This window comes from Patagioenas fasciata, chromosome 33, assembly GCF_037038585.1.
Source record: "Patagioenas fasciata isolate bPatFas1 chromosome 33, bPatFas1.hap1, whole genome shotgun sequence".
NCBI classification, from domain to species: Eukaryota; Metazoa; Chordata; class Aves; order Columbiformes; family Columbidae; genus Patagioenas; species Patagioenas fasciata.
In genome coordinates this window covers 7,533-231,782 of record NC_092552.1, presented here as the reverse complement: position 1 = coordinate 231,782, position 224,250 = coordinate 7,533, and the positions used below count along the sequence as shown (strand labels likewise).

The 224,250-nt window shown below is 65.2% G+C and overlaps 17 protein-coding genes across 52 annotated transcripts; 8 read left to right on the top strand and 9 right to left on the bottom strand.

Annotated features, from left to right (window-relative positions):
- Positions 1 to 1,934: 1,934 nt before the first annotated feature.
- AXL (AXL receptor tyrosine kinase) lies at positions 1,935 to 23,354 on the top strand. Its single transcript, XM_071800849.1, has 20 exons — positions 1,935 to 2,343; positions 3,908 to 4,163; positions 5,064 to 5,164; positions 6,545 to 6,727; positions 7,378 to 7,458; positions 7,558 to 7,673; positions 9,250 to 9,442; positions 10,065 to 10,204; positions 10,985 to 11,138; positions 11,427 to 11,456; positions 11,783 to 11,906; positions 13,414 to 13,496; positions 14,496 to 14,591; positions 15,582 to 15,659; positions 17,444 to 17,533; positions 18,388 to 18,512; positions 19,122 to 19,231; positions 20,289 to 20,547; positions 21,505 to 21,641; positions 22,277 to 23,354. Exons 1-20 carry the CDS (start codon positions 2,271 to 2,273, stop codon positions 22,557 to 22,559), a joined length of 2,712 nt encoding a protein of 903 aa, XP_071656950.1. The 5' UTR covers positions 1,935 to 2,270; the 3' UTR covers positions 22,560 to 23,354.
- Positions 23,355 to 24,016: 662 nt separating this feature from the next.
- Positions 24,017 to 37,419, top strand: HNRNPUL1 (heterogeneous nuclear ribonucleoprotein U like 1). Of its 3 annotated transcripts, XM_071800847.1 has the most exons (16): positions 24,017 to 24,223; positions 25,163 to 25,264; positions 25,339 to 25,780; positions 26,287 to 26,360; positions 27,163 to 27,302; positions 28,138 to 28,237; positions 28,631 to 28,743; positions 29,847 to 30,113; positions 31,490 to 31,612; positions 31,688 to 31,816; positions 33,568 to 33,736; positions 34,680 to 34,788; positions 34,839 to 34,946; positions 35,429 to 35,604; positions 35,689 to 35,799; positions 36,686 to 37,419. In XM_071800847.1, the coding sequence occupies exons 1-16, from the start codon at positions 24,034 to 24,036 to the stop codon at positions 37,417 to 37,419; spliced, it is 3,087 nt and encodes a 1,028-aa protein (XP_071656948.1). In that variant the 5' UTR covers positions 24,017 to 24,033. The 3 variants fall into 3 exon arrangements, with proteins under 3 accessions (XP_071656948.1, XP_065715541.2, XP_071656949.1); XM_065859469.2 differs by having other exon boundaries at positions 24,018 to 24,223; positions 34,680 to 34,946; positions 36,686 to 36,901; XM_071800848.1 differs by lacking the exon at positions 25,163 to 25,264 and having other exon boundaries at positions 24,086 to 24,223.
- A 110-nt stretch (positions 37,420 to 37,529) lies between these two features.
- On the top strand, positions 37,530 to 41,943 carry CCDC97 (coiled-coil domain containing 97). Of its 11 annotated transcripts, none has more exons than XM_071800851.1 (6): positions 37,530 to 37,664; positions 38,985 to 39,191; positions 41,199 to 41,307; positions 41,386 to 41,527; positions 41,661 to 41,681; positions 41,742 to 41,934. In XM_071800851.1, the coding sequence occupies exons 1-6, from the start codon at positions 37,535 to 37,537 to the stop codon at positions 41,760 to 41,762; spliced, it is 630 nt and encodes a 209-aa protein (XP_071656952.1). In that variant the 5' UTR covers positions 37,530 to 37,534; the 3' UTR covers positions 41,763 to 41,934. The 11 variants fall into 11 exon arrangements, with proteins under 11 accessions (XP_071656952.1, XP_071656955.1, XP_071656951.1 ...); XM_071800854.1 differs by having other exon boundaries at positions 41,382 to 41,527; positions 41,742 to 41,755; XM_071800850.1 differs by having other exon boundaries at positions 41,661 to 41,936.
- A 1,548-nt stretch (positions 41,944 to 43,491) lies between these two features.
- TGFB1 (transforming growth factor beta 1) lies at positions 43,492 to 53,114 on the bottom strand. The gene is made up of 7 exons (XM_065859428.2): positions 52,429 to 53,114; positions 50,762 to 50,931; positions 48,674 to 48,791; positions 47,882 to 47,959; positions 46,141 to 46,291; positions 44,727 to 44,880; positions 43,492 to 43,741 (listed from the first exon to the last, which is right to left on the bottom strand). The coding sequence occupies exons 1-7, from the start codon at positions 52,766 to 52,768 to the stop codon at positions 43,583 to 43,585; spliced, it is 1,170 nt and encodes a 389-aa protein (XP_065715500.1). The 5' UTR covers positions 52,769 to 53,114; the 3' UTR covers positions 43,492 to 43,582.
- A 1,697-nt stretch (positions 53,115 to 54,811) lies between these two features.
- On the bottom strand, positions 54,812 to 57,752 carry B9D2 (B9 domain containing 2). Of its 2 annotated transcripts, none has more exons than XM_065859435.2 (4): positions 57,293 to 57,752; positions 57,125 to 57,220; positions 56,416 to 56,541; positions 54,812 to 55,788 (listed from the first exon to the last, which is right to left on the bottom strand). In XM_065859435.2, the coding sequence occupies exons 1-4, from the start codon at positions 57,504 to 57,506 to the stop codon at positions 55,484 to 55,486; spliced, it is 741 nt and encodes a 246-aa protein (XP_065715507.2). In that variant the 5' UTR covers positions 57,507 to 57,752; the 3' UTR covers positions 54,812 to 55,483. The 2 variants fall into 2 exon arrangements, with proteins under 2 accessions (XP_065715507.2, XP_065715508.2); XM_065859436.2 differs by having other exon boundaries at positions 57,305 to 57,752.
- Positions 57,739 to 60,164, bottom strand: EXOSC5 (exosome component 5). The gene is made up of 6 exons (XM_065859445.2): positions 60,023 to 60,164; positions 59,794 to 59,907; positions 58,816 to 58,937; positions 58,566 to 58,706; positions 57,955 to 58,044; positions 57,739 to 57,875 (listed from the first exon to the last, which is right to left on the bottom strand). The coding sequence occupies exons 1-6, from the start codon at positions 60,135 to 60,137 to the stop codon at positions 57,783 to 57,785; spliced, it is 675 nt and encodes a 224-aa protein (XP_065715517.1). The 5' UTR covers positions 60,138 to 60,164; the 3' UTR covers positions 57,739 to 57,782.
- A 399-nt stretch (positions 60,165 to 60,563) lies between these two features.
- Positions 60,564 to 73,278, top strand: BCKDHA (branched chain keto acid dehydrogenase E1 subunit alpha). The gene is made up of 9 exons (XM_071800790.1): positions 60,564 to 60,686; positions 61,785 to 61,940; positions 63,057 to 63,143; positions 63,235 to 63,343; positions 65,107 to 65,268; positions 66,280 to 66,486; positions 68,201 to 68,342; positions 70,309 to 70,480; positions 72,548 to 73,278. The coding sequence occupies exons 1-9, from the start codon at positions 60,597 to 60,599 to the stop codon at positions 72,767 to 72,769; spliced, it is 1,347 nt and encodes a 448-aa protein (XP_071656891.1). The 5' UTR covers positions 60,564 to 60,596; the 3' UTR covers positions 72,770 to 73,278.
- Positions 73,279 to 74,055: 777 nt separating this feature from the next.
- RAB4B (RAB4B, member RAS oncogene family) lies at positions 74,056 to 80,302 on the bottom strand. Of its 3 annotated transcripts, XM_065859424.2 has the most exons (8): positions 80,184 to 80,302; positions 78,614 to 78,694; positions 77,056 to 77,170; positions 76,876 to 76,938; positions 76,650 to 76,804; positions 75,351 to 75,446; positions 75,149 to 75,270; positions 74,056 to 74,576 (listed from the first exon to the last, which is right to left on the bottom strand). In XM_065859424.2, the coding sequence occupies exons 1-7, from the start codon at positions 80,197 to 80,199 to the stop codon at positions 75,155 to 75,157; spliced, it is 642 nt and encodes a 213-aa protein (XP_065715496.1). In that variant the 5' UTR covers positions 80,200 to 80,302; the 3' UTR covers positions 74,056 to 74,576; positions 75,149 to 75,154. The 3 variants fall into 3 exon arrangements, with proteins under 3 accessions (XP_065715496.1, XP_065715495.2, XP_071656924.1); XM_065859423.2 differs by lacking the exon at positions 80,184 to 80,302 and having other exon boundaries at positions 76,650 to 76,747; positions 78,614 to 79,082; XM_071800823.1 differs by lacking the exon at positions 80,184 to 80,302 and having other exon boundaries at positions 78,614 to 79,078.
- A 441-nt stretch (positions 80,303 to 80,743) lies between these two features.
- Positions 80,744 to 113,032, bottom strand: SPTBN4 (spectrin beta, non-erythrocytic 4). Of its 6 annotated transcripts, XM_071800833.1 has the most exons (37): positions 112,527 to 112,905; positions 112,071 to 112,423; positions 111,546 to 111,688; positions 110,050 to 110,201; positions 109,109 to 109,282; positions 108,938 to 109,029; positions 108,431 to 108,511; positions 108,198 to 108,313; positions 107,870 to 107,982; positions 106,990 to 107,177; positions 106,797 to 106,914; positions 106,207 to 106,365; positions 105,241 to 105,543; positions 105,020 to 105,170; positions 104,396 to 104,937; positions 104,067 to 104,308; positions 102,891 to 103,028; positions 101,598 to 102,354; positions 100,938 to 101,140; positions 100,261 to 100,351; positions 98,687 to 98,830; positions 96,286 to 96,549; positions 95,181 to 95,405; positions 94,505 to 94,594; positions 93,617 to 93,895; positions 93,404 to 93,534; positions 92,235 to 92,439; positions 90,548 to 91,170; positions 89,626 to 89,779; positions 89,459 to 89,543; positions 88,548 to 88,744; positions 87,290 to 87,702; positions 86,538 to 86,607; positions 85,864 to 86,138; positions 84,557 to 84,730; positions 82,627 to 82,669; positions 81,294 to 81,569 (listed from the first exon to the last, which is right to left on the bottom strand). In XM_071800833.1, the coding sequence occupies exons 1-37, from the start codon at positions 112,872 to 112,874 to the stop codon at positions 81,423 to 81,425; spliced, it is 7,983 nt and encodes a 2,660-aa protein (XP_071656934.1). In that variant the 5' UTR covers positions 112,875 to 112,905; the 3' UTR covers positions 81,294 to 81,422. The 6 variants fall into 6 exon arrangements, 4 of the variants coding, with proteins under 4 accessions (XP_071656932.1, XP_071656934.1, XP_071656931.1 ...); XM_071800830.1 differs by having other exon boundaries at positions 104,067 to 104,937; XM_065859453.2 differs by having other exon boundaries at positions 89,626 to 89,764; positions 104,067 to 104,937; positions 112,527 to 112,902.
- Positions 113,033 to 113,398: 366 nt separating this feature from the next.
- BLVRB (biliverdin reductase B) lies at positions 113,399 to 116,056 on the top strand. The gene is made up of 5 exons (XM_071800761.1): positions 113,399 to 113,414; positions 113,806 to 113,970; positions 114,387 to 114,590; positions 115,009 to 115,140; positions 115,801 to 116,056. Exons 1-5 carry the CDS (start codon positions 113,399 to 113,401, stop codon positions 115,968 to 115,970), a joined length of 687 nt encoding a protein of 228 aa, XP_071656862.1. The 3' UTR covers positions 115,971 to 116,056.
- A 1,727-nt stretch (positions 116,057 to 117,783) lies between these two features.
- SIPA1L3 (signal induced proliferation associated 1 like 3) lies at positions 117,784 to 135,683 on the top strand. The gene is made up of 22 exons (XM_065859457.2): positions 117,784 to 117,860; positions 118,795 to 118,929; positions 121,557 to 122,988; positions 123,551 to 123,681; positions 124,159 to 124,347; positions 126,189 to 126,363; positions 126,760 to 126,863; positions 126,941 to 127,098; positions 127,774 to 128,341; positions 128,930 to 129,204; positions 129,710 to 130,207; positions 130,398 to 130,496; positions 130,574 to 130,656; positions 131,143 to 131,216; positions 131,310 to 131,470; positions 131,579 to 131,707; positions 131,913 to 132,078; positions 132,651 to 132,813; positions 133,407 to 133,490; positions 133,830 to 133,920; positions 134,560 to 134,641; positions 135,537 to 135,683. Exons 3-22 carry the CDS (start codon positions 121,713 to 121,715, stop codon positions 135,681 to 135,683), a joined length of 4,653 nt encoding a protein of 1,550 aa, XP_065715529.2. The 5' UTR covers positions 117,784 to 117,860; positions 118,795 to 118,929; positions 121,557 to 121,712.
- A 2,126-nt stretch (positions 135,684 to 137,809) lies between these two features.
- DPF1 (double PHD fingers 1) lies at positions 137,810 to 146,572 on the bottom strand. Of its 9 annotated transcripts, none has more exons than XM_071800837.1 (12): positions 146,457 to 146,572; positions 143,150 to 143,310; positions 142,547 to 142,639; positions 142,027 to 142,151; positions 141,076 to 141,168; positions 140,924 to 140,999; positions 140,714 to 140,842; positions 140,145 to 140,195; positions 139,979 to 140,074; positions 139,296 to 139,693; positions 138,629 to 138,710; positions 137,810 to 138,204 (listed from the first exon to the last, which is right to left on the bottom strand). In XM_071800837.1, the coding sequence occupies exons 1-12, from the start codon at positions 146,555 to 146,557 to the stop codon at positions 138,134 to 138,136; spliced, it is 1,476 nt and encodes a 491-aa protein (XP_071656938.1). In that variant the 5' UTR covers positions 146,558 to 146,572; the 3' UTR covers positions 137,810 to 138,133. The 9 variants fall into 9 exon arrangements, with proteins under 9 accessions (XP_071656938.1, XP_071656943.1, XP_071656939.1 ...); XM_071800842.1 differs by having other exon boundaries at positions 139,296 to 139,408; XM_071800838.1 differs by having other exon boundaries at positions 139,979 to 140,041.
- A 473-nt stretch (positions 146,573 to 147,045) lies between these two features.
- On the bottom strand, positions 147,046 to 154,017 carry COQ8B (coenzyme Q8B). Of its 3 annotated transcripts, none has more exons than XM_071800834.1 (13): positions 153,685 to 154,017; positions 153,540 to 153,606; positions 152,761 to 152,820; positions 152,551 to 152,673; positions 151,709 to 151,794; positions 151,488 to 151,628; positions 151,338 to 151,419; positions 151,162 to 151,255; positions 150,404 to 150,545; positions 149,746 to 149,853; positions 149,086 to 149,151; positions 148,926 to 149,012; positions 147,046 to 147,723 (listed from the first exon to the last, which is right to left on the bottom strand). In XM_071800834.1, the coding sequence occupies exons 1-13, from the start codon at positions 154,000 to 154,002 to the stop codon at positions 147,364 to 147,366; spliced, it is 1,734 nt and encodes a 577-aa protein (XP_071656935.1). In that variant the 5' UTR covers positions 154,003 to 154,017; the 3' UTR covers positions 147,046 to 147,363. The 3 variants fall into 3 exon arrangements, with proteins under 3 accessions (XP_071656935.1, XP_071656937.1, XP_071656936.1); XM_071800836.1 differs by having other exon boundaries at positions 151,192 to 151,255; XM_071800835.1 differs by having other exon boundaries at positions 151,488 to 151,625.
- A 615-nt stretch (positions 154,018 to 154,632) lies between these two features.
- Positions 154,633 to 156,573, bottom strand: ACTMAP (actin maturation protease). 3 transcript variants are annotated; one of them, XM_065859463.2, is made up of 6 exons: positions 156,387 to 156,573; positions 156,207 to 156,275; positions 155,741 to 155,865; positions 155,534 to 155,660; positions 155,359 to 155,429; positions 154,633 to 155,124 (listed from the first exon to the last, which is right to left on the bottom strand). In XM_065859463.2, exons 1-6 carry the CDS (start codon positions 156,533 to 156,535, stop codon positions 154,748 to 154,750), a joined length of 918 nt encoding a protein of 305 aa, XP_065715535.1. In that variant the 5' UTR covers positions 156,536 to 156,573; the 3' UTR covers positions 154,633 to 154,747. The 3 variants fall into 3 exon arrangements, with proteins under 3 accessions (XP_065715535.1, XP_071656947.1, XP_065715534.1); XM_065859462.2 differs by having other exon boundaries at positions 154,635 to 155,124; positions 155,534 to 155,663; positions 156,387 to 156,568; XM_071800846.1 differs by lacking the exon at positions 156,387 to 156,573 and having other exon boundaries at positions 154,634 to 155,124; positions 155,534 to 155,663; positions 155,741 to 155,885; positions 156,207 to 156,267.
- Positions 156,574 to 156,633: 60 nt separating this feature from the next.
- SNRPA (small nuclear ribonucleoprotein polypeptide A) lies at positions 156,634 to 160,098 on the top strand. Of its 4 annotated transcripts, none has more exons than XM_065859466.2 (7): positions 156,634 to 156,699; positions 157,155 to 157,240; positions 158,075 to 158,247; positions 158,309 to 158,446; positions 158,856 to 158,999; positions 159,134 to 159,222; positions 159,303 to 160,098. In XM_065859466.2, exons 2-7 carry the CDS (start codon positions 157,168 to 157,170, stop codon positions 159,460 to 159,462), a joined length of 777 nt encoding a protein of 258 aa, XP_065715538.1. In that variant the 5' UTR covers positions 156,634 to 156,699; positions 157,155 to 157,167; the 3' UTR covers positions 159,463 to 160,098. The 4 variants fall into 4 exon arrangements, with proteins under 4 accessions (XP_065715538.1, XP_065715539.1, XP_065715536.1 ...); XM_065859467.2 differs by having other exon boundaries at positions 156,648 to 156,748; positions 158,318 to 158,446; XM_065859464.2 differs by having other exon boundaries at positions 156,649 to 156,748.
- A 3,601-nt stretch (positions 160,099 to 163,699) lies between these two features.
- On the top strand, positions 163,700 to 174,148 carry LTBP4 (latent transforming growth factor beta binding protein 4). Its single transcript, XM_065859441.2, is given in 24 exon segments — positions 163,700 to 163,744; positions 163,746 to 163,832; positions 163,834 to 163,891; positions 164,311 to 164,373; positions 164,610 to 164,732; positions 165,127 to 165,294; positions 165,986 to 166,132; positions 166,208 to 166,333; positions 166,990 to 167,118; positions 167,611 to 167,736; positions 167,807 to 167,932; positions 168,203 to 168,328; positions 168,983 to 169,105; positions 169,198 to 169,329; positions 169,589 to 169,720; positions 169,846 to 169,971; positions 170,324 to 170,887; positions 171,044 to 171,112; positions 171,391 to 171,519; positions 171,610 to 171,756; positions 172,233 to 172,385; positions 172,957 to 173,301; positions 173,544 to 173,660; positions 173,736 to 174,148. Coding segments are annotated over 24 exon segments (3,489 nt in total). The 5' UTR covers positions 163,700 to 163,714; the 3' UTR covers positions 173,879 to 174,148.
- A 175-nt stretch (positions 174,149 to 174,323) lies between these two features.
- On the bottom strand, positions 174,324 to 176,808 carry LOC136114148 (potassium channel subfamily K member 6-like). The gene is made up of 3 exons (XM_065859450.2): positions 175,342 to 176,808; positions 174,754 to 175,149; positions 174,324 to 174,553 (listed from the first exon to the last, which is right to left on the bottom strand). Exons 1-3 carry the CDS (start codon positions 175,502 to 175,504, stop codon positions 174,324 to 174,326), a joined length of 789 nt encoding a protein of 262 aa, XP_065715522.1. The 5' UTR covers positions 175,505 to 176,808.
- Between the last annotated feature and the right edge of the window lie 47,442 nt (positions 176,809 to 224,250).

Below are 224,250 nucleotides of genomic sequence, written 5' to 3'. Positions count from 1 at the left end.
TTGCACGGGGTGCGTTGGTGTTGCACAGGGTGTGTTGGTGTTGCACGGGCTGTGTTGGTGTTGCACGGGCTGTGTTGGTGTTGCATGGGGTGTGTTGGTGTTGCACGGGGTGTGTTGGTGTTGCATGGGGTGTGTTGGTGTTGCATGGGGTGTGTTGGTGTTGCATGGGGTGTGTTGGTGTTACACGGGCTGTGTTGGTGTTGCACGGGCTGTGTTGGTGTTGCATGGGTTGCGTTGGTGTTGCACGGGGTGCGTTGGTGTTGCATGGGTTGCGTTGGTGTTGCATGGGGTGTGTTGGTGTTGCATGGGTTGCGTTGGTGTTGCACGGGGTGCGTTGGTGTTGCATGGGTTGCGTTGGTGTTGCACGGGGTGCGTTGGTGTTGCATGGGTTGCGTTGGTGTTGCATGGGCTGTGTTGGTGTTGCACGGGCTGTGTTGGTGTTGCACGGGGTGCGTTGGTGTTGCATGGGCTGTGTTGGTGTTGCATGGGGTGTGTTGGTGTTGCATGGGGTGTGTTGGTGTTGCACGGGCTGTGTTGGTGTTGCATGGGGTGCGTTGGTGTTGCACGGGCTGTGTTGGTGTTGCACGGGGTGCGTTGGTGTTGCATGGGCTGTGTTGGTGTTGCATGGGGTGCGTTGGTGTTGCACGGGCTGTGTTGGTGTTGCACGGGCTGTGTTGGTGTTGCACAGGGTGCGTTGGTGTTGCATGGGCTGTGTTGGTGTTGCACGGGGTGTGTTGGTGTTGCACAGGGTGCGTTGGTGTTGTATGGGCTGTGTTGGTGTTGCACAGGGTGCGTTGGTGTTGCATGGGCTGTGTTGGTGTTGCATGGGCTGTGTTGGTGTTGCACGGGGTGCGTTGGTGTTGCATGGGCTGTGTTGGTGTTGCATGGGCTGTGTTGGTGTTGCACAGGGTGCGTTGGTGTTGCATGGGCTGTGTTGGTGTTGCATGGGCTGTGTTGGTGTTGCACGGGGTGCGTTGGTGTTGCATGGGCTGTGTTGGTGTTGCATGGGCTGTGTTGGTGTTGCACAGGGTGCGTTGGTGTTGCATGGGCTGTGTTGGTGTTGCACGGGCTGTGTTGGTGTTGCACGGGCTGTGTTGGTGTTGCACAGGGTGCGTTGGTGTTGCATGGGCTGTGTTGGTGTTGCACGGGGTGTGTTGGTGTTGCACGGGGTGCGTTGGTGTTGTATGGGCTGTGTTGGTGTTGTATGGGCTGTGTTGGTGTTGCATGGGCTGTGTTGGTGTTGCATGGGCTGTGTTGGTGTTGCACGGGGTGCGTTGGTGTTGCACGGGCTGTGTTGGTGTTGTATGGGCTGTGTTGGTGTTGTATGGGCTGTGTTGGTGTTGTATGGGCTGTGCAAGCCTTGCACGGGCGCAGGAGCCTTGCACGGGGGTCCCCGTTGGCTGGGGGTCACCGTGGGGTCCCCCCGTGCTGGGTCCCCTCGGGGGGTGAGAAGAACCCTGAGGAAGTCCCGGATGTGCCGGGGGGGCCGGGGGGGTCCCGGCTCCGGCCGCCCCTTCCCCTTTCGCTATGAGCCCGCCAGGAAGCCCCCCCGCCCGGTTTGGGGTCCCCCCACCTGGTTTGGGGCCCCTGGGCCCAGTTTGGGGTCCCCCCGGTCCCAATTTGGGGTCTCCCCTGTCTCAATTTGGGGTCCCCAGGAGCCAGTTCAATCACCCCAGTCCCAGTTTGGGGTCCACTGGGCCCAGTTTGGGGTCCCCCCTGTCTCAATTTGGGGTCCTCAGGAGCCAGTTCAATCCCCTCAGTCCCAGTTTGGGGTCCCCCCTGTCCAATTTGGGGTCCTCAGGAGCCAGTTCAATCCCCTCAGTCCCAGTTTGGGGTCCCCCCTGTCGAATTTGAGGTCCCCCCTGTTCCAGTCTGGGTCCCCCGGTTCCAGTCCAGTCCCCCGGTCCCACTCCGGTCCCCCGGTCCCACTCCGGATCCCCCGGTCCCACTCCGGATCCCCCGGTCCCACTCCGGTCCCCCGGTCCCACTCCGGATCCCCCGGTCCCACTCCGGTCCCTCGGCTCCCGGTTCGAGCCCCCGCCGCTCCCGCCCCCCCCGCCCCATCCCCGCCCCCCCATCCCCCCCCATCCCCCTCGGGCGCGGTCGCTGCGTCCCGGCAGCAACTTCTCCTCCTCCTCCTCCTCCTCCGCCATCCCGGGGCCTTCGTCCCCCTCCTCCTCCTCCTCCCCCCGTTAACCCCGCCCGGCCCCGCGGCTGCGCCCGGCGGCTCCGCGGCCGCTCCCGGACCGGGGGTCCCGGGGGTCCCGGCCATGGGGGGCCCCGCTCCGCTGCTGCTGGCGCTGCTGGCGGCCGCTGCGCTGGGGTCCGGACCGGCCCCGCCCGGTGAGTCCCGGGGCGGGGAGCCGGGGGGGTTTGGGGGGACCCCCTGTGCGAGGGACCCGTTGTTGGGGGGATGGGGACACCCCGAGGGCTGCGGGAGTGGAGGGGGGGGAGAAAAGGGGGTTTTGGGGGAGTGGGAGTGGGTGGGTTGGGGGCGCCACCTTTCCGAGGGATCCCCGGAGGGAGACCCTTTTGGGGGGTCCAACGAGGGTCCTTTGGGGAGAGGCTTTTTGGGGGGGCAGTCTCCATTATGCCTCAGTTTCCCCCAAGTTGCTCCAGGGCGGCCCCGTGTACCCCAACTGCCCCATAACGGGGCGACCCCATCTACCCCAACTGTCCCATAGCGGGAGCGGCCCCATTTACCCCAACTGCCCCAAAACGGGGTTTGGGGTTTGACCCATCTACCCCAACTGCCCCATAGCGGGGGCGGCCCCATCTACCCCAACTGCCCCATAGCGGGGGCGGCCCCGTCTACCCCCGCTGCCCCATAGCGGGGTTTGACCCCCTCAGCAGGGAGCGGGGCGGGGGTGGGAAATCGCTGTCCCCCCCGCCCCGGAGCCGCCGCCCGTCCCCGCTGTCCCCGCCAGACATCTGGGGCTGGTTATGCGGGGGCGGCGGTGACACCGCCGGGTCCCCGGGCCCCCCGGGCCCCCCCGCCCCGTGGCCGTGGGGCAGATGCCGGGGATGCCTGGAGGCTCCCGGGGGAGCGGTGGGGGGGGGGGGCTGTGACCCCCCCGCTTCCCTTCCCACGCCCCCGGGGGACCCAGGTGTCCGGGACAGACTCCCCCTCTCCCCCCCCCCGCCCCCGCTGTTGGGGGGGACACGATGCGCCCCCCCCCCCCGGGCAGTTTGGGGGGGCGTTTGTGTGGGGGCAGCCCCGGGGTGGAGCGGGGGGGGCTTGGGGTGAGATGGGGAGTGGGGGTCCGCGGGAGGGGTCCTGGGGGGGTCCCAGAGGTCAGTGCGTGTCCCGGGGGTCAGTGGGTGTACGGGAGGGTCCCAGGGGTCCCGGGGGGTCCCGTGGGTCAGTGGGTGTCCCGGGGGGTCCCAGGGGGGTCCTGGGGGTCAGTGCGTGTCCGGGGGGGTCCCAGGAGTCCCGGGGGGTCCCGGGGGTCAGTGGGTGTCCCGGGGGGTTCCCAGAGGGTCCCGAGGGTCAGTGGGGGTCCCGGGGGTCCCAGGGGGCTCCTGGGGGTCAGTGCGTGTCCGGGGGGGTCCCAGGAGTCCCGGGGGGTCCCGGGGGTCAGTGCGTGTCCCGGGGGGAGTCCCAGGGCTCCCTGGGGGTCCCGGGGGTCAGTGGGTGTCTGGGGGGGTCCCGGGGGGTTCAGGGGGGTCCTGGGGTGTCCCAGGGGTCAGTGGGTGTCCGGGGGGGTCCCAGGGGTCCCGGGGGGTCCCAGGGGTCAGTGGGTGTCCTGGGGTATCTCGGGGGTCCCTGGGTGTCCGGGGGGGTCCCGGGGTCCCGGGGGGTCCCAGGGGTCAGTGGGTGTCCTGGGGTATCTCGGGGGTCCCTGGGTGTCCGGGGGGTCCCGGGGGTCCCGCGGGTCCCGGGCGCCCCCGACGCGCGTGCCCGCAGCGCTGTGGTTCCTGGAGCACCCCTCCAACGTCACCGCGGCGCCCGGGGAGCGCGTGCGGCTGCGCTGCCGCGTGCGGGGCCGCGGGGACCCCCCCGCGGGGACCCCCCCCCTCCCCCTCCCCCCCGGGGACCCCCCCGCCGGGGACCCCCCCGAGCTGGGCTGGCGGCGGGACGGGCGCCCCCTGGAGGACGCGGACAGCGACCAAGCGCAGGTGCCGCTCGGAGACCGCACGTGGGTGGCGACCAGCGAGCTCAGGTGGCGACCGAGCGGCGGGGGCTGGCCCGTGGGCCCTGTCCCCGGCACCTCGTGTCCCTCTGTCCCCGTCACATCGTGTCCCGTGTCCCCTGTCTGTGTCACACCGTGTGTCCCTGTCCGTGTCACACCGTGTGTCCCTGTCCCCTGTCCGTGTCACACCGTGTGTCCGTGTCCCCTGTCCGTGTCACACCGTGTGTCCCTGTCCGCGTCACACCGTGTGTCCGTGTCCCCTGTCCCCAGCACACCGTGTGTCCCTGTCCGTGTCACATCGTGTCCCGTGTCCCCTGTCCGTGTCACACCGTGTGTCCCTGTCCCCTGTCCCCAGCACACCGTGTGTCCCTGTCCGTGTCACATCGTGTGTCCCTGTCCGTGTCACACCGTGTGTCCCTGTCCCCTGTCTGTGTCACACCGTGTGTCCCTGTCCGTGTCACACTGTGTGTCCCTGTCCCCTGTCCGTGTCACATCGTGTGTCCCTGTCCGTGTCACACCGCGTGTCCGTGTCCCCTGTCCGTGTCACATTGTGTCCCGTGTCCCCCTGTCCCCATCACCTCGTGTCCCTCTGTCTGTGTCACATCGTGTCCCGTGTCCCCTGTCCGTGTCACATTGTGTCCCGTGTCCTCCTGTCCCCGTCACCTCGTGTCCCCCTGTCCAGGTCACATTGTGTCCTGTGTCCCCTGCCCCCGTCACATCGTCCTGTATCCCGTGTCCCCTGTCCCCATCACTTCATCCCATGTCACCTGTCCTGTGTCCCCTATCCTGTGTCACATCATCCTGTGTCCTGTCCCGTGTCCCCATTGTCCTCATTGTCCCCATGTCCCCATTGTCCCGATGTCCCCATGATGTCCCCATGATGTCCCCACGATGTCCCCATGATGTCCCCACGGTGTCCCCTGTCCCCAGCATCCCGCGGGCGCGCCGCGAGGACGAGGGGCTGTACCAGTGCTGGGCGCGCCTGGGCTCCACTCGTGTTCTCTCCACCGCGGCGCTGCTGGAGCTGGCGGGTGAGCGGCTGCGCCCACGGGGGGGCGCCCACGGGACCCCCGGGACACGGGTTGGGGGGGGGCACCCCGGGGTCCCCCCGTGACACAGCACCCACGGGTGGGGCACCCACGGGACCCCCGGGATGCGGGTGGGGGGGCACCCCGGGGTCCCCCCGTGACACAGCACCCACGGGTGGGGTACCCACGGGACCCCCGGGACACGGGTGGGTGGGGGGCACCCCGGGGTCCCCCCGTGACACGGGTGGGGGGGCATGCCGGGGTCCCTCCATGACACGGATGGGGGGCATGCCGGGGTCCCCCCCCATGACACAGCACCCATGGGTGGGGGGCACCCAGGGGACCCCAATGACCCCCCTGTGTCCCCAGGGCTGGGGTCACCCTGTCCCTGCTGTCCCCTCTGTGTCCCCAATGTCCCCCATTGTCCCCATGTCCCCTTGTCCCCATGTCCCCCTTGTCCCCATTGTCCCCATGTCCCCCCATATCCCCATGTCCCCCCCACTGCCCCCATCGTCCCCATGTTCCCATGTCCCCCATGTCCCCCATGTCCCCACTGTCCCCATGTCCCCCTGTCCCGCTGTCCCCAGGGCTGCCGCAGTTCGTGGAGGAGCTGTGTCCCCCATGTCCCCCCCATTGTCCCCATGTCCCCCATTGTCCCCATGTCCCCATGTCCCCATGTCCCGCTGTCCCCAGGGCTGCCGCAGTTCGTGGAGGAGCTGTGTCCCCCATGTCCCCCCCATTGTCCCCATGTCCCCCATTGTCCCCATGTCCCCCATTGTCCCCATGTCCCCATGTCCCCATGTCCCGCTGTCCCCAGGGCTGCCGCAGTTCGTGGAGGAGCTGTGTCCCCCATGTCCCCCCCATTGTCCCCATGTCCCCATTGTCCCCATTGTCCCCATGTCCCCCCCATTGTCCCCATGTCCCCACTGTCCCCATGTCCCGCTGTCCCCAGGGCTGCCGCAGTTCGTGGAGGAGCTGTGTCCCCCATGTCCCCCCCATTGTCCCCATGTCCCCCCCATTGTCCCCATGTCCCCCATTGTCCCCATGTCCCCATGTCCCCATGTCCCGCTGTCCCCAGGGCTGCCGCAGTTCGTGGAGGAGCTGTGTCCCCCATGTCCCCCCATTGTCCCCATGTCCCCCATTGTCCCCATGTCCCCATGTCCCCCTGTCCCGCTGTCCCCAGGGCTGCCGCAGTTCGTGGAGGAGCTGTGTCCCCCATGTCCCCACTGTCCCCATGTCCCCCCATTGTCCCCATGTCCCCATGTCCCCATGTCCCCCCATTGTCCCCATGTCCCCATGTCCCCATGTCCCCATGTCCCCATGTCCCCCCATTGTCCCCATGTCCCCATGTCCCCATGTCCCCCATTGTCCCCATGTCCCCAGGGCTGCCGCAGTTCGTGGAGGAGCCGGGGGACGTGCGGGTGGGGGTGGGCGCCCCGTTCAACCTGAGCTGTGGGGCGCGGGGCCCCCCCGAGCCCGTGCGGCTGCGCTGGCTGCAGGATGGGACCCCCGTGGAGCCCCCCCCGCCCGCCCCGCCCGGCGCCCGCTCCACCCTCAGCGTGCAGGGTGGGCACGGGGGGCCGTGGGGACAGTGGGGACATTGGGGGGTATTGGGGTAATGGGGGGTATTGGGGCAATGGGGACATTGGGGGCGATGGGGATGGTGGGGGCAATGGGGGCAATGGGGACAATGGGTGGTACTGGGGCATTGGGGGCATTGGGGGCAATGGGGACATTGGGGACATTGGGGGGCAATGGGGGGTATTGGGGGTATTGGGGTCAATAGAGGCAATGGGGGGTATTGAGGACAATGGGGGAAATGGGGACATTGGGGGCAATGGGGGGTATTGGGGACATTGGGGCAATGGGGGCGTTTGGGACATTTGGGACATTGGGGGCAATGGGGGGTATTGGGGGCAATGGGGGTATTGGGGACATTGGGGGCAATGGGGGAATGGGGACATTTGGGACATTGGAGGCAATGGGGGGTGGGGGTATTGGGGACAATGGGGGGCGATGGGGGATGATGGGGACAGTGGGGGCGATGGGGACAATGGGGGCCGATGGGGGGCGATGGGGACAATGGGGGCGATGGGGGATGATGGGGACAGTGGGGGTGATGGGGACAATGGGGGCGATGGGGGGCGATGGGGACAACGGGGGGCGATGGGGACAATGGGGTCTGGGGGACCCCCTGACCCCACCGCTGCCCCCAGGCCTGACCCACAGCAGCTCCTTCTCCTGCGAGGCCCAGAACGCCCGCGGCGTCACCACCTCGCGCTCCGCCATTGTCACCGGTGAGGGACGCGGGGACGCGGGGGCACGGGGGGACACGGGGACACACGGGGGCACGGGGGACGCGGGGGACCCCCTCACCCCGCCCCCGCTGCCCCCAGTGGTGCCGCAGCCCCCCCGGAACCTGCGGATGGTGGCGCGGGGACAGACCTGGCTGGAGGTGACGTGGGAGCCGGGGGACAGCGGGGACAGTCCCCTGAGCCACTGCACCGTGCAGGTATGGGGACATCATGGGGACATTGGGGACATGGGGACAGTCCCCTGAGCCACTGCACCGTGCAGGTATGGGGACATCATGGGGACATCATGGGGACATTGGGGACATGGGGACATGGGGACATGGGGGTATGGGGGATGTGGGGGAACATGGGGGTGCAGGGGGACATGTCCCCAAGGTCAAGGTGTCCCCAAGGTCGGGGTGTCCCCAAGGGGACTCGGGGTGTCCCCGTGTCCGTGTCCCCACGCAGTTCCCGTGTCCCCAGGGGGTTCCTGATGTCCCCGTGCCCGTGTCCCCACGCGGTTCCCGTGTCCCCACGCGGTTCCCGTGTCCCCAGGGGTTCCTGATGTCCCCGTGCCCGTGTCCCCACGCGGTTCCCGTGTCCCCAGGGGGTTCCTGATGTCCCCGTGCCCGTGTCCCCACGCGGTTCCCGTGTCCCCAGGGGGTTCCTGATGTCCCCGTGCCCGTGTCCCCACGCGGTTCCCGTGTCCCCAGGGGGTTCCTGATGTCCCCACGCGGTTCCCGTGTCCCCACGCGGTTCCCGTGTCCCCAGGGGGTTCCTGATGTCCCCGTGCCCGTGTCCCCACGCGGTTCCCGTGTCCCCAGGGGTTCCTGATGTCCCCGTGCCCGTGTCCCCACGCGGTTCCCGTGTCCCCAGGGGTTCCTGATGTCCCCATGCCCGTGTCCCCACGCGGTTCCCGTGTCCCCAGGGGTTCCTGATGTCCCCATGCCCGTGTCCCCATGCGGTTCCCGTGTCCCCACGCGGTTCCCGTGTCCCCAGGGGGTTCCTGATGTCCCCGTGCCCGTGTCCCCACGCGGTTCCCGTGTCCCAGGGGGTTCCTGATGTCCCCGTGCCCGTGTCCCCACGCGGTTCCCGTGTCCCCAAGGGGTTCCTGATGTCCCCGTGCCCGTGTCCCCACGCGGTTCCCGTGTCCCCAGGGGTTCCTGATGTCCCCGTGCCCGTGTCCCCACGCGGTTCCCGTGTCCCCAGGGGGTTCCTGATGTCCCCGTGCCCGTGTCCCCACGCGGTTCCGTGTCCCCATGCGGTTCCGTGTCCCCACGCGGTTCCGTGTCCCCACGCGGTTCCCGTGTCCCCAGGGGGTTCATGATGTCCCCACGCGGTTCCCGTGTCCCCACGCGGTTCCGTGTCCCCAGGGGGTTGCTGATGTCCCCACGCGGTTCCCGTGTCCCCACGCGGTTCCCGTGTCCCCAGGGGGTTCCTGATGTCCCCGTGCCCGTGTCCCCACGCGGTTCCGTGTCCCCACGCGGTTCCGTGTCCGCAGGCGGTTCCGTGTCCCCACGCGGTTCCCGTGTCCCCAAGGGGTTCCTGATGTCCCCGTGCCCGTGTCCCCACGCGGTTCCCGTGTCCCCACGCGGTTCCGTGTCCCCACGCGGTTCCGTGTCCCCACGCGGTTCCCGTGTCCCCATGCGGTTCCCGTGTCCCCACGCGGTTCCCGTGTCCCCACGCGGTTCCGTGTCCCCACGCGGTTCCGTGTCCCCACGCGGTTCCCGTGTCCCCATGCGGTTCCCGTGTCCCCACGCGGTTCCGTGTCCCCACGCGGTTCCGTGTCCGCAGGCGGTGGCGGCGCCGGGGCCGCGCGGCGGGGCGGGGGGGGCCGTGTTCAGCCGGGTGCTGCCCGTGCCCCCCCACGGGCTCCGCCTGCAGGGGCTGCGGGCGCTCAGCGCCCAGCGGGTGCGCGTGGCCTGCGGGACCCCCCGCGCCACCTCCCCATGGGCACCCTGGGTCCCCATGGCCACCGCCGAGGGCCGTGAGTGCGGGATGGGGGCTGGGGGGGGGTTATGGGGCTGGGGGGGTCCCTGTGGGGCTGGGGGGTTATGGGGCTGGGGGGTTATGGGGCGGGGGGGTCCCCATGTGTCACCTCCCCCTGGGCACCCTGGGTCCCCATGGCCACCGCCGAGGGCCGTGAGTGCGGGATGGGGGCTGGGGGTGGGGGTTATGGGGCTGGGGGGGTTATGGGGCTGGGGGCTTGTGGGGCTGGGGGGGGTTATGGGGCTGGGGGTGGTTATGGGGCTGCGGGGTCCCTGTGGGGCTGGGGGGTTATGGGGTTGGGGGTTATGGGGCTGGGGGTGTCCCCATGGGGCTGGGGGGTTGTTATGGGTCTGGGGGGATCAGTGGGGGACTGGGGGGTCCCTGTGGGGCTGGGGGGTTATGGGGTTGGGGGGATTATGGGGCTGGGGGTGTCCCCATGGGGCTGGGGGGCTGTTATGGGTCTGGGGGGGTCAGTGGGGGGCTGGGGGGTCCCCGTGGGGCTGGGGGGGAGGGGCCGGATATGGGGGTCCCCATGGGATATGGGGCTGGTGGGGGGCGGGGTCCCTGTGGGCGGGGGATCCAGGCCCCGGATGCCTGGGTCCCCTGACCCCGCCCCCCAGCGCCGGCGTCGCCCCCCGAGAACGTGACGGTGCGGTGGGAGGGGCCTCGGGCCCACGTGCGCTGGGGGGCGCCCCGGGACCCCCAAAACGCGCTGATCCGCGGCTACCGGCTGGGCTACCGGGGGGGGCGCGGCCCCGAGGTGGGGCCCCACCCCTTGCACCCTTGCACCCTTGCACCCCATTGCACCCCATTGCACCCATTGCACCCCATTGTACCCCCATTGCACCCCATTGCACCCCTTGCACCCCATTGTACCCCCATTGCACCCCATTGCACCCCCATTGCACCCCATTGTACCCCCATTGCACCCCATTGTACCCCATTGCACCCCATTGCACCCATTGCACCCCATTGCACCCCATTGCACCCATTGCACTCATTGCACCCCATTGCACCCCATTGCACCCCATTGCACCCATTGCACCCCATTGCTCCCCATTGCTCCCCATTGCACCCATTGCACCCCATTGCTCCCCATTGCACCCCACTGTCCCCATTTCCCCCCATGTCCCATTTGTCCCCATGTCCCCCGTCCCCACTTGTCCCCATGTCCCCTGTCCCGTCTGTCCCCAATGTCCCCAATGTCCCCATGTCCCACTTGTTCCCATGTCCCCATTTCCCCTCCATGTCCCCAGTGTCCCCATGTCCCCAATGTCCCCATGTCCCATTTGTCCCCTGTCCGTATGTTAGCATGTCCCATGTCCCCTGTCCGTCTGTCCCCTGTCCCCATGTCACTGTCCCATGTCCCCTGTCCGTCTGTCCCCATGTCCCCATGTCCCTGTCCCCTGTCCCTGTCCCCACGTCGCTGTCCGTCTGTCCCTGTCCCCTGTCCCTGTCCCCACGCCGCTGTCCGTCTGTCCCTGTCCCCATGTCCCTGTCCCCTGTCCCTGTCCCCACGTCGCTGTCCGTCTGTCCGCAGGTGCTGCTGGACGTGGGGCTGGCGCTGGAGGCCACCCTGGACCTGTCCCTGTCCCCGATGTCCCCGATGTCCCCCGGGGGGCTCTGGGTGCGCGTGGCCCCCTACAGCGGGGGAGGGGACGGGCCCTGGAGCCCCCCGGTGCTGCTGCCCCCCCGTGAGTCCCCGCGCGCCCCAACGGCCCCAACGGCCCCAACGGCCCCAACGGCCCCCATGTCCCCAGCACCCCATGACCCCAGTGGCCCCAGTGTCCCCATGTCCCCAATGTCCCCAGCACCCCATGACCCCAGTGTCCCCATGTCCCCAATGTCCCCAGCACCCCAACATCCCCATCACCTCAATGTCCCCAATGTCCCCATGACCCCATGTCCCCATCACCCCAATGTCCCCATCACCCCTATGTCCCCATCACCCCCATGTCCTGATGTCCCCAATGTCCCCACAGCTGGAGAGACCCCCCTGGAGACGCAGCCAGGTGAGACTGAGGGGACATTGGGGACAGGGGGGACATTGGGGACAGAGGGGATGGAGGGACATTGGGGACAGGGAGGACAGAGGGGATGGGGGGACATTGGGAATGGGGGGACATTGGGGACAGGGAGGACAGAGGTGACGGGGGGACATGGGATGACCCCAGGGTTGTCCCCGGACCACGTCCCCAGGGGTGTCCCCAGTGTCCCCAGGGGTGTCCCCATGTCCCCATGTCCCCATGTCCGTGTCCCCGCAGTGGTGGCCCCGGCGCTGTCCCCGGGCTGGTTGGTGTCCCCATGTCCCCATGTCCCCATGTCCGTGTCCCCGCAGTGGTGGCCCCGGCGCTGTCCCCGGGCTGGTTGGTGGCCCTGGTGGCCGTGGCCGCGGTGGCCGCGCTGGCGCTGGCTCTGGGGGTGGTGGCCGCGCGGCGACGGCGCAAGGAGACCCGGTTCGGGTGAGCAAGGGGACCCCGTCACCCCCGTCACCCCTGTCACCCCCCCTGTCACCCCCCCATCACCCCCCCTGTCACCCCTGTCACCCCCCCTGTCACCCCTGTCACCCCCCCGTCACCCCCCCATCACCCCCCCTGTCACCCCTGTCACCCCCCCTGTCACCCCTGTCACCCCCCCGTCACCCCCCATCACCCCCCCTGTCACCCCCGTCACCCCTGTCACCCCTGTCACCCCCCCTGTCACCCCCCCTGTCACCCCCCCTGTCACCCCCGTCACCCCTGTCACCCCCCCTGTCACCCCCCCTGTCACCCCCCCGTCACCCCCCATCACCCCCCCGTCACCCCCGTCACCCCCGTCACCCCTGTCACCCCCCCTGTCACCCCCCCTGTCACCCCCCCATCACCCCCCATCACCCCCCCGTCACCCCCGTCACCCCCGTCACCCCTGTCACCCCCCCTGTCACCCCCCCTGTCACCCCCCCTGTCACCCCTGTCACCCCCCCGTCACCCCCCATCACCCCCCCGTCACCCCCGTCACCCCCGTCACCCCCGTCACCCCCCCTGTCACCCCCCCTGTCACCCCCCCTGTCACCCCCGGGTCACTGCCCCCGTTACTCCGCATCACCCCCCCTGTCACCCCCATGTCACCCATTGTCACCCCCTCCGTCACGCCCAGGTCACCCCCTGTCACCCCTCCGTCACCCCGCATCACCCCCCTCGTCACCCTCCCTGTCACCTCCCGTGTCACCCCCTGTGTCACCCCCCCGTCACCCCTCTGTCACTCTGGGTCACTCCGTGTCACCCCCAGGTCACCCCCTGTCACCCCCGGGTCACCCTGTGTTCCCCCTCAGTGTCCCTGTCCCCATGGTGTCCACATGGTGTCCCCACGGTGTCCCCACGGTGTCCCTGTCCCCATGGTGTCCCCATGGTGTCCCTGTCCCCACGGTGTCCCCACGGTGTCCCCACGGTGTCCCTGTCCCCACGGTGTCCCTGTCCCCACAGTGTCCCCACGGTGTCCCCACGGTGTCCCTGTCCCCACGGTGTCCCTGTCCCCACGGTGTCCCCACGGTGTCCCTGTCCCCATGGTGTCCCCACGGTGTCCCCACGGTGTCCCCACAGTGTCCCTGTCCCCATGGTGTCCCTGTCCCCACGGTGTCCCCACGGTATCCCCATGGTGTCCCTGTCCCCACGGTGTCCCTGTCCCCACGGTGTCCCCACGGTGTCCCTGTCCCCATGGTGTCCCTGTCCCCACGGTGTCCCCATGGTGTCCCCATGGTGTCCCCATGGTGTCCCTGTCCCCATGGTGTCCCTATCCCCATGATGTCCCCATGGTGTCCCCGCGGTGTCCCCATGGTGTTCCCACGGTGTCCCTGTCCCCACGGTGTCCCCACGGTGTTCCTGTCCCCATGGTGTCCCCACGGTGTCCCCACGGTGTCCCTGTCCCCATGATGTCCCCATGGTGTCCCCATGGTGTCCCCGCGGTGTCCCCACGGTGTCCCCATGTCCCCAGGGAGGCGTTTGCCCCGCGGGGGGAGCCCCTGGTCCGGTACCGGGTCCGCAGCTCCTACAGCCGCCGCAGCACGCAGGCCACGCGTGAGTGTCCCCGTGTCCCCAGTGTCCCCGTGTCCCCAATGTCCCCGTGTCCCCTGGCCCCGTGTCCCCAATGTCCCCTGGCCCCTGTCCCCGTGTCCCCATGTCCCCTGTCCCCGGTCCCTCTGTCCCCAACCAGTGTCCCCTTGTCCCCCCACCCACCCCCGGTGCCGCGGTCCTGGGGTGACCCAGGGTGACCTCTGGGTGTCCTGGTGACCCAGGGTGTCCCGGTGACCTGGGGTGACCCGGTGACCTGGCGTGACCCAGTGATCCGGGGTGACCTGGGGTGACCCGTGGGTGACCCATGGGTGTCCTGGTGACCCAGGCTGACCCAGGGTGTCCCATGGGTGTCCTGGTGACCCGTGGATGACCCATGGATGACCCGGTTGTGTCCCAGTGACCCAGGGTGACCCACGGGTGTCCCTGTGACCTCGGGTGACCTGGGGGTGTCCGGTGACCTCGGGTGACCTCGGGTGACCCGTGTTGTCCCGTGGTGACCCGTGGGTGTCCATGTGACCCGTGGTGACCTGGGATGACCCACGGTGACCCGCGGTGACCCGTGGGTGTCCTGGTGACCCGTGGTGACCCATGGGTGACCTGTGGGTGTCTGGGTGACCGGTGGGTGACCCGGGATGACCCGGGATGACCCGTGGTATCCCTGTGACCTCGGGTGACCTCGGGTGACCCGTGGGTGACCCATGGGTGACGTGGTGACCCGTGGGTGTCCGGGCGACCTCGAGTGACCTTGGGTGACCCGTGGGTGTCCGGGTGACCTCGGGTGCCCTGGGACGACCCGGGTGACCCGTGGGTGACCCGTGGGTGACCCGGTGACCCGTGGGTGACCCGTGGGTGACGCGGTGACCCGTGGGTGACCCGTGGGTGAGCCGTGGGTGACGCGGTGACCCGTGGGTGACCCGTGGGTGACCCGTGGGTGACGCGGTGACCCGTGGGTGACCCGTGGGTGACCCGTGGGTGACGCGGTGACCCGGTGTGCGGCGGCAGTGGCGCGTTTGGGCGTGAGCGCGGAGCTGCGGGAGAAGCTGCGGGACGTGGTGCTGGAGCCGCGGCGCCTGGCGCTGGGGAAGGCGCTGGGAGAGGGTGCGTGCGCCAGATCGGGGCGTCCCCCAAACCGGGGTGTCCCCCAAATCGGGGTGTCCCCCAAACCAGGGCGTCCCCCAAATCGGGGTGTCCCCCCAATCGGGGTGTCCCCCAAACCGGGGCGTCCCCCCAAACCAGGGCGTCCCCCAAACCGGGGCGTCCCCCAAACCAGGGCATCCCCCAAACCGGGGCGTCCCCCAAATCGGGGTGTCCCCCATAGGGGTGTTCCCCAAATCAGGGTGTCCCCCCAAATCAGGGTGTCCCCCCAACTTGGGATGTCCCCCCAAACCAGGGTGTCCCCCATAGGGGTGTCCCCCCTACTCGAAGTGTCCCCCAAATCAGGGTGTCCCCAATGGGGGTGTCCCCCCCAACTCAGGGTGTCCCCCCAACCCGGGGTGTCCCCCATAGGGGTGTCCCCCCCAAAGTGGGGGTGTCCCCCAAATCAGGGTGTCCCCCACAGGGGTGTCCCCCCCAGCTCAGGGTGTCCCCAGTGGGGGTGTCCCCCCCACTTTGGGGTGTCCCCCATGGGGGTGTCCCCAGTTTGGGTGTCCCCCCCGGGTCAGGGTGTCCCCATGGGGGTGTCCCCAGTTTGGGTGTCCCCCCCGGGTCAGGGTGTCCCCCATGGGGGTGTCCCCAGTTTGGGTGTCCCCCCCGGGTCAGGGTGTCCCCATGGGGGTGTCCCCAGTTTGGGTGTCCCCCCCGGGTCAGGGTGTCCCCCATGGGGGTGTCCCCAGTTTGGGTGTCCCCCCCGGGTCAGGGTGTCCCCATGGGGGTGTCCCCAGCTCAGGGTGTCCCCGTGGGGTGACCCCATGTTCCCCATGACCCCGTGGGTGTCCCCGTGTCCCCCGTGTCCCTGTGGGGTGTCCCCCATGACCCCATGTCCCCAATGGGGTGTCCCCCTGACCCTGTGACCCGTGTGCCCAATGGGGTGTCCCCATGTCCCCCGTGACCCCGTGACCCCGCGGGTGACCCCTGACCCCGTGTCCCCAGGGGAGTTCTGCTCGGTGCTGGAGGGGCAGCTCAGCCACCCCCGCGGGGTCCTCAGGGTGGCCGTCAAGACCATGAAGGGTGAGTGGCGCACGTGAGTGTCACCTGTGTCACCCGTGAGTGTCACCCGTCAGTGTCACCCGTGAGTGTCACCCGTGAGTGTCACCCGTGAGTGTCACCTGTGAGTGTCACCCGTGAGTGTCACCCGTGAGTGTCCCCTGTGTCACCCGTGAGTGTCACCCGTGAGTGTCCCCTGTGTCACCTGTGAGTGTCACCCATGAGTGTCACCTGTGTCACCCGTGAGTGTCACCCGTGAGTGTCACCCGTGAGTGTCACCCGTGAGTGTCCCCTGTGTCACCCGTGAGTGTCACCCGTGAGTGTCACCCGTGAGTGTCCCCTGTGTCACCCGTGAGTGTCACCCGTGAGTGTCCCCTGTGTCACCCGTGAGTGTCCCCTGTGTCACCCGTGAGTGTCACCCGTGAGTGTCACCCGTGAGTGTCCCCTGTGTCACCCGTGAGTGTCACCCGTGAGTGTCACCTGTGAGTGTCACCCGTGAGTGTCCCCTGTGTCACCCGTGAGTGTCACCCGTGTCCCCTGTGTCACCCGTGAGTGTCACCCGTGAGTGTCACCCGTGAGTGTCCCCTGTGTCACCCGTGAGTGTCACCCGTGAGTGTCACCCGTGAGTGCCACCCGTGAGTGTCCCCTGTGTCACCCGTGAGTGTCACCCGTGAGTGTCACCCGTGAGTGCCACCCGTGAGTGTCACTCGTGAGTGTCCCCTGTGTCACCCGTGAGTGTCACCCATGAGTGTCACCCATGAGTGTCACCCGTGAGTGCCACCCGTGAGTGTCCCCTGTGTCACCCGTGAGTGTCACCCGTGAGTGTCACCCATGAGTGCCACCCGTGAGTGTCACTCGTGAGTGTCACCCGTGAGTGTCACCCGTGAGTGTCCCCTGTGTCACCCGTGAGTGTCACCCGTGAGTGTCACCCATGAGTGCCACCCGTGAGTGTCCCCTGTGTCACCCGTGAGTGTCACCCGTGAGTGTCACCCGTGAGTGTCACCCGTGTCCCCTGTGTCACCCGTGAGTGTCACCTGTGAGTGCCACCCGTGAGTGTCACTCGTGAGTGTCACCCGTGAGTGTCACCCGTGAGTGTCCCCTGTGTCACCCGTGAGTGTCACCCGTCAGTGTCACCCGTGAGTGTCCCCTGTGTCACCCGTGAGTGTCACCCGTCAGTGTCACCCGTGAGTGTCCCCTGTGTCACCCGTGAGTGTCACCCGTCAGTGTCACCCGTGAGTGTCCCCTGTGTCACCCGTGAGTGTCACCCGTCAGTGTCACCCGTGAGTGTCACCCCTGTCCCCTGTCAGTCAGTGTCACCCGTGTCCCCTGTGTCACCCCTGTCCCCTGTCAGTGTCACCCCTGTCCCCTGTGTCACCCATGTCCCCTGTGAGTGTCACCCGTGAGTGTCCCCTGTCAGTGTCACCCGTGTCACCTGTGAGTGTCACCCGTGAGTGTCACCCGTGAGTGTCCCCTGTGTCACCCGTGTCACCTATGAGTGTCACCCGTGAGTGTCACCTGTGTCACCCGTGAGTGTCCCCCGTGTCACCTGTGTCACCTGTGAGTGCCCCTGTGTCACCCGTGTCACCCATGTCACCCGTGTCCCCCGTGAGTGTCACCCGTGAATGTCACCTGTGTCCCCTGTGAGTGTCACCTGTGTCACCTGTGTCACCTGTGAGTGTCCGCAGTGCCCGTGTCTGTCCCACGCTGTCTGTCCGTCCGTCTGTCCCACGCTGTCCGTGTGTCCGCAGTGCCCGTGTCTGTCCCATGTCCGTCCGTCTGTCCCGTGTCCCATGTCCGTGTGTCCGCAGTGCCCGTGTCCCGGGGGGCCCTGCAGAGCTTCCTGAGCGAGGCCGTTCGCATGAAGGAGTTCGACCACCCCAACGTCATGCGGCTCATCGGTGGGGACGGGGACACCGGGGACACCGGGGGACACCGGGGGCGGGGGGGACACCGGGGGGAATGGGGACATGGGGACACCGGGGACATGGGGGGACACCGGGGGGAATGGGGACATGGGGACACCGGGGACATGGGGGGACACCGGGGGGAATGGGGACACCGGGGGACACCGGGGACGGGGGGGACACCAGGGGGAACGGGGACGTGGGGACATGGGGGGACACCGGGGGGAATGGGGACACCGGGGGGACACCGGGGACGGGGGGGGACATGGGGGGACACCGAGGGGAATGGGGACATGGGGACATGGGGGGACACCGGGGAAAATGGGGACATGGGGACACCCCTGGGGGAATGGGGACATGGGGACATGGGGGGACACCGGGGGGAATGGGGACATGCGGACACCGGGGGATGGGGGGGACGGGGGGACATTGGGACATGGGGACAGGGGAGGGAACAGGGGGACAAGGGGCAGGGGACGTGGGGACACCGGGGACACCGGGGACGGGGGGGACGGGGGGACACCCCTGGGGGAATGGGGACATGGGGGTCAGGGGTGTCAGGGGGGGCCGGGGGGGCCAGGGGGGGCCAGGGTGTTCAATGGGGGGTCAGGGGTGTCCCTGCAGGGCTGGGGTCCCCGGGGGGCTCAGGGTGTTCAATGGGGGCTCAGGGTGTTCAATGGGGGGTCAGGGGTGTCCCTGCAGGGCTGGGGTCCCCCGGGGGGGCTCAGGGTGTTCAATGGGGGCTCAGGGTGCTCAATGGGGGGTCAGGGGTGTCCCTGCAGGGCTGGGGTCCCCCGGGGGGGCTCAGGGTGTTCAATGGGGGCTCAGGGTGCTCAATGGGGGGTCAGGGGTGTCCCTGCAGGGCTGGGGTCCCCCGGGGGGGCTCCCCGCCCCCGTCGTGCTGCTGCCGTTCATGGCCCACGGGGACCTGCACAGCTTCCTGCAGCTCACGCGCCTGGGGGAGCGGCCCCTGGTCAGTGGGGGCGGGGCTGGGGGGGGGCCGGGGGGGCTGGAGGGTCCGGGGGGGCTGGGGGGTTTGGAGGAGCTGGGGGGCTTTGGGGAACTGGGGGGGGCTGAGGGGCTGGGGGCTTGGGGGGACTGAGTGGGTCGGGGGGGTTCAGGGGGGTCTGGGGGGTCTGAGGGGTTTGGGGGGGTCTGGGGGGCTGGGGGATTTGGGGGGGCTGAGTGGGTCCGGGGGTCCATAGGGGGTCCATGGGGGTCCCCAGTTCCTGCACCCCCAGCAGCTCCTGGGATCCATGGGGGGTCCATGGGGTATATGAGGGTTCTAATGGGGGGGTCCATGGGGGTTCTAATGGGGGGTCCATGGGGATTCTGATGGGGGTCCATGGGGTATATGAGGGTTCTAGTGGGGGTCCATGGGGGTTCTAATGGGGGGTCCATGGGGGTCCCAGGTGCTGCCCCCCCGTCAGCTCGTGGGGTCCATGGGGTCCATGGGGTCCATGGGGGTTCTAACGGGGGGTCCATGGGGGTCCCAGGTGCTGCCCCCCCGTCAGCTCGTGGGGTCCATGGGGTCCATGGGGTCCATGGGGGTTCTAACGCGGGGTCCATGGGGGGGTCCCAGGTGCTGCCCCCCCGCCAGCTCGTGGGGTTCATGGCCGACATCGCCGCCGGGATGAGCTACCTGAGCCGCAGGAACCTCGTGCACAGGGACCTGGCGGCGCGGAACTGCATGTGGGACATGGGGACAACGTGGGGACATGGGACATGGGACATGGGGACATGGGACATGGGGACATGGGGACATGGGACATGGGACATGGGGACATGGGACAGGGACCTGGCGGCGCGGAACTGCGTGTGGGACATGGGGACAATGTGGGGACAGTGGGGACATGGGACATGGGACATGGGGACATGGGGGACATGGGGACACTGGGGACATGGGGACATGGGACATGGGGACATGGGACAGGGACCTGGTCGCGTGGAACTGCATGTGGGACATGGGGACAACGTGGGGACAATGGGGGGACATGGGGACAACATGGGGACAACATGGGGACATGGGGGGACATGGGAGGACATGGGGACAACGTGGGGGGACAGGGGTACATGGGACATGGGGACAGGGGACCTGGTGGCACAGAACTGCATGGGGGACATGGGGACATGGGGGGCATGGGGACGTGGGACATGGGAACATGGGACATGGGGACATGGGACAGGGACCTGGTGGCGTGGAACTGCATGTGGGACATGGGGACAATGGGGACATTGGGATGTGGGGGGACAGGGGGGACATGGGGACACATGGGTGGGCAGGGGACATGGGGATAAGGGGGCCATGGGGGACATGGGGGGACACAGGGACAAGGGGACACTGGGTGTGGGGTGACACAGGGACAGGGGGACACCGGGTATGGGGTGACAATGGTGACAATGGGGACAATGGGGACAATGGTGACAGTGGTGACAATGGTGACAATGGTGACACCGTCACTGTCCCCAGGCTGGATGAGTCCCTGCGGGTGCTGGTGTGGGGTGACAGTGGTGACAATGGTGACAATGGTGACACTGTCACTGTCCCCAGGCTGGATGAGTCCCTGCGGGTGCTGGTGTGGGGTGACAATGGTGACAATGGTGACAGTGGTGACAATGGTGACACTGTCACTGTCCCCAGGCTGGATGAGTCCCTGCGGGTGCTGGTGTGGGGTGACAATGGTGACAATGGGGACAATGGTGACAGTGGTGACAATGGTGACAATGGTGACACTGTCCCTGTCCCCAGGCTGGATGAGTCCCTGCGCGTGCTGGTCTCCGACTTCGGGCTGTCCCGGCAGCTGAGCCCGGGGGGCGGTGACGTCACGGGGGACGGCGATGACGTCACGGGGGACGGCGATGACGTCACAGGGAGCGGCGGTGACGTCACGGGGGCCACCGGGGACAGGGGGCCCTGGTACCAGCAGGGGGGCGCCGCCCCCGTCCCCGTCAAGTGGGTGGCGCTGGAGTCGCTGGCCCGGAGGGTCTACAGCACCAAGAGTGACGTGGTGAGGGACCCCCCAAAACCGACCCCCCCGAACCCCAACACCTGTACAGCACCAAGAGTGACGTGGTGAGGGACCCCCCAAAACTGACCCCCCCGAACCCCAAAACTGGACCCCAAAATACCTGAGAGCCCTGAACCCCAAACCTGAATCCCAACCTGAACCCCAATATTCCAGGGTTCCAGGGGTTCTGGGGGGGTCGGTGGGGTTATTGGGGGGTCAGTGGGTTATTGGGGGTCCCGGGGGGTCGGTGGGGTTATTGGGGGGTCAGTGGGTTATTGGGGGTCCCGGGGGGTCAGTGGGGTTATTGGGGGGTCAGTGGGTTATTGGGGGTCCCGGGGGGTCGGTGGGGTTATTGGGGGGTCGGTGGGTTATTGGGGGTCCCGGGGGGTCAGTGGGGTTATTGGGGGGTCAGTGGGGTTATTGGGGGGCCAGTGGGTTATTGGGGGTCCCGTTCATCCGGTGCCCCCCCAGTGGTCATTCGGGGGTCCCCGGGGGTTATTGGGGGGTCGGTGGGTTATTGGGGTTCCGTGGGTTATGGGGGGGTCCCGCTGACCCGCTGCCCCCCAGTGGTCGTTCGGGGTCACCATGTGGGTTATTGGGGTTCCGTGGGTTATGGGGGGGTCCCGCTGACCCGCTGCCCCCCAGTGGTCGTTCGGGGTCACCATGTGGGTTATTGGGGTTCCGTGGGTTATGGGGGGGTCCCGCTGACCCGCTGCCCCCCAGTGGTCGTTCGGGGTCACCATGTGGGTTATTGGGGTTCCGTGGGTTATGGGGGGGTCCCGCTGACCCGCTGCCCCCCAGTGGTCGTTCGGGGTCACCATGTGGGTTATTGGGGTTCCGTGGGTTATGGGGGGGTCCCGCTGACCCGCTGCCCCCCAGTGGTCGTTCGGGGTCACCATGTGGGTTATTGGGGTGCAGTGGGTTATGGGGGGGTCCCGCTGACCCGCTGCCCCCCAGTGGTCGTTCGGGGTCACCATGTGGGAGATCGCGGCGCGGGGCCAGACCCCCTACCCCGGGCTGGAGAACAGCGAGGTGCTGCCGTTCCTGCGGGGGGGGCACCGCCTGCGCGCCCCCCCGGGCTGCCCCCCCGCGCTGTGAGTCACCCCGAAACCCCCTGACCCCCCCGGGCTGCCCCCCCGCGCTGGGAGTCACCCCGAAACCCCCTGACCCCCCCGGGCTGCCCCCCCGCGCTGGGAGTGACCCCAAAACCTCCTGACCCCCCCGAACCCCCCGGGCTGCCCCCCCGCGCTGTGAGTCACCTGACCCCCCCCCGAACCCCCAAAACTCCCCTTGAACCCCTGACCCCCAAACCCCCCTGATCCCCATGACCCCCCCAGAACCCCCGACCCCCCCAGACCCCTGAGACCCCCAAACCCCCCCTGTTCCTGACCCCACGTGAACTCCTGACCCCCCCCATTATTGGGCACCGCCCCCATTCTGGGACCCCCCCCCCCAAGCTGATGCTGCTGAGCCCAGGACCCCCGGGACCCCCCCAACCCCCCCTATTCCTGAACCCCCATTCTTGGGCCCCCCCCCATTTTGGGTCCCCCTCATTATTGGGGACCCCCCCATTTTGGGGAACCCCCATTCTTGGGGCCCCCTCCCATTTTGGGTCCCCCTCATTCTTGGGACCCGCCCCATCTTGGGGAACCCCCATTCTTGGGGCCCCCTCCCATTTTGGGGACCCCCCCCATTTTGGCCCCCACCATTGCCCCCATTCCCCCCCCAGGTACGAGCTGATGCGGCGCTGCTGGGCCGAGGACCCCCGGGCCCGCCCCACGTTCGAGGAGCTGGGGGGGGCGCTGGGGGCGGCGCTGCGGGGGCTGCCCCCCCCCGACCCCCTCTACGTCAACATGGAGCGGGGGGGGGCGGCCGCGGGCCCCCCCGCGCACAAACCGCCCCCCCCGGCCCCGCCCCCGCCCGAGGGGGGGCCCGGGCGCTACGTGCTCTGCCCGCCCCCCCCCGGGGACCCCCCCGGGGACCCCCCCGCGCGCTCGGAGGAGGGGGCGTGAGTGGGACCCCTCCCCCCCCCCCCAGCCGCACCACTGCCAGGGACCCCCCCCCAGCTCCGTGGAGCCGGGGTCACCCCCCCGGGGCGGGACCCCCCCAGGTACCGGGGTATCCCGGGGACCCCCCCAAATAGCAGGGACCCCCCCAGGTACCGGGGTATCCCGGGGACCCCCCCAAATAGCAGGGACCCCCCCAGGTCCTGGGGTATCCCAGGGACCCCCCCAAATAGCAGGGACCCCCCCCAGGTCCTGGGGTATCCCGGGGACCCCCCCAAATAGCAGGGACCCCACCCAGGTATAAGGGCATAATGGGGACCCTCCCCAAAGGTTGGGACCCCCCAGGTACTGGAGCATTTTGGGGTCCCCCCCAGGTATAAGGGCATAGTGGGGACCCCCCAAAGGTTGGGACCCCCCCAGGTACACGGGACACCCCCTCCCCGAGGTTGGGGACCCCCCCAGGTACTGGAGCATCTTGGGGACCCCCCAAAGGTTGAGACCCCCCCCCCAGGTATAATGGCATAATGGGGACCCCCCCCAAATGTTGGGACCCCCCCAGGTACTGGAGCATCTTGGGGACCCCCCTAAAGGTTGGGACCCCCCCAAAGGTACACGGGACCCCCCCCCCGAAGGAGGGACCCCCCCACACCCAGATACTGGAGCATCGCGCTGCCCCCCCCAAAGACTGGGACCCCCCCCCAAGGCCAGACCCCCCAATCCCCACCCCCGGACGCCCCCATCCCCCCCGCACTTTACGCCGCTTCGGGACCCCCGAGGGGGGGTGACCCCGTAACACCCCCCCCCAACCCCCATAAAGCCCCTTGTCCCGCACGAGACTTCGCGGGTTTTTTTTGGCGGGAGGGCTCGAGGGTTCGGGGTTCGGCCAATGGGAACGCGGCGCTGTCCGCCGACCAACCAATCGGAGGCCGGCTCTTGTTGCTAGGCAGCGCGGGGGGCGGTAGCACGCGCAGACGCCGCCGGGCTCCAGCCAATGGCGGTGGCAGCGCGGCCCCAGGCCCGCCCCCCGGGTGACCAATGAGAGCCGCGCACAGCTCGCCCCGCCTTCCCTGAGAAAGCAGCCAGTGGGAAGTGAGTCCCTTCCCCGAGGGCAGGGACAGGCGGGGAAGCAGCCAATGGGAGTGCAGGAAGGGCGCGGCACGGCTCTCATCGCTATTGGCTAGAAGGCCGCCTGCGCCCGCCCTCTCCCCGTGTCAATCAAGACCGCTGGCCCGAGGGAGGCGACAAATCCCCTTCCAGCCAATGAGAAGCCGCGTCGCAGCGTCCCACCCAATGAGCGCCAGCATTGCAAAGCGGCGCGGAGCGGGAGAGGCTTGGCCCGCCCCCGGCGAGGCGCGTCCAATGAGGAGGCGCGTTACAAGTGCCAGCGCGGCGGGTGGCCAATGGCGGCGCGCGTTGCAGCGCGGCGCGGGCCGGGGCGGGGAGGAGGAGGGCGGTGGCGGCCATTTTGAGCCGGGCGGCCATGGCCGTGCGGAGGTTCCGCGTCCCCGAGCCGCGGGACGAGCGGGGCCGGCGCGGCCAGGACACCCACGGGCCCCGGGACACCCGCGGGCCGCGGGACACCCGCGGGCCCCAGGCCGAGCCGGCCGGGCGGCTGCAGGCGGCGCGGGGGGCGGCCGAGCCGCGGCGGGAGGCGGCGCAGGACGGACACTGTAAGGGAAGCGCCGCCCGGGGCCCCGGTCCCCTCAGGGGCCCCATTCCCCTCACCCCCCCCCCCGTTCTGTGAGGGTCCCGGCCCCCCACCCAGGTCTCTCAGGGACCCCCCCCGGGTTCGCGGTCCCCTCAGGGTCCCCGTTGCCCCCCCGTACGCCGGGCAACCCCCGGACAAGCGGCCCCCCCCCAATTGATGGGGAAACCCCGCTGGTGTGGGACCCCCCACACTGACGTGGGAACCCCCCCAATTGATGTGCCCCCCCCCCCATTGATGTGGGTCCCCCCCATTGACAATGGTGCCCCCCCCCATTGATGTGGGACCCCCCCCATTGATGTGGGTCCCTCCCATTGACAATGGGACCCCCCATTAACATGGGATGCCCCCCCCTTGATGTGTGGAGCCCCCCCATTGATGTGAGGTTCCCCCCCCATTGCTGTGAGACCCCCACTAATGTGCCCCCCCACCATTGATGTGGGACCCCCTGTTGATGTGAGACCCCACTAATGTGGGACCCCCATTAACGTGCCCCCCCCATTGCTGTGGGACCCCATTAATGTCACACCCCCCCCCATTGATGTGAGACCCCATTAACGTGCCCCCCCCATTGATGTGAGACCCCATTAATGTGCCCCCCCATTGCTGTGAGACCCCCGTTAACGTGGGACCCCCATTGATGTGAGACCCCATTAATGTGCCCCCCCCATTGCTGTGGGGCCCCCATTAATGTGCCCCCCCATTGATGTGAGACCCCATTAACGTGCCCCCTCCATTGCTGTGGGACCCCCGTTAATGTGCCCCCCCCATTGCAGTGGGACCCCCATTAACATCCCCCCCATTGCTGTGGAACCCCCTTAATGTGACCCCCATTAATGTGCCCCCACCCCGCCGTGTGCCCCCCGCCGTGCCCCCCGGGTTTGACGCTCTCCCCGTTCCGCAGCCGCCGCGGAGGCCAGCGCCCCCCAGCCCCACCACCCCCCCGGGCCCCCCCCCGCGGCCGAGTCGTCCCTCGAGCGGCGCCCCCCGGAGCACGAGCACCCCGGTAGGGCGGGGGGCGGTGACCCCGCGGTGACCCCGGCGCCGCGCCCCCCTCACCCCGCTCTTCCCCCCCCGCAGAGATGAAGCTCCCGGAGCCGAAACCCGAGGACCCCCCCGCCCCCCCCTACACCGTCCCCCCCCCCAATTACGCCGCCCCCCCTTACAACATCCCCCCCCCCCCCACCTTCAACGCCGGGTACCCCGTGCCCCCCCCGCCCCCCCCCGTGGCGTTTCCCGCCCCGCCGGGGGGGTTCAGCGTCCCCCCCCCCACCTACGGCACCCCCCCGAATTACAGCGCCCCGCCCCCCACCTACAGCGCCCCTCCCCCTGCCTACAGCACCCCCCCTCCCACCTACAACCCCCCCCCCGCCTACCCCGCGCCCCCCCCCACCTACAACCCCCCCCCGGGGGGGGGATTCGCGGCGCCGGAGCCTTCGCGGCCCCCCCCGCACCCCCCCCAGCGCAAACGGCCCTTCGAGGAGCGGGGGAGGGGCTTCTACGAGCACCGCGAGGACAAGAGGTGGGTGACCCCCCCCGGAAAGTGACCCCCCCAGCGACCCCCCTGTGACCCCCCAAGTGACACCCCCTTCCCTCAGGGTCCCTGTGCCCCCCAGGTCCCCATTCTCTGCGGGTCCCTGTGCCCCCCCACGTCCCTGTGCTCCCCCCGGGTCCCAGTGTCCCCCCCAGGTCCCTGTGCCCCCCTGTGTCCCCCCTGGATCCCTGTGCCCCCCCTCGGGTCCCCATTATGTGAGGGTCCCAGTGTCCCCCCCAGGTCCCTGTGCCCCCCTGGGTCCCCATTTCCTTCAGGGTCCCTGTGCCCCCCCTGGATCCCTGTGCCCCCCCTCGGGTCCCCATTATGTGAGGGTCCCAGTGTCCCCCACCCAGGTCCCTGTGCCCCCCCCAGGTCCCCCATTCTATGTGGGTCCCTGTGCCCCCCCGGGTCCCTGTGTGGGTCCCTGTACCCCCCCGGGTCCCTGTGCCCCCATTCCCCCCGTGCTGTCACCCCAATTTCATTGCCCCCCCCAGGGGCCGCTCCCCGCAGCCACCGGCCGAGGACGAGGAGGACGACTTCGATGACACGCTGGTGGCCATCGACACCTGTGAGTGTCCCCAGACCCGGGGGGGGAACACGGGGGGACATCGACACCTGTGAGTGTCCCCAGACCCGGGGGGGGGACATCGACACCTGTGAGTGTCCCCAGACCCGGGGGGGGACACGGGGGGACATCGACACCTGTGAGTGTCCCCAGACCCGGGGGGGGGACACGGGGAGACATCGACACCTGTGAGTGTCCCCAGACCCGGGGGGGGACACGGGGGGACATCGACACCTGTGAGTGTCCCCAGACCCGGGGGGGGGACACGGGGAGACATCGACACCTGTGAGTGTCCCCAGACCCGGGGGGGGACACGGGGGGACATCGACACCTGTGAGTGTCCCCAGACCCGGGGGGGGGACACGGGGAGACATCGACACCTGTGAGTGTCCCCAGACCCGGGGGGGGACATCGACACCTGTGAGTGTCCCCAGACCCTGGGGAGGACACTGGTGACCATCAACATGTGTGAGTGTCCCCAGACCCAGACTGGGGGTTGACACTGGTGACCATAACCACGTGTGAGTGTCCCCAAACCCAGGGGGGGGACACACGCTGGTGGCCATTGACACGTGTGAGTGTCCCCAGACACGTGTGAGTGTCCCCAGACCCAGGTGGGGGGGGACACTGGTGGCCACTGACACCTGTGAGTGTCCCCAGACACGTGTGAGTGTCCCCAGACCTGGGTGGGGGGGGACACTGGTGGCCACTGACACCTGTGAGTGTCCCCAGACACGTGTGAGTGTCCCCAGACCCGGGGGGCTGGTTTTGGGCTGAAAGGCGCGGGTTTTGGGTCTGTCCCCAGATAACTGCGACCTGCACTTCAAGGTGGCGCGGGACCGGTACAGCGGGTACCCCCTGACCATCGAGGGCTTCGCCTACCTGTGGGCGGGCGCCCGCGCCACCTACGGCGCCCGCCAGGGCCGCGTCTGCTACGAGCTCAAGGTGGGTGGCGTCCCCAGCTGTCCCCAGCTGTCCCCAGCCATCCCCGACCCGGTGACACCAGCCCCAACCATCCCCAGCACGGTGACACCAGCCCCAACCGTCCCCGACCCGGTGACACCAGCCCCAACCATCCCTGACACGGTGACACCGGCCCTGACTGTCCCTGACCCAGTGACACTGGCCCCGACACGGTGACACCGGCCCCAGCCATCCCCGACACGGTGACACTGGCCCCGACTGTCCCCGACACGGTGACACCAACCCCGACTGTCCCCGACACGGTGACACTGTCCCCGACACGGTGACACCAACCCCGACTGTCCCCGACACAGTGACACCAGCCCCAACTGTCCCCGACATGGTGACACTGGCCCCGACACGGTGACACCGTCCTCGACACGGTGACACCATCCCCGACTGTCCCTGACACGGTGACACCAGCCCCGACTGTCCCCGACATGGTGACGCTGTCCCCGACACAGTGACACTGACCCCGACTGTCCCTGACACGGTGACGCTGTCCCCAACACGGTGACGACCCAGCTGTTCCTGACACGGTGATACTGTCCCCAATGTCCCAGCACTGTCCCCAATGTCTCAATGCTGTCCCCGACATCCCAACACTGTCCCCAACATTCTGACGCTGTCCCCAACCCAGTGACATCGTCCCCAACATTCTGACGCTCTCCCCACTCCGGTGTCCCCGTCCCCACCCCGGTGTCCCCGTCCCCAAGCCCAGGCTGCTGTCCCCACCCTGGTGTCCCCATCCCCACCCCGGTGTCCCCGTCCCTGTCCCCAAGGCTGTGTCCCTGTCCCCAGCTCGTTATCTGCGCAGGTTAACGAGGAGATTCCCGTCAAGCACCTGCCCCCCACGGAGCCCGACCCCCACGTGGTGCGCGTGGGCTGGTCCCTGGACTCCTGCAGCACCCAGCTGGGTAGGGGACACTGGGGACATCTGGGGACATCGGGGACACTGGGGACATCGGGGGGTCTGTCCCCTGCCCAGGCACTTGGGGACATTGGGGGTGGTGCCTGTGTCTGAGGGACTTAGGGATGCTGGGGGGGTCTGTGTCCCCTAGGGGTTCGGGGGTGTCCCTGTGGGTTCGGGGGTGTCCCCAAGGGTGTCCCCGGGTTGGGGACATCGTGTCACCCGCTGTCCCCAGGGGAGGAGCCGTTCTCCTACAGTTTGGGGGACACTGGGGAGTGCGTGTGTCCGGGGGTTTGAGGACCCGGGGTTGTCCCTGTGGGTTTGGGGGTGTCCCTGTGGGTTCGGGGGTGTCCCCAGGGTGTCCCTGGGTTGGGGACATCGTGTCACCCGCTGTCCCCAGGGGAGGAGCCGTTCTCCTACGGCTACGGTGGCACCGCCAAGAAGTCCACGGACTGCAGGTTCGAGAGCTACGGGGAGCCCTTCGCCGAGAACGACGTCATCGCCTGCCTGCTGGTCTGGCCGTGTCCCCGCGTCCGTGTGTCCCCGTGTCCCCGCGTCCGTGTGTCCCCGCGTGTCCCCGCGTCCGTGTGTCCCCGCATCCCCGTGTCCCCATGTTTCCGTGTCCCCACGTCCCTGTCTCACCATATCCCTGTGTCTCCGTGTCCCTGCATCCCTGTGTCCCCATGTCCCCGTGTCCCTGTGTCCCCGTGTCCCTGTGTCCCCGTGCCTCCACGTCCCCATGTCTCCATGTCCCTGTGTCCCCGTGTCCCCACATCCCCTCCTTGGCCCCATGGCCCCATCCCCTTCCTGTCCCAAATCCCACCAGTGTCCCCATTCCCCTGCCGTCCCCATCCTCTCCCATTCCCCCCAGTGTCCCCATTCCCCCCAATGTCCCCTATGTCCCCATTGTCCCCAATGTCCCCATTGACCCCAGTGTCCCCATGGCCCCAGTGTCCCCATTCCCCCCAGTGTCCCCATGTCCCCATTCCCCCCAGTGTCCCCATTGACCCCAGTGTCCCCATTGCCGCCAGTGTCCCCATGGCCCCATTGCCCCCAGTGTCCCCATTCCCCCCATTGACCCCAGTGTCCCCATTCCCCCCATTGACCCCGATGTCCCCATTCCCTCCATTGACCCCATTGTCCCCATTGCCCCCATTGACCCCGATGTCCCCATTCCCCCCATTGACCCCGATGTCCCCATTCCCCCCATTGACCCCATTGTCCCCATTGCCCCCATTGACCCCGATGTCCCCATTCCCCCCATTGACCCCAATGTCCCCATTCCCCCCATTGACCCCATTGTCCCCATTCCCCCCGTTGACCCCGATGTCCCCATTCCCCCCGTTGACCCCAATGTCCCCATTCCCCCCGTTGACCCCGATGTCCCCATTCCCCCCATTGACCCCAATGTCCCCATTCCCCCCATTGACCCCGATGTCCCCATTCCCCCCATTGACCCCGATGTCCCCATTCCCCCCATTGACCCCATTGTCCCCATTCCCCCCATTGACCCCGATGTCCCCATTCCCCCCATTGACCCCGATGTCCCCATTGCCCCCATTGACCCCGATGTCCCCATTCCCCCCGTTGACCCCAATGTCCCACTGTCCCCGCAGGACTTCGAGGCGGGGGAGGCGATCGAGCTGTCGTTCCTGAAGAACGGGCGCTGGCTGGGCGCCGCCTTCCGGCTGCGGCGCGAGGAGCTGGGGGGGCGCGCGCTGTTCCCCCACGTGCTGGTGAAGAACTGCGCCGTGGAGTTCAACTTCGGGCAGCGCGACGTCCCCTTCGTCACCGTGCCCCCCGGCTTCACCTTCCTGCAGCACCTGCCCCTGGCGCAGCGCGTGCGCGGAACCACCGGGCCCCGCTGCAAGGCCGACTGCGAGGTGGGGACATGGGGACAATGGGGACATGGGGACATGGGGATAGGGGACAGGGCACCACCGGGCCCCGCTGCAAGGCCGACTGCGAGGTGGGGACATGGGGACAATGGGGACATGGGGACATGGGGATAGGGGACAGGGCACCACCGGGCCCCGCTGCAAGGCCGACTGCGAGGTGGGGACATGGGGACAATGGGGACATGGGGATAGGGGACAGGGCACCACCGGGCCCCGCTGCAAGGCCGACTGCGAGGTGGGAATGGGGACATGGGGACAATGGGGACATGGGGACATGGGGATAGGGGACATGGCACCACCGGGCCCCGCTGCAAGGCCGACTGCGAGGTGGGGACACGGGGACATGGGGACAATGGGGACATGGGGACATGGGGATAGGGGACATGGCACCACCGGGCCCCGCTGCAAGGCCAACTGCGAGGTGGGGACACGGGGACATGGGGACAATGGGGACATGGGGATAGGGGACAGGGCACCACCGGGCCCCGCTGCAAGGCCGACTGCGAGGTGGGGACATGGGGACATGGGGACAATGGGGACATGGGGATAGGGGACAGGGCACCACCGGGCCCCGCTGCAAGGCCGACTGCGAGGTGGGGACACGGGGACATGGGGACAATGGGGACATGGGGATAGGGGACATGGCACCACCGGGCCCCGCTGCAAGGCCAACTGCGAGGTGGGGACACGGGGACATGGGGACAATGGGGACATGGGGATAGGGGACAGGGCACCACCGGGCCCCGCTGCAAGGCCGACTGCGAGGTGGGGACACGGGGACATGGGGACAATGGGGACATGGGGACATGGGGATAGGGGACAGGGCACCACCGGGCCCCGCTGCAAGGCCGACTGCGAGGTGGGGACACGGGGACATGGGGACAATGGGGACATGGGGACATGGGGATAGGGGACAGGGCACCACTGGGCCCCGCTGCAAGGCCAACTGCGAGGTGGGGACACGGGGACAATGGGGACATGGGGATAGGGGACAGGGCACCACCGGGCCCCGCTGCAAGGCCGACTGCGAGGTGGGGACATGGAGACATGGGGACAATGGGGACATGGGGACAATGGGGACATGGGGATAGGGGACATGGCACCACCGGCCCCCGCTGCAAGGCCGACTGCGAGGTGGGGACACGGGGACATGGGGACATGGGGACATTGGGGACATGGGACACTGGGGACACGGGGCCCAAGAGCAAGGCCAAGTGTGAGGTGGGAACATGGGGACACTGGGGACACTCGGACAGGGAGGTGATGGGGCTACCGGGGACACAGGGACAGCGGGAACGGGGACACAGGGAGGGGACAGTGACATGGGCGTGGTGACAGCGGTGACGCGTCATTGTCCCCAGATCCTGATGATGGTGGGGCTGCCGGCGGCGGGGAAGACGACGTGGGCGCTGAAGCACGCGGCCGCCAACCCCGGCAAGAAATACAACGTGCTGGGGACAAACGCCATCATGGACAAGATGCGGGTGAGCGGCCGGCCCCAAGGGTCCCCTCGGCGTCCCCAGGCGTCCCCGGGTGTCCCCAAGTGTCCCCGTCCGCAGGTGATGGGGCTGCGGCGGCAGCGCAACTACGCGGGGCGCTGGGACGTGCTGATCCAGCAGGCCACGCAGTGCCTGAACCGCCTCATCCAGATCGCCGCCCGCAAGCGCCGCAACTACATCCTGGACCAGGTGACGTGGCCCCAGGTGTCCCCAGGTGTCCTCGGGAGGTCCCTGGGTCCCCAAGGTCTCTCTGTGTCCCCCAAAGTGTCCCCAAGGGGTCCCCAATCCCTCACCCATCTCATCAGGATCGCGACCCCCGAGCGCCGCAACTACATCCTGGACCAGGTGACGCGGCCCCAGGTGTCCCCAGGTGTCCCCAGGGTCTCCCCAGGGTGTCCCTGGGTCCCCAAGGTCTCCCCATGGCTCCCAAAGTGTCCCCAATCCCTCACCCGTCTCATCCGGATCGCGGCCCCCAAGCGCCACAACTACATCCTGGACCAGGTGACGCGGCCCCAGGTGTCCCCAGGTGTCCCCAGGGTCTCCCCGGGGTGTCCCTGAGTCCCCAAGGTCTCCCCATGGCCCCCAAAGTGTCCCCCGGGGGTCCCCAATCCCTCACCCGTCTCATCCGGATCGTGGCCCCCAAGCGCCACAACTACATCCTGGACCAGGTGACGCGGCCCCAGGTGTCCCCAGGGGGTCCCTGTGTCCCCAAGGTCTCCCTGAGTCCCCCAAAGTGTCCCCAGGGGGTCCCCAGTCCCTCACCCGTCTCATCCAGATTGCAGCCCCCAAGCGCCACAACTACATCCTGGACCAGGTGACGCGGCCCCAAGTGTCCCCAGGTGTCCTCCCATAGACCAACGTGTCCGGGTTGGCGCGGCGCCGCAAGCTGCGCCCGTTCACCAGGTTCCTTTTCCCCATTTTGACCCATTTTTAACCAATTTTGCCCATTTGCCCCCAGCCCAACGTGTCTGGGTCGCTGGGTTCCCTTTGCCCATTTCCCCCCGCTTCCCCCCATTTTTGGCCCCATTTTTAACCGATTTTACCCATTTTCCACCAGCCCAACGTGTCCGGGTCACCGGGTTCCCTTTGCCCGTTTTTCCCTATTTTTGGCCCGTTTTTCCCCGTTTCTGGCCCGTTTTTAACCGATTTTGCCCATTTTCCCCCCAGCCCAACGTGTCTGGGTCACTGGGTTCCCTTTGCCCATTTTCCCCCGTTTCTGGCCCGTTTTTCCCCATTTTTGACCCATTTTAGAGGGGTTGCGCCGTTCTCCGCAGACCAACGTGTCCGGGTCGGCGCGGCACCGCAAGCTGCGCCCGTTTCCCCTGGTTTTGGCCCGGTTTTGGCCGATTGTGCCCGTTCTTGGCCCAATCTGCGTGTCTCCGCAGACCAACGTGTCCGGGTCGGCGCGGCGCCGCAAGCTGCGCCCGTTTCCCCTGGTTTTGGCCCGTTTTTGGCCGATTGTGCCCGTTCTTGGCCCAATCTGCGTGTCTCCGCAGACCAACGTGTCCGGGTCGGTGCGGCGCCGCAAGCTGCGCCCGTTTCCCCTGGTTTTGGCCCGGTTTTGGCCGATTGTGCCCGTTCTTGGCCCAATCTGCGTGTCTCCGCAGACCAACGTGTCCGGGTCGGCGCGGCGCCGCAAGCTGCGCCCGTTTCCCCTGGTTTTGGCCCGGTTTTGGCCGATTGTGCCCGTTTTTGGCCCAATCTGCGTGTCTCCGCAGACCAACGTGTACGGGTCGGCGCGGCGCCGCAAGCTGCGCCCGTTTCCCCTGGTTTTGGCCCGGTTTTGGCCGATTGTGCCCGTTCTTGGCCCAATCTGCGTGTCTCCGCAGACCAACGTGTACGGGTCGGCGCGGCGCCGCAAGCTGCGCCCGTTTCCCCTGGTTTTGGCCCGTTTTCGGCCGATTGTGCCCGTTCTTGGCCCAATCTGCGTGTCTCCGCAGACCAACGTGTACGGGTCGGCGCGGCGCCGCAAGCTGCGGCCGTTCGCGGGGTTCCGGCGCGAGGCCGTGGTGCTGTGCCCCAGCGACGCGGAGCTGCGGCAGCGCACGGCGCAGCGCACGCAGCGCGAGGGCAAGGACGTGCCCGACCACGCGCTGCAGGAGATGAAGGGTGAGCCCGGGGGCGGGGCGGGGAGGGGCGGGGAGGGGGTGAGTCGGAAATTTGGAAATTTGGAACTCAAAAGATCTGAAATTTGAAAAAATCTGAAATTTGAAAATTTGGAATTCAACAGATCTGAAATTTGAAAAATCTGAAATTTGAAAATTTTGGATTCAAAAGATCTGAAATTTAAAAAATCTGAAATGTGAAAATTTGGAATTCAAAAAAATCTAAAATTTGGAAATTTGGAATTCAAAAAATCTAAAATTGGAAAATTTAGAAATGAAGAAATCTAAAATGTTAAAATTTGGAAATTAATAAAAAAAATCTAGATTTTGAAAAATTGGAAATTCAAACAAGCTAAAATTCAAAATTTGAAATTAAAATTGAAATTTGAAAATTTGGAATTAAAAAATGTAAAATTTGGAAATTCAAAAATCTAAAATTTACAAAATTTGGGAATTCAAAAAAAATTTCAGAATTTTTATTTATATCCAATTTTGAAATTTCAAATTTTCAAATGTCAAGATCCCAACTTTTCAAATTTCAAAATTCCAAGTCAAAATTTCAAATTTCAAAATTCAAAATTTCAAATTTCAAAATGTCAAAGTTTCTAAATTTGAAATTTCTAAATGTCAAAATTTCAAAATTCAAAATTTCAAAATTCGAAATTTCAAATTTCAAAATGTCAAAGTTTCAAAATTTGAAATTTCAAAATTCAAAATTTCAAAATTCAAAATTTCAAAATTCGAAATTTCAAATTTCAAAATGTCAAAGTTTCAAAATTTGAAATCTCTAAATGTCAAAATTTCAAAATTCGAAATTTCAAAATTCAAAATTTCAAAATTCAAAATTTCAAAATTCAAAATTTCAAAATTCAAAATTTCAAAATTCGAAATTTCAAGATGCCGATTTCCGATTTGCCCTTTCCCCGCCCCCCTTTCTTGCCCCCCAGCCAACTTCTCCCTGCCCGAGGCGGGCGAGTTCCTGGACGCGGTGCAGTTCGTGGAGCTGCCGCGCGAGGAGGCGGCCGCGCTCGTGCGCCGCTACAACGAGGAGGGGCGCAGCGCCCAGCCCCCCCCCGACAAGCGCCCCGAGGGGCCGGGGGGGGGCGGCCCCCGCCCCCCCGGGGGGTTCCGTGCCCGGGGGGGGTTCCAGCGCCCCCGCGCGCTGCCCAGCGCCCCCTACCAGAGCCGCGGCGCCTTCCAGAACCACGGCAGCGGTGAGCGGCCCCCCCTTGGGGACCCCCCCGGAATTGCCCCCCATTGTCCCCCAGTTCCCCCCCAATTTATTCCCTTTGTTCTTTATTCCACCCCATTTATTCCCCCCTTATTTTTCAATTACTTTATTCCCCCCCATAACTTTCCCCCCATAATTCCCCCCCCATTAATTCTCCCCGTTAATTCCCCCTTATTTTTTAATTATTACCCCCCCATAACTTCCCCCCCATAATTTCCCCCCCATAATTTCCCCCCCATAATTTCCCTACCTATAATTTCCCCCCATTAATTCCCCCCCTTATTCCCCCCCCCCATAATTTCCCCCTATTAATTCCCCCCATAATTTCCCCTTTATTTCCCCCCCCATGATTTCCCCCCCATTTATTCCCCCCTTATTTAATTATTTTACTCCCCCCTTATTTCCTCCTTATAATTCCCCCCCCATATATTGCCCCCCCCCCCAATTTCCCCCCTCTACCCGCAGGTTACCCCCGGGGGGGTTTCCCCCCCAACCGCTGGGGCGCCCCCCCGCCCCCCGACTCCACCCCCCCCGCCCGGAGCTACACGCGCAGCCCCCCCCCCGGCAGCAGCGGCTACAAGAGCCCCCCGGACCCCCCCCCCAGCACCACGGCCCCCCCCGGCTACAGCCAAGCACAGCAGGTACCCCCCCCCCCCAAAACCCCCCTTTTGGGGTGTCCCCCCCTTTTTCGGGGTGCCCCCCCCACCGTTATTTTGCGCCCCCAGGGTTACAGCCAAGGGTACAGCGGTTACTACGGGGGGGGGTACGGGGGGTACTCGGGGTACCCGCCCCCCCAGCCCCCCCCGGCCGGACAGACCTACGGACACTACACACAGGTGGGGGGGACCCCAGTTTTGGGGGGTAACTTGGGGTTTGGGGGGGGTCACCCCATAGTTTGGGGGGGCACCCCGTTTGGGGGGGCACCCCGGGGTTTGGGGGGGCACCCCATTTTGGGGGGTAACTTGGGGTTTAGGGGGTGCCCCATATTTTTGGGGGGTCACCCCATAGTGTGTGTGGGGGGTCACTTGGGGCTTGGGGGTCACCCCATGGTTTGGGGGGGATCACCTGGGTTTTGAGGGTCACCCCATAGTTTGGGGGGGGTCACCCCATAGTTTGGGGGGGGGGGTCACCTGGGTTTGGGGGTCACCCCATAGTTTGGGGGGGGGTCACCTGGATTTGGGGGTCACCCCATAGTTTGGGGGGGGGGTCACCTGGATTTGGGGGTCACCCCATAGTTTGGGCGGGTGGTCACCTGGGGTTTGAGGGTCACCCCATCGTTTGGGGGGGGCACTCGGGGTTTGGGGGAGGTCACCCATTGTTTGGGGGGGGGTCACCTGGGTTTGGAGGTCACCCCATAGTTTGAGGGGGGGGTCACTCGGGGTTTGGGGGTCACCCCATATTTTGGGGGGGTCACCTGGGGTTTGGGGGTCACCCCATAGTTTGGGGGGGGTCACTCAGGGTTTGGGGGTCACCCCATATTTTGGGGGGGGTCAGCTGGGTTTGGGGGGGTGGTACGTGGGGTTTGGGGGGATCACCCCATGATTGGGGGGGGTCACCCCATTTTGGGAGGGGGCTCACCCAGGGTCTGGGGGGCTCACCCAGGGTCTGGGGGGCTCACCCCATTTTTGGGGGCTCACCTGGTGTTCGGGGGGGGTTATTTTGGGGGGAGGGGGGCTGTATTTTGGGCCAGAACCCCTGACCTTGGCGCCGCCCCCGTTGCAGCTCCCCCAGCCCTGGAGCCCCTTCTACCAGCAGCAGGGCCCCTGGGCCCCCCCGTTCTACGGCTCCTTCGACTACGGGGGGGGCTTCGGGGGGGCGCAGGGGGGGGCGGGCGCCCAGTGACCCCCCCGCCCCCAAAACCCGCCCTTTTCGTCCGGTTTCTCTGCGTCTGTTCAAAAAAATCCCCATTTTTAACCCCAAACCCCCCCCCCGTTTGTGCCCCCCCCACCTTGTGTGTGTCCCCCCCCGTGTCCCCCCATTTTGGGCCGATTTGGACCGTTCTGCCCCATTTTGGCCCCGTTGGTTTTTACCCATTTTATTGGTTTTTTACCCATTTTCTTGGTTTTTGCCCCATTTTTGGGCTCCGAGCCCCCACCCCCCCCTCGCGGGGCCTTTGGGGGGGGTCCCTGTCCCCCCCGCCCCCCCAGGGCGGGAAACGCGTTTTACAGCGATTTCGGGTTTTATTTGGTTCCCCTTTTGGGGCTTTTTTTGGGGCTTTTTGGGGGTTTTTATTCCCCTCGGGGGGACGAAGAAACAAAACCAATAAAAACGAGTTAAAAAAGACGCGAAAACGCCCCAAATGGGCGGCGGCCGCGGCCCCGCGCGCCCCCTCGGCTCCTGTTTGGGTGGATTTGGGGGATTTTGGGGTTTTTTGGGCGGATTTGGGGTTTTTCGGGGCGGAACCAACACGCACCGGAAGTTGGGGGGCGCCGGCTGTTTCCCGCCACCGGAAGTGACGCGCTGGCGGGAGGCGCCGCAGTCAAAAGGCGCCGGGCGGGGCCGGTGGGCCGGGGGTGGATTTGGGGGCGCCCGCCTCCCCCATATCTATTTTGGGGGGCCCCGCGTCGCCCCATGGAGGGGGGGGACCCCCCTTTGTGCGGGGGGCACCCCGAAAGCGGCCCCCGGGGGCGGCCCCGCCGCTCCCCCACCCGCACCCGCCTGCGGAACCGCCGGTTCGCGGCCCTGAGGCGGCTGATCCGAGGTGGGGGGGAACGGGGGGTCCCCGGTATCCCGGGGGGTCCCCAATACCTGGGGGGGGTCCCGATACCATAGCGGGGTCCTTATGGTCTGGGGGGTCCCCAATATCCTCAGGGGGATCCAGATGTCCTGGGGGGGTCCCCGATATCATGGGGGGGGTCCTGGTGTCATGGGGGGTCCCACATATCCCCGGGGGGGTCCCCAATATCCTGGGGGGTCCCCGAGATCTTGGGGGGGTCCCCAGTATCCTCAGGGGGGTCCAGATGTCCTGGGCGGGTCCCAAATGTCCTGGGGGGTTCCCCAATAGCTTCAGGGGGGCTCCGATATCCTGGGGGGGTCCCCGATAGCCTGGGGGGTCCTCCCATATCCTGGAGGGGTCCCCGATATCCGTGGGGGGCTCCCCAGTATCCTCAGGGGGGTCCTGATATCTTGGGGGGGGTCCCAAATGTCCTGGGGGGTCCCCCCATATTCTGGGGGGGGGTCCCTGATGTCCTGGGGGGGTCCCCGATATTCTCAGGGGGGTCCTGATACCACGGGGGGGGTCCCACATATCCCTGGGGGGGTCCTGATACCATGGGGGGTCCCCAACATCCTCAGGAGGGTCCTGATGTCCCGGGGGGGTCCCCAATATCCCGGGGGGGTCCCCGATATCCCACCGGGTCCCCCCCTTCTTCCTCCTGAGTTTTTGGGGTCCCCCATTTCCTATGGGGTTTCAATTCTCCCCCCCCCCCCAGCCTTTGGGGACCCCCAAGACTTTTGCCCCCCTCCCCCCTGAGTTTTTTGGGCCCCCCCAAGTATTTTGGGGTCCCCTTATTCCCCTTTTCCTTTTGGGGGGGGGGGGGGTTCCCCCTTATTCCCCTTTGGGTTCCCCCATTTCCTATGGGGTTTTGAGCCCCCCCCCCATTCTCCTCTGGCTTGGGGACCCCCCCGAGTTTTTTGCCCCCCCCTCCCCCCAAGTATTTTGGGGTCCCCTTATTCTTTGGGGGGGGTCCCCCTTATTCCACTTTGAGTTCCCCCCTTTCCCTTGGGGTTTTGAGCCCCCCCATTCTCCTCTGCCTTTGGGGCCCCCCCAAGATTTCCCCCCCCCCAAATTCTTTGGGCCCCCCCGAGTATTTTGGGGTCCCCTTTCCTTTGGGGGGTTCCCCCTTATTCCCCTTTGGGTTCCCCCATTTCCTATGGGGTTTCAACCCCCCCGTTCTCCTCTGCCTTTGGGGCCCCCCGAGATTTTTTCCCCCCTCCCCCGCGAGTTTCCGGGGTCCCCCCGATATTTGGGGTCCCCTTTGCTTTGGGGGGCCCCCCCGCTGATTTGGGGTCCCCCCCCCAGAGGGCCGGTACTTCAGCGAGCGGGAGATGCGGCTGCGGGCCCCCCGGCTCTACCAGCGCCACATCGGCCGCTTCGGGGGGGGCGGGGACCCCGAAACCCCCCCGGGGGACCCCGCGAGCGCCCCCCCGGGCCCCCCCTCGCTGGCGCAGCTGCTGCTGAAGGCGCTGGAGCAGGAGGCGCCGCAGCCAACGGACGACGAGAGCTCAGGTGGGGGGGCCACAAATTGGGGGGGTCCCCAAAATATGGGGGGGTCCCCAAAAATGTTGGGGGGGTCCCCAAAAAGGGGGGTGGGGGCAAAAACCCGGGGTGGGGCCCAATGATCGGGGTGGGGGTCCCAAGAACCAGGGGGGTCTATGATGATGGGGGGGGCTCCAAAAATCCAGGAGGGGCACAATGATCTGGGGGGTCCCCAATAAGGGGGGCGTCTCTAATAACTGGGGGGGTCACCAACGGTCCGGGGGGGGTCCCCAAAAAGCGGGGGGGTCCCAATGATCCAGGGGGGTCCCAAATAACCCAGGGGGCCCTCAATAGCCAGGGGGAGCCCCAAAAACCAGGAAGGTCCCCAATAACCCAGGGGGGTCCCCAATAACCAGGGGGGGTCACTAATAACCCAGGGGAGTCCCCAATAACTGGGGGAGCCTCAATAACTGGGAGGGGTCCCCAATAACCGGGGGGGTCCCCAATGATCCAGGGGGAGCCCCAATAACCAGGAGGGTCCCCAATAACCCAGGGGGGTCCCCAATAACCAGGGGGGGTCACTAATAACCCAGGGGGGTCCCCAATAACTGGGGGAGCCTCAATAACTGGGAGGGGTCCCCAATAACCGGGGGGGTCCCCAATGATCCAGGGGGAGCCCCAATAACCAGGAGGGTCCCCAATAACCCAGGGGGGTCCCCAATAACCAGGGGGGTCACTAATAACCCAGGGGGGTCCCCAATAACCAGGAGGGTCCCCAATAACCCGGGGGGGGTCCCCAATAACCAGGGGGGCCACCAATGATCCGGGGGGTCCCCAATAACTGGGGGAGCTCCAATAACTGGGGGGATCCCCAATGACCCAGGGGTTTCCCCAATGACCAGGGTGGGTTCCCAATAATCCAGGGGACCCCAATAACTGGGAGGGATCCCCAAGAACCAGGGGGTCCCCAATAATGGGTGGGTCCCCAATGACCCAGGGGGGATCCCAAATAATCCAGGGGGTTCCCAATAACCAGGGGGGTCCTCAATAAGCAGGGGTAGCCCCAATAACTGGGGGGGTCCCCAATGACCCAGGAGGGTCCCCAATCATCCAGGGTATTCCCAATAACCCAGGGGGGTCCCCAATAACCCAGGGGGGTCCTCAATAACCAGGGGGACCCCCAGTAACTGGGGGGGTCCCCAATGACCCAGGAGGATCCCCAATAACCCAGGGGGGTCCGCAATGACCCAGGGGGGTCCCCAATCATCCAGGGTGTTCCCAATAACCCAGGGGGGTCCCCAATAACCCAGGGGGGTCCTCAATAACCAGGGGGATCCCCAATATCCAGGGGGAACCCCAATGACCCAGGGGAGATCCCAAATAATCCAGGGGGTTCCCAATAACCAGGGGTTCCCCAATAAGCAGGGGGAGCCCCAGTAACTGGGGGGGTCCCCAATAATCCAGGGGGGTCCTCAATAACCAGGGGGAGCCTCAGTAACTGTGGGTGGCCCCAATAACCAGGGGGGCTCCCCAATAACTGGGAGGTCCCCAATGACCCAGGGGATCCCCAATGACCAGGGGGATCCCCAATAATCCAGGGTGTTCCCAATAACCCGGGGGGGGTCCCCAATAACCCAGGGGGGGTCCTCAATAACCAGGGGGAGCCCCAATAACCAGGGGGTCCCCAATGACCTGGGGGGTCCTCAATAACCAGGGGGAGCCCCAATAACTGAGGGGGTCCCCAATGACCCAAGAGGATCCCCAATAACCCAGGGGGGTTTGCAATGACCCAGGGGGGTCCCCAATAATCCAGGGTGTTCCCAATAACCCAAGGGGGGTCCCCAATAACCCAGGGGGGTCCTTAATAACCAGGGGGAGCCCCAATATCCAGGGAGGATCCCAAATAATCCAGGGGGTTCCCAATAACCAGGGGGGTCCCCAATAGCCCAGGGGGGTCCCCAATGACCCGGGGGGGTCCCCAATACCCCGGGGGGGTTCCTCCTCCTCATGGCGGGGGGGTAACCCCTCCGCCCCCAGATGACTCGGGGGACCCCCCCGCGGGCGAGCGGCCGCTGCTGCGCCGCGAGTTCCTGGCGCTCATGTACCAGCGCTTCCTGGACGGGGAGGACCCCGACTTCGACTACAGGTGACCCCCCCCCCCCGGGAAACACCCCCCGGAGCCCCCCGAGCCCCCCCAAAAACCCGCCCCCCGCCCCCCAGCCAGGTGGACGAGAACCCCGACATGGACGACCTGGAGGCCGAGGCGCGGGAGGCGGAGGAGCGGTACTTCGACACCGAGGAGCCCGGCGCCGCGCCCCCCCCGGACTGGAGCCCCCCGCATTACCCCCCGGATTAGTGACCCCCCCCGGATTAATGACCCCCCCCCGGATTAGTGACCCCCCCCCGGATTAATGACCCCCCCCGGATTAGTGCCCCACCCCCGGATTAATGACCCCCCCCGGATTAGTGACCACCCCCCCCCGGATTAATGACCCCCCCTGGATTAATGACCCCCCTGGAATAGCACCACCCCCCCAGATTAATGACCCCCCCAGATTAGTGACCCCCACCCATCCTGGATTAATGACCCCCCCAGATTAGTGACCCCCACCCACCCTGGATTAATGACCCCCCCAGATTAGTGCCCCGCCCCCCTCGGATTAGTGCCCCACCCCCGGATTAATGACCCCCCCCGGATTAGTGCCCCGCCCCCCCTGGATTAGAGCACCACCACCCCTGGATTAATGACCCTCCCCCCCCCGGATTATCCCCCCACTCAGATTAGAGCCGCCCCCCGGATTAATGACCCCCCCTGGATTAATGACCCCCCTGGAATAGCACCACCCCCCCCAAATTAGTGACCCCCCCCCACCCCGGATTAATGACCCCCCTTTCCGAATTAATAACCCCCCCCAGATTAGTGCCCACCCCCCCCGGATTAATGACCTCCCCCTGAATTAGTGCCCGCCCCCCCCCGGATTAATGACCCCCACCCCGGATTAATTATCCCCCCATCCAGATTAGAAACCCCCCCCCCGGATTAATGACCCCCCCTGGATTAATGCTCCCCCCCTCGGATTGGCTCCACACCCCCCGGATTGGCTCCACACCCCCCGGATTGGCTCCACCCCCCCGGATTGGCTCCACCCCCCCGGATTGGCTCCACCCCCTCGGATTGGCTCCACCCCCCCGGATTGGCTCCACCCCCCGGGATTAGCGCCCCCACGCACTCAAATCACCCCCCCCCAAACACCCCCCTTGGTGCTGGGGGGGCCATTTCCTCCCCCCCCCCCAATATTTTGTATTCTGAGCCTCCTGAGCTTCCCTCAGGGTTTTTCTGCTGGGGGGGGCACGGGGGGGTCCCCCTTGTTTTCCCCCACCCCCACTTTTCTCCTCCACCCCCTCCCTTCTCTCTTCCCCCCCCTTTTCCCCACCCCCACGTTTTATCCCCCCCACTTCCCCTTCCTATTTCACTTCCCCTTTACACCCCCCCCTTTTCTCCACCCCCCCCCAAAAGCAGAACCTCCCCCCCTCCCCCCAGAACAAAACCAGAGCCGCTTCCAAATTAAATAATTCTGATTTTCTGGGGGGGGTCCCGTGTCCGGGGGGGTCCGGGGGGTCCGGTGTCTGGATGGGGGGTCCCCGTATCCAGGGGGTGCCCATGGCCAGGGGGGGTCCGGGGGGTCCAGGGGGGTCCGGTGTCTGGATGGGGGGTCCCCGTGTCCAGGGGGTCCCCATGACCGGGGGGGTCCAGGGGGTCCAGGGGGGTCCAGGGGGTCCAGGGGGGTCCCGTGTCTGGATGGGGGGTCCCCGTGTCCAGGGGGTCCCCATGACCGGAGGGGTCCAGGGGGTCCAGGGGGGTCCCCGTGTCCAGGGGGTCCCCATGACCGGGGGGGGTCTGGGGGGGTCCGGGGGGGTCCGGAGGGGTCAGGGGTTCCCGTATCCGGGGGGGTCCATGGGGGGCCCGGGGGAGGTCCAGAGGGGTTGGGGGTTCCTGTGTCCGGGGGGGTCCAGGGGGGTCCCCATTTCCAGGAGCGTTTCCAGGTGTCCTAGGGTGGGGGTCCTGTGGCCGGGGGGTCAGGGGTGTCTGGGGGGTCCCGGGGGGGTGTCTGGGGGGTCCAGGGGGGTCCCGGGGCGGGGGGGCTCAGCTGCACTTGCAGGCCCGCACCACCATGTCCGGGGGGGTCCCGGGGGGGTCCCGGGGTGTCCGGGGGTCGGGGGGCTCAGCTGCACTTGCAGGCCCGCACCACCATGTCCAGGGGGGTCCTGGGGGGTCCGGGGGGGTCCGGGGGTCCCAGGGGTGTCCTGGGGGGTCCGGGGGTGTCCGGGGGGTCGGGGGGCTCAGCTGCACTTGCAGGCCTGCACCACCATGTCCAGGGGTCCGGGGGGGTCCGGGGGGGTCCGGGGGGGTCCCGGGGGGCTCAGCTGCACTTGCAGGCCCGCACCACCATGTCCGACAGCTGCTCCACGCGTGCCCGCCGCCCCACGTAGTAAACGATGGGGAGGGGGTCGAGGGCCTGGGGGACGCAGCAGGGGGCGGCGGCCCCCCCCGGGTTGTGCTGCGTGTACAGCGCCAGCACCTGGGCCCGGGGGACAGCACCGTCAGAGACCCCCCCGAGACAATAACACGGGTAGAGACCCCCCCGGGAAAACACCGTCAGAGACCCCCCAGGGAAAACACGGGTAGAGACCCCCCAGGGAAAACACGGGTAGAGACCCCCCAGGGAACAGCACCGTCAGAGACCCCCCCGAGACAATAACACGGGTAGAGACCCCCCCGAGACAATAACACGGGTAGAGACCCCCCAGGGAACAGCACCGTCAGAGACCCCCCCGAGACAATAACATGGTCAGAGACCCCCCCCCAATAAAACACGGGTTAGAGACCCCCCCAAGAAAACACGTTGTGTCCCCCATGTCCCCGTGACCCTCAATGTCCCCAGTGTCCCCATGACCCCCAATGTCCCCAATGTCCCCATGTCCCCATGACCCCCAATGTCCCCAATGTCCCCAATGTCCCCAGTGATGTCCCCAGTGTCCCACCTTGCTGTGCTGGGTGTCCGCGCTCCAGAGGAAGGGGCAGGGCCCCAGGCACACGTTGTGTCCCCAATGTCCCCAGTGTCCCCATGTCCCCAATGTCCCCAGTGTCCCCAGTGTCCCCAATGTCCCCAGTGTCCCCATGACCCCCAATGTCCCCAGTGTCCCCAGTGTCCCCAGTGATGTCCCCAGTGTCCCCAGTGATGTCCCCAATGTCCCACCTTGCTGTGCTGGGTGTCCGCGCTCCAGAGGAAGGGGCAGGGCCCCAGGCACACGTTGTGTCCCCAATGTCCCCATGTCCCCATGACCCCCAATGTCCCCAGTGTCCCCAGTGTCCCCAGTGTCCCCAGTGTCCCACCTTGCTGTGCTGGGTGTCCGCGCTCCAGAGGAAGGGGCAGGGCCCCAGGCACACGTTGTGTCCCCAATGTCCCCAGTGTCCCCAATGTCCCCAGTGTCCCCATGACCCCAATGTCCCCAGTGTCCCCAGTGTCCCCAGTGATGTCCCCAGTGATGTCCCCAGTGTCCCACCTTGCTGTGCTGGGTGTCCGCGCTCCAGAGGAAGGGGCAGGGCCCCAGGCACACGTTGGCCATGTACCCGTGGGGCTCGTGGATCCACTTCCAGTGCAGGTCCCGCCGGAAGTCGATGTAGAGGGGGCGCACGCAGCAGCTGCGCTCGTCGGACCTGGGGGGCACGGGGTCAGGGGACCCCAAAACCCGGGGGGGACCCCAAAACCCGGGGGGGACCCCAAAACCCGGGGGGGAATCCCTAAAATCCAGGGGGAACAGGGGGAATCCCCAAACCCTCCGGGATCAATGGACGGGGCAGCTGCGCTCAGCAGAGCTCGAGGGGGGCATGGGGGGTGTCAGGGGGAACCCCCAAAATCCGGGGATCCCAAAACCCCCAGGGGAACCCCCAAAACCATGGGAAATGGGGGGATCCACAACAGCCCCCAGGGATCAATGGACGGGGCAGCTGCGCTCGTCGGACCTGGGGGGTCATGGGGAACCCCCAAAATCCTTGGGGGGACCCCAAAAACCCTGGGGAACAGGGGGATCCCCAGACCCCGGGGGATGCGCAGGGGCCGCAGCAGCAGCTCCGCGCCTTGGTGCGGGTTCCCCGCTTTTTTGGGGGCCCCCTGGGTTTGGGGTCCCCCTGTGGGGTTGGGGGTTCCCCCGGTTTCAGGGTCCCCCCCGTTTTGGGGACCCCCCCCCCCCCCGGTACCCAAAGCTGCAGCGGCATCACACGCAGGGGAGCTTGGTCCCCCCCCGAGTTTGGGGCCCCCCCGGGTTTGTGGATCCCCCCCGAGTTTGGGGTCCCCCCATTTTCAGGGTCCTCCCTCTGGGTTCGGGGTCCCCCTGCGGGTTTGTGGGTCCCCCCCATTTTAGCGTCCCCCTCCCCATTTCGGGGTCCCCCTGTGGGTTTGGGGTCCCCCCCCCAGTTTTAGGGTTCTGCCCAGGTTTGTGGGTCTCCCCCTGTGTTTGTGGGTGTCCCCCCCAGTTTTGGGGTCCTCCCCCCGGGTTTGGGGTCCCCCGGTGTGTTTGTGGGTCCCCCCCGAGGTTTGTGGTTCCCCCCCCACTTTCGGGGTCCTCCCCCCGGGGTGGGGGGTCCCCCTGTGGGTTTGTGGCTCCCCCCCGGGTTTGTGGGTCCCCCCCGAGTTTGGTGTCCCCCGTGGGTTTTGGGTCCCCCTGGTCTTGGGTTCCCCCCGGGTTTGTGGTTCCCTCCCCGGGCCTGTGGTTCCCCCCGGGGTTTGTGGTTCCCCCCGGGGTTTGTGGGTCCCCCCCAGGCTCGGGGTCCCCCCCAGGCTCGGGGTCCCCCCCCAGGCTCGGGGTCCCCCCCAGGTTCGGGGTCCCCCCCAGGCTCGGGGTCCCCCCAGGCTCGGGGTCCCCCCCAGGTTCGGGGTCCCCCCAGGCTCGGGGTCCCCCCAGGCTCGGGGTCCCGTACCCGAAGCAGAAGTCGGCGTCGAGCGCGCGGCGCCGCCGGTCGCTGTGCAGCTGGTTCGCGCGCTCGGGGGGCAGCGCCATGGCCAGGACGTGGGGGACGCGGCCGCGGCGCCGGGACAGCCCCTGCAGGTCCCCCCGCTGCCGGTCGAACCCTGGGGACACCGGGGACACATTGGGGACATCGGGGACACCCCCAGCCCCTGCAGGTCCCCCCGCTGCCAGTCGAACCCTGGGGACATCGGGGACACATTGGGGACATCGGGGACACATTGGGGACATCGGGACACCCCCAGCCCCTGCAGGTCCCCCCGCTGCCGGTCGAACCCTGGGGACATCGGGGACACATTGGGGACATCGGGGACACATTGGGGACATCGGGACACCCCCAGCCCCTGCAGGTCCCCCCGCTGCCGGTCGAACCCTGGGGACATCGGGGACACATTGGGGACATCGGGGACACATTGGGGACATCGGGGACACCCCCAGCCCCTGCAGGTCCCCCCGCTGCCGGTCGAACCCTGGGGACATCGGGGACACATTGGGGACATCGGGGACACCCCCAGCCCCTGCAGGTCCCCCCGCTGCCGGTCGAACCCTGGGGACATCGGGGACACATTGGGGACATTGGGGACACATTGGGGACATCAGGGACACCCCCAGCCCCTGCAGGTCCCCCCGCTGCCGGTCGAACCCTGGGGACATCGGGGACACATTGGGGACATCGGGGACACATTGGGGACATCGGGGACACCCCCAGCCCCTGCAGGTCCCCCCGCTGCCGGTCGAACCCTGGGGACATTGGGGACATCGGGGACACATTGGGGACATCGGGGACACATTGGGGACATTGGGGACACCCCCAGCCCCTGCAGGTCCCCCCGCTGCCGGTCGAACCCTGGGGACATCGGGGACACATTGGGGACATCGGGGACACCCCCAGCCCCTGCAGGTCCCCCCGCTGCCGGTCGAACCCTGGGGACATTGGGGACACATTGGGGACATCGGGGACACATTGGGGACATCGGGGACACCCCCAGCCCCTGCAGGTCCCCCCGCTGCCAGTCGAACCCTGGGGACATTGGGGACACATTGGGGACATCGGGGACACCCCCAGCCCCTGCAGGTCCCCCCGCTGCCGGTCGAACCCTGGGGACATCGGGGACACATTGGGGACATCGGGGACACCCCCAGCCCCTGCAGGTCCCCCCGCTGCCGGTCGAACCCTGGGGACATTGGGGACATCGGGGACACATTGGGGACATTGGGGACACATTGGGGACATCGGGGACACATTGGGGACATCGGGGACACCCCCAGCCCCTGCAGGTCCCCCCGCTGCCGGTCGAACCCTGGGGACATTGGGGACATCGGGGACACATTGGGGACATTGCGGACACATTGGGGACATCGGGACACCCCCAGCCCCTGCAGGTCCCCCCGCTGCCGGTCGAACCCTGGGGACATTGGGACACATTGGGGACATTGGGGACACATTGGGGACATCGGGGACACCCCCAGCCCCTGCAGGTCCCCCCGCTGCCAGTCGAACCCTGGGGACATTGGGGACACATTGGGGACATCGGGGACACATTGGGGACATCGGGGACACATTGGGGACATCGGGGACACCCCCAGCCCCTGCAGGTCCCCCCGCTGCCGGTCGAACCCTGGGGACATGGGGACACACTGGGGACAATGGGGACACTGTGGGGACGTTGGGGACACACTGGGGTCCCGCGTACCCTCGAAGGTGACGCGCATGTCCTCGGGGCCCTCGTCGCAGGGACAGTGGACGCTCAGCTTGAAGACGCCGAAGGGCTCTGGGGGGACAGGGCGGTTCAGGGTGACAATGGGTGACAGCGGGGTGACAACAAGGTGACAATTTGTGACAATGGGGGACAACAAGGTGATGACAGGGTGACAATGAGGTGACAAAGGCTGACAATGAGGGACAATGAGGGACAACAGGGTGACAATGGGGTGACAATGAGTGACAATAGGGTGACAATGGGTGACAACTAGGTGACAAGGGGGTGACAATGGGGTGACAAGGGGGTGACAAGGGGTTGACAGTGGGTGACAAGGAGGGGGTGACAATTGGTGACAACGGGGTGACAACGGGGTGACAATGGGTGACAACAGGGTGACAATGTGTGACAACTAGGTGACAAGGGGGTGACAATGGGGTGACAACAGGGTAACAATGGGTGACAAGGGGGTGACAGTGGGTGACAAGGGTGGGTGACAATTGGGTGACAAGGGGGTGACAATGGGTGACAACAGGGGGACAATAGGTGACAGTGGGGTGGTAATGGGTGACAGTGGGGCGACAATGGGGTGACAAGTGGGTGACAAGGGGGTGATAGTGGGTGACAAGGGGTGACAATTGGTGACAATGGGGTGACAATTGGTGACAAGGGGGTGACAAGGGGTGACAAGGGGGTGACAATGGGTGACAGTGGGGTGACAAGGGGGTGACAATGGGTGACAGTGGGGTGACAATGGGTGCCGAGGGGCGCCGGGCGGCCGCTCACCGGAGTCGCTGAGCCACTGCTGCACGCTCTCGGTGACGTCGAACCACAGCCACTCGTCCTCCGCCGTCACCTGCACCGCGCGGCCCTGCAGGTAGCGCCACGACGCGTTCCCGAAGCCCTGCGCACGCGGCACAGCGCGTCACCCGCGGCACCCGCCGCACACGGGGTCACCACGGTCACGCGGGGTCACCACGGTCACACGGCATCACCCGCGTCACACAGGGTCACCACGGTCACACGGGGTCACCACGGTCACAATGGGTCACACGGGGTCACCACGGTCACACGGGGTCACCACGGTCACAGCGCGTCACCCAGGTCACGTGGGGCACCAGGGTCACCATGGTCACAACGGGTCACCCGGGTCACAACGCGTCACACAGGGCACCACGGCCACAACGCGGCACCGGGGGCACCAGGGTCACCCAGGGCACCAGGGTCACCATGGTCACAACGGGTCACCCGGGACACCAGGGGCACAATGCGTCACCCGCGTCACCAGAGACACCCAGGTCACCAGGGTCATCCGGGTCACCGGGGTCACAACGCATCACCCGGGTCACCGGGGGCACCCGAGTCACCCGGGTCACAACAGGTCACCCATTGTCACCAGGGTCACAATGGGTTACCCGTGTCACCGGGGTCACAACGGGTCACCCGGGTCACCAGGGTCACTGGGGTCACCAGGGTCACCACGGGTCACCAGTGTCACCAGGGGACCCCCAAACCCCGCCCAGGTCACCCGTGTCACAACGGGTCACTGGGGTCAGCAGGGTCACCAGGGTCACCAGGGTCACAACGGGTCACCAGTGTCACCAGGGGACCCCCAAATCCCCTCCCATGTCACCCGTGTCACCAGGGACCCCACCGTGTCACTGGGGTCACCAGGAACCCAACCCCCCCACCCCATGTCACCTGTGCCACCGGGGGCCCCAAACCCCCCATTGTCACCAGGGGGTCCCCCAAAATCTCCCCACGTCCCCAGGAGGTGAGCAGGGGGGTCCCTAAGGGCACCGTCCCCACGTGTCCCGTGTCCCCCACACAAGTCCCATCCCCACACGTGTCCCGTGTCCCCCACACAAGTCCCGTCCCCACACGTGTCCCGTGTCCCCACGTGTGCCCCATTGCCCCCATGTCCCGTGTCCCCACACATCTCGTGTCCCCACGTGTCCCGTGTCCCCACGTGTGTCCCACTGCCCCCGTGTCCCCGTGCATATCCCATTTCCCCCATGTCCCATGTCCCCACACGTGTCCCATTGTCCCTGTGTCCCATGTCCCCACATGTGTCCTGTCCCCACACGTCCCCACGTGTCCCATGTCCCCCATGTCCCCACGCATGCCCCATATCCCCACACATCCCATTGCCCGCATGTCCCCACGGGTATCCCATGTCCCCATGCATGTCCTGTGTCCCCCATGTCCCATTGCCCGTGTCCCCACGTCCCCACACGTGTCCCATTGCCTCCATGTCCCCGCACGTCCCACGTCCCCACGCACATCCCGTTGCCCCCTTGTCCCCACGTGTGTCCCGTGTCCCCACACGTGTCCCCAGGCACGTCCCGTGTCCCCACACATGTCCCGTGTCCTCACGTGCGTCCCGTGTCCCCATGCACGTCCTGTGTCCCCATGTGCGTCCCCAGGCACGTCATGTGTCCCCACACGTGTCCCGTGTCCTCACGTGTGTCCCCAGGTGCGTCCCGTGTCCCCACACATGTCCCCACGTGTGTCTCATGTCCCCACGTGTGTCCCCAGGCACGTCCCGTGTCCCCACACGTGTCCTGTGTCCCCATGTGCATCCCATGTCCCCAGGCACATCCCGTGTCCCCACACGTGTCCTGTGTCCCCATGTGCATCCCATGTCCCCAGGCATGTCCCATGTCCCCAGGTGCGTCCCGTGTCCCCCCGTGTCCCCATAGGTGTCCCGATGCCCCCATGTCCCCCCGTGTCCCCACAGGTGTCCCGATTCCCACCATGTCCCCCCGTGTCCCCACAGGTGTCCCGTTGCCCCCGTGTCCCCACAGGTGTCCCGCTGCCCCCGTGTCCCCCCGTGTCCCCCCGTGTCCCCGCAGGCGTCCCGGCGCGCGTCACCTGGTAGAGCTCGAGCCGCTGCTCGGGGGCGCCGCGGGCGCCGCGCTGGCGCAGCATGCGGAGCTCGGCGCGGTGCAGCAGCGCGCGGGGCCCCACCTGCGCCCGCACGCGCGACGCGTTGAACACGAAGAACACGCTGCGCGCCGTGGGCAGCCAGCGGGACAGCGGCCCTGCGGGACGGCGTTCACTCTGGAGCGGAATGACGGCCCCGGGACCCCACCCCAACCCCAGCGGGACAGCGGCCCTGCGGGACGGCGTTCACTCTGGAGCGGAATGACGGCCCCGGGACCCCACCCCAACCCCAGCGGGACAGCGGCCCTGCGGGACGGCGTTCACTCTGGAGCGGAATGACGGCCCCGGGACCCCACCCCAACCCCAGCGGGACAGCGGCCCTGTGGGACGGCGTTCACTCTGGAGCGGAATGACGGCCCCGGGACCCCACCCCAACCCCAGCGGGACAGCGGCCCTGCGGGACGGCGTTCACTCTGGAGCGGAATGACGGCCCCGGGACCCCACCCCAACCCCAGCGGGACAGCGGCCCTGCGGGACGGCGTTCACTCTGGAGCGGAACGACAGCCCCAGGACCCCTCCCCACCGTGCCAGGGGCCCTGCGGTACAGTGTTCACTCTGGAGTGGAATGACGGCCCCAGGAATCCCCCCATGGGCCCTGCAGGACAGCGTTCACTCTGGAGTGGAATGATGGCCATGGGACCCACCCCATGGGCCCTGCGGAACAACGTTCACTCTGGAGCGGAATGACCACCACCGCACTTTGCGCCCCCTCCCCAGCCGTCCCGTGCACATGGCCGGGACCCCGATTCTGGGGGCAGTGTGGACACCCCGGTTTTGGGGGGCAGCACAGCTCCCCCTCCCCGAGCCAGGGGACCCAGGCGTCCCCACGATCCCCCATCCCCCAGCTCCACAAAGCTCCTTCAGAGCCCGGAATTACTCAGCAAACCACAACGTCCGGGACGGCCCCCGGCGGCCGGGGGGGCCAGGGGGGGACCCAGGCGTCCGGGCCATAGGGGACCCAGGCACTGGGGACAAGGGGAGACCCAGGCATCCGGGACAAGGGGGGACCCAGGCGTCCAGGACAAGGGGGGACCCAGGCGTCCGGGCCACAGGGGACCCAGGAGTCCAGGCCATAGGGGACCCAGTTGTCTGGGCCACAAGGGACCCAGGCGTCCGGGCCATAGGGGATCCAAGTGTGAGGGACAAGGCGGGGAGCAAGTTGTCAGGCCACAGGGGACCCAGGCGTCCGGGCCATAGGGAATCGAGGTGTCAGGGACAAGGGGGGACCCACTTGTCTGGGCCATAGGGGACCCAGGCATCCGGGATACAAGGGGACCCAGGCGTTCGGGATACAAGGGGACCCGGGCGTCCGGGCCATAGGGGACCCAGGTGTCCGGGATATAAGGGGACCCAGGCATCCAGGATACAAGGGGACCCAGGCGTCCGGGCCATGGGGACCCAGGCGTTCGGGATACAAGGGGACCCAGGCATCCGGGTCATGGGGACCCAGGCATTCGGGATACAAGGGGACCCAGGCGTCCGGGCCATGGGGGACCCAGGCGTCCGGGCCATGGGGACCCAGGTGGTCGGGACACAAGGGGACCCAGGCGTCCGGGCCATGGGGCCCCAGGCGGGCGGGCACCCCCGCTCCTCACCGTCGCCGGGGGGCTCCATGTCGAAGTGGTGCAGCTCCTTGGCGTAGTAGTCGTCGGGGTCCGGGGGGGCGCGCAGGCGCTGGCGCTGGCGCAGGCGCTCGCAGGTGCTGTTGTAGAGCGCCCGCACGTCCTCGGGCAGCGCGCGGGGGGCCCCGTCGCCCGGGGGGGGCTCGGGCAGCCGCAGCTTGCTCAGGATCTGGCCCCGCACCGCCTCGATGCGTTTGCGCCGCGCCGCCTCCAGGTCCAGCGAGCGGCACGTGGACAGCGCGCCCGCCGCGCACAGCGCCGCGCACAGCACCGCGCACAGCGCCCCGCGCCGCGCCCCGCGCCGCCGCTGCATCGCGCCCGGGGGACGGCGCCCCAGGCCGGGAACGGGCACCGCGCACCGGGAACGGGCACCGCAACTGGGAACGGGCACCGCAAACTGGGAACGGGCACCGCAAACTGGGAACGGGCACCGCAAACTGGGAATGGGCACCGCAACTGGGAATGGGCACCGCAAACTGGGAATGGGCACCGCAAACTGGGAACGGGCACCTCAGACTGGGAACGGGCACCGCAAACCGGGAACGGGCACCGCAAACTGGGAACGGGCACCGCAAACTGGGAATGGGCACCGCAAACCGGGAATGGGCACCGCAAACTGGGAATGGGCACCGCAAACCGGGAATGGGCACCGCAAACTGGGAACGGGCACCACAACTGGGAATGGGCACCTCAGACTGGGAACGGGCACCGCAAATTGGGAATGGGCCCCTCAAACTGGGAATGGGCCCCTTGAAACGGGGAGGGCACCCCCAAAATGGGAAAGGGCCCCCAAAACGGGGACGGGCCCTTGAACTGGGGTGACCCCACTGGATCAGGATAGACCCCCCTGAACTGGGATAGACCCCCTGAACTGGGGTAACCCCACTGGACCAGGATAGACCCCCCTGAACTGGGATAGACCCCCTGAACTGGGGTAACCCCCCTGAACTGGGGTAACCCCCCTGAACCAGGACAGACCCCCTGAATGGGGGGACAGACCCCAAAACTGGGATGACCCCCCCCAAAGCGAGAGAAGCCCCTAAGAAACGAGGTACCCCCCTAAAAATCGAGGTACCCCCCCAAAGGGAACACCGGCCCCAAACTGGGGTGCTCCCTCAGAACGGGGCCCCCCGAAACCGGGACCCCCCCGAACCGAGAGAACCCCCTAAAAAACGAGAGAACCCCCCAAACCGGGGTAACCCCAAAAACCGGGGTAACCCCAAAAACCGGGGTAACCCCAAAAACCGGGGTAAACCCCCCAACCGCGACCCCCTGAACCGAGAGAACCCCCCCAAAACCGGGGTCCCCCCCCAAAGTGGGGGCACCCGCTCCGAACCGGACCCCCCAAAATCGGGACCCCCCCACCCCAAACAACCGAGACCCCCCCCAAACGGGGATGCCCCCCGGAGCAGGAAAGCGGCCCCCAAAGTGGGGACACCCCCCCCCCCCCCCCCCCGAAAACGGCCCCCCCGCCGGTCCCTGCCCGGTGTCCGTCCCGTGTCCGTGTGTCCGTGTGTCCGTGTGTCCGCCCCGTGTCCGTGTGTCCGCCCCGTGTCCGTGTGTCCGTGTGTCCGTGTGTCCGCGTGTCCGCCCCGTGTCCGTGTGTCCGTCCCGCTCCCCGCGCCGCGCGGCCGGAACGGGGCGGCCCCACCCAGGAAACGCCGCGGGGGGGGACGGGGCCGCCCCCCCTTCCGCCCGGCGGGAACGGGAAACTGAGTCACGGCGGGGGGACCCAGGCGTCCGGGACAGCCCAGGAGGGACCCAGGCGTTCGGGACCCCCCCAAGGAGGGACCCCCCAGAAGGACCCAGGCATCCGGGACACCCCCCCGAGGGACCCAGGCATCTGGGACCCCTTGGATGGACCCCCCCCCCCGGAGGGACCCCCCCAGAAGGACCCCCAGAGGGACCCAGGCATCCGGGACCCTCCCCCTGCCGAGGGACCCAGGCATCCGGGAACCCCCCAGAGGGACCCCCAGAGTCACCCGGCGTCTGGGACCCCCCCGAGGGACCCCCCCTGAGGGACCCAGGCGTCCGGGCCCCTCCCTCCCCCCCCCCCGCAGGTCCAGACGTCTGGGACGCTTCCTCCCCCCCCCGCGGGGACGGGGGACACGGGGACACCCCAAGTGACAGGGGGGGACACCCAAAGTGATGGGGGGACACCCCAAGTGACAGGGGGGGACACCCCAAGTGACAGGGGGGGACACCCAAAGTGACGGGTGGACACCCCAAGTGACAGGGGGGGACACCCCAAGAGACGGGGGGGACACCCCAAGTGACAGGGGGGGACACCCCAAGTGACAGGGGGGGACACTCCAAGTGACAGGGGGGACACCCCAAGCGACAGGGGAACCAAAGCTGCTGTCAAAAGAGCTTTATGGGGGGACACAGGGGGTCCCCAGTGACCCCCAGCCAGGGGAGGGATGGGACAGGGGGACCCGGGCATCCTGTCCTGGGGGACAAGGGTCACATCCTGGGGGTCCCCAGTGTCCGGTTCTGGGGGTCTCAGATGTCCGGTTCAGGGGGTCCGGGGGATCCGATCCTGGGGGGCCCAAGTGTCCCATCCTTGGGGACCCTGGTGTCCCATCCTGGGTGGTCTTGGGTGTCCCATTCCTGGGGTCCCTGCTGTCCTGTCCTGGGGGGTCCCCGGTGTCCTGTCCCAGGTGTCCTGCCTGGGGGCCCCTGGTGTCCCCGGTGTCCTGTCTGGGGGTCCCCGGTGTCCCATCCTGGGGCGTCCCTGGTGTTCCATCCTGGGGGTCCCAGGTGTCCCGTCTGGGGGGTCCCAGGTGTCCCATCCTGGGGGTCCCAGGTGTCCCTTCTGGGGGGTCCCAGGTGTCCCATCTGGGGGGGTCTCAGGTGTCCCATCCTGGGGGTCCCAGGTGTCCTGTCCGGGGGGTCCCTGGTGTCCCATCCGGGGGGGGTCTCAGGTGTCCCATCCTGGCGGTCCCAGGTGTCCCATCCGGGGGGTCCCTGGTGTCCCATCCGGGGGGTCGCGGGGGTCCTGGTGTCCCGTCCGGGGCCCGGGGGTCCCTCAGCACTGGACGCTGAAGCGGCCGAAGTGCCGCAGCAGCACCCCCAGCTGCAGGTGCACGGTGCCCGCGGCCTCGGTGCGCAGCCGGAACCGCTCGGCGGCCTCGGGGGGGACGCGCAGCTGGGGACCCCCCCCCAGCAGCCGCCGGCGCAGCCGCTGGCGCCACGACCCCCGCGGGCGCCAGGTGACGCAGGACAGCGCGTGGCACCCGGGGGCGGCGGGGACCGGGCAGCACCCGTAGCCCAGCACCGCGGCGCGGCCGAACCCGTCCTGGTGCCACACCTGCACGTGCAGCTGCGGCCACCCTGGGGACACGGGGACATGGGACAGGGGTCAGGGACATGGGGACAACGGGGACACGGGGACATTGGGGTCAGGGACACAGCACCCGTAGCCCAGCACCGCGGCGCGGCCGAACCCGTCCTGGTGCCATGGGGACATGGGGACAGGGACATGAGGGGGGACACAGGAGGACAAGGGCGTCAGGGACGCAGGGGTCAGAGACATAGGGGGACAGGGGGGACAGGGACATGGGAACAGGGACACAGGGACATGGGGGGGCAGGGGGCCAGGAACATGGGGACAGGGACACAAGGGGGACAGGGACATGGGGACAAGGGTGTCAGAAACATGGGGGGATAGGGCCATGGGAATTAGGGACACAGGGGAACAGGGACATGGGGATTAGGGGGACAGGGACATAGGGGACAGGGACATAGGGGGACAGGGACACAGGGATTAGGGGGACAGGGACATAAGGGGACAGGGACACAGGGATTAGGGGGACAGGGACATAGGGGACAGGGACATAGGGGGACAGGGACACGGGGATTAGGGATGCAGGGACGTGGGCGGTTGGGGCCATGGGGATGAGGGACACAGGGACACGGGGCGTTGGGGCCATGGGGACGTGGGGACGGGGGGGTCGGTACCTTGCAGGCCCTTGGTGGCCAAGTGCACGTCGAGCGGGTGACACCAAAAGGCCACATCCCCCGCCTGGGGGTCGTCCACCTGCGTCTGCCCCGAGAGCGGCCCCGACAGCAGCTTCCAGGCGCCTCCTGGGGACGGGGACCCGCTCACCCCAGCGTCCCCCGGTCACCCCCGCTCACCCCAACGTCTCCCTGTCACCCCTTGGTCACCCTCAGTCACCCCTGGTCACTCCCGGTCGTCCCACATGTCACCTGGTCAGCCCCCTGGTCACCTCCCCTGTCACCCCTCGGTCACCCCCGTGGCTCCTGGTCACTCCCGGTCACCTCCCTGGTCACCTCCCCAGTGACCCCCGTGTCCCCCCCGTGTCTCCCAGTACCCCTCCGCTCACCCCCATGCCCACCGGTCACCCCAGGTCACCCCCCACGTCTCCCCCAGGTCACCCCTCGATCACCCCCGTGTCCCCCGGTCAGCCCCATGGTCACCACCCGCTCACCCCCGTGTCCCCTGTCACTCCCGGTCACCCCCCTGGTCACCTCCCGTGTCCCCCGGTCACCCCCCGTGTCCTCCGGTCACCCCCATGGTCACCACCCGGTCACCCCCCGTGTCACGTCCCGTACCCCCCGGTCCCTCCTGGTCACCCCCCGTGTCCCTCCCGGTCACCCCCCGTGTCCTCCCCCGGTCACTCCCCCCGTGTCCCCCCCGCCCCCTCACCCGCGCGCAGCCCCCACGTGCAGAACAGCCGCCGCTGCTCGAAGCCGCTGCCGCCCACGATCTGCCCGATGAGGTGAAGCTCGGCCATGGCGCGGCCTGCGGGCCGGGGCTCAGTGAGGGGGGGACACGACCCCCGCCCCCCCGCCCCCCAAAACCCCCGTTTTTCACCCCAATTCACACCCCGCGCTGCTCGACGCCGCGCAACTGGACGGGCCGCCCGCACTTCCGGCGCCGGTTGCCGCGGCAACGCGCGCTTCCGCCCAGCGCCGCCGCGAGCCCCGCCCCCTGCCAGCGCAGGCGCCTTGGGGACACAGGAGCAACATGGCCGTACTCCAGCGGCCATCTTGGTGTACGGCTGCGGGACAGGCCCGTGAGCCGCCATAGCGGGACGGTCAGAGCGTGGCGGACAGTGGAGGCCGCCATGTTGGGGAGGTCACCACGCGGCGCCGTGTTGCGTGTACAAGTGTGAACTGCGCCTTGCGCTCCGCCATCTTGGGAAGGTCACAGCGCGGCGCCCACCCCGAGCCGCCATGCTGGGTGTCCCAGGACAGGTGTCCCCACCCGTGTCCCTGTGTCCCCACCCACGCGGCGCTGCACGGACTGAGAGGCGCGGGGGGGTGCGTGGGTTCCTTTACTGCGCGCGGGGGGACAACGGGGGTCAGGATTTGGAGTATTTCCGCCTGACGCAGTCGCGGTAGAAGCCGAAGACGGAGTCCGCGGCGCGCTGGGCGGCCGCCAGGCACCGCTGCACCTGCGGGAACGGGGACCCCGGTGGGCGGGAGACCCTCGTGGGACGGGTCCTGCCCCCCGGAGCCCCCCGGCCCCCTCACCTCCTCCGCGGAGCAGCTGCCCCTGCTGGACGCCGCCAGCACCTTGCGCTCCACGCTGGCGATGGCGAACGTGAGCACGGCGCGGGCCTCCTGGCAACGGGGGGCAGGGGGTCAGGGGCTTTTGGGGGGTCAGAGGGATCGGGGGGGTCAGGGGGGCATAGGGATTGGGGGGGGTCAGGGGGTTTGGGGAGTCAGGGGGGCATGGGATTGGGGGGGTGAGGGGATTTGGGGGGCACAGGGATTGGGTTTGAATTGGGGGGTTTGGGGGGTCAGGGGGGCACAGGGATTGGGGGGGGTCAGAGGGTTTGGGGGTCAGGACAGGTCAGGGGGCTCAGGGGGGGCTCAGAGTTTGGGGGGACACAGGGGGTCCAGGCGGGGACTCAGAGAGGGCTCAGGGGGGTTGGGGAGCTCAGGAGGGGTCAAGAGAGGTTGGGGGGCTTGGGGGGGCTCAGGAGGGGACTCCAGGGGGCTCTGGGGGTTTGGGGGACGCAGGGGGTTCAGGGGAGTTTGAGGGACTCGGGGGGGGGTTCAGGGGGGACTTTGGGGGCTCAGAGGGACTCGGGGGGGCTCAGGGGGTTCGGGGGGAGCTCGGGGGGTCGCCCCCCACTCACCTGCTCCTGCCGCGTTGTGGGGTCCAGGACCAGGGTCCCGTCGGGGCCGAGGGCGCAGGTGACGCCGCAGAACAGCGTGGAGAGCGGGACCCCCGAGTCCAGCAGCGCCAGGCAGGCGGCGTTGAGGCAGCACGAGAGCAGCTGGGGGTCAAGGACAACGGGGACCCCGGAACAGAGACACCCAAACCACACCGAGACCCTCACACAGACACCCCGACCCCCCAAACCACACCTCGACCCCCAAGGATACGGAGCCGCCGTCACTCAGCACCTGCAGCACCAGCGTGATGGTGGAGCGGGGGTGCAGCCCCCCCAGCACCACGGCCTCGCACGTCCCGCGCAGCAGCTGCTCCCGGCTGCGCTCCAGCACCCCTGCGGGCGCGGGGTCACCGGCACTGGGGACACCCCGGGCTTTGGGGACACCGGGACAGGGGGGAGCACCCGGGGGGTCTGGGGACACCCCGGGCTTTGGGGACACCGGGACAGGGGGGAGCACCCGGGGGGTCTGGGGACACCCCGGGCTTTGGGGACACCGGGACGGGGGGGGGCACTCGGGGGGTCGGGGGACACCGGGATGGGGTGGGGCACCCGGGGGGTTTGGGGACACCCCGGGCTTTGGGGACACTGGGACGGGGGGAGCACCCGGGGGGTCTGGGGACACCGGGATGGGGGGAGCACCCAGGGGGTTTGGGGACATCCCGGGCTTTGGGGACACCGGGACGGGGGGGAACACCCGGGGGGTTTGGGGACACCCCGGGGTTTGGGGACACCAGGGCTTGGGGGGGAACACCCGGGGGTCTGGGGACACCAGAGCTTGGGGGGGACGACCCTTAGGGTTTGGGGACACCCCGGGTTTGGGGGGAGGACCCTCGGGGTTTGGGGACACCCCAAGTAGGTTGGGGGGGAACCCTGGGGGTTTGGGGACACCCCGGGATTTGGGGGGGGAGGACCCTGGGGGTTGGGGGACACCCCGGGGTTTGGGGGGAGGGCCACGATCCTGCGGGTTTGGGGACACGCCGGGACGGGGGGAACACCCTAGGGATTTGGGTGGAGAGAGGAGAAACTGGAGAAGGTTGGGGGGGACACCCCAGGGTTTAAGGGGGGACACCCCAGGAAGGTTGGGGGGACACCCCGGGAGGGTTGGGGGGGACACCCTCAGGGTTTAATGGGGGGGACACCCCGGGAGGGTCTGGGGGGGACACCCAGGAAGGTTGGGGGGGGCACCCACCTGGCAGCCCCACCTTGGGCCGCAGCAGCACCTCGAGCGCCGCCCGGTCCGGGAGCTCCCGGCTGCCCTTCACCTCCGCGGGGCCGTACAGCCCGGCCAGCACCGACGTGGCGCCTGCGGTGGGACCGGACCGGACCGCGGGTCAGCGGCGGGAGCACCGGGGGAGCCCCGGGGAGGCCCCGGGGAAGCGGGGAAAGCCCCGGGGAAGGCCCCTGGAGCCCCGGCTCACCCTGCACGAAGGCGGCGGAGCCGTCGGGCCGCGACAGCAGCGCCTGCTCGCAGGAGAACGGCCGCAGGCTGCACGCACCGTCCGCCGCCATCGCCGCCGCCATCGCCGCCGCCATCGCCGCCACTTCCGGCCGCCGCGCCCCGCCTCTTCCGCTTTTTGTACCGCCCCGAGGGGCGTGGCCTCGCCCAACGCTGAAGCCCCAACGTGAGGCCGAGGCCACGCCCCCGTCGTTGACCACGCCTCTGTTGTTTGACCACGCCCCGTTGTTTGACCACGCCTCACGCTTGGACCACACCCCCAGCTGGTCACGCCCTCGCCGGTTGACCACGCCCCGTTGTTTGACCACGCCCGCCGCCGGTTGGCCACGCCCCCGTTGCTCGACCCCGCCCCGCCGTTGTCCCCGCCCCGCCGTTGGGCCACGCCCCCGCGGTTGGGCCACGCCTCCATTTGGCCACGCCCTCGCCGTTTGATTACACCCCGTTGTTGACCACGCCTCTGTTGCTTGGCCCGCCCCGTCGTTGGCCACGCCCCACCGTTGGGCCACGCCCCCACCGTTGGCCACGCCCCCGGGAAGATGGCGGCGATGGCGGCGCTGCGGTCGCTGCGCTGGCAGCTCCGGCGGCTCCAGCGGCTCCAGGGCCCGACCCGAGGCCTCGGCACCGCCGTGAGTGGGGCGGGGGGCACGGGGACCGGCCCGGAAGCCCCCGGATCGGCCTGGGTCCCACCCCGGATCGGCCTGGATCCCACCCCGGGCCGGTCTGGAACCCAACCCGGCCCCCCCGGCCCTGTCCCCGTGTCCCCAAGTGACGGTGTCGCTGTGTCCCCCCGTCCCCCCACTCCATCCCGGTGGCCCCGTGTCCCTCACCCTGTCCCCGTGTCCCCCAGCCCTGTGACCCCCAGCCCATCCCCATGTCCCCAGATCCCTGCGTCCCCAAATCGTCTCCCCACATCCACACCTCACGTTCCTGTGTCCCCATGTCCCCGTGTCCCCATGTCGTGTTGTCCCATCCCCATGTCCCCCTGTCCACATGTCCCCATGTTCCTCCATCCCTGTGCCCCCCCATCCCCGTGTCCCCCTGTCCCCATGTCCCCCCGTGTCCCCCTGTCCCCATGTCCCCCCATCCCCCTGTCCCCATGTCCCCCATCCCCGTGTCCCCACATCCCTCAATCCTGGCTCTTTGTCCCCCGGGGGTGGCACAGGAGGGAGGTTCCCAGGGCCTTTTGGGGACCGGTGAGCCCGAGGTGACACAGGGTGACCTGAGGTGACACGGGGTGACATGGGGGTGACACGGGGGTGACCCCGAGATGACACAGGGGTGACACGGGGTGACATGGGGTGACCCCAAGGTGACACAGGGATGACCTGAGGTGACACAGGGGTGACACGGGGTGACCCCAAGGTGACACAGGGATGACCTGAGGTGACACAGGGGTGACACGGGGTGACCCCGAGGTGACACAGGGTGACCCAGGAGTGACACGGGGTGACCCCGAGGTGACACAGGGGTGACCCGAGGTGACACGGGGTGACACGGGGTGACCCCGAGGTGACACAGGGGTGACCCGAGGTGACACGGGGTGACACGGGGTGACCCCGAGGTGACACAGGGGTGACCCGAGGTGACACGGGGTGACACAGGAGTGACACGGGGTGACCCCGAGGTGACACAGGGGTGACCCGAGGTGACACGGGGTGACACAGGAGTGACACGGGGTGACCCCGAGGTGACCCCGAGGTGACCCGGGGTGGCCCGGGTGGCAGGAGCCCCCGCCGGAGGAGAGGCCGCAGTTCCCGGGCGCCTCGGCCGAGTTCGCGGACCGGCTGGAGTTCATCCAGCCCAACGTGCTGTCGGGGATCCCCGTGTACCGCGTCATGGACCGGCAGGGCCACGTGGTCAGCGCCGGCCAGGACCCCCAGGTGGGCACGGGGACACGGGACACCTGGGGACACGGGGGGACACCCTGGGGACACGGGGGGACATGGGGGGACACCCTGGGGATGGGACAGGACCGGCAGGGCCACATGGTCAGCGCCGGCCAGGACCCCCAGGTGGGCACGGGGACGTGGGGACACCTGGGGACACGGGGGGACACCCTGGGGACACGGGGGGACATGGGGGGACACCCCCGGGATGGGACAGGACCGGCAGGGCCACGTGGTCGGTGCCAGCCAGGACCCCCAGGTGGGCACGGGGACGTGGGGACACCTGGGGACACGGGACACCTGGGGACACGGGGGGACACGTGGGGACATGGGAGGACACCCTGGGGATGGGACAGGACCGGCAGGGCCACGTGGTCAGTGCCGGCCAGGACCCCCAGGTGGGCACGGGGACACGGGACACCTGGGGACACGGGGGGACGCCCTGGGGACACGGGGGGACATGGGGGGACACCCCCGGGATGGGACAGGACCGGCAGGGCCACGTGGTCGGTGCCAGCCAGGACCCCCAGGTGGGCACGGGGACGTGGGGACACCTGGGAACACGGGACACCTGGGGACACGGGGGGACATGGGGGGACACCCCCGGGATGGGACAGGACCGGCAGGGCCACGTGGTCAGCACTGACCAGGACCCCCAGGTGGGGACGCGGGGACACTGGGGATACCTTGGGGACACATGGGGACACCGGGGACAGCTGGGATACTGTGGGGACACCTGGGATGCCAGAGATACTCTGGGGACACGTGGGACATCAGGGATACCCTGGGGACACGTGGGGACACCTGGGATACCAGGGATACCCTGGGGACACTGTGGGGACACCTGGGACACTGGGGATACCCTGGGGACACTGGGGGGAAATCTGGGGACACCAGGGATACCCTGGGGACACATGGGACACTGGGGACACCTGGGACACTGTGGGGACAACTGGGGACACATGGGGACACCCCGGGGACAGGATGGGACCCACGGGGCCACGTGGTCAGTGCTGACCAGGACCCGCAGGTCGGGGACACCGGGGACACCCACGGCGGGTCCCCAACCCCGATGTCCCCAAACGTCCCCAAACGTCCCCTGGCGCGCAGCTGCCCAAGGAGCAGGTGCTGAAGCTCTACAAGACCATGACGCTGCTCAACACCATGGACCGCATCCTGTACGAGTCCCAGCGCCAGGTGGGCACCGGGGGACACGGGGACGCCCGCAGCGGGACCCCGGTGACAGCCCCGTGTCCCCCACCCGGTGACACCCCCGTGTCCCCCCCAGGGCCGCATCTCGTTCTACATGACCAACTACGGCGAGGAGGGGACGCACGTGGGCAGCGCGGCCGCGCTGGACGACGGGGACCTGGTGTTCGGGCAGTACCGCGAGGCGGGTGAGGGACAGGGGACATGGGGACATGGGGACATGGGACATGGGGACATGGTGTTCGGGCAGTACCGCGAGGCCGGTGAGGGACAGGGGACATGGGGACATGGGGACATGGGGACATGGGACACGGGGACCTGGTGTTCAGGCAGTACCGCGAGGCGGGTGAGGGACAGGGGACGGGGGACATGGGGACATGGGACATGGGGACATGGGACACGGGGACCTGGTGTTCGGGCAGTACCGCGAGGCCGGTGAGGGACAGGGGACGGGGGACATGGGGACATGGGACATGGGGACATGGGACACGGGGACCTGGTGTTCGGGCAGTACCGCGAGGCCGGTGAGGGACAGGGGACATGGGGACATGGGGACATGGGACATGGGGACATGGTGTTCGGGCAGTACCGCGAGGCGGGTGAGGGACAGGGGACATGGGGACATGGGGACATGGGACATGGGGACATGGTGTTCGGGCAGTACCGCGAGGCGGGTGAGGGACAGGGGACACAGGACATGGGGACATGGGACATGGGGACATGGGACACGGGGACCTGGTGTTCGGGCAGTACCGCGAGGCCGGTGAGGGACAGGGGACATGGGGACATGGGGACATGGGACACGGGGACCTGGTGTTCGGGCAGTACCGCGAGGCCGGTGAGGGACAGGGGACATGGGGACATGGGGACATGGGACATGGGGACCTGGTGTTCGGGCAGTACCGCGAGGCGGGTGAGGGACAGGGGTCAGGGGACATGGGGACATGGGACACGGGGACCTGGTGTTGGGGCAGTACCGCGAGGTGGGTGAGGGACAGGGGACACGGGACATGGGGACATGGGACACGGGGACCTGGTGTTGGGGCAGTACCGCGAGGTGGGTGAGGGACAGGGGTCAGGGGACATGGGGACATGGGACACGGGGACCTGGTGTTCGGGCAGTACCGTGAGGCGGGTGAGGGACAGGGGACACGGGACATGGGGACGTGGGACACGGGGACCTGGTGTTGGGGCAGTACCGTGAGGCGGGTGAGGGACAGGGGACACGGGACATGGGGACGTGGGACACGGGGACCTGGTGTTCGGGCAGTACCGTGAGGCGGGTGAGGGACAGGGGACACGGGACATGGGGACGTGGGACACGGGGACCTGGTGTTCGGGCAGTACCGCGAGGTGGGTGAGGGACAGGGGACAGGGGACATGGGGACATGGGACATGGGGACATGGTGTTGGGGCAGTACCGCGAGGTGGGTGAGGGACAGGGGTCAGGGGACATGGGGACATGGGACACGGGGACCTGGTGTTCGGGCAGTACCGTGAGGCGGGTGAGGGACAGGGGACACGGGACATGGGGACGTGGGACATGGGGACCTGGTGTTCGGGCAGTACCGCGAGGCGGGTGAGGGACAGGGGACAGGGGACATGGGGACATGGGACACGGGGACCTGGTGTTGGGGCAGTACCGCGAGGTGGGTGAGGGACACAAGGACATGGGAGGACATATGGGGGTTTGGGGACACAGGTTTTTGGGGGTGTTTTCCCAGGGGAGCGGTGTCCCCATGTCCCCACGGTGTCCCCATGTCCCCACGGTGTCCCCAGGGGTGCTGCTGTACCGCGGGTACCCCCTGGAGCTGTTCATGGCCCAGTGTCCCCATGTCCCCACGGTGTCCCCACGGTGTCCCCAGGGGTGCTGCTGTACCGTGGGTACCCCCTGGAGCTGTTCATGGCCCAGTGTCCCCATGTCCCCACGGTGTCCCCACGGTGTCCCCAGGGGTGCTGCTGTACCGCGGGTACCCCCTGGAGCTGTTCATGGCCCAGTGCTACGGCAACGCCAGCGACCCCGGCAAGGGCCGGCAGATGCCGGTGCACTACGGCTGCCGCCAGCGCCACTTCGTCACCATCTCGTCCCCGCTGGCCACCCAGATCCCGCAGGGTGAGCGGCGCCGCTGTCCCCAAACCCCGTGTCCCCAAATCCCATGTCCCCAAACCCCGTGTCCCTGTGTCCCCAAACACCATGTCCCCAAACACTGTGTCCCCAAACCCTGTGTCCCCAAACCCCGTGTCCCCAAACTGCCTGTGTCCCCAACCCCGTGTCCCTGTGTGTCCCCTGTGTCCCCAAACCCCCGTGTCCCCCCATATCTCCCCATTTCACCGACCCCCCATGTCCCCCACATCCCCATGTCCTCACGTCCCCCCATGTCCCCCACATCCCCCACATCCCCATATCCCCCCATGTCCCCCACATCCCCCACATCCCCATATACCCCCATGTCCCCCACATCCCCATGTTCTCATGTCCCCCCATGTCCCCCACATCCCCCCATTTCCCCCACATCCCTCCACATTCCCCCATATCCCCCACGTCCCCCCATGTCCCCCATATCCCCCCCATGTCCCCCACGTCCCCATATCCCCCATGTCCCCCACGTCCCTCTACATTCCCCCATATCCCCTACGTCCCCCACGTTCCCATATCACCCTATGTCCCCCCACATCCCCATATCCCCCATGTCCCCCCATGTCCCCCATATCCCCCATGTCCCCCACGTCCCTCCACATTTCCCCATATTCCCCGCGTCCCCCCATGTCCCCCACGTCCCCATATCCCCCACGTTCCCATATCCCCCCATGTCCCCCACGTCCCCATATCCCCCATGTTCCCATATCCCCCCACGTCCCTCTACATTCCCCCATATCCCCCATGCCCCCCACGTTCCCATATCACCCCATGTCCCCCCACATCCCCATATCCCCCATGCCCCCCACATCCCCCCATGCCCCCCACATCTCCCCAAGTCCCCCCACGTCCCCATATCCCCCATGCCCCCCACGTTCCCATATCACCCCATGTCCCCCCACATCCCCATATCCCCCATGCCCCCCACATCCCCCCATGCCCCCCACATCTCCCCAAGTCCCCCCACGTCCCCCCGTGTCCCCGCAGCCGTGGGCGCCGCCTACGCCATCAAGCGCGCTCACGCCAGCCGCGCCGTCATCTGCTACTTCGGGGAGGGGGCGGCGAGCGAGGGCGACGCCCACGCCGGCTTCAACTTCGCGGCCACGCTCGACTGCCCCGTGGTTTTCTTCTGCCGCAACAACGGCTACGCCATCTCCACGCCCACGCGCGAGCAGTACCGCGGCGACGGCATCGGTGCGGCGCTGGCGCACGGGCAGCGCGCCCGCCGTGCAAAATCGCAAATGGCAAATTTTCAAATTTCAACATTTTCGATTTTCAAATTTCAAAATTTTCAGTTTTCAAAATTTTCAAATTTCAAATTTCAAAATTTTCCATTTTCAAAATTTAACATTTCAAATTTTCAAATTTCAAAATACCAAAATTTCAAAATCCAAAAATCCCGGAATTTCAAATTCCAAAATTTTGAAATTTCAAAATTCCAAAATTTCAAAGTTCTGACATTTCAAAATTTCAAATTCAAAAATTTCAAAATTCTAAAATGCCCAATTTCAGAAGTTTTACTTTCAAAATGTTCAATTTCAAAATTCCAGAATTTCAAATTTTGATGTTTTGACATTTCAAAATTTCAAATTTTGACGTTTTGACATTTCAAAATTTCAAATTTCAGAATTCCAAAATTCCAAATTTCAACATTTCAAAATTCCAAAATTTCAACATTTTAAAAATCCCAAAATCTCAAATTTCAAAATTTGCAGTTTCAAAATGTTGAATTTCAAAACTCCAAATTTTCCAATTTTGACATTCTGATAGTTCAAAATTTCAAATTTCAGAATTCCAAAATTCCAACATTTCAAAGTTCCAAAATTTCAATATCTCAAAGTTTTCACTTTCAGAATACAGTTTCAAAATTCCAGCATTTCAGAATTCAGAATTTTCCCTTTCAAAATGTTGAGTTTCAAGACTCCAAAATTTCAAATTTTGAAGTTTTGACATTTCAAAATTTGAAATTGAAATCTGAAATCTCAAAATTTGAAATTGAAATTTCAAAACTCAGTATTTTGAGTTCAAACCTTGACATTTTGAAATTTGAAATCCCAAAATGTGTTATTTTGGGCAGGTTTGGGTGTTGTTTGGGGTGTTCTGGTCAGATTTGGGGTGGTTTTGGCCAGGTTTGGGGTGTTTTTGGCTGGGTTTGGTCAGGTTTGGGGTGTTGTTTGGGGTGTTTCAGGCGGATTTGGGGTGTTGTTTGGGGTGTTTCAGGCGGATTTGGGGTGTTGGGCGGGTGTGACCGTGCTACGTTGTGTCCGCAGCGGCGCAGGGGCCGGGGGTGTTTTGGGGTGTTTTTGGGTGTTTTTGGGGTGTTTCGGGGTGTTTCGGGGTGTGTGGGTGACATCCGGTGTCCGCAGCGGCGCGGGGGCCGGGGGTGTTTTTGGGCGGGTTTGGGTTGTTTTGGGGTGGTTTTGGGTGCTTTTGGGGTGTTTCGGGGTGTTTCGGGGTGTGTGGGTGACATCCGGTGTCCGCAGCGGCGCGGGGGCCGGGGGTGTTTTGGGGTGTTTTTGGGCGGGTTTGGGGTGTTTTTGGGTGTTTTTGGGGTGGTTTTGGGTGTTTTTGGGGTGTTTTTGGGGTGTTTTTGGGGTGTTTCGGGGTGTTTCGGGGTGTGTGGGTGACATCCGGTGTCCGCAGCGGCGCGGGGGCCGGGGGTGTTTTGGGGTGTTTTTGGGTGTTTTTGGGGTGTTTCGGGGTGTTTCGGGGTGTTCAGGGTGTTTGGGTGACATCCGGTGTCCGCAGCGGCGCGGGGGCCGGGGGTGTTTTGGGGTGGTTTTGGGCGGGTTTGGGGTGTTTTTGGGTGTTTTTGGGGTGGTTTTGGGTGTTTTTTGGGTGTTTTTGGGGTGTTTTTGGGGTGTTTCGGGGTGTTTCGGGGTGTGTGGGTGACATCCGGTGTCCGCAGCGGCGCGGGGGCCGGGCTACGGGCTGCTCTCGATCCGCGTGGACGGGAACGACGTGTTCGCCGTGTTCAACGCCACGCGGGAGGCGCGGCGCCGCGCCGTGGCCGAGAACCAGCCCTTCCTCATCGAGGCCATGACCTACCGGTACCAGCGGGGACGGGGCGGACTGGGCGGACTGGGGCGGACTGGGGCGGACTGGGCGGACTGGGCGGACTGGGACCTACCGGTACCAGCGGGGACGGGGCGGACTGGGCGGACTGGGGCGGACTGGGCGGACTGGGACCTACCGGTACCAGCGGGGACGGGGCGGACTGGGCGGACTGGGGCGGACTGGGGCGGACTGGGACCTACCGGTACGCAACGGGGACTGGGCGGACTGGGGCGGACTGGGACGGACTGGGACGTACCGGTACCAGCGGGGACGGGGCGGACTGGGGCGGACTGGGACGGACTGGGACCTACTGGTACCAGCGGGGACTGGGGCGGACTGGGACGGACTGGGACCTACCGGTACACAATGGGGACTGGGGCGGACTGGGACGGACTGGGACGGACTGGGACGGACTGGGGCGGACTGGGGCGGACTGGGACCTACCGGTACACAATGGGGACTGGGGCGGACTGGGACGGACTGGGACCTACCGGTACACAATGGGGACTGGGGCGGACTGGGACGGACTGGGACCTACCGGTACGCAACGGGGACTGGGGCGGACTGGGACGGACTGTGACCTACCGGTACACAATGGGGACTGGGGCGGACTGGGATGGACTGGGACCTACCGGTACACAATGGGAACTGGGACAGACTGGGATGGACTGGGACAGACTGGGACCTACCGGTACCAGCGGGGACTGGGGCGGACTGGGACGGACTGGGACAGACTGGGATGGACTGGGACAGACTGGGACCTACCGGTACCCAGCGGGGAACTGGGATGGACTGGGACAGACTGGGACCTACCGGTACCCAGCGGGGAACTGGGATGGACTGGGATGGACTGGGACAGACTGGGACCTACCGGTACCAGCGGGGACTGGGGCGGACTGGGACGGACTGGGACAGACTGGGATGGACTGGGACAGACTGGGACCTACCAGTACCCAACGGGGAACTCTGACGGACTGGGACGAACTGGGATCTACGGGTACCCAATGGGGGCAAGTGGGACATACTGGGACCTACCGGTACCAAATGGGCCGGACTGGGACAGACTGGGATGTACTGGGACAGACTGAGAGCTACCAATACGCAACTGGACAGACTGGGATGGGCTGGTTCCTACCGGTACCAAACTGGGGGAACTGGGGTGTACTGGGACGTACTGGGTTCTACTGGTGCTTACTGGTGCCTATTGGGACCTACTGGTGCCTACCGGGACCTACCAGGATTTACTGGTTCCTACTGGTGCCTATTGGGACCTACTGGTTTCTTCTGGGACCCACTGGTTCCTATGGGTTCCTCCTGGTTCCTCCTGGTTCCCGCTGGTTCCTATTGGTTCCTATGGGTTCCTCCCGGTTCCTATTGGTTCCTCCTGGTTCCTCCCGGTTCCTGTTGGTTCCTATTGGTTCCTCCTGGTTCCTCCCGGTTCCTATTGGTTCCTATGGGTTCCTCCTGGTTCCTCCCGGTTCCTATTGGTTCCTATGGGTTCCTCCTGGTTCCTCCCGGTTCCTATTGGTTCCTATGGGTTACTCCTGGTTCCTATTGGTTCCTATGGGTTCCTCCTGGTTCCTCCCAGTTCCTATTGGTTCCTATGGGTTCCTCCTGGTTCCTCCCGGTTCCTATTGGTTCCTATGGGTTCCTCCCGGTTCCTATTGGTTCCTCCTGGTTCCTCCTGGTTCCTATTGGTTCCTATGGGTTCCTCCCGGTTCCTATTGGTTCCTATGGGTTCCTCCTGGTTCCTCCCGGTTCCTATTGGTTCCTATGGGTTCCTCCCGGTTCCTATTGGTTCCTATGGGTTCCTCCCCGTTCCTGCTGGTACCGCAGCCCCAGATCCGCCCGTTTTTAGGGGTTTTTAGGGTCACTGTTCCCAGTTCCCGCCCCGTCCCCCCCCACCATCGGTGCCGGTGCCCAGTTGCCCGTTTTGTGGCGTTTTCTCCCCATTCGCAGCATCGGGCACCACAGCACGAGCGACGACAGCTCGGCGTACCGCTCGGTGGACGAGGTGCACCACTGGGACCAGCAGGACCACCCCATCGCGCGCCTGCGCCGCTTCCTGCGCCTCCGCGGCTGGTGGGGCGAGGACGAGGAGCGCGCCTGGAGGAAGAGCACGCGGCGCATGGTGCGGGCTGGGGGGAAAACGGGGGTTTGGGGGGAAACGGGGGGCTGGTGGGGCGAGGACGAGGAGCGCGCCTGGAGGAAGAGCACGCGGCGCATGGTGCGGGCTGGGGAAACGGGGGTTTGGGGGGAAACGGGGGTTTGGGGGGAAACGGGGGGCTGGGGGGAAACGGGGGGCTGGGGGGGAAATGGGGGGGTGGGGGGGAAATGGGGGTTTGGGGGGAAACGGGGGGCTGGGGGAAACGGGGGGCTGGGGGGAAACGGGGGGCTGGGGGGGAAATGGGGGGCTGGGGGAAACGGGGGGCTGGGGGGAAACGGGGGGCTGGGGGGGAAACGGGGGGCTGGGGGAAACGGGGGGCTGGGGGGAAACGGGGGGCTGGGGGGAAACGGGGGGCTGGGGGGGAAACGGGGGGCTGGGGGAAACGGGGGGCTGGGGGGGAACGGGGGCTGGGGGGGAAATGGGGGGCTGGGGGGAAACGGGGGGCTGGGGGGGAACTGGGGGGCTGGGGGGAAATGGGGGGCTGGGGGAGAAACGGGGGGCTGGGGGGAAACGGGGGGCTGGGGGGGAAATGGGGGGCTGGGGGGGCGAGGACGAGGAGCGCGCCTGGAGGAAGAGCAGGCGGCGCGTGGTGCGGGTTGGGGGGAAACGGGGGTTTGGGGAACCAGGGGAACGGGGGGAAACAGAATTTCAAAATCCCAAAATTCCAAAATTTCAAATTTTCAAAATTCCAAAATTTCAAATTTTCAAAATTCCAAATTTTCAAAATTCCAATTTCTCAAATTTTTGAAATGTCAAAATTTCAAATTTTCAAAATTTCAATATTTCAAAATTTCAAAATTTTGAAATTTCAAAATTCCAAAATGTAAAAATTTCAAAATTTCAAAATACCAAAATTTCGAAATTTCAAAATTCCAAAACATCAAAATTTCAAATTCCAAAATTTCAAAACTCCAAAATGCCAAATTTCAGAATTTCACATTTCAAAATGTTGAATTTCAAAACTCAAAAATTTCAAATTTTGACACTTTGACATTTCAAAATTTCAAATTTCAGAATTCCAAAATTCCAACATTTCAAAATTCCAACAGTCCAAAATTCCAACATTCCAAAGTTCCAAAAAGTGAAAATTCAAAATTTTTGCTTTCAAAATGTTGAATTTCAAAACTCCAAAATTTCAAATTTGGGATCGGGGGGAAAAGGGAGAAAGGGGGGGAAATGGGGGTTTGGGGGAGACATGGGGGAACGGGGGGGTGGGGTTTGGGGGGAACGGGGGATTTGGGGAGAAATTGGGGGTTTGGGGGGAAATGGAACAGGGGGAAAGGGGGAAATGGGGGCTTGGGGGCAGAAATTGGGGGTCGGGGAGAAATGGGGGGAAATGGGGGGCGGGGGGAACGGGGGCTTGGGGGGGAGGGGTTGGGGGGGTTGATGGGATCTGGGGGAGAATCGCGGGGATTTTGGGGTAGAACCCTGGGCGTTCTGGGGAGGAGGATCCCAGGGGTTTGGGGAGGGATCCCGGGATTTTGGGGAGATCTGCAGGACTCTGGGGAGCGGGACCCGTGGGTTCTGGGGTGGAGACCCCCAGGGATTTGGGGAGGGATCCCGGGATTTTGGGGAAGAGAATCCTGGGATTCTGGGGAGTGGAACTCGCGGGTTCTGGGGGTCAGGACCCCGTGGGTTTTGGGGCTCAGGACCCCGTGGGTTTTGGGGCTCAGGACCCTGGGGTTTTGGGGAGTGGAACCCAGGGGTTTTGGGTCAGGATCAGGGGGTTTTGGGGCTCAGAACCCCGTGGGTCTTGGGGCTCAGGACCCTGGGGTTCTGGGGAGCGGAACCCGGGGGTTTGGGGTCAGGATCAGGGGGTTTGGGGGTCAGGACCCCGGGGTTCCGGGGCTCAGGACCCCGTGGGTTTTGGGGCTCAGGACCCTGGGGTTTTGGGGAGAGGAACCCAGGGGTTTTGGGTCAGGATCGTGGGGTTTTGGGGCTCAGGACCCCGTGGGTCTTGGGGCTCAGGACCCTGGGGTTCTGGGCAGCGGAACCCGTGTGTTTGGGGCTCAGCACCCCGCTGGTCCCCAGGTGATGGAGGCGTTCGAGCGCGCGGAGCGGGAGCCGAAGCCCAACCCGCAGCTGCTGTTCTCGGACGTTTACCGGGAGATGCCGGCGAACCTGCGGCGGCAGCGGGCGGCGCTGGAGCGGCACCTGCAGCTGTACGGGGAGCACTACCCGCTGGGGCGCTTCCAGCCCCTGAGCCCCCAGGACCCCCAAAACCCCCCCCAGAACAACCCACCCCCCGAATAACCCCCGATAAATGGAACAACCCGCTGGAGCGGCACCTGCAGCTCTACGGGGAGCACTACCCGCTGGGGCGCTTCCAGCCCCTGAGCCCCCAGGACCCCCAAAACCCCCCCCAGAACAACCCACCCCCCGAATAACCCCCGATAAATGGAACAACCCACCGGAGCGCCACCTGCAGCTCTACGGGGAGCACTACCCGCTGGGGTGCTTCCAGCCATTGACCCCCCCGAAACAAAACACAGCCCCCCTCTCCAATAAATGGAACAACCCACTCAATCCCCTGCAATGGTTTCAACCCGTGACCCCCCCAAAACAGCCCCCAGAACAATCCCCCGACAAATGGAACAACCCGCTCAATTCCCTGCAATGGTTTCAACCCGTGACCCCCCAAAACACCCCCCCCCGACAAATGGAACAACCCGCTCGATCCCCTGCAAAATGGTTTCAACTCGTGACCCCCCACATAAACCCCCAAATAACCCCCCCCCAATAAATAAAGCAACGCAGCTCTATGAGGAGCGTGATCTGTCACAGCGGTACCAACCCGTGACCCCCAAATCAGCCCCCAGAACCACCCCCCCGATAAATGGAACAACCCGCTCGATCCGCTGCAATGGTGTCAACCAGTGACCCCCCCAGAACCACCCCCCCGATAAATGGAACAACCCGCTCGATCCGCTGCAATGGTATCAACCAGTGACCCCCCCAGAACCACCCCCCCGATAAATGGAACAACCCGCTCGATCCGCTGCAATGGTATCAACCAGTGACCCCCCCAGAACCACCCCCCCCGATAAATGGAACAACCCGCTCGAGCAGCACCTGCAGCCCCAGCACCACGGCCACGCCCCCAAGGCGGTACCGCCCGTGGCCACGCCCCCGGAGGAACGCCCCCAGCACCACGGCCACGCCCCCGAGCGCGTCACCGCGCCCCCGCAGCCGGTGGGGTCAGGGTTCGATTCCCCGGTGCTCCCCAAGGCTGATACAGACATCCCCCACCCGGTGATATTTGGGGGGTTCCCCCCCCCAAAATGAACCAAAAGCAGCGGAGCCGCGCGCTGGAAAACGTTAATACTTTATGTACCAGAATCACATTTTTGGGGGGGGACACAACAAAAGTAGCGCTTATTTTTCTCTATTTTTAATAATTTTTTTATCCTTCTCCACAGGAAAAAAATATGGGAACCCCCCCCTCCCCCCCCCAAGTGCAATAAATAACATGAAGCAGAAAATCCCACGACCCCCCCCCAACGGGGGGAATGGGGCGGACGGAGGGGGGGGGGGTGGGGACCCCCCTGCTGTCCCCCCCCCCCCCCCCCCAAAGTGACAGCGGGGGGAGGTGACAACGTCATGTGTGTCCCCCCAAAAACCAACATTATTTCTCATCTCTGGGGGAGAAAAGTGGAAATGCACAGAAAAAAAAGGCAAAATCAAGAGGCCCCCCCTCAGTGCTCAGACACATTTATGGGGGGGGTCATGTCCCCCCAGGAAAAGTGGGGCCGCCCCCTTCATTTGGGGACCCCCCAAGATGCTGCCAGAACTTTTTTGCTATTAAACAAGGTGAATTCAGCCCAAATCTGTTTGGGGGGCACAGACCGGCCAGACCCCCCCAGGGGACACAGGACGGACCCCCAGGGGGGACAGGGGACACGGCCCGGGGGGGACACAGGACGGACCCCCAGGGGGGAGAAGCCACTGCGGTCGATACAATCAGAGAACGGTCACTGGGAGTCCGGGGGGCTGGGGGGACAATGGGGGGAAAAATGGGGGGGGAGTCCAGGGAAATGGGGAGGGGGTGAGGCACATGGTCCTGGGGGGGGGGGGGGGGAAGGAAAAGAGGGGGAAGGGGAAGGTGGGGGGGGGGGAAGAGAAACCACTTTTTAGTGCTGTGCTGCTAGGGGGCGCTGCCCCTCTTTGGGGCGCTGCCCCTCCCTGGGGCACTGCCCTTCCCTGGGGCGCTGCCCCTTTTTGGGGTGCTGCCCCTTTTTGGGGTGCTGCCCCTCCTTGGGGCTCTGCCCCTGTTTGGGGTGCTGCCCTTCCCTGGGGTGCTGCCCCTTTTTGGGGCGCTGCCCCTCCCTGGGGCGCTGCCCTTCCCTGGGGCTCTGCCCCTTTTTGGGGCGCTGCCCTTCCCTGGGGCTCTGCCCCTTTTTGGGGCGCTGCCCTTCCCTGGGGCGCTGCCCTTCCCTGGGGCGCTGCCCCTTTTTGGGGCGCTGCCCTTCCCTGGGGCGCTGCCCCTTTTTGGGGCGCTGCCCCTCCCTGGGGCGCTGCCCCTCCCTGGGGCGCTGCCCTTCCCTGGGGCTCTGCCCCTTTTTGGGGCGCTGCCCTTCCCTGGGGCTCTGCCCCTTTTTGGGGCGCTGCCCCTCCCTGTGGCGCGGGTCTCACCTGGGCTCAGCAGCTGCAGGGCGGCCGGGGGGCGGGCTGGCCCCCCCGGGGCTGCCGGAGCTGCCGCAGCGACGCGTCCCCGTATTGGATCCCCGAGCCCATGCGCTCCGGGTCCAGCTCACCTGGGGATCAGCGTGGGGGTCAGAACAGGAGCCCCGGGACCAAACCCCCGTCCCCCCCCGAAAAGCCGTGGCGGGCGTACCCGACTCGATCTTGTTCAGGATGGTGCGGGCGCACTTCAGAAAAGCTTCCTCCACGTTCTCCCCGGTCAGGGCGCTGGTCTCCAGGAACATCAGCTCTGCGGGCGATACGGCCCCTCAATCGCAGCCCAACCAACAGGCGGCGCTCGCCCCGCGCCCGCTCACCATCTGGATTGATTCACCCCGACCATCGGGACTGATTCACCCCGCTCACCATCGGGATTGATTCACCCCGACCATCAGGATTGATTCACCCCGACCACCATCGGGATTGATTCACCCCGACCATCGGGATTGATTCACCCCACCCCCGCTCACCATCGGGATTGATTCACCCCGACCATCGGGATTGATTCACCCCGACCATCGGGATTGATTCACCCCACCCCCGCTCACCATCGGGATTGATTCACCCCACCCCCGCTCACCATCGGGATTGATTCACCCCGACCATCGGGATTGATTCACCCCGACCATCGGGATTGATTCACCCCACCCCCGCTCACCATCGGGATTGATTCACCCCACCCCCGCTCACCATCGGGATTGATTCACCCCGACCATCGGGATTGATTCACCCCGACCATCGGGATTGATTCACCCCACCCCCGCTCACCATCGGGATTGATTGATTCACCCCGCGCCCGCTCACCATCACGATTCACCCCATAGTTTCCCACCGTCGCCATTCACCCCGCGCTCGCTCACCCCACGGTTTCTCACCACAGTGATTCATTCACCCCACGCTCTCTCTCTCACCCCTGTGATTCACCCCACAATCTCTCACCCCACGCTCTCTCACCACAGTGATTCATTCACCCCATACTCTCTCACCCCACAATCTCTCACCCCATTGTTTCACCCCACAATCTCTCACCCCATTGTTTCACCCCACAATCTCTCACCCCATTGTTTCACCCCACAATCTCTCACCACAATCTCTCACCCCATTGTTTCACCCCACAATCTCTCACCCCATTGTTTCACCCCACAATCTCTCACCACAATCTCTCACCCCCTTGTTTCACCCCACAATCTCTCACCCCATTGTTTCACCCCACAATCTCTCACCCCATTGTTTCACCCCACAATCTCTCACCACAATCTCTCACCCCATTGTTTCACCCCACAATCTCTCACCACAATCTCTCACCCCATTGTTTCACCCCACAATCTCTCACCATTCTCCCACCCTGGGGTCTCTCACCCCATTGTCCGACCCCACTGTCTCACCCCACAGCCCTGTTTTGCCCCGCCCCACTGTTCGGCGCCCCCGTTCCGCCCGCCCCAGCGCCCCTCACCGTTCTCCTGGGCGAAGCGCGAGGCCTCCAGGAACGTCACCTCGCGCTCGGCGTCCAGGTCCTTCTTGTTCCCGCAGAGGATGATGACGATGCTGGGGCTGGCGAGCGTGCGCGCGTCCGCCAGCCAGTTGGTCAGCGCGTTGTACGTCTCCCGGCTGCGGGGGGCGCGTCACGGGCGCTGGGGGGCGCCCAGCACCGACCGCCCCCCGAGAGCCCCCGGACCCACCTGGTGATGTCGTAGACCAGCAACGCGCCGGCGGCGCCGCGGTAATAGCTCCGGGTCACCGACCTGGGGAGGGGGGCGGGGAGGGAAAACGGGGGGTCCCGGTGGGTCGGAGCCACAAAGAAGCCCCCGAGAAGGGGGGGAATGGGGGAAATAAATGGGGCGCTCTCGGGCGCCCCCCACCTGAAGCGCTCCTGCCCGGCCGTGTCCCAGATCTGCAGCTTCACCGTCTTCCCGCCCACGCTCACCACCTTGGAGCCGAACTCCACGCCGATGGTGTGGTTGGAGTCCTGCTTGACTGCGGAAACGGGACGCGGAGCTGAAACGGGGGGCGGCGGCGGAAACGGGGACGCGGAGCTGAAACGGGGGACGGCGGCGGAAACGGGGAAAGGGGGAAATGGGGGACGGCGGCGGAAACGGGGAAAGGGGGAAACGGGGGACGGCGGCGGAAACGGGGACGCGGAGCTGAAACGGGGGCGGCGGCGGAAACGGGGAAAGGGGGAAATGGGGGACGGCGGCGGAAACGGGGAAAGGGGGAAACGGGGGACGGCGGGGGAAACGGGGAAAGGGGGAAATGGGGGGACGGCGGGGGAAACGGGGGAAAGGGGGAAATGGGGGGACGGCGGCGGAAACGGGGAAAGGGGGAAATGGGGGACGGCGGGGGAAACGGGGAAAGGGGGAAACGGGGGACGGCGGCGGAAACGGGGGAAAGGGGGAAATGGGGGACGGCGGCGGAAACGGGGGAAAGGGGGAAATGGGGGGACGGCGGCGGAAACGGGGGAAAGGGGGAAATGGGGGGACGGCGGCGGAAACGGGGGAAAGGGGGAAATGGGGGGACGGCGGCGGAAACGGGGGACGCGGATATCGGGGAAAGGCGGCGGAAATGGGGAACGCGCTGGTCGGGGGAAACAGCGGGAGAAACGGGGGGAAAGGGGGAAATGGGGGGAAACGGCGGCGGAAACGGGGAAACGGCGGGAAAAGGCGGCGGAAATCAGGGGGAACGTGGAAGTCGGGAGGAAAGGGCGGCGGAAACGGCGGGAAAAGGCGGAAATTGGGGGGAAAAGGCGGCGGGAAACGGCGGGAAAAGGTGGCGGAAATCGAGGGGAATGTGGAAGTCAGGAGGAAAGGGCGGCGGAAACGGCGGGAAAAGGCGGAAATCAAGGGGAAAAGGCAGCGGAAACGGCGGGAAAAGGTGGCAGAAACGGGGGGAACGTGGAAGTCGGGAGGAAAAGGTGGCAGAAATGGGGGAAAAAGGTGGAAATGGGGGGAAAAGGCGGCGGAAACGGGGGGAGGAAAAGGCGGTGGAAACGTGGAAGTTGGGAGGAAAAGGTGGCGGAAACGGGGGGAAAAGGTGGAAATCGGGAGGAAATGGTGGTGGAAACCAGGGGGGAAAAGGCGGGAAATGGGGGGAAAAGGTGGGATACGGGGAGGAGGAAAAGGAGGAAACCGGGAGGAAGAAAAGGAGGAAACCGGGGAGGAAAAGGAGGAAAATGGGAGGAAAAGGAGGAAAACGGGAGGAAAAGGTGGCGGAAACCAGGGGAAAAGGCAGGAAATGGGGGGAAAAGGCGGGATACGGGGAGGAGGAAAAGGCGGAAAACGGGGGGAGGAAAAGGCGGAAAACGGGGGGAGGAAAAGGCGGAAAACGGGGGGAGGAAAAGGCGGAAAACGGGAGCTTTCCGGCTCCCGCCGTTCATTCCGGAGCGGAACCGGAGGCGCCCGAAGCCCCACGCAAGGCGCTCACACTTGTTCTCGATGAACTGGTGCAGCAGACAGGACTTCCCGGTGCCCGCGCTGCCGATCACCAGGAACTTGAACAGGAAATCTGCGGGAAAAGGGGAAAAAAGCCCCATTTGGGGGGTTTTGGGGTTCACACGGGGATTTCCTGCCCGCCCGCGGCAAACGGGGCGGGAAGAGCCAGAACGGCCCAAAATGGGGGTGGGGGTTCCCATCACACACAGAGCCCCACAGACCCCCTATAGGGACCCCAGACCCCTACAGGGACCCATACAACCTCTATAGGGCCCACAGACCCCCTATAGGGACCCCAGACCCCTACAGGGACCCATACAACCTCTATAGGGCCCACAGACCCCCTATAGGGACCCCAGACCCCTACAGGGACCCATACAACCTCTATAGGGCCCACGGACCCCCTATAGGGACCCCAGACCCCTACAGGGACCCATACAACCTCTATAGGGCCCACAGACCCCCTATAGGGCACCACAGAACCTCTATAGAGCCCCCAGACCCCCTACAGGGACCCATAAACACCCCCCCAACCCACATAGGGCCCCATGGAACCCCTACATGGACCCCTGACCCCCTATAGGGCACCACAGAACCTCTATAGGGCTCCCATAGACACCCCCCCAACGCACATAGGGGCCCATAGACCCCCCTATAGGGCCCCCAAACCCTCTATAGTGTTCCATACAACCTCTATAGGCCTCCCATAGACACCCCCAACCCACATAGGGGCCCACAGAACCCCTATAGGGACCCCAGACCCCCCATAAGGACCCATAGAACCTCTATAGGGCTCCCATAGACACCCCCCAACCCCACATAGGGGCCCCACAGAACCCTATAGGGTCCCCACAGACCCCCCATAGGACCCCACAGCCCCTCTAAAGGGCCCCCAAAACCCCTACAGGGCCCCACAGATCCCTATAGGGCCTCCACAGCCACCCCCCATCCCACATAGGGGTCCCACAGCCCCCCCATAGGGCCCCCAAAACTCCTATGAGGCCCCACAGACCCCTATACGGTCCCCACAGCCACCCCCCGATCCCACACAGGGCCCACAGACCCCTATAGGGTCCCCACAGCCACCCCCCATCTCACAGAGGGCCCCACAGAACCCTATAGGGTCCCCACAGACCCCCCATAGGACCCCACAGCCCCTCTAAAGGGCCCCCAAAACCCCTATAGAGCCCCACAGATCCCCACAGGGCCTCCACAGCCACCCCCCACCCCACATAGGGGTCCCACGGCCCCTCCATAGGGCCCCTAAAACCCCTATAGGGCCCCACAGAACCCCCATAGGGCCCCCAAAACCCCTATAAGGCCCCACAGACCCTCCATAGGGCCCCACAGACCCTCTATAAACCCCCCCAGACCCCCTGCAGCCCCCCCACACCCTCTATGGGGCCCCCAAAACACCCCGCACCCCCCCCAGAGACCTCCTCCGCCCCACATAGGGCCCCACAGACCCCCCCCGCATGCCACACAGGGGCTCCCAGAGCCTGTGTGGGGCCGCACAGCGCCCCCCCGCCCCAGCCGGGCCCCGCTGGCCGCCCCGGGCCCACCGTAGGTCTCGGACATGCTGGAGCCGCGGCCGGGCCGCTCCCGCCGCCTCCGCCGCTACCGGGCCGGACCGGAGGGAGCGGGTGCAATATGGCGGCGCCCCGGGGAGCCGCTTCCGGGGTGTGCGCGCATGCGCCGAGAGGGGGCTGCCAGGAGATGGGCGGAGCCAGGCGCCGGCGAGAGGCGTGGCGAGAGGGAGTGGGCGTGGCTGAAGGGGCGGTGGGATCCAGGGTCCTAAACTCCGGTCGCATCAAACAGCTCGGGACCACCCCCCTGCCCCAAACCCCCCAAATCCGGGACCCCCCCAGCCCCAACCCCCCCCCCCAGATCCATGCACCCCTCCGCCCCAAACCACCCAAATCCGACACCCCCCCCTAGCCCCCCCCCCCCCCCAAATCCATGCACCCCCCGGCCCCAAACCCCTCCCCAAATCCACAGTCCCTCCGCCCCAAACCCCCCCAAATCCGGGACCCCCCCACCCAGGGATCCCCCGACCTCCCCACTCCCCCAACCACCCTCATTAACCCCCCCTCCCAAAAAAAAACCGCGGGGGGGTCCCAGGTCCTTCCAGCTCCTTTATTCTGGGGGTGCTGGGGAGGGGGTGCAGCGGGGGTTTATTACATTTATACAGTCACAGCACGGGGGGGGCCCGGGGGTCCCCAAAGTGGAGGGTGTTGGGGGGGGGGAGGCTGTGAATATTTTGGGGTGATTTTCCTGGATTTTGGTTAAAATCTTTACAAACTCTGACCCCCCCCAACTTTGGGGGTACCCCCCCCCAATGGTTCTGACCCCCCCCCCCGGCTCTATGGCTTGTGCATGGGAAGTGGGGGGGCCGGGGGGGGACCCCGGGCGGGGGGGGTGGCAGAAACCGGGGGAGGGGGAGGAGAAAAGGGGGGCACCCCCTGGTACCCCCCCCTCAAATTAACCCAGGATTTGAGGGACCCCAGAATTTGGGGGGTGGGGAGGGGATCACCCAGAAATTGGGGGGGGGCACCCAGTATTAGAGGACACCCACTTTTGGGGGGCAACACCCGTAATTTGGGAGGGGGTCACCCCCCTCCAGCTCCTCCCCCACCCCCACATCGACACCCCCATGGGGTCCAAAAAGGGGGGGGGGGGGAATCCCCCAATCCCCCCCCACGGGACGCCCCCAAATCTGCCGGACCGTCCCCAAAACTCAAGGGGTGGAGCCCCCAAGAAGTGGTGGAGTGGTCCCCAAATTTGGGGGGGGCGCTGGGGGGTCACTTCCGGCGGGAGGGGGCGCTGGGGCGCCGGGGGGGCCCCTCGTCCGTGGAGGAGGTGGTGGGGAGGCCCTGCTGCCACCGGGCCAGCTCCGCGTGCTCCTGGGCGCTGGCGGCCAGGGCCTTGAGCCACCCCTGCATGTCCTCCTGGGGGGCCCACACCGTCAGAACCCCCGGAAATCAACAGAGCCCCCCAAAAAAACATCAGGACCCCCCCGGAAACCATTGGAACGTCCCCAGGAACCATCGGAACCCCCCCGGAAACCATTGGAACGTCCCCAGGAACCATTGGAACCCCCCCGGAAACCATTGGAACATCCCCAGGAACCATCGGAACCCCCCTGGAAACCATTGGAACATCCAAAAAAAACATCGGAACCCCCCCGGAAACCATTGGAACGTCCCCAGGAACCATCGGAACCCCCCCGGAAACCATCAGAACCCCCCCGGAAACCATTGGAACATCCCCAGGAACCATTGGAACCCCCCCAGAAACCATTGGAACATCCCCAGGAACCATCAGAACCCCCCCAGAAACCATCGGAACCCCCCCGGAAACCATTGGAACATCCCCAGGAACCATCGGAACCCCCCCAGAAACCATTGGAACATCCCCAGAAACCATCGGAACCCCCCCAAACCATCAGAACCCCCCCAAACCATCAGAACCCCTCCAGAAACCATTGGAACCCCCCCGGAAACCATTGGAACATCCCCAGAAACCATCAGAAACCCCCTGAAAATCATCAGGACCCCCCCAGAAACCATTGGAACCCCCCCCGAAATCATCAGACCCCCCTACAAATTCAACCTCCCCCCCAAAACCTCCACAGCCCCCCAAGATCCCCTGTCCTCGGGGGGGGGGGGGACACACCCCAAAAATCATGATCCCCCAAAAAACTCATCACCCCCTCCCAAAAATCACCTCCCCCAAATGATACCCCCCCCATTGCCCCCATTGTCCCCCATTGCCCCCCATTGTCCCCATTGCCCCCGTTGTCCCCATTGCCCCCATTGCCCTCATTGCCCCCATTGCCCCCGTTGTCCCCCATTGCCCCCATCGCCCTCGTTGTCCCCAATGCCCCCATTGCCCCCATAGCCCCCATCGCCCCTGTTGCCCCCCTTGCCTCCGTCGCCCCCATCGCCCCCATCGCCCCCATGGCCCCCATCGCCCCCATGGCCCCCATCGCCCCCATGGCCCCACCTCGTCCTTGGCCTGCAGGAGGAACTCGCTCCCGTCGCTGGTCCTGCAACAAGAGCCATCCTGAGACCCCCCCAGCGTGGGGCGCCAGGACCGGGGGGGCACCCAGGAACGTGGGGGGCACCCAGGAATGTGGGGGCTCTGAGGACCATGGGGAGTGCCGAGGAATGTGGGGGGCACCCAGGAATGTGGGGGGCACTGAGGACCATGGGGGTTCTGAGGACCATGGGGGCACTGGGGAATGTGGGGAGCACTGACGAACATGGGGGGCACCAGGGGTGTTGGGGGCACAGGGGTGTTTGTTGGGTCACCGAGGGGCGTTTTGGGCAGTAGGGGTGTTTGTTGGGGCACAGGGGTGTCTGTTGGGGGCACAGGGGTGTTTGTTGGGGCACCGAGGGGCGTTTTGGGCAGTAGGGGTGTTTGTTGGGGCACCGAGGGGCGTTTTGGGCAGTAGGGGTGTTTGTTGGGGCACCGAGGGGCGTTTTGGGCAGCAGGGGTGTTTGTTGGGGCACCGAGGGGCGTTTTGGGCAGTAGGGGTGTTTGTTGGGGCACCGAGGGGCGTTTTGGGCAGTAGGGGTGTTTGTTGGGGCACCGAGGGGCGTTTTGGGCAGCAGGGGTGTTTGTTGGGGCACCGAGGGGCGTTTTGGGCAGCAGGGGTGTTTGTTGGGGCACCGAGGGGCGTTTTGGGCAGCAGGGGTGTTTGTTGGGGCACTGAGGGGCGTTTTGGGCAGTAGGGGTGTTTGTTGGGGCACCGAGGGGCGTTTTGGGCAGTAGGGGTGTTTGTTGGGGTCACTGAGGGGCGTTTTGGGCAGCAGGGGTGTCTGTTGGGGCACCGAGGGGCGTTTTGGGCAGCAGGGGTGTTTGTTGGGGCACCGAGGGGCGTTTTGGGCAGCAGGGGTGTTTGTTGGGGCACCGAGGGGCGTTTTGGGCAGCAGGGGTGTTTGTTGGGGCACCGAGGGGCGTTTTGGGCAGCAGGGGTGTTTGTTGGGGCACAGGGGTGTTTGTTGGGGCACCGAGGGGCGTTTTGGGCAGTAGGGGTGTTTGTTGGGGCACAGGGGTGTCTGTTGGGGCACCGAGGGGCGTTTTGGGCAGTAGGGGTGTTTGTTGGGGCACAGGGGTGTTTGTTGGGGCACCGAGGGGCGTTTTGGGCAGTAGGGGTGTTTGTTGGGGCACAGGGGTGTCTGTTGGGGCACCGAGGGGCGTTTTGGGCAGTAGGGGTGTTTGTTGGGGCACAGGGGTGTTTGTTGGGGCACCGAGGGGCGTTTTGGGCAGTAGGGGTGTTTGTTGGGGCACAGGGGTGTCTGTTGGGGCACCGAGGGGCGTTTTGGGCAGCAGGGGTGTTTGTTGGGGCACAGGGGTGTCTGTTGGGGCACCGAGGGGCGTTTTGGGCAGTAGGGGTGTTTGTTGGGGCACCGAGGGGCGTTTTGGGCAGCAGGGGTGTTTGTTGGGGCACAGGGGTGTTTGTTGGGGCACCGAGGGGCGTTTTGGGCAGTAGGGGTGTTTGTTGGGGCACAGGGGTGTCTGTTGGGGCACCGAGGGGCGTTTTGGGCAGCAGGGGTGTTTGTTGGGGCACAGGGGTGTTTGTTGGGGCACCGAGGGGCGTTTTGGGCAGCGGGGGTGTTTGTTGGGGCACAGGGGTGTCTGTTGGGGCACCGAGGGGCGTTTTGGGCAGCAGGGGTGTTTGTTGGGGCACCGAGGGGCGTTTTGGGCAGTAGGGGTGTTTGTTGGGGCACCGAGGGGCGTTTTGGGCAGCAGGGGTGTTTGTTGGGGCACAGGGGTGTTTGTTGGGGGCACAGGGGTGTTTGTTGGGGCACAGGGGTGTTTGTTGGGGCACAGGGGTGTCTGTTGGGGCACCGAGGGGCGTTTTGGGCAGCAGGGGTGTCTGTTGGGGCACCGAGGGGCGTTTTGGGCAGCAGGGGCGCTGTGGCCCCACCGGAGCTTGAAGACGTTCTTCCTCTTGCGGTAGTCGCTGGCCACCTCGCAGGTGGCGCCCAGGAGGCTCCGGGGGGGCTCCCCGCCGTGGGTGCCCCCGCCCGCCGGCCCCTTGGCGTCCTTGTAGAAGCCCAGGTCCCCCTTGCTCAGCACGCAGTACAGGGTCACCCAGGACCTGCGGGACACGGAGCCCGGGAACCCTCAGGGGGACCCCAAAACATGGGGAACCCTCAGGGGACACCCCAAAACATGGGGAACCCTCACGGGGGCACGGAGCCCGGGAACCCTCAGGGGGACACCCCAAAACATGGGGAACCCTCATTGGGGACACGGAGCCCGGGAACCCTCAGGGGACACCCCAAAACATGGGGAACCCTCAGGGGACACCCCAAAACATGGGGAACCCTCAGGGGGACACGGAGCCCCGGGAACCCTCAGGGGACACCCCAAAACATGGGGAACCCTCAGGGGACACCCCAAAACATGGGGAACCCTCATTGGGGACACTGAGCCCCGGGAACCCTCAGGGGGACACCCCAAAACATGGGGAACCCTCAGGGGACACCCCAAAACATGGGGAACCCTCATTGGGGACACTGAGCCCCGGGAACCCTCAGGGGGACACCCCAAAACATGGGGAACCCTCAGGGGACACCCCAAAACATGGGGAACCCTCACTGGGGACACTGAGCCTGGGGAACCCTCACTGGGGACACGGAGCCAACTGATGGACACCCCAAAACCTGGGGAACCTTCTCAACTGATGGACCTTCAGACCCCGGAGACTTCTCCACGGATGGACCCCAAACCCCGGTGACCCCAAACCCTGGTGACCCCAAACCCTGGTGACCCTCTCCATGGATGGACCCCAAGTCATGGTGACCCTTCTCCATCAATGGACCCCAAAACCCAGTGACCCTTCTCCATCAATGGACACCCCAAGTCATGGTGCCCCTCTCCATGGATGGACCCCAACCCTCAGTGCCCCCTCCATGGACCCCAATCCCTGGTGATCCCCTCCATGGACCCCAACCCCGGTGCCCCCTTCCCGGACCCCAGCCCCGGTGCCCCCTCCATGGACCCCAATCCCTGGTGATCCCCTCCATGGACCCCAGCCCCGGTGCCCCCTCCATGGACCCCAAATCCTGGTGCCCCCTCCATGGACCCCAATCCCTGGTGATCCCCTCCATGGACCCCAGCCCCGGTGCCCCCTCCATGGACCCCAATCCCTGGTGATCCCCTCCATGGACCCCAGCCCCAGTGCCCCCTCCCTGGCCCCCGGCCCCGGTGCCCCCGCCGCGCCCCCACCTGTTGGCCGCCCTGCGCGCCCCGTCCAGGTCGTGCTTGCGCAGCAGGAACCCCTCGTGCGCCGCGGCGAGCGCGGGCGGCGGGGCTGGGGGCGCCGAGCCCTGCGCCGGGGCCGAGCGCGAGCGCCGCGCGTCCCCCTGCCCCGGCTCCTTGGGCCGCGGGCGCCGGCGCGGGCGGGGGCGATCGCGGGCGCGGGGCCGATCGGGCCGGGGGGGGCGCTCCGGGAGAGCCTCCGGGCCGGGGGGCAGCCGGGCGGGGGGGTCCCGCTCGCGGGGCTGGGGGGACAGGGGTCAGCGGGGGACACGGGGGCACAGGGGGGCACGGGGGGCACAGGGGGGGACACGGGGGCACTGGGGGGATATGGAGTCAGCGGGGGACATGGGGGTACTGGGGGCACAGGGGGGGACACGGGGTCAGCGGGGGACACGGGGTCACCAGGGGCACAGGGGCACCGGGGGGACATGGGGGGACAGGGGACATGGAAGGACACAGGGGACACAGGGGACACAGGGTCACTGGGAGACATGGGGACACTGGGGGACACGGGGCACACCTGAGGGTCAGTGAGGGGTCAACAAGGGGAAGCCAAGGGGACACAAGGGGGACACCAAAGAGACACTGAGGGGACACCGAGGGGACACCGAGGGGACACGGAGGGGACACCACGCGCTCACCGAGTCCGGCGCGGGGCCGCCCGCCTCCTTCTCCTGCAGCTGCTCCACGATGTCGGCCAGGGTGGCTTTGCTGGGGGACAAGGGGGGCCGGGGGGTCACTGTCACTCGTGTCCCCATGTCACCCGTGTCTCCTGTGTCCCCACGTCCCCATGTCCCCGCATCCCCATATCCCCATGTCACCCATGTCCCCACAACCCATGTCCCCATGTCACCCATGTCCCTGTGTCCCTGTGTCCCCATGTCCCTGTGTCACCTGTGTCACTCATGTCCCCTGTCCCCATGTCACCTGTGTCCCCATGTCCCTGCATCCCCGCGTCCCCATGTCACCCGCGTCCCCATGTCACCCGCGTCCCTGTGTCCCCATGTCACCTGTGTCCCCTGTCCCCATGTCACGCATGTCCCTGTGTCACCCATGTCCCCATGTCACCCATGTCCCCGCGTCCCCATGTCACTGTGTCACCATGTCACCCATGTCACCTGTGTCCCCGTGTCACTGTGTCCCCTGTCCCCATGTCATGCGTGTCCCTGTGTCCCTGTGTCACCCGTGTCCCCATGTCCCCGTGTCACCCATGTCCCCTGTCCCCATGTCACACGTGTCCCTGTGTCACCTGTGTCCCCACGTCCTCATGTCCCCATGTCACCTGTGTCACCTGCGTCCCTGCGTCCCCGTGTCCCCATGTCCCCGTGTCCCCATGTCCCCGTGTCCCCATGTCACCCGTGCCCGTGTGCCCCCGCGTCCCCGCGCCGCCCACCCTTTGCCGTCGTGGCGCGGGGGCTCGTGCTCGCTGGACTCCTGGCGCTCCAGGCGGCGCTCGCGGCGCTCGCGGTGCCGCTCGGGCGCTGCCGCGGGGCCCTCGGTCCCCTCCTCGGCCGGGGGGGGCGCCGGGGGCTCCCCCGCGGTGCCTTTCGGGGGGGGCTCCCCGGGGGCGGCCACGCGGTCCAGCTGGGGCTGCAGGCGCTCGGGGCGCAGCTCCTGGCGCACGTAGGCCACGCGGTGCCGCTCGGCGCCGGGGGACGGGGGGGTCGCCCCCGGGGACGGGGACGTCACCGCCGGGGAGGGGGACGGGGACGGGGGGGTCGGCGCCGGGGGCTCCCCCCCCGGGAACTTGCGGCTCAGCAGGGGGGTCGGGGGTTGCTTGTTCTGCTCGGCCTTGAGCTTCTCGATCTGAGAGTGCGGGGACAGAGGAAGAGGAGCGGGAGGAAGAGGAGGAGGAGGAGGAAGGTGAGGGAGGTGATGGAGATGAGGAGGAGATGATGGAGATGGAGAAGATGGACCTGAAGATGAAGCTGATAAAGATGAAGATCAAGACGGAGACGAAGATGGAGATGGAGACAAAGACGAAGAAGATGAAGATGGGGATGAAGATGAAGATGGGGATGGGGATGAAGATGGGGGAGTGGATGGAGATGACAAAGATGAAAATGAAGAGGAAGATGAAGATGGGGATGGCCATGAAGCTGATGAAGATGAAGATGATGATGGAGATGAAGATGGAGATGGAGATGAAGATGGAGATGGAGATGAAGATGGAGATGGAGACGGAGATGGAGATGGAGACGGAGATGAAGATGGAGATGGAGATGATGGAGATGAAGATGAGCATGAAGATCAAGATGACGCAGACAAAGATGAAGATGTTGGAGATGGAGATGAAGACAAAGATGGAGATGAAGATGATAGAGATGGAGACAAAGATGAAATGAGGATGGAGATGGAGACAAAGATGAAGATGATGGAGACGAAGATGGAGATGGACATGAAGATGAAGATGGAGACAAAGATGGAGACAGAGACAAAGATGAAATGAGAATGGAAATGGAGACAAAGATGAAGATGGAGATGGAGACGAAGATTAAGACGAAGATGGAGACGAAGATGGAGATGGAGACAAAGATGGAGATGGAGACAAAGATGAAATGGATGGGATGCAGACGAAGGTGAAACGGATGGGACGGCGGCTCCAGCGCCGTGCCCGGGGCCCCGCGGAGCCGCCGGTGCCGTGGCCGTACCGTGGTGAGGCGGCGCAGGGCGCTGAAGCGCTCGTCCCAGGCGGCCGCCGCCCTCCTGAAGGCCTCGTGGCGCCGCAGCAGCTGCTCCACCTCGTCCACGCTGCCCCCCAGCTCCCGGCTCCGCAGCAGCGGCTCCTGCGCCGCCAGCCAGGCCTCGGCCACCCCCGCCTCCTGCGCAAACTGCTGCACCTCCAGCGCTGCGGGCGACGCACGCGTGGGACCACCCACGGCTGCACAGCCGCACCACCCACGGCAGCCCACCCTGCGTGGGACCACCCACAGCATCCCAGCACCACCCACGGCAGCCCAGCCCGCGTGGGACCACCCACAGCATCCCAGCACCACCCACAGCATCCCAGTACCGCGTGGGACCACCCATGGCAGCCCAACTGCACCAACCAGAGCATCCCAGTACTGTGTGGGACCACCCAGAGCAGCCCATCCCCACGTGAGACCACCCACAGCATCCCACCCCGCGTGGGACCATCCACGGCAACCCAGCACCACCACCCACAGCATCCCATCCCCATGGTGGGACCACCAGGAACACCCCACCCCCCTGATGGGACCACCAGGAACACCCCATCCCCATGGTGGGACCACCAGGAACATCCCACCCCCCTGATGGGACCACCAGGAACACCCCATCCCCATAGTGGGACCACCAGGAACATCCCACCCCCCTGATGGGACCACCAGGAACACCCCACCCCCCTGATGGGACCACCAGGAACACCCCATCCCCGTGGTGGGACCACTAGGAACATCTGACCCCCCTGGTGGGACCACAAAGAACACCCCACCCCCCTGGTGGGACCACCAGGAACATCTGATCCCCATGGTGGGACCACCAGGAACACCCCACCCCCGTGGTGGGACCACCAGGACCACCTGGCAGCGCTGGGACTCACTCTGCTGCAGCCACTCCCAGTGCTTGTCCCACTTCTCCGTCATCTCCTTCTTCTTGGCCAACAGCTTGTCCACGTGGGCTTTGATCTGCAAGCAGGCGGGTTGGGACCCCCAGCGCTGGTGTCCCCCCTCCTCTGGTGGTGCAAGCGCCCCCTGCAGGCTGCCCCACCTCGTCGGCCGCCGGGCTCTTGCTGAGGAGGAGGCTCTTGCCCAGCTCCAGGCAGGCGGCCACGCTCTTGGCGCGCGCGTCCATCTCGCTCTTGAGGCTTTGGTGCTCGCTCATCAGCAGCTCCACCGAGGACACGTCCCTGGGGGGGGCGGAGCTGGAGGGGCGGGAGGGGACGGGGACAAACCCCCCCCGGGGCCTGGAGTTGGGCCAGGACCTGGGACACCAGGATGGGCCGGGACATGGTTGGACGTGGGACCTTGTGTTGAGACAGGACACAGGTCCTTGGGATGGGCCAGGACATGGTCCTTGGCACCACAGATGGGCCGGGAGCCGCTTCTTGGGATGGGCCAGGACATGGGACCTTGAGTTGGGACAAGAGCTGGGACCTCAGGATGGGCCAGGACATGGGACCTTGAGTTGGGACAAGAAGTAGGACCTTGGGATAGACCAGGACTTGGATCATTGACTTGGGTCAGGACTTGGATATTTGAGTTGGGGCAGGACACGGGTCCTTGAGTTGAGGCAGGACACGGGTCCTTGAGTTGGGACCTTGGGATGGGCCAGGACTTGGACCATTGAGCTGGGCCAGGACTTGGGTCCTTGAGTTGGGCCAGGACTTGGGTCCTTCACACGGGCCAGGACTTGGGTCCTTGATTCGAGCCAGGACTTGGATCCTTGAGTTGGGCCAGGACTTGGGTCCTTGAGTTGGGTCAGGACTTGGACCATTGAGTTGGGCCAGGACTTGGGTCCTTGAGTTGGGCCAGGACTTGGGTCCTTGAGTTGGGCCAGGACTTGGACCATTGAGTTGGGCCAGGACTTGGGTCCTTGACTCGGGCCAGGACACGGTGACCCCAGCGTGCACCAGGACACGGTTCCGTCACCACGCATGGCCCGGGAGACGCTCCCCGGTCCCCCCGCCCACCTGGGCTTCTCCGCGGCGCCGATCTGCCCCAGCACCCCGTCCATCCAGGCCAGCAGGTCCCTGGCGGCGCCCACGAAGCGGATCTTGTCGGCCACGCTGGCCACGTGCAGCCGGCACTGCTCGCAGGCGGCCAGCAGCTCCTTCCAGGCGCGCAGCACCTCCTGCTCGCGCCCCGCGATGGCGGCGGCGGCGTCGCCGGCGTAGAGCGTCCGCAGCTGCGCCGCCGCCTCCTGCAGCCGCCGCACCTGCGCCACCAGCAGCTCCACGTCGCGCTCGAAGGCGCCCAGGGCGCGGTGCAGCGCGCCGGCCGAGCCGCGGGCCTCGCGCGCCGCCAGCTCCGGCAGCCGCCGCCGCGTCTCCTCGATCTGCCCCAGCACCTCCGTGCAGTCGTTGAAGAACTTGTGCAGCTCGTGCGACGCCGCCAGCATCTGCGCGCGCGTCTCCATGAGCTCCAGCAGCTCGGCCCAGGCCTCGTTGACGCCGTCCTTCCACTCGGCGATGGTGGCGGCGTCGGCGTGGCCGTAGTCGATGAGCTCGTCCACCATCTGGTTGACGGCGGCGATGCGCTCCTGCCCCACGCTGCCCGTCTCGCTCGCGAACTCCAGGAACTTCTCCTGCAGCACCTGGGGGGCGGGCGGGCGGGGTCAGGGGCGGGGCTGCGGTGGCCACGCCCGCAATGGGTGGGGCCCAGGAGCTCCAGGGTGGACCATTGATGGTGCCCAGGAGGTCCAGGATGGGCCATTGGTGGTGACCATGGCCACCAGTATGGACCATTCGTGGTGTCCAGAAGCTCCAGGATGGACCATTGATGGTGCCCAGGAGACCCAGGATGGACCACTGATGACACCCAGCTCCATTGGTGGTGACCTTGACCACCAGTATGGACCATTGGTGATGACCATGACCACCAGTACTGACCATTCATGGTGCCCAGAAGATCCAGGATGGACCACTGATGGTGCCCAGGACCATTGGTGGTGACCATGACCACCAGGATGGATCATTGATGGCGCCCAGGACCATTGGTGGTGACCATGACCACCAGTATGGAACAATTTAGCGTGCCCAGGACCCCAGTCAAGGACCATTCACGGTGCCCAGGACCAGGAGGGTGCCCAGGACCCTGGCGCAGGATGGGGACCACCCCATGACTCCCACCATAAGACAGAGACAATGCCAAGACTTCCAGCACAGCGTGGGGACAACACCAAGACCTCCAGACCATGATGGAGACAGCACCAGGACCTCCAGACCATGATGGGGACAACACCAAGATCTCCAGACCATGACAGAGACAATGACAAGGCCTCCAGCACAGGATGGAGACAACACCAGGACCTCCAGCACAGGATGGGGACAACACCAAGACCGCTGGACCATGATGGAGACAACACCAGGACCTCCAGACCACGATGGGGACAAAACCAGGACCTCCAGCACAGGATGGGGACAACACCAGGATCTCCAGACCATGACAGAGACATCACCAAGACCTCCAGCACAGGATGGGGACAACGCCAAGACCTCCAGACCATGATGGGGGCAACTCCAGACTACGATGGGGACAACACCAGGACCTCCAGACCATGATGGAGACAACCCCAAGACCTCCAGACCATGATGGGGGCAACTCCATCCCCCCAGCCCCCGACCAGCAGCGTGACCCCCCGGGCGCGTCCCCACTGACCGTGACGTGCTCGAAGTCCTGTCCCAGCTCGGGCGAGGTGGCCACCACCTCCTTCTCGGCGATCCAGTGCTCCAGCTCGTCCACCTCGCGGTTGAGCTGGTAGAGCCAGTACTGCTGCTCCAGCTTGGCCTTGCGCTCCTCCACCAGGTCCTTCAGAGACACGTACAGCCGGTCAACCTGCGACTGACGCCTGCTGACCTGTTCGCTGGGCGGGGGACAGCGCGAGTCAGCCGGGGGGCCACCCGGGGCGGGGGTGACGGGGGCGCCCCCAAGGGCTCCTCAGCGGCTCCACAACACCTGGTGGGCCTCCGGAACTTGGTGTGCACCCAACGGTCGAGGTCTCCCCAAGACTTGGTGTCCCCCCATAACCTGGTGTCCCCCAAACCCTGGTGTTCCCCAAACCCTGGTGTTCCCCAAACCCTGGTGTCCTCCAAACCCTGGTGTCCCCCCACAACCTGGTGTCCCCCAAACCCTCATGTCCTCCCAACACTTGGTGTGTCCCCACAACCCCATGTTCTCCAAGACCTGGTGTCCCCCAAATACTCAACGCCCCCTCAACACCCAACGCCCCCAACACGTCCCCAAGCACCGGTGTCCCCCAAACACTCAGTGCCCCCTCAACACCCAATGTCCCCAACACGTCCCCAAGCACCGGCGTCCCCCAAACACTCAATGCCCCCTCAACACCCAACGCCCCCAACACGCCCCCAAGCACCGGTGTCCCCCAAACACTCAATGCCCCCTCAACACCCAATGTCCCCAACACGTCCCCAAGCACCGGCGTCCCCCAAACACTCAACGCCCCCTCAACACCCAATGCCCCCAACACGTCCCCAAGCACCAGTGTCCCCCAAACACTCAATGCCCCCTCAACACCCCATGTCCCCAACACGTCCCCAAGCACCGGTGTCCCCCAAACACTCAACACCCCCTCAACACCCAATGTCCCCAACACGCCCCCAAGCACCGGCGTCCCCCAAACACTCAATGTCCCCTCAACACCCAATGTCCCCAACACGCCCCCAAGCACCGGCGTCCCCCAAACACTCAATGTCCCCTCAACACCCAATGTCCCCAACACGCCCCCAAGCACCGGCGTCCCCCAAACACTCAATGCCCCCTCAACACCCAATGCCCCCAACACATCCCCAAGCACCGGCGTCCCCCACCTTTGCGGGTGCCCGAGCTCCAGGAGCGCCCGGCACTGGCGGGACAGCTGGGCGATGGTCTCCTCGTAGTTCTCCACCGTCTGCTCCATCAGAAGGTGCTTCTTGAGGAGCTGGAGGGTGCTCTGCTCGTCCTGGGGGGCACACGCGGGGCGGGTGAGGCGCTTTGCTTTGGGGTCCACGGGCGTCCCCCGCCCCCGGCCGCGCGCTCAGCACCTTCCCCGTGTCGTCGCTCATGAGCAGCAGCTCCTGCTCGCCCAGCCAGGCCTCCACCTCGGCCAGGTCGCCGTAGAACTGGTGCAGCCGGAAGGCGGCGTCCAGGTCCTGCTGGCGCCGCTCGGCCAGCGCCTCCAGCTCGGCCCAGAGCGCGCCCAGGCGGCCCCGCAGCGCCTGCACCGCCTCGGCCTCGGGGCTGCACACGGCGGCCGCGGCGCCCGCGCGCTCCAGCAGCTCCTCCACGCGCGACCGGCGCGCCTGCAGCTCCCGGCGCAGGCTCTGCGGGGACGGACGGACACGTGGGCGGGTGGATGGACAGACCGGCGGATGGGTGCTGGATGGACAGACCGGCGGATGGGTGCTGGATGGACACACCGGCGGATGGGTGCTGGATGGACAGACCGGCGGATGGGTGCTGGATGGACAGACCGGCGGATGGGTGGTGGATGGACAGGTGGATGGACAGACCGGCGGATGGGTGCTGGATGGACAGACCGGCGGATGGGTGCTGGATGGACAGGTGGATGGATGGATGGGTGGACGGATGGACAGGTGGATGGGCAGATGGGCGGATGAGTGCTGGATGGCTGGACGGATGGACAGGCGGATGGACAGATGGGCGGATGAGTGCTGGATGGGTGGACGGATGGACAGGTGGATGGACAGATGGGTGGACGGATAGATGGGCGGGCGGGTAGGTGGGTGGGTGGATGGGTGGACGGATGGAGAAGGCCGGGGGTTCCCCAGGAGGCCATAGGGGGTCCCCAGGGGGCCATAGGAGGGTCCTCAGAGGGCCATAGGGGGTACCCAGGAGGCCATAGGGGGTACCCAGGAGGCCATAGGGGGTCCCCAGGAGGCCATAGGGGGTCCCCACCGCCCGGCGCTGACCTGGTTCTTCTTGATGAGCTGCTGCACCGTCTGCAGGTTGGTGCCGAGGTCCTTGAGCGTGGCCAAGGGGAGCCGCTCCTGCACCCACAGCTGGGGGCAGCTCCGGGTCAGCCCCATCTCCATCATCCCCATCATCACCTCCACCTCCACCCCATCTCCAGCTCCACCTCCACCATCTTCCCCATCCCTACCATCTCCATATCCACCTCCACCATCTTCCCCATCCCCATCATCTCCATCTCCACCTCCATCATCTCCATCCTCATCATCTCCATCTCCACCCCATCTCCATCATCTCCACCTCCATCATCTCCATCCCCACCATCTCCATCATCTCCACTCCCGCCATCTCCATCTCCACCTCATCTCCATCATCTCCACCTCCATCATCTCCATCCCCTCCATCCCCTTCATCTCCATTCTCATCCTCATCATCTCCATCCCATCTCCACCATCTCCACCTCCATCATCTCCATCATCTCCATCCCCTTCATCTCCATCCTCATCCTCATCCTCATCATCTCCATCCCATCTCCACCATCTCCACCTCCATCTCCACCCCATCACCAGGTCCACCATCTCCATCCCCATCTCCATCACCTCCATCCCCTCCACCTCCATCATCCCCACCTCCCTCATCTCCACCCCTCCAGCAGTGCCCGTGCCCGGCGCTCACCACCTCGTCCTCCAGCTCATGGTGGACCTGGTGCAGCTCCTTGGCCGCCAGCAGGACCCTGCGCCTCTCCTTGAGCGGCTCGATGAGCCGCACCATGCGCGTCCCCACCGCGCTCTGCCGGTCCCCGACCTCCTGCCGGCCCGCGGCCTGCGCTGGCAGAGCCGCCGCCGCCGCCTGCAGCTCGCCCACCTCCTTGGACCACTCCTCCACCTGCGACTCCATCGTCTGCGGGACACGGGGACACGGGACATGGGGACGTGGGACATGGGGACATGGGACACAGGGACATGGGGACACAGGGACATGGGACACGGGGACATGGGACATGGGGACATGGGGACACCGGGACATGGGGACACGGGACACACGGACATGGGGACATGGGACACGGCAACATGGGGACATGGGGACACAGGGACATGGGGACACAGGGACATGGGACACGGGGACATGGGACACGGGGACATGGGACACGGGGACATGGGACATAGCAACATGGGGACAGGGGGACATGGGGACACAGGGACATGGGACATGGGGACATGGGAACATGGGACACGGGGACATGGGACACGGGGACATGGGGACATGGGGACGTGGGGACACGGGGACACCAGGACATGAGCCCATGGCCACCGGACCTCAACGCTTGGGGTCCACGGGTGAACCCCCAACATGGGAGGTCCCATCAACACGTGGTGTCCCCCAACACCTGGTGTCCCCCCACCACCCAATGTCCCCCCACCACCCACGGCCCCCCATATCCTGGTGTCCCCCAAAACCCAACGTCCCCCTCACACTCAATGTCCCCTCAAACCCCCAATGTTCATCCAATACCTCATGTTCCCCAACATCCAACATCTCCCCAACCCCCAGTGTCCCCCCCAAGCCCTGGTGACCCCAACACCCAATGTCGCCCCCAAGCCCCCCAGGTCCCCCCAAGCCCTGGTGACCCCAACACCCAGTGTCACCCCCAAGCCCCAGTGACCCCAACACCCAACGCTGCCCCGATCTCCGGCATCCCCCTCAAGCGCTGGTGTCCCCACCAAGCCCTGGTGACTCCGACACCCAACGCCTCCCCAATCTCTGGCGCCCCCGTCCCCACCTGCAGCCTCTGGAGCTGCCGCCCGATGCCGCGCAGGTCGGGGGGGGCGCCCACGCTCTCCAGCTGCTCCTCCAGCCGGCCCAGCCGCGCCTCCATGTCGGCGAAGCTCCGCGCCAGCCGCTCAGCCACCGCCGCCTCGGCCAAGCGCCGGCTCCGCGCCCGGCTCGCGGCCTCCAGCTCCGCCCAGCATTGCCGCAGCTCCTCCAGCTGCCGCCGCACGGCGCCGCCGAGCTCGGGTTTGGCGAGGAGCAGCTCTTCACCCTCCTGGGGGCGCAGGGGGGTCGGGGTCAGGCCCCGGGTTCTGGGCCTGGTCGGCGGCCGCCGGCTCCTCCCAATGTTGGCCCAGCTCTCCCGGTTGGCGCCAAACGGTGCCGGTTAATTGGGGTTTGGGGAGAAGGTCTTTGCCTTCCTTGGGGGGTCAAGGGGGGTCAATGGGGATCAACGCAGGCCAATGGGCGTCAGTGGAGGTTAAGGAGGGTCAATGGGGGTCAACGGGGGTCAATGGGGATCAATGGAGGTCAATGTGGATCAATGGGGGTCAACGGTGGTCAACAGGGGTCAATGGAGATCAAGGGGTGTCAAGAGGAGTCAATGGGGATCAAGAGGGATCAATAGAGGTCAAGGGGTTAATGAGGGTCAATGGGGGTCAACAGGGGATCAATGGGGAGTCAAGGGGGTCAATGGGGGTCAAGAGGGATCAACAGAGGTCAAGGGGGATCAATGGAGGTCAAGGGCGGTCAATGGGCAGCAAGGGGGGTCAATGGGGCCCAAGGGGGATCAATGGGGATCAAGAGGGATCAATAGAGATCAAGGGGGATCAATGGGGGTCAAGAGGGACCAATAGAGGTCAAGGGGGATCAATGGGGAGTCAAGGGGGTCAATGGGGGTCAAGGGGGTTCAAGGGGGAGGTGAAAAGGAGGGGTCAAAGGGGGGTGCGACAAAGGGGGGGTGCAAAATGGGGGTGCAACAAAATGGGGGTGCAACAAAATGGGGGCACAACGGAGGGGGGTGCAAAGGGGAGGCAACGAAAGGGGGTGCAAAAAGGGGGGGGTTGCAAAATTGGGATGCAACAAAGGGGGTGCAAGGAGGGGGCACAAGGGGGTGTGCAGCAAAAAGGGGGGTGCAAAGGGGGGGGTGCAGTGAAAGGGGGTGCAGTGAAGAGGGGGGTGCAGTGAAGGGGGGTGCAGTGAAGGGGGCTGCAAAGGGGGGGTGCAAGGTGGGATGCAGCAAAAGCGGGGTGCAAAGAAATGGGGGGGTTGCCGAGGAGCGGGGGAGGGGCTGCAGCGCGCCCAGGTGCAGCTGCGGGGGGGGGGGGGATGGACCCAACCACCCGCAAACGCCCCCCCTCCCCCTCCCTCCCCTCCCCACCTCCCCCCAGCACAGAAGGGTTAACCCCCCCATCCCCCCCCCCCGACACAGAAGGGTTAACCCCCCCATCCCCCCCCCCGACACAGAAGGGTTAACCCCCCCATCCCCCTCCCCCCGACACAGAAGGGTTAACCCCCCCATCCCCCCCCCCGACACAGAAGGGTTAACCCCCCCATCCCCCCCCCCCGACACAGAAGGGTTAACCCCCCCATCCCCCCCCCCGACACAGAAGGGTTAACCCCCCCATCCCCCCCCCCCCCCCGACACAGAAGGGTTAACCTCGCCCTCCCCCCCGGCACATACGGGGTTAAACCCCCCCCATTCCCCCCCCCCGGCACAGAAGAGTTAACCCCGCCCCCCCCGGCACATACTGGTTAACCCCCCTGTTCCCCCCGGCACATACTGGTTAACCCCCCCATTCCCCCCGGCACATACGGGGTTAAACCCCCCCCCCCGTTCCCCCGGCACATACGGGTTAACCCCCCCGCCCCCCCCGGCACATACGGGTTAACCCCCCCGTTCCCCCCGGCACATACGGGTTAACCCCCCCGTTCCCCCCGGCACATACGGGTTAACCCCCCCGCCCCCCCCGGCACATACGGGTTAACCCCCCCGCCCCCCCCGGCACATACGGGTTAACCCCCCCGTTCCCCCCGGCACATACGGGTTAACCCCCCCGCCCCCCCCGGCACATACGGGTTAACCCCCCCGCCCCCCCCGGCACATACGGGTTAACCCCCCCGTTCCCCCCGGCACATACGGGTTAACCCCCCCGTTCCCCCCGGCACATACGGGTTAACCCCCCCGCCCCCCCCGGCACATACGGGTTAACCCCCCCGTTCCCCCCGGCACATACGGGTTAACCCCCCCGCCCCCCCGGCACATACGGGTTAACCCCCCCGCCCCCCCCGGCACATACGGGTTAACCCCCCCGCCCCCCCGGCACATACGGGTTAACCCCCCCGCCCCCCCGGCACATACGGGTTAACCCCCCCGCCCCCCCGGCACATACGGGTTAAACCCCCGTTCCCACCTTCTCGATGCGGCGCAGCCACTCGCGGTTCTGCGGCAGCTCCGCCAGCACCAACCGCTCCCGCTGCCACGGCCGGGGGGGCGCGGGGGGGTCCCGGGAGGGGTCCCCGGCCATCAGCACCTGCTCCCGGACCCACGCATGCAGCTGGGGGGAGACCCCGAGACGGGGGGGCCGTGAGAGAACGGCCCGAAACGATGCGGAACGAGCCAAAAACGGTGCGGAACGGCCCAAAAACGGTGCGGAACGGCCCAAAAGCGGTGCGGAACGACCCAAAAATGATGCAGAGTGGCCCAAAATTATGTAGAACGGTCCAAAAATGATGCAGAACGGCCCCAAAAATGATGCAGAACGATCCAAAAATGATGCAGAACGATCCAAAAATGATGCAGAACGATCCAAAAATGATGCAGAACGGCCCCAAAACGAAGGAGAACCCCCCCCCCGAAAATGAAGGAGAACCCCCCCGAAAATGAAGGAGAGTCCCCCGAAAAGGAAGGAGGATCCCAAAAGAGGAAGGAGAAGCCCCCCCAAAAGGAAGGAGGATGCCCCAAAAATGGAAGGAGGAGCCACAAAAAGGAGGGAAAACCCCCCCAAAATGAAGGAGAACCCCCCCCAAAATGCGGGGGTGCGAGGAGAGGCGGCCGGGCCGTGGTCGCGCGGTGATGATGGTGATGATGATGGTGATGGGGATGGGGGGAGGTGACGGTGATGATGGTGATGGGGGGGAGGTGACGGTGATGATGGTGATGGTGATGGGGGAGGAGGTGCTGATGGGATGAAGATGATGCCGCAGTTTGTGCCGCCGCCGGCGCCACCGCGGGGGGGCCAATGGGAACCCCGGGGACAGTGGGGGGGCTCGGGGACACCCCCCCCAAATCCATGGGTCACATTGTGTGAACCCCATTGAGGACGGTGACACCGGCAGCGCCCACCCCCCAGCAACCCCCCCCGAACGCCAGGGGGCATATTTGGGGACCCCCCGGGTCATTTTGGGGTGGGGGGGTCAGTGGGGACACCCAGAGCCATGGGTGACGTTATCAGACCCCACTGGGGACAGTGACACCAACGTGGGGTCACAGCAGCAGGAGGGGGCACCAGCAGGACCCCCCGCGCCATGGGGGGAGTTTGGGGGCGGGAGGGGCCGGGGGGCGTGGGGGGGGAATTGGGGACACTGGGGGACACGAGGGACACTGGGGGGACAGCTGGGGGACACTGGGGGATACCTGGGGGGACACGCGGGGACAGCGGGGTACGGGGGGACCCTTGGGGACACGGGGGACACTGGGGGGACACCCAGGGGGACACTGGGGACCCTTGGGAACACTGGGGGGACACTGGGGGACACCTGGGGTGACCCTTGGGGACACTGGGGGGACACCCAGGGACACGGGGGGACACGGGAAACACCCAGGGGGACACTTGGGGGGACACTGGGGACCCTTGGGGACGCTGGGGGACACCTGGGGTGACCCTTGGGGACACATGGGGACGCTTGGGAACACTGGGGGGACGCGGGGGGACACTGGGGAGACCCTGGGGACACGGGGGACCCTGGGACAGGCGCCGGGTCGCACCTCGCGGCAGTTCTGGAGGAACCTCTGGAGCTCCAGCTCGTCCGCCAGGCGCTGCGTCCTCTCCTGGGCCAACCGCTGGTTGCGGTCGCTCCTGGGGGGGCGGGGAGGGGGCGGGGCTTAGCGCAGACCCCTCCCCCCCAGCAGCCTAATTAGCGCCTCATTAACCCCCCGCCCTCCGAGGTAATTAACACAAGGGGGAAACCGAGGCACGGGTGATTGACCGCGGGGAGGAGGCACCAGCGGGGCCAGCGCCGCCATCGGCCCCTGGGGGGCGCCCTGGGGGTGGGGGCGGCTCCTAGGGTTGGGGGGCGGGTCCTGGAGTTGGGGGCGGGTCCTGGGGCTGGGGGCGGGTCCTGGGGCTGGGGCGGGTCCTGGGGCTGGGGGCGGGTCCTGGGGCTGGGGGCGGGTCCTGGGCTGGGGCGGGTCCTGGGGCTGGGGGCGGGTCCTGGGGCTGGGGGCGGGTCCTGGGGCTGGGGCGGGTCCTGGGGCTGGGGGCGGGTCCCCGGGGATTGGGGGCGGGTCCCCGGGGACTGGGAGCGGGTCCCGGGGGCTTAGGGGCGGGTCTGGGGGATTGGGAGCGGGTCCTGGGACTGGGGGCACATCCCTGGGGATTGGGAGCGGGTCCCCGGGGCTTGGGGGCGGGTCCCGGGGGTTGGGGGCGGGGTCCCGGCACCCACTTGTCGCGGAGGCGCTCGGCGGCCTCGGCCGCACGGTCGCCGTAGCGGTTGCCCTGGCGCCGGAGGCTCTCGCCGGCCTGCAGCACCAGCTGCACCTTCTGCAGGTTGAGCTCCATGGTGGTGGTGAAGTCCTGGTGCTTCCTGAGGGCGCTGGTCGCCCCCTCCAGCGTGGCTGGGAGCTCGGCCCGGAGCAGCGCGGCCTCCTGGGGAGGGGGGACGGTGGGGGTGGCTCGTGGTGCTCCAGCTCAGCCAGAAGGGCAACCAAGATGGTCAACCAGGCCAAAAGAACGTCAACCAAGCCCACGAAGGCCAACCAAGCCCAGGATGGCCAACCAAGCCCACGAAGGTCCACCAAACCCTTCTCCCACCCATCTCTACCTGCCTGCTCCAGCTCAACCAGAAGGTCAATAGAGCCCAGGATGGTCAACCAAGCCCAAGACAAGGTCAACCAGAAGGGTCAACCAAGCAAGACCAAGAGGGTCAGCCAAGCCCAAGACAAGGTCAACCACAAGGGTCAACCAAGCCTAAGATAGTCAACCAAGCCCAAGGATCAACCAAGCAATACCAAGGTGGTCAACCATGCCCAAGACAAAGCCAACCACGCCCAAGACGACCAACCAAACCCAAGAAGGCCCACCCACCCTCCTCCCCCGTCCCCACCTGGTTGTCCAGGCTGCTCTCGCACTGCTGCACGTCGCGGAGGAAGAGCTGGAAGACGTGCGCCTGCACCAGCACCTCCCGCCGCGTCTCCCAGCTCTGCAGCAGCTTCCCCCAGCCGGCGTCCAGCTTCTGCAGCCACTGCTGCAGCGACAGGGACGGCACCTCGGTCTCCTCCAGCGCCAGCAGCTCGCTGGCCGCCTGGATCTTGGCGTAGTCCTCCTCGTAGCCGTTGATCTCCTCCTTGAGCGCCGCGTGGTGGCTCAGCAGCCTCTCGGCGTCAGCCAGCGTCTCGGGGACCTCCTCGGAGGCCACGGCCGCTTGGGTCTTCACCAGCCAACCCAAGAAGGTGTCCAGGTCCTGGATGAAGCGCTGCAGGCGCCCGGCGATGCTCAGCGAGTCCTCGCAGCCCTGGAGCGCCCTGGTGAGCGCCTCCCACTCCTCGCTGATCTGCTCGAAGGGCAGCAGGACCTCCAGCGCCCGCCCAGGGTGGGCGGCCGCCAGGGCTTCGCCTTGGCGCTGCAGCTCCAGCAGCCGCGGCTCCAGCACCACCAGAGCCGCCTCCATGGTGGACAAGCGGCGCTGCAGGGCCAGGACGCCGCCCAGGTCGCCGCCGCCGGACTGGGTGGCTTCGATGGCTTTTCTCTTCTCCCGCACTTGCGCCTTCATCTCGCCGCACTCCAGGAGGTAGTTCTGGATCTTCAGGATGGAGCTGAGCTGGGTCTTCTTCTGCTCCACCAGCTCCACCACGCGGTTCCACCTGACGGGGATGGGAATGGGACAAGAGCGGCGTGGGCTCAGCCGCGGGCATCGCCGGCGCTTGGGGTGCGCTTGGCCCAACCAACAGGAGAGCTGGACCCCACGGGGAGGTCCCACCATGCTGGGAGAACCACAGGTTGGGGTCCACAACCGGCCCCACAGCTGCTCCCACCACCCAGGAGCCCCCCGAGGTCAACTCTGGCCACCAAACACCCTTGCGATGGTCTCAGTCCATGGCGACGAGAGCCGAGCCCCATGGAGATGTTCTACCAGGCTTGGAGAACCCCAGGTCGGGGTCTATAACCAGCCCCACCACCCAGGAGCCCCCCGAGGTCAACTCTGGCCACCAAAGACCCTTGTGATGGTCTTGGCCCATGGCAATGAGAGCCGAGCTCCATGGAGATGCTCTACAGGCTTGGAGAACCACATGATTGGGTCTATAACCAGCCCCACCACCCAGGAACCCCCAAGCAAGATGAGGCCAACCCCGGGCAGGATGGACCCCCGGGACAGTTGAGCTCCCTCCCCGCGCCGCACCTGCCGTTGAGGTGGTCCTGGCAGGATCGAACCTCCTCCGAGCTGGGGTGGCCCCCGTCCAGCAGCTGCTGCACCACGTGGTTGACGTCCAGGACGCGCCCCATGACGCTGTTCATCTCCTGGTCCAGGCTCTCAAACCTGCCCAGGGGCACCCCGGCGGTCAGCGGTGGCCAGATGTGACCCACAGAGGTCAACGGTGGCCAGATGTGACCCATGGAGGTCAATGGTGGTCAGACGTCACCCATGGAGGTCAACGGTGGCCAGTTGTGAGCTGTGGTGGTCAACGGTGGCCAGATGTCACCCATAGAGGTCAATGGTGGCCAGTTGTGAGCCACGATGGTCAGCGATGGCCAGATGTGACCCACAGAGCTCAGTGGTGATCAGATGTGACCCATGTTGGCTAACAATGGCCAGATGTGACCCATGGAGGTCAGCGATGACCAGATGTGAGCCGTGGTGGCCAACGATGGCCAGATGTGACCATAGAGATCAACAATGGCCAGTCGTGACCCGTGATGGTCAACAATGACCAGACGTGACCCGTGGTGGCCAATGGTGACCAGATGCGAGCCGTGGTGGCCAACGGTGACCAGACGTGACCCGTGGTGGCCAATGATGGCCAGACGTGACCCGTGGTGGCCAACGGTGACCAGACGTGACCCGTGGTGGCCAATGATGGCCAGACGCGACCCGTGGTGGCCAACGGTGACCAGACGTGGCCCGTGGTGGCCAATGGTGACCAGATGCGAGCCGTGGTGGCCAACGGTGACCAGACGTGACCCGTGGTGGCCAATGATGGCCAGACGTGACCCGTGGTGGCCAATGGTGACCAGATGCGAGCCGTGGTGGCCAACAATGGCCAGATGTGACCCGTGGTGGCCAATGATGGCCAGACGTGACCCGTGGTGGCCAACGGTGACCAGACGTGACCCGTGGTGGCCAATGGTGACCAGATGCGAGCCGTGGTGGCCAACGGTGACCAGACGTGACCCGTGGTGGCCAGTGATGGCCAGACGTGACCCGTGGTGGCCAACGGTGACCAGACGTGAGCCGTGGTGGCCAACGATGGCCAGACGTGACCCGTGGTGGCCAACGGTGACCAGACGTGACCCGTGGTGGCCAATGATGGCCCAATGAACCCCAGCGTCCAGTTCCCACCCCCCGTCCCCCACCCACCTGTGCTGGACGACCTCGACCTCATCGAGCTCCTCGGGCAGCTCCATCCTCTGCAGCCACTGCTCCTTCTCGTCCAGCCAGACCTCGCAGGCGCGCACCTCGCCGAACATGCGGTAGACGGCCAGCGCGTCCTGCAGCCACTGCTGCCGCAGCACGGCCACCTCGGCCACCTCCCCGTACAGCTGCTCCACCTCCACCACGCGCACCTGCACGTCCACGCCGCGCCGGTGCTCGGGCGCCAGCTGCGCCAGCTGTTTGCGCAGCGCCAGCACGGCGGCGCGGTGCTTGTCCAGCTCCTCCAGCAGCGCGCGGTGCTGGCGCAGCAGCGCCTGCGTGGAGTGCTCGTCGTGGCCGAAGTCGTCGCTGGACGCCAGGCGGTAGGTGTCCTGCAGCCAGGCCACCAGGTCGTCCGTCTCGGCGCTGAACTGGAAGAAGCCGAGCGCCTCCTGCAGGCGCTGCTGGTGCAGCCCGGTGATCTCCTCCAGCTTCTTCCAGCGCTGCCGCACCTCGCGCGTCCTCTCCTGGATGGCGCCGGGGCTGAAGCGCTTGGTGGCCAGGAGCTGCTCGCCCCGCTTGGCCGCCTGGTGGAGCCGCGCCCGCCGGTTGCCCAGCTCGCCCAACATGCTCTTGTGCTCGGCGCTCAGCGCCAGGACGCTGCTGAGGTCGCGGCCGCAGGTCTTGGCCGCCAGGATCTGCTCCTTCTCGCGGATCCAGCCCTCGGCCTCCTCCATCTCCTGGAAGAAGCCCCAGAGCTGCCGCGAGTCCTCGAGCTCCCCGCGCCGCCGCCGCGCCAGCGCCCCCAGCTCCTCCAGGCACGTCCGGACGTGGCTCACGCGGTTGCGGATGATCTGGGGGTCGCAGGGCTGGTAACCTGTGCCAACGCAACCGAAGTCTCGGCGAGGGCCCCAGTGACCCGGCCGGGGCGCCCGGGCCCGCGCGCGTCCCCGCGTCACCTTCCAGCTCGGAGAAGCGGAGCGCGGCGGCGTTGAGGGCGCGCACGCGCTCGGTCTGCGCCGCGATGTCGGCCTCCAGCAGCCCGTGCTTCTGCAGGAGGTCCTCGGCCTCCAGGAGGTGCTTCCCCGGCTCCTTGGACACCAGCAGCGCCTGGGGGAGCCACGCAGCGGTTGGGACCGTCCCGCCGCGCCCCCCGCCCCGCCGCGGCCCCCGGCGCCACCTGCATCTCCTCCATCCAGTCGATCATGTAGACCATCTCCTGGAAGATCTTCTGCAGCGCCAGGTGCTGCTCCAGGCGCGCGCGGCGGGCGCGGAGCAGCTCGGTCAGGAGCCCCCACTGCCGCAGGACGTTGTCCCTCTGGGCGCCGATGCGCTTGGTGTCGTAGTAGCCCTCGGACTCCATCTCCACGGCCAACTCCACCACCACCTGGATGCGCTCGTGGTAGGAGGAGATGTCGGCCTCGATGGCCTCGTGCTTCTTCATGGCGGCCTCCACCGCCGGCAGGTCGTAGCCGAAGTTGTCCTGCGGCGCGAGAGGTGGCGGCACCGCCGCGGTCAAGCAAGGAGCCCAATGAGGCCACCAATGGGGCGCCACCACCCAAAGGTTGGGTTCGCAGGACATCCCACCACCCAAGAGTTGGGTTCCACGGGGGTCCCACCGCCCAACCCTTGGGTTCCTCAATCCCACTCCAGCCGAGGAGAAGACCCAGGAGGTGCCAACACCCAACCCTTGGGTCCCATGGGGGTCCCACCACCCAATCCTTGGGCCCCAAGGAGGTCCCACCACCCAACCCTTGGGTCCCATGGGGGTCCCACCACCCAACCCTTGGGTCCCAAGGAGGTCCCACCACACCCAACCCTCGGGTTCCTAGGGGGTCCCACCACCCAACCCTTGGGTCCCATGGGGGTCCCACCACCCAACCCTTGGGTCCCAAGGAGGTCCCACCACACCCAACCCTCGGGTTCCAAGGGGCTCCCACCACACCCAACCCTCGGGTTCCAAGGGGGTCCCACCACCCAACCCTTGGGTCCCATGGGGGTCCCGCCACCCAACCCTCGGGTTCCTAGGGGGTCCCACCACCCAACCCTTGGGTTCCTAGGGGGTCCCACCATCCAACCCTTGGGTTCCATGGGGGTCCCACCACCCAACCCTTGGGTTCCATGGGGGTCCCACCACGCCCCCCACCTGCGAGACCAGGCGCTGGTTCTCGTTCAGCCACGTCTCCCTCATGGCCACCTTGTGGTCGAAGCGCTGGGCCAGCAGCTCCAGCTTCTCCTGCCGGATCAGCTCGTTGCGCAGCGCCGCCTCCCGCTCGTGCTCCGCCTTCTCCAGGCGGGTCCAGGCCTGGCGGCGTGGACACCGGGTCAACCAGGGATGGACGCAGAACCCCAGGGATGGACGCAGAACCCCCCAAGGATGGACAGAGAACCCCAGGGATGGACGCGGAACCCCAGGGATGGATGCAGAACCCCCCAAGGATGGACAGAGAACCCCAGGGATGGACGCGGAACCCCAGGGATGGACGCAGAACCCCCCAAGGATGGACAGAGAACCCCAGGGATGGACGCAGAACCCCAGGGATGGATGCAGAACCCCCCAAGGATGGACAGAGAACCCCAGGGATGGACACGGAACCCCAGGGATGGACGGAGAACCCCAGGATGGATGGAGATCCTCATGGAGCAGAGGATGGAGACCCCCAAGGACAGATGCAGAACCAGCGGGGGGTCCCCAGCCCTTCTCGAGGTCCAGGACCCGCCGCCCGCCCCCAGCACCTTGTTGATGTCGGAGATGCTCTTTCCCTCGCTGGGGACGTAGAGCTTGCGGTTGTTGGCGCGCAGTTTGCTCTGGATGGTGAAGAGCAGCACCTCCAGGTTCCCCTTCTCCTGGAACCTGCAAGGGCACAGCGCGGCGGTGACGCCGCAGCCACCGCGGCCGCGTTGTCCCCTCCGGGCCGGGGCTCCTCACTTGACCGGCTTCTCCAGCGTGCAGAAGGCGGTGAAGGCCTGGAGCTGCTGCTGGACGCCGCTCAGCGAGTTGGCGAACTTCTGGGTGGCGATGACGGCGACCGTGTGGTGGATCCAGGCCAGCAGCTCGGCCGCCAGCGCCTCGTACCGCCCCGCGATGGCCTCCACCTCCATGGCCTGGTCCAGAACCTGCCGGCGCGGGGACGGGGTGCACAGCCCGCACAGCAAGGGTCGCGGCGTCCCGGGGGGCAGGGATGGAGAACCCCAACAGCGCAGAGGATGGAGAACCCCAAGGGTGGAGAAGCCCATGGATGGAGAACCCCATGGAGCAGAGGATGGGGAACCCCAAGGGTGGATGAAGAACCCCATGGAGTAGAGAACGGAGAACCCCAAGGATGGAGAACCCCATGGAGTAGAGGATGGGGAACCCTAAGGGTGGATGAAGAACCCCATGGAGTAGAGGATGGAGAACCCCAAGGGTGGATGAAGAACCCCATGGAGTAGAGAACGGAGAACCCCAAGGATGGAGAACCCCAAAAGGGTAAAGGATGGAGAACCCCATGGAACAGAGGATGGAGAACCCCAAGAATGGATGGAGAACCCCATGGAGCAGAAGGTGGAGAACCCCAAGGATGGAGAACCCCATGGAGCAAAGGGTGGAGAACCCCAAGGGTGGAGAACCCCAAAGAGCAAAGGATGGAGAACCCCAAGGAGCAGGGATGGGGCATCTCATGGGGCAGAGGGTGGAGAACCCCATGGGGCAGAGGATGGAGAACCCAAGGATAGATGGAGAACCCCAGGGATGGATGGAGAACCCCAAGGATGGACGGAGAACCCCAAGGCGCTCCAGAACGTGTTCCAGAACGTGTTCCAGAACCCACCTTCCCGATGCGCTTCCCCTCCACCGCCAGCGCCTTCATCTTGGAGAAGTAGTGGTAGAAGGACACCACGTAGGTGATGATGGACTTCTCGTCGGGGTCCTCCATGTTGACGTCTGGCGGGGGTGACACGTGGGTCCCCAAGGGCCCCCCAAGGTCCCCCCAGGTCCCCCTGACCACCGCGGTCCATCCCCAACCCCACCCCCAACCTCGGGGCCCCCAAAAACCCATTGGAGGTGGAGAACACGGCGGGAGCGGTGAACGGGGCGCTGGGGACACCTCGCCCCGCACGGACGGACGGACAAACGGACCCCGTGGTGTCCCCCCCTACCCTCGGGGTCCAGCAGCTTGCTGAGCCCCAGCTGCTGCTCGGCCGTGTTGAACGCCTGCTGGAGGTTGTAGGTCGCGTTGGACTTGGTCAGCTTGTGGAAGTCAATGAGATCCGGCCTAGAAGGGGACAACGGCGCGTCGGACCCCGCCGGGGACCCAGGCGTCCGGGGGGGACCCAGGCGTCCGGGGGGGACCCAGGCGTCCGGGTGGTCCCCAGCTTCCCGGCGGGCGCACCGGTGCCTGTGGATGAGGGCGTTGAAGGCCAAGCCGTCCCGCCAGCTGGTGGTGAAGTTCTGGATGTTCACCTCGGGGTAGCTGTGGGGACGAGGTGGCGGTCACGGGGTGGTGGGACTGTCACCTTGTCCATGGGGGATCCATCCCACCACCCGTGGGGTCCACCCCACCACCCAAGAGGTCCACCCCACCACCCAAAGGGTCCACCCCACCACCCATGGGGTCCATTCCACCATCCGTGGGGTCCATCCCACCACCCAAAGGGTCCATCCCACCATCAGGAGGATTCATCCCACCACCCAGAAGGTCCATCCCACCACCAGGAAGGTCCATCCCACCACCCATGGAGTCCATTCCACCACCAGAAGGTCCATCCCACCACCCATGGGGTCCACCCCACCACCCGTGGGGTCCATCCCACCATCCAGAAGGTCCATCCCACCATCCGTGGGGTCCACTCCACCACCCAGGAGGTCCACCCCGCCACCAGGGGGCGGTCACACCCACCCCGCTGTCTTCATCTGGCACCAGAGCAGCAGCGCGTCCTTGGCCGAGCGCGTCTCCCGGTTGTCCTCGGTCTTGATTTTGATCACCTGGATCTGGGGAGACGCCGGGGGTGCCCCATGACGCCGGGCGCCGGGGACACCGCTGTCCCCACGGCGGGGACGCCCCGGGCACCTGGAAGCGCAGGATGATGGTCCAGATGAGGCCCAGCGTGAGGCGGTGGTTCCCGTCCACGATGTCGTGGGAGCCCACGTTCTCCAGGTGCACGCGCTGCTCCTTCAGGAACTGCAGCGCCTTGTCCACGTTCTCCAGCGAGTGGATCCGCATGCGGCCCCGCGTGGGCTTGGGCTGGGGACAGCGCCACCGTCACCCACCCGGGGCCACCGCCCACCTCCGGCACCCCAATGATCCCAAACCCATTGGAGATGGGAGCTGGGTGGTGGTGACGGTGACATTGAGGTCCCAACTCATCCCAGCCTCAACAGAGATGGGACCTGGCTGGTGGGAATGGTGACATTGAGGTCCCAAGCTCAACAGAGATGGGACCTGGATGTGGTGACAATGACATTGAGGTCCCAACTCATCCCAGCCTCAACAGAGATGGGACCTGGGTGGTGGTGACAATGACACTGAGGTCCCAGTCTCAACAGAGATGGGACCTGGGTGATGGGGACAATGACACTGAGGTCCCAGTCTCAACAGAGATGGGACCTGGGTGGTGGTGACAATGACACTGAGGTCCCAGTCTCAACAGAGATGAGACCTGGATGGTGGGGACAATGACATTGAGATCCCAAGCTCAACAGAGATGGGACCTGGGTGGTGGTGACAATGACATTGAGATCCCAAGCTCAACAGAGATGGGACCTGGGTGGTGGGGACAATGACACTGAGGTCCGAAGCTCAACAGAGATTGGACCTGGGTGGTGGTGACGGTGACAGGGGGTCCCCAGTAATCCCAAACCCAACAGGGCTGGGTGGTGATGGTGACAGGGGGTCCCCGGTGACACTGGGCGGTGACAGGGGGTCCCTGGTGGCGCTGGGCGGTGCGGGGGTCCCCGGAGGCCCTGGGCGGTGCGGGGGTCCCCGGAGGCCCCGAGGGCAGCAGCGCTCACCAGCTGCTCCCCCGAGAGCAGCTCCAGCAGGCGCGTGAGCGCGAAGCCGTCGCGCAGGTCGCAGTACAGGTCGCCCACGCGCAGCGCCGCGCGCGCCAGGTGCGCGTTCACCCACTTGGTGAAGGTTTTCTTCTGCACCGCGTCCCGCTCGTCTGCGGGGACACGGGGACACGGGCGGCCGCTGGGGAGCGGGGACACAGGTACCCGGGGACACGGACACGGGCGTGGGGGAACGGGGGACACAGGTACCCGGGGACACAGGCGTGGGGGAACGGGGGACACAGGTACCCGGGGACACGGGCGTGGGGGAACGGGGGACACAGGTACCCGGGGACACGGGCGTGGGGGAACGGGGGACACAGGTACCCGGGGACACGGGCGTGGGGGAACGGGGGACACAGGTACCCGGGGACCCGGGCGGCCGCTGGGGAGCGGGGACACAGGTACCCAGGGGACACAGGCGTGGGGCAATGGGGGACACAGATACCCGGGGACATAGGTGGCTGGTGGGGAACGGGGGACACAGGTACCCGGGGACACGGGCGGCCGCTGGGGAGCGGGGGACACAGGTACCCAGGGGACACGGGCGTGGGGGTATTGGGGGGACCCAGGTATCCAGGGGACCCAGGGGTGGGGGAATTCGGGGACCCAGGCATCTGGGGGTAGGGGACCTGGGGGTGTGGGAATTGGGGGACCCAGGTAGCCAGGGGACCCAGGGGTGGGGGAATTGGGGGGACCCAGGCATCCAGGGGTGGGGGAATTGGGGGGATCCAGGTATCCAGGGGACCGGGGGTGGGGGAATTGGGGGGACCCAGGTATCTGGGGGACCCAGGGGTGTGGGAATTCAGGGACCCAGGCGTCCAGGGGTGGGGGACCCAGATGTGTGGGAACTGGGGGGACCCAGGTATCCAGGGGACCCAGGCATCTGGGGATGGGGGACTCGGGGGTGGGGGAATTGGGAGGACCCAGGTATCTGGGGGACCCAGGTGTCCGGGGGTGGGGGATCCAGGTGTGTGGGAACTGGGGGGACCCAGGTATCTGGGGGACCCAGGTGTGTGGAATTGGGAGGACCCAGGTATCTGGGGGACCCAGGTGTGTGGAATTGGGAGGACCCAGGTGTCTGGGGGACCCAGGTGTGTGGAATTGGGAGGACCCAGGTATCTGGGGGACCCAGGTGTGTGGAATTGGGAGGACCCAGGTATCTGGGGGACCCAGGTGTGTGGAATTGGGAGGACCCAGGTATCTGGGGGACCCAGGTGTGTGGAATTGGGAGGACCCAGGTGTCTGGGGGACCCAGGTGTGTGGAATTGGGAGGACCCAGGTGTCTGGGGGACCCAGGTGTGTGGAATTGGGAGGACCCAGGTGTCTGGGGGACCCAGGTGTGCGTGATTTGGGGGAAACGCAGCCATCCCGGTGTGAGGGACCCACACATCTAGGGGACCCAGGCGTCCGGGCAGGAGGGACCCAGGCGTCCGGGCGCGGGGGGCAGGACCCACCGGCCAGGGCCTTGATGCGGGAGCACTCGAAGATCTTGGCGGTGGCGGCGGGGTCGTCCCAGCCCCGGGGGGGCTCGGGGGGCTCCCAGGGGCCGTTGTTGTTGTTCGGCTGCTCCATGTTGTCCAGCTCGGCCGCCATGGGGCTGGGGGACACACACAGACCCCGGGGGGACCCGGCCCCCCAGCACCCCCTGAATTCCCACAGCACCCCCGCGCCCCCCCAGCACCCACAAAGTCCCCCCGGCGCCCCCACCTCAGCCCCCCCCCAGCAGCAGGATCGGGCCCCTCTCGCCGGTCACCTTGGGCGACCCCGACACCGCACCCAACCCCCCCTCCGGGACCCCCGCACCCCCCCGGGACCCCTCCCCCACCCACAGGAGCCCCCCCCCCCCGCGTCTCGTGTCCCCCCCCGGTACCGAGGGTGGGGGTGGCGGGGGTGCTGGGGGATGCGGGGATGGGGGGGTGGGGGGGACACCGCGGGGGGAGCTGACAGCGCGGGGGGGGTGACACGGGGGGGACACTCACCGGGGGGACGGACACACGGACACGGACACACGGACACGCTCCCGGGTCCGCCGGTCCCGCCCTGCGCACCGGAGCGCGCGCCGCCGCAGCCCGCGGCCCCGCCCCTCCCCCCCCAGCGCGACGGCGCAAACGGGAACGTGCCCCTCCCCCACCCTCACGTCCCCCCGTATCCCCCCCAGCCCCCCACATCCCCCAGGGGGACCCCGGAACGCGGAGGCTGGTGCCGTGTGCACGGGGGGGCAGGGAGAGGGGGACGTACGCACCGGGATGTATGGACTGGGGGGGCACAGGCTGGTGCCGCATGGACCGGGACCCCACAGACTGGGGGGGCACAGAGCGGAACGGTGCACGGACTGGGAACGTATAGACCGGGAATGTATAGATTGGGGACCTACACATTGGGGGTGCCCGGCCCGACACCCCCCGACCCCGGTCCCGAATCCCCGGAGCCAAGACCTGGGGGGCGGAGCCGAATCTCGGGGGGGTGGAGCCGAATCTCGAGGCGGGGAGGAGCCAAGTCCCGGGGGCGGAGCTGCGGTTTGAGGGCGGGGCCGAGCCCGGGGGGCGGAGCTGCGGATTGAGGGCGGAGCCAAGACCCGGGGGCGGAGCCAAGGCCCGGGGGTGAAGCCCAGTCCGGCAGCGGGCGGCGGCAGCTCCGGTGTCCCCCGGTGTCCCCCGGGTGTCCGTGTGTCCCGTGTCCCCATGTCCGTCAAGAACGTCGCCATCTTCGGGGCCACCGGCCGCACGGGGCTGGTGACACTGGCGCAGGCGCTGGAGCAGGGTAGAGGGGACGTGGGGGGACATGGGGGGACATGGGGGCACGGGGGATGGAGGGGACACGGGAACGTGGGGAACATGAGGGGATGGGGAGGACAGGGGGGACACCCCGCGCCCCCAAACCTGCGGGGACCTGGGGACACGGGGGGTCAGGGGGTCCCTGGGGTCATGGAAGGGTTGGGGGCACTGGGGTTTGGGGGGGATGGGAACTGGGGGGCAAGTGGGAGCTGGGAGGCGCGGGGGGGCCATGACCAGAATGTATAGAACCCATGGGGACCATACAGCCCCTATAGGGATCGTATGGAGCCCATAGGTGAGGCAGCCCCAGCTCGTTGGGGCCGTATGGATCCTACGCGGGGCCGCCCCCCTGCCTGGGGCTGATAGAGCTTATCTGGGGCTGACAGGGGCCATATGGGGCCGATAGGGGCCATAGGGGGCTGATAACGCCCGTTTGGGGCAGGCAGAGCTCCCATGGGGTCATATAGAGTCTCTATAGGGCAGGTGGAGGCTGTATGAGCCATACAGAGCCCATATGGGGCAGGTAGAGCCCTATGGGGCCTACATGGGGTAAGTGGAGTCCCTATGGGCCCTATAGAGCCCATATGGGGCAGGTAGAGCCCTATGGAGCCGCAGAGACCCTACATGGGGTAAGTGGAGTTCCTATGGGCCCTATAGAGCCTCTGTGGGCCACACAGCCCCTATAGGGGGCAGGTACTGTCACCCCCACAAAATTGGGGACCCAGGCGTCCGGGCGCTGTTCCCCCCCCAGCAGAGGGGACCCAGGCGTCCGGGCGCTGCCCCCCCAGCAGAGGGGACCCAGGCGTCCGGGCACTGTTCCCCCCACAGCAGAGGGGACCCAGGCGTCCGGGCACTGTTCCCCCCACAGCAGAGGGGACCCAGGCGTCCGGGTGCTGCCCCCCCAGCAGAGGGGACCCAGGCGTCCGGGCGCTGTCCGCAGGGTACGCGGTGACGGTGCTGGTGCGGGATCGGGCCCGGCTGCCCCCCCTGACCCCTCCCCCCGCCCGCGTGCTGGTTGGGGACGTCCGGGACCCCGAGGTGGTGGCCGAGGCCGTGAGGGGACAGGACGCCGTGATCATCACGCTGGGGACACGGGACGACCTGGGTACGGGGTCCCAACCCGACCCCCCGGCCCCCCGGCCCCCCATCCGGGACCCCAGTTCCCTGGGACCCCCTTGACCCAGGGGTCCCCAAATCCTGTAACCCCATAATGTGGGGTGACCCCCGGGACCCCCCGACACCCCAACACCCCCTGGCTTTGCGGGACCCCCCACCCTGTGACCCCATAATGTGGGGTGACCCCCGAGACCCCCCCGACACCCCAACACCCCCTGGGTTTGTGGGACCCCCACCCTGTGACCCCATAATGTGGGGGGACCCCCTTGCCCTGTCACCCCCTTGACCTAAGGGACCCCCACACCAACACCCTGTAACTTTGGGGGACCCCCTTGTCCTGGGACCCCATGATCCCCCCATCACCCCCAAACTTGGGGGGCAGCCCCATAACCCCGTGCCCCCCAGGCCCCACGACCGTCATGTCCGAGGGCACCCAGAACATCGTGGCCGCCATGAAGACCCACGGCGTGCACAGGGTGGTGGTCTGTCTGTCCGGTGGGTGTCAGTCTGTCTGTCTGGTGGGTGCCGGTCTGTCTGTCTGGTGGGTGTCGGTCTGTCTGTCCGGTGGGTGTCCCCTGTCTGTCCGGTGGGTGTCGGTCTGTCTGTCCGGTGGGTGTCCCCAATATCCCCTGTCCCCAATTTCCCCCCAGTGTCCCCCATGTCCCCAGTGTCCCTGTCCGTGCAGCGTTCCTGCTCTGGGACCTGCAGCGCATCCCCCGTGTCCCCAATGTCCCCCCCATGTCCCCAATGTCCCCTGTCCCATGTCCCCAGTGTCCCCTCAGCGTTCCTGCTCTGGGACCTGCAGCGCGTCCCCCATGTCCCCAATGTCCCCTGTCCCATGTCCCCAATGTCCCCCCAGCGTTCCTGCTCTGGGACCTGCAGCGCATCCCCCATGTCCCATGTCCCCAATGTCCCCTGTCCCATGTCCCCAATGTCCCCCCAGCGTTCCTGCTCTGGGACCTGCAGCGCATCCCCCATGTCCCATGTCCCCAGTGTCCCCTGTCCCATGTCCCCAATGTCCCCCCAGCGTTCCTGCTCTGGGACCTGCAGCGCGTCCCCCCCCGGCTGCTCCCGGTCACCCAGGACCACCTGCGCATGCAGCGCCTCCTGCAGGACTCGGGGCTGCACTGTGTCTACGTCATGCCCCCCCACATCGCGGGTACGGCGGGGCCCCCAAACCCTGCACCCCCAGATCCCCCAGTGCCCCCAGTGCCCCCAGTATCTCCCAGTGCTCCCAGTATCTCCCAGTTTCCCCATTCCCCCAATCCCCCCCATTCCCCCTATCCCCCCCAGTATCTCCCAGTCCCCCCATTCCCCCCAATTTTCCCACTCCCCCATTCTCCCCAGTGCCCCCAGTATCTCCAGTCCCCCCGTTCCCCCCAATGCCCCCATCCCCCCCAGTCTCCCCATTCCCCCAATGCCCTCAGCCCCCCCAGTATCTCCCAGTCCCCCCAATCCCCCCAGTTTCCCCAGTATCTCCAAGTCCCCCCAGTCTCCCCATTTCCCCAGTGCCCCCAGTATCTCCCAGTCCCCCCAGTATCTCCCAGACCCAGCAGCCTCCCCAGCCCCCCAATCCCCCCAATCCCCCCACTCCCCCATTCTCCTCAGTCCCCCCAGTATCCCCCCAGTCCCCCCAGTGCCCCAGTCTCCCCAGTGCCCCAGTCTCCCCAGTGCCCCCCATCCCCCCGCCCCCCCCGTCTCCCCAGTCTCCCCAGTGCCCCCCATCCCCCCCCGCCCCCCCGTGTCCCCAGTGCCCCCCATCCCCTCGTCCCCCCACCCCGCGGTGTCCCCAGCGTCCCCAGCGCCGGTTCTCCCGCAGACGACCGCCCCCTGACGGGCTCGTACGCGGTGACTGTTGGGGGCTACCCCGGGGGGGGGTCGCGCGTCATCTCCAAGCACGACCTGGGGCACTTCCTGCTGCGCTGCCTCCGGGACACCCAGTTCGACGGCAAGAGCGTCTACCTGGCCGGGGAGTACCCCCGGGAGTAGGGGGACCCCCCCAGGCCCCCCAAATCCCCCCACCCGTTGTTTTCCCAACCTGGATCCAGCTTTTATTAGAGTGCTCCTCTAATTAACCCCTCCAGTTTAATTGGGGAGAGGGGGCGTCCTATGTGCCTGGGGCGACTCCTATGGGGTTGGGGGGGGCCTGGCGAACTGGGGGGTTTCTATAGGTTTGGGGGGGATCCTATGGGTGTGGGGGGTTCTATAGGGCTGGAGGGGTTCCTGTAGGTCTGGGGGGTCCCCATGGGTCTGAAGGGGCTCCCATGGGGCTGGTGGGGTTTCCTATGGAGTCGGGCTCGCCCCCCCCAATCACACACCCGTTTCCCGCGGGAACCGCTGCCGCCCTCGCCCTGTATGCAAACGAGACTCCGCGCCGCCACCAATCAGAGGGGAGCGTGGGCGGGGCCTCGCCCGGCCCGGCGGGGACCACGCCCACTGCGTGCCCGTATGCAAATAACCCTCCCCAGCCGCCCGGCCCATTGGCCTCGCTGCCACAGGCCCCGCCTCCAGGAGCCGTGAGGGGCGTGGCTTCGCCGGGCCAGCGCGGGGGACGTGACGCCGCCTCCTGATTGGCTGCGCGCCGCGTTCCAAACCCGCTGATTGGTCCCTGAATCGCCGGTATGTAAATGACGGGTCCCCGGCGGGTCCCCAGTTTCCGGGGGGGGCTGTCCCCAATTTGGGGGGGGGGGGAGCCACGTCCGTCCCCACTCCACGCTGGTCACCTGCCACTTTAAGACCCCCCAACACACCCCGGGGCGCAGCGCCCTCTGGCGGCGGGGAGGAGGCCGCCACCGCTCCTGGAGTGCCCCCCTCCGCCCTTTCACCCCGAGGCCACGCCCCCTCCCTCCAAGCCCCGCCCCCTCGCTGCCCCTCCCGCCCGCCCGCCGCCGCGCGCGCCGGCCGCGGGGCTGCCCTCGCGCCGTTCCGCCGCCCCCCGATTGGCCCGCGCCCTCGCGCCGCCGGGTGAGTGACCCCCCCCCCCCCCCCCCCCCCCCGCCGGCTCAGTCTCCCCCGCGGCGCCGGGGGGTACGGACGGGGATCGGGGCTCCGCTGCCCCGCGCTCCCGCCAGGGCGGGCCCGGGCCTGGCGCCGTGGGGCCTGGGCCTGGCGTGGGGCCTGGCGGGCGGCGGGAGGCGGGAGGGAGGGTCCCCGGCGGGCTCGGGCTGCTCCCCGCTTCCTGCGCCCCCGGGGCGGCCACGGGAGTTGTAGTTCCGGGTACGGGCTGGGGCCTGGGGGGGAGGGGGGAACTACAGCTCCCGGCGGCCCCCGCGCGGGGGGTCCTGGGCCTCGGGGGGAACGTGGGGGGTCCTGGGGCCTTGGGGGGAACTTGGGGGGTCCCGGGGGATTTTGGGGGGTCCTGGGGGAACTTGGGGGGTCCTGGAGCCTTGCGGGGGGAGCTTGGGGGTCCTGGAGCCTGGGGGGGGTCCCGGGGGACCTTAGAGGTTCCGGGGACCTTAGGGGGTCCCGGGGGAACCTGGGGGGTCCTGGGGCCTTGTGGACTTTGGGGGAGTGGGGAGAAGGAACTTGGGGGGGGTCCTGGGGATTTGGGGGGGGGGTTGGTACATTTGGGGCGTCTCACCCCTGGGGGGGGCTGTGTGTGTCCCCCCCTTTCTTTGTGGGGCAGTTTCTGTGTGATGGGGGGGCTGTGAAACCCCTCCTTTGGGGAGCAGGCAAATTGGGGGGGAGTCACTCCCTTATGCCCCCCCTGCCTGGCCTCATTCGTGGGGGGGGACACACACACTTGGCCGTTTGTCCCCTGCGGGTTGTGCTGAGTTCTTCCCCTCATTAATTTGCTCCCCAGCTCCTTCCCATTCATTGATGTTTTGTGATTCCCCCCCAGCGCTTGTGTCGCGAGCTGCGGTGTCCCCGCTCTGACAGGTACCCCCCAACCCCAAATTGGGGGGAAAACGGGGCTTTTGGGGTGCGGGACCGGGAGAGCGGCTGGGGGGGCCCAGTGGTTGTATTTTGGGATGGGGGGGGGGGGATTTTCCTGCTGGGAAGTGACTACAAATAATGATAAACACAGTGATTATTGTGGGGGACGCACAGATCCCAAAAGCGGGGTTTATTGGGCTGATTTGGGGTTAAATTGGGTTTTTTAGGGGGGGGAGCCTGCGCCGGTGTGGGAAATAATAACCCAAAATAAACCCCTCCCTGAGCAAAACCCCGAGGTCGGGCAGCAATTAAACACCATCACTGATTGAGAAATGACGCAAATGAGCTGGGGGGGGACACCCCCGATTTCCCCCGTTTTCCCCCAAAACGCTGCTGCGGAGCCCTCCCCGGCGCCTCTTTAATTAAACCCCCGGCGTCCTGACCTATTTGTGCGGCCTGTTCGTTAACGAGGCGCCGCTAATGAGGAGCGGCTGACGAGCTCCGTGCCCCCCCCAACGCGTTGTTGGTTTATTGACCCATTTGGGGGGGACCCCAACTTCCCCATTAATTAAACCGCTAAAAGCCCCCATTTCCTGTATGTTTGCCGCCACCATTCTGTGCTGGTTTTGGGGCGAAAAGCCGGTTTTCGGTTGTTTTGGGGCTCCGCGGCGTTCCCGCCCGGCCCTGCAGGTCGGCGCTTGCCCGGGGAGCAGCTCCCGCCGCCTTTATCTCCTCAATTTTGGCGTTTTTTGGGTTATTTTTTAACCATTTTTTAGCCATTTCTACCACTTAACCCCCCTCCCCAAAAAACCCACAAATTCACTGTTTTCTTCCACTTTTTTAAGCGCCCGGAAATGCCGTTTTCACCCTGTTTTACCGGCCATTCCGCTCAATGCAGAACCTGCAATAATCTCTATTTTTTTGCCCTTTTCCGCAGGATTTCTCCCCAAACTCGGCGCCATCCCCCACCCCCGGTAAGGAACGTCCCACCCGACCATAACTTGGTGCCAAATCGCTGGTTTTTGGGGAAAAAAGGCGGAACATTGTGGTGGGCGCCTCCCCCGGCAGGCAGGTAGGAGTTTGGCCCCGTTTATGGCCGTGTTGTGTTTGATTAGCGCTAATTAAGCGTCTCCAGCAGATAACGAGCGGATCGAGGTCCCCGTCGCTGTTTATCCCCCTGTTTTTCCCCTTTACCTTAACGACGTTTTTGTCGCCCGGTTATGGGGATTATTTGGCTTTCATTGCTCCCTAATTAAGCGCAAAGTTGCCAACATCTTCGTTAATTACTCCACTGATTCCTCCCCCGCCTCGGCCATCGGTTTTGGATTTCACGTGGACTTTTTTGGGGCAGTTTCACCCCAAAAAGAGCCCGGGAAGCGTCGCAGGGAGTTTTGGGGCCATTTCCATCAGATTTGGGGTCAAGCGGGTGCTCGGAGGGTCGTTGTTTTTAATTAGGAAGCAGCAGATTGGGACGATTTCTGGTGCAGGAAGAGTTAAATGCGTCGCTTAATTTACCCAAGGCTCCCGGTTAATAATTAACCCGCCCTCGTTAGTGCGGAAGGGCCGAGGCCGGTGCGGATCGGTGCGGATCGAGGCTCCGATTTGGGTTGAAAAAGCCCGATTTTGGGTCTTCTTGCGGGGAGAGAAACACCCGGAGGGGGTTTACACTGCGTTTTTGGGTTGAAAACCCCTGGAATTGGGTGTCCCAGGGGGTCCGACCCCCCCCACTGCTTCATCTTCATCTTCTTCATCATCATCATCATCTTCATCATCATCATCATCATCATCTTCATCTTCCTCCTCCGGCCAGTGAGGGTAACCAAGATTATCCCAGGAGGGATTAAAACGGGGCGGTTTGGGGTTTTTAATGAACACAAAGATTCCCCCTCGGGGTCCCCAGCCCCCCCGCTCGGGCCCCCTTTTGGGTCTAAATCCCCAAATCTGGTTATTTCTCCCCTCACTGCTGGATTTTAACCCAAATTGGGGTAATTCGGAGGAGGGGGTTGGGAATAAAGGGGAAAACTTGTGTTCTGTGCATAAATGGCGAACTTCGAGGAGCTGGGGAGGGAGCTCGATGTCCCCAAAATGTGGCTTTTTTACCCCAAAAAGCCATTGAACCTCCAAGACCCGCTCGTTAGGCCGCGTTTAATTAAGGCTCCCAGGTATTGATTTAACGCCCCGACAGATGTGACCTTAGCGGCTTAATGAGTAATTAGTAATTAGCGGGTATTAAGCGGGCGCCGGACGGGGTGGGGGGGGCGGTTAATGCCGAGCGCAGACGGGTGGACGCGTCTGTCTGTCCCCAAAATGGGGCTGGAAAAGGGGGGTCCCATGGACCTCAAGGGACCAGACGTGTGGGGCCAAGGGGGAGGTCAAGGTCAAGGGCACCTGAGGAACCTCAACGGAGCAGAATCCACGTGTTCATGAGGATCCTCAATGGATCCGAGTCCACGTGTTCATGGGGAACCTCAATGGATCCACATCCACGTGTTCATGAGGATCCTCAATGGATCCGAGTCCACGTGTTCATGGGGAACCTCAATGGATCCACGTCCACGTGTTCATGGGGAACCTCAATGGATCCGAGTCCACGTGTTCATGAGGATCCTCAATGGATCCACGTCCACGTGTTCATGGGGAACCTCCATGGATCCACGTCCACGTGTTCATGGGGAACCTCAATGGATCCGAGTCCACGTGTTCATGGGGATCCTCAATGGATCCACGTCCACGTGTTCATGGGGAACCTCAATGGATCCGAGTCCACGTGTTCATGAGGAACCTCAATGGATCCGAGTCCACGTGTTCATGGGGATCCTCAATGGATCCACGTCCACGTGTTCATGGGGAACCTCAATGGATCCGAGTCCACGTGTTCATGGGGAACCTCAATGGATCCGAGTCCACGTGTTCATGGGGATCCTCAATGGATCCACGTCCACGTGTTCATGGGGAACCTCAATGGATCCGAGTCCACGTGTTCATGAGGAACCTCAATGGATCCGAGTCCACGTGTTCATGAAGATCCTCAATGGATCCGAGTCCATGTGTTCATGGGGAACCTCAATGGATCCGAGTCCATGTGTTCATGAGGAACCTCAATGGATCCACGTCCACGTGTTCATGGGGATCCTCAATGGATCTGAGTCCACGTGTTCATGGGGATCCTCAATGGATCTGAGTCCACGTGTTCATGGGGAACCTCAATGGATCCGAGTCCATGTGTTCATGGGGAACCTCAATGGATCCGAGTCCACGTGTTCATGAGGAACCTCAATGGATCCGAGTCCACGTGTTCATGAGGATCCTCAATGGATCCATATCCACGTCTTCCAAGATGACCCGAGGATCCTCAATGGATCCACATTCACATGTTCCAAGATGACCTGAGGATCTTCAATGGATCCACGTCCACCTGTTCATGAGGATCCTCAATGGATCCATGTCCACCTGTTCATGAGGATCCTCAATGAGTCCGAGTCCCCGTGGCCCCCGACCACCCAGGGCTTTGTTACAATGGGGGTGGGGAGCTGGGAGGCTTCAGGGTCAAGTTCAACAGGGCTTTGAGTCACCTGATGTGCTCAAAATGGACCATTTATGGTCTTTTTCCCCCCAAACCAGCCTGTGGTTCTCCCAAAACCCCCCCGCGTCGCCGAGAGGTCCCCGAAATCCTCCCCTGACCCTCTGCTCCCCCCACAGGCCAGCGACGCAGTGACGGCGACGCGGTGACACCGCTCAGCACCATGTGACTCTGCTCAGCGCCGTGTGACTCCGCTCAGCGCCATGCGGCACCGGCGGCGGCGTCCCCGGCACCCCCGCCCCGCCCCGCGCCATGCGTGACCCCCCCGCCGCACCATGAGCTCCCAGCGCCCCGCGCGGCACGACGGCGACGCCACCGCGCCCTGGGGCCACAACGGCGACGCCGCCCAGCGCCCCGCGCCCCCCGTGCCCAAAATGGGGGTGCGCGCCCGCATCGCCGACTGGCCCCCGAAGCGGGACGCCGCCAAGGACCCCCCCGGCGCCACGCACCGCGACACCGCCTGTCCCCGCGCGGCCCCCCCGGCGCCGCTCGCCGGCGTGGCGGGGTTCAAGGCGCTTCACCGGCTGGCACGGCGCCGCTCCAAGGACGTGGAGTTCCAGGAGGGCTGGTGGCCGCGCTCGCCAGCGCGGGGGCTCTCGCCGCTCCGGCACCGCAGCAGCAGCGAGGTGACGCTGAGCGAGTGCGACCCCGAGGAGCCAGCGGAGCCGCGCGGCGCCAAACTGGGGGGGAACGCGGCGCTGTTCCGCGAGTACGGCAGCACCTCGTCCATCGACGCGCAGGGCATCTCGGAGCAGAGCTTCTTCGACATGCTCAACCAGTTCCGCACCGAGAAGCCGCGCGGCCGGCCCGCCACGCCGGAGCGCCCCGGCGACGCCGGGTCCGCGCCGCTCCCCGCCGCCAAACCCGAGAGCCGCAACGGCCCCCGCGACGACCCCAAGGAGAAAGCGCGGCGCAGGTGCCCCAAGGGCGACGCGGCCGGCGAGTCCATCTTCAAGAAGCTCCGCAGCAGCCGCGGCGACGGCGAAACGGGCAAAGAGACGGAGGAGCCACGGGCGCCGGAGCCGGGCTGGGTGTGCCGGCGCGGCTTTGCCCACTACGACGCGCAGAGCCTGCTGTTCGACCTGGACGCCGTGGCGCTGAACCGCGCGGCGCTGGCGCAGCGCCGCAACACCACCACCGGCGCCTCGGCCGCCTCCGCCGCCACCGGCCGCGCCGCTGGCTGGGGGCAGCCGGAGCCGGCGTTCGGCGCCGCCGAGGACCTGAACCGCAAGGAGAACCTGGAGCACGACGGCGGCGACGACACCAGCAACGAGCTGCTGCTCAGCTGCCCCCACTTCCGCAACGAGATCGGCGGCGCCGCCGAGCGCGACCTCAGCTTCGCCCGCAGCGCCGCGCCGGCCCCCGGGGGGTTCCCCGGCGCCGAGGGGGGGGCGCCGGAGCCCCCCCTGGCCGTGCACCCCACCAACGCCGGCGTCTCGGTGCTGGAGGTGCCCAAGGAGCTGCAGCGCGACCCCGAGCGCCTGCGGCACTTCAGCGTGGAGCACGTGGACCTGGGCGCGCGCTACTACCGCGACTACTTCCACGGCAAAGGTAGCGCGGCCACGCTCGGGGCCCCCGCGGCGCCGGGGGGCGCGGATGAGTCTTAGAGGCCCCCCTGGTAAAATGGGGGGGGTTGGGGGCACCCGACTCTGGACTTCTGGAAAGGGCACAGCGACACCTCTGGTGTCCCCCAAATGCCTCCACATGCCCCCAATGCCCCCCTGTCCCCCCCACACCCTCTGTGTGCCCCCCATGTCCCCTCTGTCCCCCCAACACCACCTCCGTGTCCCCTCTGTCCCCCAACACCTCCTACCTCCTCATGCCCCCATGTCCCCCCATTGTCCCCAATGTCCCCTGTGTCTCCCCAGAGCACTATGTCCCCCATTGTCCCCCATGTCCCCCCAGAGCACTATGTCCCCCATTGTCCCCAATGTCCCCCAGAGCACTTTGTCCCCCATTGTCCCCCGTGTCCCCAGAGCACTATGTCCCCCATTGTCCCCATTGTCCCCCATGTCCCCCCAGAGCACTATGTCCCCCATTGTCCCCAACGTCCCCCAGAGCACTTTGCCCCCCATGTCCCCCCATTGTCCCCCGTTGTCCCCTGTGTCCCCAGAGCACTCCAACTACTTCGGCATTGACGACAAGCTGGGCCCGGTTGCCGTCAGCGTGCGGCGCGAGCGGCTGGAGGACCACAAGGACCACGGCCCCCAGTACCAGTACCGGCTCATCGTCCGCACCAGCGAGGTACCGGGGACACCCCTGTCACCTCTTGTCACCCCACACACACCGCGCGGGGACACCCCTGTCACCCCTTGTCACCCCACACACACCGCGCGGGGACACCCCTGTCACCCCTTGTCGCCCCACACACACCGCGCGGGGACACCCCTGTCACCCCTTGTCCCCCCACACACACCGTGCGGGGACACCCCTGTCCCTGTCGCCCCACACACACCCCGCACAGGGACACACCTGTCCCCTTGTCACCCCACACTGCTCAGCGGGGGAGGACACCCCCTGTCACCCCCTGTCCCCTTGTCACCCCACACCGCTCCTGCCTGGGAGACCCTGGTGGGGGACACCCCCTGTCCCTTTGTCACCCCACACACACCGTGCAGGGACACCTCCTGTCCCCTTGTCACCCCCTTGTCTCCCTGTCACCCCACACCGCTCCCTGCTGGGAGGACACGGGGGGTCCTCCAGCGTCCCCCTGTGCCTCAGCTCGTCACCCTGCGCGGCTCCATCCTGGAGGACGCCACCCCCACGGCCACCAAGGCGGGGACGCCGCGGGGGCTCCCGCTGCGCGACGTCCTGGAGCACGTGGTGCCGGAGCTGAACCCCCAGTGCCTGCGCCTGGCGCCTGGCGGCCCCCGCGTGCCCGAGCAGTTGCTCAAGCTGGACGAGCAGGGGGTGAGTGACCCCGGGGGGACACCGTGAGGCGGGGGTTATTGTGACCCCAGGGGGACACCGGGGACCCCAGCGAGATGGGGGTTAGTGAGGCTGGGCAAGACCTGGAGGGCCGAGCCCAACCGCGAACGCGACGCCCCCGCGGCCCCCACGGCGCGGCCCCCTGACCGCGTCCGCGAGGCCCCGGTGCCGCCCCCACCTGTAGCGCACGCGGTCGGTGCAGGGCTGGTGCGCGCGCACGATGATGAACACGTGCTGGAAGTGCGAGCGCACGCTCTGCGGCGTGAAGGGCAGCGCGCCCGGCTCCTGGAAGACGATGGTGACGATGTCGTTGCCGATGTGGCGCTTGCGCAGCAGCTGGGGGGGACAAGGGGGGGCGGTGAGGGCCAGGAGCACAGGGAGGGGGGGAAGAGGGCGGATTTGGGGGGGTCTACCTGCTGGCGGTTGTTGGGGGTGTAGGGCAGCATGGTGGAGATGTGGAACATGATCTCGTAGTCCTGGTACGTGGTGTAGAGCGAGTGCGTGCCCGTGGAGTCGGCTGGAAAAGGGGGGGCTTGAGGGGAGAGCTGCAGGGGACAGCCCAAGGGGACAGGGGACACCCCAAAGGACAAGGGACACCCCAAAGGACAAGGGAGACCCCAAGGGGACAAGGGCGAGCCCCAGAAGGACAAGGGCCAGCTCCAACAGGACAAGGGACACTCCCAAGGGGACAAGGGAAACCCCAAGTGACACGGGATGCCCCCAAAGGACAAGGGAGACCCCAAGGGGACAAGGGCCAGCCCCAAGAGGACAAGGGCCAGTGGTCTGGAGAAGGGCGTGCAGAGGGCAGGGGCCAGTGTGTCTGTGTATGTACACGTGTGTGTGTGTGTGTGTGTGTGTGTGTACGTATGTGTGTGTGTGTGTGTGTGTACGTATGTGTGCGTGTGTGTGTACATCTGTGTGTCTGTGTACCCGTACCTCTCTGTCGGTGTGCATACGTGTGTGCGTACATGTGTGTGTCTGTGTACCCATACTTCTCTGTCGGTGTGCGTACGTGTGTGTGTGTGTGTGTGTACGTACATGTGTGTGTGTGTGTGTACGTACATGTGTGTGTGTGTGTGTACGTACATGTGTGTGTCTGTCTGTGTACCCATACCTGTCTGTGTCGGTGTGCGTATGTTTGTGTGTGTGTGTGTGTGTGCGCGTGTGTGTCCGTGTACCCGTGCCCATACCTCTCTGTCGGTGTGCATACATGTGTGTGTGTGTGTGTGCATACGTGTGTGTGCGTGCGTGTGTGTGTCCGTGTACCCACGTGTGTGTCCGTGTACCCATGCCCATACCTCTCTGTGTCCGTGTGCGTACGTGTGTGTGTGTGTGCGTACATGTGTGTGTGTGTGCGTACATGTGTGTGTGTGTGCGTGTGTGTGTCCGTGTACCCACGTGTGTGTCCGTGTACCCATGCCCACACCTCTGTGTCGGTGTGCGTGCATGTGTGTGTGTGCATACGTGTGTGTGTACCCACGTGTGTGTCCGTGTACCCACGCCCACACCTCTGTGTTGGTGTGTGTGTGTGTGTGCGTGTGTGTGTGTGTGCATACGTGTGTGTGTGTGTGTACCCACGTGTGTGTCCGTGTACCCACGCCCACACCTCTGTGTTGGTGTGTGTGTGTGTGTGCGTGTGTGTGTGTGTGCATACGTGTGTGTGTGTGTGTACCCACGTGTGTGTCCGTGTACCCACGCCCACACCTCTGTGTCGGGGTGTGTGTGTGTGTGTGTGTGTGTGTGCATACATGTGTGTGTGTGTGTGTACCCACGTGTGTGTCCATGTACCCACGCCCACACCTCTGTGTCGGTTGCGCCGGCAGCTGTGCCGGCGGCACAAGGTGGGGGTGCTGTACTGCCGCGCCGGGCAGGGCTCGGAGGAGGAGATGTACAACAACGAGCTGGCCGCGCCGCCCTTCGAGGAGTTCCTGGCGCTGCTGGGCGAGAAGGTGCCGCTCCGGGCCTTCCCCAAGTACGCAGCGCAGCTGGACACCAAGAGTGAGTCACGGCGCGGGGGGACCCGGGCCTCTTGGGGGTGTCTCATGTCCTTGCGGGTGTCCCGTGTCCCTTGGGAGTGTCCCCATGTCCCTTGGGGCTGTCCCTTGTCCTTTGGGGTGTCCCTTGTCCCCTTGGGCCTGTCCCTTGTCCTTTGGGGTGTGCCTTGTCCTCTTGCGGGTGTCCCTAGTCCTTTGGGCTGTCCCTTGTCCTCCTGGGTGTGTCCCTTGTCCCCTTGGGGTCTCCCTTGTCCCCTTGGGCTGTCCTTTGTCCTTTGGGGTGTCCCTTGTCCTCTTGGGGCGTCCCTTGTCCTTTGGGGTGTCCCTTGTCCCCTTAGGGTGTCCCCTGTCCCCTTGGGCTGTCCCCTGCAGCTCTCCCCTCAAGCCCCCCCTTTTCCAGCCGACTCCACGGGCACCCACTCGCTCTACACCACGTACCAGGACTACGAGATCATGTTCCACGTCTCCACCATGCTGCCCTACACCCCCAACAACCGCCAGCAGGTAGACCCCCCCAAATCCGCCCTCTTCCCCCCCTCCCTGTGCTCCTGGCCCTCACCGCCCCCCCTTGTCCCCCCCAGCTGCTGCGCAAGCGCCACATCGGCAACGACATCGTCACCATCGTCTTCCAGGAGCCGGGCGCGCTGCCCTTCACGCCGCAGAGCGTGCGCTCGCACTTCCAGCACGTGTTCATCATCGTGCGCGCGCACCAGCCCTGCACCGACCGCGTGCGCTACAGGTGGGGGCGGCACCGGGGCCTCGCGGACGCGGTCAGGGGGCCGCGGGGGCGTCGCGTTCGCGGTTGGGCTCGGCCCTCCAGGTCTTGCCCAGCCTCAATAATCCCACGTCTCTCTGGTTTTATCACCCCATCTTGTCCCTTTGTCCACTCCAAGAGTGGTTGTCACCACCCCTGTGGGACCAGAAGTCATGGAGAGGTGGCACTGGGGGACACCATTCAGTGCTGGGACATGGTCTGTTGGGGACTTGGTAGCATGTGGTTGGAGTCCATGATCCTCAGGACCTTTCCCAGCCTCAATAATCCCACATCTCTGGTTTTATTGCCCCATCTTGTCTCTTTGTCCACTCCAAGTGCGTTGTCACCACCCCTGGGGCTCCAGAAGTCATGGAGAGGAGGTGGCACCTGGGGACACCGTTCGGTGCTGGGACACTGTGGCAGCGTCCAGTTGGAGTCAATGATGCTCAAGCTCTTTCCCAGCCTCAATAATCCCCCGTCTGTCTGATTTTGTCACCCCATCTTGTCCCTTTGTCCGCTCCAAGTGCGTTGTCACCACCCCGGGGGGTCCAGAAGTCATGGAGAGGTTCCACTTGGGGACACGGGCGCTAGGACACGGTCTGCGGGGACGTGCGGTTGGACTCAGTGATCCTCAGGACCTTTTCCTCCTGTCCCCTGCAGCGTGGCCGTCACCAGGTCCAAGGACGTCCCCCCCTTCGGCCCCGCCATCCCCGCCGGCGTCACCTTCCGCAAGTGCGCGGCGTTCCGCGCCTTCCTGCTGGCCAAGGCCATCAACGGCGAGCACGCGGCGCACAAGTCGGCCAAGTTCCGCACCATGGCCACGCGCACGCGCCAGGAGTACCTGCGCGAGCTGGCCCAGAGCTGCGGCTCCGGCGCCGGCCTGGACTCGGGCGCCAAGTTCAACCTCATGTCCTTGGCCTCCAAGCGGCGCGAGAAGACGCGGGCGCGCGCGGGCGCCGAGCGGGACAGCACCGGAGCCGTCGCCTGGCGCGTGGCCGCCCGCGACTTCGCCCGCGGCGCCGACGTCCCCTGCGTGCTGGGGGTGTCCAACGAGTTCGTGGTGCTGGTGGACGTGCTGGCCAAGGAGGTGGCGTTCAACTGCTTCTGCGGGGACGTGCTGGGCTGGGCGGCCGACGGCGCCGAGCTGCGCATCTTCCACGGGCGCGGAGACCACGTGGCGCTGCGGGCGCCCGAGCACGACGTCAGAGACATCGTGGCGCGGCTCAAGGTGGGGACGGGGACGCTGTGGGGATGGGGACGTCAGGGACATCGTGGGGCAGCTCAAGGTGGGGATGGGGATGTTGTGGGGATGGGGACGTCAGGGACATCGTGGCGCAGCTCAAGGTGGGGATGGGGACATGGGACGGGGTGGGATGGTGAACAGGGACACAAGGGACATTGTGGGGATGGGGACGTTAGGGACATCGTGGGGTGGCTCAAGGTGGGGATGGGGATGTCGGGGCCATTGTGGGATGGGGACAGGGACGTCAGGGACATTGTGGGCCAGCTCAGGGTGGGGATGGGGACATGGAGTGGTGGGGGACAGGGACATGGAGGGGATGGGGATGTCGGGGACATCGTGGGATGAGGACAGAGACATCAGGGACATCGTGGGCTGGCTCAGGGTGGGGATGGGGACACGGAGGAGTGGTGACTGGGACATGGTGGGGATGGGGACATTGGGGACATGGAGGGGATGGGGATGTCTGGGACATCATGGGACGGGGACAGGGACGTCAGGGACATTGTGGGCTGGCTCAGGGTGGGGACGGGGACACGGGGGTGGGGACGGGACCTCAGGGTGCTCGGTCCGCAGGTGACGACGCCGGGCGTGGCGGCGCTGGAGCTGCCGCTGCGGCGCAATGGGCTGGGCCAGCTGGGCTTCCACGTGCGCAGCGCGGGCACTGTGGCCGAGGTGGAGCCGTACGGCTTCGCCTGGCAGAGCGGGCTCCGGCCCGGCTCGCGCCTGCTCGACGTCTGCAAGGTGGCCCTGGTGACCATGACGCACGAGCAGATGATCGACCTGCTGAGGACGTCCGTCACCGTCACCGTGCTGCTGCTGCCCCCCCACGACGACGGGACCCCCCGCAGGTGGGGACACGGGGGCGATGGGGACGTGGGGACATGGGCCCTGGCAAGGGACAGGCTGGGGACACTGGAACCCAGAAAGGGGCAGACTGGGGACACCAGCAAGGGACAGGCTGGGAACACCAGGAAACGAGGACATGGGAACACTGGGACCCAGCAAGGGACAGCCTGGGGACACCTGGGAATGAGGACATGGGGACACTGGGACCCAGCAAGGGATGCATTTGGGACCCAGCAAGGGACAGACTGGGGACACCAGGGAATGAGGACACAGGGGCACTGGAACCCAGCAAGGGACAGACTGGGGACACCAGGGAATGAGGACACAGGGGCACTGGAACCCAGCAAGGGACAGACTGGGGACACTGGGGAATGAGGACATGGGGACACTGAGACCCAGCAAGGGACAGACTGGGGACACCAGGGGGGTTTGGGGCCACAGGGACCTTGTCCTGGTGAGGGACATTCAGTGCCACCACCTTGGTGTCACCGGTGCCACCACCTGCAGGAGCTGGTCGGAGACGGTGACTCGGGGCCGCGCGGAACCGCAGGGGGACACGGAGCCGGTGACACGCGGCCACACGGAGCTGGTGACACGGGGCCATGCAGAGCTGCAGGGGGACACGGAGCCGGTGACTCGGGGCCACACGGATTCGGTGACACGGAGCCACGCGGACTCAGTGTCACGGGGCCACACGGACTCAGTGTCACGGGGCCACACGGATTCGGTGACACGGGGCCACACGGATTCGGTGACACGGGGCCACGCGGACTCAGTGTCACGGGGCCACACGGATTCGGTGACATGGGGCCACACGGACTCAGTGTCACGGGGCCACGCAGACTCAGTGTCACGGGGCCACACGGACTCGGTGACACGGGGCTGTGCAGAGCCGCCGGGGGACACAGAGCCGACGTCCCCGGGCCAGCGGGGACCGACCCGAAGCAGCGGGTGGCACTGGGGGGGGAAACGGGGCGGGAAGGCGCCCCTCCCCCACGGCAGGAGGTATGGGGACACGGGGGAACATGGCGGGGACAAGGGTGGGGACAGGGACATGGGTGGGATGAAAAGGATGGGGACAGCGACAGGGCCAGGCCAGAGCCGGTGACAACCCAGTGGAGCCATGGCCAGGCCCGGTCCCCAATGTCCCTTTGTCCCCAATGTCCCTTTGTCCCCAATGTCCCTTTGTCCCCAGGCCTGTGAGCTTCCCCGACACACCCCAGCCCTCCTGCTCCCCCCGCCCCCCCTCGGGCAGCTTCTCGTCACCGTCACCGGCCGCCTGTGCCCGCTACAGGTGGGTGACCGCGCGGGGACACGGGACGGGCGCGACAGCCGCGGGTTGGGGCCGACGTCCCCCTGTCCCCAATGCAGGTGGCAGCCAGAGCCGCAGGACGGGGACAGCTCGTCCGGGGGCGTCAGCAGCCACGAGGGGACGATGGAGCGGCACAAGGCGGGTACGGTGACATCGGGGGACGCCCCAGTGTGTCCCCAGACACGGGGAAATGGGGACCCCCCCGGGGGACATAGTGGGACACGGGGACACCCCCTGGGAACATGGGGACACCCCCTGGGGATGTGGTGAGACACAGGGATATGGGGACACCCTGGGGACACGGAGACCCCCCTGGGGGACATGGTGAGACACGGGGACACCCTGGGGACATAGTGAGACACAGGGACCCCTCTGAGGGACACGGTGAGACATGGGGACACGGGGAGCCCCTGGGGACACAGGGAACCCCCCGGGGGACATGGTGAGACACAGGGACATGGGGACACCCTGGAGACACAGACACGGGGACCCCCCCGGGGGACACAGTGAGACACGGGGACACGGGGAGCCCCCTGGGGTACACGGTGAGACACGGGGACACGGGGGATGTTTGGGGCCGGGGGTGGCCTCGCGGTGCCACCGCGGTGACGCCGAGGTGACGTTGCAGAGCCGCTGTGGCACGTGCCAGCGCAGGGGTGGCCACCGGGGACCCCGCGGGACTCGCCCGGGCGACAGCACAAGGTGAGGGGCGCGGGGGGGCTGTTGGTGACACCGGGGTGACACGGGGGGGGTGACACGCCCGGGGTGACCATGGTGTCCCCAACGTGTCCCCAGGGTGACGTTCCCCCCTCGAGCGGCTCCAGCAGCGCCACCCTCTCCAGCAACGGCTCCAGCAGCGATGACCCCCCCGAGCCCCCCCCGGAGCCCCCCCCGGACCCCAAAACCGTTCCTGTCCCCAATGCCCCCCCCCGCCCCCCTGTCCCCAAACCCCCCAGGTGAGTGCAACCCCCCCACATTTTTGGGATCCCGCCCACATTTTTGGGGTTCCCCCCCAATATTTTTGGGGTTCCCAGCACTGACCCGTGTTTGTGTCCCCCCCCCAGTTCAACCACGCGGTTCGACCCCCCCCGGGCTCCCCCCGGCCCCCAAATCGCCGCTTCTGGCCCCAAACCGGTGCCAAGCAGGAGCAGCGCGGGCGGGGGGCGCCCCCTGCAGGCCCTGGAGGGCAGGAAGTAAGTGGGGGGACACCCCAAAAATGGGGGGGGTGGAGGCCCCAACACCCCAAATCCCACCCTGCACCCCATCCCTGTGACTCGGGCGGGCTGGGGTGACCCTGATTCCCCCTCCCCGCTGTCCCTGTGATGGGGGGGCTGGGGTGACCCTGCCCCCCCGCTGTCCCCGTGACCCGGGGGGGCCGTGGTGACCGTGCCCCCCCAGGCCGGCCGTGCCCGTCCCCAAGAACGTGTTTGGGCAACCGCGGCTGCGGGCGTCGCTGCGCGACCTGCGCCCCCCCCGCAGGAGCCCCAAAAACATCGAGGCCGAGCTGAGGAGGCTCATCGACATGGACCCCCCCGGGGACACGGGGACCCCCCCGGGGGACACGGTGAGACACGGGACATGGGGACACCCCTGGGGACGTGGGGACACCCCTGGGGGACACGGAGAGACACGGGACATGGGGACACCCCTGGGGACATGGGGACACCCCTGAGGGACACGGTGAGACACGGGGACATGGGGACACCCCGGGGGATGTGGGGACACCCCTGAGGGGCACGGTGAGACATGGGGACATGGGGATACCCCTGGGGACGTGGGGACAGCCCTGGGGGACACGGTGAGACACGAGGACACCCCTGGGGACGTGGGGACACCCCCAGGGGACATGGTGAGACATGGGGACCCCTTGGGGACACAGGGGCACCCCCGGGGGACACAAGGGGACAGCCCTGGGGACACAGAGAGGCATGGGGATACCCCTGGGGACATGGGGACGCCCCTGGGGACATGGCGAGAGACACGGGGACACCCATGGGGGGGGCAGGGACACCCTTGGAGCCACAGGGACACGGGGACAACCCTGGGGACACAGGGACACCCCTGGGGACACAGGGACTGGGGCCACCCCCGTGTCCCGGTGCCCATTGTCCCCGTGCTGTCCCCGTGCTGTCCCAGCGGGGGCTGCAGCGCACGCTGTCGGACGAGAGCCTGTGCGGGGGGGGCCGCCGTGACCCCGGGGCCACCAGCGCGTCCCCCCCGCCCGGGGACGGCGCCGCCTTCCCGTGCAGCACCCTCCCCCACAGCACCCTCCCCCACCGCCGGCCCCCCGACAGGAAGGGTGAGTCCGGGGTTGGGGCCCTCACCCCGTGTCCCCCCCCGTGTCACCCCCGTTGTCCCCCCCCGTGTCACCCCCGTGTCCCCCCCCGTGTCACCCCCATGTCCCCCTCTGTGTCAGCCCCCATGCCCCCACCCGTGTCAACACTGTCAGCCCCCCGTCATACCCCCCTGTGTCCCCCCGCCGTGTCCCCCCGTGTCCTCCTGTGTCCCCCCGTGTCACCTGTGTCCCCCCGTGTCACCCCACCTGTGCCCCCCATCACCCCGCGTCCCTCCCTGTCACCCTGTCCTGTGTCCCCCAGGTGCCCCCGTGTCACCCTGTCCCACATGTCACCCTGTCCCCCGTGTCCCCGTGTCACCCTGTCCCATGTCTCCCGTGTCACCGTGTTCCTGTGTCACCCTGTCCTGTGTCCCCCATGTCCCCATGTCACCCTCTCCCATGTCCCTATGTCCCCCTGTCACCCTGTCCCGTGTCCCCCAGGTGCCCCCATGTCCCCCGTGTCCCCATGTCACCCATGTCACCCTGTTCCGCATGTCACCGTGTCCCCTGTGTCCCCATGTCCCCCTGTCCCACGTCACCGTGTCCCGTGTCCCCAGGTGCCCCGCTGCTGCTGCCGCTGCCGGACACGGCGTCGGGCCTGGAGTGGTCCAGCCTGGTCAGCGCCGCCAAGGCCTACGAAGGTGCCCCCCCTTTTCCGCCCCTTTCACCCTTTTCTGGGTATTTCACCCTTTTTCAGGTGGTTTGCCGATGTTGGGGTCCTGAGCCGTGTTGGGGTCCTGAGCCGTGTTGGGGTCCTGAGCCGTGTTGGGGTTCTTGGCCCGTTTGGGGTTCCTGACCCGTGTTGGGGTTCCTGACCCATTTTGGGTTCCTTACCCATTTTGGGGTTCCTGACCCGTGTTGGGGTTCCTGACCCATTTTGGGTTCCTGACCCATTTTGGGTTCCTGACCCATTTTGGGGTTCCTGAGCCGTGCTGGGGTGCTGAGCCGTGCTGGGGTGCTGAGCCGCGTTTCCCGCGCAGTGCAACGCGCCGTGTCCCTGTTCTCGCTGAGCGACCCCCCCGCGCCCCCCCCGGACAGGACCACGCCCCCGAGGGGCGGAACCCCCGGCAGGTGAGGGGGACGTGGGGGACACTCTGGGGACACTTTGGGGACACTTAAAAAGGCATTTGGGGGCAATCTGGGGACATTTGGGGGCACTTTGGGGGCACTCTGGGGACATTTTGGGGGCACTCTGGGGACACTTCGAGGACACTTTGGGAACACTTTGAGGACACTTTGGGGACACTTTAAAGACATTTGGGGGCAGTCTGGGGACATTTTGGGGGCACTCTTGGGACACTTTGGGGACACTTTAAAGACACTTTGGGGACACTTTGGAGACACTCTGGGGACATTTTGGGAACACTTTGAGGACATTTTGGGGACACTTTGACCCCCCATACCTTGTACCTCCTCCATGGGGGGGTCACCCTGGGAACACCAGGGTCTTGTCACCTCCTTTACTACAGGGTTGACCATTGGGAGGGTGACACTCTGGGGACACTTTGGTGACACTTGTCCCACCATCCCGCAGCCAGGACCTCCTCAGTATGGGGGTGACCCTGGGGACACCGGGGCCCTGTCCCCTTGTCCCCGCCTTGAGTCCAGGGCTGGTTGTTGGGGGGGGGTGACACTGTGGGGATGCTCTGGGGACACTGTGGGGACACTGGTGACACTGTGGGGACATCGGGCTGCCGTTTGTCCCCACAGCCCGTGTGCCCCCCTGGACCTGCCCGGGAAGGTGTCCCAGCTGGAGGCCATGCTGAGGCAGCTGCACAGCGACCTGCAGAAGGTACCGGTGTCCCCTCCCTTCCCCTGTCCCCTCCTGTCCCCTCCCTTCCCCTGTCCCCTCCCCTATCCCCTCCTGTCCCCTCCCCTCCCCTGTCCCTTCCCCTGTCCCTTCCCCTGTCCCCTCGTCCCCTCCCCTGTCCCCTCCTGGCCCCTGGGGGTGGTGTCTCCAGTGTCCCCATTGACACCCCAGGACAAGATGGGCAGTGGTGGCCAATCTGTGTCACCTCCCCGTTCCCTGGGGTGTCCCCTGTGTCCCAGTTGTCCCCTTTGCCTCCTGTGTCCCCATTGTCCCCTCTGTCCCCAGGAGAAGCGGGACAAGGTGGTGCTCCAGGCCCATCTGTGTCACCTCCCTGTCCCCACTGTCCCCTGTGTCCCCAGGAGAAGCGGGACAGGGTGGTGCTCCAGGCCCATCTGTGTCACCTCCCTGTCCCCACTGTCCCCTCTGTCCCCAGGAGAAGCGGGACAAGGTGGTGCTCCAGGCCCATCTGTGTCACCTCCCTGTCCCCACTGTCCCCTCTGTCCCCAGGAGAAGCGGGACAAGGTGGTGCTCCAGGCCCATCTGTGTCACCTCCCTGTCCCCATTGTCCCCTCTGTCCCCAGGAGAAGCGGGACAAGGTGGTGCTCCAGGCCCATCTGTGTCACCTCCCTGTCCCCACTGTCCCCTCTGTCCCCAGGAGAAGCGGGACAAGGTGGTGCTCCAGGCCCATCTGTGTCACCTCCCTGTCCCCACTGTCCCCTCTGTCCCCAGGAGAAGCGGGACAAGGTGGTGCTCCAGGCCCATCTGTGTCACCTCCCTGTCCCCACTGTCCCCTCTGTCCCCAGGAGAAGCGGGACAAGGTGGTGCTCCAGGCCCATCTGTGTCACCTCCCTGTCCCCATTGTCCCCTCTGTCCCCAGGAGAAGCGGGACAAGGTGGTGCTCCAGGCCGAGGTCGCCAACCTGCGGCACAACAACCGGCGCCTGCAGGAGGAGTCGAGCTCGGCCGCGCGGCAGCTCCGGCGCTTCGCCCGCATCTTCGGCACCGGGGACAAGGACGAGCTCTGAGGGACCCTGGGGACACCGGGACCCCCCCTGGGGACACCGGGACCCCCCCAGGATCACCGACCCCCCTGGGGCCAATGACGCGGCAGCTCCGGCGCTTCGCCCGCATCTTCGGCACCGGGGACAAGGACGAGCTCTGAGGGACCCTGGGGACACCGGGACACCCACCATGGGGACCCCAGGCCACCCCCATGGGGACACTGGGACACCCCTCTGGGGACACCAAGACCCCTGGGGACACCGAGGCACCCCCATGGGGACACCAAGCCCCCTGGGGACAGGGACACCCCCCATAGGGACACTGAGACACCCCTGGGGACACAGACACCCCCATGGGGACAGGGACACCCCCCGTGGGGACAGCAGGCCACCCCTGGGGACAGGGACATCCCCATGGGGACACTGGAACACCGCCATGGGGACACCCCCTGGGGACAGCGACACCCCCATGGGGACACTGGGACACCCCTGGGGACACTGGGACACCCCCTGGGGACAGGGACACCCCCATGGGGACACTGAGATGCCTGGGGACACCATCTGTGGGGCTGGAATGTCCGTGTGGGATCAGGAGGAGCCTTAGGGTGTCTACAGGGGACAGTATCTATAGGGGTGCCTATAGGGGACAGCATCTATAGGGGTGCCTATAGGGGACAGTGTCCATAGGGGTGTCTGTAGGGGCCAGAAGCCTCGATGTGGGACCAAAGGTGTCCATAGGGGTCTCTGTAGGGCCCTGGGGGTGTTCATAGGGGACCCAGAGGCCCCATAGGGGCCCACAAGAACCCATATGGGCCCACAAGAACCCATATGGGACACAGAGCAGCTTCTATAGGGGACCCAGAGGCCCCATAGGGGCCCACAAGAATCCATATGGGACACAGAGCAGCTTCTATAGGGGACCCAGAGGCCCCTTAGGGGCCCACAAGAATCCATATGGGACACAGAGCAGCTTCTATAGGGGACCCAGAGGCCCCGTATGGGTCCGTCGCTATAGGCACCGAGGATCCACAGGGGCCCCGGGGCAGCCCCGTGGGGCTCAGAGCAGCTGTAGGTGCCCCCGCCTGGGGTCAGAGGGCGCCTATAGGTTCCGCCATGCGCGGGGGGTGGGGCTGCACAGGCCGGGGGGGCCGCCCCGCGCCGCTGGGTGCAGACCGGGTGGTGACCGATCCCCAGCAGCGGCACCGCACCCCCGGCAGGAACCAAAAAGCACTTTTTTTACCCCAAAACACCTCCGAGACCTAAATTATTTTTAGACAAAACCCCCCCACCCCCCCACCCAAAAAACCCTGTCCCCCCCTCCCCCACTCCCCCCATATTTGTACAAATGGCCCCTTTGCCCCTTTTTTTACCCCCCCCGTGTAAATAACCCCCAGCTTTTGTACCGCCCCCTATTTAATGTCCCCCCCAATTGAGGGGTTTGTTAATTAGGAATAAAATGCTGCCCCCCCCCCCCCCAACCTGCTGTGGTTTATTGGGGGGAGGGGAATGGGGGGGACCCTGAATTGAGGGGAGCTCCATTAATTTGGGGGGGGGGGGGGTTCCTTTAATTTGGGGGGGACCTGAATTTTCAGGGGGTGCCCCTGAATTTTGGGATGGGGGTCTCTTAATTTGGGGGGGGTCTGAATTTTGGGGGAATCTCTTAATTTGGGAGGGGCCTCTTAATTTGGAGGGAGCCTCTTAATTTGGAGGGGGTCTCGATTTGGGGGAGGAGCCTCAATTTTGGGGAGGGCCCCTCGATTGGGGGGGTCTCTCAATTCTAGGGGTGTACCCTTAATTGGGGAGGGGTCCCTTAATTGGGGGGGGGACTCTCCTCCATTCTGGGGGGGGGAGGTCCCTAATTTGGGGGGGGTCCCTCCTCAATGTTATGGATCCTTCCATTTTGGGGTATGGGGGGGGTCCCTAGTTTGGGGGGGGGGGGTCACAGAGACGAGCCGGGGGGGGAACCGTTTAATGCACAGACACGTCACACACGGACACAGCACGATGGGGGGCCCGACACCCCCTTCCTCCCCCCCCTTCCTTTGCCCCCCCTTTTTTGCCCCCCCCTTTAGTTGCCCCCCCCATTATTTTTGCCCCCCCCCCCCGCATTTCTTTGCACCAGGAACGAAGAACCCACCACTCGGAGCAGCTGGGGGGGGCGGCAGATCAATGCAAATCAATGGCAACGAACCAATTAATTAAAGTAATTAAAACAGATAAAAATAATTGAAAAGAATAAATATGAACGGAAATAATAAATTAAAATAAATAATTTAAAAATAACAAAAATAAACGGAATTAAAAATAAATCCAAATAACTAAGAATAAATCAAAGTGCATCAAAAGCAATTAAAGCCCCCCCCGTTAACCCCCCACCCCCCGTTTTCTGTCATGCAGCCCCCCCCGCCCCCCCGGCTCCTCTATGGCTTTTGGCGGATGTGGGGGTGGGGGGGGGTCCAGCCCCCCCGCCCCCCCTAAGTGAGGGTGACGAACGCGGCCGCTTTGTCCTTGAGCTGCCGCACGCACAGGTGGCAACTCCAGCTGCCTGGGGGGGGGACAGGGGTCAGGGGGCACCCCAAACCTGACCCCCCCAAACCTGAACCCCCAAACCTCCCCCCAAAACACTGACCCCCCCCCCAAACCCCTTAACCACCCCCAAAACCTGAGTCCCCCAACCTACCCCCAAACCACACCCAAAAACCTGACCCCCCCCCCCCAACCCCTCCAGTCCCCCAAACCCCTGACCCCACCAAACCCCTTAACCCCCCCAAAACCTGAGTCCCCCAAAACCACCAGCCCCCCCCAAATCTGACCCCCCCCCAGACCCCCCCAAACCCCTGACCCGCCCAAACCCATTAACCCCCCCCAAACTGCCCCCCAAAACTCCTTAAAGCTCCCAACCCCACCCAAACCGCCCCCCAAATCCCTGACCCCCCAAACCCCACCCCGAAGCCCCTGCCCCCCCGCACCTTCGGGGGGCTCGGCCATGGGGGGGCTCAGGCAGAACATGTGGAACCCGCGGTCGCAGTCGTCACAGAACAGGAGCTGGTCCTGGGGGGCAGGGGTCGGGGGGTCAGGGGTGTTTTGGGGGGAGGTGGGGGGGGTCAGTGGTGTTTGGGGGGGGTCAGGGTTGTTGGGGGGGGGGGGGTGGTCAGGGGTGTTTGGTGGGGTCAGGGGAGCCGGGGGGGGGCAGAGGGGCCGGAGGGGTGTCAGGGGTTGCTTTGGGAGTCGGGGGGGAGTCACGGGTGGTTTGGGGGGTCAGGGGTGTTGAGGGGGGTCAAGGTTGTTTAGGGGGGGTCAGGGGTATTTGGGGGGGGTCGGGGGGTCAGGAGTGTTTGGGGGGGGTCGGGGGGGGCTGGGGGGGAGTGTCAGGGGTGTTTGGGGGGTCGGGGGTGTTTGGGGGGGCCAGAAATGTTTGGGGGGATCAGAGGGGGTTGGTGGTTGGTCAGGGGTGTTTGGGGGAGGGGGTCAGGGGGGTCGGGGGGCGGGGGGGGGCGGTCGGGGTGTTTGGGGGGGGGTCAGGGGTGTTTTGGGGGGTCGGGGGTGTTAGGAATGTTTGGAGGGGTCGGGGGGCCGGGGGGGGGGGCGGGGTCAGGGTGCTTTGGGGGGTCGGGGGTGTTTCGGGGGGGCTCTCACGTCGTTCTCGGCCGTTCCGCAGAGGCTGCAGGACTTGCACTCCAGGCACTGCCAGCGGTACGAGCGCACAGCAGCTGCCATGTGCAGCGTGAACTGCAGGCACGACGGGTGACCTGGGGACACGGGGGACACGGGGGGCCATGGGGACACCCCTGAGAGCGCACAGCAGCTGCCATGTGCAGCGTGAACTGCAGGCACGACGGGTGACCTGGGGACACGGGGGACACGGGGGGCCATGGGGACACCCCTGAGAGCGCACAGCAGCTGCCATGTGCAGCGTGAACTGCAGGCACGACGGGTGACCTGGGGACACGGGGGACACGGGGGGCCATGGGGACACCCCTGAGAGCGCACAGCAGCTGCCATGTGCAGCGTGAACTGCAGGCACGACGGGTGACCTGGGGACACGGGGGGACACAGCGGGGGACACAAGGTGGGGGGAGTGAGGGGATGGGGGGGTGTGGTTGGGCTGGAACGGAGTGGGGGGCTGTGCACGGGGTCTGTGAGCGCACAAGGGCGGGGCGGGTGTGGCAGGGAGGGGCAGGGCGGGGCAGCGTGGGCGTGTCCGAGTGGATGTGTCCGGGTGGGTGTGTCCAGGCCCGTGCCCGGGTGGGTGTGTCCGGGTGGGCGTGCCCGGGGGCGTGTCCCGGGGGGCGTGTCCCGGGGGGCGTGTCCCGCGTTACCGGCGCGGCCGCAGTCGGCGCAGCTGATCAGCTCCTCCCCGCACGGCGCCTTCCGGGCCCCCCCTAGACAGAAATCACAGGGGGGGGGTGGGGGGGCTGCAAAGAGAGAGCCCGTGAGCGGGGGAGGGGCGGGGGGGAGGAGCGGGGGGGGGGGAGGGGCCGTTACCCGCCGTCCTGCGCTGGTTTTCGGGGACCCAGTTCAACTCTTTGTAAAACTCTGCGGAGGGGGGGGGTGGGGAGATTAAAAAGGGGGTGAAGCCCCTACCCCCCCGCCCTCCCCCCTCCGCCCCTCCCCCCATCGCTCGTGCTGCAGCTTTGGGGTTGTCATGGAAACGGAGGGGGGGGATGGAATGAGTCGTCTCCCCCAAAGCTCTCCCCCCATGCCCCCCCCTTCCCCAAACGTGGGGCTGGGCCCCCCCCCAGGACAGGGAACCCCCCCCCGAGGGGACAGAGACACCCCCCTCCCCACCCAGCATGGGACCCCCTGTGAACCCCCCCCGAACAGAACGGGGACCCCCCAGGATGGGAGAGGGACTCCCCCCCCCCCCCCCCGACGGGGATGGGACCCTCAGGACAGGACAATGACCCCCCAGGAGGGAACAGGGACCCCCCCCAGGACCCCCAGGACGGGGATGGGACCCCATGGGACCCCCCGAACAGCACAGGGACCCCCCCGAATGGGACAGGACCCCCGTCCCCCCCCCCGTTGCTCGGGGCGCCCCCTGCCGGGCTCACGCCGGTGGTGGTTCCTGCGGGGGGGCCCCAGCCGCTCCCCCCCGTGCTCGTCCCCCTCCTCCTCCGCCAGGTGCGTGTGTGTGTAATGGTAACTCAGCCCCGGGCGGTTCTTGTAGCGCTTCCCGCAGACTGGGGGGGGCACAGAACACACGGAGGGGGGGTCAGCACCGCCCCCCCCGCCCCGGGTCCCCCCCCCCGGGTCCCACTCACTGTCACACACGTAGGGTTTGTCCCTGTCCTCCAGCGCCGCCTCCTGGCGCCTGCGCACGGCGCCCAGCCCGCAGGTCTGGGGCACAGGGCAAGGGCAAGGTCAAGGTCAAGGGGTCACCCGCCCCAACCCCCCACGTCCCCGGGGTCCCCACCTTGCCCTTGGCCTTGTTCTTGCGCCGGGGGGCGTCGTCTTCCAGCTCGTCCCCCCCCTCGGGGTCGTGGGGGAATTCGGGCAGCGGCGGCTTCTGCGGGGGGGTGGGGGGGTCAGGACAGACGGACGGGGGACAAATGGACAGGGGGACAGGGGGACAAACAGACAGGCGGACAATGAGGCAGTAGGATGGTGGGACAGGGGGACAAATGGACATGGAGACAAATGGACAGACAGACAACTGGATGGACGGACACACAGACGGGTGGGCAGACAGACGGGTGGAGAGCAGAGATGTCCGGAGGGAGAGGGGGATGGACAGATGGATGGATGGGGAGATGGACAGAAGGATGGAGAGCAGGGGTGGCCAGACCAAAGGGACGGACGTACGGCCGGCCGGCCGGATGGATGGATGGACAGATGGATGTACGGACATGTACGGACAGACGGATGGATGGACAGACGGCCGGATGGATGTACGGACAGACGGATGGATGGATGCCTGGACGGATGGATGTACGGACAGACGGACAGATGTACGGACAGACGGATGGATGTACGGACAGACAGACCGATGTACAGACAGACGGATGGATGGATGGATGTACGGACAGACGGACGGATGTACGGACAGACGAATGTACGGACAGACAGATGGATGGATGGATTGACAGACGGATGGATGTACGGACAGACGGACCGATGTACGGACAGACGGATGGATGGATGGATGTACGGACAGACGGACGGATGTACGGACAGACGGATGGATGTACGGACAGACAGACCGATGTACGGACAGACGGATGGATGGATGGATGTACGGACAGACGGACGGATGTACGGACAGACGGATGGATGGATGGATTGACAGACGGATGGATGTACGGACAGACAGACCGATGTACGGACAGACGGATGGATGGATGTACGGACGGACGGACGGACACACCGCGCAGTCGGGGGGCTCCTCGTCCCGCGGCTCCGCTCTGCGCTCCGGGGGCTCCGTGCTCAGCAGTGACTCCAGAACCGGCCCCTCGGGCAGCGCCCCCTCCCGGGGCAGCGGCGCCTCGCAGCCTGGGGGGGGTGGGGGTCAGGGTGGGGGGGACACCCCCAAAACAGCCCCAGACCCCCCCCCTGCTCACAGGGCAGCGCCCCCTCCCGGAGCACGGGGGCCTCGCAGCCAGGAGGGCGGGGGGATTGGGGATCAGGGTCAGGGTGGGGGTCGGGGTGGGGGTCAGGGGGTTCAGGGTGGGGGTCGTGGGGGGTTGGGGCGGGGGGGGGTCAGGGTGGGGGTTAGGGGGGGTGTCGGGGGGGTCAGGGGTTCAGGGTGGGGGTCGCGGGGGTTAGGGCGGGGAGAGGGGTCAGGGTGGGGGTCAGGGTGGGGGGGGTTTAGGGTGGGTGTCAGGGGGTTCAGGGTCGGGGTCAGGGTGGGGGTCAGGGGGTCAGGGTGGGGTTCCCCCCCCGCTCACAGGGCCGCAGCCGCGGGTCCTCCAGGATGTTCAGCCGCCGTTTCTTGCGCCAGCACCGCGCCGGGTACGTGTAGAGCTGCCCCGGGGACAGGCCTGGGGGGGGCACCTTGACCTTGACCTCTGCCTGCACCCCCCCACCCTGACCACACCCCCCTCCCCCCCCAGAGCCGAACCCCCAATCCCAGCTCTGACCCCCCCCACACCCTGACACTGACCTTGACCCCAGCCCGACCTCCCCACACCCAGACACTGACCATAACCCCCCCCCAGCCCCTACCACTGACCTTGACCCCAGCCCAACTCCCCCACCGGGACCCCAGAGTCCCCACCAGATGCAGCCCCTGCTCTAGGGGGTGTGGGTGGGTCGGGGGGTGCAGGGGGGTTGTGGGTGGGTTTGGGGGTACAGGGGGGTTATGGGGGTGCGGGGGGGTTCACCCCCAGCCCCCGGTGCCGTTTCTCTATCCAGATGCAGCAGTTGCCCTGGGTGGGTGCGGAGGGGCTGTGTGCGGGTGTTGGGGTGCGGGTGGGTGTTGGGGGGTCATGGCCGGGTTTGGGGGTTGGGGGGCGTTATGGGGGTGCGGGGGGGGTTTATGGGGGCCTCACCCGGCCCCCGGTGCGTCTTCTCCATCCAGATGTAGCAGTTGCCCTGCGCCACCCCGGTCTGCGCGTCCAGGAAGGGCAGGCGCAGGCTGCGCTCGGCGCAGAGCCGCGCGTTGTAGCTGCGGCAGTGCTCCAGCGCCTCGCGGTAGAACTCCTCACCCAGGCTGGGGGGGCGGCGGGTCAGGGTGGGACCCCAAAAATGGTACCACGCCACGCCCCCAAAATAAAAAAAAACACCCCAAAAATGCGCCACAAAAACCCCGCTCAGCACCCCGGCCCGTACCCAACACCACGGACCCAGCGCAGCGACGAGGGTCAGGGTGGGACCTCCAAAAACGGTACCAAGACCCCCCCCCCCAAAATGCGCCACAAAGCCCCCGGCATCCCGGCTCAGCACCCCGGTCCGTACCCAACACCGCGGACCCAGCGCAGGGACGAGGGTCAGGGTGGGACCCCAGAAACGGTACCAACCCTCCCCAAAAATGCGCCACAAACTCCCCCAGCATCCCGGCTTAGCACCCCCAGCCCGCACCCCTGCACCTGACGGGTCAGGGTGGGACCTCCAAAAACGGTACCAAGACCCCCCCCCCCAAAAATGCGCCACAAAGCCCCCGGCATCCCGGCTCAGCACCCCGGTCCGTACCCAACACCGCGGACCCAGCGCAGGGACGAGGGTCAGGGTGGGACCCCAGAAACGGTACCAACCCTCCCCAAAAAGCACCCCAAAAATGCGCCACAAACTCCCCCAGCATCCCGGCTCAGCACCCCCAGCCCGCACCCCTGCACCTGACGGGTCAGGGTGGGACCCCCCAAAAACGGTACCAACCCCCCCCAAAAACACCCCAAAAATGCGCCACAAACCCCGCGGCTCAGCAGCCCCGGCCCGCACCCAACACCGTGGACCCAGCGCAGGGACAAGGGGGTTCAGGGTGGGATCCCCAAAAACGGTACCAACACCCCCCCCAAAAAATGCGCCACAAACCCCCCGGCATCCTGGCTCAGCATCCCCAGCCCGCAACCCTGCACCTGACAGGGGTTAGGGTGGGACCCCCCCCCAAAAAAACGGTACCAACAGCCCCCCAAAAACGCGCCACAAACCCCTAGGCATTCGGGCTCAGCACCCCCGGCCTGCACCCCTGCAACTGACGGGGGGTCAGGGTGGGACCCCAAAAACCATCAAGACTCCCCAAAATCCTCCCCCAAATCCTTCCCGAACCATCACCCAAAGCCCACCAAAAGTCCCCAAAATCACCCCCAAAACCATCAAAACTCCCCCAAGCCCCCCGGGCACCACGTTCCCACTTCTGGGCCCCCCCCACCCCAAGCATCGGTGTCCCCCCCACACCCCCCCGTGTCCCCAACACCAGGGTTGTCCCCAAATCCGTACTGCGTGGGGAGTGACCCCCAAAGTGCCCCCCCAGGGTGGGGGGCGGGTCCCCAAAGCTCCCCCGGGATTTGGGGGACAAAAGTGCAGGAGCCGCCGGTGCCAGCGGGGGGCGCCGTGTCCCGGACGCCTGGGTCCCCTTCCCGGGGCGGGGGGGGGATGTCGGTGGGACGGAGCAGGGGGGCGGGGTCCGGCCCGGACGCCTGGGTCCCTCCCATCGGCGGCCGGACAGTGGGGTCGGGGGCGGACACCGGGACCGGGACCCCCCCGCCGGTACCGGGGGCTCCGTAGGTCCATCCCCGGTAGGTCCCTCTGCGCCGGTACCGAGACCCGCGCCCCCCCGGTGATGCCGGGGGCTCCATCCCCGGCGCTACCGGAGATTCCGTCCCCACCGGTACCGGGCGCTCCGTAGGTCCATCCCCGGTAGGACCCTCCGTGCCGGTACCGAAGGCTCCATCCCCGCTAATACCGGTGGCTTCATACCGGTGGGTCCCTCCCCGCCGGTACCGGGGGCTCCATCCCCGGTGGGTCCCTCCCTGGCAGTACCGGGAGCTCCATCCTCGCCGGTACCGGAGCCTCCATACCCGGTAGGTCCATCCCCGCCGGGTCCCTCCCCGCTGGTACCGGGGACTCCATCCCCGCTAATATCGGAGGCTCCATCCCCGCCGGTATCGGAGGCTCCATCCACGGTGGGTCCCTCCCTGGCAGTAACGGGAGCTCCAGCCCCTCTAATACCGGGGGTTCCATCCCCGTCGGTACCGGGGATTCCGTCACCGCCAATACCGGAGGTTCCACCCCCGCCGGTACCGGAGGTTCCATCCCCGCGGATACCGAGAGCTCCATCGCCGCCGGTACCGGGGATTCCATCACCGCCAATACCGGAGGTTCCATCCCCGCCGGTACCAGAGGTTCTATCCTCGTGGATACCGAGAGCTCCATCCCCGCCGGTACCGGGGATTCCATCACCACCGATACCGGAGGTTCCATCCCCGCCGGTACCGGGAGTTCTATCCCCGCGGATACCGAGAGCTCCATCCCCGCCGGTACCGGAGGCTCCCTCCCCGGTGGCTCCGTCCCCGCCGGCCCCGGGGGCTCCATCCCCGGTGGCTCCGTCCCCGCCGGCCCCGGGGGCTCCATCCCCGGCGGCTCGGTCCCCGCCGTCCCCGGGGGCGCGGGGGCCACTCACCATTTGAGGGGTTTGTGCAGCGCCGTGGCCATTTTGCGCCGCCGGGGCCGCTCCGCCGCTCGGGCACGGGGAGGGGGCGGCGGGGATCAGCCCCGGTTTCCTCCGCTCCCCCCTCCCCAATTCCCCCCCACCCCGATCCGGATCGTTCCCGGGACCCCCCACCCAGTGCGGAGGGTCCCGGTCCCCCTGACCCCCCCCTCCCCGCCCTGCCCCGCCCCGGTGCCCCCCGGTCCCCGCCGGTACCGGGGCGGGGGGGGGAACACACACGACTACATGTCCCGGCATGCCACACCCCGCCCCGCCCGCGCTCATTGGCCAGTGGCGCTGTCAATCACAGAGAAGTGGGCGGGGCCTTGGCTGCACCCCCGTTGCCACGGCGCGGGGCGGGGGAGCAGAAACCGGGACCCCCCCCCGGTCCACCCGTGATCCCCCCGGGGGGACACGCGCGGGAGGGGACGGGACCGGGACCCCCCAAGTTGTGCCATCGCACCCCCCCGGTGCCCCCCCCGCACCGGTGTCTGTGCCACTGCCCCGTGCCCGGTCCCCCCCCGGTGCCGGTTCCTGGTGCCCCCGCCGGTTGTGCCCCCGGTGCCGGTTTCCCCGCCCCGTGCCGGTGCCGCTCGCTGCCCCGTGTCCCCCCCGGTGTGTCCCCCCCGGTGTGTGTCCGTGTCTCCCCCGGTGCCGGTTCCCCCCGTGCCGGTTCCCCCGCGTGCCGGTGTCCCCGTCCCCCCCGCACTCACGCTCTCCCGTGAAGCACCGTGGCCATTCCCGCCCCCCCCGCGCCGCGCCCGGCGCCTCCTGCGCCCACCGGGACCGGGGGGGTGAGGGGGGGCGGCCCCATCCGGCCCCCCCCCGGAAATGGAGACCCGGGGCCGCGAACCCCCGACCAGCCCCGAGACCCCCTCAGACCCCAGAGACCCCCAGGCCCCTATAGGGCCCCCCCAGACCCCTATAGAGCCCCCAATCCCTGCGGATGCCCCAAGACCCCCCGACCCCTATAGACCCCCCCCATAGACCGCCCCCACTGTCCCCCCCCGCGGGGGCATTTGGGGAAACTGAGGGAGGGCGAGAGGGGGGGTACGGGGGGGTCCATAGGGGTCTGGGGGGTCCCTAGGGGCCGGGGGGGGCGGGTCCGGACCCTCCCGAAGCCGCGGCCCCTTTAAGAGGCTCCCGCGGTTGCCATGGCAACGGCCGCGGCTCCCGGCAGCGGCGCGAGGTGGGGGCGGGGCCAAGGGGGCCGCGCCCGCCCCGCGGAGCAGAAACCGGGGGAATTCGCCCCAAAAAACCACCCCCCCCCCACCAGGGGTTCAGCAGCGCCCGGCACCGAACTGGGGGCGATCGCCTTTATTGGGTGGGGGTCCCTATAATGGGGGGCCCCTCCACTTCAGGGCATCCCTATGATTTAGGGGGGGTCCCTATAATTTGGGGGGGTCCCTCTGATTTGCGGGGGTCTCTATAATTTCGGGGGCTCCCGCTGGTTTGGGGGTTTTCTATAATTTCGGGGGGGTGTCTCTATAGTTTCGGGGGGCTCCTCTCGGTTTTGGAGGTCTCTGTAATTTCGGGGGTTCTCTATACTTACAGGGGGGTCCCTATGGTCTTGGGGGGTCTCTACGGTTACAGGGGGGTCTCTATGGTCTCGGGGTCGCTCTATGGTCTCGGGGGGTCTCTATGGTCTCGGGGGGTCTCTACGGTCCCAGGGGGGTCTCTGTGGTCTCGGGGGGGGGTCTCTGTGGTTTGGGGGTCCCAGTACCGCGCGTAGACGCCCTCGAAGAGGCGCCGGCAGCGCACGCGCCCCCGCAGGCGCGCGCAGGCCAGGAAGGCCCCCGCCAGCTTGCGGTGCAGCGCGTAGCTCTGCGCGGGGGGGGGCGCCAGGCGGCCCCGCAGCAGCCGCGGCAGCAGCGCCCCCACCCGCCCCGACACCCCCTGCGCCCCGAAGTCGAACGGCTGCGCCCCCGAAAACGCCTCCCCCAGCGCCAGCACCGCCTCGGCGTGGGCGGCCTCCAGGTCCTGGGGGGGGACCCAAACAGACCCCCTGAGAACCCCCAAAACCCCCTGCGCCCCAAAACCCCTGCACCCCAAACCCCCTGAACCCCAAAACCTCCCCTGCACCCCAAAACCCCCTGCACCCCAAACCCCCCTGCACCCCAAACCCCCTGAACCCCAAAACCTCCCCCTGCACCCCAAACCCCCCTGCACCCCAAACCCCCTGAACCCCAAAACCTCCCCCTGCACCCCAAAACCCCCTTCACCCCCCTGCACCCCAAAGCCCCCTGCACCCCAAAACCTCCCCCTGCACCCCAAACCCCCCTGCACCCCAACTACCCCCAGCACCCCAAAACCCCAGCACCCCAAAACCCCTGCACCCCAAACCCCCTGAACCCCAAAACCTCCCCCTGCACCCCAAACCCCCTGAACCCCAAAACCTCCCCCTGCACCCCAAAACCCCTGCACCCCAAACCCCCTGAACCCCAAAACCTCCCCCTGCACCCCAAAACCCCCTGCACCCCAACTACCCCCTGCACCCCAAACCCCCCTGCACCCCAAAACCTCCCCCTGCACCCCAACTACCCCCTGCACCCCAACTACCCCCTGCACCCCAAAACCCCCAGCACCCCAAAACCCCCTGCTCCCCAAAACCTCCCCTGCACCCCAAAACCCCCCGCACCCCAAAACCTCCCCCTGCACCCCAAAACCCCCTGCACCCCAAAACCTCCCCCTGCACCCCAAACCCCCCTGCACCCCAACTACCCCCTGCACCCCAAAACCACCGGCACCCCAAAACCTCCCCCTGCACCCCAAAACCCCTGCACCCCAAAACCTCTCCCTGCACCCCAAACCCCCCTGCACCCCAAAACCCCCCTGCACTCCGACCCCCCCCACACCTCAAAATCCTCATCCCCCCCCTCAATTCACTGCACCCCCAAACCCCCCCCAATTCAGCCCATAAGCCCCTGCACCCCCAAATTCACCCTAAAACCCCCCCTGCAGCCCCAGACCCCCCTGCACCCCAAACACCCCCTGAACCCCAAATCCTCTAAGTTCACCCCAAACCCCCCTGCACCCCCAAACTCCCTGCACCCCCAAAACCCCCCTGCACCCCAACCCCCCACACCCCAAAACCCCCAAGTTCACCCCAACCCCCCTCTCCACCCTAAACCCCCCTGCACCCCAAACCCCCCAAGTTCACCCCAAACCCCCTGCACCCCAACCTTGGTCTCGAAGCCCGTGAGGAAGCCGAGGTCCCGGGATTTCTGCAGCACTTTGCTGCGGTCCCCGTCGGCGGCCCCGCGGATCACCTGGTAATTAACGACCGCTAATTAACGAGCGCTAATTAACGAGCGATAGCAATCAGCAGCCATCGATAGTTACCTCGATGTAATGGTCCGTAAACTCCCTATCGAACGAGCGGCTCGCCCCGAAATCCAGCAGCGTCACCTGGGGGGGCAGGAGCCCCGGCTCCACTTGGGGTGCTTTTGGGGGGGTGGTTTCTGGGGGGGGTGGCTTGGCGGGGGGGGGGGCGGCTTTTGGGGGGGGTCAGGGTGGGTTTCTTGGAGGGGTGGTTTTTGGGGGGTGGGGTTGTTTTTTGGGGTGGTGGGGGTGGTTTTTGGGGTGGGGGTGGTGGTTTTGGCGGGTGGTCTTTGGGGGCGGTGTGGGTGGGTTTCTGGGGGGGTGGGGGTGGTTTTGGGGGGGTGGTTTTTGGGGTGTGGGTTTTTGGCAGGGTGCGGTTGTATTTTGGGGTGGGGTTGTTTTCTGAGGGGGGTTGTTTTTGGGGGTGGGGTGGATTTCAGGGGGGGTGTTTTGTGGGGGCGTTGTTTTCGGGCGGTGGGGTTGTTTTTGGGGGTGTGGTGGGTTTCGGGTGGGGTGTTTTCTGGGGGGGTTGTTTTTGGGGGATGGGGTGGGTTTCGGGGGGGCTGTTTTTGGGGTGGAGTGGGTTTCGGGGGGGGGTGTTTCCTAGGGGGGTTGTTTTTGGGGATGGGGTGGATTTCGGGGGGCTGTTTTTGGGGTGGGGGGTTGCGCGGGGCCCCTCACCCGGTGCCGCTCGCGGTCGTACAGGAAGTTGCCCCAGTTGGGGTCGCTCTGCATGAAGCGGAACTGGAAGAGCTCGCGCAGGCACAGGCGCAGGAGCTGGGTGCAGAGCTGGGGGGCGAGAACGGGGGTGCCCCCCCCGCCCGGTTTGGGGCGCGGGGAGAGTTTGGGTGCAGGAGGTTTGGGGTGCAGGGGGGGTTGGGTGCGGGGGGGGTTGGGGTGCAGGGATGTTTGAGGTGCAGGGGGGTCTGGGTGCAGGGGGTTTTGGGGTGCAGGGGGAGTTTGGGTGCAGGGGGGGTTGGGGTGTAGGAGGTTTGAGGTGCAGGAGGTTTGGCGTGCAGGAGGTTTGGCGTGCAGGGGGAGTTTGGGTGCAGGAGGTTTGGGGTGCAGGAGGTTTGGGGTGCAGGGGGAGTTTGGGTGCAGGGGTGGTTGGGGTGTAGAGGGGCTGGGTGAAGGGGGGGGTTGGGGTGCAGGGGGGGGTTGGGGTGCAGAAGGTTTGAGGTGCAGGGGGGTTTGGGGTGCAGGGATGTTTGGGGTGCAGGGATGTTTGGGGTGCAGGGGGGGTTTGGGGTGCAGGGGGGGTTTGGGGTGCAGGGGGCTTGGGGCGCAGGGGGGTTGGGGCGCAGGGGGGTTGGGGCGCAGGAGGTTTTGGGGTGCTCACCTCGTCCCGCAGCTCCTGGGGGAGGTCCCGGCACCGGTCCAGGGGGACCCCGCGCCCCCACTCCGTGCCCAGGACCCGCGAGGCCGTGAGCTCCGGCACCACCCCCGGCACCGTGAAGAACGGGTCGTCCCGCAGCAGCTCCCTGCAACGGGGGGGTCACGGGGGTCCCCGAGCCCCCCGCACCCCAAAACCCCCTGCACCCCAAAACACCCCACCGCACCCCAAAACCACCCCCTGCACCCCAAAACCCCCCACACCCCAAACCCCTGTGCACCCCAAAACACTCCCCACACCCCAAACCCCCCCGCACCCCAAAACCCCCCCGCACCCCAAAACCCCCTGCACCCCAAAACACCCCACCGCACCCCAAAACCACCCCCTGCACCCCAAAACCCCCCCACACCCCAAACCCCTGTGCACCCCAAAACACTCCCCACACCCCAAACCCCCCCGCACCCCAAAACCCCCCCGCACCCCAAAACAGCCCCCCGCACCCCAACCCCCCTGCACCCCGAACCCCCCGCACCCCAAAATCCCCCCTGCACCCCAAAACTGCCTGCAACCCAAAACCCCCCCGACACCCCAACCCCCGCCCCTGCACCCCAAAACCCCCCCACACCCCAAACCCCCCCGCACCCCAAAACCGCCCCCTGCACCCTGAACACCTCCCATACCCCAACCCCCCCTGCACCCCAACCCCCTCACCCACCCAAAGATCCGCGTGCACCCCAAGCCCCCCCACACCCCAACCCCCCCACCCGAAGCGCCGCGTGCACTCGGCCTCCCGCCTGTAGTCGCATTCCTGCTCCAGCTCCTGCTGCAGAGCCTCCAGCGATTTATCGGCGAAAAGCCCTGTGGGGGGGCGAGAAGAATTGAGGGGACCCCCCGAGCAGATTTTGGGGTCCCCCCTTTACCCTGGGGGGGTCAAACTCACCCCGGGGCAGCTTGGTGCTCATTCTGAGCAGGGAAAGCAGGTTCTCGACGTCGCTGCGGATGCTCTGGGCGACCCCCGGGTACTGCAAGGGGGGTGTAAACGGGGGCGTGTGCTCTCCCCGCACCCCAAAGCCCCGGTTTGGGGGTTCACCTGGATCTTGATGGCCACACGGGTGCCGTCGTGCAGCACCCCCCGGTGAACCTGCCCGATGGATGCGGCCGCGAAGGGCTGCTCCTCGAACAGCGCCATCCTGCTCCTCCAGTCGGGCCCCAGCTCCTCCCGCAGCACCTGCTGGGGGGCGCGGGACGGGGGGGGTCAGCGGGGACCCCCCCGGGACGTGGGGAGCCCCCCGAACCCCCAAAGCGGCTCACGCGGCTCTGCCAGCCCGGCATGAAGTCGGCGCCTTGGCGCACGCGCTCCAGGATCCGCTGCAGCTGCGGGGGCAGCAGGGGCGCGTCTGCGGGGAAAGGGGGCTCAGGACCACCCCGACCCCCCCGGGACCCCCATATCCCACCCTGACCCCCACCATGACCCCCCAGGACCCCCAGATCCCACCCCAGAGCCCCAGGACCCCCCAATCTCACCCTGACCCCCCAGGACCCCCAGATCCCACCCTGATCCCCCAGGACTCCCTGGGACCCCCCAATCCCACTCTGACCCCCACCCGGGCACCCCAGGACCCTCAGATCCCACCCCAGAGCCCCAGGACCCCCAAATCCCAGCCAGACCCACAGCCCAGGACCCTCAAACTCTCCCCAGCCACTGGGTGCCCCTGCAAGGGGCCTGGTGTCCCCTGCGGGTCCCCACTGTCCTGGGGAGGTCTCTGTTGTCCCCTGGGGGTCCCTGTTGTCCCCGAGGGGGTCCCTGGTGTCCCAGGGGGGTCCCCGCTGTCCCCTGGGGGTCCCTGTTGTCCCTTGGGGATCCCCACTGTCCCCGCTGTCCCAGGGGGTCCTCGCTGTCCCCTGGGGGTCCCTGGTGTCCCCGAGGGGGTCCCTGGTGTCCCGGGGGGGTCCCCGCTGTCCCCTGGGGGTCCCTGTTGTCCCTTGGGGATCCCCGCTGTCCCCTGGGGGTCCCTGGTGTCCCTGAGGGGGTCCCTGGTGTCCAGGGGGGTCCCTACTGTCCCGAGGGGGTCCCCACTGTCCTGGGGGGGTCCCTGCTGTCCCCGGGGGTCCGCACTGTCCCCAGGGGTCCCGGGGGTCCCCGCTGTCCCCACCTTGCATGCTGATCATCTGCCCCAGTTTGAGTGCTGCCCCGCGCACCCGGCACAGCGTGGCCACCAGCCGCTCCGCGTTGGCTTCCGACAGCAGGGGGGGGGCGTTTCCAGCGGGGGGGGCACCTGCGGGGGAGGGAAGGACACGTGTCAGGTGACCCCACCGACCCAAAATGGGGGCTCCCCCCCTCCCCCCAATAATCACAAACTTACCCCCCAGCTTGGCCCGCGCCGCCTGCGCCAGGGTCCCTGCGCCGAGCCCCACGGCCAGGCCTGGGGGACACGAATCGGGACCCCCCCCAATGACCCCCCCACACCGAGCCCCACGGCCAGGCCTGGGGGACACGAATCGGGACCCCCCCCAATGACCCCCCCACACCGAGCCCCACGGCCAGGCCTGGGGGACACGAACCGGGACCCCCCCCAATGACCCCCCCACACCGAGCCCCACAGCCAGGCCTGGGGGACACGAATCGGGACCCCCCCCAATGACCCCCCCACACCGAGCCCCATGGCCAGGCCTGGGGGACACGAACCGGGACCCCCCACAATGATCCCCCAATGACCCCCCCACACCGAGCCCCACGGCCAGGCCTGGGGGACACGAACCGGGACCCCCCCCAATGACCCCCTCAAACCGAGCCCCACGGCCAGGCCTGGGGGGGAACCAGACAGGACCCCCCATAAATGATCCCCCAATGACCCCCCCACACCGAGCCCCACGGCCAGGCCTGGGGGGAACCGGACAGGACCGCCCCCAATGACACCCCCAGCCCTGGGTGGCCCCAAAGCTCAACCTCCGCCCTCCCCGGTTTGACACTTGTGTGCCCCCCAGGACAGACCCGGGGCCTCCCGCCCCCCCCAATGCCCCCCCGTATTCCCAAGGACACCCCCGGGGCCACCCCGCACCCCCCAGGGTTGACACGTGTGCCCCTCCAGCCCCACGACGGACCGGGGGGGCCGGTCCCGGTGCCCTCCCCCGTCCCCGGTACCTCCGAAGCTGAGCAGCCGGCCCAGCCGGGTCACGGGCACTCGCCGCTCCCGGGCCCGGTCGCTGAGCTGGGGGGGGACGCGGAGGTTGGGGGGGGGGGGGGGGCGGGAACGGGGGGGTCCCGGTTCCCCCCCCCACTCACGCACCTTCTGCCGGGGGGGCTCCGGGCGGCCCCGCGCGTCCCGCGCCCGTTGGGCCTCCTGAGCCGTGAGGCCGCGCGGGGCCCCGGGAGGGGGTGCCTTGGGGGGGCCGGCCATGAGGCAGCGGGAGCACCGGCGGCCGGAGCTCGGAAGGACGCGCGGCGGCCGGGTCAGGCGGCTCCCGCCAACCCGCCGCTTCCGGGGCCGTGGCTCCGCCCCCCGGGGCAACGACTCCGCCCCGCCGAGGTTTCGGCTCCGCCCCCGCGGCTGCGAGTCCGCCCCCTGGGGCTTCAGCTCCGCCCCCGGGGCCGAGACTCCGCCCATTAACTCCAACAGTCAATGGGAGAGAAGCAGCGGCGGAGGCTCCACCCACGCCGCAGCGCATGCGCAGAAGCGATTCCCATGTCCCCTGTCGTGGAGATGCCCCCGGTCCCCCCAAACACCCCCGGCACCCCCAAACACCCCCTGACCCCCCAAACACCCCCCCAGGAGCCCCCCACCCTCCCTGAGTGGGGGGGACAGCCCCCAAACCCTCCTGATTCCCCCCAGAACAGCCGCAAACAAATAGGAGGGGACCCCAATTCTATTGGGGGAAGGCGGGTCCTGGGGTGCACGACCCCCCCAACCCCTCCCTTTCCCTCCGCGGGGGGGGGAACACGCAGCCCCGAATTCCCCCCAAATCCCCCAATTTCTCCCCAAAACACCACACTCAAATTGGAGCACTACCGGTTTTATTTGGGGGGGTCTCGGGGGGGCTTGTCCTGGGGGTGCAGCCCCCCCAACCCCTCTATTCTCCCTCCCAATCGCCCTCCTGGAGCGGGGCACACACCCCCCAATTTCCCCCCAAAACCCCCCAATTCCCCCCCAAAACACCACATCTGGACGGGAGTGCCGCTGGTTTTATTCGGGGGGGGGCCGGGGGGGGGCTGCTCTCGGGGTGCAGCCCCCCCAACCCCTCCATTCTCCCTCCCAATCGCCCTCCTGGGGGGGTGCACACAGCCCCCATTTCCCGCCCAAAACCCCCGAATTCCCCCCCAAAACACGACACTCGAACGGGAGCGCCACCGTTTTACTCGGGGGGGGTCCCGGGGGAGCCGTCCCGGGGGCGCAGCAGCACCGCGCGCCCCCCCAGCCCCTGCGCCAGCCCCCCCGCGGGCAGCACGTAGCGGTGGCCGTCGCGGCGGCGCCGGGGGCTGAGCTCGCTGAGCTGCGCGTTGCTGCCGTGCAGCCCCCCCAGCGCCCACAGCTGCACCCGCGGGCTCTTCCCCTGCTGCGCCAGCACCAGCACCCGCTCCACGGCCCCCCCGGGACCCCCCCACCGCAAGCCCGGCCCCCCCGGAGCCAGCTCACCCCCCCCGCACGGCGGCGGGTGGAACAGGTTGGGGATCTCGGGGTCCGGGCGGTACGCGGGGCTGAGCGTCGCGGTGCGGACCCCCAGTAAAACACCTGGGGGGGGGAATCGTCCCCCAAAATTAGGGGGGACCCCTCAAAATTAGAAGAGGCCCCCCCCAATTCTGACCCCCCCTCAATATTATTTGACCGCCCAAACGCCAGCAACAGTTTGGGGGGCTCAGGTGCAGACACAGTGTTGTGGATCCCAAATAAAATACCTGCGGGGTAAAAAATCACCCCCAAATATTTTGCCCCCTTCCCCCGGGATAAAATCCGTCCCCGTTTTACCTGTCAGCACCGCCCAGTGCGCCTTGTGCCCGCGGCGCTGGCACGGCTCGTGGTTGCTGTCCTCGTCGTAGCTGCCGCCGCGTTAAGGGGGGACACAAAACATAGGAACCCCCCCAAAATAACCCCCCCCCACTTCCCCAAAATAAACCCCCCTGCCCCCCCAAGAAAAAGATACGGCACGAGGAGGGGGAGCCCCGAGATGAGGTGCTGGAGGACGCGGGGGAGGTTGGGCCCCTCCAGCCCCCCCTCCAGCAGCTCGGGGTGACACGGGAACACGTCCCTTGCCAGTGCTGCCATGTCGGCTGCTGCGGGGACAGGAGGGGACGTGGGACTCCCCCACAAGGAACCAAGCGGGGGGGGAATGGGGGTGACCCCCCCGTACCGGAGAACATCTCGCCGCGGTGCGTGAAGCCGCGGTCCCGCGCCGCCCGCACCAGGAGCCCCGGCTGCACGGCGTGGGAGGGGAACAGCAGCGACGCGGCCATGGAGAGGGCGACCAGCCCGCACCTGGGGGCAACGGGACAGGGCTGGGGGGCGGGAATGGGGACACGGGAACGGGGACAGGGTTGGGGGGCACAGGGTTGTGGGGACACGGGAATGGGGGACACGGGAATGGGGGACACGGGAATGGGGGAGCAGGTTTTGGAGGAGACAGTAATTGGGGGGACACACAGGTTTTGGGGGGACCTTGCGGGGAAACACAGATTGGGGGGGACACAGGTTGGGGGGGACTGGTTTTGGGGGGACACGGGGGGAACACAAAGGGGGGGACAGAGGTTTTGGGGACACACACCCAGGTTGGGGGGTGCACACCCTCCCCACTGACCCCCCAAACCGCCCCCACTCACTGGGGTCCATCCTGGATCAGCGGCGGCGCCGGGCGGTGGAACAGGAGCCACTTCAGGGCGGGCGTGAGGCTGGGGGGGGGGGCACGGGGCCGGTTGGGGGGGACGCGGGCCCGCAGGCCCCGGTTTGCCAGGCCCGGGCCCCCCCGCTCCGCTCCGCCCCGCCCTCCGGTCCCGCCGCACCTGTCCCGCCGCCGCCGCAGCAGCTCCCGGACGCCGCCGTCCCCGCCCAGCGCCGCCCCCGCCCGTTCCAGCGCGTCCCGGAGCACCCGGCCCGGCGGCGGCGGCGGCGGCGGAAGCGGCGGCGGCGGCGGGGGCGGCACGGCCGCCATGCCCGGGTCAAAGGTCACCCGCGGCGGAAGTGCAGGCTCGGCGCTCTCTCCCGCTCCCGCCGCCGGTTTAGGCTATCCCCGCGCTGATTGGTTGCTTGCCGGCACACTCTTCGTTTTGATTGGAGCAGGCGGCGGAAGGCGGGCGGAAGGGCGATTGCTGCGCGGTGATTGGCTGGTTGGGAGTGGTGCACGCGGCTGAGGTGGTGGCGGGAGGTGAAGCGACCGCGCTGGGCTGGGGGGGTTTTGGGGGGTCCGAGGGGGTCCTGGGGGGGGCTGGGAGTCCCGGGGGGGGGGTGGGGAAGGGTTCGGGGGCCTGCGGGGTCCGGGAGGGCGGTTCCGGGGGGTGCGAGCGGTTCGGGGGGGACTGGGTGTTCCCGACAGGGTCTGGGAGGCCCAGGAGGGTCTGGGGGTTCCTGGGGGGCCTGAGGGGCCGGGGGGAGTCTGAGGGGCCCAGGGAGTCTGAGGAGGGGTCCGGTACGTTCTTCGGGGTACTGGGGTGTTCTGGGGAGCCCAGGGGGATCTGGGGGGTTCTGAGGGGGAATTGGGGGGTCTGGGGGGCATTGGGGGGCCCCCGGGGGCTCTGGGCCCCTGTGCAGAGCCCCCCGTGTGCCCCCTGCAGTGGGGTCCCCAGGATGGCGGTTCCGGACGCGCGGCCCAACCACACGATTTACATCAACAACCTCAACGAGAAGATCAAGAAGGACGGTGGGTGGGGCACGGGGAGTTTCGGGGGGATATGTGGGGTTTTGGGGACTACATGTGGGATTTGGGGACTATATGTGGGTTTTGGGGACTCTATGTGGGATTTGGGGGCAATACGTGAGTTTTGGGGTATATAAATTCAATTTTGGAGCAATACATGGATTTTGGGATCTATACATTGGATTTGGAGATGATACATGGATTCTGGGTACAATATGTGGATTTGGGGGTATATACATTCGATTTTGGGACAATACATGGATTTTGGGTATAATATGTGGATTTTGGGATGATATGTGGGATTTTGGGGGTATATACATTCAATTTTGGGACGATAATGTGGGATTTTGGGATGATACGTGGATTTTGGGGATGATATATGGATTTCGGGACAATATGTGGGATTTTTGGGGCATATACATCCAATTTTGGGTACAACATGTGGATTTTGGGGTATATACATCCACTTTTGGGTACAATACGTGGATTTTGGGGTATATACATCCAATTTTGGGTACAATACGTGGATTTTGGGGTATGTACACCCAATTTTGGGTACAATACCTGGATTTTGGGGTATATACAACAGATTTTGGGTACAACACCTAGATTTTGGGGTATATACACCCGATTTTGGGTACAACATGTGGATTTTGGGGTATATACTCCCAATTTTGGGTACAACATGTGGATTTTGGGGTATATACGTCCACTTTTGGTGCAGATTTACCTGGGGATCAGCAGCTTTGGGGGCGGACGCTCCCGCTTTTCAGCCCCAGGGCCCACACCCCCCAACCCCCCCACCCCCTCTCACCCCCATCTCACCCCCTCCCCCAGAATTAAAGAAGTCCCTTTACGCCATCTTCTCGCAATTCGGTCAAATCCTGGACATCCTGGTGTCGCGGGGGCTGCGCATGCGGGGCCAGGCGTTCGTCATCTTCAAGGAGCTGAGCAGCGCCACCAGCGCCCTGCGCTCCATGCAGGGCTTCCCCTTCTACGACAAACCCATGGTGAGCACCCGCCCCCCCCCGCGCCCCAAACCGGGCCCTCTCACCCCAAAACCGCCCCCAGCGCATCCAGTACGCCAAGACGGACTCGGACATCGTGGCCAAGATGAAGGGGACCTTTGTGGAGAGGGACAGGAAGAGGGACAAGAAGAAGCCCAAGGGGCAGGAGGCGGCCAAGAAGGGCAGCGGGGGGGCGGCTGCGGTGAGTTTGGGGGAATATGGGGAGTTCTGGGGGGTTTTGGGTCGAATAGATGGGCTTTGGAGGGGAAAACAGGGGATTTCGGGGGGAGGATATGGGAAGTTGGGGGGGAGATGTGTGGCATTTTGGGGGGGAATGGCTGGGATTTGGGGCGGAATATGTAGAATTTTTATTTGGGGTGGAACAGCTGTGATTTGGGGTGGAACAGCTGTGATTTGGAGTGGAATAGCTGTAATTTTGAGTGAACAGACATGATTTGGGGTGAATGGCTGTGATATGGGGTGGACCAGCTGTGATTTGGGGTGAATGGCTGTGATTTGGGGTGAACAGCCATGATTTGGGGTGGACCGGCTGTGATTTGGGGTGAGTAGCTGTGATTTTGGGCTGAAAAGCCGTGGTTTTGGTGTTGCAGGGCATGGCCGCGCTGCCCCAGGCGCCGCGGCTGCTGCAGCACGTGGGGGGGCAGCCCCCGTACCTGCCCCCCCCAGGGATGCTGCCCCCCCCGGGGATGCCCCCCGGAATGCCCCCCCAGCAGGTGCTGCCACCAGCGCAGACGGTGAGTGACCAAACCCTCCCAAAACGGGCAAAATCGGGGCGAAAAACACCAATATTGAGCCTCGGGGGGGGGCGGGTTTTAGTGGGTTGCGGGGGTTGGATTTCAGGACTGACTCCCCCTTTTTGCCCCCCCAGCTCTCAGAAAACCCCCCCAACCACATCCTGTTCCTGACCAACCTGCCTGAGGAGACCAACGAGCTGATGCTCTCGATGCTCTTCAACCAGTGAGTGTTTGCTTGGGGGGGGTCCGGGGGGTTCAGGTTTCGGGGGGGTCCCCCTGACGTGCCCCCCCACCCCCGCGCAGGTTCCCGGGGTTCAAGGAGGTGCGGTTGGTGCCCGGGCGCCACGACATCGCGTTCGTGGAGTTTGACGGGGAGGTGCAGGCGGGGGCGGCGCGGGACGCGCTGCAGGGCTTCAAGATCACCCAGAGCAACGCCATGAAGATCTCCTTCGCCAAGAAGTGACCCCCCCCCCGGGGAAAAACCCCACATTGGGGTCCCCCACGGCCCCCCCAGCCCAAAAATCCGCCTTGTTTCGCCGCTAGATGCGCCCCCAAAAGGTCCTTGTTGCTGCCCTAACCCCGCCCCCCCCAACCTGAGAAATTCTCCTTGTTGGCCCCTCCCGAAAATTTCTTGTTGCCCCCCCCACAACGGGAAAAAACCCAAACTGGGGTCATTCAGGGCCAAATAACACAAACATTCCCTTGTTTTGGCACTGGGTTCCCCCAAAAGGTCCTTGTTGCTGCCCCAGGCTCCCCCAGCCCTAAAAATCCTCCCCTCCAAAAACCCTTTGTTGCCCCCTGGAGTCCCCCCCCCCCAAAAAAGAACCCCCAAATTTGGGGTAATTCAGAGCCCCCCCAACCCCAAAACATCCCCTTGTGTCCACCCTAGACCCCCCAAAAATGCCCTCACTTGCCCCCAGGCCCCCCAAAGAAACCCTCCCAGACCACCCCCCGAAAGAAACCCCAACTGCAACCCCCCCCAAGGTAAGTGGCCCCGGGGGGGCCAACCCTTCCCCCCCCGCATTGTACCCAGGGTCTCTCTGCAGACATTGCACCTGGAGCATTTCCCCCGCCCCCAAATAAACCGTCCTGTGTCCCACCGATGGGGTGTTCAATGAGGGGGACACAAATGTGGGTGCCGGGGGGGGTGGGTTTGGTGTCTGAGGGTTTGGGGGGGGTCAATGAGGTGGGGGAGGGCGCTGCGCCCCTTGTCAGGGCCCACCTCCCCCCCCCTCCAAATTCTGTGCCTTAATTTTGGCCCCCCCCCCACCCTCCTGCACTGCGATTTTACCCCCCTCAATATAGACCTATAGACCCCCTATAGCTGCCCCCCCCCCGGGCGGGGGCAAAAGGGGCGGGTGTCTGGCGCCGGGGGCGGAGCCTCGGCGTGCGGGAGCACAATAAGGGGAGGGGCTTAGGTAGGGGGCGGAGTCAGGAGTACAATGAGACGTGGGGGCGGAGTCAGAGGCGTGGCCTTGGTAAGGGGCGGGGCTTGTACAGGGGCGGAGCCTCGGCGGGCGGTGGCGGGAAGAGCTGCTCCGGACTCAGCGCCGTTGATTGGCTGCGGGGCAGCGGGTGGGCGGGGCCGTCCCCATCCCCATCTCCCCCAGAGGGGACCCAGGCGTCCGGGTGACGTCACCGGCGGCTGGTGTGGGGGGCTGGAGGGGGATGAGGCCCCGCTGGGGACATCTCTGTGTGTGTGTCAGCCCCCCGAGCTGTCCCCGTGTCCCCCCTGTGTCCCCTCAGTATCCTCTGTCCCCCCGCAATGTCCCCTCCAGTGTCCCATTTACCCCCCAGTGTCCCCCAAATGGTGTCCTGTCCCCCAGTGTCCCTCTCAGTGCCCCCATGTCCCCCCCACTCTGCCCCAAGTTCAGCCCCAGTCTCCCCTATGTCCCCCCCAACACTGTCCCTGTGTCCCCCCCGTTTCCCCCCACGTGGCTTGACCGTGACTTTGGGGCGGGGTCCCCCCCTGTCCCCACCCCGGGGCGTGTCCCCTCAATGTCCCCCCCCGTGCTCCGGCTCGGTCGCACCCGGGACTCGAACCCGCGATGGGCCCCGCGCTGCTCTTGGCCGCTGCCGCCGCCGCGTCGCTGGCGCTGCCGGTGACCGTGGCCGTGACCCCGGGGGGGGGCCCGGAGGGGTCCCCGCGGCTCCGGCTCCGCTTCACCCCCCCCCCGCTGCCGCTTCCGCTGCTCCGGGGGGGGACGATGTCCCCAAGTGTGTCCCCAGGGAAATGTCACCGCCTTGGAGAGCGGCCCTGACCCCCCCGGCGACAGCGGCTTCAGGCTCGGTCAGTGCGGGGGGGGAACACGGGGGGGCGGGGGAAGCTGGGAAATTGGGGGGGGTTTCGATAGAATGGGGGGGGCGGTAATGGGGGGGGGTGGGCTGTAAAGTGGGAGAGGGGCTCGTAAGTTGGGGGGATGGTAAATTGGGGGGGGGGCTGGTAAACGGGGAGCTGGTAAAATGGGGGGTCCCTAAAGTGTGTGTGTGGGGGCCTGAAGTGGGGGAGGGGCTGATAAAGGGTGTCCCGGGATGAGGGTGGGGGTTGGGCTGCACCTGCTCCCCCCCCCCCCCCCCAAATCCCCATGGGGGTCTTGGGGGGTCCCACAGCCCCCTCCCCCCCCGCTGCTCCCACCCATGGGAGGGTCACGGGAGGAGGGGGACACCCTAAAGCACCCCCCTCCCCCCTTTCGCTGCTCGGGGGGGGGAGGGGATGGGTGCTGGGGGGAGGGGCCCCACCCACGCAGCTCCATGAGCTCATCGGGGAAAACGCCGGGAATTCGGCAAAATAAACAGTTGGGGCCCCAAGAAAAAGTTGGAAGCCGGACGCCTGGGTCCTCTCCCGGACGCCTGGGTCCCTCCCCGCACTCCTGGGTCCCTCCCCAAACGCCTGGGTCCCTCCCCAAACGCCTGGGTCCCTCCCCACACCCCTGGGTCCCTCCCCGTACTCCTGGGTCCCTTTTGCTCAAATCTTTGCCTTCTGGATGGTGGGCACCCCACCTCTGTTGCCCCCCCAACATCATCACCCGGGTTGTTTGCGTTGCTGTTTTTGGGGGGGTCCCCAATTTTGGGGTGCCCCCCCTCCCCGTCTATGTTGCAGTCGTGTGCCCCCTGCTGTGCCAGAACGGGGGCGTCTGCGCCCACCCCAGCAGCTGCCTGTGCCCCCCCCAGTTCACCGGCCGCTTTTGCCACCTCCCCGCCAACCACACCCGGGGGGGGCCACCCCAAACCGCGGGGGGGCCCCCCACCGGCCCCCAGGAGCTCACCCAATCCATCTACACCCTACCCTTGGCCAATCACCGCGAGGATGAGGATGGTGAGGACGCCCCCTCCCCCACCCTGGTGATGGGTTTTTTTTTGGGGGGGTGGGTGTTGCAGCACCTACGGGACCCCCCATCCATTGATCCCCCCACCCACCCACGGGACCCTCCATCCATGGATCCCCCCCACCCACGGGACCCCCCACCCATGGGACCCCCCATCCATGGACCCCCTCACCCACGGGACCCCGCATCCATGGACCCTCTCCCCCACCCACGGGACCCCCCCCATCCGTGGACCCCCCCACCCACGGGACCCCCCACCCACGTACCCCCCCATCCATGGACCCTCTCCCCTACCCACGGGACGCCCCCCATCCATGGACCCCCCCACCCACGCACCCCCCCTCGCACCCCTCAGGTGCCCAGTCCCTCGTGACCGTCCTCGTGCGCCACCCCCCGGCTGCCCCTGTCGCCATTCACGGTGTGGAGCGGGTGCGGGGGGGGGAGGGGCGGGGGGCGACCCCCCCTCCCCCACCGCATGGGCCCCCCCGCGTGCTCGCGCTCAGCGGCCCCTCCCCCCGCCGGCCGGAAGAGGAGGATGAGGAGGGGTTCGGGTATTGCTTCCGGGTCGTGAGGGGGGGCCAGGTGAGTGGGGAGGGGGCGATGGTGGAGGGACAGAGCGGGAGGGAGGAGGGGACACGGGTGACAGGGGACGTGGGTGATGGGGGGACAGGAGGGGACTTGGGAGGTTCTGGATTGGGGGTGTCTGTGGGGGTTTCTGTGGGGTGTCTATGGGTGTCCGTGGGGTGTCTGTGGGTGTCTATGGGTGTCTGTTGTTGTCCGTGGGGTGTCTGTAGGGTGTCTGTGGGTGTCTGTTGTTGTCCGTGGGGTGTCCGTGGGGTGTCTATTGGTGTCTATGTGGTGTCTGTGGGTGTCCGTGGGGTGTCTATGGGTGTCCGTGGGGTGTCTGTTGGTGTCTATGTGGTGTCTGTGGGGTGTCTGTTGGTGTCTGTGGGTGTCCGTGGGGTGTCTATGGGTGTCCGTGGGGTGTCTGTGGGTGTCTATGGGTGTCTGTTGGTGTCTGTGGGGTGTCCGTGGGGTGTCTATTGGTGTCTGTGGGGTGTCTGTGGGGTGTCTGTGGGGTGTCTGTGGGGTGTCTGTGGGGTGTCTGTTGGTGTCTGTGGGGTGTCTATGGGTGTCCGTGGGGTGTCTATGGGTGTCTATGTGGTGTGCGTGGGGTGTCTATGGGTGTCCGTGGGGTGTCTGTGGAATGTCTGTGGGTGTCTGTGGGTGTCTATGTGGTGTCTGTGGGTGTCTGTGTGGTGTCTGTGGGTGTCTATGTGGTGTCTGTGGGGTGTCTGTGGGTGGCTATGGGTGTCCGTGGGGTGTTTGTGGGTGTCTGTGGGTGTCTGTGGGTGTCCGTGGGGTGTTTGTGGATGTCTGTGAGTGTCAATGGGGAGCAGGGGGGCCGTGTCCCCCCGCCCCCCAACCCGCCCCTCCCCCAGTGCTCCGCCCCCCTCCCCGGGCTCCGCACGCGCCGCGTCTGCTGCCGGGGGGGCGGAGGGGCGGCCTGGGGGGTCCGCGAGTGCCAGCGCTGCCCTGGGGACAACGGGGACACCGAGGACAACGGTGAGGATGGGGGGACATGGGGACATGGGGGGACATGGGGACACGGAGCGGATGGGGGGACAACGGGGACACAGGAGGACGTGGAGGACATGGAGGGGATGGTGGGACATGGCGGGGTGGAGGGACAATGGGGACAAGGGTGAGGACATGGGGTGCACAGGGGGGACACGGGGACATGGGGGGGACATGGGGGCACAATGGGGAGGTGGGGGAACATGGAGGGGATGGGGGGAAACAGGAGGGATGGGGGGACATGGGGACGGGGGGACAACGGTGATGACACAGAGACAGGGGAACACGTGACGAGGGGACATGGGGGGTGTTGGGGACGCTGCGGGGCGATGGGGACACTGGGGATATTGGGGACAGCAAGGGGGTGTTGGGGCCACCAGGGGTGTCTCATGTGTGTCGCCCCCCAGCCGTGTCCCCAGGTGTCTCCCCGTGTCCCCCCGGATTCCAGCGGCTGAACGGGACGTGCCAAGGTGGGTGAGGGAGGGGCGGGGGCATTGGAATTTGGGGTTTTGGGGTTATTTGGGGTGTTTTGGGGGGTGTTTATTGTGCCCCCCGGATATCACTGGGGGCCAGGAGGGGGCGCTGTGCGGGGGGACAGGGGGGATTTGGGGAGGTTGGTTTTTTGGTGGGGGGGTGAAAGGTTTTTTGGAGGGGGGATGTTTGGGTGTTTTGGGGGGTCCTGACCCCCAGTTTGTTGTCCCCTCAGACATCGACGAGTGCCAGCAGGGGGCGCTGTGCCGCCGGGGGCTCTGCACCAACACCCGGGGGGGGTTCACGTGTCGCTGCCCCCCCGGCTTCCTGCTCGACTCGGCCCGGGCGGCCTGCATCTGTGAGTCCAACTGGGAGGGACTGGGATGGACTGGAATGAACTGGGATGGATTGGGATGGATTGGGTTTGGGGACTGGGGGGACTTGGATGGACTGGAATGGGGATGGGAGGGATTGGGGGGACTGGGATGGACTAGGATGGGGATGGGAGGGACTGGGGGGACTGGGAGGGACTGGGAGGGACTGGGATGGGGATTGAGGGGACTGGGATAGACTGGGGTTCACTGGAATGGACTGGAATGGACTGGGATGGGGACTAGGGGGACTGGGATGGACTGGAATGGACTGGGATGGGGATGGGAGGGATTGGGGGGACTGGGATGGACTGGGGTTCACTGGGACGGACTGGGGGTGCTGGGGTGGGGGTGGGGGTGCTGACCCCGCCCCTCCCCCAGCCCAGCAGGTGCTGTCCGAGGCGCGGGGGCCGTGCTTCCGGGTGCTGGGGGAGGGGCGGCGCTGCGCGCTCCCCACGCTGCGCAACATCACGCGCCAGATCTGCTGCTGCAGCCGCGTGGGCAAGGCCTGGGGGGGGCTCTGCGAGCGCTGCCCCCCCTTCGGCTCCGGTGCGCCTGGACGCCTGGGTCCTCCCGAACGCCTGGGTCCCCCCCGAACGCCTGGGTCGCCCCCAAACACCTGGGTCCCCCCCGAACGCCTGGGTCCCCCCCCAAACGCCTGGGTCCCCCCCCAAACGCCTGGGTCCCCCCTGAACGCCTGGGTCCCCCCCAAACACCTTGGTCCCCCCCGAACACCTGGGTCCCCTCCCGAACGCCTGGGTCCCCTCCCGAACGCCTGGGTCCCCCCCAAACACCTTGGTCCCCCCCGAACACCTGGGTCCCCTCCCGAACGCCTGGGTCCCCTCCCGAACGCCTGGGTCCCCCCCGAATGCCTGGGCCCCCTCTGAACGCCTGGGTCCCCCCTGAACGCCTGGGTCCCCCCCAAACACCTGGGTCCCCTCCCGAACGCCTGGGTCCCTCCCGAACACCTGGGTCTTCCCTGAATTCCTGTGTCCCTTCCCACCCCCTTTGCTGCCCCATGGGGACTATTGGGGGGGGCCCAGATCCTTGGGATACCCCCCCCTCAATTCGACACCTCTCCCCAACCCCCCCCCGCCCCAGACACTTCCTGACCCTCCCGGATCCCTGGGTTCCTCCTGGACGCCTGGGTCCACTCCCAGTCCCTTTGCCACCCCATAGGGACTGCTGGGTGGCCCCAAATTTTTTGGGGCGCCCCCCCAATGAGCTGATTCCCTCCCAGCTGAGTTTCGCGAGATCTGCCCGGCCGGCCCCGGGTACCACTACTCGGCCTCCGACCTCCGCATCGACACCCGCTACCTGGGCCCCGATGTCCCCGATGTCCCCGGCGTCACCCGCGTCACCTCAGGACGTCCCCGCAATGTCACCCGTGAGCACCCAACCTCCCCCCCAGCACCCCAAACAACCTGGGTCACCCCGGGGTCACCGTCCCCTCCCCCTGCAGTGCCCCCGGGGGGGGTGACCCCCGTGTCCCCCCCCGTCCCCACGAGGCCACCGCTGGTGCCGCCGCCCCCCGAGGTCGTCGTGGTTCCGCGGGGGGGGCTGCAGCGCCCCCCCCCCACCCAGGCGGGTGAGCGGGGAAGGGGCGGGCACGCGGCTGCACGCGCGTGTGCACCACTGGGGCTGCTTGCTCACGCTTGCTGCACAAGCGATTGCACGCGTGTGCGTTTGCACGGTTGTGCGCGGTCATTTCACGTGTGCTCAAGCAGTTGTGTGTGCACACGCGTGTGTTTGCACGGTTGTACGCGGTTGTTTCGTGTGTGCTCAAGCAGTTGTGTGTGCACACGCGTGTGTTTGCACGGTTGTACGCGGTTGTTTCGTGTGTGCTCAAGCAGTCGTGTGCACACACGCGTGTGTTTGCACGGTTGTGCGCGGTCGTTTCGTGTGTGCTCAAGCAGTTGTGCGCACACACGCGTGTGTTTGCACGGTTGTGCGCGGTCGTTTCACGCGTGCACACGTGGTTGCACGCATAGTTGCATGTCTGTTGCACACGTGTGCATGCTTTCATGCATGCTCAAGCAGCTGCGTGCATGCACACTTGCACGCGCGTGCACTGTTGCACACACAGTTGCATGCATTGCACCATTGCATGTTCTGTTGTACACGCATGCAGCATTGCACATGCATTTGCACGCGTGTGCTTCCTGTTGCACGCCCGCCCTTGTTCGTGTGCACAACCGTGTGCTCCCGTGTCACACGCGTGTGCTCACCCCTGTGCTCCCCCAGCCCCCCGGCCCGCGTGCCCCCCCGGGGTCTGTGGCCCCGGTCGCTGTGTCCCCCGGGCGGGGGGCAGCGGCTACAGCTGCGTCTGCAACCCGGGCTATTGGCTGAGCACCCACGGCACCCACTGCACCGGTACGGGGGGCACCATGGTGGGGGGGTCACCCACTGCACCGGGATGGGGGGGCAAGGGAAGGGGGGGACACCCACTGCACCGGTATGGGGGGCACCATGGTGGGGGGGGTCACCCACTGCACCGGGATGGGGGGGCAAGGGAAGGGGGGGACACCCACTGCACCGGTATGGGGGCGGCGAGGGCGGGGCACCGTGGCGGGGCGGCACCGTGAGGGGGGACACCCACTGTATGTTGGGACACCCACTGGAGTGGGGGGAGGCAAAGAGGGCACCCACGGGGGGAAGGGTGTTGGGTGGGAAGGCACCCATGGGGTGGGAAGGGGGGGGGGGTCATACCCATGGGGGGACTTGGGGGGCCCCCGCTCCACCAGTGAGGGGGGGAACCATGGTGGGGGACCCACTGTACAGGTCTGGGGGCACCCATGAGTGGGGGGGCACCCGCTGTGGAGGGAGGAGCCCCCCGCCCCCCCTGACCCCCCCTCCCCCCCCCAGACGTGGACGAATGTGCCCAGAGCCCCGCCCCCTGCGCACCCGGGCGCTGCCACAACCTGCCTGGGACCTTCCGGTGCCACTGTCCCCAGGGCTACGACCCCGGGGACACCGGCACCCGCTGCCAAGGTCAGTGTCACCCCCCCGGGTCACCCCCTGGTGGCCCCAACCCCCCCAATGTCACCCCCGTGTCCCCCAGATGTGGACGAATGTGTCACTGGGTCCTCCTGTGGTCCTCACGGCCGCTGCGTCAACACCGAGGGCTCGTTCGAGTGTCACTGTCACCATGGGTACCGGGCAGGGGACAGCGGGGGACCCTGCGAGGGTGAGGGACATGGGGACATCAGGGAAGTCTTCATGTGATTGTCACTGTGGTGCTGGGCGGGTCACTTGGAGACATTGGTGTCACTGTGCGATTGTTACCCCGTGCTTGGCGGTAGACACTGGGGCTAACTTTGGGATGTTGCGGACACAGTTGTTGTCACCACATGGTTGTGACCGCCTGTCCCTGTTCCCGGGTGACGTTGGTGACATCGCGATGTCCCCGTTCCCTGGGTGACGTCGGTGACATCACGACGTCCCCGTGTCCCCGCAGACGTCAACGAGTGCCTGGAGGGCGAGTTCTGCTTCCCGCACGGCGAATGCGTCAACACCCCCGGGTCCTACGGCTGCGTCTGTGCCCCAGGCTACGGCAGCCCCGCCCTGGGGGGGGCCTGCGAAGGTGGGACACGCCCCACCCAACCCCGCCCTGCAGAGCCCCGCCCAACCCCGCCCTGCACAGCCCCGCCCAACCCCGCCCTGCACAGCCACGCCCAGCCACGCCCCTCACAGCCCCACCCAACCCTGCCCTGCACAGCCCCGCCCAACCCCGCCCTGCACAGCCCCGCCCAACCCCGCCCTGCACAGCCACGCCCAGCCACGCCCCTCACAGCCCCACCCAACCCTGCCCTGCACAGCCCCACCCCAGGGTCAGGCTGCGAAGATGGGACACGCCCGGACACGCCCCGCCCCTCACAGCCCTGCCAAGCACAGCCTCACCCCAGCCAGCCCCACCCAGCCCCGCCCTGGCGGGAGCCTGTGAGGGTGGGACATGCCCCATGCAGCCCCGCCCAGCTCCGCCCCGCCCTGCACAGCCCCGCCCCGCACAGCCCCGCCCAGACCTGCACAGCCCCACCCCGCCCGGCCATGTTCCCATTTCCATCCCAGCTCCCTGTCCCCACATCCCCCTCCACGTCCCCATGCCATTCCCCATGCCCCCTCATATGTCCCCAATGTCCCCGTGGCCCCATCTCTGTCCCCCTGTCCCCATGTCCCCACCCCAGTCCCTGCGTCCCCCTTGTCCCCGTGTCCCCCCACATGTCCTCGTGTCCCCCAGACATCGACGAGTGTCAGCGCGGGGACGTCTGCGCCGGTGGCACCTGCGTCAACACCGACGGCTCCTTTGAGTGTCGCTGTCCCCCCGGGTTCCGCACCGATGTCACCCAGGCCCAGTGTCACGGTCAGGGCTGTCACTTCCCCCGGGAAGGGAAATGGGTGTCCCCAAGGCCGGGGGTAACACCGGGGTGGTTTGTCCCCTCTCTGTCCCCACAGACTTGGATGAGTGCCAGGAGTACGGTGACACCCTGTGCGGTGACCAGCGCTGTGACAACATCCCCGGCTCCTATCGCTGTGTCACCCGCTGTCACCCCGGCTACCGGGAAGGGGACAGTGGGGACTGTGTGGGTGAGGGACCTGGGGACATGGGGGGACATGGGCCCTTGGAGGTGTGGGGATGTGGGGACATTGGGATGTGGGGTCATGAGGGAAGTGGGGATATGAGAGGGACTTAGGAACATGGGGACACACGGGGACTGTGATGGGGACATGGAGATATGGGGACCCGATGGGGACGTGGGGACACGGGGCTGCCCCTGGCCCGCGTCCGGGTTGTCCCCGGTGTCCCCAAGCTGCTGTGTCCTTCGTCTCCTCTCTGTCCCCACAGACGTGGACGAGTGCCAGGAGTACGGTGACACCCTGTGCGGTGACCAACGCTGTGACAATGTCCCCGGCTCCTATCGCTGTGTCACCCCCTGTGACCCTGGCTACCGGGAAGGGGACAGCGGGGACTGTGTGGGTGAGGGACCTGGGGACACTGGGGACATGGGGACGTGGGGGGACACGGGGACATCAAGGACCTTGGGGCCATCAAGGGTCTCGGGGGGCGGGGAGACATTGGTCTCCATGTCCCTGTGTCCCCAGACGAGGACGAGTGCTCCAATGCCACGCTCTGCGGTCCCCACGCCACTTGTCACAACGTCCCCGGCTCCTTCCGCTGTCACTGTCACCCTGGGTACCGGCCTGGGCCACACGACCACTCCTGCCAAGGTGTGGGGGCGTGGGGCCATGGGGGGCCATGGGGACACCTGGGGGTCCATGGGGGGCCGGGCCATGGGGACACCTGGCGGTCCATGGGGGGCCATGGGGATACCTGGGGGTCTGTGGGGATACCTGGCGGTCCATGGGGGGCCATGGGGATACCTGGGGGACCATGGGAAGCCATGAGGATACATGGGGGGCCATGGGGGTCTATGGGGATACCTGGGGGTCCATGGGGATACCTGGGGGTCCATGGGGGGCCATGAGGACACCTGTGGGTCCATGGAGGGCCATGGGGGTCCATGGGGATACCTGGGGGGCCATGGGGGGCCATGGGGGTGACTGCTGTCCGTGTCCCCAGACGAGGACGAGTGTCTGTCCGTCCCGCCGCCCTGCGGCCCCGAGCGCTGCCAGAACCTGCCGGGCTCCTTCCGCTGCCTCTGCCGCGACGGCCGCCAGCACTACGACCCAGACACGGCCCGCTGCGCCCCCCCCGCACCCCAAAACCCCTCCCGGGAACCCCAGCTGCCCCCCCAGGAACCCCAACTTCCCCCTTGGGACCCCCAACCCCTCCCCCAGGAACCCCAACTGCCCCCCAGGGAACCCCAAACACCTCCCCGGGAACCCCACCTTCCCCCCTGGCAGCCCCAGAATCCACCCCCGGGACCCCAAATTCCACCCCCGGGACCCCAACCCCCCGCCAGGGAACCCCAGCCCGCCCCCCAGGAACCCCAGCTTCCCCCCTGGGAGCCCCAGAATCCGCCCCCGGGACCCCGGCGTCCGGGCCGGGAAGCGGGCGCGTGCTACAGCGCCTCCTGCAGGCTGCTGGCGGCCAACGTGACCCGGGCCCAGTGCTGCTGCACCCTGGGGGGCGCCTGGGGCCCCCGCTGCCCCCCCGCCACCGGCTGCCCCCGCCCCGGAACGGGTGAGAGCCCCCAAATACCCCCCAGACCCACCCCGGGACCCCCCCCAAAACACCCCCCGAACCCACCCCGGGACCCCCCAGCCCCCCAATGTCCACCCCAATCTTGGGGGTTCATTCCCGGGGGGGCAGGTCTGACCCCCCCCGTGTCCCCCCCAGGTGATCACGTGACTTTGTGTCCCCACGGCCCCGGGCGGGTCCCCATGGGCCCCCAGGGGGCCCCCCAAGGTCAGTGACCCCCCCAGGGTTAATTTGGGGGGGATTCTGGGTGTGGGGGGATTTCAGGGGATTTTTGGGGGAAATTTTGGGAGGATTTTGGGGGGGATTTTTGGGGGAATTTTTTGAAATTTTGGGGGGGATTTCAGGTGATTTTTAGCGGATTTTGGGGGCTTTTTGGGGGATTTTCGGGGGATTTTTGGGTGGATTTTCAGTGGGATTTTTGGGGGGTTTTGGGGGGATTTGGGGTGATTTTGGGGGTGCTTTGGGACTATTGGGCCTCCCCGCAGACGTGGACGAGTGCGCGCTGTTCTCGCCCCCCCTGTGCCGGGGGGGCCTGTGTCTCGACTCCTCCCCCGGGTTCCGCTGCTTCTGCCCCACCGGGTTTTACTATGAACCCGAGCAGCTGGAGTGTGTGGGTGAGTGCCGACCCCTGACCTCTGACCCCTGACCCCTGGCCTCTGACCCCTGCTGACCTCTGACCCCCAACCTCTGCCCTTTGCCCGCAGACATCGACGAGTGCTCTGGAGAGGCCGCCCCGTGCCCCGGGGGTGGCGAATGCATCAACACTTTGGGCTCGTTCCGCTGCGCCTGTGCCCCGCCCCTGGTGCTGGACCCCGCCCAGCGCCGCTGCGTCCCCAACGACACCCACCTGGGTCAGCACCCCCGAAAGGGACCCCCCCATTTCGAGACACCCCCATACCCCCCACCTCCCACCCCATGGGTGCCCTCCCCCGGTTTGATGTGGGGGTTGGGCGGGGGCTGGGGGTGTCTGAGGGGGTCGTGACAATGCCCCCCGTCGTGTCCCCCTCAGGTGACACCCAGAGGTGTGGGGGGGTGGTTCCGAGGGAGGGGGGTGGGGTGTCCAGGGGGGTCCCTGACGCTGCCCCCCCCCAGGTGACACCCGTGCCGTTGTGGGGTGTCCAGGGGGGGTCCCTGACGCTGCCCCCCACCAGGTGACACCCGTGCCGTTGTGGGGTGTCCAGGGGGGGTCCCTGACGCTGCCCCCCCCCAGGTGACACCCGTGCCGTTGTGGGGTGTCCAGGGGGGGTCCCTGACGCTGCCCCCCCCCAGGTGACACCCGTGCCGTTTTGGGGTGTCCGGGGGGCTCTCTGACGCTGTCCCCCCCCAGGTGAGACCCGGGCCGTGTGCTGGCAGGAGGTGGGGGCCGACCTGGTGTGCGGGAGCCCCCGGCTGGCGGGGCCGGTGACGTACGGCGAGTGCTGCTGCCTGTTCGGCCAGGCCTGGGGCATGGAGTGCGCGCTCTGCCCCTCCCCCCACACAGGTGAACCCCCCCCACCCCCCCCGAACCCCAAAATCCCCCGAGTCCCCTAAACCCCCCCCAGCTGCACCCCAAAACACGGGGAATCGCCCTCCCCGCAGCGCCCCCTGCAGGGGACTTGGAAAACGCTCCACAAAAAGGGCCCCACCCTGCACCCCAAATCTGCCCCCCCTCAACCTCCAGAACCTGCACCCAAATCTGCCCCCCCACCCAAAATGTGACCCCCCCCCCCAACCCCCAGAACCTGCACCCAAATCTGCCCCCTCCACCCAAAATGTGACCCCCCCAACCCCCCAGAACCTGCACCCAAATCTGCCCCCCCACCCAAAATGTGCCCCCCCCCCAACCCCCAGAACCTGCACCCAAATCTGCCCCCCCCACCCAAAATGTGCCCCCCCCAACCCCCAGAACCTGCACCCAAATCTGCCCCCCCGCCAACCCCCAGAACCTGCACCCAAATCTGCCCCCCCCACGCAAAATGTGACCCCCCCAGAACCTGCACCCAAATCTGTGCCCCCCCCCCCCAAATGTGGGGGGGTCACCCCAAAAACCCCCTGTTTTTCCTCCCTCCCAGATGACTTTGAGCTTCTGTGCAACACTCTGCGCCCCCCCCACCCCCCCCGTGTGCCTCCCCAGTTCCCCCCCCCTGACATTTATTTTGGGGGGGCCCAAGATTTTTTTGGAGGGGGTCACAATTTTTTGGGGGGGGGCCGTGATTTTTTGGGCCCCCCCACGCCCTTGGATTACGAGCCGTATTTTCTGGGGGGGGTGGGTTATGTGCCTGCGCCCCCCCGCTATGAGGGGAGGTCGGATTTTGGGGATCCCTCCCTCGCCCATCGGCCACGGGGACCCCGGTTCGAGCCTCCACCCCGGCACCAACCCCATGGGGGGGGCCCTGAGGAGGACGAGGAGGATGAAGGTGAGTGACACCCCCCCATCATGACACCGCCAGCACCCAAACCCCCTCCCCATATTTTGGGGGGGGGGTCAGAACCACGTGGGGTGCTCAGGGGCCGGGTTTGGGTGACGGGGGGGGTCAGCGGGATTTGGGAGGGCTGGGTTGGTTTGGGGGGGTTTTGGGCCGGTTGGGTGGGGGGGTCCAGGGGGGTGCCAGGGCGTGCCCCCTCACCCTGACCCCCCCTCCTGTTTCCGGGGGGCCAGAGCCCTGCGGGGTGCTCAGCGGGTGTCACCACGGCCGCTGCGTCCGCGTCCCCGACGGCTTCACCTGCGTCTGCGACCCGGGGTTCAGCCTGGACCCCGCCGACCTGGAGTGCCGTGGTGAGCCCCGGCCGTGACCCCCCCGAGCCCTCCCGTGACCCCCTCGCTGACAGCCACCCCCCGTTTCTCCCCCAGACGCTGACGAGTGCTCCCACGTCCCCCCCCCCTGCCTGCCCGGCCGCTGCCTCAACACCCCCGGCTCCTTCCGCTGCCTCTGCCCCACTGGATATGCGCCCCCCCCACCCCCCGCCCCCCCCCGCTGCCTCCCCAGGGCCTGATGACCCCCCCCAAGAACCTGGGGGAATCCCCCGAAAAATGGGGGGTGGCACCATATTTATTGTGTGTGTATATATATAAATATATAGGATTTGGGGGGGGGGGGGGAGGGCACCCTGACCCCTCCTTCAGCATGGAGGTGGGGCGCCTTGACCCTCCTCTCGACATGGGGGGGGCCACCCGTGAGTCTCCTTGCTGTGTTCCTCTGGAAGGGAGGGGGGCATTTTTGGGACCCCTCCCCCATTTTTACAGAATAAAGGTTTTATAGAAAATGTCTGGGGGGTGGTGTTTGGGGAATCCCCCCAGGACTGGGGACCCCCCATTGCATTGGGTCCTCCCAGGACTGAGACCCCCCCGCACCCCTCACAACCTGCACAAATCCACCCCCCCAAAAATAACGGGATCAACACAGTGAAGCCATTTCCCCCCCTTTGTTGTCCCCCGCTTTTATTGTCCCCCCCCACGGTGTCCCCCAGTGTCACCCCCTGCTGACCTCCTGTCCCCCCGAGCTGGTTTCTCCCCATCCCTCGTCCCCTCCAACAAGCCGGCGCCTTCTTCAGCGTCACCAGCAGGTGACACGGTGACACCGGTGACACCGGTGACACCATGGAGCTCCACCAGGCGCTGGAAGGTCTGGGCCAAGAGCAGGACCCCTGTCAGGCCCAGGAGCAGGTAGGCTGGGGGAGGGGATGGTTGAGAGGTCAACTTGACCCAACCCAACTCAACCCAACCCAACCCAACTCGACCCAACTCAACAATAACCAACCCAACACCAACCCGACCCGACCCGACTCGACAATAACCAACCCGACTCATTAAACTCAGCTCAAAACCAATTTGGGGAGTTCCACCCCCCCTCCCCGCAAACCCCACTCACCGGCAACGCCCACTTGGTAGAGCTGCCGGAAGGGCTGTCCTGGTGTCTCGGCCGGCACGAGGTCCCCCAGGCCGATGGTGCAAAGGGAGATGACGCAGAAGTAAACGGCGTCCAAGTAGCTCCAGGTGCCTTCAAGAACGTGGAACACGGCGGCGGGGAGAAGCACCAGGACCCCCATGGTGACACCCACCAAGAGGACAAAGTGGGTGCGGGCAGCGCCGTGCCGGGTGAACCCCCAGTGGACCTGGAGGTACCGCCGGGGCCGATCGGCCAAGGGACCCATCAGGCGGCGGGCGGTGGCCGTCAAGGTCAACATGGTGACAGGGACGCCCACCACGGCGTAGGCGGCGCAGAAGGCTCTGCCGGCAGCTGAGAGGGGCGTCACCGAGCCGTAGCCTGGGTTTTGGGGAGGGGGGTTTAGTGAGGTGATGCTCACCCCAGGTGTCCGAATCTCAAGAGGGTCTCAGATCTCAGATGGGTTCTGGGGCTCATGGGGGTCCCAGATCTTATGGGGGTCCCTGATCTCCTGGGGGTCTCGGGGGGTCCCGGGGTCCCTGATCTCCCAGGGGTCCCCGTGTTCGTCCTTACCCACGGTGGTGAGGAGAGTGGTGACGAAGAGGAGGGCACCGGCCGGATCCCAGCGGGAGCCGTTGGGGGTTCGGGGGGTCCCCTCCAGCGCCCACAACCCCAGCGCCCCCAGGACCAGCAGCCCCGCGTAGGCCACGGCCACCAGCATCGCGCCACGGAGCATCCCCAGCACTGTCACCGCCACCGGCACCGTCCCTCACCGGGACCTCGGGTCCCTCGTCCTGCTCCCGGTCCTTCCCTGCAGCCCCCGGTCCTGACCCCAACCCCTCACCAGTCCCGCTCTGGTATCTGTCCCAGTCCTGGTGTCTGTCCTGGTCCCGGTGTCTGTCCCAGTCCGGTGTCTGTCACGGTCCCCTGTCCTGGTCCCCGCCCCTCACCGCAGCCTCCAGTCCCTGTCCCGGTGCCACTCCTGGTCCTCACCACCAACCCGGTCCCTGTCCCGATACTAATCCTGGTACTAATCCTGGTCCTGGTATCAATTGCGGAGCTGGTCCTGGTCCCCACACCTCACCGCAGCCTCTGGGCTCAGTCCCTGTTCCTGTCCCTGTCCCGATCCCCGTCCCAGTACCAATCCCGGACCCAATCCAGGTCCCGATCCCCGTCCCCGATCGATCCCGGTCCCGCACCCATCCCCGTAGCGTCTGGCCTCATCGGGACCCGCCCTGGGAGGCGGCACCGGGGGGGACACAGGGCGGGAACTGCGGGGACCAGTAACGGGGGGGACCAGTAACGGGTTAACTTGGGTGCCCACTGCAGGGGTCCAACTGGGGTGACTGGAACTGGGGTGTAACTGGAGTTCCGAGGTGACGGCAACTGGGGTGACTGGTGGGAGGACCCAGGCCCGGGCTGGGGACAGGAGCCCCCCAGGTCACGCCCCTGGTGACGGATAGATGGACGGACGGTTGGCATGTGTGTCCCCCCCGCCGGGTCATGGGGCCGTCATGCGCTGCCATGCGCCCTGTGGTTTCCTCCCAGTGACGTCAGGGGACGGGGGGGTGACACCCACGGGGAGGGGACACCCGGGGGGGGACAGGGATAGGATCAATGGGGCTGTTTTGGGGTGAAGCACCCCAGAAGAGGCCGAACCCCCTGCACATGAGCAACCCACACACTGACCCACAGCACCAATACTGCCTCAGAGCCCCTCCAAATGCAGCCCCATAGTGACAACAAACTGCCCCATAGGCCCCGCAGCACTGATCCACAGCACCCTATAGCTCCTACACTCTGCCCCATAGATCCACAGCACTGCTCCACAGCACGCCATAGCTCCTGCACTCTGCCCCATAGATCCACAGCACTGCTCCACAGCACGCCATAGCTCCTGCACTCTGCCCCATAGATCCACAGCACTGCCCCACAGCACGCCATAGCTCCTGCACTCTGCCCCATAGATCCACAGCACTGCCCCACAGCACGCCATAGCTCCTGCACTCTGCCCCATAGATCCCAAATGCTGCCGCAGAGCACCCCACACCTCTTTCCAGCTGACCATGCTTCTGTGGCCCTGAACACGTCCCCTCCTCCTCTGACCACGCCCCTTCACCCCTGGCCACGCCCCCTCCACCCGCCTCAGTGGTGCCTCATTTCACCTGTTATTTCCCAGCAGGCATGCGCTGGTTTCCAGACCGCCGTCTCCTCTGCGTGTGTGCGCGCCAGTGCCACCGTCTCCTCTGCGTGTGTGCGCGCCAGTGCCGCCGTCTCCTCTGCGTGTGTGTGCGCCCGTGCCGCCGTCTCCTCTGCGTGTGTGTGCGCCCGTGCCGCCGTCTCCTCTGCGTGTGTGCGCCCGTGCCGCCGTCTCCTCTGCGTGTGTGCGCCCGTGCCGCCGTCTCCTCTGCGTGTGTGTGTGCGCCAGTGCCGCCGTCTCCTCTGCGTGTGTGCGCGCCAGTGCCGCCGTCTCCTCTGCGTGTGTGCGCGCCCGTGCCGCCGTCTCCTCTGCGTGTGTGTGCGCCAGTGCCACCGTCTCCTCTGCGCGTGTGCGCGCCAGTGCCGCCGTCTCCTCTGCGTGTGTGTGTGCCCCAGTGCCGCCGTCTCCTCTGCGTGTGTGTGCGCCAGTGCCGCCGTCTCCTCTGCGTGTGTGTGCGCCAGTGCCGCCGTCTCCTCTGCGTGTGTGTGCGCCCGTGCCGCCGTCTCCTCTGCGTGTGTGTGCGCCCGTGCCGCCGTCTCCTCTGCGTGTGTGCGCCCGTGCCGCCGTCTCCTCTGCGTGTGTGCGCCCGTGCCGCCGTCTCCTCTGCGTGTGTGTGTGCGCCAGTGCCGCCGTCTCCTCTGCGTGTGTGCGCGCCAGTGCCACCGTCTCCTCTGCGTGTGTGTGCGCCCGTGCCGCCGTCTCCTCTGCGTGTGTGCGCGCCAGCGCCGCCGTCTCCTCTGCGTGTGTGCGCGCCAGCGCCGCCGTCTCCTCTGCGTGTGTGTGCGCCAGTGCCGCCGTCTCCTCTGCGTGTGTGTGCGCCCGTGCCGCCGTCTCCTCTGCGTGGGTGTGTGCGCCCGTGCCGCCGTCTCCTCTGCGTGTGTGTGTGCCCCAGTGCCGCCGTCTCCTCTGCGCGTGTGTGTGCGCCAGTGCCGCCGTCTCCTCTGCGTGTGTGTGCGCCAGTGCCGCCGTCTCCTCTGCGTGTGTGTGCGCCCGTGCCGCCGTCTCCTCTGCGTGGGTGTGTGCGCCAGTGCCGCCGTCTCCTCTGCGTGTGTGTGTGCGCCAGTGCCGCCGTCTCCTCTGCGTGTGTGCGCGCCAGTGCCGCCGTCTCCTCTGCGTGTGTGTGCGCCAGTGCCGCCGTCTCCTCTGCGTGTGTGTGCGCCAGTGCCACCGTCTCCTCTGCGTGTGTGTGCGCCAGTGCCGCCGTCTCCTCTGCGTGTGTGTGCGCCAGTGCCACCGTCTCCTCTGCGTGTGTGTGCGCCAGTGCCGCCGTCTCATAAGGGGCCGTGACGTTTGACTCCTTTGTTTTCTGGGGTTGCAGTGGAGGCTCCTCGCCGCACCACTGCCCCCCTGCAGGTTCTTTTGATCAATGCCTCTCTGATTGGGAGTTGTTCCCATCGTTGGGTGTTGTTGGTGTTGTCGACATGATGTCGTCTGTAACGTTCTGTGGCGCGTTTGTCTGCGCACGTGCGCATTCGGCGCGGAGCTGCTCTGCCCGGCGGTGTGGAGTCAGGGGTGGGTGGACTGAGCTCTAGGAGTCCACGGTTAATCTGTTGATGTCTTAAAATGTGTAGCCAGAAGTCATCTGGGATGCAGTAGCTGGGGGCAGGGGAGTCGTAAGTCCTTTTAGTGGTGCTTTGCAGTCGTTACAGAGACCATTGTTGACTAGTGTTTTCTGTGGTGTGCTGTTATTTCATAGACAAAGCCTGTTTTAATGAAATCTTTTTGTATTTTTTTTTTGCAGGTGACCACATTGTCAACACGACTCACTTATAAAAAGGCGTTTTGTTCGGCCATGTAGCACTCATAATTATGGCCTCTACTCGACGGTAACAGAAGCAGCTACAGACTCCGATCGTCACCCATCCCGTAAGGCGCGCTTTACACGTTCCCGCAGAAATAGGCTTCCGTCGCCGAAAACGCCACGTTAGAGGCCGTCGGGACGCTCCCACGGACCGTAAACCGAATCTACGGCCGCGCAGAGCCGAGTCCGGCGCGAGGTCGGCGCAAAGGATCCGCCGAGAAGCGAGAAGACCGGAGAGTCGGCTATCGCTATCGGACCGAATCACAGCGTAGAGGGGTGGGTGAATAGTTTGTAAGGGTATAAATACCCAGGGATTTCCACGCTCGGCCGGGACCTCAGCAGAAGCGGCAGCTCCGGTCAGCCTTCCCGCAGTACCGCTGTATTCGGTTAGTTATTTACATGGATTTTGCCTGGGAGTTTGCCCCAATAGACCCAGGACCTAGACCACGACCCAAGCATCCTCATGCCTCTGGAAGGGAGGTAGAGATGTTGAGGTATAGAGCGATGCAATTCAGAAATTCAGGCTGAGCGATATAAGGAATCAGGTGTGCACATACTATATTTATATATGGCCAAAGGACTGTATCTTAGGCGTTTCGCCTATCCCCTGTGCGTCCGGGAAACCAACCGTAGATCCAGCGCGGGGCTAAGTTCGGATCCAGCCACACCCGGGCTCCCGTCCACAGAGGAGTTTAGAAAGCGAGGGGGTCCAGTCCGATCCAAACCTCACGACTCGACAGAAAGACTTCCCTGTAGCCTTTGGCGTCTCCTGTCCACGTAGAAATCGCTCCGAATCAAGTTTCAGCTGAATTTGCTTGGCCTATTCTGTCCACTTAGTAAGCAATACCGTCCCTCACCATTGCATTCCGCCGCAGCGCAAGCCATCTAGCGCCGCTCTCGGTCAGCTGCGCCCCGGTCGATCACCCGAAACCGAGCGACGTCGGGGGGATCACGGGCGTCGTCGGCATTTGGCGATGGAGACGCGGGGCGAGTTTGAGTTCCGGAATCTCAGAGGAACGAGCTCGCGGTAACTGCCACGATCGGGAAGCCGAGCGAGAATAGGTCACCGTGGTCAAGAACTGTATGAAGGATGACAAAGGAAATAAGTGCAAAGCGTGAAGTACCCGTCTCAAGCCAATCGTCAGCAGAGGAAGAAGCGGTCGGCGGGGTAGACGACGCGCAGAGCGTTTGGATAGCGCGAAACTGTAGTTATTTGTCCTCGGAGGTTCAAATTTTTTTCCTTTTCAGGTAAATTCCAAAGTTAAAGAAGAAAAAACTCCAGCCGGGGGATCCATCCCCCCCGACCGGGTTTTTTTTTCCCAGGTCCCGGCCGCTCCACAAGGCGACGTTCGTCACCAAGGTTCGGACGCGGGCGGCCCTCGGGCCGGGGTTTTGCAGGGACCAGGAGTGTAGGAGGGAACCCAGGAGTGCCCCAAAGGACCGAGGAGTTCAGGGGGCACCCAGGAGTGCCCCAAGGGACCCAAGCATTCAGGAGGGACCCAAGAGTGCCCCAAAGGATTCAGGAGTTCAAGAGGGGACCCAGGAGTTCAGGAGGGGACCCAAGTGGTTGGGAGGGACCCAAGAGTGCCCCGAGAGTGCCCCAAAGGATCCAGGAGTTCAGGGGGGGACCCAGAAGGACCCCAAATGACCCAAGTGTTCGGGAGGGACCCAAGAATTTGGGAGGGACCCAGGAGGGCCCCAAAGGACCTAGGAGTTCAGGGTGCACCCAGGAGTGCACCAGAGGACTGAAGAGTTCAGGAGAGGACCCAGGAGTTCAGGACGGACCCAAGAGTGCGCCAAAGGATGGAGGAGTTCAGGGGGGGACCCAGGAGTTCGGGGGCAACCCAGGAGTGTGCCAAAGGATGGAGGAGTTCAAGGGGGGACCCAGGAGTGGCCCAAAGGACCCAGGAGTTTAGGAGGAGACCCAGGAGTGCCCCAAAGGATCCAGGAGTTTAGGAGGGGACCCAGGGGGGCCCAAAAGGACCCAGGAGTTCAGGAGGGACCCAAGAGTTCAGAAAAGACCCAGGAGTGGAGGAGGAGGGGACCCACCCAGGAGTTCAGGGAGGGACCCAGGAGTGCCCGAAAGGATCCAGAGTTCAAGAGGGACCCAGGAGTGCCCGAAAGGATCCAGAGTTCAAGAGGGACCCAGGAGTGCCCCAAAGTTTAGGAAGTTTAGGAAGGGACCCAGGAGTTTAGGAGGGGACCCAGGAGTACCCCAAAGGACCCAGGAGTTTAGGAGGAGACCCAGGAGTGCCCCAAAGGATCCAGGAGTTTAGGAGGGGACCCAGGGGGGCCCAAAAGGACCCAGGAGTTCAGGAGGGACCCAAGAGTTCAGAAAAGACCCAGGAGTGGAGGAGGAGGGGACCCACCCAGGAGTTCAGGGAGGGACCCAGGAGTGCCCGAAAGGATCCAGAGTTCAAGAGGGACCCAGGAGTGCCCCAAAGGACCCAAGAGTTCGGGAGGGGACCCAGGAGTTCAGGAGTGGACCCACCCAGGAGTTCAGGGTGGGACCCAAGAGCTTAGAAGGGGACCCAAGAGTTCAGGAGGGGAGCCAGGAGTTCCCTAAAGGACCCAAGAGTTCAGGGGGGAACCCAGGAGTTCCCCAAAGGATCCAGAGTTCAGGAGGGACTCAGGAGGTCAGAGGGGATCCAAGAGTTCAGGGCGGGATCCAGGAGTTCACGATTGAACTAAGAGTACAAGAGGGGACCCACCCAGAAGTTCAGGGCGGGACTCACACAGGAGTTCAGGAGGGGACCCAGGAGTGCCCGAAAGGATCCATAGTTCAAGAGGGACCCAGGCGTTCAGGTGCAGACCCACCCAGGAGTTCAGGGCGGGACCCAAGAGTTGAGGAGGGGAGCCAGGAGTGCAGGGGGGACCCAGGAGTTCAGGATTGAATTAAGAGTACAAGAGGGGACCCACCCAGAAGTTCAGGAGGGGACCCAGGAATTCAGAAGGGACTCAGGAATTCAGAACGGGACTCACTCATGAGTTCAGGAGGGGACCCACCAGATCAGGGGGGGACCCAGGAGTGCCCCGAGGGACCCAAGAGTTCAGGGGGGAACCCAGGAGTTCTGAGGGGACCCAGGAGTGCCCCAAAGGACCCAGGAGTTCAGGGCAGGACCTGAGAGCTTAGAAGGGGACCCCAGAGTTCAGGGCGGAACCCAGGAGTTCAGGGGGGACACAGGAATGCCCCAAAGGATCCAGAGTTCGGGAGGGACCCAGGAGTTCAGGGCTGGACCCGGGAGTACAGGATTGAACTAAGAGTACAAGAGGGGACCCACCCAGGAGTTCAGGGCAGGACTCACACAGGAGTTCAGGAGGGGACCCAGGAGTGCCGCAAAGGACCCAGGAGTTCTGAGGGGACCCAGGAGTGCCCCAAAGGACAAGAGTTCAGGAGGGGACCCAAGAGTTCAGAGGGGGGACCCAGGAGGGCCCCAAAGGACCCAGGAGTGCCCCAAGGGACCCAGGGGTTCAGGAGGGACCCAAAAGTGCCCCAAAGGACCCAAGAGTTCAGGAGGGACCCAGGAGTTCAGGAGGGGACTCAGGAGGGTCCCATAGGACCCAGGAGTTTAGGGGGGGACCCAGGAGTTCAGGAGGGGACTCAGGAGGGCCCCAAATGACCCAAGAGTTTGGGAGGGACCTAAGAGTGCCCCAAAGGACCCAGGAGTTCAGGAGCGGACCCACCCAGGAGTTCAGGGCAGGACACGAGAGCTTGGAAGGGGACCCAAATGTTCAGGAGGGGACCCAGGAGTGCCCCAAAGGATCCAGAGTTCAGGAGGGACCCAGGAGTGTCCCAAAGGACCCAAGAGTGCCCCAAAGGACCCAGGAGTTCAGGGCAGGATCCGAGAGCTTTGAAGGGGACCCAAAAGTTCAGGAGGGGACCCAGGAGTGCCCCAAAGGAACCAGGAGTTCGGGGGGGACCTAGGAGTTCAGGAGGGACCCAGGAGTGCCCCAAATGACCCAAGAGTTTGGGAGGGACCTAAGAGTGCCCCAAAGGACGCAGGAGTTCAGGAGCGGACCCACCCAGGAGTTCAGGGCAGGACACGAGAGCTTGGAAGGGGACCCAAGAGTTCAGGAGGGGACCCAGGAGTGCCCCAAAGGATCCAGAGTTCAGGAGGGACCCAGGAGTGCCCCAAAGGACCCAAGAGTGCCCCAAAGGACCCAGGAGTTCAGGGCTGGACCCGGGAGTACAGGATTGAACTAAGAGTACAAGAGGGGACCCACCCAGGAGTTCAGGGCAGGACTCACACAGGAGTTCAGGAAGGGACCCAGGAGGGCCCCAAGAGTGCCCCAAAGGACCCAAGAGTTCTGAGGGGACCCAGGAGTGCCCCAAGGGACCCAAGAGTTCAGGAGGGACCCAGGAGTGTCCCAAAGGACCCAAGAGTTTGGGAGGGACCTAAGAGTGCCCCAAAGGACCCAGGAGTTCAGGAGTGGACCCACCCAGGAGTTCAGGGCAGGACCCGAGGCTTTGAAGGGGACCCAAGAGTTCAGGAGGGGAGCCAGGAGTGCCCCAAAGGACTCAAGAGTTGAGGGGGGGACCCAAGAGTTCAGAGGGGACCCAGGAGTGCCCCAAAGGACCCAAGAGTTCTGAGGGGAGCCAGGAGTGCCCCAAAGGACTCAAGAGTTGAGGGGGGGGCCCAAGAGTTCAGAGGGGACCCAGGAGTGCCCCAAAGGACCCAAGAGTTCTGAGGGGACCTAGGAGTGCCCCAAGGGACCCAGGAGTTCAGGGGGGAACCCAGGAGTGCCCCAAAGGACCCAAGAGTTCTGAGGGGACCCAGGAGTGCCCCAAGGGACCCAAGAGTTCAGGAGGGGACCGAAGAGTTCAGGAGGGGACCCAGGAGTGCCCCAAGGGACCCAAGAGTTCTGAGGGGACCCAGGAGTGCCCCAAGGGACCCAAGAGTTCAGGGGGGGACCCAAGAGTGCCCCAAGGGACCCAAGAGTTCTGAGGAGACCCAAGAGTGCCCCAAGGGACCCAAGAGTTCAGGGGGGGACCCAGGAGTGCCCCAAGGGACCCAAGAGTTTAGGAGGGGACGCAAGCGTTCGGGAGGGACCCAAGAGTGCCCCAAAGGACCCAAGAGTTTGGGAGGCACCCAAGAGTTCCGGGGGATCCAAGAGTTCGGGGGGGGACGCAAGAGTTCCCCAAAGGACCCAAGAGTTCCCCAAAGGACCCAAGAGTTCAGGGGGGCACCCAGGAGTGCCCCAAAGGACCCAGGAGTGCCCCAAAGGACCCAGAGTTCAGGAGGGACCCAGGAGTTCAGGAGGGGACCCAAGAGCTTAGAAGGGGACCCAAAAGTTCAGGAGGGGACCCAGGAGTGCCCCAAAGGAACCAGGAGTTCAGGGGGGGACCTAGGAGTTCAGGAGAGATCCAGGAGTGCCCCAAATGACCCAGGAGTTCAGGGGGGAACCCAGGAGTGCCCCAAAGGACCCAAGAGTTCAGGGGGGGACCCAGGAGTTCAGGAGGGGACTCAGGAGGGTCCCATAGGACCCAGGAGTTTAGGGGGGGACCCAGGAGTTCAGGAGGGGACTCAGGAGGGCCCCAAATGACCCAAGAGTTTGGGAGGGACCTAAGAGTGCCCCAAAGGACCCAGGAGTTCAGGGCAGGACACGAGAGCTTGGAAGGGGACCCAAGAGTTCAGGAGGGGACCCAGGAGTGCCCCAAAGGAACCAGGAGTTTAGGAGGGGACCCAGGAGTACCCCAAAGGACCCAGGAGTTTAGGAGGAGACCCAGGAGTGCCCCAAAGGATCCAGGAGTTTAGGAGGGGACCCAGGGGGGCCCAAAAGGACCCAGGAGTTCAGAAAAGACCCAGGAGTGGAGGAGGAGGGGACCCACCCAGGAGTTCAGGGAGGGACCCGGGAGTGCCCGAAAGGATCCAGAGTTCAAGAGGGACCCAGGAGTGCCCCAAAGGACCCAAGAGTTCGGGAGGGGACCCAATAGTTCAGGAGTGGACCCACCCAGGAGTTCAGGGCGGGACCCAAGAGCTTAGAAGGGGACCCAAGAGTTCAGGAGGGGAGCCAGGAGTTCCCTAAAGGACCCAAGAGTTCAGGAGGGGACCCAGGAGTGCCGCAAAGGACCCAGGAGTTCTGAGGGGACCTAGGAGTGCCCCAAAGGACAAGAGTTCCGGAGGGGACCCAAGAGTTCAGAGGGGGGACCCAGGAGGGCCCCAAAGGACCCAGGAGTGCCCCAAGGGACCCAGGGGTTCAGGAGGGACCCAAAAGTGCCCCAAAGGACCCAAGAGTTCAGGAGGGACCCAGGAGTTCAGGAGGGGACTCAGGAGGGCCCCAAATGACCCAAGAGTTTGGGAGGGACCTAAGAGTGCCCCAAAGAACCCAGGAGTTCAGGGCAGGACACGAGAGCTTGGAAGGGGACCCAAGAGTTCAGGGGGGGACCCAAGAGTGCCCCAAAGGATCCAGAGTTCAGGAGGGACCCAGGAGTGTCCCAAAGGACCCAAGAGTTTGGGAGGGACCTAAGAGTGCCCCAAAGGACCCAGGAGTTCAGGGCAGGATCCGAGAGCTTTGAAGGGGACCCAAAAGTTCAGGAGGGGACCCAGGAGTGCCCCAAAGGAACCAGGAGTTCGGGGGGGACCTAGGAGTTCAGGAGGGACCCAGGAGTGCCCCAAATGACCCAAGAGTTTGGGAGGGACCTAAGAGTGCCCCAAAGGACGCAGGAGTTCAGGAGCGGACCCACCCAGGAGTTCAGGGCAGGACACGAGAGCTTGGAAGGGGACCCAAGAGTTCAGGAGGGGACCCAGGAGTGCCCCAAAGGATCCAGAGTTCAGGAGGGACCCAGGAGTGTCCCAAAGGACCCAAGAGTTTGGGAAGGACCTAAGAGTGCCCCAAAGGACCCAGGAGTTCAGGGCAGGACCCGAGAGCTTTGAAGGGGACCCAAGAGTGCACCAGAGGAACCAGGAGTTCTGAGGGGACCCAGAAGTGCCCCAAAGGACCCAAGACTTCCCCAAAGGACCCATGCAGGAGTTCAGGGGGGGACCCAAGAGTTCAGGGGGGGGACCAGGAATTCAGGAGTGACCCACCCAGGAGTTCAAGAGGGGGACCTAGGAGTTCAGGGGGGGGCCCAGGAGTGCCCCAAAGGATCCAGAGTTCAGGAGGGACCCAGGAGTGCCCCAAAGGGCCCAAGAGTTCGGGAGGGACCCAGGAATTCGGGAGGGGACCCAAGTGTTCAAGAGGGACCCAGCAGTTCAGGAGAGACCGAGCAGTGCCCCAAAGGACCCAGGAGTTCAGGGAGTAACCCACGAGTTCAGGAGGGGACCCAGGAGTTCAGGAGGGGACCCAGGAGTTCAGGAGGGGACCCAGGAGTGCCCCAAAGGGCCCAAGAGTTCGGGAGGGACCCAGGAATTCGGGAGGGGACCCAAGTGTTCAAGAGGGACCCAGCAGTTCAGGAGAGACCCAGCAGTGCCCCAAAGGACCCAGGAGTTCAGGGAGTAACCCACGAGTTCAGGAGGGGACCCAGGAGTTCAAGAGGGGACCCAGGAGTTCAGGGGGTACCGAAGAGTTCAGGAGGGGGACCAGGAGTTCAGGAGGGACCCAGCAGTGCCCCAAAGGACCCAGGAGTTCAGGGGGGAACCCAGGAGTTCAGGGAGTAACCCACGAGTTCAGGGCGGGACCCAGGAGTTCTGAGGGGACTCAGGAGTTCAGGAGGGGACCCAAGAGTTCAGGGGGGACCCGAGAGCTTAGAAGGGGACCCAAGAGTTCAGGACGGGAGCCAGGAGTTCAGGGGGGGACCCAGCCAGGAGTTCAGGGGGGGACCCAGGAGTGCCCCAAAGGACCCAAGAGTTCCGGAGGGACCCAAGAGTTCCGGAGGGGACCCAAGAGTTCCGGAGGGGACCCACCCAGGAGTTCAGGCGGGACCCTGGAGTTCAGGGTGGGACCTGAGAGTTTAGAAGGGGACCCAAGAGTTCAGGAGGCGAGCCAGGAGTTCCAGGGGGACCCAGGAGTGCCCCAAAGCACCCAAGAGTTCAGGGGGGACCCAAGAGGTCAGGGGGGGACCCAAGAGGTCAGGGGGGGACCCAGCAGTGCCCCAAAGGACCCGGGAGTTCAGGGAGTAACCCACGAGTTCAGGGCGGGACCCAGGAGTTCAGGAGGGGACCCAAGAGTTCAGGAGGGGACCCAGGAGTTCAGGAGGGGACCCAGGAGTTCAGGAGGGGACCCAGGAGTTCAGGAGGGGACCCAGGAGTTCAGGAGGGGACCCAGGAGTTCAGGAGGGGACCCAGGAGTGCCCCAAAGGACCCAAGAGTTCAGGAGGGACCCACCCAGGAGTTCAGGAGGGGACCCAAGAGTTCAAGAGGGACCCAAGAGTTCAGGGGGGAACCCAGGAGGTCAGGGGGGACCCAGGAATGCCCCAAAGCACCCAAGAGTTCAGGGGGGGACCCACCCAGGAGTTCTGAGGGGACCCAGGAGTGCCCCAAAGGACCCAAGAGTTCAGGAGGGACCCAGGAGTTCAGGGGGGAGCCAGGAGTTCAGGAGGGGACCCAAGAGTGCCCCAAAGGACCCAGGAGTGCCCCAAAGGACCCAGGAGTTCAGGGGGGTATCCAGGAGTTCTGAGGGGACCCAGGAGTACCCCAAAGGACCCCGGAGTTCAGGAGGGACCCACCCAGGAGTTCAGGAGGGAACCACCCAGGAGTTCTGAGGGGACCCAGGAGTTCAGGAGTGGACCCAAGAGTTCAGGGGGGACCCGAGAGCTTAGAAGGAGACCCAAGAGTTCCGGACAGGAGCCAGGAGTTCAGGGGGGAACCCTGGAGTTCTGAGGGGACCCAGGAGTGCCCCAAAGCACCCAAGAGTTCAGGGGGGGACCCAGGAGTTCAGGGGGGGACCCAGGAACGCTGGGGGGGACCCAGGAACGCTGGGGGGGTACCAGGAGTGCCCCAAAGGACCCACAAAAGAGTTCAGGAGGGGACCCAGGAGTTCAGGAGGAACCCACCCAGGAGTTCAGGGCGGGACCCAGGAGTTCAGGGGGGACCCAGGAGTGCCCCAAAGGACCCAAGAGTTCAGGGGGGTACCCAGGAGTTCAGGAGGGGACCCAGGAGTTCAGGAGGAGACCCAGGAGGGCCCCAAAGGACCCAAGAGTTAAGGAGGGACCCACCCAGGAGTTCAGGAGGGGGACCCAGGAGTTCGGGAGGGACCCAGGAGTTCGGGAGGGGACCCAGGAGTTCGGGAGGGGACCCAGGAGTTCGGGAGGGACCCAGGAGTTCGGGAGGGACCCAGGAGTTCAGGGAGTAACCCACGAGTTCAGGAGGGGACCCAGGAGTTCAGGGGGGCCCCCAAGAGCTCAGGGGGGACCAAAGAGTTCAGGAGGGACCCAGCAGTGCCCCAAAGGACCCAGGAGTTCAGGAGGGACCCACCCAGGAGTTCAGGAGGGACTCACCCAGGAGTTCAGGAGGGACTCACCCAGGAGTTCAGGAGGGGACCCAAGAGTTCAGGGGGGACCCCAGAGCTTAGAAGGGGACCCAAGAGTTCAGGACAGGAGCCAGGAGTTCAGGGGGGGACCCATCCAGGAGTTCTGAGGGGACCCAGGAGTGCCCCAAAGGACCCAAGAGTTCAGGAGGGTACCCAAGAGTTCAGGAGGGCACCCAAGAGTTCAGGAGGGCACCCAAGAGTTCAGGAGGGCACCCAAAAGTTCAGGAGGGGACCCACAAAAGAGTTCAGGAGGGGAGCCAGCTGGGAGTTCAGGAGGGGACCCAGGAGTGCCCCAAAGGACCCAAGAGTTCCGGAGGGACCCAAGAGTTCAGGAGGGGACCCAAGAGTTCAGGGTGGGACCTGAGAGCTTAGAAGGGGACCCAAGAGTTCAGGAGGGGAGCCAGGAGTTCCGGGGGGACCGAGGAGTGCCCCAAAGCACCCAAGAGTTCAGGAGGGACCCAAGAGTTCAGGAGGGGACCCAGCAGTGCCCCAAAGGACCCGGGAGTTCAGGGGGGAACACAGGAGTTCTGAGGGGACTCAGGAGTTCAGGAGGGGACCCAAGAGTTCAGGGGGGACCCCAGAGCTTAGAAGGGGACCCAAGAGTTCAAGACAGGAGTCAGGAGTTCAGGGGGGACCCAGGAGTTCAGGAGGCGACCCACCCAGGAGTTCAGGGGGGGACCCAGGAATTCAGGAGGGGACCCACCCAGGAGTTCAGGAGGGGACCCGAGAGTTCAAGAGGGACCCAAGAGTTCAGGAGGGAACCCAGGAGTTCTGAGGGGACCCAGGAGTGCTCCAAAGGACCCAAGAGTTCAGGGGGGGACCCAAGAGTTCAGGAAAGGACCCAAGAGTTCAGGAGGGGACCCAAGAGTTCAGGAGGGGACCCACCCAGGAGTTCAGGGGGGATGCAGGAGTGCCCCAAAGCACCCAAGAGTTCAGGGGGGGACCCAAGAGTTCAGGGGGGGACCCAAGAGTTCAGGGGGGGACCCACCCAGGAGTTTAGGAGCAGACCCAGGAGTTCTGAGGGGACTCAGGAGTTCGGGGGGGACCCAGGAGTGCCCCAAGGGACCCAAGAGTTCAGGAGGGGACCCAGCAGTGCCCCAAAGGACCCGGGAGTTCAGGGGGGAACACAGGTGTTCTGAGGGGACTCAGGAGTTCAGGAGGGGACCCAAGAGTTCAGGGGGGACCCGAGAGCTTAGAAGGGGACCCAAGAGTTCAAGACAGGAGCCAGGAGTTCAGGGGGGGACCCAGGAGTTCAGGAGGGGACCCAAGACCTCAAGAGGGACCCAAGAGTTCAGGGGGGGACCCACCCAGGAGTTATGAGGGGACTCAGGAGTTCAGGAGGGGACCCGAGAGTTCTGAGGGGACCCAGCAGTGCCCCAAAGGACCCAGGAGTTCGGGAGGGACCCAGGAATTTGGGAGGGGACCCAAGTGTTCAAGAGGGGACCCAGGAGTTCAGGAGGGGGGACCCAGGAGTTCAAGAGGGGGGACCCAGGAGTTCAAGAGGGACCCAGCAGTGCCCCAAAGGACCCAGGAGTTCAGGGAGTAACCCACGAGTTCAGGAGGGGACCCAGGAGTTCAGGGGGGCCCCCAAGAGCTCAGGGGGGACCAAAGAGTTCAGGAGGGACGCAGCAGTGCCCCAAAGGACCCAGGAGTTCAGGAGGGACCCACCCAGGAGTTCAGGAGGGACTCAGGAGTTCAGGAGGGGACCCAAGAGTTCAGGGGGGACCCGAGAGCTTAGAAGGGGACCCAAGAGTTCAGGACAGGAGCCAGGAGTTCAGGAGGGACCCACCCAGGAGTTCTGAGGGGACCCAGGAGTGCCCCAAAGGACCCAAGAGTTCAGGAGGGACCCAAGAGTTCAGGAGGGGACCCAGCCAGGGGTTCAGGAGGGGACCCAGCCAGGGGTTCAGGAGGGGACCCAGCCAGGGGTTCAGGAGGGGACCCAGCCAGGGGTTCAGGAGGGGACCCAAGAGTTCAGGAGGGGACCCACCCAGGAGTTCAGGGTGGGACCTGAGAGCTTAGAAGGGGACCCAAGAGTTCAGGAGGGGAGCCAGGAGTTCCGGGGAGACCCAGGAGTGCCCCAAAGCACCCAAGAGTTCAAGAGGGACCCAAGAGTTGAGTTCAAGAGGGACCCAAGAGTTGAGTTCAAGAGGGCCCCAAGAGTTGAGTTCAAGAGGGACCCAGGAGTTCGGGAGGGGACCCACCCAGGAGTTCTGAGGGGACCCACCCAGGACTTCTGAGGAGACCCACCCAGGACTTCTGAGGGGACCCAGCAGTTCGGGAGGGGACCCAGCAGTTCGGGAGGGGACCCAAGAGCCTAGAAGGGGACCCAAGAGTTCAGGGCGGGACCCAGGAGTGCCCCAAAGGATCCAGAGTTCAGGAGGGACCCAGGAGTGCCCCAAGGGACCCAAGAGTTCAGGAGGGGACCCAGGAGTGCCCCAAAGGACCCGGGAGTTCAGGGGGGAACACAGGAGTTCAGGAGGGGACCCAAGAGTTCAGGGGGTACCCGAGAGCTTAGAAGGGGACCCAAGAGTTCAAGACAAGAGCCAGGAGTTCAGGGGGGGACCCAGGAATTCAGGAGGGCACCCACCCAGGAGTTCAGGAGGGGATCCAAGAGTTCAAGAGGGAACCCAGGAGTTCTGAGGGGACCCAGGAGTGCTCCAAAGGACCCAAGAGTTCAGGAGGGGACCCAGGAGTTCTGAGGGGACCCAAGAGTGCCCCAAAGCACCCAAGAGTTCAGGAGGGACCCAAGAGTTCAGGGGGGGACCCAGGAGTTCTGAGGGGACTCAGGAGTTCAGGAGGGGACCCGAGAGTTCTGAGGGGACCCAGCAGTGCCCCAAAGGACCCAGGAGTTCGGGAGGGACCCAGGAATTCGGGAGGGGACCCACGTGTTCAAGAGGGGACCCAGGAGTTCAGGAGGGGGGAACCAGGAGTTCAGGAGGGGACCCAAGTGTTCAAGAGGGACCCAGCAGTTCAGGAGGGACCCAGCAGTGCCCCAAAGGACCCAGGAGTTCAGGGAGTAACCCACGAGTTCAAGAGGGGACCCAGGAGTTCAGGGAGTAACCCACGAGTTCAAGAGGGGACCCAGGAGTTCAGGGAGTAACCCACGAGTTCAGGAGGGGACCCAGGAGTTCAAGAGGGGACCCAGGAGTTCAGGGGGGCCCCCAAGAGCTCAGGGGGGACCGAAGAGTTCAGGAGGGACCCAGCAGTGCCCCAAAGAACCCAGGAGTTCAGGGGGGTATCCAGGAGTTCTGAGGGGACTCAGGAGTTCAGGAGGGGACCCAAGAGTTCAGGAGGGACCCGAGAGCTTAGAAGGGGACTCAGGAGTTCAGGATGGGAGCCAGGAGTTCAGGTGGGGACCCACCCAGGAGTTCAGGGGGGAACCCAGGAGTTCTGAGGGGACCCAGGAGTTCAGGGGGGGACCCAGCCAGGAGTTCAGGGCGGGACCCAAGAGTTCAGGGGGGACCCAGGAGTGCCCCAAAGGACCCAGGAGTTCAGGAGGGGACCCAAGAGTTCAGGAGGGGACCCACTCAGGAGTTTAGGCGGGACCCAGGAGTTCAGGGTGGGACCTGAGAGCTTAGAAGGGGACCCAAGAGTTCAGGAGGCGAGCCAGGAGTTCCGGGGGGACCCAGGAGTGCCCCAAAGCACCCAAGAGTTCAGGAGGGACCCAAGAGTTCAGGAGGGATCCAAGAGTTCAGGGCGGGGCCCGCCCAGGAGTTCAGGGGGGGACCCAGCCAGGAGTTCTGAGGGGACCCAGGAGTTCGGGAGGGGCCCCAAGAATTCAGGGGGGACCCAAGAGTTCAGGGGGGACCCAAGAGCTTAAAAGGGGACCCAAGAGTTCAGGGCGGGACCCAGGAGTGCCCCAAGGGACCCAAGAGTTCAGGAGGGGACCCAGCAGTGCCCCAAAGGACCCGGGAGTTCAGGGGGGAACACAGGAGTTCTGAGGGGACCCAGGAGTTCAGGAGGGGACCCAAGAGTTCAGGACGGGACCCAGGAGTTCAAGAGGGGACCCAGGAGTTCAGGGGGGCCCCCAAGAGCTCAGGGGGGACCGAAGAGTTCAGGAGGGACCCAGCAGTGCCCCAAAGAACCCAGGAGTTCAGGGGGGTATCCAGGAGTTCTGAGGGGACTCAGGAGTTCAGGAGGGGACCCAAGAGTTCAGGAGGGACCCGAGAGCTTAGAAGGGGACTCAGGAGTTCAGGATGGGAGCCAGGAGTTCAGGTGGGGACCCACCCAGGAGTTCAGGGGGGAACCCAGGAGTTCTGAGGGGACCCAGGAGTTCAGGGGGGGACCCAGCCAGGAGTTCAGGGCGGGACCCAAGAGTTCAGGGGGGACCCAGGAGTGCCCCAAAGGACCCAAGAGTTCAGGAGGGGACCCAAGAGTTCAGGAGGGGACCCACTCAGGAGTTTAGGCGGGACCCAGGAGTTCAGGGTGGGACCTGAGAGCTTAGAAGGGGACCCAAGAGTTCAGGAGGCGAGCCAGGAGTTCCGGGGGGACCCAGGAGTGCCCCAAAGCACCCAAGAGTTCAGGAGGGACCCAAGAGTTCAGGAGGGATCCAAGAGTTCAGGGCGGGGCCCGCCCAGGAGTTCAGGGGGGGACCCAGCCAGGAGTTCTGAGGGGACCCAGGAGTTCGGGAGGGGCCCCAAGAATTCAGGGGGGACCCAAGAGTTCAGGGGGGACCCAAGAGCTTAAAAGGGGACCCAAGAGTTCAGGGCGGGACCCAGGAGTGCCCCAAGGGACCCAAGAGTTCAGGAGGGGACCCAGCAGTGCCCCAAAGGACCCGGGAGTTCAGGGGGGAACACAGGAGTTCTGAGGGGACCCAGGAGTTCAGGAGGGGACCCAAGAGTTCAGGACGGGACCCAGGAGTTCAGGACGGGACCCAGGAGTGCCCCAAAGGACCCAGGAGTTCATGGGGGAACCCAGGGGTTCTGAGGGGACCCAGGAGTGCCCCAAAGGACCCAAGAGTTCAGGAGGGGACCCAATAGTTCAGGAGGGGACCCAATAGTTCAGGAGGGGACCCAGGAGTTCAGGAGGGGACCCAGGAGTGCTCCAAAGGACCCAAGAGTTCAGGAGGGGACCCAAGAGTTCAGGAGGGGACCCAAGAGTTCAGGAGGGGACCCACCCAGGAGTTCAGGAGGGACCCAAGAGTTCAGGGCTAGACCTGAGAGCTTAGAAGGGGACCAAAGAGTTCAGGAGGGGAGCCAGGAGTTCAGGGGGGACCCAGGAGTGCCCCAAAGCACCCAAGAGTTCAGGAGGGACCCAAGAGTTCAGGGGGGGACCCAAGAGTTCAGGGGGGGACCCAAGAGTTCAGGGGGGGACCCACCCAGGAGTTTAGGAGGGGACCCAGGAGTTCTGAGGGGACTCAGGAGTTCAGGAGGGGACCCGAGAGTTCTGAGGGGACCCAGCAGTGCCCCAAAGGACCCAGGAGTTCAGGAGGGACCCAGGAGTTCAGGAGGGGACCCAAGAGTGCCCCAAAGGACCCAGGAGTGCCCCAAAGGACCCAGGAGTTCAGGGGGGAACCCAGGAGTTCTGAGGGGACCCAAGAGTGCCCCAAAGGACCCAAGAGTTCAAGAGGGGACCTAAGGGTTCAGGAGGGGACCCTCCCAGGAGTTCATGGGGGAGACCTAGGAGTTCAGGGGGGGACCCAGGAGTACCTTAAAGGATCCAGAGTTCAGGAGGGGACCCAGGAGTTCAGGGCGGGACCCAGGAGTGCCCCAAAGGACCCAAGAGTTCGGGAGGGACCCAAGAGTTCAGGAGGGACCCAGGAGTGCCCCAAAGGATCCAGGAGTTCAGGGGCGGACCCAGGAGTTCAGGAGGTGACCCAAGAGATGAGGAGGGGGACCCAAGAGATGAGGAGGGGGACCCAAGAGATGAGGAGGGGGACCCAAGAGATGAGGAGGGGACCCACCCAGGAGTTCAGGAGGGGACCCAGGAGTTCAGGAGAGGACCAATGAGTTCAGGAGCGACCCAGGAGTGCCCCAAAGGACCCAGGAGTTCAGGGGGGGACCCAGGAGTGCCCCAAGGGACCCAAGATTTCCGGAGGGAACCCAGGCGTTAGGGACGGACCCAAGAGTACGGGAGGGACCCAAGAGTGCCCCAGAGGACCCAGGAGATCAGGGGGCACCCAGGAGTTCAGGAGGTGACCCCGGAGAGCCCCAAAGGATCCAGAGTTCAGGAGGGACCCAGCAGTGCCCCAAAGGACCCAGGAGTTCGGGAGGGACCCAGGAATTCGGGAGGGGACCCAAGTGTTCAAGAGGGACCCAGCAGTGCCCCAAAGGACCCAGGAGTTCAGGGGGGAACCCAGGAGTTCAGGGAGTAACCCACGAGTTCAGGGCGGGACCCAGGAGTTCTGAGGGGACTCAGGAGTTCAGGAGGGGACCCAAGAGTTCAGGGGGGACCCGAGAGCTTAGAAGGGGACCCAAGAGTTCAGGACGGGAGCCAGGAGTTCAGGGGGGGACCTAGCCAGGAGTTCAGGGGGGGACCCTGGAGTGCCTCAAAGGACCCAAGAGTTCCGGAGGGACCCAAGAGTTCAGGAGGGGACCCAAGAGTTCAGGAGGGGACCCAAGAGTTCAGGAGGGGACCCACCCAGGAGTTCAGGCGGGACCCTGGAGTTCAGGGTGGGACCTGAGAGCTTAGAAGGGGACCCAAGAGTTCAGGAGGCGAGCCAGGAGTTCCAGGGGGACCCAGGAGTGCCCCAAAGCACCCAAGAGTTCAGGAGGGACCCACCCAGGAGTTCAGGAGGGACCCACCCAGGAGTTCAGGAGGGGACCCAGCCAGGAGTTCAGGGGGGGACCCAGCCAGGAGTTCAGGGGGGGACCCAGCCAGGAGTTCAGGGGGGGACCCAGCCAGGAGTTCAGGGCGGGACCCAGCCAGGAGTTCAGGGCGGGACCCAGCCAGGAGTTCAGGGCGGGACCCAGCCAGGAGTTCAGGGCGGGACCCAGCCAGGAGTTCAGGGCGGGACCCAGCCAGGAGTCCAGGGCGGGACCCAGCCAGGAGTCCAGGGCGGGACCCAGCCAGGAGTTCAGGGCGGGACCCAGGAGTCCCCCAAAGGACCCAAGAGTTCGTGAGGGGACCCAAGAGTTCGGGAGGGGACCCACCCAGGAGTTCAGGAGGGACCCAGGAGTTCAGGGTGGGACCTGAGAGCTTAGAAGGGGACCCAAGAGTTCAGGAGGCGAGCCAGGAGTTCCGGGGGGACCCAGGAGTGCCCCAAAGCACCCAAGAGTTCAGGAGGGGACCCAAGAGTTCAAGAGGGACCCAAGAGTTCATGGCGGGGCCCAGGAGTTCAGGAGGGACCCAAGAGTTCAGGAGGGACCCAAGAGTTCAGGAGGGACCCAAGAGTTCAGGGCGGGACCCAGGAGTTCAGGGCGGGACCCAGGAGTGCCCCAAGGGACCCAAGAGTTCAGGAGGGTACCCAAGAGTTCAAGAGGGACCCAAGAGTTCAAGAGGGACCCAAGAGTTCAAGAGGGACCCAAGAGTTCATGGCGGGGCCCAGGAGTTCAGGGGGGACCCACCCAGGAGTTCAGGGCGGGACCCAGGAGTTCTGAGGGGACCCAGGAGTTCGGGAGGGGACCCAGGAGTTCAGGGGGGACCTGAGAGCTTAGAAGGGGACCCAAGAGTTCAGGGCGGGACCCAGGAATGCCCCAAAGGATCCAGAGTTCAGGAGGGACCCAGGAGTTCAGGGGGGGGACCCAGGAGTTCGGGGGGGACCCAGGAGTGCCCCTAGGGACCCAAGAGTTCGGGAGGGGACCCAGCAGTGCCCCTAAGGACCCAGGAGTACAGGGGGGAACACAGGAGTTCTGAGGGGACTCAGGAGTTCAGGAGGGGACCCAAGAGTTCAGGGGGGACCCGAGAGCTTAGAAGGGGACCCAAGAGTTCAGAAGGGGAGCCAGGAGTTCAGGGGGGACCCAGGAGTGCCCCAAAGCACCGAAGAGGTCAGGGGGGGACCCAAGAGTTCAGGGGGGGACCCAAGAGTTCAGGGGGGGACCCACCCAGGAGTTTAGGAGCGGACCCAGGAGTTCTGAGGGGACTCAGGAATTCAGGAGGGGACCCGAGAGTTCTGAGGGGACCCAGCAGTGCCCCAAAGGACCCAGGAGTTCAGGGGGGAACCCAGGAGTTCAGGGGGGGACCCAGGAGTGCCCCAAAGGACCCAAGAGATGAGGAGGGACCCAGGAGTTCAGGAGGGGACCCAGGAGTGCCCCAAAGGACCCAGGAGTTCAGGGGGGAACCCAGGAGTTCTGAGGGGACCCAAGAGTGCCCCAAAGGACCCAAGATTTCAAGAGGGGACCTAAGAGTTCTGGAGGGGACCCACCCAGGAGTTCAGGAGGGATCCAGGAGTTCAGGAGGGGACCCCCCAGGAGTTCATGGGGGGGACCTAGGAGTGCCTTAAAGGATCCAGAGTTCAGGAGGGGACCCAGGAGTTCAGGGCGGGACCCAGGAGTGCCCCAAAGGACCCAAGAGTTCAGGAGGGACCCAAGAGTTCAGGAGGGACCCAAGAGTTCAGGAGGGACCCAAGAGTGCCCCAAACGATCCAGGAGTTCAGGGGCGGACCCAGGAGTTCAGGAGGGGAGCCAAGAGATGAGGAGGGACCCACCCAGGAGTTCAGGAGGGGACCCAGGAGTTCAGGAGGGGATCAATGAGTTCAGGAGAGACCCAGGAGTGCCCCAAAGGACCCAGGAGTTCAGGGGGGGACCCAGGAGTTCTGAGGGGACCCAGGAGTGCCCCAAGGGACCCAAGAGTTCAGGAGGGGACCCAGGCGTTCGGGACAGACCCAAGAGTACGGGAGGGACCCAAGAGTGCCCCAAAGGACCCAGGAGTTCAGGGGGGGACCCAAGAGTTCAGGAGGGGACCCAGGAGTTCAGGAGGGGACCCAGGAGAGCCCCAAAGGACCCAAGAGTTCAGTAGGGACCCAAGAGTTCAGAGGGGTCCCAGGAGTTCAGGAGGGACTCAGGAGTGCCCCAAAGGACCCAAGAGTTCAGGAGGGACCCAGGAGTGCCCCAAAGGACCCAAGAGTTCAGGAGGGGACCCACCCAGCAGTTCAGGGCGGGACCCACCCAGGAGTTGAGGAGGGGACCCAAGACATGAGCAGGGGACCCAAGAGTTCGGGGGGGGACCCACTCAGGAGATCAGGAGGGGACCCAAGAGTTCGGGGGGGGACCCAGGAGTTCAGGGGGGGACCCAGGAGTGCCCCAAAGGATCCAGAGTTCAGGAGGGACCCAGGAGTTCAGGGGGGACCCAGGAGTGCCCCAAAGCACCCAAGAGTTCAGGGGGGGACCCAGGAGTTCAGGGGGGGACCCAGGAACGCAGAGGGGGGGACCAGGAGTGCCCCAAAGGACCCACGAGTTCAGGAGGGGACCCAGGAGTTCAGGAGGAACCCACCCAGGAGTTCAGGGCGGGACCCAGGAGTTCAGGGGGGACCCAGGAGTGCCCCAAAGGACCCAAGAGTTCAGGAGGAGACCCAGGAGGGCCCCAAAGGACCCAAGAGTTAAGGAGGGGACCCACCCAGGAGTTCAGGAGGGGGGACCCAGGAGTTCGGGAGGGGACCCAAGTGTTCAAGAGGGGACCCAGGAGTTCAGGAGGGGACCCAGGAGAGCCCCAAAGGACCCAAGAGTTCAGTAGGGACCCAAGAGTTCAGGGGGGGGACCCAGGAGTTCGGGGGGGACCCAGGAGTGCCCCTAGGGACCCAAGAGTTCGGGAGGGGACCCAGCAGTGCCCCTAAGGACCCAGGAGTACAGGGGGGAACACAGGAGTTCTGAGGGGACTCAGGAGTTCAGGAGGGGACCCAAGAGTTCAGGGGGGACCCGAGAGCTTAGAAGGGGACCCAAGAGTTCAGAAGGGGAGCCAGGAGTTCAGGGGGGACCCAGGAGTGCCCCAAAGCACCGAAGAGGTCAGGGGGGGACCCAAGAGTTCAGGGGGGGACCCAAGAGTTCAGGGGGGGACCCACCCAGGAGTTTAGGAGCGGACCCAGGAGTTCTGAGGGGACTCAGGAGTTCAGGAGGGGACCCGAGAGTTCTGAGGGGACCCAGCAGTGCCCCAAAGGACCCAGGAGTTCAGGGGGGAACCCAGGAGTTCAGGGGGGGACCCAGGAGTGCCCCAAAGGACCCAAGAGATGAGGAGGGACCCAGGAGTTCAGGAGGGGACCCAGGAGTGCCCCAAAGGACCCAGGAGTGCCCCAAAGGACCCAGGAGTGCCCCAAAGGACCCAGGAGTTCAGGGGGGAACCCAGGAGTGCCCCAAAGGACCCAAGATTTCAAGAGGGGACCTAAGAGTTCTGGAGGGGACCCACCCAGGAGTTCAGGAGGGATCCAGGAGTTCAGGAGGGGACCCCCCAGGAGTTCATGGGGGGGACCTAGGAGTGCCTTAAAGGATCCAGAGTTCAGGAGGGGACCCAGGAGTTCAGGGCGGGACCCAGGAGTGCCCCAAAGGACCCAAGAGTTCAGGAGGGACCCAAGAGTTCAGGAGGGACCCAAGAGTTCAGGAGGGACCCAAGAGTGCCCCAAACGATCCAGGAGTTCAGGGGCGGACCCAGGAGTTCAGGAGGGGAGCCAAGAGATGAGGAGGGACCCACCCAGGAGTTCAGGAGGGGATCAATGAGTTCAGGAGAGACCCAGGAGTGCCCCAAAGGACCCAGGAGTTCAGGGGGGGACCCAGGAGTTCTGAGGGGACCCAGGAGTGCCCCAAGGGACCCAAGAGTTCAGGAGGGGACCCAGGCGTTCGGGACAGACCCAAGAGTACGGGAGGGACCCAAGAGTGCCCCAAAGGACCCAGGAGTTCAGGGGGGGACCCAAGAGTTCAGGAGGGGACCCAGGAGTTCAGGAGGGGACCCAGGAGAGCCCCAAAGGACCCAAGAGTTCAGTAGGGACCCAAGAGTTCAGAGGGGTCCCAGGAGTTCAGGAGGGACCCAGGAGTACCCCAAAGGACCCAGGAGTTCAGGGGGCACCCAGGAGTTCAGGGGGGTCCTAAGAGTTCAGGAGGGACTCAGGAGTGCCCCAAAGGACCCAAGAGTTCAGGAGGGGACCCAGGAGTGCCCCAAAGGACCCAAGAGTTCAGGAGGGGACCCACCCAGCAGTTCAGGGCGGGACCCACCCAGGAGTTGAGGAGGGGACCCAAGACATGAGCAGGGGACCCAAGAGTTCGGGGGGGGACCCAGGAGTTCAGGGGGGGACCCAGGAGTGCCCCAAAGGATCCAGAGTTCAGGAGGGACCCAGGAGTTCAGGGGGGACCCAGGAGTGCCCCAAAGCACCCAAGAGTTCAGGGGGGGACCCAGGAGTTCAGGGGGGGACCCAGGAACGCAGAGGGGGGGACCAGGAGTGCCCCAAAGGACCCACGAGTTCAGGAGGGGACCCAGGAGTTCAGGAGGAACCCACCCAGGAGTTCAGGGCGGGACCCAGGAGTTCAGGGGGGACCCAGGAGTGCCCCAAAGGACCCAAGAGTTCAGGAGGAGACCCAGGAGGGCCCCAAAGGACCCAAGAGTTAAGGAGGGGACCCACCCAGGAGTTCAGGAGGGGGGACCCAGGAGTTCGGGAGGGGACCCAAGTGTTCAAGAGGGGACCCAGGAGTTCAGGGGGGCCCCCAAGAGCTCAGGGGGGACCAAAGAGTTCAGGAGGGACCCAGCAGTGCCCCAAAGGACCCAGGAGTTCAGGAGGGACCCACCCAGGAGTTCAGGAGGGATTCAGGAGTTCAGGAGGGGACCCAATAGTTCAGGGGGGACCCCAGAGCTTAGAAGGGGACCCAAGAGTTCAGGACAGGAGCCAGGAGTTCAGGGGGGGACCCACCCAGGAGTTTAGGGGGGGACCCACCCAGGAGTTCAGGGGGGGACCCAGGAGTGCCCCAAAGGACCCAAGAGTTCAGGGGGGACCCAGGAGTTCAGGGGGGAGCCAGGAGTTCAGGGGGGGACCCAAGAGTGCCCCAAAGGACCCAGGAGTGCCCCAAAGGACCCAGGAGTTCAGGGGGGTATCCAGGAGTTCTGAGGGGACCCAGGAGTGCCCCAAAGGACCCAGGAGTTCAGGAGGGACCCACCCAGGAGTTCAGGAGGGACCCACCCAGGAGTTCTGAGGGGACCCAGGAGTTCAGGAGGGGACCCAAGAGTTCAGGGAGGACCCAGGAGTTCCCCAAAGGACCCAAGAGTTCGGGAGGGGACCCAAGAGTTCAGGAGGGGACCCACCCAGGAGTTCAGGAGGGACCCAGAAGTTCAGGGTGGGACCTGAGAGCTTAGAAGGGGACCCAAGAGTTCAGGAGGGGAACCAGGAGTTCCGGGGGGACCCAGGAGTGCCCCAAAGCACCCAAGAGTTCAGGAGGGGACCCAAGAGTTCAAGAGGGACCCAAGAGTTCAGGGGGGACCCAAGAGTTCAGGGCGGGACCCAGGAGTGCCCCAAGGGACCCAAGAGTTCAGGAGGGGACCCAAGAGTTCAGGAGGGGACCCAAGAGTTCAGGAGGGGACCCAAGAGTTCAAGGCGGGGCCCAGGAGTTCAGGAGGGTCCCAAGAGTTCAGGAGGGTCCCAAGAGTTCAGGAGGGTCCCAAGAGTTCATGGCGGGGCCCAGGAGTTCAGCGGGGACCCACCCAGGAGTTCAGGGCGGGACCCAGGAGTTCTGAGGGGACCCAGGAGTTCGGGAGGGGACCCAGGAGTTCAGGGGGGACCTGAGAGCTTAGAAGGGGACCCAAGAGTTCAGGGCGGGACCCAGGAGTGCCCCAAAGGATCCAGAGTTCAGGAGGGACCCAGGAGTTCAGGGGGGGGACCCAGGAGTTCGGGGGGGACCCAGGAGTGCCCCTAAGGACCCAGGAGTACAGGGGGGAACACAGGAGTTCTGAGGGGACTCAGGAGTTCAGGAGGGGACCCAAGAGTTCAGGGGGGACCCGAGAGCTTAGAAGGGGACCCAAGAGTTCAGAAGGGGAGCCAGGAGTTCAGGGGGGACCCAGGAGTGCCCCAAAGCACCGAAGAGGTCAGGGGGGGACCCAACAGTTCAGGGGGGACCCACCCAGGAGTTTAGGAGCGGACCCAGGAGTTCTGAGGGGACTCAGGAGTTCAGGAGGGGACCCGAGAGTTCTGAGGGGACCCAGCAGTGCCCCAAAGGACCCAGGAGTTCAGGGGGGAACCCAGGAGTTCAGGGGGGAACCCAGGAGTGCCCCAAAGGACCCAAGAGATGAGGAGGGACCCAGGAGTTCAGGAGGGGACCCAAGAGTGCCCCAAAGGACCCAGGAGTGCCCCAAAGGACCCAGGAGTTCAGGGGGGAACCCAGGAGTTCTGAGGGGACCCAAGAGTGCCCCAAAGGACCCAAGATTTCAAGAGGGGACCTAAGAGTTCTGGAGGGGACCCACCCAGGAGTTCAGGAGGGATCCAGGAGTTCAGGAGGGGACCCCCCCCAGGAGTTCATGGGGGGGACCTAGGAGTACCTTAAAGGATCCAGAGTTCAGGAGGGGACCCAGGAGTTCAGGGTGGGACCCAGGAGTGCCCCAAAGGACCCAAGAGTTCAGGAGGGACCCAAGAGTTCACGAGGGACCCAAGAGTGCCCCAAACGATCCAGGAGTTCAGGGGCGGACCCAGGAGTTCAGGAGGGGAGCCAAGAGATGAGGAGGGACCCACCCAGGAGTTCAGAAGGGGACCCAGGAGTTCAGGAGTGGATCAATGAGTTCAGGAGGGACCCAGGAGTGCCCCAAAGGACCCAGGAGTTCAGGGGGGGACCCAGGAGTTCTGAGGGGACCCAGGAGTGCCCCAAGGGACCCAAGAGTTCAGGAGGGGACCCAGGCGTTCGGGACAGACCCAAGAGTACGGGAGGGACCCAAGAGTGCCTCAAAGGACCCAGGAGTTCAGGGGGGGACCCAGGAGTTCAGGAGGGGACCCAGGAGAGCCCCAAAGGACCCAAGAGTTCAGTAGGGACCCAGGAGTTCAGAGGGGTCCCAGGAGTTCAGGAGGGACCCAGGAGTACCCCAAAGGACCCAGGAGTTCAGGGGGCACCCAGGAGTTCAGGGGGGTCCTAAGAGTTCAGGAGGGACTCAGGAGTGCCCCAAAGGACCCAAGAGTTCAGGAGGGGACCCACCCAGGAGTTGAGGAGGGGACCCAAGAGATGAGCAGGGGACCCAAGAGTTCGGGGGGGACCCACTCAGGAGTTCAGGAGGGGACCCAGGAGTTCACGGGGGGACCCAGGAGTGCCCCAAAGGATCCAGAGTTCAGGAGGGACCCAGGAGTTCAGGAGGGGAGCCAGGAGTTCAGGGCGGGACCCGAGAGCTTAGAAGGGGACTCAAGAGTTCAGGGGGGACCCAGGAGTGCCCCAAAGCACCCAAGAGTTAAGAGGGGACCCAGGAGTTCAGGGGGGGACCCAGGAACGCAGAGGGGGACCCAGGAACGCAGAGGGGGGGACCAGGAGTGCCCCAAAGGACCCACGAGTTCAGGATGGGACCCAGGAGTTCAGGAGGAACCCACCCAGGAGTTCAGGGCGGGACCCAGGAGTTCAGGGGGGACCCAGGAGTGCCCCAAAGGACCCAGGAGTTCAGGGGGGTACCCAGGAGTTTTGAGGGGACCCAGGAGTGCCCCAAAGGACCCAAGAGTTCAGGAGGGGACCCAAGAGTTCAGGAGGAGACCCAAGAGTGCCCCAAAGGACCCAAGAGTTAAGGAGGGGACCCACCCAGCAGTTCAGGAGGGGGGACCCAGGAGTTCGGGAGGGACCCAGGAGTTCGGGAGGGACCCAGCAGAGCCCCAAAGGACCCAGGAGTTCAGGGAGTAACCCACGAGTTCAGGAGGGGACCCAGGAGCTCAGGGGGGCCCCCAAGAGCTCAGGGGGGACCAAAGAGTTCAGGAGGGACCCAGCAGTGCCCCAAAGGACCCAGGAGTTCAGGAGGGACCCACCCAGGAGTTCAGGAGGGACTCAGGAGTTCAGGAGGGGACCCGAGAGCTTAGAAGTGGACCCAAGAGTTCAGGACAGGAGCCAGGAGTTCAGGGGGGCCCCCAAGAGCTCAGGGGGGACCGAAGAGTTCAGGAGGGGGACCAGGAGTTCAGGAGGGACCCAGCAGTGCCCCACAGGACCCAGGAGTTCAGGGGGGACCTAAGAGTTCTGGAGGGGACCCACCCAGGAGTTCAGGAGGGATCCAGGAGTTCAGGAGGGGACCCCCCAGGAGTTCATGGGGGGGACCTAGGAGTGCCTTAAAGGATCCAGAGTTCAGGAGGGGACCCAGGAGTTCAGGGCGGGACCCAGGAGTGGCCCAAAGGACCCAAGAGTTCAGGAGGGACCCAAGAGTTCAGGAGGGACCCAAGAGTTCAGGAGGGACCCAAGAGTTCAGGAGGGACCCAAGAGTTCAGGAGGGACCCAAGAGTGCCCCAAATGATCGAGGAGTTTAGGGGCGGACCCAGGAGTTCAGGAGGGGATCAATGAGTTCAGGAGGGACCCAGGAGTGCCCCAAAGGACCCAGGAGTTCAGGGGGGGACCCAGGAGTTCTGAGGGGACCCAGGAGTTCTGAGGGGACCCAGGAGTGCCCCAAGGGACCCAAGAGTTCAGGAGGGGACCCAGGCGTTCGGGACAGACCCAAGAGTACGGGAGGGACCCAAGAGTGCCTCAAAGGACCCAGGAGTTCAGGGGGGGACCCAGGAGTTCAGGAGGGGACCCAGGAGAGCCCCAAAGGACCCAAGAGTTCAGTAGGGACCCAAGAGTTCAGAGGGATCCCAGGAGTTCAGGAGGGACCCAGGAGTACCCCAAAGGACCCAGGAGTTCAGGGGGGTCCTAAGAGTTCAGGAGGGACTCAGGAGTGCCCCAAAGGACCCAAGAGTTCAGGAGGGGACCCAGGAGTGCCCCAAAGGACCCAAGAGTTCAGGAGGGGACCCACCCAGCAGTTCAGGGCGGGACCCACCCAGGACTTGAGGAGAGGACCCAAGAGATGAGCAGGGGACCCAAGAGTTCGGGGGGGGACCCACTCAGGAGTTCAGGAGGGGACCCAGGAGTTCAGGGGGGGACCCAGGAGTGCCCCAAAGGATCCAGAGTTCAGGAGGGACCCAGGAGTTCAGGAGGGGAGCCAGGAGTTCAGGGCGGGACCCGAGAGCTTAGAAGGGGACTCAAGAGTTCAGGGGGGACCCAGGAGTGCCCCAAAGCACCCAAGAGTTCAGGGGGGGACCCAGGAGTTCAGGGGGGGACCCAGGAACGCAGAGGGGGGGACCAGGAGTGCCCCAAAGGACCCACGAGTTCAGGAGGGGACCCAGGAGTTCAGGAGGAACCCACCCAGGAGTTCAGGGCGGGACCCAGGAGTTCAGGGGGGACCCAGGAGTGCCCCAAAGGACCCAAGAGTTCAGGAGGAGACCCAGGAGGGCCCCAAAGGACCCAAGAGTTAAGGAGGGGACCCACCCAGGAGTTCAGGAGGAGGGACCCAGGAGTTCGGGAGGGGACCCAGGAGTTCGGGAGGGGACCCAGGAGTTCGGGAGGGGACCCAGCAGAGCCCCAAAGGACCCAGGAGTTCAGGGAGTAACCCACGAGTTCAGGAGGGGACCCAAGAGTTCAGGGGGGACCTGAGAGCTTAGAAGGGGACCCAAGAGTTCAAGGCAGGAGCCAGGAGTTCAGGGGGGGACCCAGGAATTCAGGAGGGGACCCACCCAGGAGTTCAGGGGGGGACCCAGGAATTCAGGAGGGCACCCACCCAGGAGTTCAGGAGGGGACCCAAGAGTTCAAGAGGGACCCAAGAGTTCAGGAGGGAACCCAGGAGTTCTGAGGGGACCCAGGAGTGCTCCAAAGGACCCAAGAGTTCAGGGGGCGACCCAAGAGTTCAGGGGGCGACCCAAGAGTTCAGGGGGCGACCCAAGAGTTCAGGGGGCGACCCAAGAGTTCAGGGGGCGACCCAAGAGTTCAGGGGGCGACCCAAGAGTTCAGGGGGCGACCCAAGAGTTCAGGGGGGGACCCACCCAGGAGTTCAGGGGGGGACCCAAGAGTTCAGGGCCAGACCTGAGAGCTTAGAAGGGGACCCAAGAGTTCAGGAGGGGAGCCAGGAGTTCAGGGGGGACCCAGGAGTGCCCCAAAGCACCCAAGAGTTCAGGAGGGACCCAAGAGTTCAGGGGGGGACCCAAGAGTTCAGGGGGGGACCCAGCAGTGCCCCAAAGGACCCGGGAGTTCAGGGGGGAACACAGGAGTTCAGGGGGGGATCCAAGAGTTCAAGAGGGACCCAAGAGTTCAGGGGGGGACCCAAGATTTCAGGGGGGGACCCACCCAGGAGTTTAGGAGCGGACCCAGGAGTTCTGAGGGGACTCAGGAGTTCAGGAGGGGACTCGAGAGTTCTGAGGGGACCCAGCAGTGCCCCAAAGGACCCAGGAGTTCGGGAGGGACACAGAAATTCGGGAGGGGACCCAAGTGTTCACGAGGGGACCCAGGAGTTCAGGAGGGGGGACCCAGGAGTTCAGGAGGGGACCCAAGTGTTCAAGAGGGACCCAGCAGTTCAGGAGGGACCCAGCAGTGCCCCAAAGGACCCAGGAGTTCAGGGAGTAACCCACGAGTTCAGGAGGGGACCCAGGAGTTCAGGGGGGCCCCCACGAGCTCAGGGGGGACCAAAGAGTACAGGAGGGACCCAGCAGTGCCCCAAAGGACCTAGGAGTTCAGGAGGGACCCACCCAGGAGTTCAGGAGGGACTCAGGAGTTCAGGAGGGGACCCAATAGTTCAGGGGGGACCCGAGAGCTTAGAAGGGGACCCAAGAGTTCAGGACAGGAGCCAGGAGTTCAGGGGGGGGCCCACCCAGGAGTTCAGGGGGGAACCCAGGAGTTCTGAGGGGACCCAGCAGTGCCCCAAAGCACCCAAGAGTTCAGGAGGGACCCAAGAGTTCAGGAGGGGACCCACCCAGGAGTTCAGGAGGGACCCAGGAGTTCAGGGTGGGACCTGAGAGCTTAGAAGGGGACCCAAGAGTTCAGGAGGCGAGCCAGGAGTTCCGGGGGGACCCAGGAGTGCCCCAAAGCACCCAAGAGTTCAGGAGGGACCCAAGAGTTCAGGAGGGACCCAAGAGTTCAGGAGGGACCCAAGAGTTCAGGAGGGACCCAAGAGTTCAGGAGGGACCCAAGAGTTCATGGCGGGGACCCACCCAGGAGTTCTGAGGGGACCCAGGAGTTCGGGAGGGGACCCAGGAGTTCGGGAGGGGACCCAGGAGTGCCCCAAAGGATACAGAGTTCAGGAGGGACCCAGGAGTGCCCCAAGGGACCCAAGAGTTCAGGAGGGGACCCAGGAGTGCCCCAAAGGACCCGGGAGTTCAGGGGGGAACACAGGAGTTCTGAGGGGACTCAGGAGTTCAGGGGGGACCCCAGAGCTTAGAAGGGGACCCAAGAGTTCAAGACAAGAGCCAGGAGTTCAGGGGGGGACCCAGGAATTCAGGAGGGCACCCACCCAGGAGTTCAGGAGGGGATCCAAGAGTTCAAGAGGGACCTAAGAGTTCAGGGGGGAACCCAGGAGTTCTGAGGGGACCCAGGAGTGCTGCAAAGGACCCAAGACTTCAGGAGGGGACCCAAGACTTCAGGAGGGGACCCAAGACTTCAGGAGGGGACCCAAGACTTCAGGAGGGGACCCAGGAGTGACCCAAAGCACCCAAGAGTTCAGGAGGGACCCAAGAGTTCAGGGGGGGACCCAAGAGTTCAGGGGGGGACCCAGCCAGGAGTTCAGGAGGGGACCCAGGAGTGCCCCAAAGGACCCAAGAGTTCAGGAGGGACCCAGGAGTTCAGGAGGGACCCAGGAGTTCAGGAGGGACCCAGGAGTTCAGGGCGAGACCTGAGAGCTTAGAAGGGGACCAAAGAGTTCAGGAGGGGACCCAGGAGTTCAGGGGGGACGCAGGAGTCCCCCAAAGCACCCAAGAGTTCAGGGGGGGACCCACCCAGGAGTTTAGGAGCGGACCCAGGTGTTCTGAGGGGACTCAGGAGTTCAGGAGGGGACCCAGCAGTGCCCCAAAGGACCCAGGAGTTCAGGGGGGGACCCAGGAGTTCAGGGGGGGACCCAGGAGTTCAGGGGGGGACCCAGGAGTTCAGGGGGGGACCCAGGAGTGCCCCAAAGGACCCAAGAGTTCAGGAGGGGACCCAGGAGTTCAGGAGGGGACCCAGGAGTGCCCCAAAGGACCCAGCAGTGCCCCAAAGGACCCAGGAGTTCAGGGGGGAACCCAGGAGTTCTGAGGGGACCCAAGAGTGCCCCAAAGGACCCAAGATTTCAAGAGGGGACCTAAGAGTTCTGGAGGGGACCCAGGAGTTCAGGAGGGATCCAGGAGTTCAGGAGGGGACCCACCCAGGAGTTCATGGGGGGGACCTAGGAGTGCCTTAAAGGATCCAGAGTTCAGGAGGGGACCCAGGAGTTCAGGGCGGGACCCAGGAGTGCCCCAAAGGACCCAAGAGTTCGGGAGGGACCCAAGAGTTCAGGAGGGGGACCCAAGAGATGAGGAGGGGGACCCAAGAGATGAGGAGGGACCCACCCAGGAGTTCAGGAGGGGACCCAGGAGTTCAGGAGGGGACCCAGGAGTGCCCCAAAGGACCCAGGAGTTCAGGGGGGGACCCAGGAGTTCTGAGGGGACCCAGGAGTTCTGAGGGGATAACCCAGGAGTTCTGAGGGGACCTAGGAGTTCGGGAGGGACCCAAGCATCCGGCTGCCCCTCCCCTGCAGGTTCTGGACTTGTCACTCAACGAGGTCACAACTCTGCAGGGTTTCCCACCCCTCCCCCACCTGGAGGAACTGGATCTCCATGGAAACCGTGAGAACCAAGGGGCCACTGGAGGGACTGTGAGGCACTGAGGGGTCAGTGGGGGTCAATGGGGATCAGTGCGACGGGATCAAAGAGAACTGGGGTGAACTGGCGTGAACTGTGGTGAACTGGGGGTGCTGGGGTCAGGCTCTGATTGGTTCTTCCCTTTGACTCTGACCTTAGCGATTGGCGACGCCTCCGCCCTCACCCCATTGGCCGCCTGCCCCCAGCTGCGCCGCATCCGATTGGCCGACACGCCCTTGGCCGCCGCCCCCGATCGCTGCGCCCGCCTGGCCGAGCTCCTCCCGCAGGTGACCATCGCTCTCAGCTGATTCGTCGGTGCCTCTGAAGACTCCGCCCAGTCCCGCGCAACCCACCTTAAAGCACGGGGGTGGGGGGGGGGCAATAAATAAAGTGATGTTACCACAATGCGAGTCCGTTTGTGTGACCCCAGCCTCGCCTGGTTCTGAGCGCGTCTGTCAGACGGCTGCTTTGCTCTTACGAGTTCACTGCTGTGCGATTGTGATGGCGAAGGACTGGAATTATTCATTTAATTAATTATTAACTAATTGATTAATTAATTAATAATTCCAGTCCTCCCCTAGAGCTTCCACAGCCCTACTGCTGCACCAGACTTGTAGGTATTTTGTGTGGAAAAAGAAGAAAAAACTAAATTACACGTTCCGATCCATTACATGACATTGCCGTACCCCTAGGAAATACTCAAACAATAAACAGCCAAACACACACGAAACAAATGAGACCCTGATTATGGAAATTAAACCCGATTATGAAAACTACCTCATTAAATATGCAAATGAGGTAAACACACCTCCCCCCCGGCCACTTCACACCGGGTTAGGGTTTAGGGTTAGGATTTTAGCTATCATCCCAAAGTTCAAGTTAAAGTTTTGAGTCACTAATGCTCATAACAGTCTTTCCAGGTTTTAATTGCTTCACCGTAGTAATTACCAGTTTACAGGTGGTTACAAGGCCGAGAATATATTTTTCACTGCGACTGATCGCCTTCCACAACACAGTTCCCACTTTTTCCCAGGTCTCTATTTCAAAAACTCCTAACAGTTCAGCAGGAAACCCACTGCCTCTGCACCAAATGAACAGTGTTTTGAGGTTACTCTCCTCATACTTCACCCCTCTCTTAGAGAGAATATGCGGGAGAACCCCCCAGTATTTCTTCTTCTTCTTTAAAAATATTCTGCCCCATCTCCTCTCGCTCCTCTTTGGGCGTCCGTTGCGACGATATCGGATCCTTCATCCCTCCTCTGTCACTCCGTAGCCATCAATCGGGAGTCACGCAGCCCGCAGCCCGCGTCCCGGTCCCGGTCCAGCCGAGCCGTTCCAGCTGGGGCTCGCTCCCCGCAGCGGTCGCGTGCCTTCCGTAAATTCTCCTTAGGGATCACGTCGGGGTCACCGCCCGCGAGGGCGCAAACTCACGGACTCCACGCAACTCAACACGAGTTCAAGCGAAGCCATTTATTGCGGAGACAAGCCTCCTTGTATATGCAGTTATTTCCCGATAAGCGTCCACGTTCCAAACACGCGTCGGCTGATCGGATATCGTCCACGTTCGGGTCTTGTTATTATAGAATTACCTCACCCTCATAACAGGTGGTGTTTTTCAGCCTTCGCGCCGGCCTCGGAGTCGCTTTGTCTAGGTCAGAAATAAATCTCTACCTAACAGAAACCCATCCGCACAACAACCTTAAGAACATCCCTTAAATCTCCCACAGGTGCTGTCATTTCTAGTTAGGGTCCAGGTGATTTTATAAGGGTGGTGGGCGGGGCCTGGGACGATCGACCCCTCCCCTCGGCAGCTTTTGAGCCGTTTAATCTACGTGGGCAGACGTCTTTGGAGAAGCGGAGGTGTCTGTTCGAGGTACGAGCTTCAGGAGCAGCCAAGGTTCAGTAGCAGCTGTAGTAGAAAGGTTGTTTGTCATTATGTTTCATTCATTGATTCGGTTCCAGCTGCTTTGCATTTTCCGAAAATTCCTGACTACGATGGAGATGGAGCGCTGGCAGTTGTATTTCACTTTCTATCTGCTCCCTAGAAAAACTAAGTTGAGATCCATACTCGGTCTCATTGTAGCTGCAATAGCAGCAATAAAGTGCAGGTGCTGTCATTTTCAGTGAGATTCCAGGTAATTTGGTAAGGGTGGTGAGGGGGTCTGGGGTGAATGACTCCGCCCCTTTCCCAGGGGTTTGTGGGAAGGGGTGGGCGGAGCCCTGGGTATTTGAGCCCCGGTCCCCGGGCAGGGAGCTCATTCTGCTCCAGAGCCTCTTCAGTGTTGGTTCTCTGCTGCTCCTTCAGCAGCTTTTGAGATGTTTAATCTAAGTGGGTAGATGTCTTTGGACAAGCGGAGGTGTCTGTTTGACATAAGAGCTTCAGGAGCAGCAAAGGTTCAGTAGCAGTAGAAAGGTTGTTTGTTATTATTTTTCATTTGTTGATTCAATTCTAGGTCCTTTGCATTTTCCTGAAATTCCTGACTACAATGAAGATGCTGGAGTGCTGGTGGTGGTATTTCACTTTCTATTTGCTCCCTAGAAAAACTAAGTTGAGATCCATACTTGGTCTCATTGTAGCTGCAATAGCAGCAATAAAGTGCAGGCGCTGTCATTTTCAGGGAGATTCCAGGTAATTTGGTAAGGGTGGTGAGGGGGTCTGGGGTGAATGACCCCGCCCCTTTCCCAGGGGTTTGTGGGAAGGGGTGGGCGGAGCCCTGGGTATTTGAGCCCCGGTCCCCGGGCAGGGAGCTCATTCTGCTCCAGAGCCTCTTCAGTGGTGGTTCTCTGCTGCTCCTTCAGCAGCTTTTGAGATGTTTAATCTAAGTGGGTAGATGTCTTTGGACAAGCGGAGGTGTCTGTTTGATGTAAGAGCTTCAGGAGCAGCAAAGGTTCAGTAGCAGTTGTAGTAGAAAGGTTGTTTCTCATTAATTTTCATTTGTTGATTCAATTCCAGGTCCTTTGCATTTTCCTGAAATTCCTGACTACAATGAAGATGCTGGAGTGCTGGTGGTGGTATTTCACTTTCTATTTGCTCCCTAGAAAAACTAAGTTGAGATCCATACTTGGTCTCATTGTAGCTGCAATAGCAGCAATAAAGTGCAGGCGCTGTCATTTTCAGGGAGATTCCAGGTAATTTGGTAAGGGTGGTGAGGGGGTCTGGGGTGAATGACCCCGCCCCTTTCCCAGGGGTTTGTGGGAAGGGGTGGGCGGAGCCCTGGGTATTTGAGCCCTGGTCTCCGAGCAGGGAGCTCTTTCTGCTCCAGGGCAGCTTGGGTGGTGGTTCTCTGCTGCTCCTTCAGCAGCCAGCAGCTTTTGAGATGTTTAATCCAGATGGGCAGATGTCTTTGGACAAGCGGAGGTGCCTGTTTGACGTAAGAGCTTCAGGGACAGTGAAGGTTTAACAGTAGCTGTAGTAGAAGAGTTGTTTCTCATTATGTTTCATTTGTTGATTCATTTCCAGGTGCTTTGCATTTTCCCAAAACTCCTGACCACGATGGAGATGGAGTGTTGTTTTTTGGTTTGTATTGCTGTATTAATAGTTGTTAATATAATCTCTTCTCCTGGAGAAGCATCTCGTCTCCAGAACCTTTGCAGCGTGCGGCGATCCCTGGTGGATCATTCAAATGTACCTCCCAGAACTCAGCCAAGGTGAGCAACGAACCGTAGGCTACTACGGATAAATATTATTTGGGCGCTCTATAGCATGCGTGTCCTCGCTTTCCTTACTGTAGGCGACGATGGAGAAAGCGACAACTGCGAGAAGATCCCTGTTAGCGCACGTGGCGTTTTCCTCTGTGCAAGGTGGATTCCGTCCCTCGGCCGTCTGAAAGATAAGTGGAGGCACGGGGGCCGGGAATCGCAGGGAGGCGGGTAAAGTTCTGATAAGGGAAAGGGCTGTCCAGGAAAAGTCCCCTTTGGGTGGGTAAAGGGCCCAGGGAACTTTACAGCGCGATGCCAGCACGTGCCGGGCAGGGCAGCTCCAGCCTGCGTCTGCCAGACGATCCCGGGGTCTCGCTGCGCTCCGGGGGCCCAACGGGCCTCTCAGGTGCCATCCCGGGATCCGGAATGCCGGTGTTAATTGGCGTAGTGGCAATCGGGTGCTGGATTATTGTATCATCAGCCAAAAGCGTGGACGGTTCTTGCATTTTGGACGTTTCTGGTCAGTTGTGACTTATGGTGTCAATCTGGGCTGCTTCAGCAGCTCTGCTCTCTACCCCTCCAGTCCCAGGGACTGGCACTTCAAGATGCTGGGAAGAAGTTTTTAGGTCGTGCCGCCGTCTCCTCTGCGTGTGTGTGCGCCAGTGCCGCCGTCTCCTCTGCGTGTGTGTGCGCCAGTGCCGCCGTCTCCTCTGCGTGTGTGTGCGCCAGTGCCGCCGTCTCCTCTGCGTGTGTGTGCGCCAGTGCCGCCGTCTCCTCTGCGTGTGTGTGCGCCAGTGCCGCCGTCTCCTCTGCGTGTGTGTGCGCCAGTGCCGCCGTCTCCTCTGCGTGTGTGTGCGCCAGTGCCGCCGTCTCCTCTGCGTGTGTGTGCGCCAGTGCCGCCGTCTCCTCTGCGTGTGTGTGCGCCAGTGCCGCCGTCTCCTCTGCGTGTGTGTGCGCCAGTGCCGCCGTCTCCTCTGCGTGTGTGTGCGCCAGTGCCGCCGTCTCCTCTGCGTGTGTGTGCGCCAGTGCCGCCGTCTCCTCTGCGTGTGTGTGCGCCAGTGCCGCCGTCTCCTCTGCGTGTGTGTGCGCCAGTGCCGCCGTCTCGTAAGGGGCCGTGACGTTCGGCTCCCTTTTCTTTTTCGTGGGGCTGCAGAAGAGGCTCAATGCCTCATCACTGCCTCCCAGCAGGGCATTTGGATTGATGCCGTCTCTGGTTTCGGGTCACTGTCGTTGCAGAGCGTTTTCGGTGCCGTTGCGGTCGTGTCGTCCATAGCGTTCTGTGACGCGTTTGTCTGCGCACGTGCCCGTTCGGCTCAGAGCTGCTCTGCCCGGCGGTGTGGAGTCAGGGGCGGGTGGAGCGAACTCTAGGAGTCCAGGGTTAATCTGTTGACAGATTCAATTGTGTAGGCAAAGGTTGTGCGGTCATCTGGGATGCAGTAGCTGTGGGCAGGGGAGCTGGCAGTCCCTTCCCCAGTGTTTTAGGGACTCAATTAGAGTGTCGGGTGGGATTCCTGAATAGAAAGCAAACCTGTGGAATGGTCAAGCGCTTGATGAGCGTCTGCGTGACTTGTTGAATACCTTGTTTTCAGAGTTAGAGGGATGACTTGGTACGAAAGAGCAACAGAAGAGGTGAGCAGCGCGCCATAAGCAGGTGGGTCGGTGCGTGGTGCCAGCGGGAAGATGTGCCGTGTGGCTCTATGTAAGTTTGGTCATTTGTCTCTTTCATAGAAGCGAAGAGGAAACCTGGGTATTAGCACCGCAGGTCCTCGGGCAAGGCGAACAATGAGCGTCGGGCCGAAGCAGCAGCTCATTTCAGGTCCCGTGTTGCCAGTGCAGGTGTGAGCGTCATTGGGTTGTGTTTTACAGGCGGCAGCTGAACCTCTGTGGTCAACAGCGTTGCAGTCAAAAGCAAGGGTGGGCAGGCAGGTGGGCGAGCGGCCAAGGTAAAGGAGCGGGAGACGGGCCCGTCTACGGGCGGGCTGTTTTTGAGCAGCGTCCGAGCGGGTGCCTTTGTTTTCGCAGGTGCCGCGGACCGGCTCGGAGGAGCGAAGCCGCACGCCGGCCAGCAGCCGAGAAGGTGAGGCGGCGGCAGGTGTCGAGGAGCCCGGTGTCGCGTGGTGACTCGGTTCAGCGTTTCCTTCTTGTTTTGCAGGCTCCTTTTGGGCCCTTTGGACTCGGAGGAGCGTTTCTGGTGAGCCGGGGTATGGGCGAGGAGGAGCGTGGGGCTGGGGACTCGCTCCAAGCCCTACAGTTCTTTTGTTTCTCGCTGTCTTAGGCGTTACGAGCGACGAGGGTTTGTGACCGCACCCGTGACACGACGCGCCGAACGGAACGCCGAGGATCTTAGGAGGAGGTGGGTGTTGCGGGAGGAGTCGGCGTTTACCCCGCGATACCGTGTGCTGGCACGCCTTAGTGAGCGTGCGTTTTCCTGTGTTACCGTAGATGTTGAAGAGGACCCCGGCGATGCAGGAACATCTCCGTTAGCACATGTGGCGTTTTCTCTGTCGAAGGTGGATTTGGTCCCACAACCCTCTGAAAGATAAGTGGAGGCACGGGGGCCGGGAAGGGGCCGGGAATCGCAGGGCTGGGGGTAAAGTTCTGATGAGGGAAAGGGCTGTCCAGGAAAAGTCCCCTTTGGGTGGGTAAAGGGCCCAGGGAACTTTACAGCGCGACGCCAGCACGTGCCGGGCAGGGCAGCTCCAGCCTGCGTCTGCGTTGTCGTGTAGTTCGGGAAGCCCGCCTCGCGTCTGTCGGACGATCCCGGTGTCTCGCTGCGCTCCGGGGGCCCAACGGGCCTCTCAGGTGCCATCCCGGGATCCGGAATGCCGGTGTTAATTGGCGTAGAGCCAATCGGGTGCTGGATTATTGTATCATCAGCCGAAAGCGTGGGTGGTTCTTGCGTTTTGGATGTTTGTGGTCAGTTGTGATTTATGGTGTCAATCTGGGCTGCATCAGCAGCTCTGCTCTCTACCCCTCCAGTCCCAGGGACTGGCACTTCAAGATGCTGGGAAGAAGTTTTTAGGTCGTGCCGCCGTCTCCTCTGCGTGTGTGTGTGCGCCAGTGCCGCCGTCTCTCTCTGCGTGTGTGCGCGCCAGTGCCGCCGTCTCGTAAGGGGCCGTGACGTTGGGCTCCTTTTTCGTGGGGCTGCGGAAGAGGCTCCTTGCCTCATCACTGCCTCCCTGCAGGGCGTTTTGATTGGTGCCGTCTCTGGTTTCGGGTCACTGTCGTTGCAGAGCGTTTTCGGTGCCGTTGCGGTCGTGTCGTCCATAGCGTTCTGTGGCACGTTTGTCTGCGCACGTGCACGTTCGGCTCAGAGCTGCTCTGCCCGGCGGTGTGGAGTCAGGGGCGGGTGGAGAGAACTCTAGGAGTCCAGGGTTAATCTGTTGACAGATTCAATTGTGTAGGCAAAGGTTGTGCGGTCATCTGGGATGCAGTAGCTGTGGGCAGGGGAGCTGGCAGTCTGTTCCCCAGTGTTTTAGGGACTCAATTAGAGCTTCAGGTGGGATTCCTGAATAGAAAGCAGACCTGTGCAATGGTCAAGGTGTTGATGAGCATCTGGGTGACTTGTTGAATACCTTGATTTCAGATGCAGAGGCACAACCTGGCACGAAAGAGCGACGGAAGAGCCGAGCAGAGCGCCGTAAGCAGGTGGGTCGGTGCGTGGTGTCAGAGGGAAGATGTGCCCTCTGTCTTTATCTAAGTTTGGTTGTTTGTCTGTTTTACAGGTGCGAAGCGAAGAGGAAAGCTGGGTATCGGCACCGCAGCTCCTCGGGCAAGGTGAGGAACGAGTGTTTGGCCAGAGCAGCAGCTCGTTTCAGGTCCCGTGTTGCCAGTGCAGGTGTGAGCGTCATTGGGTTGTGTTTTACAGGCGGCAGCTGAACCTCTGTGGTCAACAGCGTTGCAGTCAAAAGCAAGGGCGGCCAGGCGGGCGAGCGGCCAAGGTAAAGGAGCGGGAGATGGAATTGTCTGTGGGCAGGCTGTTTTCAGGTAGCGTCTGAGCAGGTGCCTTTGTTTTCGCAGGTGCCGCAGACCGGCTCGGAGGGGCGAAGCCGCACGCCCACCAGCAGCCGAGAAGGTGAGGCGGCGGCGGGTGTCGAGGAGCCCGGTGTCGCCCGGTGACTCGGTTCAGCGTTTCCTTCTTGTTTTGCAGGCTCCTTTTGGGCCCTTTGGACTCGGAGGAACGTTTCTGGTGAGCCGGGGTATGGGCGTGGAGGAGCGTGGGTCTGGGGACTCGCTCCAAGCCCTACAGTTCTTTCGTTTCTCGCTGTCTTAGGCGTTACGAGCGACGAGGGTTTGTGACCGCACCCGTGACACGACGCGCCGAACGGAACGCCGAGGATCTTAGGAGGTGGGTGTCGCGGGAGGAGTCGGCGTTTACCCCGCAATACGGTATGCTGGCACGGCTTAGTGAGCGTGCGTTTTCCTGTGTTACCGTAGATGTTGAAGAGGACCCCGGCGATGCAGGAACATCTCCGTTAGCACATGTGGCGTTTGCTCTGTCGAAGGTGGATTCGATCCCTCGGCCCTCTGAAAGATAAGTGGAGGCACGGGGGCCGGGAAGGGGCCGGGAATCGCAGGGCTGGGGGTAAAGTTCCGATAAGGGAAAGGGCTGTCCAGGAAAAGTCCCCTTTGGGTGGGTAAAGGGCCCAGGGAACTTTACAGCGCGACGCCAGCACGTGCCAGGCAGGGCAGCTCCAGCCTGCGTCTGCGTTGTCGTGTAGTTCGGGAAGCCTGCCTCGCGCCTGTCAGACGATCCCGGGGTCTCGCTGCGCTCCGGGGGCCCAACGGGCCTCTCAGGTGCCATCCCGGGATCCGGAATGCCGGTGTTAATTGGCGTAGAGCCAATCGGGTGCTGGATTATTGTATCATCAGCCAAAAGCGTGGACGGTGCTTGCATTTTGGACGTTTCTGGTCAGTTGTGATTTATGGTGTCAATCTGGGCTGCTTCAGCAGCTCTGCTCTCTACCCCTCCAGTCCCAGGGACTGGCACTTCAAGATGCTGGGAAGAAGTTCTTAGGTCGTGCCGCCGTCTCCTCTGCGTGTGTGTGTGCGCCGGTGCCGCCGTCTCCTCTGTGTGTGTGTGTGCGCCGGTGCCGCCGTCTCCTCTGTGTGTGTGCGCCAGTGCCGCCGTCTCCTCTGTGTGTGTGCGCCAGTGCCGCCGTCTCCTCTGTGTGTGTGCGCCAGTGCCGCCGTCTCTGTGTGTGTGTGTACACCAGTGCCGCCGTCTCATAAGGGACCGTGACGTTGGGCTCCTTTTTCGTGGGGCTGCAGAAGAGGCTCCTTGCCTCATCACTGCCTCCCTGCAGGGCGTTTTGATCGATGCCGTCTCTGGTTTTGGCGTCGCTGTCGTTGCGGAGCGTTTTCGGTGCCATTGCGGTCGTGTCGTCCATAGCGTTCTGTGGCGCGTTTGTCTGCGCACGTGCACGTTCGGCTCGGAGCTGCTCTGCCCGGCGGTGTGGAGTCAGGGGCGGGTGGAGAGAACTCTAGGAGTCCAGGGTTAATCTGTTGACAGATTCAATTGTGTAGGCAAAGGTTGTGCGGTCATCTGGGATGCAGTAGCTGTGGGCAGGGGAGCTGGCAGTCCCTTCCCCAGTGTTTTAGGGACTCAATTAGAGTGTCGGGTGGGATTCCTGAATAGAAAGCAGACCTGTGGAATGGTCAAGCTGTTGATGAGCATTTGGGTGACTTGTTGAATACCTTGATTTCAGATGCAGAGGGACAACCTGGCACGAAAGAGCGACGGAAGAGCCGAGCAGAGCGCCGTAAGCAGGTGGGTGGGTGCGTGGTGTCAGAGCGAAGATGTGCCTTGTGCCTTTATATTGTGTGCTCGCTCTGCTTAGTGAGCGCGTGTTTTCTTGTGTTATTGCAGATGTCGAGGAGGAACCCGGCGATGCAGGAAGATCTCCATCAGCACATGTGGTGTTTTCCTCTGTTGAAGATGGATTCAGTCTCTTGGCCCTCTGAAAGATAAGTGGAGGCTGGGGGGCTGGGAAGGGGTTGGGAACTGCAGGGAGGGGGGTGAAGTTCTCTTTGGGGCAAGGGTGCTCCAGGAACAGTCCCTTTTGGGCAGGGGAAGGGTCCAGGGAACTTCACAGTGCGATGCCAGTGTGTCCCGGGCAGGGCAGCTCCAGCCTCGTGTCAGTGTTGTATTGCAGGTCGGGAGGCTTGCATTGTGCCTGTCAGAGGATCCCGGGGTCTCGTCGCGCTTGAGGGACCCGACAGGGATCCCGGGCGCCATCCCGGGATCCGGAACGCCGGTGCCAGTTGGCGTAGTGCCAATCGGGTCCCGGTTTTCTTGTATCAGCAGCTGAAAGCGTGGATGGTTTTTGCGTTTTGGATGTTTCTGCTCAGTTGTGTTTTATGGTGTCATTCTGGACTGCATCGGCAGCTCTGCTCTGTACCCCTCCAGTCTAAGGGACTGGCACTTCTTCCCAGCATCTTGAAGTTTTTAAGTAGCGCCGCCGTCTCTGCGTGCGTGCGTGCGCCCCAGAGCCGCCGTCTCTGCGTGCGTGCGTGCGCCCCAGAGCCGCCGTCTCTGCGTGCGTGCGTGCGCCCCAGAGCCGCCGTCTCTGCGTGCGTGCGTGCGCCCCAGAGCCGCCGTCTCTGCGTGCGTGCGTGCGCCCCAGAGCCGCCGTCTCTGCGTGCGTGCGTGCGCCCCAGAGCCGCCGTCTCTGCGTGCGTGCGTGCGCCCCAGAGCCGCCGTCTCTGCGTGCGTGCGTGCGCCCCAGAGCCGCCGTCTCTGCGTGCGTGCGTGCGCCCCAGAGCCGCCGTCTCTGCGTGCGTGCGTGCGCCCCAGAGCCGCCGTCTCTGCGTGCGTGCGTGCGCCCCAGAGCCGCCGTCTCTGCGTGCGTGCGTGCGCCCCAGAGCCGCCGTCTCTGCGTGCGTGCGTGCGCCCCAGAGCCGCCGTCTCTGCGTGCGTGCGTGCGCCCCAGAGCCGCCGTCTCTGCGTGCGTGCGTGCGCCCCAGAGCCGCCGTCTCTGCGTGCGTGCGTGCGCCCCAGAGCCGCCGTCTCTGCGTGCGTGCGTGCGCCCCAGAGCCGCCGTCTCTGCGTGCGTGCGTGCGCCCCAGAGCCGCCGTCTCTGCGTGCGTGCGTGCGCCCCAGAGCCGCCGTCTCTGCGTGCGTGCGTGCGCCCCAGAGCCGCCGTCTCTGCGTGCGTGCGTGCGCCCCAGAGCCGCCGTCTCTGCGTGCGTGCGTGCGCCCCAGAGCCGCCGTCTCTGCGTGCGTGCGTGCGCCCCAGAGGCGCCGTCTCTGCGTGCGTGCGTGCGCCCCAGAGGCGCCGTCTCTGCGTGCGTGCGTGCGCCCCAGAGGCGCCGTCTCTGCGTGCGTGCGTGCGCCCCAGAGGCGCCGTCTCTGCGTGCGTGCGTGCGCCCCAGAGGCGCCGTCTCTGCGTGCGTGCGTGCGCCCCAGAGGCGCCGTCTCTGCGTGCGTGCGTGCGCCCCAGAGGCGCCGTCTCTGCGTGCGTGCGTGCGCCCCAGAGGCGCCGTCTCATAAGGGGCCATGATGTTCAGCTCCTTTTTCCTGGGGTTGCAGAAGAGGCTCCTTGCCTCATCACTGCCTCCCTGCAGGGCGTTTTGATTGATGCCGTCTCTGGTTTTGGGTCACTGTCATTGCAGAGCGTTTTCGGTGCCGTTGCGGTCGTGTCGTCCATAGCGTTCTGTGGCCCGTTTGTCTGCGCACGTGCACGTTCGGCTCGGAGCTGCTCTGCCCGGCGGTGTGGAGTCAGGGGCGGGTGGAGAGAACTCTAGGAGTCCAGGGTTAATCTGTTGACAGATTCAATTGTGTAGGCAAAGGTTGTGCGGTCATCTGGGATGCAGTAGCTGTGGGCAGGGGAGCTGGCAGTCCCTTCCCCAGTGTTTTAGGGACTCAATTAGAGTGTCGGGTGGGATTCCTGAATAGAAAGCAGACCTGTGGAATGGTCAAGCTGTTGATGAGCATTTGGGTGACTTGTTGAATACCTTGATTTCAGATGCAGAGGGACAACCTGGCACGAAAGAGCGACGGAAGAGCCGAGCAGAGCGCCGTAAGCAGGTGGGTGGGTGCGTGGTGTCAGAGCGAAGATGTGCCTTGTGCCTTTATATTGTGTGCTCGCTCTGCTTAGTGAGCGCGTGTTTTCTTGTGTTATTGCAGATGTCGAGGAGGAACCTGGCGATGCAGGAAGATCTCCATCAGCACATGTGGTGTTTTCCTCTGTTGAAGATGGATTCAGTCTCTTGGCCCTCTGAAAGATAAGTGGAGGCTGGGGGGCTGGGAAGGGGTTGGGAACTGCAGGGAGGGGGGTAAAGTTCTCTTTGGGGCAAGGGTGCTCCAGGAACAGTCCCTTTTGGGCAGGCGAAGGATCCAGGGAACTTCACAGTGCGATGCCAGCGTGTCCCGGGCAGGGCAGCTCCAGCCTCGTGTCAGTGTTGTGTTGCAGGTCGGGAGGCTTGCATTGTGCCTGTCAGAGGATCCCGGGGTCTCGTCGCACTTGAGGGACCCGACAGGGATCCCGGGCGCCATCCCGGGATCCGGAACACCGGTGCCAGTTGGCGTAGCGCCAATCGGGTCCCGGTTTTCTTGTATCAGTAGTTGAAAGTGTGAATGGTTTTTGCATTTTGGATGTTTCTGCTCAGTTGCGTTTTATGGTGTAGTTCTGGGCTGCATCGGCAGCTCTGCTCTGTACCCCTCCAGTCTAAGGGACTGGCACTTCTTCCCAGCATCTTGAAGTTTTTAAGTAGTGTCAGTGTTGTGTTGCAGGTCAGGAGGCTTGCGTTGTGCCTGTCAGACGATCCCGGGGTCTCATCGCGTTTGAGGGATTTGACAGGGATCCCGGGCGCCATCCTGGGATTTTGAATGCCAGAGCCAATTGGCGTAGCGCCAATTGGGTCCCAGTTTTATTGTATCAGTAGCTGAAAGTGTGAATGGTTTTTGCATTTTGGATGTTTCTGCTCAGTTGTGTTTTATGGTGTAGTTCTGGGCTGCATCAGCAGCTCTGCTCTGTACCCCTCCAGTCTAAGGGACTGGCACTTCTTCCCAGCATCTTGAAGTTTTTAAGCAGTGTCAGTGTTGTATTGCAGGTCGGGAGGCTTGCGTTGTGCCTGTCAGACGATCCCGGGGTCTCATCGCGTTTGAGGGACCCGACAGGGATCCCAGGCGCCATCCTGGGATTTTGAATGCCAGAGCCAATTGGCGTAGCGCCAATTGGGTCCCAGTTTTATTGTATCAGTAGCTGAAAGTGTGAATGGTTTTTGCATTTTGGTTGTTTCTGCTCAGTTGTGTTTTATGGTGTAGTTCTGGGCTGCATCAGCAGCTCTGCTCTGTACCACTCCAGTCTCAGGGACTGGCACTTCTTCCCAGCATCTTGAAGTTTTTAAGTAGCGCCGCCGTCTCCTCTGCGTGTGTGTGCGCCAGTGCCACCGCCGTCTCTGCGTGTGTGTGCGCCAGTGCCGCCGTCTCTGCGTGTGTGTGCGCCAGTGCCGCCGTCTCTGCGTGTGTGTGCGCCAGTGCCGCCGTCTCTGCGTGTGTGTGCGCCAGTGCCGCCGTCTCTGCGTGTGTGTGCGCCAGTGCCGCCGTCTCTGCGTGTGTGTGCGCCAGTGCCGCCGTCTCTGCGTGTGTGTGCGCCAGTGCCGCCGTCTCTGCGTGTGTGTGCGCCAGTGCCGCCGTCTCATAAGGGGCCGTGACGTTCGGCTCCTTTGTTTTCTGGGGTTGCAGTGGAGGCTCCTCGCCACACCACTACCCCCCTGCAGGTTCTTTTGATCAATGCCTCTCTGATTGGGAGTTGTTCCCATCGTTGGGTGTTGTTGGTGTTGTAGACATGATGTCGTCTGTAACGTTCTGTGGCGCGTTGGTCTGCGCACGTGCGCATTCGGCTCGGAGCTGCTCTGCCCGGCGGTGTGGAGTCAGGGGCGGGTGGAGTGAGCTCTAGGAGTCCACGGTTAATCTGTTGACGTGTTAAAATGCGTAGCCAGTAGTCATCTGGGACGCAGTAGCTGGGGGCAGGGGAGTCGTAAGTCCTTTTAGTGGTGTTTTGCAGTTGTTACAGAGACCATTGTTGACTAGTGTTTTCTGTGGTGTGCTGTTATTTCATAGACAAAGCCTGTTTTAATGAAATCTTTTTGTATTTTTTTTTTGCAGGGGACTACATTGTGAACACGACTCACTTATAACAAGGCGTTTTATTAGGCTATGTAGCACTCATAATTATAGCCTTTACTCGACGGTAACAAAAGCAGCTACAGACTCCGATCGTCACCCATCCCGTAAGGCGCGCTTTACACGTTCCCGCAGGAATAGGCTTCCGTCGCCGAAAACGCCACGTTCGAGGCCGTCGGGACGCTCCCACGGACCGTAAACCGAATCTACGGCCGCGCAGAGCCGAGTCCGGCGCGAGGTGGGCGCAAAGGATCCGCCCAGAAGCGAGAAGACCGGAGAGTCGGCTATCGCTATTGGACAGAATCGCAGCGTAGAGGGGTGGGTGAATAGTTTGTAAGGGTATAAATACCCAGGGATTTCCACGCTCGGCCGGGACCTCAGCAGAAGCGGCAGCTCCGGTCAGCCTTCCCGCAGTACCGCTCCGTTCGGTCGGTTATTTACACGGATTTTGCCCGAGAGGTCGCCCCGATAGACCGAGGACTTAGACCACGATCAACCGTCCCCGTGCCTCTGGAAGGGTGGTATGGACGCCGAGGCGTAGAGCGATGCCATTCTGAAATTCAGGCTGAGCGGTATAAGGAGTCAGGTGTGCACATCCAGTCCTTTAGCCATATGTCAATATAATATCTTAGGTGTTTTCCCTGTCCCCCGCACGGCCGGGAGGCCGACCGTAGATCCAGCGCGGGGCCGAGTTCGGATCCGGCCGCACCCGGGCTCCTGTCCGCAGAGGAGTTTAGAAAGCGAGGGGGGTCCGATCCCAACCTCACGCCTCGACGGAAAGGCCTCCCCGTAGCCTTCGGCATCTCCCGTCCACGTCGAAATCGCTCCGCATCAAGTTTCAGCCGAATTCGCTTAGCATGTTCTGTCCTCCTAGTCAGCATTAGCGTCCCTCGCCATTACATTCCGCCTCAGCCCAAGCCGTCCGGCGAGACCGAGCGACGTCGGGGGGATCGCGGGCAACGTCGGCGTTCGGCGACGGAGACGCGGGGCGAGTTTGAGTCGCGGAATCTCAGAGGAAGGAGGTCGCGGTAATCGACGGGATCGGGAAGCCGAGCGAGAATAGGTCACCGCGGTCAAGAACTATATGAAGGATGGAAAGGGAAATAAGTGCCAAGCGTGAAATCTCCGTGTCAAGCCAATCTTCGGGAGAGGAACAAACGGTCGACGGGGTAGACGACGCGCAGAGCGTTCGGATAGCGCGAAACGTCGAGCGAACTCGGCTCGGGGCTGTAGTTATTTGTCCTAGGAGGTTCAATTTTTTTTCCTTTTCAGGTAAATTCCAAAGGTAAAGAATAAAAAACTCCAGCCGGGGGATCCATCCCCCCCGACCGGGTTTTTCCCCCGGTCCCGGCCGCTCCGCGAGGCGACGTTCGTCGCCGAGGTTCGGAGGCGGGAGGCCCTCGGGCCGGGTTTCGGCAGGCAGGGCCATTTCGGAGGCTCCCGGGAGCCGGGTTCCTGAGAGGCGACGGCACAGAGGGGACGAGGGCTGCAGTGTGAGTGTGGGTTTGGTAGGTGAATGAGAGTTGTGCTGAGCTGTGTGATCTGGTGCGTTTGTATTTTGGGGTTGTGGGTTTTTGTCCTTGCAGGTTAATGGTTTTTCCTTTTCAGGTACATTTCAATTTTAAAATAGAATAAAAAAACCCCAGCCGGGGGATTTTTTTTTTTTCCCCCGGCTGGGTTTTTTTTTCCCCGGTCCCGGCCGCTCCGCGAGGCGACGTTCGTCGCCGAGGTTCGGAGGCGGGAGGCCGTAGGACCGGGGTTTCGGCAGGCAGGGCCATCCGAGGCTCTCGGGAACGACGTTCCTGAGGAGCGACGGCACAGAGGGGACGACGGGTGCCGTGTGAGGGTGGGGTGGGTTTGGTAGGTGAATGAGCGGTGCGGTGAGCCGTGTGATTGTGGCGCATTTGTATAGTTGGGGTTGTGGGTTTTTGTCCTTGCAGGTTAATGTTTTTTCCTTTTCAGGTACATTTCAATTTTAAAATAGAATAAAAAAACCCCAGCCGGGGGATTTTTTTTTTTTCCCCCGGCTGGGTTTTTTTTTCCCCGGTCCCGGCCGCTCCGCGAGGCGACGTTCGTCGCCAACGTTCGGACGGGGACGGCCGTAGGACCGGGGTTTTGGCAGGCAGGGCCATTCGAGGCTCCCGGGAACAACGTTCCCGAGGGGCGACGGCGTAGAGGGGACGATGGCTGTGATGCGTGGGGTGGCTTTGTCGGGTGAATGAGCGGTGTGCTGAGCTGTGTGATCTGGTGCGTTTGTGTTTCTGGGTTGTGGGTTGTTGTCCTTGCAGGTTAATGGTTTTTCCTTTTCAGGTTCTTTTAGATTTTAAAATAGAATAAAAAAACCCCAGCCGGGGGATTTTTTTTTTTTCCCCCGGCTGGGTTTTTTTTTCCCCGGTCCCGGCCGCTCCGCGAGGCGACGTTCGTCGCCAAGGTTCGGAGGCGGGAGGCCGTAGGACCGGGGTTTTGGCAGGCAGGGCCATTCGAGGCTCCCGGGAACAATGTTCCCGAGGGGCGACGGCGTAGAGGGGACGATGGCTGTGATGCGTGGGGTGGCTTTGTCGGGTGAATGAGCGGTGTGCTGAGCTGTGTGATCTGGTGCGTTTGTGTTTCTGGGTTGTGGGTTG

Coding starts and splice junctions, on each gene's coding strand:
- CCDC97 (XM_071800850.1), top strand. CDS start 37,535: ATGGAGGGGGGGGACCCCCCTTTGTGCGGGGGGCACCCCGAAAGCGGC. Junction 37,665..38,984: donor CCTGAGGCGGCTGATCCGAG/GTGGGGGGGAAC, acceptor TCCCCCCCCCAG/AGGGCCGGTACTTCAGCGAG. Junction 41,528..41,660: donor CCCGGATTAGTGACCCCCCC/CGGATTAATGAC, acceptor AATGACCCCCCC/TGGATTAATGACCCCCCTGG.
- SNRPA (XM_065859466.2), top strand. CDS start 157,168: ATGGCGGTTCCGGACGCGCGGCCCAACCACACGATTTACATCAACAAC. Junction 159,000..159,133: donor TGCTGCCACCAGCGCAGACG/GTGAGTGACCAA, acceptor TTGCCCCCCCAG/CTCTCAGAAAACCCCCCCAA. Junction 159,223..159,302: donor CTCTCGATGCTCTTCAACCA/GTGAGTGTTTGC, acceptor ACCCCCGCGCAG/GTTCCCGGGGTTCAAGGAGG.
- HNRNPUL1 (XM_071800847.1), top strand. CDS start 24,034: ATGGCCGTGCGGAGGTTCCGCGTCCCCGAGCCGCGGGACGAGCGGGGC. Junction 34,789..34,838: donor CGCTACAACGAGGAGGGGCG/CAGCGCCCAGCC, acceptor CGGGGGGGGGCG/GCCCCCGCCCCCCCGGGGGG. Junction 35,800..36,685: donor CCTACGGACACTACACACAG/GTGGGGGGGACC, acceptor CCCCCGTTGCAG/CTCCCCCAGCCCTGGAGCCC.
- DPF1 (XM_071800837.1), bottom strand. CDS start 146,557: ATGGGGCCGCCCCCCCTCACCCCCCCGGTCCCGGTGGGCGCAGGAGGC. Junction 142,152..142,546: donor GGACCCGCGGCTGCGGCCCT/GTGAGCGGGGGG, acceptor CACCCCCCCCAG/GCTGCGAGGCGCCGCTGCCC. Junction 141,169..142,026: donor AGGAGCCCCCCGACTGCGCG/GTGTGTCCGTCC, acceptor ACCCCCCCGCAG/AAGCCGCCGCTGCCCGAATT.
- AXL (XM_071800849.1), top strand. CDS start 2,271: ATGGGGGGCCCCGCTCCGCTGCTGCTGGCGCTGCTGGCGGCCGCTGCG. Junction 5,165..6,544: donor GGCGCTGCTGGAGCTGGCGG/GTGAGCGGCTGC, acceptor CCATGTCCCCAG/GGCTGCCGCAGTTCGTGGAG. Junction 11,139..11,426: donor CCCGGTGCTGCTGCCCCCCC/GTGAGTCCCCGC, acceptor ATGTCCCCACAG/CTGGAGAGACCCCCCTGGAG.
- TGFB1 (XM_065859428.2), bottom strand. CDS start 52,768: ATGCAGCGGCGGCGCGGGGCGCGGCGCGGGGCGCTGTGCGCGGTGCTG. Junction 44,881..46,140: donor GACGCCGACTTCTGCTTCGG/GTACGGGACCCC, acceptor CGTGCCCCCCAG/GTCCGACGAGCGCAGCTGCT. Junction 43,742..44,726: donor CGGACACCCAGCACAGCAAG/GTGGGACACTGG, acceptor CCCCGGGCCCAG/GTGCTGGCGCTGTACACGCA.
- COQ8B (XM_071800834.1), bottom strand. CDS start 154,002: ATGGGCGGAGTCTCGGCCCCGGGGGCGGAGCTGAAGCCCCAGGGGGCG. Junction 152,821..153,539: donor CCGGCTGCTCAGCTTCGGAG/GTACCGGGGACG, acceptor CGTGTCCCCCAG/GCCTGGCCGTGGGGCTCGGC. Junction 149,013..149,085: donor TTACGGACCATTACATCGAG/GTAACTATCGAT, acceptor GTTAATTACCAG/GTGATCCGCGGGGCCGCCGA.
- RAB4B (XM_071800823.1), bottom strand. CDS start 78,821: ATGGGAACCCCCACCCCCATTTTGGGCCGTTCTGGCTCTTCCCGCCCC. Junction 76,939..77,055: donor GCCGGGCAGGAGCGCTTCAG/GTGGGGGGCGCC, acceptor CCCCCTCCCCAG/GTCGGTGACCCGGAGCTATT. Junction 75,447..76,649: donor GCGCTTCGCCCAGGAGAACG/GTGAGGGGCGCT, acceptor TATCGCCCGCAG/AGCTGATGTTCCTGGAGACC.
- BLVRB (XM_071800761.1), top strand. Junction 114,591..115,008: donor GGTGTCGGTCTGTCTGTCCG/GTGGGTGTCCCC, acceptor ATGTCCCCCCAG/CGTTCCTGCTCTGGGACCTG. Junction 115,141..115,800: donor CATGCCCCCCCACATCGCGG/GTACGGCGGGGC, acceptor GTTCTCCCGCAG/ACGACCGCCCCCTGACGGGC.
- BCKDHA (XM_071800790.1), top strand. CDS start 60,597: ATGGCGGCGATGGCGGCGCTGCGGTCGCTGCGCTGGCAGCTCCGGCGG. Junction 60,687..61,784: donor CCCGAGGCCTCGGCACCGCC/GTGAGTGGGGCG, acceptor CCCGGGTGGCAG/GAGCCCCCGCCGGAGGAGAG. Junction 70,481..72,547: donor GGAAGAGCACGCGGCGCATG/GTGCGGGCTGGG, acceptor GCTGGTCCCCAG/GTGATGGAGGCGTTCGAGCG.
- SIPA1L3 (XM_065859457.2), top strand. CDS start 121,713: ATGAGCTCCCAGCGCCCCGCGCGGCACGACGGCGACGCCACCGCGCCC. Junction 131,471..131,578: donor CCTGTCCCCAAACCCCCCAG/GTGAGTGCAACC, acceptor TCCCCCCCCCAG/TTCAACCACGCGGTTCGACC. Junction 131,708..131,912: donor CAGGCCCTGGAGGGCAGGAA/GTAAGTGGGGGG, acceptor GTGCCCCCCCAG/GCCGGCCGTGCCCGTCCCCA.
- B9D2 (XM_065859435.2), bottom strand. CDS start 57,506: ATGGCGGCTCACGGGCCTGTCCCGCAGCCGTACACCAAGATGGCCGCT. Junction 56,542..57,124: donor CACGTGGGGGCTGCGCGCGG/GTGAGGGGGCGG, acceptor CCCCGTCCCCAG/GAGGCGCCTGGAAGCTGCTG. Junction 55,789..56,415: donor GGCCACCAAGGGCCTGCAAG/GTACCGACCCCC, acceptor CCGTGTCCCCAG/GGTGGCCGCAGCTGCACGTG.
- SPTBN4 (XM_071800830.1), bottom strand. CDS start 112,874: ATGTCCCCCCACGTCCCCTCTACCCTGCTCCAGCGCCTGCGCCAGTGT. Junction 106,366..106,796: donor GCATCTCCGACATCAACAAG/GTGCTGGGGGCG, acceptor CCACGCCGCCAG/GCCTGGACCCGCCTGGAGAA. Junction 96,550..98,686: donor GGCTGCGCCGCATCGAGAAG/GTGGGAACGGGG, acceptor CTGCGCCCCCAG/GAGGGTGAAGAGCTGCTCCT.
- ACTMAP (XM_065859462.2), bottom strand. CDS start 156,535: ATGGCGGCCGTGCCGCCCCCGCCGCCGCCGCCGCTTCCGCCGCCGCCG. Junction 155,866..156,206: donor CTGATCCAGGATGGACCCCA/GTGAGTGGGGGC, acceptor CGTTGCCCCCAG/GTGCGGGCTGGTCGCCCTCT. Junction 155,430..155,533: donor GGGCTCCCCCTCCTCGTGCC/GTATCTTTTTCT, acceptor ACGCGGCGGCAG/CTACGACGAGGACAGCAACC.
- LOC136114148 (XM_065859450.2), bottom strand. CDS start 175,504: ATGCTCCGTGGCGCGATGCTGGTGGCCGTGGCCTACGCGGGGCTGCTG. Junction 175,150..175,341: donor CACTCTCCTCACCACCGTGG/GTAAGGACGAAC, acceptor CCCAAAACCCAG/GCTACGGCTCGGTGACGCCC. Junction 174,554..174,753: donor CTACCAAGTGGGCGTTGCCG/GTGAGTGGGGTT, acceptor CCCCTCCCCCAG/CCTACCTGCTCCTGGGCCTG.
- EXOSC5 (XM_065859445.2), bottom strand. CDS start 60,137: ATGGCGGCGGCGATGGCGGCGGCGATGGCGGCGGACGGTGCGTGCAGC. Junction 58,045..58,565: donor CCACAACGCGGCAGGAGCAG/GTGAGTGGGGGG, acceptor CCCCGTTGCCAG/GAGGCCCGCGCCGTGCTCAC. Junction 57,876..57,954: donor GCAGCTGCTCCGCGGAGGAG/GTGAGGGGGCCG, acceptor CCGTTCCCGCAG/GTGCAGCGGTGCCTGGCGGC.